At 39.7% G+C, this 288,358-nt stretch overlaps 2 protein-coding genes across 8 annotated transcripts; one reads left to right on the top strand and one right to left on the bottom strand.

Moving 5' to 3' along the window:
- The first annotated feature begins 51,031 nt into the window (after positions 1-51,031).
- Positions 51,032-53,448, top strand: INSM2 (INSM transcriptional repressor 2). The gene has a single exon (XM_067532118.1). It carries the CDS (start codon positions 51,047-51,049, stop codon positions 52,481-52,483), a length of 1,437 nt encoding a protein of 478 aa, XP_067388219.1. The 5' UTR covers positions 51,032-51,046; the 3' UTR covers positions 52,484-53,448.
- Positions 53,449-55,358: 1,910 nt separating this feature from the next.
- RALGAPA1 (Ral GTPase activating protein catalytic subunit alpha 1) lies at positions 55,359-283,455 on the bottom strand. Of its 7 annotated transcripts, none has more exons than XM_067533981.1 (41): positions 283,031-283,455; positions 267,674-267,784; positions 266,426-266,475; positions 263,767-263,824; positions 263,105-263,148; positions 262,310-262,487; positions 258,586-258,701; positions 253,854-253,992; positions 251,229-251,437; positions 250,261-250,500; positions 244,704-244,895; positions 243,320-243,457; positions 235,038-235,186; positions 233,500-233,629; positions 231,065-231,302; positions 227,946-228,107; positions 218,786-218,926; positions 203,198-204,757; positions 201,116-201,240; positions 193,220-193,436; positions 190,338-190,514; positions 186,982-187,134; positions 184,059-184,252; positions 183,845-183,943; positions 183,575-183,730; positions 178,508-178,636; positions 176,692-176,817; positions 169,188-169,246; positions 157,356-157,464; positions 148,431-148,541; positions 147,909-147,977; positions 145,734-145,865; positions 144,698-144,881; positions 134,940-135,801; positions 132,082-132,153; positions 130,448-130,571; positions 128,435-128,590; positions 116,075-116,233; positions 113,466-113,593; positions 76,352-76,476; positions 55,359-56,690 (listed from the first exon to the last, which is right to left on the bottom strand). In XM_067533981.1, exons 1-41 carry the CDS (start codon positions 283,134-283,136, stop codon positions 56,539-56,541), a joined length of 7,779 nt encoding a protein of 2,592 aa, XP_067390082.1. In that variant the 5' UTR covers positions 283,137-283,455; the 3' UTR covers positions 55,359-56,538. The 7 variants fall into 7 exon arrangements, with proteins under 7 accessions (XP_067390082.1, XP_067390092.1, XP_067390037.1 ...); XM_067533991.1 differs by having other exon boundaries at positions 204,590-204,757; XM_067533953.1 differs by lacking the exon at positions 218,786-218,926 and adding an exon at positions 72,290-72,320 and having other exon boundaries at positions 56,583-56,690; positions 243,320-243,487.
- Between the last annotated feature and the right edge of the window lie 4,903 nt (positions 283,456-288,358).

Here is a 288,358-nt window from a genome sequence, read left to right as displayed (position 1 = left end):
CCCTCTCATGAACTCACCATATTTGGGACTCGTGCTAGCTGTGTCATTCGGCACCTGATGAACCTCTTGTTGAAGCACTCCATGCCACTGTTTAGGTTCTGGTATAAAGCTTCATGAGCCACAGGAGCAAGGGGTAGTCAGGGACTCCAAGGATCACTAAGAGCATTTCCACATTCCCCATTGAAATCTTCCACATTCCCCATTGAAATCTGGAAAGAAAGTCCCAGCATGCAGCTTTCTATACAGTTCAATGTTCCTAAAGATGTGTGCATCATTCACCTTCTCTTACTATCCCCACATTGATGCCAGTGAAACGGCCCCAGTGATCCACCAGCACATGCAAGACCATGGAGAAGTAGCCCTTGATGTACTCCATCACAAGATGGTTGGGGGCCAAATTTGGCTATGCATTCCATTTTTTCCCCACCACAGTTAGGGCATCCCATTGCCCCAAAGCTATCAATTATTTCTTGCACATTACTGAGAATCACAGTCCTTCATAGCAGGAGGCAATTAATGGCCCTGTACACATGCATCACTACAACCCCCACAGTGGACTTTCCAATTCCAAACTGATTCGTGACTGACCGGCAGCAGTCTAGAGTTGCCTGCTTCCACACAGCAATCGCCACTCGCTTTTGCACAGTGAGGGCAGATCTCATTCTAGTGTCCTAGTGCTGGGGTGAGCACCACACAGTTCCAGAAAGGTGAATTTGCACATCCAAAAGTTCTGCAGCCACTGCTCCTCATCCCATACATGCATCATGATGCGATCCCACCACTTAGTGCTTGTTTCCCGAGCCCAGTACTGATGGTCCACTGTGGCAAGCTGTTGCATGAATGCCAGCAGCAATCTTGAATTATTGGTTTCCATGGCAGACCGCAGGGCAGGCACCACCTATTCACTCTGGTTTGCAGTTATGAAATACTGCAGGACCAGCTGCGTTGTGTTCATAATGCTCATCACCAGACTGGTCAGCAGCTCAGGATTCATGCTATTAGGCAGAGATAGCAGGTGCACAATTTACAAGGGCTGTTATAAATGGCGTGAAATGAAGTAGGAAGTGCATGGAATTTTGGGACAGAAAGAACTGCATCACTGGATGGCGAGCACTTCCCCATGATGCAACACAATCCATTCCCAGAGCTCCCATTGGAGAAGGTGTCAAGCTGCACAGTGGGATAACTACCCACGATGCAACACGCTCTCTGTTGATGCAAGAGCAACGACTGTGGATGCGCTTCACCAACACAAGGTGAGTTGTGTGGATGTGCTCAACTGACGTTATTAAAGAGACTTATGATTGTCGACATAACTTAAGTCGACTTAAATCTGTAGTATAGACATGGCCTTATAAGTGTAGCTAGTTACTGTTTGTGCAGGGCTTTGAAGGTGTGACGTGCTGGACAAAGGCTGAATATTAATATGTTTTTTCATTTCAAATATAGGGCTCAGGGAAGGTACCAAATCAAATGACCTGAAAACTGATCTTTGTTTAATCTATGCACTTTGCTTTTGTAGATCTCATAGTACTTTTACAAAGCTGCGTAAGAATTAACATTCTTATTTTAAAAATGAGGAAACTATGATGGAGAAAGGTTAATTTTACTAGCCCAAATTCACACACACAGGGTGAAATCCTGGCCCTATTGAACTTTATGGCAGAACAGGGAATACAACTTAGGTCTACCAACTTTCTAATAGCATGAATCCTGAGCTGCTCTGTCCACTGAATTCTATTGCCTTCTTTAGAAGAAGTACAGCACAGGAACCAGCAGTGAAAACTTTACCACATTACCCATTGTCAAGTCCCACTGTGATGTTCCTGGGTCTGTCATGTGAAGATAGCTAGAGCATGATATGAATCATTGCTTCCTGCTTTTAAACAGCTGCAGCCAGTGTGGTTATTTTATGCAACTTTCACAGCAGTTTATGGCTGTGAATGGTCATCCTAATAGCTACATTGTGGGGCACACATTAAAATTCAGAGTCATTAGCTTCATTCAATTCACTAGCACAGTTTCCCTTACAGCTTAGCAAAAGAGCAAGCAGGTCACCTAACTCAGCTAGGAAAATTATACCAAAGCCAATCCTTCACGCTCCACTAGGTGTCACTAGTACACATGTGCACAAGCTACTTCATCCCAATTTCTATAGTCTGGAATAACAAGAATAACAAGAAGGACAGGTCTCTTCTGCGTGTCTGTCAATGTTAGAATTAATTGTCTCTGATTCAGGCTAGGGTTTTTTTTAAGAGTCATTCTCTGTAATATAATCATATTGGAGTGGAATTCTTATACCTAATCAAATGAAACTAAACGTTGTTAGTTTGTAATTAGCAGTCACTAACAAATTTGATTGTGAAGATTTAGTCTCTCACATGGTTAATAGGAAGGCATTTAGATAATTGCAACTGTCTAGTGTCATTCCATTGCTAATCGCTTTTATCGGGTGATTCATTTCAGGGCTGCAAGTGAAACTTTGTTTTACAGTTGTGAGAGAGGATGGTCTCATGGCTAAGACACTTCTGTGCCTTCCCTCCCCCAAGTAGATGTGAGTTCAGTTCCTGGCTTGATCATACACTTCCTTTGTGACCTTGGGCTAGTCAAAATTTGGCAGTAATTCAGGTTTGCATCTGTGAAATGGAGACGATAATAATAAAAATATTCACCTATCTCACAGAGAAGTTGTGAGGCTAAATCCATACAATACTCAGGAGGTGCTTGCAACAAAAGAAAGTTGTATTTCCCTAGGAAGGGTTTTGTCAGGCCACCTGCTCTTATCCCATGGGTGATTTTTAAAGAAATTAAATAAATGTACATCGTCAATCTGAGACCTTTCAACAGCACTGTCCTCACACAAATAACATTCATATTATATAACAATAATAGTGATGATCATCATAATGAAACCTTCATACCCCTATTCTACGCTTTAACAGCTATCCTGATAGTAGCAGAACCAAAACTTATCTCTTTGGGACAGTTCTATTTGTTATGAGCTAAATCCACTCACCTTTCCCCATGCCAGTCAAAATAAAGCTTGGAGCAGGAGGTTCTTCAGGGAAGGCAACAATCTTCACCACCACTGGCTGCTTTATCCTTAAGTTGAGGATGACTCCTCTGATTTGCAGGTCTCAGTCCAGGGATCTCCAATCTTCTGCTGAAGGGACATGTCCCCTGACACTTCCCCTCAGAGCGAAATTCAAAGGGAGCAACAATCTCTTCCCTCTTCTCACTGCTTTGATCTTTGAAGAGGGAGAGGGTAATTGCCCTTACTTTAGCTAACATATTCTCACAATCCTTTTTAATCCTTTCCAGTTCTTCACCCACCTTACCACCTTTAGTGACGATACTATCCTGGTCTCAGTTCCATCAGTACCATCCTGTCTTGTTTATTATATTACATGCCTTTTATTTACACTGATTAGTGCAGCAGCTCCCTGTTTTTATATTTAGTCATAATACAGCTGCATGTAGAATGGAGCTAATGAATTCCAGCCCAGTTCCTGGTTGGATTGCATATTTAAAGCCTCTTTCAAGTGTCTTCCATGCAGGTTTACTTATTGGCCTGGAGCTCAGATTAAGAACTTGATTTGTATTCTTTTCTCATATGCCCGCTATTCACTTTATATATATCTGCAACCCATTTGATATGGCACTCTGTCCTCCTTTGGGGGTTCCTGGGCCACAGGTAGAGAGGTTGATGAACTTGCTGCAGCCCTAACTAATAGAGTTTATCAATTGGCTTAGACAATAGCAGCTACTGGGGTCAGATGCAGAGGTTACAAGGTCAATCCCTCCTGATAATGATTTGCTGATGGGCGTGGCATTACCTGTACATGTGAACAGCAATGCATTGCCTGCTCCAGTGTAAATGTGCTTTTCTCAGCTAAGTCCCAAACTATGTGGTATATTTTATATTGCATAAAATGCTGAAGAATATCTCGTCTGTCTATGTCTTCATAAAGTGTCCATTCACAATGAGATCTAGCAAGACGGTATAACTGCCGGGCTGGTGTTTGCACACCCAAAAGTTTGTCACCAATAATCCTTATTTTGTTTGGATACAGTGCTCAGGCCTAACGGTTGTCCCTGATCCCTCTAGGAGGCTAGTGTAATGTCTTTGGAGGATGTTCAAATCAGACTACTTCCTTCTCTCATTAATTTGCTGTTCCTTAGCGTTATAAGCAAGACACAAGTCGAGGGAAAATGACAAAAATAAATGTGTTCTTATTTCTACACAACACATTACAGGCTAAAAAGTACAACCTCCTACTAGGAGTTATTAAAAAGGGGGCTAACTATAAACATACTAAAATAGAGGTAAAATACTTTCTATAGACAATAAAAATACTTCACAAATAACATAACTAAAAATGTTCACTAGACCTTATTAAAACCTCTTCCGATAAGTACCTTACCCACAGCCTCTCACAGGGATGTAGGTGACCCTGGAAATATCTTCCATGTGTTTTTTAAAACCCTTTGGAGAATGCACCCTTTAATCTTTCAAGAAGTCTCAAGAAAGAAAGGGCTAGCTGAATACTTCAGCCCTCTCACAGGCTGTTCAACATTATTTTCCCATTAACATTATTTGATTTGGACGAATATTTTGGCACCAAACTTTAAAAAAATGAATAGAATGAGATGTACTTGATCTTAAATATAAATTAGGATATAAATGTTCTTTTGTATTCTGTAATGTGAAACATGAGTCAGACTAAAACTCAGATTCCAACACTGCATGATTCAAGACCCATGCATCTGCAGGGCCTAAACCACCAAGTCAGTCTCCTGCAGTTGTGCTAGATCTGTGTTCTATCCCTCAGACCCCTAGCCTTTTCTCCTCTGCATGGCCCTGTTTCATAGTCTCTCCCCTTCTTCTGCATGACCCTGTTTCATAGTCTCTCCCCTTCTTCACTCTAGCTGGGAGGCTTCTGCGATGGGTTTTTTTTTTTTTTTTGGCTCATCCGCATGTCACAGTTGATTTAGCCGTTGCATGATCCTCACATTGACAATTTCACTTAGATTCTTCTGCATAACCCTTGCCCACCCTTCCTCCTGCTAATATATATCAAGACCCCTTCTCTAGCATCTGCTGGAAGCCATTCAATCTTCTAATTAGCATCTTGGTTTGGATCCAACTTCCTACACCACACAGCACTAACTGCTGTGTTGTAAATCCTCCCTTGGATTTTATTACGTACATGATGCTTTGGAGAGGTTGTCAAAAGTGCTCCTAAAAACACCTACCACATGACTTCCTTCTCAATGTCTCTTTTCCCAGAAGGACCACAATTTGGGGGAGGGAACATGGCACAGATCCTTTATTTTGGCAGATGAGTATGTGAAAATATTGACTCTCCCTGATAGTGAGGCCTGATTATTGTTTTGCTCCCTGACAGCTAGTAAATAAAACTGATTAATCTTCTGATCAAAAGAATCACAGTGTTACTGGTATTTGTAAAATTTTAAACTCTTAGGGCCAAGGCCTGACTTCTTACTCAGGCTTTACTTAGGAAAATCTCCAATTGCCTTCAGTGAAAATTCTAGCAGAGTAGGGACTTTAGGGTTTGGTCCCTATAGCGGTATGGTATAGTATTCTGAGCACCAGGCATGACAGTCCTGAGTTCTAATCCTGCTTCTGCTACTGACTCACTCAGTGGATTTAGAAAAATCACTTAACCTTCCTATCCTTGTATTATTTTTCTCCTTCAGCATACAAACAGAATGTCTAAATATCTGGGAGAGATGAGTCCTAAGCGGTATAGGTCTTCTTGTGTTTCCACATTATTACTCTAAAAGAAAAAGTAACATATACATTTTATTATTATTTATTGGGTATATATTTCAGAAAAATACAATGTATAATATAATTAGATAAAAAGATAACCAACCCCCCATCTCCCCAAAACCTCCTCAACCTTACATTAAAATAACATTACTAAGGCTGCAAAGTTAAACACTCAAAAGTTAAGAAATCGTAGAATTAAGGATGTGTGTGAAACCTTAATTCAGCCTCCTTGTGCATGTACATTTTGATAGTGTCTTTTAAACACATGATCACATGCTATTTTTTCCATAGGACCCTGTTTCTTTCTGTATATAGCCTAGATCTGCTCTGGGGATGAATCTGCGCTGTTTAGTAAAAGAGACTGTTGTTGGTAGGACCCCGCCTCATTTTCTGGGTGGCCAAGTTGGGACACATTGGGCCTAGTTTGCAGAAATGCTGAGTGATCACAAATGCAACTGAAGTCAGTGAGAGTTGTGCACTGCTGACAGCTCCATCTTGAATTTCTTCTGAGGGGCATGTCTGCACAGCAACTAGACACCTATGGCTGGCCCCTGCTAGCTGACTTAGGCTCACAGGGTTTGGGCTGCAGGGCTCTTTCATTGCTATGTAGACCTCTGGGCTCGGGCTGGAGCCCAGGTGCTAAAACCTGTGAGGTGGGAGGATCCCAGAGCTTGGACTCCAACCCGAGCCCAGAAGTCTACACAGCAATGGAACAGCCCTGCAGCCCAAGTTCCATGAGCCTGAGTTGGCTGGCAGGGGACAACCATGGGCTTTTCGTCATTGTGTAGACTTACCTAAGGGCCCAGTTCTGCAAGCCTTACTCATGTTGAATAGCACTGGCTCAGGTAAGTGCTATCAGAATGAGTGAAGAGTTGAAGAACTGTGTCTTTCAACTCTGAATGATGAGTTGTTCCATATAGGCAGAGCCCTGTGCCAATGCAGAGCAGGATCAGAGCCTCTTTCCTTATATTTCACTCCTATGCAAAATACAGACATCCACAATATTCCTAGACCAAAGTGAAAACATTCTTATGCTAACTTTAGTTTAAAAAAACTGTTATTGATTTCCCTTCATTTCCTGCCTTTCTTGTGAAGTGCCTAGCATACTTATGGGTACTAAAATAAGTATAAATACTGTAAAATAATAAATATTAATATTAATTAAGGAGCCATAGGGGCTTCATGGATGCTGAAGTGTAGTTCTACAGAGGCGGGATCATTCTGAATATGAGCTAATAAGTATTTTCAAGGTTGTATCTTTTATAGAACAGTAACTATATAATATCTCTTAGTACTGGACTTTTTATCAGTAATTGAACAATACAAAAGTGACATGTGAGCAACATTTAAAATGTAGACAATAGGTGTTACCACAAAATGGGCTAATCTTGGACTGTCTTTTTACGGCTAATGATGAAGAGTTTCCTTACAAAATAGCACATTCCTATGTAATCTATTATTGTGTGTAAATGTGTTTATGCAGGTAACTTTTGTTACTCTAACTGGAATTTCCTGTGCAAATCCTATGCAGTGAGATAGGACATACACACTAACTGTCTAATATATAATCTGTGTCCCCTGAATCTTGTATTGGCATTCAGTTATTGTTACAGAAAAGGTTAAAAGAAAAATCCCATATTGTAACAAATTAAAGGATGCTGCAGGCCCAAGAAAAAGCCCCCACTTTTGTAGCTCTCGACTTTAAGGCAACATTGTATGAAAAAAAGATGCTTCTTTATCACCTTTAAAGGAGCTCTGCAACACAACCTGAAAATGGTCTCACCTAAAGAAATGGTTGACACAAAAAGTTACCACCTTCTTGTGGCAATTAAGTTAAAACAGGCATCTGAGCAGCTAAGGTGGAAATTTGGTTATAAAGCTTTGGACAGCAAAGTCCATCTATATACAGCTGTTACAATATGATTACATAGTTCATCTACACTATGGCTGACAGAAAGTAGTCCCTCAGACTGCTAGAGGGAGCCATCCATAGATCAAATGTTTTAAATGAGATGCACAAAATGTTACAGTCTTGAGGTAATCATTGTAAAGTCTTGGTTGTTATTATGACAGTGTCTGCTGGAGGGGTTGATACTTATATGACCATAGTCAACTGACCTGAAAATAAATGACAAACAAGCAGTCTAGAGAGATAGTTAACTAAATAGTACTCAGGTGAACTGACTGATTTACAAATTAGGAAATAATTAAATCTGAGCAGATTACTTTTTGAGGGGTGGGTAGGCAGTTAGTTTATGATAAAATGTTCCATGAGTTGCAAAGCAGGGAGCATGAAAAATAGCTGTATTTATTTACTCTTTGTTTCCAGTCTCAGTTATTGTAATTAAAATGACTGGAAGTTAAGTCTTTTAGCACCATTAAAAAACAAAACAAAACAACCCTGTATAGGTGTTGACATGTCTTATCATCAGGTTTAGAAGATAAGTCTAAGAAAAATGATTGTTATCAGGTGTGAATTAACATATAGTGGATTTGCTTGTAGCTGAGGAAGGTGACAAAAATAACACATGCATTAATAAAACTCCAAATGAAAGGCAGGGCTGTCATTAAGGATGGTAGTTGGACAAATGCTATTGATTCCAGAAATTTAATTTGATTTGATGTATTTTTACTGTAATTAACACAATGATTTGTACTCACACAGAACTCTTAACATTATTATCTGAGGAGATAAATTATTAAATTAAATGTGGATTTAAATTCAAATTTTGTAAAGAGCTTCTAGAGTAAACGGGTCTTAGTTAATTTCCTTAAAGCTAAGAGGTGGTTTTACATCACTGACTTCAGTGGAGCTACTCCTGATTTACACCAGTGCAAGACTCAGGGAACAGTATACAAATGAAGCAGAAGTAGATTTTGAGGAACACTTGACAGGCTGCTAACAGATACGTTCTGCAACCCGGAACTATATTTTCTTTGTAGAATTACATGTTAATGGCATTGAAAGTAACTTGCAAATACAACAATAATAATGATCAATTATATAGTGTTTTTCAGATGTTCACATATTTTAGCCTGTCAAATATCTGCTAGACCCAGGGCCTGATTCTCTTTTAATTTACACCTGTTTTACACCAGGGCCAGTCCATTTATTTCAGTGGCGTTATCCATGATTTACACTAGTGCAAAGGAGAGAACGGTTAGGACCACAGCGTTAAAATAGTGCTTTTAACCAAGACTGCTCTTCTCGGGCCCTACCATCAATGTGAAACCCTAGGCATGCTCTTCTTTATTAATTTGTTTAAAAAATGAAGACACAGGCATGAGTAGCAGCACAGGAGTTTTTTCTGTGCATGTTCAAACTGTAAATGTGCTAGAGTCTGTGATGGAAGGTGGTGGTGGGTGATGTATCTAGGTATTTATCTGGGCCCCAGGGCCAGAGTTTTTGAACACTTCAAAAACATTAATATATTTATCCTCACAACACCTGCGAGGCAGAGAACTGCTATTATCCCTATTTCACAGAAAGACTAAGGGCCAGATTTCCAAAAGTATTTAGACTCCAAAAAATGCAGATAAGCGCCTAGTGGGATTTTCAAAAGCACCTAGGAACCTAGCTCCAAATGACTTCCATTGCTTTTGGCTCAGGCCCATAGTTCATATCATCACAGAAGCAAAGCCATGTTAACCCAGGAAAAGTTCTTCTCATTCTACATCCCTAGATCCGGCCCACCTACAGAACCTAACACTTGGGTGCTGCCCAAGACCTGAGCCTACTCTTTCAAACGTCTCCTCAGGAAACTAATTAACAGAAGAGTAAAAAAGGCAGGATCATCCCTTGCTTCCCTTGTTTGGGATGTTAAAAAAATCCAGAGCAGTTCTAATTAGCAATAATTAAAATTTAATTAAGAAGCTCTCTGTAATTCCCCCCTCCCCGCACGCCTGGGAGCTGTGCGTTGCAGGAGCTGTTCTTGTCCCCGTGGTGCTGAATCATGGCTTAATCACAAAGCCTTAGATCACGGCTAATCCACACACCAGCCTTGAGCTCTAATCACTGCTGCCCTCCAGCAGAGACGAGTAAGTACTCGGGACATTAAGAACAAGGGCCAATTAATTTTTAAAGTACATGATCACACGTATAGATTGCAATCCCTCCTTATTTATCGGCTGATTATAGATGTAATTGCTTTGCTATTTATCCTTGCAATAGCTTCCCCATAATGGGGGTAACAGCATTAGCAGGCCTCAAGAAGAATACTAATTACTTAAACCCAAAACTTCAAGTTTCAGGTCTTAAAGGCAAACAGGGGAATTAATGCAAAAAGAAGATTCAAGCCAGGATAAATGTCGAATTACCGATTCAATATACACACAAAGCTGCCTCCTTTAACAACAGTCTGTAAAAGTGTCAACAGCAATCAAATCATGATTTTATGGAACTAAATGAATGTCCATTTCATTCATATATATATATATATATATACATATCATATCATATATATATATATATGAATGAAACAAACTTTCATTTAGTCCCATACAATCATGATTTTATCATATATATATATATGAGATATATTATATACATAAAAATATATATTAAAGCCTTAAAGTAAACAAACCAGTGCAATCTTTCACAATAAATATCACACTTTGGGATGCTATTGTAATGTGAATTAATAAAGAAGAAGAATAGCTACTCTAGAAACTGGGACATTTCTTTAAATTATAAAAACTGAAAGCTAAACTTTACTCCAGTATTGGGCATTAAGGTTTAATCATGTAATTTTCAGGGGCCTGAAAGGAATATATAAAATAAATAATGAATTCTATTATAGCAGTGTCCAAAACTATGTTGCCATGAATAAAATAGTAATAATGAGAGAAAGCAAAACATTCAGAAAGGGGGTGGGGAATATTTTTTAAAACCAAATGGCTAAGAAATCTAATCCTACTGTATCTCAGTAATTGTTAAAGGAAGGGGCCCCATTATCTTAATTATGTTTCTGGAGCAAACATTATTTCAATGTGATAAAAGATGACATGACACTAAAGGTAAAGCTAGAGCAGATGTTCCATGAGTAACAAGCCAATATGCCCACATTCTGGTAATTTCTCCCCCACTAGACATGGTCTCATTAATCTGTGATTAATAGGATTTGAGTATAGTAAATGATGATGATCTATTGTCTGTCTTTGTCCAACACTATGGAGAGAGCAATTTGTCAGCTCAGCTTTTGTGTGACTATTTAATAGCAAAGAGGGAGAGAGAAAAGACGCTAATCTTCTAATTGGCATCTATAGAGAAAGGTCTAAGAACAGTGCCTGCCTGGAAATAGCTAGTATGCAATTCCTATGTCTGTGAGCTGAGACAGACAGACAGACACATGAAATTGCATGTATCTTTTACATAATCACATCCTATAAACAACAAAAACAACAACAAATGAAAAGAAAGAAGTACTATAGAACAATGCAAATTGCATAACTCTTCGAAGTCTGTTATGTTTCAGCCTGTTACATGTCAAGAAAGCACTTCTTGACTGGTGTGACTTTAATAATGACAGAAAGGTTCTTCATGTACAGAGCAGAGAACAGAACAAGGGTGTGGGGGGGAACCAGTCACCTCAGTACAAAAATAAAAACCACCTAAGTAATTAAGAAGGAAGAGTACAGAGTGCCCAAAAGCCTAGGCACAGAGAGTCAAGTGCAACAGCAGCTCCAGTCAAAAACAGAGTGTTATTTATTATTTAACTATGAATTGGGTGCTAAAATTTATTAATAAAGTCATAGTCCCCAGCCCACAATAAAATGCAAACAATACAGAGATTACGTGTCCAATTCAGCAAACCATTTAAACGTGTTCTTAAAATTAAAAATGTGCTTAAGTGTTTTGCTGAATCAGGGCCTATATGATATTTTGCCTCAAGCTCCTCCCATTGGTATCTATATGATGCGCTCCAAAGTGTTTATAATCCACACTGAATTTTGGAGTGGAACCAATGAACTGACCCTTTCCCCAGTCTGCTCCTGAGCCATATGCAGTTGTTTATGCCTTTAGCACACTTCTCTCATATAAAGAGTGACTAGAGTCATTGTTTTAGTACTAGACACTCTTTGGCTGAATTTAGTGGAATCTGACATGTGGGACAGATTGGATGTGGAAATGCTTTAGACAAATAGATTGAAACATAAAATGGAATCTAGTTTAGCTTGTCTATGATAGATATAAACTAAATATCCAGCCAGACCACTTTAAGGAGATCGATTAGAGTGGCACTTGATCTGCAATGAGGCTACATCACTTTGAGATTTGCCATGATGATGGTGGTGATGATGTAGAAAAATGGGGGATGACTTAATGGGCCAAATGTTCAAAAAATGGCCTCAGTGTGTGTGTATGCAACTTTATATGCAAAACACCTACAAGTGCACTTCTCAAACAATAACGTCCATACATAAAGCCACTAGGACCCGCTACCTGAGTATATCTGTTACAGTCTCTGTATGTGCAAAACCCATTCTGACAAATGGGTCTCATTGTGAAAATGCTGTCAGAAGTCAAAAAGTGCACAGACAGTGCTGTGCACACACAAATGGAGGCTGTGTTGGGCCCACTTGGAAAGTCTAGGCCATTAGCATTTTTCCATCTCTGTTTTTGATTCGGTGAGTAGATCTGTATTTGGAGTGTTTCCTAATAACAGTAACAGAAAAAGATCTGCATACGAGTTTTGACATTCATTAGGCTTCACTCTTGGGAGGTGGGGTGGGTATTCTCATCTCAAAGCGCAAACAGAGCTGAACCAACTGCACATACTGAATTATAAAATAGTTCCTCCTGGTGACTTTCTGTCATCAAATAATTGTGTAAAGCACACTGCAACCTTGACATAACCCTAAATCTCCGAGTACAACCGAAGAAGGCAAAAAGGTAAGGGGGTGGTTATTGCAGAAAGGAATAATAACAGGCTCCATTCAGCAGTAACAATTGCCTTTGTGTGGTATGAAGTCAACAAGACTCATGAACCCTGACTCTGCAATATGCTGATCTGCAGACAAGCAGGATTGGCTGGCCAACCGATAGCTTCATCTACAGCTCATGGAAGCCAAAAGGAAGACCACCATTGACTTCAAAGGGCTTTGGATCAAACCCAGAGTTATATTCATCAATAATGTGAGAGCAGGGCAATGAAGAAGTCAAAAGGTTCTGTTACATTTGTATTTATTCTTACATTTAAGCTGAACATTTCTCCTCTTTTTTTTCCTCTAAGGGTTGTTCCCATGAAGCAGTCTGAAGATCCCCTGTTTCCACCACACTGCACCATGGCCACTATCATCACTCCAGCAGAAGCAGCCTGGCTAGGACTCCCTTTGGAGGCCAGCAGCATTGCTCCTTAATTGGCCAGAGAAGCCTGTATCAAGTGATGCAAGGTTCTCTTCTGCCTGCAGGTGATGAAAGCACTGCCACCATAGCACCTCTGCTCAGAGAGCAGAATACTAGCATCAGAATGGAAACCAGTGCATTGCACTAGCTCTAGAATTACTTTAATTCCATTCATAATTAAAATATCAAACACAAATTAGGATCTTTTCCTAATGCCCCAATCATTATAGTGTCCAGGCACCAAGTACTTGAATATTTACCAGAAATGGAAGCGCACATTAGCTTGAATGAATTATGGATTCCATAGTGCTGTCCTAGCCCCACAACCATGTTATTCACCTGCCCCTGTGCTCTACATCCATGACTGGACAATGCATCTGCTTGCAGTGTAGGAAACTCCCAGGTTAAAAGCTTACTTTTTCTCCTTTAGTCTCTTTTATTTCCTTGTGTGAGATTTTTCTCATGTTGTAAACATGTGGTGTAAAATATATGAGCACCTGAATTTCACTGCTACATTTAAAACCACTAGTGAGGGGCACCTGCTGTGAGAAGAGAAATTACTCTCCCTGAAGATGGCAAAAGTTAAAATCAAAAGTATTCATATTTATATACAAGACAGACTGCCTCCTTCCACGTGGAACTGATGGCTTCCACATCATTTTAAACCTACGGGTATTTACAAAAGGAAACATTTCAGTACTGCTCAATGACCTTTGTTTTGGACCTTCGCCACACTGCTACACCAGCTTACATCACCTAGGGAACATGGCATTTTTTGTTGTGGGGTTACAGTGCCATGTAAGAACACCACATTTAGCTTCCCATTTTGCTACACCAAATTCAAAAAGCCAGATGTTATGATTACTCTCCCTCTAACCAAAGCCTATCAGTGCCAGCCGCAGGAGGTCAGTCAAAGGAAACACCAAACTTCCTTTCTGCAGAGCCCAAGAGAGGTGCTTCCACTAGATTTTCAGCTCCTGCCAGCCGTGGTGTCTCCAAACTCTGATAGCCCAGCATGTCAGCAGTATTGCCATTACACCAAGTCATCCTAACTCACAGAGCTCTAAAATGGCACACATATGCATCCACACGCAGTCTGTTGAGTACTGGTATACAAAAGAAAGAGTACCTTTTAAGGCGCTGTGGCATCTCTCTTTTGTTTTATCCGAGATACGTGACAGTGCACTGGTCTGAAACGCAGGAAAACTGGGTTGAGTTCATAGCTTGGGCACAGATTTCTTGTCTGAGATTAAGCAAATAATTTTACCTACCCTGTGCCTCAGATCTCTACCTGTGAAGTAGTGATAAGGCTTCCAGCTTCTGAGCATAAAATCCATTAATGATTGTGATGTGCTCAGATGCTGTGGTGATGAGGGCCATATAAGTAGACAGCAATTTGCCTTTGGCATAACCAATGGCTATTCTGTTGATGCCAATGGAGTTGTGACTGCTTATGCCAACAATGAACTTGACTTGATGACTATGTTATATATAGATAATTGCCTCCAGTGATATCACACGAGATAAGGATGACACTGTGTGTGTGAACATCATGGGTGGGAACCAAAGGGCTGCCAAAGCAATCCAGAACCAACCTAAAATGGAAAGAGATGTGGTTGGGACCAATTACAAAGAGCATATAGAAATAACCAGAGCATTTAGTATTTCTATAATTATTGTTAAATATATGAAAATGGAGCTTGGGGTGGGGAAACTACACCTTTTTTGACACTGACAACTAAGGTGTCAGCAAACTGAGTCATCTGGTTGGTTGGGTAGGTGTTTATTTGATTATATTTTATTTATTCCTCAGGTGAGAGCACCTCTCCATTCCTCCTACAGAAAGGCGGAGAAAAAAGCACCACAACACAGACTTTGTGGGGTACTCACCAGATTGCTTTGTATCCCCACCCCCAGTGATCAGCGAGGGAGGAAGGGAGTTAGTTCTTCCAGAACTTGCAGATCTTGGGGGATCCATTAGAGTCCAGGACCATCTGCACAGCAGCCATGTCTCTCCAAACTACCTCCAGGAGTAGCTGACTCCAGTTCCAGTCCTAAAGGAGGGGTTCCGTTGCATGGAGGGGCTCTGCTTAAAATAGTCTCAGTTTGCATCAACTTTTACATAGATTGCCCATAAAGTTGGTTATAGGGAGGGAAGAGAACATTCATCCCTAGCCCCCACCCTCCTTAACTCCACAGAGGGTTCTTTGTGGAGGCCAGAGACAGAGGTAATGACCCTCCCCCTCCCAGCCCTACATATGTACAGTAAAATAATAATACATAATATTTCTTAAGTGCCAAATGTGATCTGTATGAGTCACAAAGGAAGAGGGAATCCTAGTCCCTAGGTGTTTACCATCTAAATCCATGCTAATTAATGTAAACACTGAAGTCTAAGATTTGTAGACTAAGGATTTGCAAACATATGTACTTTGGCCGGTTCCAAGCTACACAGATTGTTTTTAACAGGTCAGATTTTTATTTTTAAAATGTTCCGAACCATGAAAATGTAAACGTTTGTTAAACTCTCAAATGAACAAACTGCCATCCAACACACAGATATAGCTCCCACTGACAGTAATGGGAGCCACTGGGCAGCCAAGAGGTCCGGGGATTTGGCTCTGAAGCTTTTCTGTTATCTGGAGTTCACTGAGGAAGTTCTCTTCATCTCAGAACATGGACACATTGCAGCCATCTATCAAAGCCACTCATTATATGGAACTTGAATTTAAGTTGTCACATATTTTCCAATTGATTACTCTCTATCTAGCATGTGAAGCTGTTGCCAGCACTATCTGTTATTTGATATTTCATGCTCTCAAAATGTTCAAAAGCTGCTGAGTTAAGGAAGATCAAAACTTGGAGTGACATTTTGCCGTAAAGAAGCTATTATTGTAGAAAGACTCCAGAACTGTTGCAATGTGAGAATATAGTGATACCAGAAAGTGTTATAAAAATGTTATTTAGAAACATGACCTGCTTTATGCCTGCCCCTTAAATTCATCCAGTTTGGAGAGAGAAAGAGGCTGCATTTGAAGCAGTTATCTCCTGTGTAGGCAACAGCATCTGGTGATATTAAAATGTCATCAGATGAGAATATATGCAACAGTGTCAGCCTCATTTGAATATGAAACACAGCAACAATTCAGGGTCAGACAATTGCTTGTCTAGTATTAAATTTGAATCCAAAAGCTGGCTCATCAATAATAGATTAAGGTTTTTCTTGTTGTAAATTAGAGGTCAGTCTTGTGTTGTCATTGGTTATTTTTTTAAATTATTTATACCATTAGCAAGACTGGATGTTACAAAACGCTGTATATAGTAAAAACGTAAAATATGGAATGCGGAGAATTAATTTTAAAATCTGGCAATAGAATAAAGCTACAAAATCTTGCATCTGCTACACTGAAAATTAGACAGTAACATTCTGGTAGTTCTGTCAAAGTCAAATACAAAAGCAATTGTTAAGTGTTGATAAGCAGTGGATAGAAGGTGTAATCTACTGGGAAGGTTTTGATCCAAAATGAAACAGTTTTCTACCCCTGCTAGTCAGGCAGAAACCTAATTACTCTCTTTTGATCTCTATGGAGAGGTAAACCAAAGAGTTATATGTTATGGACAGTTTTATTGATTTTTACCTCAGAAATCAACAAGCTCAGGCTTTACACTTTACACATACTTGCTTAACTGGTGTTAGGAATGAAATATTTCAAACTGGCTTTCCCTGCTACCAAGTCAATAAGCATTTTGGTTGTTTTGTTCAAATTGTATAGTTAATGCTAACATTACAGAACTTTCTTTGCATTTGGAAGCTTTGAAAAAAACAGGTTGATTTATATTTGGGCGTTTTAAAGTAAACTAACTAGGCTTTTGTTTTTCATGCCTTCTCTTCAGAACTAGATCAAACATACATTTTTACACACACAAACACACACCATTTTAGATCTATATTTGAATGGAACTACTTGCAGCATACAGTAGTCTCTGTAAGTAAAGACAGCAGACTTGAAGTGTGAGTGGGGAGGGAAGGTTAATCTGCAGCATCCCTTCCCCTCTCTCTTGTGGTGATGGATTGCTGCAGCTACAATTACGCTGTCATTTGCCATTGCTATTCAGGTTCTTCCAAGATCTCCACAGCAGAGAGGGGAGGGAAGGCCTCATATTCCTAGTGTGAGCAGTTCTCTTTTCACACACCAACTCTAGTACTTCACTGACTGAAGTGGCCCATGTTCAGACACTTGAAATACACTATACAATTCCCCTTTTGCCCCATCTTTACTTTGTGCAGATGCCCACACAAACCTCTGTTCTCATCAATCCCAGTTTACTGAAATATTTAATCTTAAAAAAAAATCTGTCCTCTCAGTACCGCTTCCAAGATGCCTTCCATAAATCTAATGCAATATTGTACGGCAAGTCAGACATGGGTGTGATGGGACAAATGGGGAGGTAAGTCTACCTTTTTCATGTGAACCTCCCATATGCATGTTAAGCAAGTTTAAATCTTTGGGAACCAGCTCAGTACTGCTCTAATAAAATCCTGGGATGAACTCCTGGTTTCATTTAAATCAACAGGAGTTTTGTCATTAAGTTCAATGGGGTCAGGATTGCACCCCAGATATTGAGAGGTATAAGTAGTTTGGTTCGTTTCTTGGCAATTACACATTTTCATGCAATGTAATCAGTCTTCAAGAATATGCATAGAGTCCTCTCTGTGCATGCACACAAGCAAGCCAGCAGCTTGTATATAACTCAGCTGTCAGTTCCATAGACATAGACATATAAACTGGAAAGAGTATAGTCTTGAGATTATTTTGATAGCTGCTCTTCCTTGTGTCCTGGGAGATAAAGCTATTTCTCCCACAGCTGCATTTTTCCTGAGTGACTGACAACCCCTGTAGAGGCGATCAGCCCCTCTTTATGCCCTTTCACTCACTTGGAGGTTATCAGCTAAAAGTGCACTCAGCATTCAATCACATTTTTCCCTTGTGGCCGTAACTCCTGTTAACACAATTAACCTTCTGATGGGAACATAAAATGAATCTAGGGAGGGAAAAAAAGCAGAAATGCATTCTCATATTATGGATTAAAAGGCTATGTTTCTTGTATCTGTGGTTTTTCACTTCTTTCACCTGCATCATACTGTACAAAAGAGGTGTTGACAGAAAGATACCTGTCACAGAATTCTTTCTAGTGGCACCAGCATCTCTCATTTCTCAATAATTGAGTCTAGGACTATTCCAAAATTTTACATTGAAACTTTTTTGGGACAGAAAACTGAGTTTTCAATTAAATGCATTTTTTTGTGTGGAAAGCATCTGTTTTCCTTGAAAACTTTCAATTTTTTTGTCGGAAAACCAAAAATCCAAAACCAGATACATTTTTGGTCGACAACTGAAAAGTTTCTAGTTTTGAGTCAGAAAGATACTGTTTTCAGTTGTTTGTTTCTGTTTGTTTGTTTTTTTGATAAAAGGCCAAAATTGTCCATGGTAAAGAAAACCAGTCTGTGTCTAATTGGAAGGGATTCTACCTAAACAGTGGTATTTCTTTACATATGTGTCCCTGCACTGACTACTCCCTATCACATTGCGTAGGTTATTTTTGTTATCACATAATGTGAGACGTTCAGCTAAAAATACTGAGATCTCCAAGCATATATTCTTCTCAAAACTGAAACACCATTCCCCCTTTTAAAGTCCACCCCCTGCAAGATCCTAAATAACAGTCAGACCTCATCAGGCTAAGAAAACAGGATGAGATTCTCTTTGGAATTGTGCAATCCTGCTCCTTGACTGGCAGTCAGAGACGGACGCAATGTGGTACCAAGAGGTAGCGCATAAGACTAGTACTGTGTTCTATTTCTGACTCTGCACCAGACTCACTGTATAATCCTGAGAAAGTCAGTTCTCTGTGCCTCAGATTCTCTAACTAAAAATAGGTATAATCCTTTCCCACCTTTGTGAAGTCCTTTAAGAGCCACTGATGAAAAGTGCTATAGCTGTGGGAGGTAGTTGATTATATCAGGCATTTTGGGGCTCCCCTTTCCTGTCATTAAAGGCATTGGGAATTGTGGCCATGCAGCACTTCTGAAAATCAGGATCAAGGTCTCAAATGGGGCACTCAAAGCCAGAGGCCACTTGTGAAAACTTTGGTCTAAGTGAGTTGTCAGGACAATGCAATGAGTCAAGTAAGAGCTGGGACTAGCACTCAGAAGTTCCTGCCTCTTAGTCCTGTTCTCTGACCTAAATGCCAAAATACATTTCCCCCATGGTAATAAAATCATTGCCATGCTTCTTTTCATGCACCTAACTAAATAGTAAATAGTCCTCTCTGAGGTGTAGGGCCTTTGCTAAGGTTGAACAAAAATATTTGGAAATGTTAACAAATATTTAAATATCTCAAAATTGCATACTGATTATACACAGTAGAAAATTTCACAAAATCTGGGCATAGGGGGTGATGTCAGCCTTATGGTCTGAGAAGTTATTGTCAAGCAAGAGAGTGAAGATCTCTGAGTGAAAAACATTATTGTTAAGTATTATTGACTTATAAAGTTAAAATCTTGTTCAGGTTAATTTAACTGGCTCTGTTTGACCCTAAAATGTAATCTGAAGATCCGAGTAAATAATTTACTAGATGAATTTAGTCTCTTTTCCAGTTTATTGCAATGCATTTTTGGCATATTCTTTTTTATTTTATGGATTGATTGTGAATAGTTTGCTGTATTTGAAACTCTATATTGAAAATTCAAGCTGTGTTGGTTATTAAGGGCTGGCCACTTAAGTCACATGGTATTGTTTCTGTTGCCTGATTGAATGAGTATAGCCTTTTTCATTTGGAGGAGCTTTTCATGGAAGAAGCCAGCATGGCTTTGATTCTCTCAGGCCTGTCTACACTAAAAAATGTTGTACCTATTTTCTTGCAACAGGGTCACTGCAGCCGTACTAGTAATAGGGTGAGTGATAGTATAAACAGGGCTCTGGCACTTTCACCATCATGTCATAAAAGTCAGCTCTGAATGGGCTGCACCAGTACAGTGGTACCATTGATGGAAAACAGGTACCATATTATCTAGGATAGGCACACCCTAGGGGAGAGCTAATGGTTTTAGAAGAGGCAGCAGATAAACAGGATTAAGACATTTTAAGCCTTTCCCTTTCTGGGTTACATACATGTTTCCCAAGGCATCGTTCCCAGTAAAATTAGGCTACTGTAAGATTAATTGGGTGCTGACTTCAAATGAAATTCTCTTGTCAGATTTGCACTAAGTAACTTAAGTATCCAGTCCTAGTTGTTAAGGGTGCAGTCAGTTTAAGTATGTTTGTGCTAGGCTTCTGATGAGGGATTTTGGGCCCCGGTTCCTTATTGTGTCACATAGCTTCCCAAACCTATAAAATATCCACAAGTACTCGAGTATGCAAGTGTCAGAATCACTTTCCATAACCCTTCCCACAAGTAAAACTGATTTGTCTCAATGGTAATGAAAAGCAAACACAAAAGGGGCATGAACCATTTTAAAATCTAGGCAAATACTCATGCAGATGATTCTGCAGTAGTTGCCCAGTTCTAATTGTTTATATGCAGTGACATGGGAAACAGAATTATGACAGGACTTATATTTTGAAAACAAGTGGATATGGGTAAAGACTGTAATTTAGGATTTGGGGACAGAATTCAGTTACTTCTAGATTCTTTTGTTTTAATTCCGAGTTTCTTCCCGCACTCTTTTGATCACTGTTCTGCTCTTCTCTAAGGGACAAGAAATACGCCTGAAGGCCTATAATGCATTGTCAGACTCTTTTGTGTTGTTGCTGTGGGTTTGGAAAAGCCCTGCCAGTGTAAAACTTACATTGAAAAACTATAGTTAATAATGCTGGAACTTTCCCCAGACAAAAAGGACTTTACAACAGATTCCAAGTGTCTGGTGTTGCTGCTTAGGAAGAGCTGGACCTTGGTAAATAGGAAGAGCTAACAGGAATGGCCATCCTGACAGTTTCTAGAAGAGTTACCATCTAGCTGAATGCCCAAGAGGAGGAGAATAAGAAAAAAAATTTATCGGAGAAGGAGGAATGAAAGAAGCTCAACTAACAATCAAAGGCTGAACTCATTTTAATTGTTTTTTGTTTCATTTAGTTTCTTCCTTTTGTCTATCTCTTTAGTTTAGGCTTGTTTGCTATTCGTTTGTCTTTGCCCCAAAACTTGATTGTCACATCCCTCGGAAATTTTTGGGATGAAGAAGACATTTACTGTAATTAAAGAAGGAAAGGCTAACATATTTATGTGTCCATTTCCCTTCCTCTTGCAAAAGAACCAAAAACTTAAACAAGCACAGAACAGGTTGATTTCAAAGAAATTGCATTCCATTGCAGCATATGAACCATACTGACAATTAAAATGTGACCTGTCATAGGGACAAAATGCCCATGGCTCCAGAGAGTTGGAAAGAGCACAGCTACGGAGCAAAATTAGGAAGACGCACCTTAAAAAGCTGGGCAAAAGGTGTAACAAAAGTATAACACAACAATGGGCTGGTAAGAAATAGGTCTTTATTTTTTGGCTGCAAACGCCCGGCATTGGTTAAGATTACAACAGGGTTAATGCCCCCTGGCATGGGTCAGTATTAATTAACTCCAGTCTCGCTAAAGATACCAGTTAGCTTGTCTCCTTCCCTGGGCTGCTACCACCGCCTCCCCTCTCAGCTGACTATGTCTCATTCCTGTCTCTGTACAGTTTAGAAAACACATGGTTATGGAGGGGAGATAGCACTTGTGTCAGAATAGAGAGTTCTGTCCAGTACATTTGGCATGATGTGCTTTCCCTTGGCTTGAACTGGCCATGAAATCCATAACACAGAATCAATCACAGGGCTAGAAGGGACCTCTAGAGGTCATCTAGTCCAGTCCCCTGCACTCATGGCAGGACTAAGTAATATCTAGACCATCCCTGACAGGTGTTTGTCTAACCTGCTCTTAAACATCTCCAGTGATGGAGATTCCACAACCTCCTTGCAATTTATTCCAGTGATTAACCACCCTAAAGTTAGGAAGTTTTTCCTAATGTCCAACCTAAACCTCCCTTGCTGCAGTTTAAGCCCATTGCTTCTTGTCCTGTCCTCAGAGGTTAAGAATAACAATTTTTCTCCCTCCTCCTTGTAACAATCTTTTATGTACTTGAAAGCTGTTACCATGTCCCCTCTCGGTCTTCTCTTCTGCAGGCTAAACAAATCCAGTTCTTACAGTTTTGCCTCAGAGGTCATGTTTTCTAGGCCTTTAATCATTTTTGTTGCTCTTCTCTGGACTTTCTCCAATTTGTGCACACCTTTCCTGAAATGTGGCTTCCAGAACTGGACACAATACTTCAGTTGAGGCCTAATCAGTGCAGAGTAGAGCAGAAGAATTACTTCTTGTGTCTTGCTTACAATATTCCTGCTAATACCTCCCAGAACAATGTTTGCTTTTTTTGCAACAGTGTTACACTGTTGACTCATATTTAGGTTGTGGTCCACTATGACCCCCAGATCCCTTTCCGCAGTACTCCTTCCTTCCAGTTTGTACAGATCATTCTGAATTATAATCCTATCCTCCAAAGCACTTCCTATGTCTCCCAGCTTGGTATCGTCTGCAAATTTAATAAGTGTACTCTTTATGCCATTATCTAAATCACTGATGAAAATATTGAACAGAACTGGACCCAGAACTGATCCCCGTGGAACCTCACTTGTTATGCCCTTCCAGCATGACTGTGAACCATTGATAACTACTCTCTGGGAATGTCTTTCCAACCAGTTTTTCACCCACCTTATAGTAGTTCTATCTAGGTTGTATTTCCTTAGTTTGTTTAAGAGAAGGTCATGTGGGACAGTATCAAAAGCCTTACTAAAGTCAAAATATACCTCATCTACCACCTTCCCCCTATCCACAAGACTTGTTACCCTGTCAGAGAAAGCTATCAGGTTGGTTTGACATGGTTTGTTCTTGACAAATCCATGCTGACTGTTACTTATTACCTTATTATCTTCTAGATGTTTGCAAATGCTGTGATGGCAGACAGAGGATACCAGTTTTCATTTCAATTAAACAATTTTCCTCACTGGTGAGAAATACCACAGTTATAGAAAGGATTGCTGTAAAAATAGGAATTTAGGACAAGCTAAGTGGCTCTTATCTTCCCAAAAGAGATATGTGTTTGAGTGTTATATAAATCCTGAGAAGCTATGATTCCCAGCTCATCCCATTGCTGAAAGAGATTACTTTCTGAGAGCTCTGGACATTCAGGGATTATGGATCAGAGCCCAAAGGGGGATGCACTCTGGTGTGATATATGGTGTTTAAGGTCATTGTGCCAGGTAAGAGAGCAATTCACACAGCACTTCGTGCTAGTAAGATTGCTATTACTTGGGTTTTAGTAATCATAGATAATATGCTCTTAACTTTCTATGGTTCCATTAGCTCTTGAAATATAGAAAAGTATGGATCCTCTCTCTCCTCCTGTAGTTGGATCACTGACAAACGTGACACTCAACAGTAGCATTGAGAAGAAGGCACTGCCAGTCCTCTGCTTAAGGACACCTGATCTGCTCAAAGAATGAAGATAACAGTGAAAGGTTGCTTCTCCTTCACTGGGCTCAGACAGAAACACTCAATTTCCAGATGGAGCTGTTAAAAGTCCTATTTCAGACTAGTCCACTGCCTCACAATCTTCTAACAATCAGTGGCACCTCAAGAATACATTTCTGTGTAAGAGCAGTGCAGTAGACCAGTCCTTGGAGAATTACAATGCTTTAGGCAACCCTTCTGTACAGGGATACTGTGGTTTTCAAGCCTTCTGATAAGGCTAGAGCAGTTGCTGTTTGGTGTGAGGCCTAGAACATTACTGCATCATACATCAAACCTCTTGCACTGCTTTCTGCTGTAGCTTGTTCAAAAGAGCAGATAAGTTCTTCTCTGACATCTCAATGCTAACGAGCCAGAACTTTTCTCCTGCTTAGGGCTCACCTACATTATAGTAAGAATTGTGTCAGGGGACCAGGTTACAAAATTGTTTCCAAACAATCATTTGGGAATTGGTTAAAATATGATTAGGTCCCATATATTTTTACAAGACAGAACTATGTTTTATCAGGGTTGGATGACAACAGTCATATTGTAAATGAGTTTCCTGATACAGTTATTGTAGTAACGTAAATGTGCCTTAACTGGGAAATAAAAATCTAAATGAAAAGAGGAAGTTAAATCTCTCACCCCTTCTCCTGGTGAAGGCAGCATGGCAGTGTCTGCTTTGCAGACTGAATGGGAAAGCCATGCCTTCAGTAGGACTTTTATTTTTTCTTAAGATTCGCCCCCATTGCTACCACCCATGACAATAATAGTGGCCATGCTAATACAGACTGGGCTTTGGTGTTTTATTCACTATGTTGTCTAACCTCCTCAGAGCATGTCTAGGTGACATGGTGGTTAAAATGCTGATGGCCGGTGTATGTTAATGTATTGTCATTGCTAGAGTCCTAGAATCGTAGGATTGGAAGGGACCTTGAAAGGTCATCCAGTCCAGTCCCCTGCACTAATGGCAGGACTAAGTATTACCTAGACCATCCCTAACATGTGTTTGTCTAACTTGCTCTGAAAAATCTCCGGTAACGGAAATTTCACAACCTTCCTAGGCAATTATTCCTTTTAACTACCCTGTTAAAAGTTTTTCCTAATGTCCAACCTAAACCACCCTTGCAGCAATTTAAGCCCATTGTTTCTTGTCCTATCCTCAGAAGTTAATGAGAACAATTTACCTACTTCCTTGTAACAACCTTTTATGTACTTGAACACTGTTATCATGTGTCCTCTCATGTTCTCTTCTCCTGACTAAACAAACCCAATTTTTTCAATCTTCCCCCTTAGGCCATGTTTTCTAGACCTTTAATCATTGTTGTTGCTCTTCTTTGGGCTTTCTCCAATTTGTGCACATCATTCCTGAAATGTGGCACCAAGAACTGGACACAATACTCCAGTTAGGCCTAATCAGCGCAGAGTAGAGTGGAAAAATTACTTCTTGTGTCTTGCTTTCAACATTCCTGCTAATACAGGAGGATGTTTGCTTTTTTTGCAACAGTGTTACACCGTTGACTCATATTTAGCTTGTGATCCACTATGACCCCCAGATCCCTTTCCACAGTACTCCTTCCTACGCAGTCATTTCCCATTTTGTATGTGTGCAACTGATTGTTCCTTCCCAAGTGAAGTAATTTGCATTTGTCCTGATAGAATTTCATCCTATTTACTTCAGACCATTTCTCCAGTTTGTACGTATCATTCTGAATTTTAATCCTATCCTCCAAAGCACTTGCAACCCCTCCCAGCTTGGTATCATTTGCAAACTTTATAGTGTATTCTCTATGCCATTATCTAAATCATTGATGAAGATATTGAGCAGAACTGGATCCAGATCTGATCCCTACTTGATATGCCTGTCCAGCTTAACTGTGAACCATTGATAACAACTCTCTGGAAATAGTTTTCCAACCAGTTATGCACCCACCTTATAGTAGTTTCTTCCAGATTGTATCTCCCTGGTTTGTTTATAAGAAGATCATGTGAGACAGTATCAAAAGCCTTACTGAAGTCAAGATATACCACATCTACTCCATCCCCGCTATCCACAAGGCTTGTTACCCTGTCAAAGAAAACTATTAGATTGGTTTGACACAATTTGTTCTTGACAAATCCACACTGACTGTTATTTATTTCATTATCTTCTAGGTGTTTGCAAATTGATTGTTTAATTATCTGCCCCATTATCTTTCCGGATACTGAAGTTAAGCTGACTGATCTGTAATTCCTCTTTTTATAGATTGGCACTATATTTGCCCTTTTCCAGTCCTCTGGAATCTTGCCTGTCTTCCATGACTTTTCAAAGATAATTGCTAAAAGCTCACAGATCTCCTCTGTCAGTTCCTTGAGTATTCTAGGATGTATTTCATCAGGCCCTAGTGACTTGAAGACATCTAACTTGTCTAAGTATTTTTTAACTTGTTCTTTCCCTATATTAGCCTCTAATCCTATCTCATTTTTACTGGCATTCACTATATTAGACGTCCAATTGCTACTAAACGTTTTGGTGAAAACTGAGACAAAAAAGTCATTTAGCACTTCTGCCTTGTCCACATTTACTGTTATTGCTTTCACTCCCTCATTAAGTAATGGGCCTACCCTGTACTTGGTCTTTCTCTTGCTTCTTATGTATTTGTAGAATATTTTCTTGTTATCCTTTATGTCTCTAGCTAGCTAAATCTTGTTTTGTGCCTTGACTTTCTGATTTTTCCCCTATATACTTGTGTTATTTATTTATATTCATCCTTTGTAATTTGACCTAGTTTCCACTTTTTGTAGGACTCGTTTTTGGGTTTCAGTTCATTGAAGATCTCCTAGTTAAGCCAAGGCAGTCTCTTGCCATACTCCCTATCTTTTCTGTGCAGTGGGATAGTTTGCTCTTTTGCCCTTAATAGTGTCTCTTTGAAAAACTGCCAACTCTCTTGAACTGTTGAGAAATTTTAAGAAAAAAAGACTAGTGGATACCAGGCCAATATGGTTCAGTTTTGCTATATAGAAAGAATGTTGAAATCTCATGCCATCTGCACACACCCTTTCCATTAGGATTTTCAAAATTAAACAAAAGAAAGACATGTTGGGATGCATTTTTAAAAGTAGCCTTTAAACTTCCAATAACAATGCTGTGTGTGCATTTTTTTCACCTCTATTTTACATGAACAAAAATTGGATGTGAAACAATATTAGACCAGAATTGCTGGTGCACATTTAGTGGCCCCTTTGAAAATTTGATACATTCAATCAAATGTATTTTACCCTCTGTCCTAAATAACAGATTTCCACTCAAGGCCAATTTCTACAGCAATCGTCAGTTCTTTTACTTTTTCTATTATCTATTTTTCTCTACTGAGCTCTTATTCATTTCCATTTACTTCAGCAAAATCTTTTTCCCAGTTGCAAAACCATTACTGATTTCCCAGCTACTCCCTTTCATTTAAGTGCTCAGTTCTTTATCTTTTGATCACTAATTATAGTTGTCTTTTTAACTTCTTTTTTGTAAGCCGCCTCATCATATTTCTACCTTGTATTCGTTGGTGTCATTTAAAACATTTTTTTCACTGTTCCTCTCTGAATAGCTTTGTTCTTGTTTTTTTTTTTTTTGTCAGTTTTGAGAATGGTCACACAGCCAACTTTGCCCTTTATCTCATTTTATGACTTTAGTGCGTGTTGTATCAAGGACCTGTTTAAAAAAAATATTCCATGAAACACTGAAGCCATGTTACTCTCAAACTTTATAATCATGTTGACTGCTATTTAAGTAGCCATCTCCATATGCTTTCAGTATGACTGTGAGCCAAGTAGCTCTTCTGGAAGCCTTCCAGTTTCTGCTGGTGGGGTATAGGTTGGTGAGACCAGAAGAAGGTGCCTTTGTAAGATTGATTTTTGGGTTACGAGGGTAGAATGTGAGTTTGTATAGAAACAGCACAAACCCAACTGCAGGCACATTGTACTGGAAGAGACGTGATACAGAGTTGAAAATTTTTCTGCAGAAGGCTGGTATGACAAGGTGTGCAAGCCCTTCAGTGATAAATGGGAAGAACCATATTAGGACAGGGACATTCCAGCCTGTTCTTATACATAGGGCCCTATCAAATACATGGCCATTAAAAACATGTCACAGACTGTGAAATCTAGTCTCCACCCTGAAATCTTCTTATCGTAGGGGGGTTGTGGTATTGCCACCCTTACTTCTGCACTGCCTTCAGAACTGGGCGGCTGGAAAGCAGCAGCTGCTGGCTGGGTGCCCAGCTTTGAAGGCAGTGCCACCACCAGCAGCAGTGCAGAAATGAGGGTGGCATGGCTTGGGGGGGAGGTCATCACTTTTGGGGGGCAGGGCTGTCCTTATGGGTGAATGACGTGGGTGACCACCCAGGGTGCTGTGGTTGGGGGTGGCAGGATCATTCCCCACCCCACACACAGCCAGCCCAAGGTCCCTTTAACTCCCAAACACTGGGCCCGGCCAGAGAGGGGCTGGGCTGGAGACACCCCGGCTGGAGGCTTCTACCACATTCCGGGCTCCAGCTTCTAGTCCAAGCCAGGCTGGGGAGGGATGGGATATTCTTCTTCCCCTGCACAGGCTGCTCCTGGGGCCAGGTCAGACCTACCTCTGGGAAGGTTCCACAGGAAGCTCCGCAGCTGCTGGCTGGGAGCTTGGCTCTGAAGGCAAGGCTACCACCACCAGCAGCGCAGAAATGAAGATGGCATGATATGGTATTTCCATCCTTACTTCTGCGTTGTTGCTGGTGCTGGTGCAGAAGTAAGGGTGGCACCCAGATGGTGGTTCTGCCTTCAGAGCAGGGCACCCAGCCAGCGGCTGATGCTGTCTGACCACTCAGTTCTGAAGGCAGTGCCGCCACCAGCAGCAGTGCAGAAGTAAGGATGGAAATACTGCGAACCCCATACAATACCCTTGCAACTCCCCTTTTGGGTTGGGACCTCCATAGTTACAATACCGTGAAATTTCAGATTTAAATATCTGAAACTGTGAAATTTAAGGTTTCTAAAATCCTATGACCGTAAAATTTACCAGAATGGACCCTGAATTTGGTAGGGCCCTCCTTATACACCTGAATTATTCCTGTTGAACTGATCAAAGACATCACTTTTCTGTATTCCACAGTGGCTGCCTCATTTGCTTCTCTCCTCGTCCCTCAAATTAGGCCTTCTCACACCTCTCTCACCTGTAGGCACCACCCCCTCCTCAGCGTTTCCTATTGGCTAGCGTGTGTGGCTCCCTGATCAGGTTGTTGGTTTTTGTGGCTCCCATTTTTAGGTGCCTCACTCCCCCATGTATTGGGTGAGGAGCTTGGCACCTAACTCAGGGCTATGGATTCCATTAGGTGGTACGGAACCTAAAGTTAGGCAATGCAACTCTCAGCCTAAGTCCCCTTTGTGGATCTAGCCCAAGGTGTCTACTTTTGTTTTGTTCTCCTAAACAAATGACTGAATATAACAAGAGTCTCAGGCACAAAGGGAATATAGTGAACCTCCAGAAAAGTTGGTGTTTTGGTGCAATAATTATCATGGAGGTAAGGATTGCTACAGAAACAAAAATTGCTTTGACTTCAGTGGGTGAGATAAGAATCCATTAAATGAATTAATAGCTAAGATGATTCATCACACAATTCTACTTATTTGTAAGAGACACATGAAAGACAGCGATGGCAAAACATTTGTGCTAGAAAAACATCAATAACAGAGCCTGCTGATTTAATTTTTCAATCCCTCAGGTTTCAAAAGAAGTTGTGACTTGTCGACATTTGCCTTAGGATAAAAAAATATTGTACTGTAAATTACCAATCAATGGCTTTAATTTGCCCAGATGCATTTAATTTTTAATTGAGTCATATATGCATGATATTTACACATATCTCTTATTCTAAAAAAATCTAGCATGATTATTCATTTTGGTGTGAATCAGATTTCTGATGTTCTACAAAGCAGGGAAATGTTTCTCTGAATACAACAGTTCAGCACCGCTGACGCTCAAGAAAGGTAAAGCATGTGTCATACTTCTTTCTGCTTCTCATTCACGTCTTTGCATATGGTAACATTCTCAATGCCACAAACTGCTTTTCAATCTAAAGCTTTGACAGACAATAAAACACCTACTTGTTACAAACATTAATGCAGTCATTCAAATGCATAACTTCATTAGGGTCAAAGATTTTGCTTTCCATTGTTATTTGTTTGAGACCATTTCAGTTAATTATGGCATAGCTTTTGGTATTCTGTGCTGGAATGCATTTATTTTACAGGTTCATTCTTTTAACAAGTTACAAATTTATAAGTTAGTATTCTGATAATGATTCATAGCACAACTATTATGTAATATTTTATTAAGGCGTTATCGGTACAGAATGGAAATGGCATTGAACTCTAAAACACCGCACATAACTTATAGGATTTGCATATCTATGTATGTTACAGAAGTGCAATGGAGAATATAATAAAAAAGCAAGAGAGAAGAAAAAGAAAAGGAAGTGAGTAAAGATGTAAATAGAGAAGAAATTATTATATAGAACTGTCACTATGTTAGAAGAAAAAAGAAATTACAGTTTATCAAGTCCAAATACCTTTTGTTATAGAATCACAGAACCATAGGGTTAGAAGGGACCACAAGGGTCATCTAGTCTTACCCCTGCCAAGATGCAGGATTAGAGTCTGGATTTTTTTTGGGTGCCATATTGGGTCAAATCATGGTCCATCTTGCCCAGTCTCCAGTCTCCAACAGTTTCAGGGGGAGTGTACAGAACATGACAATTATTAAGTGATCCACCCTGCCTTCCATTCCTGGCTTCTGGTAATCAGAGATTTAGGGTCACCCCAAGCATGGGTTGCACCCCTGACCATGTTGGCTAATAGCCATTGATGGACCTATCCTCCATGAATTTATCTAGTTCTTTTTTTTAACCCAGTTATACTTTGGGCCATCACAACATCCCAGAGCAATGAATTCCACAGGTTAATTGTGCATTGTGTAAAAAAGTCCTCCCCTCCTGTTTGTATTAAACCTGCTGCCTATTAATTTCATTGGTTGATGCCTGGTTTTTGTATTGTAGGAAAGAGTAAATAATACTCTCTATTTATTTTTTCCATGCCATTTATGATTTTATTGACCTCTCTCATATTCCATTTATTTCAACCCTTTGTTTCCTATCTTTCAACAAGTAACTGATCCATGAGAGGACTTTCTCTCTTATCCCCTGACTATTTAGTTTCCTGAACAGCCTTTGGTGAAGACCTTGTCAAGGGCTCTCTGAAATTCCAACTACACTATATCAATCGGCTCACCTTTATCCACATGCTTGTTGACCCCTCAAAGAATTCTAATAGATTGGTAAGGCATGATTTCTCTTTACAAAATCTGCATTGACTCTTTCTCAACAAATCATGTTTATCTGTGTGTCTGAAAATTCTGTTCTTTACTATAGTGTCTACCAGTTTGCTTAGTACTGAAGCTAGGCTTACTGGCCTATAATTGCCAGGATCGCTTCCGGAACCCTTTTTAAAAATCGGCATTACATTAGCTACCTTGCAGTCATCTGATGCAGAAACTGATTTCAGTGATTGTTTACATACTACAGTTAATAGTTCTGCAATCTGAGTTCCTTCAGAACTGTTAGGTGAATACCATCTGGTCATAGTGTCTTATTACTGTTTATTTTATTAATTTGTTCTAAAATCTCTTCTACTGACACGTCAGTTTGGGACAGTACTTCACCCAAAAGAATAGCGCTTATGTGGATATCTCCTCCATATCCTCTGCAGGAAGATCAAAACAAAGAATTCATTTAGCTTCTCTGCAATGGCCTTGTCTTCTTTGCGTGCTCTTTTAGCATCTTGGTTGTCTAGTGGCCCCACTGCCTGTTTGGCAGACTTCTTGCTACTGATGTACTTAAAAAATATTTACTGTTAGTTTTTGCATCTGTAGCAAGTTGCTTTCTAGGTCTAACTTACCATACTTTTACATTTTGCTTGCCAGAGAATGTGCTCCTTCCTATTTTCCTCATTAGGATTTGACTTCCTAATTGTAAAGGATGCCTTTTTGTCTCTAATGGCCTCCATTACTCTACTGTGTAGCTCTGGTGGCATTTTTTGGTTGTACTACTGTCTTTTTGGATTTAAGATACACAGTTAGTTTGAGCCTCTATTATGGTGTTTTTAAGTAGTCTCTAACTTGCTTGCAGGCATTTTACCTTTGTGACTGGTCTTTTTAATTTCCATCTAACTAGCAACCTTATTCTTGTATAGTCCCCCTTTTTAAAATTAAATGTTATTGTAGTGATTTTGAGGGGGGTTTTCCCCCTACAAAGATGCTAAAGTTAATTATATTATGGTCACTATCATCAAGTGGTTATTGAGTTACCTCTTGGATCAGGTCCTATGCTCCACTTTGGACTAAATGAAAAGTTGCCTCTCTCCTTAAGGGTTCCAAGACTAGCTGCTCCAAGAAGCAGTCACGTTATTATTGTGTTTTCTGATTTTGTAGCCTCTCTAACCTCCCTTAATATTGCAGTCACTGTCACCATCCTGGTCAAGTGATCGGTAGTACATTCCTACTGCTATATTATTATTTAAGCATGGAATTTTTGTCCATAGAGATCCCATGGTACAGTTTGATTCATTTAAGATCTTAACCTTATTTTACTCTATTATTTTTTTAACATATACTCCCCCACCAGTGCAACCTACTCTGTCATTCCCATATATTTTGTACCCTGGTATTTCCACATCCCATTGATTATCCTCATTCCACCAAGTTTCTGTGATACCGATTATCAACATCCTCATTTAATGCCAGGCACTCTGGTTCACTCAACTTAGTATTTAGACATCTACCATTTGTATATAAGCATTTGTACATTTTGTCAATACTCAGTTGCTTGCCTTCAAGTGTGGTATTTAAATGGAACTCTTTTACATTTGACTGCTCCTCACTAGCTCCTACCTCTACTTTACCAACCTCTTTCCTATCCTTTATTCTAGGAGATAGAGTTTCCCCTTTCATAAATTCAATACTAAGGGATGTCTCTGCCCAAACTGTGTGCTGCACCTCACCTGTTGGTTTTCCCTCAGCCCTTAGTTTGAAAAATCCTTTAAAACTGTTTCCTTTTACATGCCAGAAGTCTGGTTCCATTTTGGTTAGAGTGGAGACCATCCCTCCTGTATAGGCTACTCCTTCCCTAAAAGGTATTTTAATAATACAATTTTGAATGTTCCTGGAGAGAAAAGCATCTATTACATGAAAAGCCTCACTGTTCATGGTTTGCACCAGCTTCTGCTATCTGAACCAGGTGGAAGGGTCCCTGATATTGAAAAGTCTTTCAGTTGGAAATCTGCAATGGTGAAAAGCAACTGTGAGCTTCCCACAGCTGGAGGTTGCAGAACCCCTTCAAGAAGCCTGCACAGCTGCAATGTGGGAAGCACAAGAGAGAGGACATGGCAAGGGTGGCATAGGGATGGACTGATTCAACATGTCCTTCCTTGTGGAGACTGTGCAAATGTTCCTATGGAGCTCACAGGAGAACTAAAACTGCCCCACTGCGTGTCACAGGAGAAAGGCTCCACAGTATTGACTGGTCCTGAAGCATTAGGATCTGAGAGGAGCTTAACTGCAGGAGTACGGCTCTGACTCAGCACAGCACATTAGTATTTGTGTAACTTTAAGTATACGCTTAAATATCATTGACTTCATTGGGACTTAAATATAGTCTCAGTGTGAAGAGTATGTTTCAGAGCTGTGTTGAGTCAGGAATCTCAATTCTGAGAAGTTCCTAAGCTTCAGAGTCAACGTTAAACTTCTGCAGAGTTCTACTCTCTTCAAGAGTAGAGCTGGCAGAGGAGCTGCAGGCCATCCCGGCTCCCAGCCCTATGCACATTCCCCAAGGATAAGGGGATATTTTGGTGGGGAAACGTGCAGAAACAAGGAGGATCTCTGCTTTCCCCAGGCCATTTTAGAGCAACCAGGAGATTCTGGCAGTTAATAGCAAGGCTAAGTTAGCTACACATGCATGCATGCTACAGCATTCCTCAGGTGTGCACTTCATAAACTCAAATATCTACTGCACATGCTCTTTTCATAATTTACAAACAGTCAAATCAAAACCAGTTTCCTCTGGGCCAAAGTCATGCACTGCTCTGCAGTAAAGACTTTCCCTTCCAATTGAAACTTAAACTAACTTACAAACAAAAACAAAAAACAAACAAAAAACTCCTCCAAACCCATAACTCAACCCCAAAACCAAAAACAGAACCAAACAAAAAAACCCTAAATAGATTAACAAATAAACAAACCAAACTTCAGTAGCTATTTTGTCTGTCATGCTGTTTACCATAATCCTTTCTTATAATGGGGAAATGTATATTTTCCATAGCTCTTCTCATTGAAAAATGGTGAGACCATTTTGCTCAATCTATAGAGGAAAATCATATCTTCATGCAGAGACCAGTCCTGGGAAATTTCAGTCCAAGAAGTGAATATTTTGCAGATTATTAACTGACTGAAAAAAGACCTTTAGAATAGAAAATGCCATGCGGCTTTCAACTATAATGGTCATTGCCTTGCCCGCTACAATACCTAATACTTATTTTAAGCATTAGCTCTACTATTTTTTATTTTTATTTCCATTTCAAATATATTTCTGTTTGTGTATCTTCTAGCTGAACACACTGTGCTTCTGTTTAACCATCTATTTATAGTCATAAAAGAAATAAACATATAAAATAAATGCATCTGGATGCATAGCTGTGCAGGAGTACAGATGTTTTATTAATGAAAATGAATCCAGCTTTTTGTAAGTCATGGCAGCAATATAACATATCATTGTTTGGTTCTCTGCTAGACAGTCCCTGCTGTTTTTACATAGAAATTCCTGTAATACTTAATGGACATCTGGAAGAATTCAGCCAATTAATCGAATTCACGCAGGAGCTAGGCTAATGGCTGTCTGAAAGGCAGATTACATTAAATCAAACTTGCAATATGAATGAAAGTACTTAATCATACATGCAACATTCATTAGATGCGGCACAGCAAGTATTTTGATTACTTTAATGAAAGATCAGGTAAAGTGCATCAACTGAACAGATTGAAGAGACAGCATGCTTACAAATGTTTGATTATACTGACTATCAACAGAAACAGTGCCAGTAATTTATAGCAAAACATATTTGTAAGGGGAGAAGTATGGAGCTAGTGAACTTGGTACGGATAAGTGATATTTGGGCCTCGCCTCCAAACACTTTAATTAATAGACAGGATAGCAACACTTTAATCAGCTGTCAAGAAAGAAGCAAAACAGATGTATTTGGAGGTATATGCATGGCAATTACCAGTGAGCTTTTTTGTCTGCACGTCTAATGACTTGATTTCTTGTTGAAACTCTGTGTTTTATTTTACTTTGCAATGAAAAGGTATTTTTTGGTTAAAATGGAATTTTTCAGAAAGATGAGATTAAAACTGGATTACTTGGTTTGAGAAAGATAATTTCTCATTTGGGATGACTCTCCCCTTCATGCTGCTGGGAGAGATTCCTTCATCCCCTTGTGAACTGCCCCAGAGATTTGTTCATTTCAAGCAGAGACTTATCCCCAGGAAGGAAACTGAATTTTGGGCCTGCATTGATGAGGGGAGTTGGGCTAAAATCCTTAAAGGTATTTAGGTGCCTGACTTCCACTGAAATCGTCTAATGTCTTTGAAATCACCTAATATCGTTGAGGATTTGGGCCTTGGGTTTAAACCGTGGGCCTTCCTGAAATACCATCACATTTTCCATGTCCATTAGTAGAGCCCTGTACAGATACAAAATTTGTATCCACATCTGATCTGCAAAAATGATCCACGGATATCTGTGAATTAAAGTGGATATCTGTGGATATAAAGTGGACATCCATGGACTTCCAGGGTTCTGTCCATTAGTAAGGTGTTCTAATTCTCCAAATGGAATACCATCAGACTATCACTGCACAACTGTAGCCACAAGATCCCTATATATACTATGCAATACACCAAGAACATAGGCAGAGCTTCTATCTTGATGCAACCACAAGGGTCCAGTGGTGCAGGAGGAGAAATCGTCAAGCCTCAGCTGTCTGATATTCCCAACCGTTAGTGAACAATGGGAGTTTGTAGGGACCACTCCCTCTAGGCCACCAGGTTGGGTTAGCAAGACTTTGGGAGTGATAATTTAAAAAAACAAAACAAGTCACTCCACCAGAGCTCTCTTTAAGTAACTTCACCCCAAATTCTTTGTACAATGCAGCAAAACGAGTTACATCTGTCATTTCCCTTATGAATCTAAGGGTTTCACTTTTCCCCCTGTGACACTCTTGTGATTCATGCAGTCACCCAATCTTCTGGATGTGTTTTATTTCCTTATAATTTACAGTGTTCTGAGTAGTTATTATATGATGCATGCTAATTTGCTTCCTACACTGCTTTCCTCCTCTTCTTCTTGTCCTCTCCTTCCCTTCCACTTTTTTTCATTCCCCTGCCTCTCACTCCATCTGCCCCTCTCTCTCCTATTACATTTGAGTTTGTGCTGTTGGTCCTGTGCTCTCATCTATTCTCGGCACGCTTCTTTGCAGCTTATTCCAAAATATGAATGAGAATCCCCTGCATGGGAAAGCAAAGCCTAAGTGACATTCTCTCAGCAGGAGTCATGTACATCTCAGGCAGGAGAGAGATCTATGAGCTGATGAAATGTGGAGAAACTGGGAGGATGTGGTCACAGGTTAGATGGGTGGGAGAAATCATGGATAACTGCCCTTCTGCTGTGTGCCCCCTGTAGTAGTATAGAATATTAGTAATGCACCTCAAGTAAAAAAAGTATAGCTTGTGCTATAAAAGACTTGGTCCCTATTACATTGTAAACAAACTAGTTTAATCTGTGTATTAAGTTTTGGTTATTAAAAACAAAAGAAATGTAAAACAAACATGCCCAAATTGTATTATGTTAACTAACTTAAGCTGTTTAAGGCTGCATCGCACAGACCAAAGACACCAGAAGATATCAAACCTCAAAGACTCTAGAACATATCAGCACACAGTAAAGAAAATCCCAGCCATCAAAAAAAAAGAAAAATGAAGTACTTTATAAATAACAAACTGGTCTGGTATACACCTCAATATACCATATATGGACAATTAAGTTGTCAATCAGCTAGAAAACCACTAGCTGGACCTGGTTAATTGGTCATTTAATTTGAATTTGGCTACAGTGTAAAAACAACTGTATTATTGCTGTATTATTTTGCTGCATTTCTGTATTATTGCTATATTGCTGTATACCATCTACAATGTGCATAGCATTGTTAAACTGTTTCACCAATACACAGGTAAATTTTAACTAACTGATGGCAGCAAACAACTCAAAAACAAAATGGATTAAAAAAAACCCTATTACGTTACATAGTAACTATAAATTGTGTAAACATTCCCCCTGTTAGTATTAGTTACAATTTGGGGTCAGTGGCACTGCATCCTAAGTGAGGCACATGTTACTCAAAACAATTTTGTTCAGTGTCTGGATACCAATACTTAATCCTAACACAGCAATTTAATACATTGGTTACTGTCCATTCAATAGGCTAACTGGAAGACAGCATCTATAAGAAACAACTGGATCTACATCAGCTACTGGTGTCTCACACAACAATACAACCAACGGAACAGAGAAGCTAGCTGTTCCTGTTTTCAGCCCAGCAAAGCTTACCAAAGGGTGACAACCAGCAGTAAGGGTAACCTATAATATGAATGGACAGTACAGTGTAGTAACTAATCACAAAAAATTATATATAAAGACCTCATTTATAATGTCACTACTCTGGAATTTCGTTTTACTTCTGATATACTTAGCACTGAAAGACACACTGTAATAATGCCTATCCCAGTATTTCAAAAACAGTCAAGCCTACTACTAATGATAATACAGGTGGGAGCTGTAATTGCCCTAATAGATATGTGTTGCTACATGCAGTATCAAAGTGAAAGGACCAAATCATAACACCAAATTAAAAAAGAAAATACAAGGTGTGTTATATGTACACAAACTACACATATATACCCATATATACTACACACACACATATATTTAAACACCATATCCCATATTATCCATATACATTAATTATTTGAAAGTGGCCCCAAAGTTCAATCATAAAACTACATTCCTCAATCAAAGACCCAGGCCTAACATTCCCAGGCTCACCATAAAAGACTAATAATAATTGACACATACAACTTGTCCTTCAGTCGTACAAGGAAATGTGCAGACTAAGGGACAGATGGGGCATGAATGTGTGAATAGCAATGAAATGTGGCCATATAACAGTGTTTAGCCCACTGGGTCACCTTTAGTCCACACATTATGCTTTTATGGGGTGATGGGTAAACATCTTCCCCATAAAAAGACAAGAAGTGGGGGAATGTAGAAGAAAGTGAGAGTCTGAGACATGAGGCCTAGTATAATAGGCCAGATATGAGACCCGAGGCTGGAGCTAAAGTAATGATCAAGTCTGCTATAAAGCAAAGTTAGTAGAAGTCATGTTGAGAATGCTGGCAGGCTCACAGTAACTGGCATGACCAGAGCTGATACACACATTCCTAAAGAAGAACTAGGTACAGAACACTCACACAAGCACATTCCAGAAAAGTACCAGAACATCCCAATACCTCTAAGATAACAAGGACACACTGACTCCTCACAATGACAATATGATGGATAGAGATGTTTTGATCAGACCATCTGGCACAAGGTGAAAGGTGGTATCTTACCATCTCAGAGGGTGGCAATGACACACATCAGAGGGGCAACCCGCAACTTATTTGTATCCGTGTATAAGGGAAAGTCTCAAAGGGAATGTCTTTGTCTGGCTGAGTGAGGAACGGAAAGTCCCGCCATTTACTGAGCTGGTCCATTGTCAGGTGCATACATATATTAAGTGTACTTGTAGCACACATAGGGCAATTTTTACCATGCTCATTTGACAATAAACCTGGCCTGGTGCCTTCATTGCTGAAAGGGATCTATGGTCTTATTGGATAATCCAACTGTGGTTTGGTGTCTCGGTTATCTGCGCAGAGCTGGAACAGCATACACACTGGAGGGATACACACACAGCCAACACCTGACAACACCTCCCTCAAAATTAGAGGAACTTTGTTGGGAAAATCAGTGCTAGATAATCCTGACAGTTTCCATATTAACTCTCCCTCCATGAGATGGGGTAGGAGCACAGAACAGCCAAAGGAACCAGCTGATGGCAGCATAGCACATAAAAAAACAAAACTGCTACTATTGGGAGGCTGGGAACCACATGGAGACAGCTGGGATATGCTCAGTTTTCCTTTGCACAAAGAGCAAAGCCACATGACTTATTTCAAATTCAGCAAAACAACAAAGGAAGAAAGAACGAATATAAAGTCTCCATGTGAGCAAGAGGAGTGACCCAATAACCTTCTGTATCTGAAATTAAACAGAAAATGACAGCTGTCTCAAAGTCACCTCTGCAGTTCTCCTTTTAAAGGTGCAATACACTGAAGCACCTCTCCTTTCAGTTTTATAGCTATAAGCAGCACAGATAACAATCATCCTGTATGGAATCCCTATGGATAAGGAGTTCTTACCTGCAGCCAGGGCCTAGCTTTGACAGCAAGGAAACAGATACACTGCAGATCCAGGGTTAGGTAATAATAGCAACATAGTCTATTTAGATATAATCTTCATAGGAGGAAAGACGCACAGAGACACAGAAAGGTAGGTTCTAAAAGAGACAGACACCCACCCCGTACACATAAAGAGATTTTGCTCTTCAGTTTTTCCAGATGACTTCACCTCTGGGCTATCGCTAGCTCCCCAACAGGGATGCAGGAAATATTCATTATCCTGATGATAATCCCACAGATACTCAAGTAGTCTTCTCTTCCTTGCACTATTACATAGGAGAGAAGCATAAATATTTTAAATGAAGAAGTAACTATTATGATGGAACTACTTAGTGATGGCAGCTCTCCTTGCTACTCTTGCAATATCCTGCATGCACTCTGTGGCTGGCTGTATGAGCAACACAGTGGCACATTTCCTGGCTGTCTCAGGTGTGTAAACCGTGTCTCTGTGAAGAGACTATATTCCCAAGCAGCAGGGCTGCACTGGGGATAAAGCATTATCTGTTAGTGCTGGAGCCCTATAGGTTAAAATCCTGCTGTGAGCCTTAAGTTAATTAATTTTGAATTGTTTAATTACTTAAGGTAGCATAAAGGAGTAGGGAGCAGTTTGATGTGTGTGTGCGTGTGTGTGTGAGAGAAAGAGAGAAGCCTGGGGGAAGAGAATGTGTGCTAATTCAAGGGGAATTGTTCCCCCTCCTGTGCAAGGGCCAGCAACAGATAGAAGAAAGACTGTGGTGCTAGTATTACTGTCCTACTGTAGTAAAAGATATAGGAAGTAATTAATAATAATGAAGTCAGAAGACATAAGGAGAGGGAGATCAGTGGTGGATCTCATTCCAGGATTGATATCTCAGAGTCCAATCCTGCAAAAGGATGCATGAGGGTGGGCCTTCCTGCTTGCACTAGAAGGAAGGGGTTAATCCCTTGCTCGGATCAGGACTTAAATTAGACCAGTGATAACATTTTCAAAAGTACCTAACACCCAGATCCTCAGAGATATTCAGGCACCTAAATCCCATTGAAATTAGTGGGAGATGGATGTCTAAATATCTTTGAGGATCTGGGTCATAGGCACTTAGAAGCCCAAGTCCTATTACTTTTGGTCTGATTTAGGCTCCTAAGGGCTAGATCCACAAAAGGACATAGGCATCACCACACCTAACATTTAGGTGCCCTGCTACCTAGTAGAATACACAGCCCTGATTCAGACACCCAGGCTCTCTATACAATGCATGGGGAAAGTGAGATGCCTTAGAATGGGGGGATTCACAGAAGCCGGTGAAACTGAATGGGGAGCTGCCTAAGCTAGTCAGTGGGAAATGCTGAGAAGAAGAGTTAGGCTTAGGCCTTGCCTCCCAAAGGTAGTTAGGCACCTAACTGCAGGCCAGAAGGAGGCACCTCCCTCCGCTCAGGGTTCACAGGTGTGAAGTCTTTCCTGGAGTTAGCCACCTAAGACAGGTCAGTCCTTTCTTGAAAAACTATGGTGGTAGTATCTGTGTTCCCTTCTAACCAACAGCCCAGGAATTAAGGTGCTCATGTGAGTTGTGGGAGACCCAGCCAGGCTCAAATCCCCATGCTGCCTGATTTAGAAGAGGGTCTTGAGCTCAGATCTCCTGCATCCCAAGCAAGTACCTATGAAAGACTTCAATATTCATTGGGCCAGGGAGAGAGTGAAAATGACTCAGTAACCAAGTGGTAGGGTACTCACTTGGGAGACTCAAGTTCCAATACCTGCACCAAAGAATATTTAATTATTTATACAAAATGGAACACCTTCAACAGAAGAGATTAAGAGAATCCAACCCCCAAATACCCCATAATCCAGTTGTTAGAGCCCCTAACTGGGATGTAGGAGACCTGTGTTCAACTCTATGCTCCAAATCAGGCATACTGGGAACTTGAGCCTGCGTCTCCTATATCTCAGATGAGTGCTTTGGGCATAAAGGCACCATCTCGTTCTCACTGTGTTTTGTGTGGGAAATGCATGCTCTGAGAATCCCTACTAGATTGGTCCCCAAAGGCGAGATAGCTGGGGAACATCTAGTTTAAGAATTGCATTGAGGCTTAGGGGTGACTGTGCTAGATGCAGAGTGGCTCGGTGGTGTCAGGATTTAGGCAGCTCTGACGATGCCCACTGGTGGAAATTTAGGTGTCATGGGGACTTTACCAGCAGAAATGTAGACACCTTCAGGGCTAGGCAGCAGCTGAGTGGAGGTATTGAGGATCTCAGTGGCACCTAAACGTTGTACTTAGGCACCTAGACCCAGAAACACAAAGGTATTTAGGTTCCTAACTTCCACTGAAAACCTTTGTGGATCTAGCCATGTCACCTTTGAGAATGGGAGGTAGACTCCTAAATCACTTACATTTTTTTCAAAATTTTACTCCAAAACCACAACAAAGTGACATTATACAAAGGTGGGAAGGGAACTGAGGTGGAGGACAGAAAACAATAAGGACTAAAAGGCATATACTACTGTGGGAGCACATATTGTGGAAGTTGGTTCACACATTTCTTCTTAGTTATGTTTTATAATAATTTATTTAGACTTTTTTTCTTTCAGGACATTTATCTTTCAGAAATGTTGATGGGTAGGAAATTTTTTAATAAAACTCATGTACTGAGAGAAAAGATGACCTGTGGTTATGCCCTGGACCAGGACTCAGGAGATCTGTTTCAATTCCCAGCACTGACCATCAGCAAGTCATTTAATCTCTCTGTGCCTCTGTCCCCATCTGTACAATGGAGAGTTCTTTTCTTTCACCTTTTATCTATTTTGCCTTTTTGTCGTCTCTGTTATGTATTTAGACTGGAAACTTTTCATGGCAGGGAATTTTCTTATTATGTGTATGCCAGCATCTAGCACAATTGGGCCTTGATCTTGATCGAGGCCTCTATGTGCTAGTGTAACACATATAATTATTAAAAGTGATCTTTCTGTGAAAGTCTTATCCAGTGACTTGTGTCATATTGTGACCATAGAAACCAGGTTGCTGAAAATCCCGTCAGACGGAAACCAAAGCTTCCTCCTTCTAGCTTACTGAGATAAAAAAATAACTTCATCATAAGTAAAATTGTAATGGCAAATTATTTCAACCTACAGATCACTGGTTGAAATTCAGCCCAGAAAAGTAATGAAATAACAAAAAGTCATGATAATCCACTCTGGACTGTCTGATGGCTTGCATGAATTGAGTTTGGAAATATCAGCCCACTTCCTGGTGGACAGATATCCGTATCACAAAAAGCACTAGCCCTAGTAGCATTTTTTGTTACCACTCTCAGTGGAGGTGCCAAAGAATCAATTAAAATACACACTACAGTAGCCTTTCACCCCAGAGGTTTCTCCCAGATCTGAGCTGAGGAATGCTGGTGAAACCGTGAGAGGAAGGTTGCACTGCCACTGCCCTTGCTGTGCCTGCTCAGTTCTGGCAACCTTATGGCATAATGTCCTTCAATGGGCATTAACTTTACTTAAGGGGTAAAAACAAAAACATTGGGAAACCATGTAAAGTGTTTTTTAAAGTATTTAAAAATCCTTTTGTAGTGTAGCCTGAATATCTTCACAGAACAAAGCGTTTCACGTCCAATACTAAGCAAACCTTTTTTCTTTTCTTTTTTTTAAACATTTATATTTGAGCAATAAGGAAAACAAAGCAGCTGTTAGCATAATTTCCCCCCTGAAATAATGTATCCTCATTTAAAACAAAACACAATTAATTTACCAGCAAGGTCAGTTATATCAGACAATACATAGGCTCATACAGCAGATATTTCCTTCAACCTCTGTCACCAACCCAAATTCACAGCTTTATAGCAAGATAACTGGCAGCCTAGTTCTAGAAGGAAGATTAAATGTTTTATGCTGCCACCCAAACAATCTGTATTTTGTTTGCATAAAGTACTCAGGCCTAGGGGTTGTATTTCTGATCTAGCTATGCTGTCATAGAGGCATGTATCATACGAGGCTGCTTCCCTCTCCCCTTCATTTACCATTCCTTTAATTATAAAGCAGATGACAGATGGTGATAGAAGATTGAAAAGTCAAGTTTATTCTGAATTCTAACATATAAAAAAGCTTGGTGAGCTAAGAATTCTCAATAACAACACATTATGATAGGGAGGGAAATGATGTGAAGGAGGGAAATTATTCTTTAGCTCTTTGCCTTTGTCATGGCTCTTTGCCATTCTTCTACTTGATTTTTAATGTCAGCCTTTTCAGCCCATGGCTACTTTCTCTTGATTAAGTAGCCACGGGTGCTGTCCTCTCCCCCATCTAAGTCTAGCAAGGAATTTTCAATCTTTCCTCCTAGATCCAGACCTCACTATAGTTACCCAAACCTTTGTCATTTCCAGCCAGGATTACTATAATACATTCTCATTCATTTTTACACCTGAGAACCATTCAGAAACATCAAATGCGGCTGCCCACTTGCTTAGCGGTGTTTCATTCAGAGAGCATATTACATCTGTCCTCCAAAGCCTGCACTGGCTTTCATTCATTTCCAGGTGCAATTCAAGGTGTTGGTGTTGATCTATAAAGCCCTATATGGTTTAATTACTGACTCTTAGAAACTGCTTCTCTCAGTACTCTGTCCTGACTGCTGAGATGCTTGAGTTAACAAACCCCAAATTTAAGCATAAAGTTAGGAACAACACATTCCTTTCTTCAGGAGCTTGCAGTCAAATGAGATGAGTAGTACAACATTTAACTCTGAAACTAGTTTGTTGACTTTCAGAGAAAACTGCTAGGCACGTCTATTTACATGGGGGCATTTGCCTTTAGAAGCTAGCTAGAGGAATCTAAAGTTCTTGTTTTCTTTGGATGGTCATGAAGACAGCTGATTGAATTATCATTGAGTCAACTTGTTTATTTAATGTCTTTTGAATCCTATACATGTGCTTAGGAAACCCAACAGGCACGCTGCACCTATAAAACAATAACCAGTGGTTAAAGTATATCTATCTAGGAGGAAAGCTCACCAATATTGGTGACTGTTATCACAGGTTTCAACATTAGCTGGTGATGAGGTTTTGCATTACCTTGTGGTTGCTGGACAAAGCAAACGGAACAGAAGCAGTGTATCTGAAAGGAGCTACTGTCCTCAAACAGGCACACAGCCAGATGTGAGCGTGACATAGTGTATGCAGAGCTGGGGTAGTGGCACATGGCTCATGTTTCCAATCCATAGCACCATAAATATCAAATGTTTAGATTTTTATACAGTGTAGTTTAGCTGTGTTGGTCACAGGATATTAGAGAGACAAGGTGGGGAGGTAATATCTTTTATTGGAGCAACTTCTGTTGGTGAGAGAGACAAGCTTTCAAGCCACACAGAGCTCTTCTTCAGGTCTGAGAAAGGTACTCCCAGTGTCATAAAAAATGCAAGGTGGAACAGATTGTTTAGCATAAGCAGTTAGTTACATACTGTAAGGGAGCGTTCAAGGTAGAGTGGCCTGTTAAAACCTATGGGCCACTCTACCTTGAATGATCCCTTACAATATATGCTAACTGCTTATGCTAAACAAACGGTTCCACCTTGCATTTTGCTGGGATGCTGGCGTACCTTTTCCAGAAATGAGGAAGAGCTCTGTGTGGCTCGAAAGCTTGTCTCTCTCACCAACAGAAATTGCTCCAGTAAAGGATATTACCTCACCCACCTTGTCTCTCTAATGTTTAGATTTTGTCATGAAGTCATCATTTCATCAGGCAGAGAGGAGAGAGTACTCTGGGGAAGCAGAGCACAGGGAGTTATGCCCAGCTTTTAGCATAGGTGGTGGAGCTATGCTTCCCTGTATTTTAACTCCTTCTAATACCCTTAGAGCAAGGGTACAAATTCTGCCAAACTCATGACATGTACATCTTTTCAGCTGGATGTCCAGTTTTGCACTGATTCTAGGGTTGTTTAGTCCCCAAGAAAAAGACATCTCTGCTGTCTCACCAATGACAGTGAAGACAATTTTACAGGTACAACAGCACCCACCTGAAATCTTCTTCCACTATGTTCAATATATATCTTGAGTTTTCACATATTTATCATGTTTCTTTTGTTTTCCCTTATATTCTGCTAGCTGTAGAATTTACAAAGACATCAAAATGTAAGCAAAAGCCTTCTGTGCAGATTCTGATGGTTATTTTTGTCCACATCAGGAGAGAAACTACCATGTATATCCTTCCTACCTGTAGTCTCTCCCCTGTAATACTCATTCCTGATTCTGGATCACTGGATGCTGTTCAAACTTGCTTCCAGTATTAGAGCAAATGTCATCCTAAAAAATCCACAGAGACTACAGACAACAAAAACAGATCATCACTTGACTATCACAGAAATGCAACATCTCTGAGGTGGTACATACAGGCTATTCTGAATCAGTGCTAGCACAGAATCTTAGAGAAATGAAAAATAATTTCTCCATTTGTAACCATGGGAGGAATTTTTGATAAGAAGAATTATTACCCAAGTTGGTAGTAACTGAACAGATCTCTAAATGCTTAGATAACCATGACTTGATGGATAGTGACATGTGCTAATAGCATCATTATAGGTTTATAAAAACAGGTCAAGCCAGGCAAATCCATTTTAAAAAAATGTTAAATAAATTATAAGTAGATAAGGGAACATAACACATATAATATACCGTGGGCCAAATCTTGAGATCTTTATGCAAGGCAGACTCCCATTTAATTCACCTGGTTCCTGAATTTTAGTGCTTTGAAAAGTTCTTGCATGAGATATTATCATCATTTATTGTTGGTAGCACCCACCATGTGCTAAACACTTTGCAGACATTCAAGACAGGATGGTCACTGACTTGAGGAGCTTATAGTCACTACCTGAAAAAACTGGAAAGATATTGTCTAGATAATGTAATACCATGAATATAAAACTGAATAACAGATGGAAAACAGAGAATAGCCATAAATGGCATATCAAACTTGGATGAAGTATCAAACAAGTTTCTATAGGGTTCTTTATTGTAGCTAATACTAGTAAATATTTTAATAAATTAGCTAGGATTTGCTGATGGAACAAAATTAGGAAGGGTTATAAAAAGAAGACAACAAAATAAAACTGTAGAACAATTTAGAGATCTTAGAAATTCAAGAGAACTCAATGTAACAAGAATTAATGTGGATAAATTCAAAGTAATTTATTTAGAGTTGTGAAGGTGAAATAATATACAGCAAAAATATAAAACTGGCTAGAAACCAGCAGTGCAAAAGGGGACATGGTGGGAAGTAATAGTAAATATTGAATTAATCACAGACATGAAGCATAATGTAGTCACAATACCCAGACACAAATTTCACCTGTGTACTCATAGACTTCTCTCTTATAAGACCATTAGAAGTGACAATTCCTTCCTACACTGTTATAATGAGATCAAAGGTAGAGCAAATGTGTTATTCAAATTGGGGTCCCACAACACAGCACACATCCATAAACTCTTGGGAGTCCCTTCTTAAAATTCTACCCCCCGATTAACAGGAAATTTAGATGAATTCCCTGGCTCTGGCGGAGTCACTTCCTCTCAAAATACTGCAAAATCATTCTTGACAGAAGGGCTCATAAAGGGCTCATTCCTAGGGTTCATAAACATACCGTTGAAGAGTAATTTTTTGCCTTTGGAATAGGCCACATTGCATGGAGTATTTTCTAAACATTTCAGTTGGAGGCTATCCAGACCCACTTCTCTGCAAGATTTTCAACTCCCATTTCCATTGCAAGTAATACCAGTTGAACATTGTTATATTATCAAAAGAATCAGTATAGTTTTCAGGGGGGAAAAGGATAGATTTCCAGCAAGTGCACTTAATATATTTACTTGCCAATTGGTATTAACTCCATCTTTGCTCATCGATGGGGAAGCTTTTGTTGTTTAAATAGAAAAACACATTATTAGATTCCCCAGTCCTCACACCTGCTGTCTGTAGCATCTGTACCTAAGTTGGACATTTTTGTGACAATCCTTTGTTTAAAATACTGGTAGCACACCACTGGTTAAAAAGAGTGAATGAATGATTACAGGGGCTATTTATAAGGAAAAATTGAAAGAATTCTATATGTAAGGCTTAGAAGAGAGTTGTAAAATGGGGACACAATATCAAAGAAGTATATTTATTCAGTAAGAAGTACAATGGGAAAGTGATAATTACAGTGACCAAAGGAAGCAAATGCAGCTAAGAAAAGAAAAAGTCAGACTAGATTTCAGGAAAAAAAATCCTATCAGATCAATCAATTAAGGGAATAATCTATTTGTATTATAGTAGAAACTACAAGTCCCAATTAGGACAGTGCTGGGTGTTGTAAAACATATAGGAAGATATGGTCCCTATCACACAGAATTTACAATCCCATTTAAGACAAGATGCAACAAGTGGCAATAATAAATAGTGGAGGGGAAAGAGAGGAGAAAGAAAGTAACAGTAAGGAGTATGCATCATGATACCATCAGTAAATGTATTCAAGAAAAATACGGATTTTGTGTTATGAATTGGTACAGGAAACCTCTGAATTTGCACCAGGCTCCTGACCAGAAGACCCTATACATCCTTTCTGCTACATGTTATAAGTCCTTGATTTAAAGGCACTGTTAGCATTGGTCTCTTTCTTCTCCTCATGCCCCATAATAATTTTTTCCAGGCTAAAGAATGTTCAGCAGGAGATCATTCATATTTTACTGTATTGACAAGTGTTTTGTTCCATAATTTAATTAGAGATACATGTACAACCCTTCATTTTACCACACATTGTCATATATTATGCTTATGCTGCACATACATTATACAGTATTCACACACCCTAGCTCTACATACAGTTCACCTTTCATTGTGGATGTCATGGAGTCAGGGTAAATCTACACAGCAAAGAAAAACCCAGGGCTGGTCTGTGCCAGCTGACGGGGCTCACAGGGCTTGAGCTGCAGAGCTGTTTCACTCACTGGGTAGACTTCGGGCATGTGCTAGAGCCCAAGCTCTGGGGCCCCCCCATCTCACAGGGTCCTAGAGCCGGAGCTCCAAAAGTCTACACAGCAATGAAACAGCCCCGCAGCCTGAGCCTGAGTCAGTTGGCACGGGCCAGCTGCAGGTGCCTAGTTGCCCCTAGTTGCCATACCCATAGAGTTTAAGGCCAGAAGGAACAAACAAATCATATAATCTAACTTCCTGTGCAGCACTGGCTACCAACACCATGTGTCTTGTTTTAAAATGATTCTAGATAAATCAGTCAATTCCAGTGTTCAAGAATGTGAGAAAATGATAGTGTGGGCTGGAGCCAGGGAGACTGAAGACAATTGTTCCCCATATATTTTTATCATTGCATTTTTACCTTGTTCTATTCTCAGACAAAAGGTTACTGAATTATCAGACGGCCCTACCACTCTATTTGCTATATGCACAAACTGCCCACCACACACACAAGGCCATGAATAAAGTGTGTGGGTATGTATGGAGAATGTGTTGCAAAAGAACCAACCTGATGTGGATGAAATGAAGCAACTCAATCCTGCATCAGTCTCCTCTTCTCCTCTTCTCCCCACAACACAGAGATAGTCTAGGAACTTCCTAGAACTTGAGGAGTGTTATATACACTTGCAATTATGCACAAAGCCTCTCTCTTTAATCACAGATGAATTCCCATATTAGGACAGACATACGGAGTCTCAATCACAACTAAACAGGTCTATCACAAAATAGTGCCACATCTGCACTAGGATTTTAAAATATGCTAGTTAAAACATGTTAGAGAACAAGTGTTAAAGGAATGCCTTTTATCTTCATCTAGACATGCTCAAATTGTCCCTAATAGTAACTGACCCTCCCCCCTGCACAATCTGACCCGTTCCCTCAAGAGTTAACACAGTTTATTTCATACAAACACACACTTTTTGAGGTTAATAGGTCTTTTAATTTTAATTTTTTTTGTCCCTTTGTGCCCAACAGAAGTTGTATTAGAAGTATTTTAGTTTAGCTGAATTAGGACTGTAAAAAGAATAGACACCTTAGAATTTCTGTTAGGAAAATTTAATTTTTCTGGGGGAATTACTATTTTGACCTTTAAACAAGGTGCAGTAGCTGTCAGAGGAAAACCCTTTCCCCTGGAGCTTTAAGGAGGCAAGATTTGAAATGAAAACATAAGCCAGCGGTTCAGTGCATTAAACTGTCCCTTCTCTCCCTCCAACAGTATGAAGCTGCAGAAAGAAGGCCAGCAGCTGTATGGTAATGAGAGTGCTGGTGACTGGTTGGAGCGGAAATACCCAGGTGACAGACACACAGCCCCAATTCCATCCGAAGTGCAACTGCCGACAGCTTAGATCATTTCAAACGATACCTGACAAAACACTGACAAGTGTACAACAGGGACCACCCGACTAGTGGAATGGATCTGATAGGAGCCAGAGAAGGAAAAAACTATGATTAACTTTCTGAACAAGTCAAGTGTAGCTGAACAGGTAGGATCTCTTTACATAGATGCCAGTCCGCCCCCTTTACAAAGTCCTGGTGCTTCTTATCCCAAGGAGCGCTGGAATGGGGAGAGGGTAAGTGAATGTGCTTCCTGTTGCCTTTATTAGGAATAAAAACCTAACTCAGCAAACTATATCTAGAGACATGCCAATGAGGTAACCTGGTAATCAAAGAGAAAACGATCCCCCCGACCCCCCATATATTTCACCTACCTTCTCAGGAGGCCACCTTGCAAGGCTGGGAGCGGACTTCCAACGTTCACCCCTTTTCTTGATGTGTTGGACTAAATTCACCTCGTAGGATCCACTTGATGACGTTACACGAGGATGTGAATTTGACCCATTGCTATGAGAAGATCTAAAATGTCTCAGTCCACGAGGCGAACGCTTTGTAGAAGAGGGAGTAAGTGACGGTGGGGTGACGGGGAGGGAGGCCGTAGCGAGCCGGAAACACTGAAGAACCAGCTTCAGTCAGGACATAAACACGTGCAAGGAACTCATTTCAGATCAACCTCCAGGATTTCAGAGGGAAGAGAAATTGCTTCTTAACCAAACCACCTAGCTTTGAAGTGGTCCCGCGGGCTTGGGAGCAGCAGAGCCTGCCAGGAACTCCCAGGGTCTCTAGTCAAGGGAACACTGCGTAGCAATCAGCCCAGAGAGCTGGGGCCCTTGTGGCAGCCCATGCCCAGCTGGGCTGGGAGGTGCGAGGCTGGTCTAGCTGCAGAGTGGCCAGAAGGGGGTTCGCTCGCGTTGGGGGGGGGGTGTTGGTTGGTGTCGTTCAACCCCCCCCCCATGCTGAGCCCAGGAAGATCCAAAGGGGGAGGCTGTGAGGGCCCTGGCCTGCGTTGGACCAGCTCAGCCCCTCTGTCCCTAGCAGGCAGGGTGTTCAGAGGAGCCCGTGGGGGCCTCCAGCCGGGACTCAGAGCCCCCCCGCCCCCCCGCGCGCACATTGAGGCTCCTTCCCTTCCCGGCCCATCCTCCTCCCCTCCCTCATCCAGCGGCGGCTCCAACTCCTCATTGGCCGCCCTGCGCTGAAGGGAGGATGACGCCTTGGCAAACAATAGGCGCCTTTAGGTATAAATGCACCTCGGGCAGGCGGCGCCGCGATGCTCCGCGCTCCTGGGGGGCTGCAGCCCGGTGCCCTGGCCCTCGCCGCCGCCCCGCACGCGGGAAGATGCCCAGGGGGTTCCTGGTGAAGCGGAGCCGGAGGCCGGGCGGCTCCTACAGGGTGCGCCGCCAGGAGAGGGACCTCCAGCAGCCTCCGCAGCCGCCCCCCGCCCACGAGCCCCCGCCGGCCGCGGGGGCCAGCCCAGCCTTGGCCCGGCTCCCCAAAGCCGCCCGGGAAGAGGGGGAGCCGGCCGCCCCCCCGCCGAGCCCGGAGCCCGCTCCCGGGCTAGCCACTTGCCGGCCAGCTCCGCCCGAGGGCCCGGCCGCCTGGGGCGCCTGTGGCGCGGCGGGGCTGAGGAAGGCTTTCTTCGAGCGCTGCCTCAGCTCGCCCGCCTCCGCCGAGTCCTTCCCGCCCGCCGAGAGGCTCCTGCTGCCGCCCCGCACGCCCCTCCCCGCGCCGGGCGGCCGGCTGGCCCACGAGCCGCTCTGCCCGCCCCCCAAGCGGCCGCCCCGGCCCAAGGCGCCGGCCAAGAAGCCCAAGGCCCTGCGGAAGCTCAGCTTCGCCGACGAGGTGACCACGTCGCCCGTGCTGGGGCTGCGGATCAAGGCGGAAGGGCCCGAGGGCCGGGCCGGGCCCCCCGCGGGCGGGCGCACGCCGCTGGGCGAGTTCATCTGCCAGCTGTGCAAGGAGCAGTACGCCGACCCGCTGGCGCTGGCCCAGCACCGCTGCTCCCGCATCGTGCGCGTCGAGTACCGCTGCCCCGAGTGCCACAAGATCTTCAGCTGCCCGGCCAACCTGGCCTCGCACCGCCGCTGGCACAAGCCCCGCCCCGCCGACGGCCCGGGCGCCAAGAAACCCCCGGGGGCCCCGTGCCCCTCCGCGGGGAAGGAGAACAGCAGCGAGCCGCGCCCCGCCGCCGCCGCCGCCCCCGAGGGGCCGCGCCCGCCGCTGCCGCCGCCGCCCGAGCAGGATCAGCACCCCGGCGCCGCGGACAGCTCCCGCTGCCGAGACCTGAAGCCCGCCGGCCAGAGCGCCCTGGGCGGGGCGGGCGGCGAGGGGCTGGGGCTGCGGGAGGCAGCCCCTCCGGGCCCGATCCCCGGCGGCCACGAGGTCTTCGTCTGCCCCTACTGCCAGAAGAAGTTCCGCCGCCAGGCTTACCTGCGCAAGCACCTCAGCACCCACGAGGCGGCCCGGCCGGCGGCCTACAGCCCGCTGGAGCGGGGGCAGATCAGCTTCCCCTGCCACCTGTGCGGGGCTCACTTCCCCTCGGCGGACATCAGAGACAAGCACCGGCTGTGGCACGCCGTGCGCGAGGAGCTGCTGCTGCCCATGGTGCAGCCCGAGAGCAGCGCGCCGGAAGGGGAGCAGCAGATCTTCTCCTGCAAGCACTGCCCTGCCACCTTCTTCAGCTCGCCGGGGCTCACCAGGCACATCAACAAGTGCCACCCCTCTGAGAACAGGCAGGTCCTTCTGCTCCAGATGGCGGTCCGACCAGGCTGCTAATGAGTAAGAGGGCGTGGGAAGGGACGGGCGCGGACAGGGCAAGCTCCCGAACAGGGGTTGAACTGTCCTCTTCCAGAGTGCGCCCCGTCCCTTGACACCGGTGTTTGAAATGTCTAGTGCTCCCGGCGAAAGGTGTGTTTTGTTGTAGTCTGCAGTGTTAATGACTCTCCTCTAGTTTAAATAGTTGATTTGATGGGATTCCTCAGAACCACCGGTGCGCTACAGGAATCCTATCCAAGCTGTAATTCCTATGGAAAGTTGCAGTGTGTGCATACATGTCTACAATGGAAAAACCAGGGAGGAAGAGGGGGTGGAGGAAGGCTGCCAAGTGGCAGCGAATGGAAAGTCCCGTTGCCATCATGCCAAAAGTTTAAGTCAACCACCAGTTGACTACGAGGTGTCCTTGCTGCCTTAATGGACTTAGACTGCAATGTATATTCTGTGAATCCAAGAAGTGAGAGATAATTAGTGCCAAGCGTCATATTTTCAGTGAAGTTGGGGGGAGTTGATTCTAGGCATAGCCCCCTTATCCTGAAAGTTAGTAACAGTATTTTAAAGAGCTCTTACATAATGCTTGAAAAGAAGAAAACGATCCAGACATAAAAGTTGCTGCCTGGCTGTGGGCTTTGGGGAGTGCCGGGGAAGCGGATACTGACAAAGTGAAAGGAAATAATCTTCTGTAGCCTCATTCCTAGGATAGAAATACAGCCGCCTATCATATTTAAAAAGAAGAGTATTATTTTTCGTGAAAAAGGAGACTAGCTTAGTTTCACCCTTTCAACAGAAGCCCCAGCCCCCTTCACTTTAATAATTTATTATGAAATGTTTTCTTTGATGTATCCTGTATTAAAGTACACAAAGTTGTGTTCATATTAAGTCAGTGTCAAGTCCTATATAACTAGCAATACTTATGGAGAATTATCCGTACTGTCTGCTGTTGCTTATTGGCTATTAAAATATGAATGGTTAACCATGTGTTAGCTATTTGCGCATTTTCTGATCACGGCATGTTGTATACTCTAGCAAAGAGACGAAACGCTGCTCTAACAACTGGAGGTTGGAAAACCTTTGCGATTTTAGTGGGTTTTTAGTTTGGCCACGACATTGCACAGAAATGGGCACATTCCTTGCATTGTGTTTTCTCCAGAACTTGGGTGAAGAGCGCCACTACAAAAATCTCACATAGGATGTGCATAAGCGATCTATTTCAGCGCCCAGGATTTCAAGCTGCTGTGATCCCGATTCTCCTCCTTTCTCAATTAACTTAAGGTGCAGCCCGCCCAATTCTGTTGTGTGAACATTAGCTATGTTTAGAGTAAGAAACAGTCCTTCTAAGATGTTGCTGTAGTAGATGAGGTAGGTGTCCCCCCTCCATATTGACATGCGGTATTAGGTGTGCAGTGTTGTTATAGCCACGTGGGACCCGGGATATTAGAGAGACCCAAGGTGGGTAAGGAATACCTTTTATTAGACCAACTTCCCTTGGTGAGAGAGACAAGCTTTTGAGCCACTCAGAGCTCTTCTTCAGGTCTGAGAAAGGTACTTAGTGTCACAGTCAAATACAAGGTGGAACAGATAGTTTAGCATAAAGAAGTTAACACATTCTAAGGGACGATTCAAGCTCAAGCAGCCTGTTAAAAAAATAAGGTATTTCTCATCCACCTTGTCTCTCTGTACGTTAGTAAGTGCACTGACAATATGTTTCCTCAATTTGTAGGAATCTGACTGCTTTAGGATATCGCCTTCAGAGTTCAAAGGTAGTGATGTTTCCTCCTGAATCTCTACAACCACTTACTCCAAAATGGGATGGTAACTTGGGCAATAGTGACATTTCGCTCAAGTATTTAAAACAAAACTAATGCTTTTCCTGAAGCTACCTGGGAGAATGGGTTTGCAGGTGATTTTGTATAGACAAATGATTTAAAATAATCAAACATCTGTAGTACAGCATACCCTTTCAAGAGCAGAGGAATCAAACAATTTAAATTTTCTGGATTGACTTCCTCTACAGTAATTATTTCTTCACAGTTTCGTATCTCTTTAAACACAAATATGAAGTATGGGGACATGGGATAGTGTGACTTACATAACAGAAGACTACAATACTACAGAAGATACAATACTAGTTTCCTGAGTACAAATACGAACAAGAGAAGTGTTTCTCCTATTTGGACCAAGAACTTAGAAAAGCCAATATATAAGCAACAGGGCAAACCTTCAGGCAAAACTCCTGCTGAAGCAAAAGTTTCAGTTCATCAACCCATTTTATCAAAGCTTATCTGAAGAGTGCTATTATTTCAAAAGTGCATCTTTGCAGTGATCTGTTAAGAAACCAAAGGGGCTTGTAATCTGGTATTACAGGAAAGCTTTTAAAAAATATCAAAAGTCTAAAGGGAGGTTTTAACAAATTAATTCATTTCCTTAAAGTACATTCTCCCTTGCAGGAACTCATTTAATAAATGAGACTATCACACCACCAGCCTTAAATCTCTGCTCCTACAATACAATATTATGAAATAAGAATAGACTAAAACAACATAATGACCACCAAATGCTGTTCCTGCAACTAGGCAAGACCATGTAGCTCACAGGGCAGGATGTTCTCATAGGTGCTTTGCATTATTTGAGCTGCATTAGGGTACTTTATATTAGTCTAGTGGCTCTGGGGAAGGGTTTTCAGAGGATCTAGGGTTAGTATATGCTGTGGGTTGATGGTGAAGGGTCACCCCAAATTTAGTAAGGATGAAAACAAAATCAGGCATCATGCCAACCCTTCCCAAGCCCTCTAATTCATCCTATATCAAGACTAAGCCACTCATCGATTTGAATAAACCAGAGTCCAATCTTTGCACAGGAATGAATAATATAAAGAAGGTGGTAAGAATAATTTTATTGTATTATTAAATAGCATGTCTTCTCTTTAACCATTACAAATTTGTAGATACTACATGAATGACAATACATAATTTATATTTCTATGGTTGCCTGTATGATATATTTACACATGCAGTTAGTACCGATGCCATGCTACATTTCATTATAACAGAATATGCCCAACTCAAAATAAAATGTGAGCATTTCATCGTCCGTAGGAAAATACCTCTGGATGGGTAGAATGTGTGTACTAATCTGCACCTATATGGTTATAAAAAAACCAGCATTTCAGGTCAGACTCCTGGAGCATGTTCCCTTTTCTTCAATAGTACACATCACTGTAGCAATGAATTTATATCAGAAAAGTGCTTTTATATAAGAAACAGTAATATGGATCTAGGCCCAGCAGCCTGATGATCAAGGCCACAACTTCAGAACAGAATTTACTATTGATACCACTTAGAAAGCAAACAATATAAAAATATTTGGAAGCCAAGCATAATTAGAATTTCAGCACAGTGATTTTTCTGGTATTCTGGCATAGGTTATGGCATCACCTGTACAGTTATGAAATGATACATTGCATTGTGGAGGAGTTGGTGCTGATAGCAAATTCTCTCATTTGAACTCTGAAATGCTAAAAGACCATTTATTTTAAGTATTTTATTCTTATAACATAAATAATCTGTACACATCCTGTGCATTGACATCTGTGACATTTGACGAGGATGTTACCAGTGAATCTTCAATTTAAAATTGTACATTCATTTTCAAATTGTACATATTTATCTTTCTGTTACAAAGAAAATTGCCATGGGGGCACAATAAATATAATGTAATAAGACTGCAGTCTCCAATTCTGTGTGTGGCTTGAGGTTAACAACAGGGTTAAAAGTGGCTACTTTAGACATCATCATCCTGGAAGGTAAAAAGTGCAGAGAAGAAACTACACTGAAAATATATGGCAGCCTGGAGTTTTATAAAAAAAATAACAAAAGCTAAAATATTAAGTTACAAATAAAATTCCAGTGTCACTGTCTAAAATAAATGTACAGGAAAGGGCTGTGTTGGCTATGGTTGACACACACATCAGGGACATTTTCCTTTAACTGAAAGCAATGAGTCAGTGCGCTAGGGGTTGCTGATCACTGTTTATTAGGAAGCTGCAGGTTTCTCGTTGTTTAGGACTTGTTGGCTGAGCCGGAGGAGCGGCGAAGTTTCATGGACATTCGGCTCTTGCTAGTCCGAGGAGACATTGGAGAGGCTAAATCGGTCCCATCCATCTGTACTGCTGCTGCTGGAGTTTCACCTGGCTGAGTCTCTGGGCAGGGGCCTGCAGAGAACATCAAGCTTGTTAGTACAGTCTTCCTCACTCACAGCAAGGAAATCTACAGATGGGACAGATGGGAACTTGAGCTCTGCCATCAACACACAGCACATACAAACCAGCTGTGGGAAACTCCATAGAACATGGAAGTAGCAACAGAAAAAATTAACTTCTAGAGAAAAAAATTATGCCAAAAACTGTCTTACTAGTCTACAAGGTACTAAACTTTAATCTCTGCAATGAGACAGGACTGAAATGGGCAACACCATTCCCCTAGCCAGGAGGGCAAACATTACAGCTTTCTTGAAGGGTGAAGAGTTATTATTCAAACTATAACCAGAGAGAAAGCAAGTTCACTTGGCAGTGAGAATGTGAAGGATTAACAGCTTGGTGACCATGCAGGGGATTCTAGGAAAGCAACTGAAAAGGTAGAACTGGGGGACGGGGATCACTGAGGGGCTCCCATAGGTAGGATCTAATCTTTAGTAAAAAGCACCAGATAACAGATTCCTTCAGGATGCACAAGGCAGAAGCTTGAATAGATCTTACTAACTGGATGTGCTACATGTTTTATTTTTTTTGTAAAAGGAACAAGATGAATTTAAGATTACAGAAGGCAACTCATTATCTGAGCAGCTTCAGTGGGTCCAGAGCCTTTTTTTGAAAGCTCATTATGAAAACCATACCACCCGAATCTTCCGTTCTCAACATCTTTTCCCACAAAGAGATGCCAAAGGAAAAGGAACAAATGTGAGATCAAAGTTGTGTTCTCTAATTATTTCTATGTTCAGAAATTTAGAACTTTGTGTTAATCATTCCTTCTTGAGTGTTTACAACAGACAGTAGATTTGGGTGAATTTTTTTCTTTGAATAGTTTATAAGACAAAATATGCAATTTCAGCTGACCTGAAATTATTAGTAAATAGGCTGAATTTGTCAAATAGTTTCAACCAAACTGAAAAACTCAAAATATTTAGGTAATGTCAAAAAGAAGCATTTAGTCTTGAAATATTTTGTTTTGATTTCAGGCATTTTAATGAAAACCAACTACTAGATTAACAAAACCTGCAGAGGGGCAGGGAAGAGGATGTCCTTTATAACCTTTAGCCCAGTGCTTAGAATACTCTCCTGGCATGTGGGAGAGACCCAGGTTCAATGCCCCTGATGCAGAGAAGGAATTTGAACTTGGGCCTCCCACGTTGCAGATTATTCTAGCCACTGGACTATGGGATATTCTGGTGTGGGTCTTTTCTCAATCTGCCCTGTTAAAAGATGCTCTTTTTTTTTTTTTTTAAATAAATACTTAAGTAGTCACTGCAGCTTGGACTTGAACTTGCGCCTCTCACATCCTAGGTCTAACCACCTGGCTATCAAATCACCCTCACGCTCTTTCCCTGGCTCAGTAACTATGGATTACTCCTATGAATGAATAGACTAGTAGATTCTATAGCCTGGTAGTTAAGGGACTCACCTAAGATGAGAAGACTATTCAAATTCAAGTCCTCACTTCAATGACTATTTATAATAAATGGAACAGCTTCAACAGAACAGATTGAGAAAGATCCACACCAGAATACCCCATAGCCCAAAGGCAAGGACACTCTCCTGCACTGTAGAGAAGCTGAAGTTCAACACCAGGCAGAGGGGAGAATTGAACCTCGGTCTCCCACATCCCAGGTGAGTACCCTAACCACTGAACTAAGCGTTGAAAAAGAGAGCCTTCCTTCTCCTCGCCTGGCATTTTATGAATCTACGCCTTTGTGTTTGTGAAAATGCCTGAAATCCAAACAAAAAATGTTGGGTTGAAATTAAACATTTAGTTTTTGACCCAACTCATTTTTTCCCCAATTTTTCTGATTATAAAACAAAACAAGAACAAGCAGTGACCCCCCCACCCAACCATCCAAAGAATTCCTGTTTTCACTTCAACTCAAAACAATTTTTTCTGAATTTTCAGAATTGCCAGCAAACCAAAAACTCCATTATTCACCCAACTCTAACAGATAAACTTAACTAAGGTATAATTAACTTGTGGCACAGCCTGGCAGATTGATTTAGCTCATTACCTCAATCCTTACTGATCACTTTGGCCTGTAGAAATTGTGGGTGAAATCCTGATCCCACTAAAATCAAAGGTAAAACTCCAATAGGCTTTGATGGGACCAGAATTTCAACCTATATTTTTTCCATACCCTGGCCTCTTCTCTACAATAAAGATGTAACAATCAAAACTGAGGCTACCACTCCTCAGTGTAAGCTCAATGCTTAGAGAGTATCGCTTCATTATACATATACATCTCTGAATATAATTTATTTTGATGGATACCCTAAAGTGGTCAGTGAAATCACAAACTCAGGCCAGCAGTCTAACATTGCATCTAAAACATATTGCCATAAACCAAATTGATTTAATAAATCAGATGTTCTACTTGTCTGATCCATCGTCTGCCTACTCCAAAGAGACTGCACAATACCTCCCATGTTGTTCAAACTGACATGATCCACCCAAGTGATAGGGGGAGGAAAAGGCACTGTTACTGGTGACAGCAATTCTGTTCATGAACTAGGTACTGCATTGCCAGACAATCTGGGAAGGTACGACAGTGCCTAACTCACTATGCGTTATAAAAAATGCAAGTGAGGAAACATACATCCTCTTCATTTTCTGAAACTCTATCTTGTTCTAATTTTACAAGGAATTAAAGCATTTCAAATCCTGGGAGATAGAGAACAGAATGTTTTATACAGCATACCATTTACAGCTAGCATGAAAGACCTTCCGTTTCAAGCCTTTGCCCTTTACCTTGATGTTGCCAGTGCTTTCTAGTGGAGGTTTTAGAAGGAGAAGAAATATCACAGCATTTCTTTCTTTGTTGAGAATGAAGAAGTGATGAGGAAGGAATGGGCACAAGTGAGGAAAGGGGGGAAGAAAAGATAAAAGTAACAGGTGTGAGACATGAGACATGAACTCCAAAGATCGAAGGGCATTAACAGATGAGCACAGAAGACAGAATAGATAGAATTTCATTATGTAACTGCTGTTCATGCTGCAGGTTAAAGAGAGTGATGGGTTAGTATGCGTAATGAAGCAATAGCTCTAAAATCAGGAGTTGTACTCACCACCTAAGGGTTACAAGAAAAAAGAAAGAAAAAAAGAGTTCTATAAAATCACTTAGATCCAACAGTGTTACTTACTACAAATGTGATACATGCCAACCATTCTATCTTAAGCTCTTTTTAAAAATTTGTGAAAACATTTAAATACTTCCTTAAAAAATCCTAGATGGAAAAATAAAAATGACAGTTTGATAACTGATACCAGCACTTCTTCATATTTTTATTATGCTCAGAATTACACCTACCACAAAAAAGGAATGAGCTGAAAAGATGAAATGGGGAAAAATATCAGAAGTCAAAAGCTAAATCAGAGCCTGATGTTTTTACATATAGTGTCAATAGAATTCTAACATTCATCAACTTTCAGAAGAAAAACTCCAATTATACTGGATAAAGAAACATTTTAAAAATAATGTATAATTTTGATTAAAGTATTACTCCAGCGTGCATAATATTTTGTTTACAATTACTGAAGACAGCCATCAGAAAATGTAAGTTTATGTATAATCTAAAAATTTTAAAATGTAGATAACAGACTGGGTTTACTGAAGAATAGAAGTCATGTAAGTCATGTTCTATATCTAAACATACAAGACCAGAAGAGTGAAGAGATTTAATTCAGATAACAATGGATGGATTAAAATTCTAAATTTACGTCATAGCTATCAATTTGCAAGCTTAGATTCCCCTTCAGAGTTTTTAAGTCTTCAATGTAAATATTATTTTGGCCATCTTTATATGTTCATTCAAATTACAGCAAGCCTAAGTGAAAATAAAAGAACCTAGTTGACAAATGAATTAGAATTAAAAAATGCTATTAGAAAAAAAGGTGATTTAGTAACAATTATGTCAAATCGTTTGAAAGACAATTACCAAAGGATCGTCCCAATTTTTCATATCAGAGATTGACGGCTTGACCATGGCTAGACTAAAGAAATTTGATGGGCTAGGTGTTCAGGATATTCAGTGACCATAATGAAGTTTCAAAATAGATTCACAGCCATTTGTGCTCATTTTAGCTGGGAATAGAATGGGAAAGTTGAAAAACAAAATTTTCATTTTTTTTATATTCAAATTAAAAAACCATTTTGGTTATGTAATTAAGAAAGGATGCTTATTTTAACAATTGCTAAAAATATTTAGATGTAAGAAAGGGGGAATTAGTTACACTTTCACCTTTGCATGAGTTGAAAATGATTAAAGTGGTGGAACCGAGAGTTATTGATATGCCATATTTGACATCATGAAATCCTGTAGAATCAGGTATGTATTTACTCATCCTGCTGGTCAATTCTGACTCTCCAAAATGTTAAAACATTAAAAATAACCCCTACTTTAAAAATCTGTTTTCCCAAGATATTATAGGCGAGGAGTGTGACACCCCACCTGTTATCTGACACATCCCATGATAAGAACCTGTGTTCAGCTGTTTATCACTTTGCCAAATTTCAACCATTTGGCATGCAAATTTTCCATGCTAGGGGTCAGAATTTTTCTTAAAAGTTTCAACCAAAACAGTCCAATCATTTCTGAGAAGATGGCTAAGAAGAAATATATTTTACCAAGGTTAAATTCTAAACAGTGCATGGGGATCGAGTATGTGCAGAGACCTCACTTAGAGTGACAGAGCTAGTGCATATCAATTTCTTTGATAAATTGAAGACAAATGTAAAGGAGCTTGCAGAGTGCAGTGTACAGCACTGAACCCTGCAAGACGGCAGTTCCCAGCGTTGCATCTGGGACTGAGGGTGTTTGCTGGGGGTCTATCCCATGAGTGGCTGGCCAGAAGTGCTCTTTCATTAGGCCAGGGACCGGGTTACTTGCAGGAAGCTGGGCGTGGGCTGACCCAAAAGTGGGTGGTTCACACAGCAAAGCAGGGTAAGTCAGGGCCCAAGAGTGAGGAACTGGGGTGACGCAGCTACACACTAGTCCAGATTGCAGGCGGAGAACTTCACAGATGGGAAAAGAGAAAAGGGAGGTTACTTACTGTAACTGATGGTTCTTCAAGAGGTATGGTCCCTATCTGGATTCCATATGTGGGTGTGCATGTGCCGGAACCGGAACTGTTTGTAGTAGTCTCCATTGACCTGTGCGCCAGGTGTGGTCCATGTGGTTGTGTCCAAGGTCTCATGAGGCTGCGCAGGTCAACATCCCCTCAATTCCCTCTTACCAAGAGGCTTGGAGCCTGAAGCAGAGGGGATGGGAGTGGGACTGTAATCCAGATAGGGACCACACCTCTCGAAGAACCATCAGTTACAGTAAGTAATCTCCCTTTCTTCTTTGAGTGCTGGTCCCTATGTGAAATAAATATGCAGGTAGCATAGACAGCAGTTTGGAGGCGGGAGCAAGGGCTCAGTAGAGGTAAAAGTAAGTAGTACTGCTTGGCCAACTGCTGCATCTGCCGCTGCCGAATGGGGCAAGGTGTAATGAGCGGTGAAAGTGTGGATGGAGGACCAGGTTGCTGCTTTACAAATGTCATGCCATGGGACGTCTGCGAGTAGGGCTGCTATGGTAGCCTGTACCCTTGTGAAACGGGCAATGATGCCCAGTGGCGGGGAGACTCCTGAAACGGAGTGGCACTCCATAATGCAGTGGGAGATCCAGTTAAACATGCACTGGGAAGAAAGAATACAGCTCTTGCAGAGTTCTGCTGTAGCAATAAAGAGCCAGGGTGAGGTTTGGACAGTGCGGGTGAATTTGAGGTAGAAGGCTAGCGCATGGCAGACATCGAGGAAATGTAGGGTACGCGCTCTGGTGGAAGTGTGTGGTTTAGGGTAAAAGGTTGAGGTGGAATGGCGAAGCCACCTTGGGGAGAAACTTGGGGTGGAGATGTAGGGAGACCTTTATCCTTATGGAATATCATGAATGGTGGTTCCGCCATCATGGCTGCCAATTCACTGATTTGTAAAGCAGAAGTGATGGCCATTAAGAAAATCACTTTCATTGATAGGCGGGTGAGTGAACAAGTGGCCAGAGGCTTGAAGGGTGGTTTGGTGAGGGTCGAGAGGACAATGTTCAGGTCCCACAGGGGAGTAGGTTTTCTTATTCAGGGAAAAGTATTCAGAAGGCTGTGGAAGAGGCAGACCATAGCTGGATGGCTGAAGTCTGGGACGTTATCCACAGATGGGAGGAAAGTGCTGATCACTGCCATGTATACTCAGATGGAGGAGTGGGCAAGGGCTGAATGGCAAAGGGTAAGTAGATAGTCAAGGATTGGTGGTATGGAGACTCTGTTCAGGGAGTGGTGGTTATGCACTGCACTCTGTGAAACGTCGCCACTTGGCTTTGTAACATGCCCTGGTGAGGGGCGTCAACTGTGGGTAAATATGTCCCTTACTCATGTGAAGCACGCTTTTTCTACTTGCGAGCCCCTATCAAATACCAGGCCTTGAGCTGAAGAAGGGCTGGGCTGGGTGGCAGATTTGGCTCTGTTGTTGGGGGAGGAGGTTTGGGAGAGGTGGAAGATGTATTTGTGGGCAGATTGACAGGTGAAGCTCTGTGAACCAGTCCTGGCAGGGCCAGAAAGGGGCTATGAGTATGAGGGTTGCCCGGTCTTGTTTCACCTTGCGGAGTACTTGCGGTAAAAGTGGTATGGGAGGGAAAACATAACGGAGCTCCCCCTTGTCCAGGGGAGAAGTGCACCCCCTTGCGAGCCCCATCCGGTGGCACCTCTGAAGCAGAAAAGGGGGAGTTTGTGGTTGCTGGTCATGCCCCAAAGCCAGAAGATGTATTGGAGAGTGGGGTCGTTCAGTTCCCACTCGTAGTTGCAGTGAAAAGAGCAGCTGAGGGTGTCCACAAGGTCATTGTCTGCGTCTTGTAAATGTGTCGCATGAAATATGACATGGTGCCATAGGCACCAATTCCACCGTTGCACCATCTCTAGACAGTGTAGATGATCTTGCGCCTCCCTGCTTATTGATGACCATGGATGTGGATGACCGTAGTCATGTTGTCCAAGAGAAGCTGTATGTGTTTGGGTTTTACGAAGCACAGAAGGGCCTCGCAAGCGCACTGGACTGCACAAAGTTCTAGGATGTTGATGTGCATCCATGCCTCTCTGGGGGACCAGAGACCCTGTGCTGTATGGTTTTGTTTGTGGCCCAGCTCAAAAGGGAGGCTTCCATGGTCAGAGCATGGTGTGGGATGGGGAGGTTGAAGGGGGTGCCTGCCATGACCTTGACAGGTTGCTCCATCAGGTCAGGGATGCCAGTCCTGTGTGTGGAAGAAGGACCCATTTGTTGAGATGGTCCCTTTGTGGGTTGTACACCAAACAGAGCCATAATTGTAGGCACCTCATGTGCAGGCAGGCATATGGCATGACAGATGTGCACGCTGCCATACGTCCTAGAAGTGACAGGCAATGCCAGAGGCATGTGCGGGGATGGCTTTGGAGTCTCGTGATGAGGGCCATGAGTGTGGCAAATAGGTTTTCTGGAAGGAACACCTTGTCTGCACGGGATTCAAGGTAGGGTCCAATGAGGGTGAGGGTCTGGGATTGGCACCAGTGTGGACTTTGCTTTGTTGATGCATATGGCCAGGCTGACAAGGAGTTCCTGCAGTGTGCGGATAGTGGTAAGGAGATAGTCACATGATGTCACCATCAGGAGCCTGTCATCCAGATAAGTAAAAAGTGAGTGTCCCCAGTGTTTCATCTACGCTGCCACCACGGCAAAGATCTTTGTGAACACAAGAGGCAGTGGTGATTCCGAAGGGAAGTACCCAGAATTAGTAATGGGAGTGTCCCACTGTAAAGCTGAGAAATTTGTCATGGGCAGAATGGATGTCCATGTGGAAGTATGCATCCTTCATATCGAGATCTGAGAACCATGCTCTAGGGAAGAGGGAGGGAATGATTTGGGAAAGAGTAACCATGTGGAATTTTTGGATAAATCAGTTCAGTGCCTGCAGATCCAGAACGGGGCAATGGTCTCCTCTCCTTTTTGGTATAAGAAAATAGGGGGAGTAAAAGCAATGGCCCGGATATCGGTGTGGGACCCAATCGATTGCTCCTTTGTCCAGAAGTGTGTGGGATTTCCAGTGAAGGAGTTCCGGTCATGCGAGGTGTACTCATGTGCCAAGTGGAGGGTGGCGTGGTGGTGAAATGTGGAATTCTATAAGGTATCTGCTGTGTATCACATCTAACACCCATCGATCAGTGGTAATCTTGCTCCATTTGTGGGTGAAGAGAGCAAGATGGCTCCTGAAGACCATCAGGAAAGCGGGGGAAGCGACTGGATCCATGGTTCTTGATGTAGGAGTCAAAAGGTATGTCTAGAGGGGTGCTGCTGAGAGGGGAATGCAATAGACAAGGAGGCGGCAGAAATTGGGATTGTTGCCGGCAGCACAGCTGGTCTTGTTGGCACAGTGGGTGAGGTTGGTATCTAAGTTGGGTGGGGTAGTGTGGTCTGAAAGACAGTCTATTTTGATAGCAGGAGGGAGCTGGAGTGTAGAGGCCTAGAGATTATAGTGTTGCCTGGGAGTCCTTAAGGGAGTGTTGACTCTCGTCAGTTTTGTCACTGAACAGTTTGTGATTGTTGAATGGGAGGTCTTCCAGGGTGACTTGGAGCTCTGAGGGGAATCCTGAGGTTTGAAGCCACGATTACCTTCTGAGTACGACCCCTAAGGCAAGGACCTGTGCCGCTGTGTTCATTGCTGCCTGGAGTGTGACTTTAGCTTGCTCTCGTCTATGAGGGTTTGAAACAACCTGTTTGTCCTCTGCTAGGGAGGCCTGGAACACTGCAAACTTCATGTATGGCCTGAAGTCATACTTTGCCAGAATGGCCTGATAACTGGCTATGCAGAACTGCAGGCCAGTGGAAGAATATACGTTCTTCCCAATGAGGTCCAATTGGTTTGCTGCCTGATCTGGGGTAGTGGACCTGAAGAGCAGCTGTCTGGCTCTGTTTATAGCTGCCTGGACTACAAAGGAATTGGGTTGTGGGTGAATAAAAAGGAAGTCCGTGTCTTTGGCAGGAATGAAGTAGCACCTCTCTGTGCGCTTTGGCATTGAAGCGCAGGACACTGGAGCATGCCAGATTATCTGAGCTGGCTGCAAGATGACTTTATAGATAGGGAGTGTGGTACGTGATGGTCCTGTAGATTGTAAAATATCCAGGAACTCATCCTGGGGATCATTCACAGCTTCGGCTGTAAGGTTGAGGGTCGTGGTCATGCATTGCAGCAGGTCTTGGTATTGCCCTTGATCATCTGGTGGGGAGAGGGAAGGAAGAATGAGCACCTCATCCAGAGATGATGATGCTCCAGTTGGTACCGGCGGTTCCACCAGTGCTGGGGGCATAGCAGTCCCATGAGGGTCCTCATAGAATGAAGGAGTGAAGTCTGAGGGGGACCCATATTGCTGCTCCTCGGCCATAGTATGGGTCCCAGTGATGCCAATAGGGCCATGGATGTTGGCCCTGCTGTGGTGGGAGGCCGCTTGGGTACAGAAACCATTGCTCCGCTGGGGGTACATACAATGGTTCGTATGCCTGGTGATGGTACTGTGGGCTGTGCGGAGGTGAGAAAGATGGTCCCAAATCCAACGAACATTCTGCATCTGAATGTTACTCCGGGAAAGGCGGAGCCAGTGGTGCTGAAACCATCTGCACTGGGTCTCCAGGTCTTGTCTGAGGTGGTGCATGGAGGAGCAGCAGTTCACCTGCTGGAGAAGGAGGCTGCTCAGTTTCCAAAAATCCATAGTGTGGCGGGGAGCTATCCAGTGGGCAAAGCAGTTCTGCAGCGGATGTCAGTGGTGACAGCCTTCCCGGTGTGCAAGGCACCATGGGTGTGCATGCTTGGCGCTGGCCAGAATGGGCCCAACGGGCCCATCAGCTTGTTGGACTCACCCAGACAGTAGAGGCAGTGTTGATGGTCATCGCTGACCGAGAAAGAGCGTGGCAAGAAACACAGTTCTTGAGCCTGACCCATCGGGCCATAGTCCCCTGGAATGGGTGGGACTCCCGGTTAGAATCCCATGATGTTGGCTAACTACACAAAAAATTTCTAAGTCACGAATGCTAAACTATGTACAATATCACTACTAACTCACTCCTTGATTTTTTTTTAAATCTACACAGGTTTCAAGGACGAGAGGTGAGGTGTTCTGACTCTCGCCATGATACAGCAAGAGGGAACTGAGGGGGCGTCAACTCATGCAAGTCTCATGAGACCTTGCAACCATGTGGACCATGCATTGCGCGGGTTGACAGAGACTACTACAAACAGTTCTGGTTCCGGCACATGCGCACCCACAAATGGAATCCACATAGAGACCAGCACTCAAAGAAGAGCCTGGACTTGCTGGGCAAGGAGATTGGGACTGACAGACAGGGAGGGATATGTGAGGAGGGGGTGGATTGGGAGCCAGTGGGGAGGGTGGTAATATGGAAATCAGATGGGAACCTGGGGTAGGGTGACTGGTACTGGCTGGGCAAGAAAACTGGGACTGGGAAGCTGTGGGAAGGAGACACAAATCTGAGGAGAAGCCAAGATGCATGGAAAGAAATAGGACTGTCTGGGCAGAGACTGGGGCAAGTGAGATACTGAGATTGGATGAGGAGTCTAGGGATGGAGATTAGGACTGGGAGTCAATGGGGAATGTGGGTGAAGAGAGGACAACTGGAGACCAGGGGGAAGAAGAGAGACATCAGATGAGAAGCTTTTATGGTCCAACTGGGACTGGCTGGACAAAGAGACTGGGATGAGAAGGCTGAGGAGTGCAGACTGGGAAGGCATGGAGAAAGGGACTCAGACAAGGAGCCAGGAGTGGTGAAAAGATAGGACTGGGACGGACAGGTTAGAGGAAATGGTGCAGAAAGGATCAAGCTTAGGGGGAATGGGCAGAAGAGTCCACACTAACTAGGCAAAACACCCGACCAGAGCCTGGAATGGAACCCAAGATTCCTGAGTCTCATCATTCTTCTAATGTCAGCAAATATCTGTGAACCCTCCATCTCCCCCAGTTCTGATCCACATATGAGGATGACAATCCACTACTGTTATCAGTTACTCCATGAGCTCAAGTGGCAAAGGTCTGTATGGTGGATCTAAGGGTTCCAATACTGCTGATGAACCATGTAGGAATCCACATGATGAAATTTCTGTTTTTTTCAGTTTGCTTTTTAAAAAACCTAGAAAATTACACCAAAAAATAAAGAACATTATTAAGGTTGCAAAGTCAAGCACTCAAAAGTTAGGAAATGCCAGCCTCTTGTGCGTATATATTAAGATACAGTCTTGAATTACATGATCACATACTATTTATTTCACAGAATTTCTGTCTTATTCAGTACACCAGATGGACCTGATTCCTGCTTAGCAGACTACCCAGGATTCCTTGCAGCCCACATGGTGGACTCTGCAACTTCCAAAGTGGCCAGCTACTTTGGTTGGTTGGCTCTGCAGGCTGCCTGGTTGAGCAGCTGGTCTGGAAATTTTTTGAAAGTTCTGTTTCAGTTCTTATTAAATGGAATTTTTTCAAAATTCTCCTTTCTATGGAAAATTTTGCATTTCTGATATTTTGCTCAGATTTGGAATGAAAAAAATCATAAAAGAAAAATGTGCTGCTCTAGTTACATACAGCTCTAATTATGAACCTTGCAAGTACCTTGACCTAAAGCAGGGATGGGGGTGGCAGCAGGAGGTAAAGGGAAACGAGATACTCCTGAGTTCTCTTCCCAGCCCTGCAGCTTTAATAACAAACCTTTGCAATTCTATTGAACCTTTGCTCCTGAATTGCAAACATCACAATCCACTATAACTCACAATTCCCTCCCACTGAGAGGTGAGCATCTTTATTCCCATTTATAAGTGGAATATTGAGGGAGAGAGAGATTAAGTTACACTGAGTGAATGAAAGAACTGAGATTAAAACTCAGTCCCTCCATCCTGATCCCTGGTCCCATAATTTAACTATTAAATCTCACAACCTTCTGTGCAAGTTGGACAAGTCACAACCTTTATGTTTCCCAGTTCTTCTGCTTATAAATTGGGATACATACCTACTGCGTAGGGGGCTGGAAGAACTCTGTGAACAACATTTTGAAACGTTCAGCCACTACAGTATTCTCTATGGGATCAAAAAGCTCCTGCTCTGTTCTGGGATGAACTAAATGGTCATGGGATCCAGAATGATTTCATGACACAATACTATGACTAAATGAACAGTGCTAGAGGAACTCTTTTTTTATAGGAATCAGCATAATGATCTACTATGGTTCATGGCACTGGAGTGAAAAACAGGAAGGGGAAAAACCCTTCAGCAATGAACTAAGGATGTGAGCCCCACACTGTGAATAAGCCCTTCAATATCCATGATTTTAACATTATCCTGACCTGCTTTGAGTCACAGAAATCTGACTTACTCTAGGGACTGGTGGCAGCTCACCACAGGTTATTGTTACAACCTTCCAGGTTATTGTATTCAAAGACTCAGATACAGGGAGGATAAATATGAAGGCAAAACAGCCATTCTATTCTGGGTTCAAATAAAGAAAAAGCTCACTTAAAACAAAATCATTTTAGTGTGTCCCCATAATCTGCAAATCCAGATCCTATAAACAAATCAAGCTATTTTTTCTATTGGCAGAGAAATAGAGAATATTTCAATTTTTAAACATTTGGGAAGTGCTCACATACTAGGGTGATGGGACCATTAAAATCAGCCACAGCTATCACCTTCTAAGAAACAGCAGTAGTGATCATAACGAAGGTAATAGCTCTGTCTAAGATTTGCATCTTCAGTAAAGTAAATCACTGGGTTGAAGCAGTTTTATCATTTGATAGTGTTCAATTTGCACTGGTTTTCAAAGATGGTCAAAACTTTGGCACACCAAAACTGACCAACAGAATGCAAAGTACAAACTTATAGTAGTTGGTGATTTTGTCTTAGCTTCACACTTTCTATAAGTTTAATTTTTGCCTAAAAGGGGAAATTTTATGTACTGCCTACTTATAATGGAGAACTTGGTTAGATTTAAGAAGAAATTTGCCATAAGGTTATTAAAATAATGGAATTGGAGGCCTAGAAGACTGAAAACCTAAATATATTTTGCACCCCTCTCCATCCAATCTTCTAGTCAAGAATGGCCACCAACTGTGGAATTAGTGAGCATTTCAAAAAAATCTAATATGCTCATTATATACCCTGAGCTATCAGCATATCAAATTTAACAAAAATCCAAAATGGTTAAGTAGAATTAATACATCAATATATTTTAAAAAGAATGTAAAAACTCCAAAAGAAATCTAGTACAATAATGTTTTAACCCAATTTCTAAAACAATGACAATTAGTGCGACAGGATGCATTCTTAAGGCTGTTGAGGAATCAGATGTAAAAATGGTTCAACCTATGGAGCAATTCTCCACTCTGTTATGATGGTTTTAACCCTGATAAAAACTCTATTGGCATTAATGCTGTGTAAATGGCATAACAACGTGATGTAGGCCTGATATTTGTATCAGTGCTTTTTATAGAATCCTTTTGTGAAAGCACTTTGAAATCCAGGTTTAGGATTTCAATTTTCACCTGAAACACTGAGATTTACTTCTGTCAGACAAGAGGAGAATTCAGTTAGTTTGTTAATTTACTTGGAATAAATAGGAGAAAATCTGAATTTAGTTTTAGCCACTTGTCCTCCAATTGATAGCTGATTCTTTTCCAGATTTCAAAACTAGTTGATTAAAAAAAATTTTAAAAAATGATTTCTTCATTGTTTCTCTTATAAGTTATAGGTTACTCTATACACATGAAGTTAGAAGAAACAAGAAACTGCTCTGTGGGATGCACTTATTTTCATTTAATGACCATTAATATTTAGACAATGATTGTGTAATTTAATCTATTCAATTTTTAATAATAAAAGCACTCTTGCTTTATCATATCTGTATTAACATAGCTTTTATCCATGTAAATAGGTAGTATTTATAAAAAGGCACTTATGTTTAATATAAAAGTTATCTGCAGAAATTAAACTGTGGCTTTAACTTTTTTAAAATGAAGTCTATAATAGATACAGTACACATATGGTACAAACAATCATATGTAAATTCTTCTTGATGAGTTTGCCATGGGAAAATAATTCATTTGATAGAATTGTTTAACCTAAAATAAAGTTTTAAAAGTATTTGTTCAAACTGAAGCTAGAGAAAAATCAAGAAAGATTATTTTAAAACGATCACAGGAATTGCCATTCCAGAACAGACCACTGGTCTACCTAACCCAGTGTTTGATAGCGGATGCTTCAGAGGAAGGTGACCCTCCCACCACAAATGCACCCAACAAATTGTGCATACTATATCCGCTAGTGCAGGGGGATAAACTGAAACTGAATAGATAAAATTGAAAAAAAATGACCTATATATAGCATCAGATATGCAAAAAAAAAAAAAAAAAAAAAAAAAAAAAAAAAAGGTAACCTCAACCATGTGGAATATCCACTGAAAACCATTCCAGAGGAGGAAGGAAGCACAGAGTGTTTGTTTTTAAAAAACAAAACAAAACACTAATAGTGTAAATTAAATGTTATTTCTAAATTTCTTATAAACCCTGTTTTAAATCTCAAATAGGTCAATATCCTGTAGCAATCAAGTCTCCTGGTTCATTAAAAGATGTGTAAAAATGTTACTAACATATTTCTTGTATTTAGCTTATTTGTTCAGTTTAACATTTACAGCCTTTAAATTTAGTTTCCCATTATTCTTGAGCACTTGCTAGGTTTCACTATACAATTTACTATTCTATATACCTCTATCACATTCCTACTTATTGTCATCTTTTCAAACAAAGTAATCTCAGTGTTTTTAAGCTTTTCCAAAGTTAATTTTTTTCCCGTGGTCTTTTCTGGACCAGCCTACCATGTGATTTAGAATTTATTTCTGTAGATCTGACATTTTTGTAATCAGAAAACCAAATATAAAAATGTATTAATTTACCAATTCTAATCTCATTTGATTTCCATCTATTGTTTTAAGAAGAAAACTGTACTGATTTTACTCTACTGCAAATGTGTGAATCATGGCTCTTCAAAAGGTGGCATTTTGATTTACTTTGCATTAAAGTCACACAAGTTTAACAACAACAAAATTTCAAATGTTATGCATTCTTCTCCTCCTCTCCTATAGCATCATTATGGAATATCTACCAACATCAATGCAAGACAGTACAGGGTACAAAACACACCACTGCCATCCAGTACAACTTGTTCATGCTTAGAAACAAAAGGTCAACAAAATAAAGTGTTACTAGTTCAACAACTGTGTCTACCATTAGTTACTTTAATCCCATAACCGGTGTTAGTGTTTCATGCAGACCTGGGATTAGTAAAAGACTAAAACTTTGAGAAATTACCACTACATTTTCTTCATCAGTGTAAAATTCTTTTTAGAGTGAATAAGGGTAACAGGGAGAGTTTGCATACAACTTGGTTACAAGCTTAGTGCTTTAGTAAAAGTAATAAGAACAGAGGGGTTTTTTGGACACTGTCTTACCTTCAGATAAACAGAATTGATATTTAATGATCTAAAAAGAGGGGAAATAAAATAAATGAAATAATCATAAAGAGTCACGAAATCAGCATCAGAACAGGAAGGCCTTGAGTTACTCATTTTCTTACTGATTATTATTTTTTTTATTAGTAACTGAAAATGCAGTACCTTCTTATAAAGTAGATTTTAAAGGTAAATTACTGGGAAGAAAAAAATGAATGTGCAACAATTTTGTTGCTTCTTAATATTTTGAAAATATAAAGTTGGTGAATGCAAAATTTTCTTGGTTTCGAATTTGACTTTTTACATTACAGCAAGATAGCAACCTAAGGCTTTCTGACAGAGAAGATCTAGGAATAATACTGAAGGATTTATCAGTCCGCAGCCTAGATGAAATGTCACATGTATTTAGATTGTTATGAGATTTAGGCCTTGTCTACACTACAGAGTTTTGTCGACGCAAGTTATGCCAATGATAAAAAAATATCATAATTACATGGCTGATCCTTCTGTTGGTGGAGCATGTCCACAGTTGGTGCTCTAGCATCAACAGTGAGAACAGTGCACTCTGGATAGCTATCTCATGGTGCAATTTGACACCTTCTGCAGCTAATTGTGGGAAGGTGGAGTGGATCACAGTGCATCATGAGTGTGGGCTTACTGTCCCATGATGCATTTTTTTCTGTCCCATCATTCCATGGGAGCACTAAATAGGGATGGCTTTGCGGCAATGGGATTCCCTAACTGTGACAGGGCAATAGATGGCATGCATATCCCAAATTTGGCCCTGGACCATCTTGCGACAGAGTACATCAATAGAAAAGGATGCTTCTCTATGGTATAATAGGTGCTTGTGGATCACCATGTATTTCACTGACATCAGTGTGGGCTGGTCAGGGAAGGTGCATGACGCATGTATCTTCAGAAACACTGGCCTGTACAGAAAACTGTAAGCAGGGACTTTCTTTCCAGACCTGAAGATTACAATGGGGGATCTTGAAATACCCGTAGTGATCCTGGCAGACCCAGTGTACCCCTTACTCCCATGGCTCATGAAGCCTTATTTATTTCTGTAGATCTTAGACATTTCTCAGCCTGGATAGCAGCAAGGAGCACTTCAATAAGAAGCTGTGCAGGTGCTGAATGACCATAGAATGTGCGTTTGGTAGATTAAAAGCTCGCTGGTGCTGCCTTTATGGCAGGTTAGATCTAAATGAGGAAAATATTCCCGTGATATAGCTGCCTGCTGTGTGCTCCCATACTATTTGTGAGGCTGAAGGTGAAAAGTTTCTCCCAGGATGGAGTGTGGAGGCAGATTGGCTAGCAGCTGATTTTGAGCAACCAGCTAAGCAGGGCTATTAGAGGGGCACAACGGGGGCTATTCGAATCAGGGAGGCCTTGAGGCACCATTTTGACAAGCACCAGTAAGGTGTCTTTCTATACAGCACTGTGCCATGCTTTCTTTATTTACCACATTGCATGAAACTTTGGATGATTCCTGACTGTAATTTGAGCTCTGTAAATAATCTAATTGCTGCTGTGTATTAATTTCAGCAGCAACTGCCGTGTGTAGGAAACAAATAAAAATTGCTTAGCTTTCAGAGAGCATATTTTTATTAAATAAATTAACAAAACACAAAACACTGGATGGGAAGGGAAAAACCAGTAAAGGGGCAGTGTGGACTCTCATAGCTATGTGTAAGTCCAACTATCATTTTGGAAGCTGTCCACAGGAGTGAAGTGAAGGGGGTACTGAGACGGGCCGGGAGGACCGTTTGGGAGGAGTTTTGGGAGGGTGTGGCAAGCAGTTCTGTACTGGCTGCAGTGGGAGGTAGGCAAGCATGCGTGAATTCTGTCTCCAGTGTGATTAGGGACTTTAACAGTTTTATTTGCTCCTCCATTGCTTTTATCATTTGCTCCGGTCCCTGCTAAAGTTTGCTCCTGATTCTCCCTCCTCTCCTGCCTATCTATTTTCTGATTTTTATTTACAGTCTCTCTCCACGTCCTGTATCCTTGTTTTTTGGCCTCTGAGGATTGGAGCACCTCCCAAAACATCTCCTCCTTGCTCCTCCTCAGCTGCTTTCTCAGCAGGCGGAGGTGCTCTGCTGGTGTGGAGGGGGTACTCCTGAAGGCCACATCTGCAAAAGCACAAGAAATAATAAACAGAATCATGATTGTTAGCATACTCACAGCACTGAATCTTTCTCAGTGTCCCCGAGCAAGCATACAGCTTGGCAAATCCCCTAAACATGGTGAGTTCGGCCCAGGGAGGAAGGGGAGTGCGCTCAAGATGAGGGAAAAGTGTCTTGGTTGTTTCTAAGGGGATCACTGCTGGCGATTTGGGACAAAATTGTAGATTTTGTCATCATTTTCCACAGATGGGGGGTCACAGAAGCTGGTATTTCACTCCTGAGGGTAAGCAGGTGTGAGCTGCTTCAGACCAGGTCTATATGCTGCTTGCCTGTGTGCCACTTTGGTTCCCGCACAAGTGATTGCTGATTGGTGTGGGAAATTTTCATACAACGGGGGAAGGAACAAAGCAGCTCTGCCAAGGAACCTTCGGCAGAGGATTGGCAAGTATCTCCAGGAAAGTTTCCTAGAGATCTCTCTGGAGGATTTCTGTGAAAACTTGGTGTACATTAACACACTTTTCCACTGCACTGCTTAACTGCATGTGGTAATGTGAAGCACATGCAAACACAGCTAGTCTTGTACATTTCCATCCCTTCACCCACTTGTAGAATATAAACAAAGCAAAGGACAGCTCTACCTCATACAACTGAACAACATCAACTCAAAAAGATCGCTTACCAGAGCTCCCCTCTCCTGCATCAGGCATTCCAGAGAAAAGAGTGCTGGGACTGGCTGGAACCCTCCGGGGTTGAGAAGAGGTCCTGGCTCCCCACAGCATCGGATGACCCTGTTGCCTGTCCCACCTCTTCCTCCAACTCGATTACCTCATCCACGACTTCGTCCTAAGGGTTGAGTCCACAGTCTGCTGTCTCCAGCCCTGCCAAAGTATCCATGGGACTCTTGGCAGTGGAGGATGGGTCACCACCGAGGATGGCATCCAGCTCCTTCTAGAAGTAGGAGGTCTTCAGTGCAGCATCAGAGTGACAGTCTGACTCCCCAGCCTCCTGGTATGCCTGCCTCAGCTCCATGATTTTCGCACAGCACTGATGTGTCTGCCCATTCATAGCCCTTCTCCAAAAGGACTCGAGAAATCTGACCATAGGTATCCAAGTTCCTACGGCTGGAGCAGAGCTTGGACCGCAGAGCCTCCCCACAGACCCAGCAGATCCAACAAGTCTGGTGTGTTCCAAATGGGAGAATGTCTGGTGCATGGAGCCGCCATGGTCAAATGGGAAAATGCGATGTGAACTCTCCATGCCGAGCAAGCAGGAAGTGGAATTTCAAAAATTCCCAGGCCTTTAAAGGGGGAGGAGCGGATGCCTGTGCACCTAGCTGCAGGGCAGCAGAGTTCAAAGTGCTGACCAGAACGATCAAGATGGGCATTGTGGGACATCTCCTGGAGGCCATTTATGGCGACATAATGAAGCACAGTGCCTATATTGACATTTTGTTGATCTAACTTTGCTGAAAAAAGCTCTATGCCTCTCATCAAGGTGGTTTTGTCAGCAAAGCAGGATTTTGTCAGCGGGAGGAGCATTGTAGTGTGTACTCCTCCACTGTTTTGTCGACAAAATCTGACTTTTGATGACAAAACTCTGTAGTGTGGACAAGGCCTTAGATTTATGTGATAAACATTCATTGTAAAAATATAGAACCTGGTTGCTATACTAAAATGTTTCGCCAAATCTTAATGCCAGGCATCAAATCATAGTGCCAGGCAACAAACTAAGGAATTAAAGGCAACTTTCCTGTGATTATGAGCTACATAGTTGCTCAAGTATGTAAATATAAAATCACATTGTACATTTTCAGATTAATGATCAGTCTTTATGTATTATGAAGTGTGAAATTTACAGATTTCATAAGTAAGGATACTGCATTTTAAGTGTCATTAAATACTATGGAAAGATAATTCTTTATTGCATTTCTTACCTGTATCATAGGGCAAATGGTGGTAGGGTGCTGGACAGAAAACCTGAGCAGCAAAGTCCTCAAAAGTTGTGGGCTCTAGATGGTGTTGAACAATTGTTTGCAGATATCGAGCTCTCTCCTCATAGCTGGTTTACGCAAGAGTTAAGGATCAATTTAAATTCACATCACACAGTTGCTAAACACTAAGGCCTAACCTGAATTTCAGCTATGTTATTCCTTTTAATAAACTGCTTCATGTATGTGCATATTATACATTTCAATGACCATTCGCAGTTTACTAACATGGAAAATATGGCATTTTTGGATTAAATTAAATTACTCTCAAGTCTTTACATGCTTTTATTTCAGTTAGCCAATAAAATGATAGCTTAATAGCGAGGCATACATTACAGATATTTTTAATTAGAGATGAGTCTGAACCTAAACTCTGGATCTGAATCCCTTCCGAACACTGGGATAGGTTAGAGTCTGATGTGAACTTCATGGCTCAGGCTATTTCAGTTATAATATTGTTCAACAGCTGGATGCAGCTACGGCAAAATATCTTTGAATAAGGCTACACACTGCCTTCAGGTCAACCTTACTTTCTTTTCTTACGCATGTCAAAATTGTTTCAGTTAACCTAAGATTACAGATTATTTTCTAAAGCAGCAAACTGACTTGGTTATAACACTGTTTAGAATTAGGTTTTAAAAATTCTGCAGTTGTAATTTGTAGGGGCATATTGTGAGAAATAACTATTATTAACAAACAACAAACGAGGCTCCTTCCCCCACTCTCCCAAATTCTGTATACTTTCACTGAAAAATAACTGTTTCCGTAATCCCTAAACAAATTCATGCAGTTAAGAAAAATACATAGTTTAAAATATGTATCAGAAAAAAAATACCTAGTCAATTATGCTATTAAAAAAAGCAGACACGTTTGCAAAGAATCTGCAGGACCCCTAAATGCTGGCTAACAGAGTGTTGGAGGGCACTGACAGCAAAATACTGTACTTCCTTTTCACCACATTCTCCCTCTCTGATATTATTTACTGGAGACCAGTATCTTGAAGTGTTGTTGCTTTTGAAGAACCCTCTGCAGGCTTCTTGTTCCAGCAGGCCTGATTGTGCCGTTAACACAGAGAGAGCGAGAAAGAGAGAGAATTTTTCTGCTGTTCGTGAAAGCAACTATGGAAATGGCTGTCAAAATGTAAAGCAGCAGGCAGCAACATACAATTATCAAGAAAAACCTACCATGCTGACTTCGTGTCGTATAGTTCTTGAACTGAGAAATCAGTTAACCTTTTCTCCCACAACTTTTAAAGTTGTCCAGCTAGACTCAGGGTGTTGAGTTAGGCAGGCCTTATTTAAATATCTTATATAAGCATACAAAAAATAGAAAATTCTCCTTCAGTGTATTCTCCTTAACACATGTATTTTTAACAGATGTTTTACTCTTCGTAAGTATTAACATTTTCCATTAACATATTTTTGTTTGCATTTTTCAATAAGAGGCAGCATGGACTGGAGGAACAAGCTGAGGGTTGGCAGTTCGGAAGCCCTGAGTTCAAAGACTGTTTCTGCTGCTGACTCGCCATGTGGTTTTAGGGAAGTTATTTCACTTTTTGTCTCAGTTTCCCTTTCTGTAAAATGAGGATAATATCTACCTATGTTTCTCATAGGTGTGTTGTGAGAAGTAGTCTGAATGTGTGAAGTGCTATATATAAGCACTAGATACCATTAAATACATGAGCTTCACATTTTTCAATTATGATGTGCAATAAAAATGTCAACCCTGAACTAGAACTGAAGATAATACATTTTACGTACTCTTCTGGCTTTCAAGATTACATTTCAGCAATTAAAAGGGATACGTAGTGATAATCTTTATATGTAAATATCACGCAGGAAGCAATTACAATAAACTTGCAGTGTATTTGAGTAAATTGCTCTCATTAAGAAAAAATGTGGCCAAAATAAAAAATACATAAATACGTTTTGCCTAAAAGAGTTTTTCATCATATAAAATGGGCTTATACCACAACTTGAATACATGTAAATATTGAAATCAACTGTCGCTTTGGAATTTGTTCTTCGAAAATCTTTCTGAAGTTGAACCTCAGAAGAATTCTATCCCTGAAAACATTATAATGGAAACATTAGGACAAGAGGAAACATAAAACCCCTCCATTATAAAGTTCTTAGGTTGGAGGATATACATAGTATTGAGCCTTAACACAGGAGAGTAATATAGCACTGTTTTTAAGAGGCTATATATAAGTGGTAGAGGATGAAACTGATGGTTGAAGTCTAAATAATACTACATATCTCACAACTTGTTGAAAAGCACTTTTTTCATTGGGGGAGATTCACAGCTGCTGAATTTTCTGCAGTTAATAGAGTCCTTTGATTCACAGCAGTGCCCCTTGCACAAAAAATACTGGCCTTTGTGTATTACCAGAAGCTAATTTTCTATTTGGCTGAAAAGAGAAAAATGGAGTTATTGCTTCTCCCTCCTACAGAGCTTTTCATTATGCCTGATGCACTCAACTTCTAAGCTCTTCTGAGAAAAAAAATAACTGAAGAGGCAAGAGGTAGAAAAATGAGCTTGTTAGCACATTAGAAGTGAAGTATCTTGGTGGGCCCTAGAAATTCCCAGTGGTGTGTTAACTTATCACTCTATGCATGCTGGCACTGATAGTCTCCCAATTGATCACTCTCTTTTCGCACCAAAGGTGCTGCCAGGAAGCAAAGGCTGAAGGCCCACAGGAGAACAGGCTGCTATCAAAACAAGCTGTTTTTAAAAGTCTGCTTGAATGGATAAAATGTTTAATGAAAAACTAGGGTGGAGACACCTACCTGCTTTAAAAATGCTCTACTTTAAGAGGTCTCTAAATGAAACCTTATAGTTTATCTTGTTACATCTAAAGCTTATACATAAATAAGACACAGAAATGAGGCAAAATTAATACTTCAAAAGTGACCAGGACATTCCCAATCTGGATGCATACCTCCCAATCTAAGGGAAAAAAAATGGTAGTCCTTGTAGAGTTGGTGATTTAGTAGGGCAGTACTTGTTTTTATTATATTATCTCAATGCAGCAAGATTAATATAAACTTTCACTTAGATCATACAGCAAAATCATCCAGTTAGCAAAGTTGCTCATTTTATCAACATTTAATAGGATTTCTAATAGCTGGCTGAAAAGGGCATCCTGTGTCAAGCTTTTTTTTAAAACATGAAAGCCAAAGCCAGAATTACCAGTATTCCATATTGTATGGAAACAATGCTCAATTATTTTAAACAAACACCTTTCCTATATTAAGAACCGAACAACTTTGAGTGTTTGAGTTTTATGTAGACTAACATACTTGGCAGAGTTTTGATATTTACTAATTCACAATCCAAGAGTAATTTTATTTTTTTAACCTACAAACAAGTTTATTTTCATGGCTGAAATGATCTAATTATAAACTGTGTATGGATCTGAATATCTGCAATAGCAGCTATAAACTATAGTAAATTTCTACATCTTCTCACGATAGGCTAGACATTGATTCTAAAAAGGCTACTCTCTAGGGAAGAGTTATTAGTACTTATAAATTGAGTGGCACATATAAACTCAATGTTAGTAATAATATGGCAACTCAAGCTGTACCCTCACTGTGATGGATGTTGCCATGAGCATCAGCAATAGAGAGAGAATAGGAAGGATGCAAAGATGGACCAAAAGAGGAAGAATCTGGGACAAGAAATATCTATTTACACAAGCAGAGAAATTTAATTCTGAAACTACTGGTAACTAATTTTTTTATTAGACTCATAGACTCTAATGTCAGAAGGAACCAATATGATCATTTAGTCTGACCTCCTGCACAATGCAGGCCACAGAACCTCACCCATCCACTCCTGTAATAGACCCCTGACCTATGACTGAATTATTAAAGTCCTCAAATCATGGTTTAAAGACTTAAGGTACAGAGAATCCACCAGCAAGTGAGCCGTGCCCCGTGATACAGAGAAAGGCGAACCCCCCCCCCCCCGAACCTTCACCAATCAGCCCTGGAAGAAAATTCCTTCCTGACCCCAAATATGGCGATCAGTTAAACCCTGAGCATGTGGGCAAGACTCATCAGCCAGACACCCAAGGAAGAATTCTCTGTAATAACTCAGAACCCACCTCATCTAACATCCCTTCACAGGCCATTGGCATATCTATCACTAGTAATCAAAGATCAGTCAATTGCTAAACTAGGCTGTCCCATCATACCATCCCCTCCTTAAATTTATCAAGCTCAGTTTTGAAGCCAGCTATCTCACCTCAACCTTCTTTTGGTTAGGCTAAACAAGCCAAGCTCTTTGAGTCTCCTCTCATAAGGCAGGTTTTCCATTCCTTGGATCATCCTAGTAGCCCTTCTCTGCATCTGTTCCAGTTTTAATTCATCTTTCTTAAACATGGAGGACCAGAACTGCACACAGTATTCCAGATGAGGTCTCACCAGTGCCTTATATAATGGAACTAACACCTCCCTATCTTTATTAGAAATACCTCGTCTGATGCATCCAAGGACTGCATTAGCTTTTTTCATGGCCACATCGCATTGGCAGCTCATAGTCATCTTGTGATCAACCAATATGCCCAGGTCCTTCTCCTCCATCACTTCCAACTGATGAGTCCCCAGTTTATAGCAGAAATTCTTGTTATTAGTCCCTAAATGCACGACCTTGCACTTTCCATTATTAAATTTCATCCTATTTCTATTACTCCAGTTTACAAGGTCATCCAAATCTTCCTGTATGATATCCCAATCCTTCTCTGTATTGGCAATACCTCTCAACTTTGTGTCATCTACAAAAACTTTATTAGTACACTTCCACTTTTTGTGCCAAGGTCAGTAATAAAAAGGTTAAATAAGATTGGTCCCAAGACCATCCCTGAGGAACTCCACTAATAACCTCCCTCCAGCCTGACAGTTCACCTTTCAGTGTGATCTGTTATAGTCTCCCCTTTAACCAGTTCCTTATCCACATTTCAATTTTCATATTAATCCCCATCTTTTCCAATTTAACTAATAATTCCCCATGTGGAACCGTATCAAATGCCTTACTGAAATCTAGATAAATTAGATCCACTGCATTTCCCTTTGTCTAAAAAAATCTGTTATCTTCTCAAAAAAGGAGATCAGGTTGGTCTGGCACGATCTACCTTTTGTAAAGCCGTGTTGTATTTTATCCCAATTACTGTTACCCTCGATGTCCTTAACTACTTTCTCTTTCAAATTTTTTTCCAAGGAACAACATGCTAAATGCAATGAAAGAAAATGGATAAAAGGGAAGAACCCATCAGACAGGCACTCTTCTCAAGTGGAGCAACTGAAGATTCACAAGTTTAAAGCAAAATCTACAGATTTTGTGGAAATTACTAAATTATTTCAGAAGTTACTCTTCTTCAAAATGTTATCAATACAAAGAAGAAAACAGTAGCAGTACCCTTACATATTTTAAATGCCACTCACACCTCAATCATTGTAATTTTTAACACTGGTATTCATTAACTAAATCATTTTACATATGTATTCATGGTCTTTCCATTACATCAATTAATACTGTAAATATGCATTTTTAGGACTATTGATTTGCACAGGGGAACGATCACTGAAGTTCACATTGCCTACTCATATTTAATCTGTCAGAAAAGCAACTTCTTATGTTTCCTCCTTCTAATCACTCTCCATCTTCTCCCTTCTCTGTTGACACTGTTGACAACACTAGTATCTTTATCTCTGGCAGACTACTCTTTAGGTCCTCACATCCAGGCTGTGCCTAAATCTTGCAGATTCTTTCTGCATCACATCTCTAAGATACTGCCTTTCAAATTCATCCACACAGCTAAAACTCTCATCCAGGCTCTCATCACATTGTATATTGATTACTGCCTTTGAAAATGCAATCTTACCCCATTCATATCCATTCAGAATGCTGCTGCAAAGATCATTCTCCTAGCCTGTTGCTTTCAACCATGTCACCATTCTCTTTGCATCCCTCCACTGGCTTCCCATTCTCTATTGAATAAAACATAAGCTGCTTGTCTTCACTTTTATGGCCTTTCATGGCTTATTACCACCCTTTCTATAATATCTTATCCACTATCAAAATGTTGGCTCCCATCTCTGATTGCCCAATGATATCAGCTTCCATCACCTGCTTGTCAAATTTTCAAGCAAGCACTTGTGCTTTTTCTCATGCTGCTCCTCATGCTTGAGAGAAGCTCCCTGTAAATATCTGTAAAACTACTTAATTATCCTCCTTTAAATCCCTCTTTAAAACTCTTTCTGTGATGACTACAAAAATATTGGTGACAGTTAGGTCACTGATGCACTGATACTACTGCCTATCATGCTGACCAATACTGTCTCAATGTTTTCTTGTACTCCCCTTTGTCTGTCTGTCTCCATCTGTTGTTTTGTCTTATACTTAGATTGTAAGCTTTTGAAGTAGGGACTGTCTTTTTGTTCTGTGTTTGTACAGCACCTAGCACAATGGTGTCCTGATCCATGACTAGGGCTCCTAGGTGCGATGGTAATACAAATAAACTGCATCCTAGCTGTTTTGTGAATTTTGTTTTCTTCTTTATTGTAACTAATCCCTCTACATCTTCACCAAAATTAATCCTTTCCACTCTGTCTTTACTACTACTAAAACCTCTAACCATGGTGTTGTCATCTTTCAACTTGATTAGTACAACCTACCCTCTCTGGCTTCCTAAACACCTTCACTGACTTTTCACCACCTCCAAATTATATTCATCTCCTCAAATTCACTTTCATTTATTTGAATAATCTGAGTTCTGCCAATATCTTTTCTTTCTTTTCTTCTCATTCATAGCTCCCCAAACTTCTGGAAACAGGACAGACTGCATGGCTGAAGCATATGAATACAATTCACTATTTATCTACATAAACTTTTCTTACAGATAAGAGAGTACTTGGATTCTGTATCCCACAATAAGCTGCGAAGACCTAGGGTAAGTAGGCATTTCACTGAGATAGTAATATGCATCCTTTTTTACAGGTCAAATAAATATTAATTTCAAATGAAAAAAAATAAAGAAAAAACAATATCAACATCTAGCTATGAATATCAAGATTATATCTAACAATGTCTTATTTGACAGCTTGTAATCTATACATCACTATAGTCTAAGTACTTGCAAGATGTTGGAAGAAACACAGAAAGATAACAGTTTGGTTGAGATGGAATTCCTAAACAATCTGTGTAGTGGAGAACTGATTTCCATTTATGAAAGTTCACATTGAGGGAGTTGGCTGAGAGACATGTAGTTTACTAATTCAAACTGAAATGCTAACTCAAATAGTTGAAATTTATGAAGAAACATCTCCTTAAAAAGAGCACCTGAAACTACATTATATGGGTTTCAGAGAAGTAGTCAACAAACAAATGGTCTACTTGAATCACAAATGATAAAACAGAAAAAGTGACCCATCATTTCAGAGACTCGACATCAATAGTAAGATATTTATATTTAAGCTTATTCATTATTAGATGATTTTCTAGTCTGAGAACATCTGAAAATATGTCCGAGGCCTATTTAAATTCCTGAAATATCCTAGGTTCACACAAGGGTTCCAATACTTTTGTTTCAGCAATGTTACATGATTTCGGAATAACAAAATTTGCCAGAAGAGAGAAGATCCATGCTGACAGCAAGGTATCTTTGGGAAGACACCGACAAGCTGATCAAGTCTGAGAAACTGGCAGCAGAACTTTTTAAACACCTTTCATAACACTTTCAATAGTGTGAAGAAAGAGGGGTTGGATTCTCTAAAGATTCCCAAATGGAGAAAAAGAGATAATGGATTCTCCATCCACAGTTTTTCCATCACTGAGATGATCTCCAGTTAAGAGGAAAGGCACTTGCAACATACAATTTCTTTCTACAGTTCTCTGACTTGATTCACCAATTGTTTGTCATATGGAGTGAGAACGCCAATCTGTACTGACTTTTAAGTCATGCCAGTGGTTTAAACCAGGGTTTATCAACCTGTGGGTCGGGACCCAAAACTGGGTCGCCAGAATGTTTCAAAGGGTCATGTGACAGCTCCTATGGCTCCTGTCCCACAGGGCTGGTTAGGCTCACCTCCCTGCTCCAGGAAGTGCAATCTCTGGGGTCCCAGCGCCAGTTAGGTTTAGCTCAGCCGTCATGACAATGGGAGTCTGGGTAGGCCAAATTTGAGTGAGTGGCACTGCAACCTTGTGAGCTAGGTCACAACTCCACTCACACAAATTTGGTCCAGTCAGGGGGGCAGGGCCAAACCTGAGCGGCGCTGCAACTCTGTTGCAACACCCGGAGTGGAGAGCCAAACCCAGCGAGCCCCATGGTACAGAAGCTACAGGAGCTACCACAGCAGGGTGAGCGCTGGGCAGGACTCAAGACTCCACCTCCAAACTATTTACTGGGTTGTGACAGGCCATAAACATTTACAAAACAGGTCCTGAGCCAAAAAAGGTTGAGAACCACTGGTTTAAATGATATATGTACACAAAACCACAAGTCTAACAAAGACAAAGGAAAAGTTTTACTGCACTGGAAGATGAGCTGCTGAATGGAATCATCTGGGTGTATGTGTGACATTCTGCACCACCACAATACTGCATGAAAGAAGTACAATTGAGTATCTATGAGTACATTGCCTCGGGCAAAAGAGGCTCTTTTGAGAGTATGCCTAAAATTATTCTCCATGATCAAAAGACAGCTAAGAGGACACTTTTAGTAGCAAAAGAAACTGAAAATGTGGACATTATGAATGTCAGGAATACAGATACAGTGGCCTCTCTGGATGCTGTCGGATTTAGCAAAACCATCCATTAAGAAGATATAAATGATTTGATTGTAGATTGTCTGGCTATGACTGAGACACACTTGGAGAATACTTTAGGGGCAAAGGAACAAAATATAATTTCACCACTAACTGGAAAATGGGAATCCTCAACTTGCAAATACTTGCTGAGAGATTAGGCTACGATGCTGGCAGGCCAGATGTCAGCTCTTGCCCAGGCTGCAGGCATTAGCTAAGAACTGACAACCTCATAGTTGGAGACCAGACCAGGTCACCTGTATGTTAGTTTTGCTCAAAATAGGAATTTATCTTAAAAGAATGGATTTAGCATTTAGACTCTATGAAATGCTTGTATGTTGCTGCATATATTAATCTCACTAATAATGGCTACATTCCATGTTATAAAGTAATATATGTTTGCTCTGTAACTGTAAACCCACACAGCCAGAAGAGAAATATTACCAAGTGTGAAATACTTGTTTACCACAGAAGGTGTTGTCTCCTGCCCAACAAAAGGCCCATAGACACCAGACAAACCATTGTGGAACATCACAAGACAAAAGACTTCGTTGATTACCTCCCTCGTCACCCATGAAGAGATGTGCAGATCAACTCATCCCATCATCTTGAACTCTTGGGGAATAGAAATCCCTAACAAGAAGAAACTCAATCTTTTGGCTGTTTGAATTCTGCAAGGCCAGAGACCCTAACCTGAAGCCAGAGATCCCCAGAGGCTGCCTCCTGGGTCTGCCATGAAAGACACTTTGAATAGACAGATAACTACCCTTCTTTCACTCTTAGGATTTTGATGGTAACTCATTTCTGTGTATATGTTTGCTTGCTTTAACCTGTAAATAACTCATTCTTTTTTCCTAGTTAATAAACCTTTAGACAGTTAATTACAGGATTGGCTACAGGCATTGTCTTTGGTGTTGGATCTGGAGTAACAGTTGATCTGTGGTAAATGACTAGTCTATTGGAATGGAAGCAACCTAAATGTGGTGTGATTTTTGGTGTAATTGACCCTTTATCACTAAGTCCAGTTTGTCTGGGTGGCAAGATAGACTGGAGAGTCTAGACAGTCTGACTCCATGGTAAGACTGTTTTAGTAATTTAGTTATTCACATTTGTTAACTGGCTTGGTGAAATCTAGTTACAGAACTCACCATCACTTGGGTGTCTGCGCCCTGTTTTTGACTCTGCCCTGAGATCATGAGCCACTTGAGACAGCGTGACATGGGCATTTAGAATTTTTTTTTAACTAAATAAAGTCAATCTCCTTAAAGCATGATTACAGTCAGAACATCAACTATGCAAAATGGCACCTTCTTCATCAACATATCTGATTCTCATGAGTCTTGGAGTCATATTTGCTTACTTTACTGCTAGAAACAAATCTACAGTATTGACAGTGTACAGTGAATGTCATTAAACAACCTGCTATTTGACACCAGGGGTCAAAGAAAAGAAAAAGATCATCCTTTTGGTTTATTGGCAGCATATGCTGGGGATCAGAGTTTTGGCTTTTTTGTCTCTGGCCTGGCAGGGGCTGCAAGAATCAAAGAGGCAGAAAAAACAGAAAAAAGACTTCAATTTGGGACCTTTGAGAATGGAGGATAGTGACACACTTTTTTGGATGGATTCCTCCAAATAAGTTGTGATTTTTAAGGTCAAGTGGATTAAGGTTGATTCCATATGGAAACAGGACAAGAAGTCTTTTAAATAGTGGGTAAAGATTCCTATAGATGATGATGGAAAAACATCACCATAATAGAATTTGGCTCTTGAAGGAAGCCAAGACAAAAATCTTATAATTTTGTAACAGAGGTTTTTCTGGAAGTGAGAAATCTCTCTCTGAAAGAGATGACTGGCCAGTGGTTGTCAAAACAGCTGAAGTCACACTGAATCATTGGAATTTGTGCTTTTTGTTGGCTCTGAGAATTAAAGATATAGGATGGACAGCTACTGATCCAGTGTTGAAAGCCCTACAACTTACACCATTTCATCTGTGGGTGGGTGACCAGCATCAAGCAAACACACTGAGATGCATAGGTAAAGTCTGTCTCTATTCTGAAAAGTGATTCTGTTGAAGAGGCATCATGGCGTTCCCTATTTGTCTTGCAAGGATTTCCAGATCTAATTTGCACAGTTTACAAATAAAGAAGTATTTTTCCCTAACTGCCACTCCTGCTAACTCAAATCAATCTGGCATCTGAAAGTCAAGCTGGGTTCTTTTCTCCTTATCTTTACCAGTAATGAAAATGTGTCTGACAAATTCTGCCCTGTGCATCTGTGTTTTCTGTGGGGCTGCACAGATGTACTATAACTAACCTCAGAATCTGTATCTGCATCTGGAACTTATTAACAACTCTGCTGAGGCATAAAATAGAATCCAATTCATTCTCCCATTGCTGTGTGCCAGCTCTGCAGTGCTAACAGAAGTTAAAAAAAACCCAAAAAAACAAACAAACAAAAAAAAACGGTAATTCTGTCACTAAAGCAAGCAGATACAATCTTGGATGCACATAAGGAGTCAATCTATGGGGTAAGACCACCCTATTTTCAAATGAATCAATTTTCAGAGTAGAACCTCACTATCATACAAGAAATCTTAGTTGTCTTGACCACAGTGAACAGTAACAGTCAAAGGCTTCATAATTTAATAACTTTCTAGTGCTATGTTTCTTCCATATGAACTGAGCTTTCAGTATTAGTGACAATAGCTTTGCCATAACAAGCAATAATTTCTTTCCTTATCTCATGTAATTCAGCCAGAGGTTATGGGTCTATTACAGGAGTCCGTAGGTGAGGTTCTGTGGCCTGCAATGTACAGGAAATCAGGCTAGATGATCCTGATGGTCCCACCTGGCCTTAAAGTCTCTGAGAGCTGAGCAAATAACAGAGGATTCAATGTTGGCTGAAAGTCAGTTTTATACATTTTAAAAAAAATGCTCAAAATGCATTAAATAATTTGTCCAAAATGTTTTTTAAAATAAATGTTCATATTATATAAGCATCTGTATTCATTAACCTAAAAATCTCATATTTTAACAAAACACTCACATGTAAAACAAAAATTATACAAGAATAAAAGCTCTATACAACAACTGAATATTAAACAGTACCACATAGTATTAAGCAGGCTCACTACTGATACAAACAAATTAGGCTTGGTGTAAGTCCTTTATTAATAAAAGGTCTCCTGATTCAGGAGATGCTTTCTGAGGCAATCTCCAGGAAAATATAAGTATGCCTCCCTGAGGATAATAAAGTAATATATATGATAGTTTATACATATGTAATTAAATATCAGTTCCAACATTAGTAGTTTTTTTATGCTGTCATTTACTTTTTTTAATCTTAACATTTATGTTAATTATACCTTAGGAAAATGAAAAAGGAGAAAGCATCTGGGCCAGATAAAGTAACATTGACACTGAAGTCATTGGGAAGGCATCAAGTATTTTACAAGTTTGTTCAATGATATTCTTAAGAAAAATAAAAAGGCTGGATGAATGACAAAGCATTTTTAAACATAAAGGAGATCCTGTGTACTAATTATCGATCAATTAAGCTGATGTCACATGCTATGAAAGCAAGGGAGAAGATTATTGAAAAGCATCTGTGTGGAATAATTGAAATTTGGACATGTCAATACTAATTCATGGTGGGAAGGAGCGTAGTTGATGCCATATTTGTGCATAAATTTTTATGAAGAAATTCAGAGGAAAGAGACAGCACCTCGACATGGTCTTTGTGGATAAGTAGAAGATGTGTGATCATGTACCAAGAGAATTAGTTTGGTGAAGATCGCAACACAGAAAGATATGTCTGTCTTACTCAGGATATTATGATGGTGTGACTACAGTAGTCAAAACTAAATGGGTCTACAGTAGAGAACTTTCAGTAAATGCTAGCCTACATTAAGGGTCAGAGTCAAATCCTTTTTTGCTTGTGGTTGTCATGGATGTAAATAAATGAGAATATACAAAAGGGAGCCACCTAGAAACATGTTGTTGGCTGACTTTGAACACTGGCAACATAATTTTAAGCAGACTGGGACTTAGGGTGAATGTTGGTAAGACCAAGGCTATGGTAACTGAGGGAGGAGGATTCACCATAAAGGATTTCATAGGCAGATAGCTTAGAAGAGTGAAAGAACTTAAATACCTAGAAACAATGGTTGCTGACAATAGTGCCCTCCTAAGTGATGGTTGGCACCTTACTAAAGCTGCTTGATACAAATAGCTGGGGGAACTGATCCCAGTTCTTAGTGACAAAAAGATGCCAATAAAGTTAAAAGGTAGAGTGTTCAAAACTGTAATTCAACCCATCCTAATATATGGAACAGACACTTGGCAAACCACTAGAAAATAAATAAGTACACTCTCTGACACAGAAATGAAAATGTTGAGATGGTCAAATGGTTGGACACTGTGAGAGAGAAAATGAAATGAGGTTGTAAGGGCTCTAATGTGGGTGGTTGCAACTGAAGACAGTTGAGGGAGGCTAGGCGACCTGAGAGCGATATCGATAGAATGGCTCTTGCAAAGATCGTAGATGAAAGATGACCAAGGGGGAGACCAGACTTGGTACAGGGACAGGACATCAACGGATCTCAAAGAGATCAATCTGCATAGCAGCCTGGAGTATGAGCATGCGTTTTGGAAGAAGGCTATGAAAGCGACCAATCTGAAACAGGGAATTTGAAAGAAAGGAGACGACACTTAATAGTTACTTTTTGTCCAAAAAAGTAGTTCAATTTATTTTCAATGAATTAAAAAAGCCTTTATGAGATCTATAATATAACAAAATGCATATTTTCCACTTGGGGGGGGGGGGGGGTTACTTACTTTTAGCTGTTGGAGGCCATGAGGTCACTACAAAGATAGTAAGCTAGTGACGTAAAAGGCTGAAAATATTGCAAAAATAAGCAGTGTAAATCAAGTTATATCCACTAGGCTTTTCCAAGGAAATGATATTACTACTTAACTGATTTAATGACAAATAATACACTGATAGGTATTTTCTTAACATACACATTCATTTTCCATGAACTTACACAAAGGGGAGGTATTCACTTACAAAGTCAGCACTTGCCACAAGTGCTGAATTTTGGTCAGAAACTGTAAATGGAGCATTCTCAGCAGCAGCAGTACAGCATATTTAACATACTGCAGTACATTCCTTCTAGAAACACTCCAGACATGTTATAGTTTGGGGTACAGTGTTTATTTTTTGTTGTTCTTCCATTAGATCTTATAACTAAATTCTTCAGTGGTGTATGAGATCCTCCATGAAGGAAAAGCAGTGATTTGTCAGAGCAGACAAAGCTGAGCTTTAATCCATTCCTGTAACCATATTGCCAAGTGTATATTGTTTACATTGCGTCTCAATTAAGAGACAGGCAGGACACCTGGTACTTCTTTATCTAAGTCTCACAGGCTGCCAGATGACTCAAAATCCATAACAGGTGCTAAGGCAGTGTGAGTGTAGCCACATTAATACAAGCTAGAGTCGGATAAAATTTGAACCATACTTAACTGCTTACAATAATCAATTACTAAATGAAAAATGTCAGAAAAACTGCAGCAAGCTACAACTCCTTCTCTTCTAAAGCTCATATGAAAACATTTTAAAAGATTAACTGTATATGTGGAGAATTACAAATTTAAGTCTACAGGACTGACCCTAAATCCTCAACTTATAATTAATATTTTTCAGAGGTATTTAAAGTATTAAATAATAAAACACCTTTTTTAGGATAGCTATATAAAATATTTTAAAAAATATTCAATATAATTAACTGTTGATTTGTTCAGTTCCTTACGTAACAAAAATGCAAACGTTTTAAAAGCACCAGTTCTATCAATTTCAAAGTAAAAAAAATAGCCATTGAATCAATATAATTAAAACAGCACTTCTACCCTCTAAAATTCTAAAGTAATTTTGTTAAGATCACAGACAAAATGCAAGGATCAATCAAATCGGTTTTAAGGATTTTTAACACAAACATGGGCTTTCAAGTGAAAAACTAAGGATTAATAGCCATCACTTGCACTGAAAAAAAAATTAAGTGGTAGATTTCTTTTCAGCACAAAGATGTTTTAGTTCAGTTAACTTAAATAAAGCAAGCATCTGGAGTTAGTATTAAACTTAGACACTGACAGAAGACCTCAAGAGAAAAAATGAATATGAGAAATTTTACAGTGGGCAATTACTTAAGAGCTATCTGTATCTAAATGTGCAGTAATCAAATTAAGTTTCTACTTAATATTGTAATTATCAAGAACACAGAATAGTGATTTTATTACCAGAGTAAGCAGTAACAAAGTACAGTAAACTATCATTTAAGACAGTGTCATAGTATCTATGATAAGCAGCATACTGGCTTAAACTAATGCACTATATGCCTCTAGGGAATGACAGGCTCAGAGACTGGATTTTAACATAAAAATCTATCCATTAATCTTGACTTAAATATAATCTATTCTGCAGTAAGAGGAAGAATGGGCATTCAATGAATTATCTTTTTGAAATATAGCAGGGGCGTATTTACTAGATCATGTAAGTAGAAACTCTAAATTTTACTACTGTTTACTGCTCTATGTATCTCATTCTATAAATCCTGCATAGCTGAGGATTCTCTTTTAGCATAAAAAGCTGGTACTAGCCATTGGACCTCCATACCACAAAGATCAATTCCTCACATCTATAATGGACTACTGATTAAATTCGTGAGTGGAGAGGTTGAGAGACTAATGGTAGTGTTTACAGACACTTCTAAGCCTGTGTTTAGTAACAGGCTATGGAGGTGAAAACAAAACAGTGAGATAGCCCTGGATAAAAATAATGGTCCAGTGCTGAAGTCCTTACTCAGGCAACCTTCCTACTTTGATTTCAGTGAAGTTTGTCTTATTGGAGACTTCAAGATAGTGACCAACGTTACTATAAGGTAATATGTGTTAATTATTTTAAACACCATTAGAACCAGCACAACATAAGCTTTTCTTTGGGACTTATGCTGGCAAAAGCAGGCACAGCATCTGCACACAGGCAGTCTCTTGCATGCCTTTGTTGGGGTCTATGTGAGATCCACATAGGCAGCTGTGGAGGACAGGGATGGGGAAGGCCAGTGGACTGATGCTTAAAAGCATCCACTTACTCCAACCACCACACTGCACAGGGATTGCAATTGCTACTCCACTCTACTCCAGCGGCTGATGTAGATATCATCGGGGGGAGGAATGCTGCAGCCCCCTACCCTGATTTCAGATACGGGGAGGTGAATTTCATCTCCCCAAACCTCTTGCACTTTGGCTGTATAAAACCCAAATACTCAGGCTTACGTATGTGAAATGATTTTCACCCTACATTTTTTTCTTTTAAAAAAATCCTTAAAGACTTGGTAACGGTAGGATTAGATCACTATTTAAATCTTGTATTCTTTGCAAAGACTAGATTTTTAGCTAAGGTTAACTGTCTGGAAGCAAACTGATTCGTTACTCTGTGGCACTAGCACGAATGTAGTGTTCACATTTTTTTCATATAATCAGAAGCATTAGCTTATTTTGTACATATATACAGACGGACAAGAAGAAAATTATTAAAAAGCTTCCTGTGAAGACACTACTAAAAATGATAGGATTTTATAGTATTAGAAATATTGAAGAAATACCAAAGTGCCCAGTGGAAATAATATTACATATATACACACAAATGAATTAACTGGTGTAATTCAACACCAATACAGGATAAGTAAACTTCTAGCAAGAGAAATGTTTTCACTAAGTCCAATCTATAATTGTCTATATTCTTTTGCTTTTCCCAACACAGGAGAAGAAAGTATTTTTCCTTACACAGACAAACTCATGTACAGGTACTAGATAATCAAGCATTAAGCATAAAGTATGTATAGGCAGCTGTGTAATTATGCCATTTCTGTTTGATTTTTATAACAAAGTTCTTTTATGCAAAGACACATGAAAATAAGTATCAATTCACAGCTATTCTCCTTCCTTATTTTGAACAGCAATTAGCAAAGCAAGCCCTTCACCCCTCCTTTCCTCTGCTGTCAAGCTGTTCAGAGCAGTTTGCAACTCTACAATGGTACTATTGTGAACACTGTCTGAGCTTCCTTCCCACAGAGAGTTAAATGGGCAGTTCCTGCTGCCCATGATTGGTGTCCAGTGAAACAATACTCAAGAGCCAGGTTTTATCTGCTCCACGCCAAAGAAGTGAAGCCAGGGAACCCAAGCCTTCATATCATGCTGAACCATATGCCAACCCTGCTGGCCCCAAAGGTTTATCACTAAGAATCAGGATCCATCATGTCCCTTGTGAAATTTCACTTCACATACCTTCTGTGAAATGCATGGCTTTGCTGAAAACTGAACCTTTTTCACAATTGGCAAGAACAGATGGATGGTAACTATGGCTTGGCAAGTGGAAATTAAAAGATTTTTAATAGCCTGCATTCTTATATGTTTGAGGGGAGAAGCATACAGAAGGAAATAGATAGATTCGTGACCCATATTACTCAGATGGAATTAATCAGCAATTAAAATATTTTTAAAGTATTTAAAAAAAATGTCTAAAATGTATTGGGATTAATTTAATTAACAGGGCCATCATTAGGATTCATAATCTCCTGACCCTCATATGGTCATTCCAATTATTGCAATGTTGATTTTTAATATTTATAATCATTTCTTTAGTTTTTCTGTAAAATGTGGCATAATACATAATGGTGTGTATATGATTTTACTGGCATCATTTTGGGATGGTATAATTGGGTCGGTCTTGTTCAACATCTTCATTAATGGTCTGGAGGATGGGGTGAATTACACCCTCAGAAAGTTTGCAGATGACACTAAGCTAGGGGAGTGCTAGTTACGCTAGAGGGTAGGGATAGGATAGGATACAGACTGACCAAAACAAATTGGAAGACTGGGCCAAAAGAAATCTGATGAGATTCAACAAGGACAAGCGCAGAGTCCTGCACTTAGGATGGAAGAATCCCATGCACAGCTACAGACTGGGGACCAACTGGCTAAGCAGCACTTCTGCAGAAAAGGACCCGGGGGTTAGAGTGGACAAGAAGCTGAGTCAACAGGTGTCCTTGTTGCCAAGAAGGCTAATAGCATATTGGGCTGCACTGGTAGGAACATTGCCAGCAGATCAAGTGAAGTGATTATTCCCCTCTATTCAGCATTGATGAGGCCCCATTTGGAGTATTGTGCTCAGTTTTGGGCCCCCCACTACAAGAAGGATGTGGACAAATTGGAGAGTCCATGGGAGGGCAAAAAAAATTATTAGGGGGCTGGGCCACATGACTTATGAGGAGAGGCTGAGGGAACTGGGCTTGTTTAGTCTGCAGAAAAGAAGAGTGAGGGAGGATTTGATAGCAGCCTTTAACTACCTAGAGGAGGTTCTGGGGAGCATGGAGCAAGGCTGCTCTCAGTTTAGCAGATGACAGAACAAGGAGCAATGGTCTCAAGTTGCAGTGGCAGAGGTCTAGACTGGATATTAGGGAAAATAATTCACTAGGAGGGTGCTGAAGCACTGGAATGGGTTACCTAGGGAGGTGGTGGAATCTCCATCCTTAGAGGTTTTTAAGGCCCCGCTTGACAAAGCTCTGGCTGGGATGATTTAGTCGGGCTGGCATGAGATGACCTCCTGAGGTTCCTTCCAAACCTAATCTTCTATAATCACTTAATGAGTACTGTTATACACAGCATATCTCTAGACAGTTTTACACACACACACACACACACACACACACACACACACACACACACACACACACACACACACACACACACACACAAGTTTATATGTATATATTTTTTCTTAACAGTTGCAAAACCAGGGAGATGGAAGAAATAGAAGACAAGTGGGCATATAGAGCCTATTTTCTCAGAAATACATACATTTTTAAATCTGTCAGCTGATGCAGGATGGTATGATCTAACTGTCATGATGAACATATGTAGAAGCATGCAGAAATAGATTTTACAATATCCTCATCCAACTTGTATGAAACCATTATGTTATCTTCTACAAGATTGCTGTTCATTAATTTTGTTTGTAACAAACAAAACCTTGACTCATGGAATCATACAAAACAGGATACACACATCTTTTGCATACCTTGCAAAATTTTGTAGTTTCTACCATATTAATCTTTATTTGAATTGTATGCAAAGTCCATGTCTATTATTACTGATGAAGATGATCTGCAAAGGATTAAAACAATGTTTATACCCTTTTTTGCTTCTCTATGATGTATAAAAGAAGGCTTGATTTTTTTTGTTTTGTTTTTAAATTCGGTTTTGTTCTGTTTTAAATCTTAGAAATATCAAGAATATCAAATCTAGTCTTTCCCAGTTTTGGAGGAGGACTTCTGGGAGGTATCATGGTTGATTGTACGAGCTATAACACTTAAAGGAGCAAGAACGTTAAAACTTTAGCAGAAAGCTTTTGTTATCCAAAAGGTTAAATTAATGAGGTTAAACAGGTATTAACAAATACTGTCATTTCCTGCTGGCTGTAATGAGATCATACTTCATAAGATTGAATTAGTCATCGTCTTCCCTTACAGCAAGAGAAAATCCCGTATTTGTTTTTACAAAACCATTGCAAGTATATTTTTAAATGGTATAAATAAATGGATTACTCCACTGCATTCAAGAACAGTATATTTAAATTTCAGACTTTAAAACAGAAGTGAGATCCCCTTGAGCGACATAAGTTACACCGACAAGCATTGGTGTGGATAGCGCTATGTCAGTGAAGAGATTCTCCCACTGACACAGCTTCTGCCTCTCACCGAGGTGGTTTTATTATGCCGACAGGAGAGCTCTATATGTATATATACATATAGGAACTGAGCTGAAATAAATCTGAAATATTTATTTTTCTAACCTAGACAGGCAAAGTCAACCATACAAAAATTGAGACATGAACAACCCATCAACCACATGAAAGCACGTGGCTCCTAAATATTTTTTTCTACAATAGGAACTAGTGATGCCAGTAGCCTGCCTTGAGAGAGTTTCATAATACTGCTTTAGGAGTGGCAAATTATATTAGCACAGCCAGTCAATTTTGCCTCGTTTATATTTGACTCTTTCATCTCTTTCCAACATGTCTCCTGAATCCGGATAACAGAAGAATTGATAACAAAGCTGTGTTACTAATTAAGAAACCGTTATTGACAACCTGGGTTTTTGATGCTAAAATCGTTACATTAAACTAATGCTGATCTAGCTAATGAAAAGAAACAAAAGCTTGTGAAAAGTCAGCATTTTTGAGTTTGGGAAGGAGCTGAGTTTTCAGCTTTTGATGATTTCAGTTACTGTTACCATTCTAACATGCTTTGTTCTGAAGAAAGAAGCAATGAAGAAAGTGAAGTGAAATATTTATGTGTCCTTACAAAAATACATATATGCTTGACACACACATCCCAATACAGCTCTTGTAGTTATTTGAAGTGTCTATATGACAAACATCAAGACAAGAGTTTAAAAACCAATCACAAATGTTGGCTCAATCAGTGGTATAGAGTGGTTAAAATCAAGGCATTTAAGCGATGCTTTGGAATTATTCATTGCAAAAAAATTCTATTCTTTCAACAGGTTACTAATAAATGATGTCTGAGAACGAGTTTGCACTACCCTTAAGGTCCAATTGTTACTCAGAACACTGCCTAATCTTGCTCCCCAGTGTTGCATTTTAACTCTAATTGCATGATCAAGCCAATAAATTGGACTCAAGGGACAAAAAACACTGTCAAGTACCTACCCTGACAAAACCAGAGGTTGCAAGAAAATGCACTTCAAATACAAGTAAGGCAAGACATGACAAGCGAGGGAGAGGTATCAAAGCTTGAAAGACAGTCATCAATACTGACGGTTTACTGTAATTCTGGCTGTCAGGATCATCGATTTGAGCAGCATATGCCAATCAATACTCTCCTCATTTACTGAACAACATTAGATACATAGTTAGGTAAGATGTTCCTGAGATAATATTCAAACTACATTTAACGAACATAAATAGCACAATTTATGCTTTGGAATCTTACTAGGTATTTTTATTTTGTTTAAATTGGGAATAAAACAGCTGACATAGCAATGCAATTATCCATACAAAATTTAGTTTACATAGCGAAAATTCAAAAGAAAAAAACTATGTATAGGACGATTGAATCATCTGTAATATATTTTTCAAATCTCAGTTTCTAACACAAGATCCTAAAATGATTTCTTTGATATTAGACTTCTTAAATAAATTTTTATTCACAAGAAATCATATTTTTTCCCTTTTTTTGGTTTTCATCAAAACCTTCCCATTTATTTCCTTCAGTATTCTTTTTACAACCACTCATTATTGTTTAAATGTCCCTTTGAAATCAATGACAAATGCATAAATTAAACCACTTTGCTCATAATAAAGAACTATACAAAATGGTTTGAACTTTTATTAGAGTCAATGTAAAACAGTTTTAACCCCATCTCTTCTCTCTAACATTTAGGTAATCTTACTTTAATGTAGAAAGTTATACATTATGCTTGGTGTTTTCAAACTGAAATACCTGAATAAACTATTAAAAATAATTGGATATAAAATTAGCATACAGCTGGGATCCTCCCAATTTTTAAATGGTAAATAGTTTCATTTGTGAAATATAAGAATTTAATTTATCTAATCCTGAACTGTTAAAAGATTAGGAGAGTTTTTAGTACAATTTAGTTCTGCAATAATTGTCAAATCTACCCACGCCAATATACTAGTGAGCCTGGATAGAAAATGCTTAACTGTTGTGATTTTTTGCTTGAACTTGGGAAGCAATTTCCTTCATGGCACAGTGGGATGGACTTTGCAGACATCCTGATTTCCTTTGGCACACTCAGTAGAGATCATCTGTTTGTATCATGTAGCATAAATCTACATATGCAATCTTTTATAATTAGGTATGGTGTGAATATTCACCTAAAATAACAGTATCTGAAATTTCCAGATATCTGTATTGGGGCAAATGGAGAGGGAAGGGGGAGGGTTCAATACTGAATATTGAAAATTACTTCTGCTGTCCTTTCCTCTTCATCTGTGGTGGGGAGAGAGAAAGTGGTGTATATCCCAGGTATTTATGCCCCAAACTATACCGTACTTTTGAAATCCCAGTTAAATCTTGGGTTTTCAGAAATATGGTGCAATTTGATGCGTGTCCCAGAGGTGTATGGCAATTTGAACAAAACAGCAGCAGCAAAACTCAGTGCAGGGGCAACTACAAGGGGATGGATATTTCCCCATTTTCTGTGGAGGCCACAGTGATCAGTGGTAGCCTAGGAACTCTTTTGTCACTATTTGGGGATGGGAGAAAGAGCAAGCACCCCTTATGACATTTACATTGGATGTTCAACTACTGATGTAAAATACATGATATTAACTGAATAGAAAATGCTGATATTTTTCTTTCATTCATAGACTGGACCAATATGGTAGTTGGAGGTTGGGGTAGGAGGAAAAAAGAAACTGGCATTACTGAACCAGTGCCCTTCTTGCCTTCTACTTTCATTTTTTTATGTTAGTAGTACCCATGTTTAAGAAGAAACCTATGACTAGGATTGTGAGCAATAAGCAATTTCAGATCATACAAGACAAAAAACCCTCAGAGTATTGCAAATTGTAGTTAAAAGTAAATAAATTTGTAAAATTAAAAATACAACATGCAGAAAAAATAAGTGCTATAATATATGTTTGTTAAAAGGATATCTAAGATTCTAATTTAAGACCCTTTATTTCCCGTACATTGGTTTCTCCTGTGTAGAGGAGTTTCCTCTATTGGTGAGTATTTGCCAGTGTGTTGTGTCAGGTCCTAAACCCACAGATTTCTCATTATCCAACAAAGACGAGGCAATCCAATCTGGTCCACATTCAACGCTTTATAGTCTCCTGACAGAATGGCTCCTGATGGAGCAGGATTCACAATGTAAAGGAGGAACCTCAAATTCAGTCTGCAATAACCTGAACCATTTTGCCCAGTGGGTTTGAGAAGTATGTCATGTTATTTGGCTGGCTACTTAGCTCACTAGCTCTCAATCTGTGGATTTAGATTGCTGCAGATATTCTGCAGGATCTAGGAAAAGGAGGGAGCATCCCATGGAGCTTGCGCTAACCTATTCTGATCTGCTGGTTTCATCTCTACTTGTGGAAGCAGAAGGGCTCTTAGTCACTATTTTCTCCCCCCAGACATTTTTCAAGAGCTTGAGAATCTTTCATTTTTATATTCTGATGTTAAAATACACATCTCAGAAGTAAGAAGATTAAAAAAGAATTAACTGTAGAAAGCAGAAAAGGATAACATTGCTTTCTAATACCTTTACTAATAAAGACAATTAAAAAATCAAGATGTGTGGAAGAGGAATATCCGTATGAGCTACTAAATAAATTCATTTGGGTAACACCCTTCAGTTCACTGTTCAAATAACAATCTTAAGGTTATTTTTTAAATCTCCCTTCTGAGTATTCACAAATGCCAACCTGAAAACCCAGCAGATCAACACGAACTTTTCTTAATTAAATGAGATAAATTTGCCCCCAGAACTTGAATTCTATAAAATTTCTCAGTTCATGATATATTATTACTTGACACCCTTTTTAATTTTAAGATAAAAGTAAGATGGAATTTCAGGCACGGAGATATTATCTGAAGGCAGATGTTAGTCAAAAAGGCACAATAAGTATGAGATCTGTTTTCCAGCAAAGCCCTCTTCTGGGCAAATCAGTATAAAGCATATCAAGTAAATCAAATAAACCCCTTCTTCATTAGAAGTTTGAATTTTAGAAGTTACTTCAAAGTATTTTCAACCTTGAAGTGAAACCTCGAAACATTATCTCATGAATAAAACAAGTGATGGAAACAACAAGGACTCAAAATGAATGTGAAAAGCAAAATAAATAGGGAGAAAAGTGTTGTATTGGCATACGAGCAGGATTTTTTCCGTTCTCATTAAAACAATTATGCTGAAAGGCTAAAGGTTTGATACAATATTTCGACTACTAACTGTTCAGGAATATATTGTAAGGAAAATGTAAGACAAGCTGGTGTCCAGACAGCAAACAAGTGTTCATTAATAGAAAGGTTAGGAAAGACTATTTTATTAAGTATTTGTTAACAACCCTGATTTATATATCTTAGTCTACTGATATTGCCTCCTTTTCATTTTATTTTAAATTTTAGGCAACTCCTTAATGGACATTAGCCCACATTACAAAACCTCCCAAAACATTTTTCATGATTGTCACTCTCTCCTAGCAGAGAACTGCAAGAGCAAGATCATGTTATTGTTCAAGACCTATATGCCCTGGAAAAATGGTGTGGAAAGATTTGTACAGTGCCTATTTCCAACACACCTAGCGTTAGCCAGTACAGTAAGCCTCTCACGAGCAAAGTTAATCAAAGTAAACAAATTATCTATATTGAGTGAAAGTTTTTGAGTCAAAAATAGAACTACACCTTTTGCTGTAAACCTACAGGCATGTTTTCTGAAACACTCTCTCCATGAAAGCTTATTTTTATATAATGGAGGCCACCACCTTTCCTCTTCTAAGCAAGCAGGTGAGTAATGGACTAACTCAGCAATCCAGCAGCATTACATGTACTATCCCATGGATATAAAGATCCTAGATTGATCTTTTGCTCTGATGGTGGCTGTAGCATACTAACAGTATGCTTACCTATTGAAGAGAGTGTGCCTTTCATTATTTTGCCAGTAACTTTTTTGGTGGATCCAAGAATGGTATTAATGGGAGTTGGAAGGTGCTATACTAAGCCTTACTTGTCCAAAAGACTGACTTTTTTGACACAAAGATTTGGGGTGTGGGCAGTACAGCATGGAACTTCAGGGAACCAGAATTTTTGGAGATCTAAGAAATCCAGGGGGATTGAGGGAACAATTGCAAAATAAGAGATTCTGAATTCCTGGCTGTCCCAAAATGACATTTTTAAAGACTTTTGTATTGGCAATATGACTTCGAACAAGAAGTCCTGCATCCTTTGACTTTACCAAATTCAGATTAGCTCACTGAAATGTATGGAAATCCTTGATCATGGATTCTCACTAAGAGCCACAAGTGATCAAGACCACTCAATATCGTCACATTCTACATACTGAACATACCAACCAATAGGAAAATTATAAGTGGTAGAGAGTTTGAACATTCCATTGTTCATGAAACATAAGAACATCAGAAGAAAAAATGACCTATACTTGTATCATGCAAATACTGAATTTAAGTTTTCTAAACAAGCTAGAAAACCTAGAACAGATGTAAATCAACAACAGCAGGTACATAAGGAGTAAAGTCCTCTCTAACTAGTTGAAATTATTTAAAATCATGTTGATCTTGAGAGAGGAGGGAGACAAAGATAAATGGTCTTTAAGGTTAGAAGGGACTATTATGATCATCTAGTTTGATCTCCTGCATAATACAGGACATAGACGCTAACCAAGTAATTTCTGCATCAAGCCCGTAACTTCTGTTTGGGCTATAACATGTGTTTTAGAAATATATCTGGTCTTGACTGAAAGGACTTCAGGTGATGCAGAATCCATCCTATCGGTGGGTAAATTATTCAAATGGATCCTTACTGTTAAAAATGTGCACTTACTTCTAGTCTGAATTTGTCTAGCTTCAGTTTCCAACAATTGGATCTTTTTTGTACCTTATTCTGCTAAATTAAAGAGTCTTCTTCTATCAGAAATTTCTTCCTTGGGGAGATATTTATAAAGACAAGTTGGGTGAAGTAATATCTTTTATTGGACTGACTTCTGTTTGAGAGACACAGAACTCTTCTTCTGCATTGCTGGGAAGCTTGTCTCTTTCACCAACAGAAGTTGGTCCAATAAAAGATATTACTTGACCCACCTTGTCTCTCTAATATCCTGGGACAAACACACTTATAACAATATCGTAAACAATGGTTGGTATTTATAGACAGACATTTATAGACCTCTTAATCTTTTCTTGAATAAACTGAATAGACTGAGCTTCTTTAGTCTCTCACTATAAAGCATATTTTCCAGACCCTGAATCATTCTTGTAGCTCTTTTCTGAACCCTTTCCAATTCTTCAATATTTTTTTTGAAGTGTGGACATGAGAACTGGAGATAGTATTCTAGTAATGGTCTCATTAATGCCATATACAGAGGAATTACCAGCTTCCAATGCCTACTTGATATTTTCCCCTGATTACACATCCAAGGAATATGTTCACGCTCTTAATTACAGAACTGCATTGGGAACACATATTCAGTTGGTTATCTCCCGTTAAAATAGCAAAAGATTTTTCAAGGGTGATACCTATAATTCCAATTGCAAAGCAATTACAGAAATCTGTATACACACACAAGAGAGCCATAACATTCTGAAACAGTAAAACAGAAAGTTACTGAAATCAAACTACTTGCACCGAGACAGTGGCCCCAGGCTCTTCCCTTCAGTCACCATTATTCTTTCAGGTTCCAATCCTGCAAAGACTTAACACTGCACATGGTGAGTAGTCCCAGTAAGTACATGTGTTTGAAGGATTGAGGCTCTAGAGACTTCCACTCAGGTTTCTGTTCAGTTTGAAAGAAGTTAGGAAACCATCAGCACAACATATTTAATGCTGATAAAATTATTTGGAGAAGTGCCATATATTTTTAATGATTAGTTTTGAGTTCTTCCTTTGGCACATGATGAGGGCACTAGCTTTTTCTTCAAATATTTGTTTTTAAATGCTACGTATTGTTGGGGTTGCATTTTATTTTTACATGTATTAATTTATTCTTTGCTCGTTGTCTCTTTTCTGATAAATAACTATTTTTATCTATCTATTATTTTTTATTTGTAATGAACGGGAAGGAAACTTTCCTACATTTTAAAAATAAGACATTTTAAAAAACAATTAGATAAATTATGTTTTATTCCCGTGTAACACGGTTTGACTCACCTCTTGGGACCTCCTGCTGGCTATTTCAGAAATCAGCTTTCAGCTGGGCAGATGCCTCTTTCTGCGCTGTCTCGCCCTCCGTCCTCTCTCTGCTGGACCCTCCTTCATATGACTTGGCCCAAGTGGAGGGGAGGGACCTGGGCCTGCTCACTACTCCAGGTCCCAGCCAGGATCCCTGTGTGTGTGGCAGCCTTCTGCTGCGTCTCCCCCACAACTCCTCCATAGATTTCTGTGGGCCACTTCTCCAAAGCCCCAGTACCTTCTCCTCCCTTGCTTCAGGGCATTCGGCTCTGCTGAGTCCCAGCAGCCAGCCACTGCTCTGTCCAGAGTGTTCACAGTCCTCCCTCTTCGAGTTCCTGGGAGTCACTCACTATGCTCTGTACCTCCCTTTTATACTGACCCCCTGGGCCTTGATTGGATGCCATGCAGCCCCCTCTTACTGGCTACCTGTTGTGCAGCCTCTCCAAGGGCCATCTTAACCCTTTCTAGGGCAGTGTGGGGCAGGTGCCCCGCCACATCCTGTAACACACACTATATTGAATAATCAGTACTGCATGGATATTTTTGATGGATGTATTTGCTTTTTTATTATAGTATATTTGATAGAGCCCATTTATATCCTCTTTGGGTTTCAAATAAAAGATTTTGTAGCTCAACTAACAGCCTAATGAAGAAGTGGGGAAAATATACCATGGTGTACAAAAACAGAGATTTATATTTGAGGCATGCTTCAAATCCTCAACAAATTTCAGATTTTAACAGCGATACTGGGTGGGATTAAAATATTCCTTATTTTTCCGTGTATAAAGGTGGTAAATCGTTAGGAAAAGTCCTTTTTTGGAGATCATACATAAGACAGAAAACATTATGGTTTCTGAAATATAGGTAGCTTGACTTCAGTAACTTTAAATATTACAAAAGGTAATGACGTTCTTTTGTGTGCATACAGAATTCAGTAATTGTTTTGCAATTGGAATTTTATCATAGGTATCGCCTTTGACAAAAGCTTCTGCTTTCCTTATTTTCCCTCTCTCACTATGATTTAGAAATGATTCTGAGGAGTTGGGTTACTCACTTTGAGGGCTAATAATATTACTCCTTATGTAAATGCTGCTGTTTGATATATTTCTATTCTTTAGTCTTCTAGTTTGCTTAGAAAGTTTCAGTAAAGCATTTGCATGAAACAATTCTACAGCATTGTCTTTCTGGTGGTTTATTTTGTGCGTAATGAAATAAGGAATGTTCAAGCTCTCTGCTACTGATCACTTTCCTATACATTGGTAGGTTCTGTATTTAGAATGTAATGGCAATGAATGCTCTCTCATATTTAGGGACCTCTAATGAGAATATGTAATCAGAAATTTCCATACAGTTAACTGAACTAATTGGCATTTAATAATGCCAGAGATGTTGGACAACAGTACTAGACAACATGGTGGGGAAAAAAAACTTGATCCCCATCTCTACCACTGGATGAGCTACAGTGGTGTGAATTCTGGGTTTGAATTTTTCCAGTGTAGATGCAGCCTGGGAAATACACTATTTGTAAGAAGAATGGATAGCTGCTTTAGAGTGAGAGAAGTAGTTGAATTGAGAATTAGGGAACACAGATTAACAGTGAGGGAGGGAAGGAGGTACTGTTGCCTCTGGGGAAGGGCAACGTAAGTGGTTCCAATAGGTCGTCTCCCACTCTGTTTGGGGGGAGGGTTGCTGGAGGGTCTTGTAAGGCATTGCCTGAAACCTGAAAGGAAGCCTCAAGCAAGTCCTATACAGCAATGTAATGAATCCATACTTGCAGTGTTCTTCTCTTAACTCAGATGAAACAATGAAAGCTGAATACCATGTTTAAATGAAATGATACCTCCTGTCCCTTACTCACGTCCTCTACTGACAAGTTTGGTTAGCTTTGATCATCTTAAAATGCTATAATAAAAAATCATATTTTATGGTGCCTATCTCCCATAGCCTTCTCTGAGAATTAAAACAATTCAACATATAGCAGATAAAAAATTTAAACAAATTAAAAAAAATCACATAATTAAAGAAAAGTAAATCACTGTGCCTTACTGAAAACTGTTTCAAACAAAGTATTTAAAAGGCAAGGTGGATGATAGGGTATTTGAAGCTCAAAGATATTTGGGACTGTCCATTAACTTAATTCTTGCATTTCAAACAGAAATCCAGAGCAGCATACAAGTGGAAGGGTGACAGATTAGGTTCCTCAAAAGAGGGGATTGCAGTTATCTAACTCTTGATGTTGAAAAGACATGCATCATTTCAGGCCACCATGAAAGAGGAAAGGTTGATGTCAGGTTACATTCTGAGGATGACAAAAACCACACTGACCATGGTTAACACCTGATCTTTTAAAGTCAGGAGCACATTTATAGACTGTGCACCAACTCAGTCCTCTGAAACATCCCCCTTTGAAAGAGAGATGGTCATCAATGCCTAGACTCATGTCTGAACCAATTAGCACAATTCTAGTTTTTCTGGGGTTCTATATATACTAATATCTTATCAAGTCCCAAATTTCTGCAATATATTTTCCGAGACACCAAAAAGCCCCTTCAGGATATAGAGAAATACACAGTTGGGTATCACTTGACTAACAGTAATCCAAAAATGTCTTCCAGGTAGCATATACTATATACTGAAGGGTGACATGACATGGTGGGATGAATACCAGACTGGGAGTCAGAGACTCCTGTGTTCTAATCCTGGCTTTGAAATCAACTACTACAGTGGCTTTGAACATCTCTCTTTCAGCTTCTCCACTGTCAAAAAGGAGAGATAATACTCAACTAAAGGGCTTCCGGAATGTGTTTGACACTCATCTGCCAGAACACTTAGCTAGGCTGTCATGACCTGCTTCCCCAAAACCCAGTCTAGTTTAATGACTATTGCCCCATCTTCAATGTCATTAATAAATCACAACACTGCCCCCCAAATAAATCTGTCCATCCTACCCAAATTAATTAAATAATTAATCAATTCAGCTCCTGCTACTTCTTTGCAGGGCTCTTCTGTGTTGCAGCTGCTGCACTGCTGGACGCGCAGAAGGCCCTTAACCTATCTTAAGCTCTCTCTCCACCTGGGCCCTCTGCTCTTCTTTCCTACTTACCATCTGAAAAGTAAAGGCTCCAACTGTATTGGTCTATTTCATCCTCTCCCCTCCTAAAAATGGACTAGCATTGTCTAGGTCACTCTGTTCCCCCTTTCTTCCTTTCACTCCAGCTAAAGGAGCAGCAACATGGCTATTCTGCACTTCTCTTCTCCACAGAAGCAGGCAGGGGTCTCATAGCCCAATTCACCAGGGAAAACATTTTATTCATCCTGGGCAAGTAGGTTTTTGAAGCCCTGCTCACTCCCTCACAGAGGTGTTATGAAGATTAGGTAATGCAAGTACTTGCAATTATAGTAAATATTTTTATATTCAAAGTATTACAAACAGCAGTGAACATAATACATAATCTGAGCATAGGCAGATGACAATTCACACTATGTCACCACCTAATAATGCAGTCAATTAAAACTGCTATCCAGTACATTGACACTTGACGTGAATGCTAGATGGGGCACAAATTCCAACAACAGTATCTAATACTAAATACAGGGAATACTTTTCATACCACAGCAACGCTAATGATTTAAAATGATAAACGTCTGTATTTTAATGGTGATCACTGTATAAAATAATGATGCATGATAATATCTAGATAGGTAGCTACAATTATGAGCACAGAATAGAAGGTTACTCACCCTATGCAGTAAGTGAAGTTCTTCGAGATGTGTGTGTCTGTGGGTCCTCCACTCTAGGTGTTGGCACATCCTCAATCGGAGATTTTTGCCAGCAGTGCTTGTCTGAGTTATGCATGTGCCATCCCTGTCTCATGGCATCGTTGGCGCCCTTTTTGGAGCATGCAGCTCAACCCCCTCTGTTTCTTCCCTACCGTGGAGTGATAATTTTGACTCCAAAGTAGAGGGGAGGAGAGAGAGTAGTGGAGCAACCACAGGGACTCACATTTCAAAGAACCTCAGTAACTGCACAGAGTGAGTAACCTTCTCTTCTTCTTCGAGTAGTGTTCCTGTAGGGCACATATGTGTGTGTTGTACTACGAATGTGGTGGCCACCATATGTCCCAGCATTTGTAGGCATGTGCGCACATTCAAAGTCGGGCTGTTCCTTACTGTGGATTCCAGGTTTACTATAGTAGCGAACCTGGCCTTTGGTAGTGATGCCCTGCAAGTTAGTGAGTCCAAGTGAGCACCTATGAATTCTAGTTGCTATACCAGCTCGAAAGTGGACTTTTTGTTGTTTATCATCAGCCCAAGCTTTTGGAATAGTGCTCTTGTGTGTTGAATGGTTTGAACAGCCTGTAGTTGACTGTGCACCTTTATCAAGCAGTCGTCCAGATAGGGGAATATCATGATTCCTTCTCTGCGTAGATGAGCTGCTACTACGGGTCAGCAATTTGGAAAAAACCCTTGGTGCAGTAGAAAGGCCAAAGGGTAATACCGTGTATTGGTAGTGATTGGTTTCCAGTATGAATCTCAAGAATCTTCTGTATGCTGCGTGGATAGTGATGTGAAAGTATGCGTCTTGAAGGTTAAGGGCTGCAAACCAGTCCAGTTATTCCAGCGCCGGTATTATGGTAGACAGTGTGACCAACTTGAATTTTTGTACCTTTACTAACTTATTCAGTCTTCCAAGGTCTAGGATGGGTCTCCATCCTCCAGTTTTCTTTTGGGTGAAGAAGTAATGGGAGTAGAAGCCTCTTCCTTGGTGTAGGTGAGGGACACGCTCTATGACACCTAATTGAAGGAGATGTTCCACCTCTTGTTTCAATAGGTGCTTGTGAGATAAGTCCCTGAAGAGGGACAGGAAAGGAGATTGGGTAGTGGGAATGGATTTAAAAGGATGGTATATCCCAACTGAACAATTTCTAGAAACCATCTGTCTGTTGTAATGTTCGCCCAGTTGTGGTAGAAGGGGCGCAGTTGGTAGTTAAACAGGATAGTTGTTGCTATTGATATTGGCACTGGATGATGAGAGAGGCTGTGCAGACCCTCGACCAAGATTTCAAAATTGTGGTTTGGAGGGGGCCGACTGGGATGTTGATGGTTGTTGGTTTGACTATTGGCATCTTTGAGGTCTCTGTCTTGTGCATGCCTGGTCATATCATCTATGCTGCAAGTATTGTTGATATCTCTGAGTGTATGATTGATATCTATATTGTTTCCTCCTCATCGCAGGGGCATATATGCTGAGGGTTCGCAGTGTGGCTCGTGAATCCTCCATTGTGTGCATAACCATTTTTTTCCCCCCACAAAGAGCTTCACCTTATTGAATGGGAGATCTTCTATGGTGGATTGCAACTGTCTAGGTAATGCTGCAGAATGGAGCCACAAAGCCTTGCACGTGACAATGGCCGTTGCTACCATTTTGGCTGCAGTGGCTGTGACATCAAGAGAGGCTTGCAACACAATTCTCGTGACCAGTTGACCCTTGTTTATCAGAGATTGCAATTGCTCCGTTTTTTAATCAGGGAAGGTCACAGGTAAATTCAGATATCTTTGTATAGTTGTTGTAGTCATACTGGGATAAGAGCACCACATAATTCACTACTCGTAGCTGTAGAGTTGCTGATGCATAGACCTTTCTGCAGAATAAGTTTAATCTTTTCCCATCCTTGTCCTGAGGAGTTGATTTGTGCTGTTGCTTGCCCCTCTGGTTTGCTACCTCCATGACAAAGGAGTTTGGTGCTGGGTAGGTAAAGAGAAACTCTGTACCCTTAGCGGGAACATACCGTTTCTTATTTGCCCTTTTACAGGTGGGAGGAATGGTGGCTGGTGTTTGCCATATATTATTGGCTGGTTCCATCAGTGCATTGTCAATTGGAAGAGCAATTTTTTATGAGGCTGAGGTTTGAAGGATTTTGAGTAGTTTGTGCTGCGTTTCTACAACCTCCTAGAGTGGGATTTTTAGATCATCAGCTAGTCTTTTAAACAACTCTTGGAACTGCTTAAAATCATCTGCAGTGGTATGAGGTGGAGGAATTATAGCCTTGTCTGGTGGGGATGATGAGTTGTGTCCAGGTGGTGTTGTCTCCTGCTGAATGCTTGCCTCTATTTTTTCTGAGGGTTCAGAAGGTTCGGAGCCAGTTGCGACAGACCTTGTACGTGATCTGGGTCTGTTTCTGTGGGGATTTGAAGTTCTACTATAGGATCTGGTATATGCGGACCAGTTATCCCAGCCTGGCCACTGCATATTGTAAAGGATTGGTGTCCCAAAATCATGGCTGTGTGGGGCGTTTGGGTTGTGACCTAAGTTTAGCTGTCCACGTGTTAGGTCTAGTGGGAGAGGAGTGTTGGGAGGAGAATATAGCTCCATCTCCTTCATTCTCATCGTCACTGGAGAATGGGATTGGGAGATGTCTTCGTCATGAGTAAACTGTATGGGGCAGGTATCTGTGCTGTAGAGTGGTGACTGAGGAGACGATGTTAATAGTATCTCCTCCTGTTCATGGAGGTGCCATTTCTCTATATGTTTTCATGGTGGTGCCGTAGTTGGTGCTGCTGCCGGCTCAGCACTGGGGGTGGGTGCCAGGGTCTGGGGTGGTGCTGACATGGTTATCGGAGCTGGTGGTGCCATCGGTGCCATAATTGTCATCAGTGCTGGCGCCATTGTTTTTGTTGGTGTCGGTGCCATGACACGTCAGTGCTGTGGTCAGTGCCATACACTCTATGGGTGCTGACACTGTGGTCATTGCTGCCATTTTAATTGTCGGTTTGTGAACTGTTAATTTTATCGGTGCCATATCGGAGGAGGGCTGTTTAATTTTGCCTCTCGATTCCACACCAGGACATTGGGAGTCTTTTGGTGTTGAGACAGTGGGTGCCTGAGGAACCTATAGCCTCATCGGTACCAGGTCTTCTACCAGCTGTGGCTGACCTTTCTCTTGGCCAACTCAGTTCCAGGTTGGGTTGAGTGATGTTTTCTAGTGGATTTTCCTTCTGACGAGGTGTTACCTTGTCCAGGGTCAGAAGCGGGTCTGACTCCTCCATGAGGATAAGGATAAGTGACTTCTTCATGAGGATAAGTTTCAGCCACAGGTCTCTGCCATGTCTGGCTCTGGCTTTCAAGTTTTTATAGTGGACACATTTCTGCATTACGTGTCCCTCACCCAGGCATCTGACACATTGTGAGTGCCCGTCAGATGCTGGGATCATGTCCCGAGACAAAGTGCATCTTTTGAAGCCAGGTGAACCCAGCATGATGCCCAGCTTTTGTGAAAGGGAAAAAAATGAACCTCTAACTTACTCTATGGTGGAGAGGAAGAGGGGGAAATATATATATACCTTGACTTTAGCAAAGCTTTTGATACGGTTTCTCACAGTATTCTTATCAGCAAGTTAAAGAAGTATGGGTTGGATGAATGGACTATAAAATGGATAGTGAACTGGCTAGAGCATAGGGCTCAACGAGTAGTGATCAATGGCTCCATGTCTAGCTGGCAACCGGTCACAAGCGGAGTTCCCCAGGGGTCGGTCCTGGGGCCGGTTTTGTTCAACATCTTTATTAATGATCTGGAGGATGGGGTAGATTGCACCCTCAGCAAGTTTGCGGACGACACTAAGCTGGGGGGAGTGGTAGATACCCTGCAAGGTAGGGATAGGATACAGAGTGACCTAAACAAACTGGAGGATTGGGCCAAAAGAAATCTAATGAGGTTCAACAAAGAAAAGTGCAGAGTCCTCCACTTAGGAAGGAAGAATCCCATGCACAGCTATAGACTGGGGACCGACGAGCTGGGCAGCAGCTCTGCAGAAAAGGACCTGGGGGTAACGGTGGATAAAAAGCTGGATATGAGTCAGCAGTGTGCCCTGGTTGGCAAGAAGGCCAATGGCATATTGGGCTGCATTAGGAGGGGCATTGCTAGCAGGTCACGGGAAGTGATTATTTCCCTCTATTCGGCATTGGTGAGGCCGCATTTAGAATATTGTGTCCAGTTTTGGGCCCCCCAATACAAAAAGGATGTGGACAAGTTGGAGAGAGTCCAGCGGAGGGCAACAAAAATGATTAGGGGGCTGGAGCACAGGACTTATGAGGAGAGGCTGAGGGAACTGGGCTTGTTTAGTCTGCAAAAGAGAAGAGTGAGGGGGGATTTGATAGCGGCTTTTAACTACCTGAAAGGGGGTTCTAGGGAGGATGGGGCTAGGCTGTTCTCGGTGGTGGCAGATGACAGAACAAGGAGCAACGGTCTCAAGTTGCAGGGAGGGAGGTCTAGGTTGGACATTAGGAAAAAGTTTTTTACTAGGAGGGTGGTGAAGCACTGGAATGGGTTACCTAGGGAGGTGGTGGAATCTCCATCCTTAGAGGTTTTTAAGCTGCGGCTTGACAAAGCCCTGGTTGGGATGATATAGCAGAGGTTAGTCCTGCTTTGAGCAGGGGGTTGGACTAGATGACCTCCTGAGGTCCCTTCCAACTCTAATATTCTATGATTCTATGATTCTATGATAATGAAAAAAAAAATTTGGCAGGGTTACAGGAAGGGTAAGTACTGAAAAAAAAATTGGCTAAAATTTAACAGTAAAACTAATAACAAGCTAACTGATGAGCTGAGGAGAACTGCTGACAGTTCCATCTCAGACCGTGGATGGTTGAGAAGGAACTGAGGGGGTCGGGTTGCGCGTGTCTTAAAGGGTGAAAAGCTGAAAAGCCGCAAGACGGGGATGGCACATGTGCGACCTGGATGAGAACTGCTGGCAAAAATCTCTTGAGGACACAAGGACGCAGCAACACGTAGAGTGGAGCACCCACAGGGACATTATTTGAAGAACCTGCAATTGCTGCAGGAGTTCTTGTAGTAAATAGCCTTCAGGTCCTGCACAATTTCTGGGTATAGAATTTACAAACCTGCAGGTTACATCTGTGGGTTTTGTTACATGCATAGTACCACCCCTCACAAAAGTTCAGATAATCTATACAAAGCAGCAGTGTATTTTCAGGCAAGTAACTTTCAACTGTCCACGCTGAATGGTTCAGTACACGACTATGCTCTAGCTTTTTTGAGGTCTAGCGATGGCAACACATTTGGAATTCCTAGACCAAGCCACTTTGAGACACAGTTTAAAAAAAAAAAAAAAAAAAAAAAAAAAGGTCAAACCTCTCTGAAAGTGAAATAATGGTGTATCTGCATATGTCAACAAAAAGACTGCATAAATGTCATTAAATGTGATCAATGAGATAAACAAACCATCATCCATCTATAAATCCATATAATCGTATCAGATGTGAGAATAAAAGCATAATTACGCAACCACTACAAAGTCAATTTCTGAAAGAACACAGAACATTTGAGTAATAGTCTATTGGTTGACAAATACAAGGCAATAAATCTACACTACAGGTAGAAGTTAACATATGGATTTGAAAAAAAGATCTTAATTCAAATTTAAACTCCCCTGTTCATTACTTAAAATAGATACAACAAGAACATACGTTTACTAGTTCAAAAACAATAATAATGGAAGTCAATCTTAGCAAGGGGAGAAAAATAAAAAACAGACCATTTACTATGTAATGATATATGTAGATATAAGTATGTAGCAGCTATATTACATTATGTGGCTTTAATTTTTTTTTTAAGTGGACTAACTTACCTCATGCTTTTATTTTCACTTCATGTTGTTCTGTAATCTTATTTTCTTAGGAGCTCCTTGTTCTGAAGTTTACAAAAATATAAAATTCCAACAGGAAAACCTTTTCAGGCTTCTCTACAAAGACATGCCTAAGTCACTCTGATGATGGCCTTGTATTCTTAACTGTATTATAAAACCATGCATCAGGTATCACAATAACCAATCTAATTAACAGCAATAACAGAAAGTCATTTTTCTCTTTTTGAAACAAAAACCAGTCCCACTGGGATTGAAAAACAAAATTATACAATGTTAACAATGAACAAATATCTACTTTCACTAAAGGAACAAGCTGTTAATAATACCACAGATCTGCTATTTTTGAAAAAAATATATATATAAAATGGATTGTACGTGAAACCATCATTCCTTATTTAATAGCAAAAGAGTCTTCATTTGGACAATTTAAAAGCATTAATCTGAAGTTTCTTAAAAAAATCAGTTTAAAATATATTTCTTGAATTAAGTTGATAGAAATCTAAGCTTTAAACAAAAACATGAGAAAAGTATCGTTAACCCTGCAAAGTCAATATAATGTGGAAATTGTACAGGATGAAAAGGATACAAGTTTTGATATAATGGGATCAGCGATTTCAGTGCTCGACTTGCATTTATAGCTGTTGCACGAACCATAATAGGAAGAATTTTTCCATTCACTATAGAACCATCAAAGAGTGGACCAAAGAATGGAACCTGAATCAGAAATTAATAAATTCAACCCTAATATGAAGCCTCTGCTATAACAGTTAGCAATCAACATTAACACTGGAGTGCTCCTCATTCTTTTTCCTCCTCATCTCTGGTTAATCACAACAATTATTTGTGATAGACCTATTCTTTCATGAAAATACATAGCCATATAACTAACTACATGATATCTTCGGTAACAGGTGATTTTTCAGCACATTCTGTTTTAAGTAACCATTTGAATATTGTATCTCATCCAGTCTTATTTTCAGCACTTTTTGCCAAAAGCCTAATAGTAAATCGTATATGTGACATTTATGAAGTTCAAAGGCTAGGTGAAGGGAAACGATCTCCCACTTTAAAAACAATGATAGCTAGAGATACAGCATTCATTTATAGTGTGGAACCATCTAAATATGCACATAGCTGTTATGTGACTATTACTGGATCCTCATCCTCCATTCTCTTCCCCCACCCAGTTTGTTGCTCTTACTTTTTATGTCATATCTACAATTAGACTATATACTCTTTGAAGCAGAAACCGCACATGAAATCTTGGCCCTATTGAACAGGAGATTTGTAATTGATTTGAAAAGGGCAAGGATTTTGCCCCCAGGTCTACTTTGTGTGTGTAACATACTTAGCACGCTTTGGGAGCTAAGTATACAAATAATAAAATCAATCTGAATGCTTTTTGCCTATATGTTAAACAAATACAAAATAAAAAAGTACGATTACAGGTGGAAGATCTGCTCCCCTATTTGCTCTCATGTTTCCTTCATTGCAGTATTCATGATAACCTCATGTGAAACTCACGGATGTCTAATCTTGTATGTGTGTGCATACTGACATATGGCTAACTACCAGATATGTCTGCAAATTCAGGCTTTGAGTACACAAACTTATATACACAATTTTAGAATTTAGGTAGAGACTAGCAGAAAGTTTGGTCCTTAATATAGGTATATCCCCAAAAGTCCCTAGAATTATCTGGCTCTAATATTCTGATATCATATTTTTCATTGACCAATTAGCATCTTGGACTCCCCCAACACTCTGGAGCTGCTGCGTGTGGACCTCTGGTGATCTGTAGAGCACTTGCTGGGTGTTGCACAGATAGAGGGCTTGTTACACAGTGCTGGGTCTCTTCCTTGTTTTTAGCTACTAAACAATGTCAAAAAAAGTAAAAATATATAAAATACCTTCCTTTTTGTGTGTGTAAGCAATTGCTGTAGTTGTCACCACAAGGATTATATATGACTACAAAGAGGAAGAGAGGTGGTCTATGTGAGCATAAATGGGAGAGGTTCCCAATAGGTAATCTGCCTGCTAAGATGTGATCCATACTACGAAAAAGTTTTAATGAACTATTTTTGCCATTACTCATGCCATTGCTCAATTCTGAGAATCTTGAAGTTATCTTGTTTGAGTCATTTATTTTCCATTTAATAGGAGATAGTATTAGAGCAAGGATGTTCCCTTCTTACTTAAAGCAATGAAAAAATAATAAAATATGGCAATAATGCAACCCCTCATATTTCACTAATAAGAAAAAATGTAAAATTTTAATGAAAATGTGTGCATCATTGGAGTACCATACCATTTATGGCATTAGTGTCATATTGAGTGCCATATGGATGCCACTACCATACCACGCTCAGTGCCATATGGTTGACTTCCCATTTCTCTCATGTAGCACATTAGTTTTAATATTTATAGTAAACAAAATGCAATGTTGTAAAATATAAATATGTAAATCCATGACACTGACATCACATGAATTATGTGATCCAACCATACACGGCTGCTTCCACTCCCAACAGTTGCTCAAGCCACACTGAATGGTTCATCTGGTGCAGTTAAAGAACATGGCCATGAGAAACAGACAGGGAGGCAACCACGCTAAGTCTCCAGTTCAACAAAATATGTAAGCATATGCCTAACTTTAAGAATGACAAGTAGCCCCATTAAAGCCAACATGCTGAAATATCTTTCTGAATCTGGACCTGAATTTCTGTATGGCAGTCTAAGGGAAGGGGAAAAATGGCTGTGAGATGAAGGAGAGGAAAGTGGTATGGAGCAACTGAATGGAGCAAGAAGGAAGAGGTGGCCTGTTCAGGACATAAATCTAGGATTTGGAATCATGTACTAACACAATAAAATAAAAATCTAAAAAAACAGACTAATTTAATTTAATCTAATCTCAGCGTTCAAATGAGTACATAAATACTCTAACCTTTGTTCTTGCAGTTTATATTAGTTATCAGAACTGCTTGATGGGATTACGGCCCTTTAGTTCACAGTTGCTTATTTTCCTCGATACACTGCACTCAGTACATGACTTCTATTTTGTAGCTATTACTATTGTTTTATTAAAGAAGGATTACCTTGTTGGATCAATCTATCATGCCAGAAATAACAGCAGCATATATCTAGACAACCCAAAAGTTAGTCAACTCATGAGGAAAAACACAAAAAAACTCTTACCTCAGGTTTTTTCATGATCTGGATACTGAACATGTGGTTTTTCATTGGATAGATAACAATAAGAACATCACCAAATTCTGTAGGAATTATTCCTCTCCTGTAGTCTCGAGTATGCTCTGACCAGACAATGTGCACTTCATCATTTCCCAAATGTCTTAGCTGGAAAAGGGGAAAAACAAAACCATTTTTAACAACTGAAAACACTGTACTTCAGCTGTATAGATATAGTTAAAGTCTGTATTCCGAATGACAATGAGCTAAAAGAAGAATTAAAACTCCAATCGTTTTCCATGCAAGTAGAATTAGGCCAACGATGCACACTTTTGAAAATCTCAACCATATGCTCCAAAATTCCCCTTCTGTTAAATATGTTCTTTTCTGAAAAGTCATTGTAAAAATGACATGAGGTGGCTCCATGTTATTATATCTCAATGGATTTCCTGATCCAATGTGTTCAGTGTACAGATAAAAAGATGTTTCCTCCTACTAAGTGCCAGCCCTGAAAACTCAACCTGGCATCTGACAGCCAAGCAAATTGCTTTCCTTCTTGTGCATCATCACCAGTAACAAAGGTTGTATGTGACAAATTAGATCTTCAGTTACACCTGTGCAATCCCATATTACATCACAGATGACATCTCTGTTGGCCCATTGCCTTCCGTTAGTTTGTACAGCTTTACCTGATTGGAATTTAGTAAATTACTCTGTTGATGATACTCAAGGAACAGAAACCAACTCATTCTTTAACTGTGCTGGCTCTGCACTGATACAAAAAATAAAAAGTAGTCGGCAGATATTACCTTGAAAACACCCACCCAGCCACATCTGTTAAATAAGAAAGTGCCACTTTTATAGCCATTTTCAAAGCATATCTGTACTTTAAATAAAAGTAAAACCTATGCAGCATCTCTGGATAATAAACAGATAGCTCTCAGTAGAGAATAATTTAACAATATAACCTACAAACCTCCTGGAATACTATTTAGGATTTACCTTAAAAGGAGCTAAATTTTAGGACCTAAACAGGTTGTTAGTGGCCTTCTTTGCATGTTTTACAAGTTTGTGCTGTTCTCTGTTGGTTTATAATGGGATACAAGAGTTTTTAAAATAAAGACTCAGTGAAAAGCCACATTCACATTTCTAGCAGAGATGGATGATGTTCTTGTGTCCCAGCACTGTACTGAACCTAGGTCTGCTGAGTCTCAATTTCTGATTCTAACACAGACTTCCCATGTGATCCAAATATAGTCAATTCTCTCTCTAGGTCACATAAATCAGTTACTTACCCTACAATGACTGGTTCTTCAAGATGTGCCCCATGCACACACGATCAGTTTCTTTTGACTAGTGGTGTCCATTGGAACCATGGGGCCACGCCTGCATTGTAGCACTCCCCATAACAGAGTGTATAAAGGGTAGTGTAGCTGTAAGCCACACTCAGTTCCTCAAATCAGAATGCCATAGTAGCAGGACTCTGATTAGTAGGGAAGGCAGGCAGGCTGTGGAGTCTGTGTGTGAACACATCTTGAAGAAGCACAGTTACTGTAGGGTAAGCTACGGTTTTCTCTTCTTCTAGTGAGTGTCAACACAGATTTCACTCTTGGTGACCTTCAAGCAATTGCCTATTTGCCTGGAAGTGGGTAAGAGGAATTTTATTTCAACAAAGATTGTAGGAATGCCCTACGAAAGCTAGCATCCAATGTGGATGCTTGTACCAGGAAATAGTGAATGGTAAATCATAGAAATGTGGGATGGGAAGGGACCTCGCTAGATCATTTAGTTTGGTCCCCTACACTGAGGTAGGACTAAGTATTATCTAGACCATCCCTGATAACAGTTTTGTCTAACCTGTTCTTAAAAACCTCCAATGACGGAGATTCCACAACCTCCTTGGGTAATTTGTTTTAGTGCTTAACTACCCTTACAGTTAGGAATTTTTTCTGGACATCTGACCTTGCTGCAATTTAAGCCTCATCACCCTTTGTCCTGTCCTCAGCAGTTGAGGAGAACAGGGACCTGTCCTGGGAAACCAGGCTGCAGCAGGACAGGTAAGGTGACCTGTCTTTATAGTGACAATCAGTAAATCCAAATATCAGAATTGTCTGGTCCATGCCAGAATTATCATGATAATGTGATGGACATCTAGTCTCTGCTTCCTCAACGCACTGAGCATCATAGGTATAGATGGGAAGATGTACATTATATCTGGAAACCATGGTATAAGAAAGGCGTTCACGGGGGAGCCCTGGCTTGGGCATTTTTTGGAATAAAACATGGAAATTTGTTGTTCTAAAATATTGCAAATGGCTCCTGATTTTGTAAATCCCCATCTGCAAAAGATGCTGTGGAGGGAGCACTTGAGGGGCCTTCAAGTGGTCCCTTCTCAGGGGGTCTTCAGGGACCCACTCATAATTCTTGGACAAGTTTCTGCTGAGTTGGACTGCCAGGATGTTCTGGAGACCAGGGAGATGTAGCACTTCTGGTGTGATGTGAAGACTGATACACCAATGCCAGAGCTGCATGGCTTTCTAATGAAGTGGAGATTGGCTTCCCTTTGCCTGCTGATGTAGTGCACATCCACAGAGTTGACCATGAACAACTGGATTGTCAGGTCCTGAATGAGGGACAGGAACATCCTGCATGCCAGCTGAATGGCGCTGAGTCACAATATGTTTGTGTACAGTACATATTATACAGTACATTTATAACGGGATACAAGAGTTTTTAAAATAAAGACTCAGTGAAAAGCCACATTCACATTTCTCCTGAGGATTTCTTCTGGATGTTCAGTTGTTCAAGTGCATGTTGTACCCCATGGATGGATAAATCTGTTATTGGAGTTTTTGTGAGTAATGGTATAGTAAATGGCACTGCACTGCATACCTGTGTTGGAGCCATCCACAAATTTAATGAGGACAGGACTTATGAGATTCTCATTCAATGTTTCATGCTGTGACTGTTGGGTAGATATACTGATCTCAATCACCTTTGTAAATGTCGAAGGAGAAGTCTGCCACATGTTGTGATATAGGTGCATGCCATGATGTACCCTAAGAATTTGAGGCAGATCCTCACTGATGTACTGGGATTAGTCTGACATTGTCAGATGAATTAGCTTGAAATCTTTGTGGAAAGAGGTCTTCTTTTGCTGACCTGGAGTCTAATACTACTCCAATACACTTTATGCTCTGGGTTAGCGTCAGTGTGGATTTCTCTGCTCACTTTTAGTGCCAGTACCGCGAAGAGATTTAGTGTCCTCGGAAATGATTTGATCCCTTGATGTGGGAATTTCTCCTATACCAGCCAGTCATCTAGATAGGGATACACCTGGATTCCTTGCCTTCTCAGGTGAGTGACCATCATTGCCAGAACATTGATGGCCCTGGATAGGCCAAAGGTAGGTCGTTATACTGATAGTTTGATGTTCCTATCCAAAATCTCTGGTAATTCCTGTGAGCAGGATGTATTGAAATGTGGAAGTGGATCTCTTATAAATGAAGAGCTGTGAACCAGACAGAGGATCCAAATACGGGATGATGGAGGCTAGGGTAACCATAAAGAATTTGAAACAATGGATGAAGGTGTTGAGATGTTGAAGACTGAGGGTAGGTCTACACTAGAAGTGCTACATCTGGTAAATTCGCTGTATGCCAGTGGGAGAGTGCCACATTAACTGGAGTTTACATTCACTTTATATCAAACACAGCACTGGGACAGTTTAGATTGAAAGTAAAACAAGTTTATTAACAAACAGAGATAGGATTTTAAGTGAGTTCAAGTATAAAAGATACTCTTAGAAATGGTTACAAGCAAATAAAAGTGAAAAATGCTTTCTAGAGTCTAAGACTTAATAGAACAAGCTACAGCCTTTGTTCAAGGTAGTTTTCTTACCAATCCACCTTCCAGCAAGATGACTGACCATCCATCTGGTCAGGATCACTTACAAAATCCTAAGTGCTTTGTTTTTAGGTGAACGATAAGTTCGGGTTCTTTGCCCCTCTCTTTATAGTCCAATGAACCTTTGAAATGGAATCTTCTGAAGATTATCCTCCAAAATAAAGTTAATTCAAGCTGCAAGGAAGGCAAAATGGAGTCTCCTGGTGAAGGAAGTTCCATGCTGATTTCTTCCCCTGCTGGTTTTTCCTAAAATGCAAATTGATCTGTTTCCTGCAATCTCCTTCCCCTATCCTCTTGATGGTCCTATTTACCTACTATGTAATTTGCATTCACATTATCTCTTAATATACCTTAGAGATGCCTTCCAGGTGGCGAAACCATGTTTCTTTGTCTAGAGTGGAGTAACTTCAGCCTTGCCTAGCAGATACACTGATAATTTCTGATATGCTTGTAATTTTGAATTTGTCCTCTGTATATACTGATCATGAACATTTTCATGTGGTGTATGTTATTAGCTTCCTACTGATATCGTACACAACACATTTTAGATAAAGGTTATGACATTATTGAGTTGGGGTATATTAACAGGTTAAGCCAGCTGAAACTTACTACCAGATACCAATGAGCTGCTTGCCCTCTTGCACTGGGATGTTGTTAGGGTCACAAGGGGTCCCTGAAGAAGGATTGGAAAGGGGACTGGAGCAGACTGAAACTGGATGGGATATGTCATGCTGATTGTCTTGAAGACTCAAACAGTCCAAAGTTATCCCAGTCCAAGCCTCCAGGAATTAGGAAAGGCAGTTGCCAGAAGAAGACTTGGAGAATCCAAAGAAGACTTGGAAGGTGGATCCTTAAAGTCTTAGAAAGTCTGTGGCCTGTGATCTCTAAAAAGTTGGAAATTGTAGAAAGTCTTCAAAAGTAGTGCCTGATAATTTGCTACTTTCATTTGGAGACTTGCTGAGAAATGTATTTTCCTCCCAAAGAGGTCTAATTTCTTTGGGTTGTTCTCCCAAGAAGTAGATGCAGGTTGCCCTGATTGCTTTCACTCTTCTTGAGTTGCTTGAACCATGAGAACATTGGGGGAAAGGTGTTGACAGAAATATTCATCAGGTGTAGATACACAAAGTCCTCGAGTGATCGTAGTCAAGATCTGAGTCTGTGCCAAGGATGTAGACAGTACTGTAGAATGGTTCTTGGTACAGAAGCAGAGGCAGGCAGTACCAAAATATTCTGTGCTGCAAAGTTTGGTGCCACGGTCAGTGACTTGCTGATGGTATTGGAAGCAGTATGGTTCTTGAGGCAGGAAAGAGACCACTGGTGCTAATTTGGGTTTTGATGCACACAGAGATTTGACACCAGATCGTTAGGCATTTAGAAGAATGAGCCTTAGGGGAGGCTTTCATCCCCCATTTGGACAGGGGGTTTGGTGCCTGTCCTGATCCTTGGAGCGACGCTCCTTTCAGACCCTTTCCGAAGACATCACCAATGCCACTGACGAATGGGGCTCAAGAGGTTTCACAGGAGCCTAGGGTGGTGTCCTGGCTCACCAGGGCACTCAGTGCATAGGATGAGCCTGGTACCTGGAGCTTCTTGGAAGGTCAGCCAGGGTCCAATGGGACTTGCATGGATCCTTCCAGGAAGAAGAGTTTCAGTTTTGCCTCCCCCACAGGAGTTTAACACACACAAAGGAAGTACTACTTTACACAAGGCACAGTCAACCTGTAGAATTCATTGCCAGAGGATACTGTGAAGGCCAATAGTATAACTGGGTTCACAAAAGAATTAGGTAAATCCATAGAGGATTTACCTATCAATGGCTATTAGCTAAGATGGTCAGGGATGCAGCTTCATGCTCTGTCTCTCCCAGTCTCTGACTGCCAGAAGCTGGGAGTGGATGACAGGGGATGGATCACTTGATAATCGCTGTTTTGTTCGTTCCCTCTGAAGCACCTGGCATTGGCCACTATTGGAAGATAGGATACTAGGTTAGATGGACCATTGGTCTGACCCAATGTGGCCATTCTTATGGCTTTTTGAATCCTCTTGAAGAAGGATTTGTAAATTGGGGAGTGCTCCAGAGCACGATCCTCTTCCAAGTGCAATAGGCATTGTAAGTGTCTGACATTCATCAGAATCGCTGCTTCACAGGAGAGGCAGATCTTGAACCCCTGCAAGCTGACGTTAAACATTTTAAGTTCTTGTATAGAGGGGCACTTGTACAGAAGAGTAGGGCCTTGTACAAGGGAAGGAAACCTATCAATACTCTGAGTAAGTCTGAAGTTTTTTTGGGGGGGATGGGAGTAGGGGGGTTTAAGCCAGCGGGCAAAGAAAATTTATCTATGTTAACAATACACTAACTACAAAAATAAATCAGCTCGGAAAAAGGGAAGTGGATACTACAAGATTCTATGATTTCTTCTAGAATTCTAAGGTTTTGTCTCACAGTCACAGGTCTAAGAAGGAAATTAGTGAGAGTTGTGGCTGCCCCACTCTTTATACTCTCTGCAACAGGGAACAAGAGGGTGCCCAGGGTGCATGTGTGGACCCAACAGACACGGCTATTTAAAAGAATCCAATCTTGTGCACCCGGGATGCACACGCACCAAGAGTGGAATCCATGTGGACAATCACTCAAAGAAGAACCTTTATGTGTACAAATTGTCATAGTTTAATTGAAATCTACAGAGCTATGACAATTTACATCAGAAGAGGATGTGGCCCTTTGTGCCTCAATTCCCCATTTGAAAAGTGAGGTAATAACACTACCTTTTTTGCACGCTTTATCTTGTCCGTTTAGATTGTTAGCTGTTCAGGACTGAGAATGTGTCTTATTATGTGCATGAACAGTAGCCAGCATAATGGATCCCCATTTGAGATGGTGATTGAAAGCATGACCATAATGACCAAATGATAATCAATACAAAGGTAATTTAACCATTTCACATATAGTATATGCTTTGAACCTCTTCTCTATTGTAAAAAACAAGTACAAACACAACAATTTGAAAAAGCCAAGTTATCTAAAATTTTAAATCAAATACTTAAAAATATTCTTACTATACAGCCATCACCATGTGTCAGCTTTCTTAATATGTTTATGTTAACCGAATACAAAAGAAATGTGAAATAAATATAACCAGGAGGGATGATCAAATCTAATTTTGATACATTAGTGTCATACACTGTACATGTTACAATACCAGCCAGACTTAATACTAAGCTGCAGGCTATACTGAGATTTCCAAATGGCAGATTGTTCTAAGTGATACCAAGTATAATTGAAGTAATAAACGATAGTAAAAGCAAAGCACACTGTCAGGAAGAATTTAAGTATTTACTTTTTAAAATTAAATGAGTTAGGTTTGGAAAGGCAAGACAACTGAAATAATGCAGGGCTCAATTTACAGAAAATTCCTTTTATTTATCTCTTGCATTAACCCTTGAACTCTTGCCAAAATTATTTGTAATTTCTAGTATCCACTTATCTACAGCAGGAAAGGGGGAAAAAAACTATTTCCTTTTATAATGAAAGCTAGTTTTCAAATTTTATTTTGTTTACCTCAAAAATAAAGTTCACTACAGAGGTACAGCAAGAACACAAAACTGTATAAAAATTTAGGAAGCAGCTTCTTATTGCAGCTACTTTTGGCATAGTTACATGTATTCAACACATCTAAGGCACCTTCACGCATTTGGCTAAGTTCTTTATAAAATGCTATTTTAACACATTACATTTTTTTACTCCTGATTAATTGCAATTTTATAAAAACACTAATATTGCACTAATGGACATGCTTTATGGCCTTATGTCTGAAATCATCCAGTTTGTATTAAAAATCAAACCAAAACAATTAGCTATGATTATGGATCTGTAATTCTTATGAAGGGCTTTGACAATGTCAAATTAAACTTGAGTCATTTATATATCACTAAAAGCTCCAGTTGGATTAATAGGCTAATCATTAGAAAGTGACCTCTTTTGTTTTAACACCATATTTATAACATATATATTAAGACACTTTCACGCCCTCCCCCTCCAAATCTCCTCAAAGTGTTAGTAGCAGCTAGATGGGCATAAACTGCATGAGTGAATCTGAGATCACTCCCATTGTGAGTTGTGAGATTTTATAGTTCTATCTTAATTATGACACTTTCATCATAATTTTACTTCAGTAAGTGTATTTAAAATAATATTTTCTATTTTGACATAGCTTTTCACTTAGAAAAATTCAAAGGTGAAGGAAACATATGCATTAAAAGACTTTATTTGTAATTCATCATTTAAATGTTAATCCCGTCTCAGATCTCCAAAATGTTCCCTTCTCTTCCTTTTGAATTCATCTTCTTTTCTGCTCTCTAACTGCTGTCTTTAGACTTCAGTGTTTCAAAGATATCCCAAGATACTTAAAATTTTATTTACTATTCAGAAAGATTGACAGAAAATAAGTTTTAAATTGGCCGGGCATCTGAAGCACTAGACTCTTGATATTGTAGTGGTTAGGCTGACAGGAAGAAGTTTTATTTTAATTAAATTTAATTTCCATTTATAAGATGAACCATCATCTACCTCTAGGCACATTACAATATAGAAACCAGCAACAATTCTTCAGCTGACCAAAGTACAATAAATAAATTGTACAAATTCTACAAATAAAACACACAGTAAAAACATGGCTAAACACATTCAAAACCCTCAGTGAAAGTTCAAGATCCAAGGTCTTCTTCCACACAGTTAGAATATGTCTACATTGAAAAAACAAAACCCCCACAGCAGTAAGTCTCAGAGTCTGAGTCAACTGACTTGGGCTTATGCTACAGGACTAAAAATAACAGTGTAGACATCCCTGGTCAGGCTGGAGTTTGGGCTCTGAAACCTGGTGACAGGGATGGATCTCAGAGACTGTGTGGAAAGGTCTATTCTACACTGCAATTTTTAGCCATGTAGTGCAATACTGAGACGACTGACCTGGACTCGGAGACATGCTGCTGCAGGGTTTTGGTTTTTTTCCCCCCTTTCAGTTTAGGCATACCATTCATCATCTCCCTTCATTCTCCTCCCCTCATATCATCATTTTTGTGACCTCAATAGCAACAAGTTATACAAATGTGAAAAAAATCATCTTCTGTTGTAAAAAGTCACATGTTGCCCACTGTATTTAACAAGCCTTATATATATATATATATATATATATATATATATATATATATATATATATATAAAATTCTGATTACTACTATGTGTATTGATGAAGTATCTCTAGAGGTCCCAACTGAGATCAGAGGCCCACTGTGCTGGGCAGTGTACAAACACATGAGGCATTCTCTGCCCTGAAGAGTTTACAAACGAAAGAGAGACAGAAGATGGGAGGAGAAATAGAGGCATAGAGAGGTAAAGTGACTAGACAAGATTACACAGCAGGTCAGTGGCTGAGCTAGGAATGGAATCCAGGTCTCCTGACTCACAGTGCAGTACCCTATTCATTAGACCATACTGCCCTCAGAATAGTCTAAATTACTGAAGAATGTGATTATGGGTAAAAGTAGAAAGAAATGGGGTTTAGGTGAGAATGTCAAACTGGAATTGTGAAAATGATGACTGATCTGAACTTTTAAAAAAATTAAATCACCAAAGGACTGGACCAGCTCTGAAATGTGGCTAAAGGTGTTAGCTACGTGGAAAGGATGGTATTATCTTGAAAACAGTTATAGACTTCAGGCTGCACTTTCTGCTGAAACCCGTAACTTTTAAAATGTGGGACTTTTGGTTTTTTTTAAATTTATTTAACAAACTGGAAACAATTTTAATTACATTGACCTCCCATTACTTTTTTAATCACTCTAATTCAAAAAGGTTATTGATATATATTTTTGTATGCAAAGTACACTGGTTTCTCAAAAAAGGCTGAGCCAGGAATCATATTGTTACTTTAGTTATTAAAAAGTTATAAAGTTGATTTTGCTGTTAAGACACTTTCATAATTTGTTTAGAAACCTAAATAATATATTGACTGCACTTTATGAAATAAAATAGTAGAGTAGAAGTGCCCATCTTGGGAAAACAAGAAAATATTTTAAGTTTAAAAAAATTACATGATGCCACTGAGAAAAGTTAGAATTAAAAGTCAGTTTGTAATAAACAATAATGATAACAAAAAGATATAAATTATTTTCTTCAAGTTGAACAAAAAGAACAAAAAAAGTCATTAATAATTGAAGTTTGCCAGAGGCATGGCTATTTCTCTCTCTACTGTCTACTATCTAATTTAATTACAAGTATTAAACTCCATTCTGAGGTCAACCAGCCTCACTTCCTCCAATATTACACTTCAACCAGTGCTCATTAATGTGTCTACTGAATGGATTAGCGCATCTGAAGATGTATGTACAGAGGAAAGGGGGGACAGTCTAATGATAGCCAATTGTTCATTTGTAATAGGACACATGTTCAAGGCCTCAACTTATTATCACTAATGTGGAATTTATTAAATTCTAAAGAAAAAATACCAATACAGAAAGCCATTTCCCTTAAGGTGGATATAAGAGAGCAGACTTCTGCTGAACATTTGTGTCATCAACAAAGCAATACAACTAAATATACTCAATGCTGTCAAATTCCTAACATTTTGATCTTCTTTTAAAGGTAAATATTCTGTGAACACACTTAACTGCAAGACTTAAAGAATAACTAAAACATTAATCTTTGGAGAGTGTATTCATCAGCTATTCCGAGAAGTTAACAGTTCATGTCCAGAAGTCTCAAAGCACTAGAACATGTTATTCAGACTTGGACGTTTTTCTTCCACATAGACTGTTAACTTCATTCCTTTTCCTCTCCTTACATAACAATTCCTGTGACATCAGCTGTGATAAGATGTACAAATGTGACAAAATTCCCAACTGTGGCAAAATAATTGGTTGGTAGAAAGTAATATAAAACAGTATAATCCACCCACCCCAGCCAGTTTTAATAGCTTTTAATAGCTTTTCCAGCTTTTCCCTGGAAAAATCATGGAGCAGGTCCTTAAGGAATCCATTTTAAGGCACTTGGAAGAGAAGAAGATGATCAGGAACAGTCAACACGGATTCACTAAGGGAAAGTCATGCCTGACCAACCTGATTGTTTTCTATGATGAGGTGACTGGCTCTGTGGATGTAGGGAAGGCGGTGGATGTGATATACCTTGACTTTAGCAAAGCTTTTGATACTGTCTCTCACAGTATTCTTATCAGCAAGTTAAAGAAGTATGGGTTGGATGAATGGACTATAAAATGGATAGAGAACTGGCTAGAGCATAGGGCTCAACGAGTAGTGATCAATGGCTCCATGTCTAGCTGGCAACCGGTCACAAGCGGAGTGCCCCAGGGGTCGGTCCTGGGGCCGGTTTTGTTCAACATCTTTATTAATGATCTGGGGGATGGGGTAGATTGCACCCTCAGCAAGTTTGCGGACGACACCAAGCTGGGGGGAGTGGTAGATACCCTGCAAGGTAGGGATAGGATACAGAGTGACCTAAACAAACTGGAGGATTGGGCCAAAAGAAATCTAATGAGGTTCAACAAAGAAAAGTGCAGAGTCCTCCACTTAGGAAGGAAGAATCCCATGCACAGCTATAGACTGGGGACCGACGAGCTGGGCAGCAGCTCTGCAGAAAAGGACCTGGGGGTAACAGTGGATAAAAAGCTGGATATGAGTCAGCAGTGTGCCCTGGTTGTCAAGAAGGCTAATAGCATATTGGGCTGCATTAGGAGGGGCATTGCCAGCAGGTCACGGGAAGTGATTATTCCCCTCTATTCGGCATTGGTGAGGCCGCATTTAGAATATTGTGTCCAGTTTTGGGCCCCCCACTACAAAAAGGATGTGGACAAGTTGGAGAGAGTGCAGCGGAGGGCAACAAAAATGATTAGGGGGCTGGAGCACAGGACTTATAAGGAGAGGCTAAGGGAACTGGGCTTGTTTAGTCTTCAAAATAGAAGAATGAGGGGGGATTTGATAGTGGCCTTTAACTACCTGAAAGGGGGTTCCAGGGAGGATGGGGCTAGGCTGTTCTCGGTGGTGGCAGATGATAGAACAAGGAGCAACGGTCTCAAGTTGCAGGGCGGGAGGTCTAGGTTGGACATTAGGAAAAAGTTTTTCACTAGGAGGGTGGTGAAGCACTGGAATGGGTTACCTAGGGAGGTGGTGGAATCTCCATCCTTAGAGGTTTTTAAGCTGAGGCTTGACAAAGCCCTGGCTGGGATGATATAGCTGAGGTTAGTCCTGCTTTGAGCAGGGGGTTGGACTAGATGACCTCCTGAGGTCCCTTCCAATTCTAATATTCTATGATTCTAATAATACATAAGCTGTTAGAGGAGCAAACATTGTATTATTTTTAGAAAAAACTACCAATTATTTGTAAGAAATTATTTCCTAAAAACCCTTGATTTATTGTTACCCAAAGGAAAAGCTGTATTCAAAACAACTTACCTTTTTTGTTAAAGAGTCATCCGAATCAGAAGGCATTCTTGTTGACACATGAAACATTACTTCCACTGTAGAGGTAGCAAAATATGGAGTGGTCAATCCAGTGCTTTTGTTTTTTTGCAATCCTCCCATAAAACCACAATGGTTTGTGAGATTTACCTAAGATCAAAGCCCATGTAACATTAGGGGGAAAAAGTCATTTCAGGTAGTAAATATACTCTTTAGAGAAAACCTTTTCATTCATCATAATACACATTTAAAAAATCCATAATTCTGCGCTGATGCTGATTCGTTTGTACTATTATATTTATCTAAAGGAGCAGGGGCTCACTAATTAGACGAACTTAATTAGAAAAGAAACTAAATGCACTGAAAGAGCATCTATATTTATTGGCTCAAGAGAGTATAACAAGAATCACAGAGACTGGTCAGGGTCAAAGGAGGAAAAAAAGCAAAAGTGGAAACAGTGATTAATAGTTTGCTTAATGATCAATAAACTGCAGTAGCTTGAATGACTCAAGCTTGCTTTTTGAATTTGCATGTGAATTCCAAAGGCAATATATCAGTTCTTGACTTGAGCTGTGAAAAAGTTTTGACCAAAGCTGGCAAATTTTGGCTTGCCTGGTGACTTTCCACATAAATTCTAAGTGTAGGGAATTTTTCTTTTTGTCAGAAAACATCAATTTTCACTTTGTGAAAATGGAAAATTGTGAAATTCCGTAACTGAAAATTTGCAAATATGATGGTAAGTCTTAAATTTGATGGAAACAGACTTCTTTACAATTAAAGAAGTTTTGCAAACCTGATTAAGTATAATGTATTATTTCAGTTCTGCAGCAACATTTTTACAAAGTTAAATCAAACATATTAAAACACATTTAATCTGACACTAGGAAATAATGGTTTTGCTATTACACCAACCAAAAAAATCCAGAATTTCATGCCAAGAGGCTAAAACATTTAATATGCTGTCAGGGAAAGTAACCTCACCTTAAAAAAGGCATTTATTTTAGATTTATAATGCTAAGAGAAATAACTCACTGCAAAAGGATTACTCCTGACTTTCCTCCTCAAAGTTCAGGAATGGGAAAAAGTATGGGACAACAATATCTGTGTTTGTGATGGGATCAGCAGAAATATAGCAGTTGCCCTTCCTTCCTGTTGGGAAGCCGGAACAATCATAATCGGTTCTTTATGTGGTAGATCTCTATTTCTTCTGAGGAGCAGAAAAGCAACTGTGGGTACTGGCTCCCAGGAGAGTGGGATGGCTGTGGTGGCACTTCTGTGACAGTTAGAATCAGTTATGATTCCTGCACTTCTATGGGACAGGTTTATGCCTGAAGCTTCTTCCCTAATGGTGGTAGTTGGGGGTCAGTCCTGGGCAGCCAGAATGTGATGGTGGTTAGTATACCAAAAGGCATTTGGACCAGGGGAGAGTCAGGGGAGAACCATATTTAACTGGTGCTCTAATGATGACAGTGGTCCTTATATGATTATGCCATACCATCCATTTGCAATTGGTGAAAGAGACAGGGATGTGTGTGTGTGTGTCTCTCTCGTAAACAGGGGAAGAGGGTGAGAGAAGCAGCATGCCATTATTTCTCCAACTCCCAAATTTAAATAATACGCAGAACCTTAAATGGACTTAACTTTCAGGCCTGCAGAAGAATAGACAGTCTAGTTAGTGTATAAAAGTCAGAAACAGACTGGCTTTCTATTGCACACTGTTGAACAGCCTCTGATTATGTAGCAGCTTCCACAGGTACCTCTTTCAAAGCCAGAAAAGCTTTGCTGTCTCAACAGTTGAGCTACATAGCATCACTGACAGAAGTAAAACCACAATTTCCCTCTTAAAGTCCCATTCTCAGAATAAGATTTTTCAGTAATTGTGAGCAGTAATAAGGAATAATAGAGATGGAAGATTAGAGAGAAAAACAATAAGCCTCACATTTTATATTTGTTTTCTACAATCTAACACAAAACTCAGAAAGTATAAATAAAACTTAAAACAGATACCTCCCAACCAAGGCCTGCTACAAAATCCTCATAGGCTTGGCTTCCTCCAGTGTTAGTGAGAATGGAGTGTTTATCTTCCTGTCCCTCAGCAACATAAAATACTGCTATCTTGTGCGTCTCTCGGCTGTAAAACACAGGATTGTCATTGGATTGTTACCACATAAAAGTGCACTTCCTAGTCTTAACACAGAGACAGACAATGAAAACACTGCACATAGATCATAACTTTCAGAATAAAAAAGGCAGTGAAAGTGCAGAACAATTAAAAGGCTTTTTCTTTCTGTTCTTTCTATCTTTTTGTATTCTCATCCTCTTCTCTATTCTTTTTTATATCTTCTCTTTTACAAGCTTGCTAACAGGAACTTATGTCTGAAGGACCAATTCAGCACAGTTAGACATAGGCTGAAATTAGCAGCAACAAATGGTATAATAATGTATTCAGAAAGTTAAGTAAGAGATTTACAGTTAAGATACGAAACAAGTAAAACCTCTGATTTGGGCATTATTTTACATTACGAAGGAGACTTTTCATTACCCATAAATAGTGGTATCTTGAGTGACAAATATGTCTCAGGGAAATGATTTTAATATCCTCAAGTAGCAAGGTAACTTCTTGTGTCCTTGGATTTCTGATTGGTGGATTCAGAGTTGAGCAACTTAACAGAGTTTCCCGAAACTGTCATACTAATTCTGATAATACTAATTCTATAGCTGTTATGGCAGTCACATGATCCTTGGAGGACAACTGACAAAATGCAGAGTAGCCAGCAAATTGTAAATTCCCTAGCCCATTCTTTAATATGGTCTTTCATATTCAAAAATACCCTCCCAATAAAGAGAAAGAGCACTAAGCAAAATTTAAGATCTTTTAAAAATTAAATGTACCTCTAAAACTTTCACTTACTCATCTTGAAGCTAATCTACTGATGGGAAGAAACACAGAGATCTCAACAATGTTGCCACTTGTGTACAAGATGGCATTTCTCGGACATCCACTACTGAGAGACTGCATGCAATGTAATTAACCGCCCCCAGATGCTACTTTGGTATCCATTTGTAAAAGACTTAATAAAACATCTTAAAAGGAAAACTACAAGCCCTTGGTTTGAAAAAGTGGCCTGCAATGGACACTGTCTGAAACCTTTGTTGGTCACCGTTTCATCCTGAAATAGCTCTAGCTTTCCATTAGAGCCTCAACTCTAATCATTTTCATTCCTCCTCAGATATTGATGGCTTTGAGCCACAGCTATAAAATTAGTTTCAAAGCTATTGTAACTGAATTTTAGAATGTCTCTCTTTTATAAGATATGTAAGTACAGTATATATGGGTATCATAGCATGCTTTACATAATGATTTTCATGGAACAGAGCAGAAATAGTATTTGACAGATGAACTACCTGTTTTTGGGGGGTTTATTCTCTTTCATGATAATCTATTCATTCAATTTTCATTTCATTTTAGTTTCACTTAATTCTTAGCATGTACTGCTTCCAAAATTTAGTGAGCACGAATCATTTATCAGAACATAAACTAGTCTTCAATTCCATATAAACAAGAATTGTAAAAATTGGAAAAATAAAATGATTAAATAAATTAGGAAGGGTAATTAGACAATTTTTAATAGATAACTTACCATTGTCTTGAGTCCAAATTTCTAAGTTCTCGAAGCAACTTTTCATTTTTTTTCAGGAGATGAAAGCTCCTTCTAAATGGAGAAAATTAGTAACATTTTCATCCTGTTTAGTAAAGAGTATAGGACAATACAAGAACATATTTCAGTTTCATTCATGCAATCACCCAAAATTTTCTTGCCTTCTCAAATTTCCTTTAAAAATAAGTTCTATGTATTGTTAATCTTATGCCAGAATGTCTTCTGCATGCTTCTTAGAGCCCTCAGCATAACCCTACTTTTGCCCACTTTTCTCCCTCAACCTAGTGACTCCAGCTGTCTGCAGAAAACTAGACAGGACTTCCTTTGGAGCCCATATAATTTACTCCTTAGTAGGCCTGAGGATAGCAGCTTAGCAATACAGGACAGATTCACAAATCACGAGGCCAGAGGAGACCATTTGTGATCATATAGCCTGATATCTTGTATAGAACTTCCCCTAAATAAATCTAGTTTCACTGTTAAATATTTACCCTTATTTCCAGTCGGAATTTGTCTAGCTTCAACTTCTAGCCATTGGATCGTGTTACACATTTCTCTGATGGACTGAAAGGCCCATAACAAAAATGTTTCCCATGTAGATACTGTGACAAAGCTCTTCCTCTACCTTGATGGGTCCAGCGCTTCCTTCTAGCAGTACGTCAGGGAATTGCTTTACCCCTTAGTGTTTCTTCCACCCTCTAGTGGTGGGTGAGGGTAATGCATCTGCTCTAAGATGGCTGCTCCTTGCTGGCTCCTGGTCCTGTCTCTGGTTCTCACAGGCCCTTGCCTCTTCGCTGGGGCTCTTGGCCCTCCAGTGAATGGCCGGTAGAGGGACCCGGTCCCACCCTCAACTCTGGGACCCAATCCAGGGACCCTACAAGCTGCAACCTTATGTTGTGGCTTCAGGAAAGCTGCTAGCTTCCCTGGGTTACTTCCCCGTGCCACTTGACTTAATGTCCATACCCTGCTCGGACAGGGGCCCTTCCTGGCCTCCTTGCCAAAGAAGGTTCTTGACCTCTGACAGCCCCATGGGCATGGTAGTGTCCAAACCAAATGTCCAGTTCAATCTTTCCCTTCTGGAAGGGTCTCTTTCCTTATGCCTCCAGGCCTGGGAAAGGTCCTTTGCCCTCTTTGGGCAGGGTTTCCCTCCCCTAATCTTTGTACCTGCAGGGTTCTCTCCTGCCAGCCTTCTGCTCTCTCTCTTAAACCCTCTTGGCTCTTGATAGCTTCTTGCCTGCTCACACACACTCCAGTAGCTCACCTCCCTCCCACAATTCCAGCTGCACCTTTTCTCAGGAGGGGAGGCTTGTTAACAAGTCCTGGGCAGGGCATTGATTGGCTCCAGGTGTATTAATTAACCGGGAGTAACCCCTGCTCAGCTACCAGGGGAAAAGGGACTTACTGATCCTAGGGCTGATATATTGGCCTTCTAGTACTATCCAGTAGCCATGCAGTCTGACCCTGTCACAGAACTCAGACTATAACCAAGTCACCCCTTAACTTGCTCTTTGTTAAAATAAATAGATTGAGTTCCTTGAGTCTATCACTATAAGGCAGGTTTTCCCATAATCTACCAACCTAGAGAATGCATTAAAAACTGAACTCTACATTCCTGAATTGTAGAGCAAAGCAGAGTCTATCAGCCCACCTAGTCATCTGTAAACACTTTTTGTTTGTTTGCTTAAGAAACAGTTATATTACAACAAAATAACTACTACCCAATTTTTAAACCTGCTTAAGATACTACCCATAAAACATACTGAAGTGAGGTTAAGAGCAGTACCCATTGGAAAACAGGCTGCTTTGGCAAACTAAAGGCCCACTTGTGTTGCAACCATTCTTAAAACTTATTTGCTACCAAAGTTCTTCGTGATCAAAATGTTTCACTCATATGACTGCAATGTTATTTTACTGATCCAGACTTATTTTAGTTCTAAAGAATATCTATTTTTCCTTCATAATATGGACATATTTTGATGCCTAATTCTGATCTTCTAATTATCAGCTCAGCATTTCATTCAACAGAGAGATATGATTTTAGAAAGACCCTTAAATTCTGGAATACTGATTTTACATTTTAAAAAAGTCATTATCAATACAAAAAGTACATTTCTTTTCCACTGAACATTTTTTACCTCCTATTGTTATTTGCAACATCTAAGATTACCCAAACCGAAAGAAATGAGAGAAAAAACCCCCTCTTTACTTTTCAGTTTTCTATTTGTACACTTTTCTAGGCAGAGGACATGTGCATGCCCTTTCCTCAGGCAGGGCAAGAGGGTGTTTACCAGTAACACAGCAACAACAAACCTGCTGCGATTCTAGAGCTTGGGTCTGGTAGTGAGAGGTGCCTTGTCTTTTCCATCTCTCTGCAGAAGCATGGAGGAGAGCATACAGGAGGCAGCAAGGGTGTCTTTCTTCACTCATCTAAAGTTTCTTAATGGAGCTGGTGAGGAGAGCAAACTAGGAAGAGAGGGGATTTTCCCACCAATATATCCCTGCACTGAGCTGGAAAGGATGTTCTTTACTTTCAAACCCTGTGGACTGCATGGATTTTAGGGAGCAATAAGGTCAGCAGGCTGACGTCCTGTCCCCAGTCTCTCCACACTGTGGATTGAAAGTAACAAAACAGCCTTCTCCCCCTTATTAGATGCAACTCCCCCATTACAAAAATTCTGCTGACAATTGGCCAAAGGCATTCTTGCCCTAACCAGTTCTACTGTCTACAGTTAGGAGGATTAATGAAATGATGAAGGGAGAGTTACATATTGTTACCAAACAATGTCATTTTTAACAAATAGTAATTCATGTTAAATAATATAGTTATCTTCTCTTTTTACCTTTTATCCCATGAATTCATTCCCAATATACTGAGAAGTAATCTGCAATAGTAAAATGCCGATTGGGGCTTTTGTGGAGTTGGCTCATCCTGTTCCACAGCTTTCATATTTAAGTCACTAAAGTGTCTTTCAACAAATTCTCTCTCTTCTGTGTGTTGTTTAAGGATTGCATTGATGACATCATTTTCTTGTTTCTCTGAGATGCAGATAGGTTGAGGAGCAGGTATATTGAGTGAGACTCCTGTTCTCTGTAAGCATTCAGGACTAGTGACACCTAAATACTGTAACAGCTCATCAAGAGCATCTTCTTCATCCCTGATTGTATCCCAAGTTGGCACAGTCTCCCTAAATTTTCTTTTTACCTGAAGTGCAATTCTATCCCTTACAGATACATCCTCTATATGCTCAGATGCTGGAGCATCTTCTGGTTTCTCTTGCTGAGATACAGAAAGTGCCAAAGAAGTATGTTCTGATAATCCACATAAAGATGACGGCCCATACAAAATGGCAGAATCCCATGAGTATTTACCAGATAGATCACGCACTATAATTCTGACATTTGAATTAGCAGATGCAAGTCCAGCAGACAATCCTCCTCCAGGCATACTCTCTTCTGCTTGGATTTGTATACAAGAGACTAAAGTAGTGTTGTTTAACACAAAGAACTGGAGGTTTGGGCTCTCAAAAAGTTCAGGAGAAAGTTCAGGACTTTCACTGTAAGGATTGTCATTGTTCTCGCAAACTTGACTGGTTAGCATAGCAGGGCCTCCACTCATCGGATAGTGGTCTAAGTGGTTCACCAGATGTGTTATCACAGTACGAGCGGCAACAGAGATTAAGCCTTGTTGCATATGAGTTTTCACTGTAAGACAAAGAATACTGAATTTAAAATTAGTTTGGGGAAGCAACATGGAGATTTAAATATTTATTCTGGATTTTTATTACCTAGATTTTTAAACAAAGAATGAGCTTTATGAGGCATAGGCACATCTAAAACAACAATGGAAAATATGGATTTCCAGGAACTTTGGTTCTAGAGTGTAAAGAAAAAGGTAAAATAATCACACAGTTACAGAAAGAATAAACATTCTGTAGTTTTAGAGCTTAGCCCATTTTCTCACCATAGCTTTTATGTAGAGCATGGGTCCACTTAGATATATAATAGTAATTCTTAAACTATTGAAAAAACAGATCTTAAGTTGCTGATGAAGTAGAAGCTATTGTACGATAAGCACTCCAATTTTCAAAATTGAAATAGATTTTTATATTTTGGCACAGTAGTACTCTGATGAGGAAAAACACAGCAATAAGTGTGCGCAAAAAACATCTAATCACCCTACTTGCCCAGGAGAGCATACAGCTGCAGGTTAAGTTAAGAATGACAGTGGATCATTTGAAAACATTGATCAAAGCCCAGGCTATTTGAAGCAAAATCTAACAGTAGCAAAACAGAAAATAAAAATCTCACATTGAAACCAAAAAAACACATACATATGAAAAATTCCAGTCTGAAAAATGTCTGGGAAAATCAGCGGCGGGAAGAGGCATGTTAATCTTGTCAATTTTGTCTAAGATTCATCTTGCTAAAGGCACCAGAGAAAAGGGGGACTTCTATTCCTTCTTCGTCAAAGATTTTCCATTCTTATGGAAATTATATTAATTTGTAACAAAGGTTTCATAATTTTTATAACAAGCCAAGTGTGATCCATTAAATCCACTGTCATACTCATACAGTGCAAAGTGGACTTAAACCAGCTGGACAGCTAGTGGAGAATTCTCCCTGCATAGGGGAGCTCTCCACTGGTACCACTCTCCCCCCAAACCCCAAGGTAAATGGAAAGAGCTGGGAGCAGAGCCTGGGGAAGACAGGGAGTGGAGGGAGTGTGCCAGAGCAGAGCTTTATTCAGCTCTAGCTTGCACCAGAGGGGCTGGGTAGTCCTGAATATGCAAATCACAACTGGACTCCCTGCAGATTCCCCTCTTGGACAAAGAAAAGAAACAAGGCCCATTCCTCAGAATTAGGTAGTCTACTACATGATTGTAAAATACTACTAGAAAGTGTGCTTTTTTTGAGGGGAAGGGGAGGAATTTTTGGTAGAAGTCTATTGGACTGCCTATTTCCTTTCTAGTTTCTTCCTCTTTCCATGCAAAATTTAAGATAATGTAACCTGATGGCCAATTTACTGGACAAACTGGAGTACACCAAACCATTGCCTTTTATACTATATAAGTTACAGTAATTTTTATGCAAAGCAATAAATATTGCTTAACAACATATATAAAACAGTTTAAGGTATAAGGTTTCTTTAGCATTCTGGCAAAATAAGGTTACCTATTATGAATTTCTGTGAAAGTTTTTTTAATGTCCACATTTAGCAAAGCGTTGAGTGCTTTTGCTCTAAGTGTTGATACTAATTACTGATACATATCTTTATATTCAGGGTGAAACAGAAAACATAAATATTGCAATGTTTAAAATAACATTCTCAATGTATTTTTAGGTAACAATTAACACAAGCCTTCACAAAAGCAAAGTCTGAATTTGGAATAGCTGAACAGTATCATCCGGGTATTAACTATTAAAATTATTTAATAAATTCTACTACATGACAAAAAATAGGCAAAATTCAAGCTCTTAGATAATGTTTATAAAATTATTTGAAAATAACTGAAAATATAGTATCGTTACATATTAAGTGGATTTGATAATGTAGAGAAGAGAACAAAAAAAAAAAAAATATTCTGGCTTCCTCTAGTTTCTCTCAGGGTTGAAAACTAGGACTCTTTAAAAACAATCTGTTAAGTTGAATTCAGTGCCAGATAGTGGCCTGGTCTATACTGCCGAGCTGTGTTGACGGGAGATATGCAAGTTACATACTGTAGAATGCACATCTCCTGTTGACTTACTAACTTTTATTTACCGCGGCGTCTCCACTGGGCTGTGCAGATGGAAGACGCCCTCCAATCGATGCAGCTTTACTTTTTTCACTGGGTTGGATTTATGGTGTCAACTGGAGAGCACTTCTGGGATCAACTGAGCGAGTCTCCATTGCTCGCTCAATCAATCCTGCAGCATCGATCCAGGAGCGCCGACACTGTCACAGCAGTGTAGACATACCCATTGAAAGCACACAAGGAAATTATGTTATAGTGCCATCTGCTGAAAAGTAGCAAGGACTTGCAAGCAAGTTTGCACAAGTCTTCCAGTGAAAACAAATGGGAGACTCTGAAAATGCAACTTATCAAGGACTATATTAACCAGTACAGGGAGCTCTGCTACTGGATCACCTGTGCCACAGATATTTACGCTAAGTGACTAGCACACAGTTGGTGATGTACAAACAAATAATATACTACTGCTCTTAGGTTCCCAAGAGCACAGCAACTTTAGGCTCCCAATTTGTTGGCATTTCAAATATGAGTCAGTTAAGTACTTTAGTTGATGCATCTCTGAAGGGTCAATCCATCCTTGCCCATATACAGTGAAAACAGTTCTACTGAAAGCTTTCAAAAGAAATGAAAGCTTGATAATGAGATGAGAAAATGAGATGCTGCTCTGTGAATTGATTATTAATAATTTCTATATGGTATTGCCTAAAGGCCCCAAATGAGATCAAGATTGCATTGTGCTAGACATTGTACACATACAAACATGCACGTGCAGCATAGAGGGTAATCCCATACCCTGAAGAATTTAGTTCAAATTGACAAGACATACAAAGAGTGGCAGGGGTACAACAGAGACACAGAGAAGTAAAGTGACTTGCCCAAGGTCATGCTGATTTCAGTGGCAGAACCAAGAATTGAATTTAGGTCTACTGATCCTAGAACAGTGTCTTATTTTCTTCAGCACACTGCCTCGCTATTTATTGGAAACCCATTAACTTCCTCCCACAGCAAACCTGGAATTTCCTTCTTAGAGTTCCCATTCTTTATAAAAAAGAAACAGTGCCCTGAAGAGGGAAGCAGGGACTGAGGGTTCATCATAGAGTTAGGCAAAGGATATTTTAAGAACTGTTCTACCAAAGAAAATGTACAAACAAAAATAGTTGCATATTACAAAAAAGTATGCAGAACACTCCAAATAGCTGTTTGACATATATATGACAAAAATGTGGTTGGCATATGTTGCTCTGGCTCACCTACGTGTCATCATGTCCCTTCACACCATCTTTACCGCAAACGTGTAACAACTGATCTATTCTGATAAGTGATTAATCCTTTTAGAGCATGAGCACCAAAGTTATATAAATTGAGAGATGAGAAACCATCTTAATGAATACGCTACTGTTCCTTCTCTCCCTAACAGTCAGTTTTTCCTTCCCTTGACCTAGCCCATTCTACTCTGTTTTTCTTTCCTTCTTTCTGCCCACTTCGTTGATCTACATTGGAATATTGGACATATGACCAGAAAGGACATCCTGGGTCATCATCAAGTCCAGTCCCTTACAATCACAGGCAACTTCATCATGTAATTCTATCATAAACTTCTGAAGTTCCATCTCTAAAACTCTTCTGATGGTTAGAAACCTTCTAATTTCCAGCCTAAATATATTCATGGTTAGTTTATACCCATTTGTTCATGTGCCAAGATTTTCCTTTAGCTTAAATAGCATTTTTTCCTCCCTGGTGTTTACGCCCCTAATGTCTTTATAGTGGGCAGTCACATCCCCTTTCAGCTAGGCTAAACAAACCACCTTCTTTTATTCTCCTCTTGTAAGATAAGCTTTCTCTATTTCCCATATCATCCTATTAGTCCTTTTCTTCATATGTTCCAGTTTGAATTAATCTTTCTTGAACATGTGTGAGTGGAATTTTTCACTGCCAGAGAAGATTGATGGCTCATAATCGGACTGTGATCTGCTAATACCCCCAAGTCCTTCTCCTCTCTCTTTTCCGACTGTCAAGCCCCCAGATCTGTCTTCCTGGTTTACACTAGCGCTCTCATTATTGTTAATACCAGTGGAATTGCACCAGTACTACAGCAATAGTAGGAGATTTTGACAAAAACTTTTGTTACGACAAAATCCAAATTTAACACACAATTCTTTCCGGGAGAAAAGACTGGATATGATTTGCTGAAACAGTAGAGGTGCCAAATCAAGGAACAGGAATATCAGATCTGGCAAGTCAATTTCATGGTGCCCAGAAAAGTGAAATAGTACAGAAGGGATGAACTGCATTGTAGATCGGACACAGCTTTCATTTCTATAGTCACCACCCTAAATCTGATCCTTCAGAGAAACCTGTTGAACCTTTTCATGTAGTTTACTGATGAAGAAAGGCCTCCAGACTTATTTAGAATGAGAAAATATTGAAAGTAAGCTCTTGCTTATATGAAGGAACTGTATGTGTTCTACTGCTCCTATTTCCAGAAAGGAGGCAATGTCCTACCTCAAACTCACAAGAAAAGGCCCCTTAAAGCAATAGGGAAGAGGATGCACCACAATGGTTTTCTGAAAGGACAAAGTGGTGTAGTGGTTAAAGCACTGGACTGGGATTTAGAAGTTCTATTCCCAGCACTATCACAGACTTCCTGTTTGAGTCATGCCCTTCATTTCAAAAGGAGACTGGACTGAGCCATAAGCCTCTCTGTGCCTCATCTGTATAATGGGAATATTTCCCAACCTCACAAGGTTTCTGTAAAGATAAATTCATTCATGTTGATGAGGTGCTTAAACGAGTACCATAGTAAAAATTAAATACAAATATTAAATAACAGAAAAATAATGTCAAGCTACAGCCCTTCTCTATTATGCCAAGGAACCAGATGTATAGAGTAAGTTATGCTAGGGGAAACTGAATCAACTATCTCAAGCAGTCTTTATAAAGGAGACTCACACAGCAGTTCCGATTGGTTCACTCTAGGATCCCTTCTTAGCAGAGACTCAATTGTTTTGAGATTTCTGGATGAAATTTTACTATCTTAAATAGTAAGTATTACAATGTTGTTATTAAAGAATCCTGACTTTTACTGAGGCTGGAAGGATGACTGATGATGCCATCCTGAATATTGTGAAGGACCCCAAGAACAGTAAAGTAGTTGGATGCCATGATACTGTTTCCTTTAGTTTACTTGATTATCATCAGCTTATCATCTAAATAAATTAGGACCAAATAAATTAGGACCGAAACACAAATCCAATATCCTGCCCTCTGTTTTATGAATGGAACAAAATATGTAACCATGAGAACCTCCATAACATTACCACAAATACTATTGGCTGAGTCATAGTGTCATATCTAAGATGCAACATTAAGGGCATGTCGTGCCAAGTGAAAACCTTTTTGTTCTATGTGCTTCTGAGTCAATGGCAGGCAGCATTTTATTCAGTGATTATAATCATATTTGCTCATGAACACTTGGTAATTTGCTAGGAGAAGATTACTCTGGCTTTTTTTCCCCAGCCTCTGAGATTCCTTCTTTTATGGGAAGGCAGATGGTCATTCACCAATGATCTAACAGAAGCTGCAGAATCTGAGATAGTGCATGGAGTGGAAAATTCTTTGTCCTCTTTATGTTGCTTTGGTAAGTCTTGGATCAGTAGATGGCTGTGTGGGTTTATAAAACTATTGCAGTGGTGCAGTTGAGTGGGAAAATAATGACCGAGTGTCTCTCCTACTTCCTTTGAACCTGAGGGGCAGATGAGACACAAGCTAGCTGTATGCATTTTAAAGAAATATCCTTTCCCAAGGCATGCAAAGCACAAGTTGTGCTGGTCTGACTGCAGCCTTGCAGAAGTGAATCCTCTCCTTCTACCCCCAGAAAAGATACATTTGTCACCCTCAACTATAATGGCAGATGGTGGCAAGATATTAAGGGGAAAATAATTTCTATTTTATTAATTTTAAATAAAAATAAAAATTAAATGGGGATCTGTGGATGCAATTTTGTAAGTGATTACACCTGTAGCTATGAAAGAAGTCTCCTTTAAAAGTGTTACATGATTTGCAGTGTTGCTTGATGGCAAAATCAGACATAGATACGTAGTGTGGGATTTTTTGGGTTTTTTTTTTCCCCCCTCATCTCAGCCTAAATACACTCTGTTTTCACAAACTTGTTAAGAGGAAAGAATCCTGCAACAACAGTTAATAGACCAGGATTAGGTAAACTAGTAGAATTCTAGATAATAAAAATGGAAAAAAATCTATGAACTCTTGGTTGTGAGAAAATACACATTTATTTAACTTTACTAGCTTTGCTGATATAGGAGAAGACTTCCTACTATGTTTTGTGTAGATTTGTATCTTTTAATTTCAGTGGTATTTGAACACAACTGTAATATAGATTTTCTTTTAATTTCAGAATTGTTCCATGTAAAAGTTCAACTATATTATCTACCACATGGAAGATATACTACCACAGACACATGGAAGAAAGGACACGAACACAGATTTAACAATTCTACATACCTCCCTATCCCTCCTACTGCCTGCTCCCTAGGGAATTCAAGAAGTCTTTGACTACTCCCTCATTGGGATGCCTGTATCAGCCTCTGAGCAGATGCTAGCTCCACTGTATACCAATGTGTAGAGGGCTGCTCTCTGGGTAAACCTACACAAGTCCCTTAATGGTGGACCTGTCCCTGCACAATGGGAGAAGTAATATGTCAAGTTTCCCAATCACATCTTTCAAATCTGCAAGGACTAGTCTGCCTTTAAAATGCTAAACACCTGACAACTGCATAGCTGATACAAGAGACTCATGAAACAGCTTTTGTCCTAAGTAAAGAGTCTGGCACATTCCCTACCTGTCCTTATACTTTTCCCCCAGTAATATGCCTTCCCATTCTACCCACCGATGCCCCCAGTGGGTTTGTATGAATGCATCCTTATTCTGCTCAGCCTATGTCTAGTGAGAGGAATGCTGTGTGGCTTGGTTTCGTGATAGTTCAAATAGTGTGCTTCTGCTCCAAGTGCAACCAATCAGCATGCTCCTTTGCTGCTGAGATGCACTAGTTGGCCCCCTCTTTGATCTGGCTTCAGACTGCTTGAACCCACCAACTTTGCTTCTATCACACCCACCACAATGCAATTGAGGGAAGCAGCTGTGGGAAGGGTAAAACAGTGCTTGGTACTGTTTCCTGGCTGGTGACACAGGCAATAAGTGTGAGGGCTTGCAGGGCCAGGGTGGCAATTAAATCTGTGAGTATAGTTTGTCAATTAAATTTGGTAATCTAACCTACTCAGATTTACAAAACCTTGAAACTTAAAAGAAAACATATAAGGTTACGTTAACTCATCTCAGGAGACATAAAGAACTCGTGAAATTACTTTTATTTAGAAATTGAGCAAGAAATCATAAACGAACCAATATGTGAGGAAATGCAAAATGAAGAAATCGATGCTAAGGCTTTGTGCAACTGGCATTCATTTAAAAAAAAAAATCTATTCAGGGTTGTCTTTTCAGATTGTCAGATTAAACAAGCCACACAGCGTTCGCTGCAAACCCATAATTACAGATTATTATAGCATACAAAAGATGCAAGGAATAAAAAGCTGCTGCAATTCACTACACTGTAATAGAACATGCAATGGAAGTTAATTCTGGCAAATGCTTTAAACATTACCTTTACATAATATGTATAGGTGAAACTATAATTAGGACAGAACGAATCCTTCAAAGCTGCTTTCATTCTGACCCTGCAGATGATTACTTTTTGCTAATAAGACCACTGCCATTTGACAAAAAGCCAAATACAGTACCTTGCTTCATTCTTCAGTAAATTTAATAATTACAGTTCCTCCTGCCAATAGTTCTCAAATCAGACTTGTTCAATCCAATACTGAGCTTATTAGGGGACAGCTCTATGTTTAGAATTCTTTGGCCACAAAAGTACTTGAGGATGATGAAGCATGCCTTAGACAAGGGCACAATGATTAGCCATTTTCCCCACATAAAAAACAGCACGTAGTCACTACAGACCACAAAATCACCTGCTGTTAGCACACAGCTGCTACAAAAAGGTTCTGCATTTATCTGGTTCTCAATACCTTTAAGGAAGCCTAAAGGGAACAACTTAATATGGAGGGGGAATAGCACTACATAGAGTATTTGGTATCAATATTAAACTCATCTTTTTCAATTTTCTTTCCATTGAGGCCATTTGATGGATACATTTTAAAAGAAATGTGTCACTACTCTAAATCTTAGTTTCTTGTATCTGCTGTCTTTATTTCAGAAGAAAGTGTTCTTAATTCCTGACTGATACGGTTTGATGTAGACAATACGAAACTGTACTATAGTACTTTACTTTTTTTTTTTTTTTTTAAACAAATGTGTAAAATAGGCACAGAATGAATTATGATTATTAAGTTTCAATAATCAGTTTTTAAATATAGAAAGCTTTCAACAGTCTTTCAAATACTGAAATGTCAGTTTAGTGATATTATAAAGTTGCATTAGGAACATCATAAAAACAAAAATATTATAAAAAAAGAAAAAAATTAAGACTGAAGTACACTCATTTACCTAAAACAAAAAGAAACACGTTTACAAATCATGTTTCAGTATTTTGCACTGTTACTGAATCCATATAAGATCGATTTTTATGATGTAGAGGATCTATTTATTTTAGTTAACTGAGTTGTAATTGTTCAAAATTACACTATTTCCCTCATATTGATGAACATTATGTATTGTCTAAAATGACATTAAATATTTTTTAAATTCTTGTTTTAGACACACACTTCAGTACTGGAAATGAAGACACAGTCTTTTTTTTTTAAATATAGTTCATCCAGGCAATTTGACATACCTTCTGTGACTGGCTGGAGCTTAGAAGAACGCTCTGAGTCAGGGGAATGTAGTGGTTCTGGCTCTTTCAGGCTTTCTAAATGCATAAAAGGATCATAATCCACAGATGCCAAATCAGAAAGGCTTAAAGGAAAATATTTTGGGTTGCTGAAACACTGAGCTCCATAGACACATCCATGCAGAACCTAGAAGAAGAACAGGATTTAAGACAGATTACTAATAAAAATGTTATTTATTAAAGACTTTTATAAGAAACAAAGTTCAGCTTTACTTCATTTTCTGATTAATTTGTTTAAAATAGAAAACCTACAACCAAACAATGAAACCTACTGAACAGGGTAAAAAAATGTGGGATAGTTTTAGACATTTTCATTCATGGATCTGAATTCCTGTCCACAAGTGCTATATTAAAGGGAGGTTAGTAAAAACAGCAGCCTGAATAAAAAAGGAATGAAATATAAAATATAGTAAATATATAACATAATAAATCACTAAGCTACCTCCAGATTTCCTATTCTCTCTGTATCTACATTACAAATGTAAGGTTTTTGGGGTGAAGTCTGTCTTTCTTTTGTACTTAATGGCACTATCATATGTTTGTACTAAGCAAATTAAACAAACAAACATTAACATAATTAACAATCTGTAAGGGCTACATTCCAATCTACGTCCATTGTCTTGATTGTAGTGCTGACCTTCACCATTGCCCTGAACTGTAAACCCTTTAGGATAGTGTTCTATTATTTGTTCGGCACTGATCTTCTCTTGTACCAACATTATTTATAGCACTACATGAATGATTAAACTTCTTTAGATCAAATATTGCATAATGCGGCAAAAATTAACTGATTAGGTAGTATCCCAAGACTAAGTAGTTCTGGGTAAAATAAGTAAGTATACAGGCAGAAGAAGCCTATATTACAGCCACAGTATGTGTGTCAGATGTACAGAAGGATTCTGTCTTCATTCCCTAAAACTGACATCACCTCCAGCTTTATGAGTTTTCATTTAAAAAAACAAATGTGAAACACAAGTACCTTATATACACAATTAAGAACAGATTGTTCAGTCTTATTTTCAGCTCCTGTGGTGTGAAGAGGCTGCAGTAAGGTCTTTAAAGGCAAGGCCATTATCCAATCCAATAAACAGAGAAGTAAAGAAACCACCAACTGTAAAAACAGTATTTTTAGTTACAATTCACTTAAAATAACAGCTTGCTGCTTTACATTTCCTATTGTACTTTTGTTTTTCTGCTTTAGTCTCTCTTCCTAATTTAACCACAGAGGTAATCAACCTTAGGCAATACCACGACATTAAAGTTACTTAGAAACCACGGTATGCCTAAGCTTCATATCATAGTTGAAAGCTCGAGCTGCAGAGATCCCAATTTATATTCTGTACAAGGACTATCAATCTGAATAGCTTTTCATTAACACCATCGTTGGGAAAGGTGAGTGAGTAGATGTTGTACCTGTGCTGATAAAGTAACTTTGCAAAATCATGGAAATTTAAGTTAATTTAAAACAAATTATTTTAAAATGACAGATCAACAACTTATAAGCGGGGAATGGTCTGCACTTGAGCTTCGTTGTAAAGAGAATAAAGGATCATGCAAGAGCAAACTATCAGAATTGCCTTTACTACTTTATAAATATTGTTATTTTTCCTTCATAATCTGCTACTAAAACTATACAGCAGCATATATTCATTGAAGGATATCCAAATGCTTTCCTATATCAACAACTATTTCACTCTATAATAGCCACTAGAGGAAGATGGGTGTACTTTTACAGTTCATTAGGCAACAAACATCCCAAGGTTTCAAACACTGATCAGACTACTAGTTCAATAATAATGGTAAACATATCAAACAGCAGTCTCAAAACACAAACTTATTTATATTTTAAAAACCTAAGCAAGTGGCTATGGTGAAATAAATTAAATAACTGAGCTCAAATAAAAAGCTTCAAAATTCTTCAAAAACACTTTATATATATATGTAAAAAAAAAAAGTCTATCAATGTGAAAAAGAAAACCCCTTATTTGATTTCTGAAACTATATTTTATTATGAGACATATGATCATAACATCCATTTCATAGCAATAATCTTAACTTTGCCCCACAGTGACAATATGCAAAAAACACATGATGATTAAGGGATTTTAGTATTTTTAGTTCCAGATTTAGATGGCAGGACATAGCTTGAGAAGAAATCTCCTTAAATAGGGAAATTACCAGGTGCAAACTTGGTGGAGGTGAAGCTCTGCTGTGCCCTGCGCCAGCTGATGCCCAGCCCCAGCATAAGGGTTCTACTATTAGCATAAGGGGAGGGAAGTAGGATGTCATGTGTGTTTTGGGAAGAGGAAGGAGTAGGTGTGGTGGAGCAGAGCATCTCTATGATCTTTCTGTCTAAGCTCTGTTGAAGCTTATGATAACAGCAGAAGTTAAAGTAGTTCCCCTACTGCTCTGGTTTCCACCAGCACTGGTCAACCAAGAGAACCACCATCAGCCACATGCTGCCATGAGCAGAGACGCTCTCTTCAAAAATGGTCATTGCCTTTGATTATTCCAGTGGGAGTAGAGCCAAATTGCTCTTAGGGGATGGTAAGTCCACTATGCTGTGAGGAGGCAGAAAGGAACACTGAGGAGCAGTTGAATGAAATCTGAGGCCATCTTTGTTAAGGGCACTCTGTGGCCTCAGTCCAACACAGAACAACAGTAGATGGCAATCATTTTGAGTGAAGGCAATCTTCAAAGAACTGATGGCGAATTATGTGCTATCTTTTCAAAAGAATGCACTTTAAATTATTCTTGGTAACAGTACAAAATGATAATTAATCCGAAAACGGTCTTCAAATGTAGTCTACGCACAGGATTTCAGTACACTAACTATATTGAAAAGTCTGCAGTACTCTGGTATTAGGATCTTTTGGGACAAGAAAAAAGGGTCTGACATAGGGTGCTAAGTTTATTAAAGGACCAATTTTTAGATTAAATTTAGCTCTAACAGCTTTACTTGTAAATTCTGAGAAAACATTCTATTCTCAAAGAATAAATGATATCATCTTTGGGAGAATATACTGTATTTTACGTACCAAGTCTGAATCCCTGCTTCAAGGCAAAACTCAACCTTAATCATGGAGTCATATTTGGAATGTCAATAATTATATGAACAGTAGCATACTAAAAAGCATGATTAATGTCTAATTACCCTCTTGTCCTGTTCATAAGAGGAAGCTTCTGTATTGGGTAAAAGATGAGTAATAGTGGCTATCAGGATCTGTGGACAATAAACAAAACAGTTTTCTTTAAAAGTTACAGTTCCTTTTAACTTAAATATATCAGCAGGTAAATGTGATAGAATACCATACCAATGGTTACATTCTTCTAAATTTATGTCAAACCAAACTGTAGCATTCAGTTGGATTGTTGTTTGTAAAACTGAATTTTTACTGAAATTCAAAAAGACACTACCTAATGAACTCACAGGGCTAGCTTATCTGCCTTGTGCAAGTGTGCGAGGAGGTAAGAAAGGCCCTTCCTCCACGTACCTAGTACATCTATGCCGGAGGCAAACTTAATTTGACTAAAATTACATTTTATACTTATCAATGAAAACATTCACGTCACAATCTTCAGTTTGCTACTTCAATTTCAATAGTATGATTTCCTAAAAGCACCAGAAAATGCCTAGAAAATAGCAAATTGTTTAAAATATTTTGTAGTTACTTACTTGAATAATTTTTAAAGGTGAACCAGCTTGGTATGTTTGAAGCCTATGTACGTAATGAATCAACATGTTAAGCATATTGCAGGCAACATGTGCAACTGTTTTATTTGGAAACTGTAAAAAAGAGAAATGAGCAGTAATAATTACTTTATGATTGTCCATAGCTATGTTTCAAGCTATGACACACTGAATATGATAGACAAGCATCTCATATTACAGATTCAAAAAGAGATTAGGACACGCTGTGGAATGAGTCCATTAGTTTATACCTACTGATCTTCAATTTAACATGAATTACTTTATAATCTGAGACATAAATTGAGTCACCTGATTTCATAGGAGAGGAAGAAAAGAAAGACTCTTGGGTCTGCACATCAAAGGGAAAAAATCCCTAAACTTTATGCCCATGTCAGCTAATACTGTATCATGAAGCCAGCAAGAAAGAACACACTTTCTGTTATCTTCATCAGTAATAATACAATTAACAGCTGACTGGAAAGAATCAGATGACTTCAGAGTCCCTACTTGAGAACTGAAGCATATGACAGAAGGTGTGCCTTCTTGGAGATTCTGTCAATACCAAACATGAATGAAACAGTAAGGAACAGGATCATGGAAGTAAATTAGTAGTTGAAGAGTGAAAAGATCCAGATTTACTGAACATTCATCTTCTTTCTGTGGGAGAGGGGGTGGCATAAATTCAACAGACTCTATATGAACAGACAAGAAGCCAGTCTTCAAAATATCAGGACAGCAGGGCTGATGAGGAAAGCTTTAAACCAGTTTAAAAAAAAAAAAAAAAGGTCTTGATAAAAAGGCAGGGCCTAGCGTAGCAAATGGGCAAACTACCAGAAGGAGGAGAGAGTGGAAGGAACCAAATGGCGTTGAGCAGACAAGGTTTCAAGAGGAACTCTGGGATACTGACAGATGGGAGAGAGAAAGAATAAAAATATAAGATGAGGTATTGAGAGGCAAGGGAGAAACTTACTTTAAAAAAACCTAAAAAAGTACAACATAATGAATAAATAGAAATAAATACAAATATTTACTTTGATTTGATTGACAAAAAAGAAAATAAAGGTGACAATACTGCATATCAAAGTTTATGCATATCCTGTGAAATACAGATGTAAGTAGGAGAAAGTTATTGTAGCTATTTAACACATTTTGATTACGATTAAAGAAAGTCATTCAGAAATTCCTTTCAGTAACATTCTGTAGACCACCGTAACAGAAAGTGGAGGTAGATGAGGAATGAAATCCAAACGATAGATATGGTAGTGATGGTGGGACTACCTGTTCAGATGTCTGTTAATGAACTCTGAAGATAGTATTTTGTTTTCAGTGGGCAGAAGAAGCAACTATAACCCATACCCTGCAAACATGCACATAATTAAAGTTAACCCATTAAAGTTAATGAGACTACTTATGTGAGTATAGTTAAGTATATGCTAAAATGTCTGCAATATTTGGGTCCACCTATGAAAGAAAAAAAACATTCTTGTTAAAAACCTGGAAGTTATAGACAGTTTAGATTAAGGTGACCATGAAAAATGCTGCACGTGTATAAAAGACGTCTATAGCTGCCTCCTGCAGATCCCAAAATGTACATGTGACATGGTATAATCTGGTAGATTGTAGTTAGATAAAGTAAATAAATAATTTGTGTTAGCATCAATATAGCTACTATTTCTTTTGAATAGAATACTCAGGTATAAAGGATGTTTTCCAAATCTTTTACATAGTTAAAGTGGCATATATTCAGACAGATCATGTTAGAATCTCTTCACTGAAAACTACTCAGAGTGAGGAAAAAACTTGAGGGACTTCACAACATAGAGGTTATACAACAGGTTGCCCAGGATATACAAGGATGGCAGACCCTTGCTCGTGTCCCAGAAGACAACCATTTACAGACAGCATAAAATACATAGAAGAAAAACATTTATATATCATGTACACAGGAAAAAGCATTCAAAGGAATATTTACTCAACAATATAAACTTTCTGCATCCTTCATTAAATCCAGTACTCTAAACCATGCTACTGCTGGATCTCAGATCACACAGAAAATCATTTTGTGTGATTCATGGATTAACTATATAGGAAGAATAGGATTGTACTTTAAGTTACCGAAATACACGAGCTCAGACATGACTTAAGGATTTTACTTTTTTCTCCTTCCTAAATTACTTTACTTTGAAGATTTAGAAAATAAATCAGTTCAGAATGTCTTTTGTACATTTGTTAAAAGATTAAGCAGAAAATTATAGAACAAATATAACTAAGTGAAATATGCCACTAGCTAGGTGAAGTTGGTTCTCCTGACCATTTACAAGAAATACATTACAACGGTCAAACTGAAATTATAGTTGGTATACAATCAGTAAGTCAATTATTTGACTTATCTGGCATGCCAATTAGTAATGAAATCATACTAAATTAAGAAAAACAATTGTTCTTGAGGTTACCCAGAAAGGTTGATGGGAGAATCCCTTTCCTTTAATTTGATTAAATAACTCAAAGGCTGCTGAAAGTAACGCTGTTACTTTGTCCTGATTCTAAGGAAGTACAACTCAAAATAATTTTCTGGTAGCCTCCCTTTCGGCTATCTGTCTCCCATTAAACTCTGCTGTTCACAAGGATTATATTAAACTTGGTTTGTCTAATATATTTCCCGCCCCATATTCACAATGTCTATAGTTCTCTGACGGTCTGGCACAAGCACAATGTACCTTTCTGTGAAATTTCCTCTTTAAAGTATTTAAGATATTTTAATTTAGAGGATTCTGACACATTTTTAATAAACTTCACATACTTAGACTGCAGCAATATGATCAACTGCTCATAGTCCTGCCTGGGAATCAAAAGATCTTGGTTAGCTTCTTATAAATGATTTTGTTTATGTAGGTTCCCTTCTTCAGTTTCTCCTTCATTACCATCATTTCAAATTATCTTATATAATCACCAGAGTTTCTTGGACTTCTGAAGTTGCATTTTCTTCTAATGAGCACTTAAGTCTGTCCAAGTCTCTTAATAATTCCTGTATCTTTTCCTTACATTGCACATTAAATTTTTCTTTTTCACTCTTAAATTTTCTCTCTTACTCTCATGTGCCTCATCCAAGCACTGACTCAGTATTCTCTTTCTGTATTACAGATAGTTTATTATTAATACAGTGAGTTCAACATCAGATAGTAAAGACAGGGATGGCTGACTCACAACTAAAATTGTCTGGAATAAGAATGGAAGTGTTAGATGTAAATGTTGGTGGTTGGAACTGTGACTCAAAGAAAATCAGCACTTTCAATTTTTTTCATCCCAGTGTAAACTGTTGGTTTCTCTGCTGTTGCGCTATCTCAGGATCTCTGTGTGACAATGACAACAGTTCTAACAATTGGTTTCTTCTTGGGCATAAGCCTGTGAAGCTTAGATCAGGGAACTGCTTTGGTTAGAGAACCATTAAGCTCAAATTCAATTAGTTTGAATAGCAAAAAGGACTGTTACTTTTTCCTTAGCAAGAAACTTCGACGCTCATCTATAAACACTAACTCCTAATGGGAGACATCCTCTTTTTCCTTCTGATGAGAGCTGGCACTTGCCATTGCTTTAGCTGAGTACAGACGACACCAGATTTTTCTTCAGGCTACAGGTCCAATATACACTATTCAAAAACACTTTAAAAAGGCTTATTTCTCAAAAATTCTAACTATTAGGCCATGTCTACACTGACGGCGGCAAAGTCACCACTGTCAGATCGACTTATCTGGATCGACTGAGCAGTCAGTGAAGACTTGCTCAGTTGATCTAGAAGTCGACACTATTAATCCACCACCGTAAGTGGCGTAGTGCTGCGTTGATGGGAACACGGTTCCTGTCGGCGCAGTGCAGTAAAGATGGTGTGCAGAAGAGAAGCACTGCAATTGACGGGAGTTACGCAAGTTTTCTGCGTAGTTTGCGTAACTCCCATCGACTGCTGCTGAATTGCTGGGGTAAGTGTAGACCAAGCCTTAGACTCCTGGTTGGCTCGCCATGAGACACAGTTCATAATGACACTGGAATAAAGCCTAAGTAATAGGGTAGCAGGTAGGACAATTTTATAGCCCAATAATCCTTTGCCTATATACAAAAAGCTCCTTTAAACATCTCTTAGCAATGTTAACCTTTGTAATACATTTGGTCGACCAAAGTCACTCAAGAACTAAATCCACACATGGCCTATGTTCCTTACAACTAGGAAAAATCCCAAAGGCTCACTGTGCTTATTATTTTTGAAGTATGGAGGGGAACAGGCATTTAGGATAGGATTCCAACACTGTCAAAAGGCTAACAGGTAGTTTTAGCTCTTTTCTTTCCTTTCCTTTCACTTACCAGTGAACTGGAGCACAGCTTCTCCCAGATTCAGGGGACACACGTCTATGTGGTTAGATGTCTAGCTCTGAACTGAATTAGGGACAGTTACCTCACTTTTAAAAGATGCTTAGGGCCAGCATCTTGGTTTTCCAGCAGATCCCATGAGGTCATCCGTACTGTTCCCTGACCCCTTGCTGGAATGTTACACCTCACAAACTTCAGAAAGGCAGACTTAAAAACAAAAGTTAAGAGTTAGTGGGTAAGGAAGCCCAGGTAAAGAATTAAGAGGAAGGGGAATTCATGGCAGCTGGAAGTTTCTGAATAGCAAAATATTCAAGACAGAAGAAAAGAACTGCACTACAAAAGAAATAAGTAGTAAAAATAATTGGTTGTCCCAATGGCTTTTTGGAAACAATACGAAAAGGAAATTACGGTGCACAATAAAATAGGAAAACAGGGAGTTAGACATTTCATGTGGTCCAAATAAAATGGCAGATGCTCTAAGAGGAAGTTGCATCCTGGGCCACCTTCTTACCCCCACAGATGCTGCATTTTGAATTTTTCATGTCTTCAGGGTGACTGAGAAGAATGGGTGAAGTTGATGAATCTGAAGCAAAGGTACTTACTGCAAAATTTCAACTAATCTTCTTTTTTTATTTGCATCAGAATCAAGAGATCTTGTGAAAGATAGTTGTGAGCCAGTCAGAGGGATATAAACAAATTAGTAGATATAAACAGTTAGTTCTTTGCCTGTCTCTTTCCTGTCTCTCAAAGTATTTAGTTTTGTGCTTTTGTTTGTAAGTGGCTACATATTCTGCTACCTTTTTGCATTTGACTGAAAGAAGGCAGGCATTCGCAAAAGACATTTTATATTTGCAGAAGCAGCCTCAGAGGTTAAGGCTAAAACAGAACTAGCTTTTATTCCTGATGAAATAGTCTCTTCTGATCTGCTAAAGAATAATGCAGAAGCAGCTAAGAGAGCACAATAAGCAGTGAACAGATTCTTTACTTACGTGACGGGTGACCTCCACAATACCTTGACAAACATAATAAACTGAAAGCTTGTGAATTGGATTACAGAATTTGAGATCAAATCCAACCTACTGGAAGTGTCCTTAAAAACCAGCATGACCACCCATCAAATAAACTTGACACTGTGTGAGACAGACAATGGGTGGAGGAACTGGGGAATTGTATGAGCATCGAGAATGTCTGGATTATTGAATTTAAGAATAAACTACAAGCGATAAAGACTTGGAGACTATCTTCCCCTGGTATTCCCTTAGAAAGATAGGCTGCACAGTGAAGTTGAGTGAATGATAGACAGTGAATAATTTAGTCTCCTTCTGCTTGTGGAATGTTTACAAGAAGATCATGATTTCCTCAGATTTATTTGCTGAGTATTTTTATATGATCTCCCTCCAGATAGTGTTCAAAACCAGTTTACCATGAATATTCAATGTTCAAAATATGAACTGTGTTGGTTAGCTATGATTGGTCAGTGACATAGTATATTTTCTGTTTCCTGACTGGATGAGAACTGCTTTTATAGATTAGGAGGAAAAACCACTGAAACACGGAACTTCCCAGAGAGGCAGCAGTTTAAGGAGAGATAACAGGATATAGAGAATTTTAGCATATTTTAAAACTTTTTCTTTCTAGCCAAATGCACTTTAAATTTCCAAATCCTATTCACATAAAGAAAATGAAGTTTGTGACGTCTTAGTGAAGAATATAGGAACTTCCACACTCATCCTGTGTGACCAACAGTGGCCAAAACCAATACCTTTACAGGAAATTGCAAGAAACTATGTAATGGACAATTAAAGAGTCCCATATCCATGAAAGAAGTTTTCCTAAATGCAGACAGTAAGGGTTAGCTTATGACTTGAAATGTGAGGGTTTGTATTCCTTATAAAATTTTAACATAATATAACAATAAGAATGTAGAAAATCATCAAATAAATTAATCGAGTTCAAGATCAGAATGGACTATTAGATAATCTAGTCTGACCTGCTGCACATCACAGGCTAAACTTCACCCAGATACTCCTATATTAAGCCCAAAGATTTTAGTTTGACTAAAGCATTTCAGTTCTGAGGAGACTAAATATGTACCACAGGCAAAGAACAGGAAAGACCCAGGTGCCACCAATGCCCAAGGTTCTTGCAATGGCAGGGAATTGATGAAGTGAGATATGCCTAGATGATACCAGTAGGTGAACTATGCCCCATTCTTCAGAAGAAAGTGAACCCACTTTCAGAAGAAAGTGAAAACACCAAGCAGGCATCAGCTGAAAAGAGTGCTCTAAACTGCTTCAGAGCGCTGTCCATCCTATCCAGTGACTCATCTACAAACCATGGCCAATCTCTGATGCTTCCGAGGAAGGTGAAGTCCTCAGAATACACCTAGCCAATTGTACGTCAGGAAAAAAAAACTTCCTGACCTCTGCACACAACTGGGTGAAGCCCTGAAGTATGAGATTTTATTATAGTCATTGTCTTAATGCAGAGTTGCAAGTGGTAAGAGCATGTTGCAGGCAATGCAAACAATCCTGTTTTCCACACTGCCCCGGAAAAAAGGGGATGAATAGGGGTACTCAGTCACAGATTCTAAGGCCAGACAGGACCACCATGACCATCCGTTCAACCCTCCGCGCACATACAGACCATACCATTTATCCAAGAAACTGAACTGAAGCATCTTTTATTTAAAAAAGAAAAACTAATCTCATCTTCAAGATTTCAAGCAATGGTGAGTCCACCATCACCCTGGTAAGCTGTTCCAATATTCAAATTTCATCATAGCCAGGAAAGTGCATCTTATTTAAGAGCTGAATTTGTCTAGCTTCAACTTCTAGCCATTGGATCTTGTGCCTTTATCAGCAAGGTTGAAAAGCCCCTTCACTCTCAGGTATCTTTTCTATGTGTAAGCATTTATATACAAAGAACCATGTTGAAAACAGCAAGGTAAGTATTTAGCTCCGCTTGACAAAGGGTGCACCACTTTTTGTTTATCACAGTCAAAAAAGAAGATCTGTAGAGAGTTCATGTGAGAATAAGGAAAATTAAGAAAGTTCTTTATAATAAAACCTATTAGGAAAGGTTAAAAAAAACAGAACATGCTGTTGAGAGACATACCAGTTTGCAAAATCTTTAGGTAATAAGATGCTATGAATTGGGTAGGAGCCAGGTATTTTGATTATTCAATAAATGACAGAACAGTAAGTAATGGTTTTTTAATAGGGGAAAATATTGGAGTGGAGGGGGGAAGAGAAGGAAGACTGGCTATAAGAACAAGCAAGAACAAGATAGTATTCTACAGCTTCCTTGACAATCACTAAAGAAACTCAAAGCTGTTTCAGAATAATGAAGGTTCCTGCCACTCCCAAAGGAAAGGACAAGATGATGGAGGAGATTTCTAGTGGAGTCAAGTAGTATTGTGTAGATAATGGTCCACAGTTGCTCCTAGCTATATTTGAATATATTGCCTTTTACAATAGTTCTATATAACATCTACATCTAAATAAGGTGCAAATGAGTGAACAAATGCCAAAATAGTAATCACATGAACAACTATCCCTCACTGCATCTGTCTATCCAGAATACATGAAAATCAAGAGTTTGTATAACGAAGTAACATTCACACAACCTAAAATTGTAAAAGTTTTAATTTTATAAATTACCTAGATCATATTAAAAAGGGGAAGTGAAAATCTTTGAGAACAAGGGGTAACAATCATTAACAAAATGTATTTAACAAAAACTTAAATATATTTTAAACTAACATAGTAGTAAAATCAGTTTCTCCTTTATTTTTTTGCCAAAATTCAAGTTCCGTTATTCCTTTTCAAGAAATAATTTTGTCATAAACTACAACAATGCAAAACTTGTGACTTGCTTTAGGTTCAGATTATACATTGAGCTGCACTGCCCCAATGTGAGCTCTGCGTGGCACTTTGCCTCAGAAAGGCTTAATACATCTTGGAGCTCTTAAGTACACAGATAGCACATTCCTTAGAATGGTGCAGCATACTCCCCCTGCACAATTGGCCAGGGCTGCAGACTGGTTAAAAGCAGGGATCGAGCTACTGTTCTGCCTCCTCTGCTCCATTTAGGGTGGCTTGCACTATGAGGAAGACGTGCTTGAGGCTCAGTCCACAGGGACTATACACACCTGCACAAGTGCCAGTCACAGTTAAGGAAGGGATACTTCTTGTGCTCTCCCCTTCAGCACACACCTAGCCTTTAGATGTTAAGCAATGACTTGCTTTGGCAGGTAATAAAAATATTAGTTTCACCTTTAAAATGAGTTAATTCTTTTGATGCAGAGTGAACACAGGAATGGAAGCCAGGGACTCCGGCATGTAAAACTGCCTTTGACACTAAAATCACTGAGCTGCACAGAGCAAGTCACTTAACTTGTATCTCAGTCTGATCATCTGTAAAATGATCATACTTGCCAAATTCAGAGACTTTGTGAGGATTAACTAGTTAATTTGTATATCGGACTTTGCAGATGTAAATCATTTTTAATTTAAATTGTAATGGATTGAAGCACACCTAGTCTCTTACCTTCAAAGAGACACAAATCACATTCAGTGCTTCCTTGATCTGAGGATGATGTGATTCATGGACCAGTTCCTCACAGATCCAAATGCCAAGGCTGCAAAGAGCAACACATCTGCAAAACAAGGTTAAATAACAAAAAACTGAGATGTAAGGAATGGTCACTTACCCTGCATTAACTGCAGTTCTTCAAAATGTTGCAGTCACAGTGTGGCTCTCACTATAGGTGAACACTGCCTCACGCGCACAAGCTAAGAATCTTTTGAATAGCAGTGTCTGTAGAGGCGGAGCATGCATGCTGTGCTTCCTAATGCTCCTGTACAAGGGCATAAAAGGCAGAGCGGCCACAACCCTCCCTCCAAAGCCTGTGTTATCTGAAGACTCCAAAAGTGGGGATGGAGGGCAGGTTGTAGGATCCACACCTTACCACATCTCAAAGAACCATAGTTACTGTAACCAGACATTCCTTCTTTGAATGTGTCAGTGTGGATCCCACTGCAGATGACTGGCAAGTGGTATCTTCCCTGGATAGTTGGAATGAAGAGCATCAGCTGAATGAGTTGCATGGAAATTGGAGTACCACTCTCCCAAATTTGGCATCTGACTTAATAGCTAAGTCCAGTGTATAATGCTTGACAAATGCGAGCTCCATGCTAGAGTAAATACTCTAAAGTGATGAACATGTATGTAGCAAACCCTTAAGGAATCTGGATATTGTTCGATAAAAAGAGGACTGAGAATGACTGTATTAGAGGAAGATACTGTTGCCAGATGAACCTTGTCTGAACTAAATGGAAGTCCAGAGTGTTACAGTTACAGCAAATAGTTCAGAATCCTCAATACCGGGGCCTGCAGTGGGTCTAGGCCATGTTGGGCCACCCCATAGGGACTTTTCCATTGGAAGGAGTATGTCTCATGGGCAGCTTTCTGCTTTGTGCTAGGATTTCCTGAACATGTGAGGAGTGATTCTTTCCTTGCTGCTCAACCAGCCAATATTGAGGCCAGCAGTGGCAACAATTTCAGTTCTGGGTGCAATTCTTCACCCTGATCTTGAAAAAGCAGGTCTGGGCGATCTGATCACTGGTTGCGTGGGCATCTGCTACAGGTCCATCATCCAGAACTGTCTTGGCCAGTAGCGAGCTATGAGAATGAGCCTGGCCTGGTCTCATCTGGCTGTGGCTGGAGATTAGGAGAATCAGTGGGAAGGCATAAAGGATGTCCCAATGTCACTGCAGACGGAAGCTGTCTGTCACGGATCCCGGGCTCATGCCTCCTGTGGAACAGAAGTTTGGGCACTTGATGTTGTCCTTGGTGGCAAACAGGTATATCACTGGATTCTCCCACTGGTGGAATATCAACTAGTTGATGGATTTCAGCAGTGACCACTCATGTCTATTTAGAAAGTCTGCCAAGTCACTGTTGGCTCCCAGGAGGTTCCGGGCTAGCAGTTATGTCAGTTCTCGAGTTAATTGCTTTTTTGCAGCTGGGGGCAGAGCAGGCACTTCCTAATGTATATAGGGCATGTCTGACAAGTTGTCAGTATCTGCATGACTGTGTTACAGGAGAATTGCTACACATGCCAGCTTTATGGTTCTGAGCTTTAAGACATTTATATTTAGTTTTACATCCTTGGAGGACCATGTCTCTTGAATTTGCAGATGATTCAGGTGGGCTTCTCAGTCTGGTCCACATGCTCCGATGACTAATGGGTCTGGATAGTGATGGGCCACATATAGTACCCACTTTTTAGCTACTGTTGGGATGCTGGCACCAGATCAGCACTGCATTTAGAACATGAGATAGAATTGAAGCTGTCTTGCTCATCTGATGCTTCTCAGGGTAGTAGACTGACCTGAGCTAGAAACATAGACGTGGGAGGTGAAGTCTGGCAAGTGGTATCCCATATGCACACAAAGACATATAGCTTAATAATGTGAGGTGAGTCCATACTGTAACGGCCAGGTGCAATACCACGTTTAACAACAACTGAAGCAAGAGGATTCAGTTGTAAGGTAAGCATGCCCTCACCATCATGGAATCTATCCTGGCCCCTATGAACTCTATTGCAAGATAATTTCTTGTAGTTTGCCAAGAGGCCTGGCTGGAAAAACAGAGGTAGGACATAGTTGAGGCTTGTCAGAGAACTTCCCGCAGCTGATCAGCTAGTCATCTAGATATGGATATACGTGGATGATCTTTTTTCTTAGGTTTGCACCTACAACAAGGCATTTTTGTAAAAACTCTCAGTGCTGCAGAGTCCAAAGGGCAGTACCTTATACTGATAATAGCTTGGCACCACTGTAAATCTCAGATATTTCCTTTGGGCCAGCTGGATGGCAGGGTGGAAGTATGCATCCTGTAAGTCAAGAGCCACTAACTACTCCTGAGCCTGCAATGACAGGATAATGGAGGCAAATGTTTCCATCCTGAATCTCAGGCAGTGCATGTATTTGTCAGTTTCCTCAGGTTTACGATAGGACGAAGATCCTTTCTTTTTTGGAATAAGGAAATACTGGGAATAGAAGATTCTCCTTCTGTATTCCTGCAGAACCTCTTCTATGGCTCCTAGATGAAGCAATGAGGCGACTTTTTGTAATAGGTTCCTGTGAGAAGAATTCCAGAAGAAGGATGGGGAATGGGGCCAGGCAGGGGGCAATGAAAGGAATTAGATGGAGTAGCCATGAGCAATGATATCCAGCACTCATTTGTCGACCACAGTCTCCAGTCACGCTCAACAGAAAGGGGCAATCAACTCTGGGACGGTTTTGGGGTGGCTCTTAACTGTCTTGTCAAACTTGCCTCTGGGAGGAAGTTTGGTGTGTGACAAAGGAGATTAAGATGGTGCTTTGTCTTTGAGGGGGCTAGTACCAGAGGACATATAGGATGACACTGGAGTGTAAACACCCAAGACTTCAGCACTGCCCTCAAATCATACTTTTGGGTACCGCTCCTGTCTCTTGGAAGAGGGTTTCCTGCTCACAGCAGGGGAGTCGGAGTAGCCCAGAGACAGAGAGGAGAAGTATATCTTGGAATGGCAGTGTCACTGGTTGGGATTCTGGCACTGATGTTGCTGATGCTGGTGTCACGCTGGCTAACTTTGGGGGGGTGGGAGGGAGGAGAGGCATTTGTTATGTTGTTTAACATCAATATGTCAAAATCATAATAATCCATGAGAGATATGCCATGTCAGTACTGTTAGAAAGGCTATAATGTGCGAAGTAAGATGATGATGTTTTTTTCAAGTATTATATGTAAGATGGAAGTTACAGATATGGTTGATATATCTGTATTTCAAATTGTGCTGGCTGGGTAACGCCCCAGACAGGATGGTCGCAGAACAATAGCCCGCTTGATGGCCCATTAAGACATTTCCAGGTGCAAGGGACCTGGGGGGAGAAGCCAGGGATATACCTGATACCAGGACTTGCCATGTGACCCTGGACTACTTTCCCATGTGACTCTGGACTCCATTTTGGTTTCTGTGAAATTCCACAAGACAGCATGGCCAGAGCCAGGAGGTATATAAGGCAGAGGCCTGGGGAATCCATTTTGTCTTTGATCCTGTTCAGCTATAGACATATACCTACCTCTGGATCAATTCATTTGCAACTGAACCGAAGGACTAAGACCCATCCAGGCATTGGATGTATACCAGAGGAAATGTACAAGCCTGCAATGCCACAGTTCTCCCAGAAACTTGATGTATATGGACTTTCAATCATTTGTACGTATCTGATTTACTTTGACCCTTTAACATTTCTCTTATGGTTTATTTATCTCTTTTTACAATAAACCTTGAGATTTAGTTACTAAAGGATTGGCTGGCAGCGTGATATTTTGGGTAAGCTCCAAACTTATATTGATCTGATACTGTGGCTGATGCTTTGGGGTCAGAGGGAACCTTTTTAATAAAGAGCATAGAGTTTAAACAACTGGTCTCTTTACTGGACCTAGTGGCTGATTGGGAGCCGGAAACTGGAATGCAGTAAAGAGGGCTGTGTGTATTATGTACTGGCTTCTTGATAACCAGTTTGGGGGAATCAGAAGCACAGTTTGTGGCTGGTTGGGAAGTCTTGCTTCAGTGCCACCCACCAGTGCTGGGAGAATCTGCTCCCTTTTTACAGCCTGCCCTGACCTTGGCATTTTCAGGTGGCTGCCCTAGGCATGGAAGGGTCACAGGTGGTTCCAGTGAAAAGAAGAGAGTGGAGGTATCTCCTTGAAGACATACCTGAGTACCCAAACAGCTTGCTGGTTGATGCCAGAGTCTGTATTGGGTTGGATCTTGCTGTCAGTGTTGGTACAAGTGTGACAATCTCTCAAGCCTTCTTCACTGACTTTGCCTTGCTCCTGTCCCCCAATATCACAGAGGGTTGAGTACTTATCTCTGGCCTCGAATCTTCCTTGTAGGATGGTTGCTTTGACCACTCTGAGTTGTGTTTGCACTTGGTGTGGGAACTTTATTTGGCAGCTGAAGTGGATGACGCTAGATCTCTTTGCCCGAGTGTTGGTGCCAAAGTGATCAGCATCGGGAAACCCAGCACCGATACTGATCGTCTTGACACCCTTTTAGGTTTCTTCTCCCTGCTGGAACCAAAGAGGTGGACACTTGCAAAGATAGTCTCCTTGGCTCTGCAGTAGCATACCGACTGGGGAGGGAGGGTAAGAGAGGGGGCCATGTCCCCCGGGCACCGGTCTGGGGGTAGTGCTGAGCCATTCAAAAACGCTACTAAAACAAGCCCAATTTGTCTTCCGGAACAAAGATGGCAGATTTTGCATTTCCCGTTCCGGTCACGTGGTGCTGGATGTTCAAGGAAACGACCGGCCCAAAAATAAGTGAAAGTGGCTGCAACTTGCCGCAGCCAAGCTGCTGCCGACGCTGGGAACAAGCCCAAAAAAAAGGGACCCGCAACTCTCTGCAGAGAGGGGGTGGGGAAGGCGTGACATGGGAGTATTGGGGGAGGTGGTCAAAAATGCAAGCATTGGCCCCCGGGCGCCGGAGACCCAAGGTACGCCACTGTGGCTCTGGCTTGGAGGACATTTCCTCTCCAGGACTGAATGCAACTTCACAGATTGTTCCAATAAGTGTAGTTTGAGACTTACATCTGAAGATTTTCAATTATGGGATGAGAAGGAAAGGCATATGAAATCTGACAGGGACATTACCTTCCCCCGAAGGCAGAAGAGGCATCTGCTGTGTCCATCGATAAAGGGCATCAGACCATTTTCAAGAGGTACAGCATTTAAACTTTGTTGGTTTAGAATCTGCCATTACCAGTGGTTGGTGCAAAGTATTTCACCTCAATGTATCTGAATGTACAGGAGGATCACACCCTGCTTATCCACTTCCTTTTTGAGGGGTTAAGGGAATGCCCAACTAAAAAATTCTTAATAGAAAATTAAAAAAAATTAAAGGGGGTAAAGAGATTTTTTCCATGAATTAGAATTTTGAAGCTCAAAAACAGAATTGGGTCAGACACAGTCCAAGTTCTGTCTTGCTGCCAAAGGCAGTAAGAGGGAACTGAAGGTGGCTTGCAGCTGCTCCACTCTTTATGTCCTCGAACAGGCCACACGAGACATCCCGATGGACACTGCTATTCAAAAGATTCCAAGCTCACGTGCATGAGGCATATCCATACCTACACCAGGATCTACACTGACACGTTTGAATAAGAACTTAAGATTCCAAGAGTGCTCAATTACCTGCAACAAAAAAGCCTTATGATATTTGCGATTTCAGGACTGCCTTCTAACAGACATTAAATAAATAGTTACAGTTTTTTAAACAAGCTAAACATAAAAACCTTAATTTATGATACTACATGAATGATTTTTAAAAATTTACAAGAATCCCCAATTCCTCATCCCAGAGCCAGAATAGGGTAAAGTGGAGTTCCCTGCCAAGCAGGTGAGGGCAGGGGAAAAAGGAAGAACCCCTGCAATTGTGCATGTACTTTACAGATTAAAAATTTAATCTGCAATTTAGCACATACAAATTGGGGGTTATGGCTACCCGCTACATGTTTAAAATACAATTAAAACAAAAACAGATCAAAAAACAAAAAAACAGATCAATATTTTTAAAAATCTTGAGATTTTTAAGACAGCCTAGTATTACTATTTATTATTTGTATTATTGTAGCACTTAGGAGTCTCAATCATGGACCAGGACCCCATTGTGCCAGGTGCTGTACAAAGAACAAAAAGACAACCTCATGGGTTTTGTTTTGTGGGTCTCACTCATGGATGTTTTAACACTTTAGACTGCCAATAAAGAGGAGATGGTGAATCTTAGTAAAAGAAGTCCACACTGATTATGATTGAATGGGAAATCAACATGAAAAGTTGGAGTTGCAAAGCTAATGTGGGAAACAAAGTCAATGAAGAGAGGAGTACAGAGTCAAAATCGATAAGTAAGGTGAGAAGGAGAGAAGTGGGGTGGTGATTGACAGTTACGACAAGGAAACGGGAAGAGTACAATATGATAGATAGGAGATCAAAGACAGGAAGGGGGTTGGATCACAGTTGGGGAGATAGGTGGAAGCTGCAGGAGTAGGAATGCACTGAGTCTAAGGAGACAAAGAACTGGAGAGTCTGCTGAATTGAGTCAATGACATGATGAGGAGACTTCCCTCAGGTGAGTCAGTTGTTCATCTATGGGTAAAGTTTGACTTCTCAGTTACTCAAGTTGGTTGTTATTACAGCCAGGTATTTGCTAAATACTCTCAGTGCTCCTGACAGACCAAATTGCAACTCCTGGTACTGATAATGGGAACTGCCCACTTAAAATCTTAGATATTTACTGTAGGCATGATGGACAGCTATATAGAAGTAGGCATCTTTTTCTTTGGTATCAGAAAATACTGGGAGTAAACCCCTTTCCATCTGAATTGAGTGGGAACCTCTTTTATTACACCAAAAGTTATAAGTGACTCAACTTCTTGATGTAGCATGCTTTTAATGGGGGCTGGAGGAGTCCTTGGAGAAGGACTGGGAAGATTCAAATGGAAAGGGTGTGATATGATACCATCAAGGACAAATTTTACAAAGACCTGGGTCCCTTATCGCAGAAGTGCTGAAGGCAGACAAGTTCATCATCCTTGGTGACTTCAGTGCTAGAGTTGGCACAAATTACAAGGCGTGGCCAGGTGTGATCGGAAAAAATAGCCTTGGGAAATGCAACAGCAACAGCCTCCTCCTGTTGAGGAAATGCACTGAACAGGACCTCATCACCAATACAATCTTCCGCCTGTCAAATCGTAACAAATGTCTTGATGCATCCACACTCCAAGCACCAGCATCTCATTGACTATGTCATCATCAGGAAAAGAGACAGACAGGATGTTAGAGTGCCAAAGGTCATGAGAAGCGCAGAATGCTGAACTGATCACAGGCTCAGTCTCCAAGCTGAATATTCGGATACATCCTAGTAGACAACCACAAGGTAAAATATCACCCAAAAAGCTTAATATCTCCAAATTGAAATAGGAGAATGTGAAACAGGCTTTTTGTTAAAGAACTGTGCAAACTACTTGTAACAATTGATATGAACTCCAACACCACTGAGGGAAATTGGGCACTCTTTAGAGACTTTGTGTATTCAGCTGCATCCAATACCATTGGTACCATCACACGTAAACATCAAGATTAGTTTGATGAAAATGATTCTGATATAGGGAGACTATTGAACGAGAAACATTAGATTTTGAAGTACTGTTTCCTAAACAGGCCTTATGGAGCTAAGAAGGCAGTCTTCATGAACATCAAGAGGACTGTCCAATGCAAACTTAGAAAGATGCAACAAGGCAGATGAGATTCAGTCCTATGCAGACAGGAATGATATGAAGAACTATGATGCTCTGAGGACAGTCTATGGGCCACAGTCATCAGGAACATCTCCAATACTGAGTGCTGATGGCACCACACTGTTCACTGATAAAGAAAAGATCCTGCAAAGGTGGGCAGAACACTTCTACAACATCCTCAATCAACAATCATCTATTAATGAGGAGGCAATTGATCGCCTGCCAGAGATTGATATCAACAAATCTCTTGCTGATCCCCCAGTGCTGACTGAAACTGCAAAAGCAATTGACCTGCTTTGGTAAAGCACCTGGAGCAGATGCTGCATCAGCAGACGTCTATAAGGCTGGAGACTTGCACATGGCTTTGAAACTGACTGAATTTTTCCAGTCAATGTGGACTCAAGAAACTATACCTCAGGAGTACAAGGATGCATCTATCATTCACTTGTACAAATGGAAAGGTAACAGACAATCCTGCAACAACTACTGGAGCATCTCCTTGTTATCAATAGCCAGTAGAATTCTCACCAGAATTCTGCTGAATTGTCTTGTGCAACACATTGAACAAGGGCTCCTGCCTGAGAGTCACTGTGGCTTCAGGAAAGATCGTGGAACCATAGACATGGTGTTTACAGCTTGTCAATTTCAGGAGAAATGCCTGGAACAGAACTCCAACCTGTATATGACTTTCATTGACCTGACTAAAGCAGTTGATACAGTCAGTCAGGAGGGCCTTGGGAAGATCATGGCAAAATTCGGTTGCCCAGAGAAATTCATCTCAATGGTTTGGCAATTCCATGATGGCATGCTCGCTCATGTTGTGGATGACTGTGTGTCAACAGAACCATTCCCAGTCACCAACAGAGTCAAGCAGGGCTGTGTGTTGGCTCCAACCCTCTTCAGTATGACGTTTTCTGCCATGCTTACAGATGCCTTTTGTGACTGACACTGGGATTGGCATCAAATATCAGACTGATGGCAAGCTTTTCAATCTGAGGAGACTACAGGCAAAGACAAAGATATAGGAAGTGACTGTTTATTATCTTCTGTTTGCTGATGACTGTTCCCTGAATGCCAAATCCGAGTCTGACATGGCGCAGAATATGGACTATTTCTCTTCAGCTTGTGACAATTTTGGTCTCACAATCAACATCAAGACGACAGAAGTGATGTATCAGCCTGCACTAGGGAGCCTTATGTACAGCCTATCATCACAGTGAATGGCCAAATCCTCCAGGCAGCAGATAAGTTCACCTACTTCAGTACACCGTCACATGCAGTTCACATCGATGATGAAACCAACGTAAGAATTGCCAAAGCAAGTGTGGCCGTTGGCAGACTATGTGCAACTTTGTGGGAGTGCAGAGGCATTAGTCAACAAACAAAACTGAAGGTCTACAAAGCCATTGTGTTATCAACTTTGATATATGCATGCAAAACCTGGATGGTATACAGATGCCATGTTACAAAGCTGATTCACTTTCACATGGGCTGAGGAAACTGATGACGATAAGATGGCAAGACAAGGTTCCTTATACGGGCAGGTATTCTAAGCACCCATACTCTGTTGATGAAATCACAGAGGAGATGGGCAGGCCATGTCAACTGAATTTCAAATGAGCGACAGCTAAAGAAAATCTTTTATGGTGAGCTAAAGGAAGGAAAGCGCTCTCAGGGAGGCCAGAAGAAACGCTTCAAAGACTCCCTCAAGTTATCCTTGTGGTGTTTCAACACTGACCCAGAGTTTTGGGAAGATCTTACTCAGGATCATTCTATCTGGTGAAGTCTCATCCATATTGAAGCCACAATCTATGGGCAGAGGAGAACTACTGAGGCAGAGCAGAAGCGCTAGCAGTGTAAATCTCATAACAGCAGCATATCTGCTATTAATCAAGTAACCCACAGCGGCATCTCTTGTTCAGTGTGCTACAGACAGTTCAAAGCTCAAATTGGCCTGATCAGGCACTCATGTGTTCACAGAAACCAAACCAATTGATGTCATGGTCATCTTCAAACTTGAAGGATGAACAACAAAAAAGCAGCATTCCTCATTCAGTGGTGGTGACATTCTGGCAGAGATCTTAAGCAGATCCTCTATGTGACTTCTGGTTGGTTCTGCAGGTGTGCTTGGTACTGAGGTCTAAGAAGCAGCCAGTACAACTAGGGGTACCTTAGTGAATGCTAGCAATAGTAAGACTGATATAGAAGACACAGATAGGTCTCCAGGGGCCATATAATTCCTTGGTATCAAGAACTCTGGTACCAAAGGTAAGTGAACAGACTGCATTAGTACAGGGGTAGTCAGTACCAGAAATGCCAGAACCATGAACTTTGGTGCTGGGCAATTTCTTATGAACATACGAGATTGGTACTAAGGATTGGTAACCAGAATCTGCATGGGTTGCAGTGGGACTCTTTCTAGCCTTGCATTACCCTTCTCCCAGGGTAATGGGGAGTTTTACATTTTTTAAGGGTTAGAATGTTCGTTTCTTCCCCTTCTAGGAGAGCTATTATCAGCTGAGGAGGAAGATCCTTTAGTTACTTGCACATCAGAGGAGAGGCTGATGAGGTGATGGGAGTATTTTTTATATGATAATTGCTCTGGGTTTTCAGCCTCTGTTGCTCCAGAGTCTGAGGAGGGATGCATTGATCTTTCCATTAAGAACATTGTCAGGTGTGCCTCCCTAGTTTTTTGTGTTCTTTTTTAGAAGGACCTACAAATTGAGTACTTATCAACAATATGCCCTTCTCCCAAACACATTAAGCATCTGATGTGCTTTCATTGAGGAACATTACTCATATGAAGGGCATTTCTTAAACCCCAGAGACTTCTGGTCTGCTACAGCAGAGGCAGGATAAAAAAAGGAATTAATTTAAAAAGTAGCACTGCACTAAATCTTATCATTATTCACTACACTAACAACTATCTAACAATCACTACCTATAGATATTTATAAACAATCTGTCCAGTGACCTCAAACACTGCAAAGTTCAGTGAGAACTGGGATATTGACTCAAAGACACAGAGTGTGAGAAGGAACTGAGGAGTGGTTGGGGTCATCTGCCCTTTATGAAATTGGACAGAGGCATGAGGCCTCTCAGAGTGCAGATGCCCGCAACAGACACTCCTGGCAAAAGAACCCAAACTCAAGTGCGCAGAGTGCATGTGCACCATCATTGGAATATATGGACAAGCAATAAAAGGAGAGACAACGAGAGTTCTGTGGCACTTTAAAGACTAACAAATTTAATATTTGTAGACATAAGCTTTCGAAAGACTTAGCTCTCTTCTTCAGATGCAGTAATACAGAAAATAGGCAACACAGAGGTATCTTATAGGTATCCAGGTGCATTGAGAACAACGGGGGAGGTGGAGTCTGGTACTTAAGACTTAATGATGACCATTGAGTAGGAGGTGAGAATGGGTGAGCAAAGTAATTTACCTTTGGTAGTGAGATAGCCATTCCAAGTCTCTGTTTAAACCCAGTTTGAATGTGTCAAGTTTGCAGATCATTTCTAATTCAGCAGTGTCTCTTTGAAGTCTGTTTTTGGAGGTTGTTTTTTTTTGGAGAAGTACAGCAACTTTCAGGTCAGAGACAGAATGCCCTGGGGAATTAAAGTGTTCTCCCACTGGTTTATGGATGTTATTATTTTTTATGTCTGATTTGTGTCCATTTATCCTTGTGCGTAGTGATAGTTTGGCCAATGTACATGGCAGAGGGGCATTGCTGGTACATGATGGCATATATAATATTAGTGGATATGCAGGTGAATGAGCCCCTTATGGTGTGATTGATGTGGTTAGGACCAGTGATGATGTCATTAGAGACGATGTGTGGGCAGAGCTGACAACGGGGTTTGTTGCAGGGATAGGTCCCTGGGTAGGATTTTTTGTAGGGTGTATGGTTGCTGGTGAGTATTTGCTTCAGGTTGGGGGGCTGTCTGTAAGCCAGGATGGGTCAACATACCTATTTGAATATACTGTAATATAAAAGAGCCTCTAATAATATGGCAGCCTTGTTAAAGTATGACCTACCGTGCAGGACCAGATGGCTCCTCTCTTGCAGAACTTAATACAGTTTTGATTGTGAGTTCCTAAAACAAAAGATGAAAATGTGCAAACTCAGTTGCCAGAAACTTCTCTACAAAAATCTTTAGAAAAATATAAGGGGTCTACTATATTATACTTGGCATATTCCTTTGCTGGGTCTCAGCCAATGGCTCTTTAAATAAACAGACTTTTTACTCATCTAACAGAAAATACGAACACCTTAAATTTTAAATTATTTTGTTCCTAGTACTGCCTCTGATGTACCAAGTCCTTTAAAGGAAGGTATGAGCCCTACCTGTAGAACTCACATTCTCAAAATACATCCAGAAATGGACCATAGGGAGCAGGAAACTATAAATAATTAAGGTAACCAAGTGGTAATTGGCCACACCCAGCTAACTTTTATTGACCTACATTTTTATTTACAATACTAATATATGACAAATACATACTTATAATTTCCTGGTTATGAACATTCACTTCTTTTGAACCCTCACAACATGGTCACCAGGCTACAAGACACTATTCTGTCAAGACCCAGCAAACCTTGTTACTGATTGGAGGAGTTGCTAGTAACTGATGCATAGTACTTTCCTCCCACCCATCTGAAAGTAAGTAGTCTGTCTTTGTAATACTTTTAAAACCTGATGCCCCAGAAAGTGAGTGAAAAAGGATTTTATACATACTACAGAACACTACCACAAAGTTAAAAAGTTTCTTTTAAAATACAAACTATGAACTATTCCAGGTATCAAATACAAAATATTAGATAAAACTAAGAAAGCAATATATTTATCTTGTGTTCCAGATATAATCCTATATGAGGGCTCTATTCAGCATTCTTTAGATCATCTTATGCAGAGTACAACATTAAGAGTCCATTGAATACTACGAAATAGGCTTCAAACCGTTATGCTATTCTTTCAAAGTTAAAACGGTAAACAAAAATCTTTAAGTGACCTCACAGAATTTTGTCTGAAGTGGGAATGAAACTCAATAGGAATTGTCTGACTACGCTGGAAGGAGGACCGAAGACACTGGATGTGGTTTAATTAGGCCGCAACTTTATTCCTAAATGTCAGGGAGTACCCAACAGATTAAAGTGTACAGTGTACAGGCAATTCCATAATTATTTACATGTGGATGGGAGGGGCTGCTGTCAACCCTCCCCCTTTACCTACCCTGGTACCTATGGGTCCTCCTCCCCTTTACTTGGGAGTTCTTGTTATGACTCTGCAGTAGAGAAGGAACTAAGGACGTTTAGCCCACAGGTGCTGGCTAGCCTCATGGTATAGCACAAGGACAGAATGCATATGTGGGTCCAATGGGCACTGCTACCAGAGTTTTCTGATCAGCAGCGACACACCTACAGTGGAACACCCATAAGGACACTACTCAAAGAAGAAACCCAAAGTTTAAGGTCGGAAGAATGTACTGGCAGCAGTTGAAAAGAAGACTTGATATCACACTTGGTCATCAGTGCCCACAAGACCTAACTATGTGCACAGTCTCATTATTGGAGAAATAGCACACTGAACATAAGGCCGGATCTATTCCACTGTTAACTGAGCTACCCCGTGAGTATGACTGGTGGTGAATTAGGCGATGTTCACCTGGCATTTTCTTAGGGACCAAGCCTAGGGGAGAAACCCACAAGTTCTATAGAGGTAGATAATTAAATGGCCCTGCCACCCTATTCTCCCTTTAATAATTTCCCATGTAAAGTTAAATAGAGGTAGTTAAATTGAAGGAGATGGGAATTAATATGAGAACTGAAAGGTGGATAAGGAACTGGTTAAAGTGGAGATTACAATGGATCATACTAAAACGTGGATTGCTAGGCTGGAGGAAGGTCATAGTGGAGCTCCTCGGGGATCAGTCTTGGGACCAATCTTATTATTTTCATTTATATACATTTATAATGTAATGTATATAATATAATGTATATACATTTATAATGTATTATAATGTATAATGTATTTATTATATTTATAATGTATATAAATTTATAATGTAAAATACATGTATATTTATATATTTTCATTATATACAGTTTCATTATTGACCTTGGCACAAAAAGTGGGAGTATGTTAATAAAATTGCAGGTGACACAAAGTTGGGAGATATTGACAATATAGAGGAGGACCAGAATATAATAGAAAAAGATCTGGATGACCTTGTAAACTGGAATAATAGAATGGGATGAAGTTTAATAGTGCAAGATCATGCATTTTGGGACTAACAACAAGAATTTTTGCTATAAGTTGGGAATGTATCAGTTGGATGTGACAGAAGAGGAGAAAGACCTGACTGTATTGGTTGATCACAGGATGACTATGTATCTGTCGCTAGTGTGATATGACTCTGAAAAAGGCTAATGAAGTCCTAGGATGAATTAAGCAAGGAATTTCCAGTAGAGATAGGGAAGTGTTAGTACCGTTATACAAGGCACTGGTGAGACCTCATCTAGAATATTGTATGCAATTCTGGTCTCCAACGTTTAAGAAAGATTAATTCAAACTGGAACTGGTGCAGAGAAAGACTACTAGGATGATCCGAGGAACAGAAAACCGACTTTATGAGAGGAGACTCAGAGTTTGGCTTGTTTACCCTAACCAAAAGAAGGCTAAAGGAAGAATGATTGCTCTCTATAAATACATCAGACGGATAAATAGCAGGGAGAGAGGAGTTATTTAAGTTAAGCACCAATGAGAACACAAAAAACCCCTAGTTACTAACCTTCTGTAATTGTTGTTCTTTGAGATATGTTGCTCATGTTGATTCCAAGTAGGTGTGTGCATGCCATATGCACAGTTGCTGGGAGATTTTTCCCCTAGTGCTATCAATAGAGTCAGCTCTGGAGCCCCCTGGAGTCGCACCTTCATTGCGCCATATATAGGGCCCTACCGACCCCCTGCCTCTTCAGTTCCTTCTTGCCAGCTGGCTCAAACAGATGGATAGGCGGGTGCATCTTAGAATCGCCAATGTATCTCAAAGAACAACAGACAGTTATAGGTGGTTAGTAACCATTTTTAATTCATTGAGTGCTTGCTCATGTCGATTCCAAGTAGGTGACTCCCAAGCAGATCCACAGGAGGAGGGGTTGGAGTTCAATGACCTGTAGATTGCAGTACAGCTCTACCAAATGCAGCATTGTCTCTGGCTTGCTATATAATAGCATAGTTAGCTAGGAACGCTGTCAAGGATGTCTGCACCCTTGTGGAGTGAGCTGGCAGCGCTGGAGCAGGTACCTTTGTGAACTCAGAACATGTCCTGATACAGGATGTGATTCATGAAGAGATTCATTGGGGTGATACTGGGAGGCATTTCACCCTGTCTACTATTGCTGAGCTGAGTTTTTTTCGTAAATGGTTAATACTTTTGATATAAAAAGCCAAAGCCCGCCTGACATCCAAAGAACACAGCCTCTAATCTTGGCTGTTGGTGCGTGGCTTTGGGTAGAAAACCGGGAGGAACATGTCCTGGTTTGTGTGGAATTGTGATACCACCTTTAGAAGGAAAGCTGGACGTGGAGGGCCCTACGTTCAGAAACTCTCCTGGGCAAAGTTATGGCACTAGAAACACTACCTTCCAGGATAGATAAAGAAGCAAGCATGTCACTAGATGTTCAAATGGAGGTCCCACCAGTCTTGATAGCATGAGGTTGAGGTCCCATTGGGGAATTGGTTGATATGTTTGAGAGTATAACCTGTCTAGACCTTTAAGGAAACATCTCACCATGGGATTGGTGAAGACTGAATGGCCTGAAACCCAGGGATGAAACACTGAGATTGCAGCCAGGTGGACTTTGACTGACAACTCCGACAGTCCTTGCTGCTTAAAATGTAACAGACAGTCCAAGATGAAAGGTACTGACGACTGTGCAGATGGAGTGCCCTTCTGCATTGACCAGATGGAGAGTCTCTTCCACTTAGCTAGGTAATTGGCTGTGGTGGAAGGTTTTCTGCTGCTAAAGAGGACCTCTCTGGCTGGTTCTGAGCTCTCCAGCTCCAGAGGGCTCAGCCATGGAGCTTCCATGCTGAGAGGTGGAGACTTGGGATTTGAGTGATGAAAGCAGACATGGTCCTGGGTGATCAGGTCCAGAACCAGAGATAAACTGATTGCAGTTTCCACTGAGAGGTTGAGAGCGTGGTGTACCAGTGTTGGCACGTCAGGCTGGGGCTACCAGAATCACAGAGGACCTTTCCTTCCTGACCTTCAGCAGAACCTTGTGATAGGCAGGAATGCGTACAACAGATAACCCATCCCTGGGATGAGGAATGCATCCGCAATTGATCCCGGACTCTGATTCTGGAAGGAGGAGAACTGCGGGCACTTCCTGTTGCATTCTTGTCGCAAACAAGTCTATGTGGGGAATTCTCCAGCTTTGGAAGATGTTGTCACCTCAGCAATGGGCTGGAGAGCTCATTTAGGAGGGCTCAGGTCCCAAAGTCTCTGGTCCCAAACAGAGCTCTCACTTCTCATCAACGTAAGAGGACAGAGTGATATGCTTGGCCTGTCAGACCTTCCAAGCCCACTTGGAAGGCAAATGTGTTTTGGTCATAATGGAAACTACAACAGCGATGTTCTATATAAACAGACAGAGAGGAGCACGCTGCTCTCTCCTGTGCCAGGAAACCCTCAGACTGGGGGGCTTTTGCATAGCTCATTTGATACACCTCGAGGCATCCTACCTTCCTGGATATCAGAACAAGTTGGCAGACCACCTCCGGAGGTCCTTCTCTAACTACAGGTGGTTTCTTCACCCAGATGGAAAGAGTATCCTAAACGTCGCAGTAAACCCATCCCACAATGAATGCCCATTCATCTTGTTAAGATAGCTCCTATGAGATTATCCTAACACATCCAGCTTAACTGAAGACGATGGTCTTGTCTGACCTTCCATTTTCAACTCACCCCCCAACGCTTCCTAGGCCTTGCGTCCCATAGCTTGCTTCTGCCTCAATGGGTCTGCAAGCAACATCTGACTTATTTCCCATTCTGTTTCCCCACTGGGTCCTTTACCGACTGCTGTGGCAAATGCAGGCTGTAAGGGCCCCAAAGCATATTTCACAAGCATGCCTAAATTTGCAGATGCTACAAAAACAAATACTCAGCAAATGTCATTACAAGTCTCAGGCCTCCCATAGGCTTGCTACGGAATGAACAGGCCACTGTCAGTGTGGAAACCAGGCTGCTGCGACGTCATCCACTCTAACCACAGCATATGATGTGGTATGATCCACTGGATCCCAGTTTGTGTTGCTGCCCTCAATCTAAACTGTTTGTCATAGTTAAACCATGCCATGCCCCCAAATATACTATATGCTCACCTGATTATATCCATATGTATTGAATAATGCTGGGCTTGTCTGGGTAAGCCTCTGCAATAACATCTATATAGATCAAGAAGGCAGCTTTCCAACTTTCCCATTTTCTAGCCACCGTTGGTCACTTGATCATCTCATTGCCCTTCTTGCTCTGCCCTGGCGTCCTCTCTGACAGCTTATCACTGTTGCACAGGAAGGTGATGTCTACATATTCACCTCTCAAAATTCTATATTTAATGGCAATTAACAGGTGGGTCTCCCATTGGATCAGCCACCGGAGGATAACCATATTTGTGACTGACCATTGGGGGCAGTAATTCTATCCTGCAAATTCACATACCTTGTAAGTGGGTGAGTTTTAGGGTGCTCAGAAATAAGACACCTATTACAATATTGGACTTAGATAAAGGTTGCAGAGGCAGGGTGTGGAACTGTTGCTGGTCACACTCACCCCTACTAGCCGTGTTGTTTCCCTGTACTACAAATTGTTTATTCAAATGTCTTGGCTCTGGCTGACTCACTACACCTTGTAAACCTTTTAGTGCTGTGGAAACAATTTCAGAAGCACTTGCCTGGACTATTTGAATCAATTCTCTGATGTCTCCCCCACCCCCCAAATGCAGTTGGTTCACCACTGGGAACATTCGCTTCCCCAGGATCCACATTACTTCCCGTAAAGGGGAATCCATTTGGTAGAAAGACAGATCACCCCTCAATCCTCCAATCTTGGTCCTGGATCAAACCCCTTGCCCATGTGGCAAGGATCCCACTCCTTATGCTCCCATGGCCCCTTCAGCACCACTCTGTTCCCCCTGAGGTGGGTTTGGAACTCCTTTCCTCGTCTTTTCTAACATGCCTCTATGGCTGGCTGGAAGTGGGTAGAGGACTCCCTGCGCCTTTTCTCACTGCTCTGCTGTGGCCCCGCACTGATGAGTTTGAAACTCCCTCCTCTTCCCTTTCTGCTACAAAACACCTCCTTCTGCCTCTGTGGGCTAGAAAGGGGGAGGCTCCTCCCTGTTCTCACCAGTCTGCTAGGGCTCTGAGCTGAGCTCCCTCTTTCTCTCCCTCTATTAGCAAACACCTGCTTCTACCACTGCGGGCTGGGGGGCAAGGGAGGAGGGGAGACCCTCTTCCCCACTTCCTGTTCTCACCGTTCTGTTACCACATGGGGCCATGAGAGTTTGCTGTGATGCTGTTTCTGTTGCTCCTCCTGGTTCAGGTAAAAGAGGGCTTTTCTTGCATTGGCATGAACCTAAATAGTCTCCCCCTCTTCTGGTCACCTGGGGAGTGGTTCAACCTTCCCATGCTGACCTGGTCTGAAGCTGCTGCAGCAAGTCACTCGTTGGCTATCTAGCCCTTAAAGGGGCCACACACCTTTTCCTACAAGCCAGACAAGCCACCACTTAATGTGTGGAGAAGTTATTCTGTCTTAGTCAAGAAGGCTAAATGTCCCTACTGGTGAAATTAATCTTCCATAAACCCCATGTAAACAGGCTTTTGTACAGGGAACTAAATTTACTCCTAAACAGTGGGCAAGGTATAAGGCACCTCAACTGACATTATTCCACCGTTAATACTGGAAGCAGGGGTAGCAACCTGCAGGATCCCTGTAATCAAAGACACAGTAGATAGACCCATGACCCAGACTGCCTTCAGCTATGCTAAACTGTCACAGAGCCCAAACTTCATCATGTGCTAGAATCTCCTTGATTTTGTGTGTTGTGGCCACCATGGAGGTGCACATAAGGACTTCTGGCAGCCCTAAGAAAACAAACTGCCAATGGATTCAATAGGGCATCTAGAAATTTCAAATCTTTTCCTTTTCTTTCTGAGCTGTTTAAAGCTGAGAAACTTTTCAAGTGATCACAATAACCAAGAATACAAAATGGTCAAAATAATAGCACATTTACTTTTAGAAATATACACACACACTTTCGATTATTTTTGTTGGTTAACAGTAATTTCAAAATAAGTACATTTTTAGAACTTTAAAGCTTATTTTGACAAATGTTATGGACTTTTAAATCTTGTTCTCTACATAAGAAGATCTAAAAAGAACATTAGAATCACTAAAATTTACCTGGAACACTGTATTGCTAAAAAAAGACAAGACAACTTGGTATGTGGCAATACCATACACATGTTCTCAATATTCCCACCTTAACATCTGTGAAACGAGATACAACAATGTCAGGGGTGCTTGGATGTAGAGCTGGCAGTTCACAATATAAGTTGGGAAAGCAAACCAGAGATCCCAACAAAACTTGTGCTTCTACTCTTGGTGCCTATAGATGGGGAAAAGCAAAAATATTTACTTTTATTGCACTAAGAATGTGAAACATCCAGCTACCTTACATCAGGTTGAATTTTTATTAAGTTTATCCTGGTGACAATATAGAGGCCAGAAATAAACTCAAGCAGTTTGCACTCATAAAAAGTACAGCTCTGTGATATACACTAAGACTGCTTAAATGAGCTGCTTTGTTGAAACAGAGGAGTCAAATTTCTATTACCATGTATTGGCTCTACTTCCTGTACTAATACAAAAGTGAATAATTTAAATAGACTTTGTGATAAGCAATGTTTCTATATGTTTTTCTTACAAAGACAAAATAGAAAGTTGTAAAGGATAAATAATGCCTGTGCCAATCAAGTTGGCCAGAAATAACTGAAAGGTATAAACATTTAAAAGTACAAATGCAAAAGCTAGCAATTTTAAGAGCCACCAGTCCCATTCTCGGAAGTTACTGTACAGCAGCAACATGAACGATTACAAATCTAACATACTTTTAAAATGAAAACCTTGTAAAACTGAAAATGTAACCCACCATATAATTCAAACTAATCTAATTTAAAACATCATAAGAATTAGTAAATTATCTGCACTGAAAGCAGAAATGTTTCTCCCAATACAACTCATATGTATGTAAATAACAGTTATGTAAATAACTGTATCTGGCAGTTGTCATAATTTTAAAAGAAGATTTCAGCTTTTAATAATCGAGTAATCATAGCAAACGCCAAAAAGGTTATACTGGATGGTCCAAAAAGCCAGCTGGTATCTCAACCAATATACAAGGGAAATTATTTACTGGCAGTGGTTGTTTTCTAAGGCAGTATTTTGCCAAGAACCTCAGTCTTGAGGCATGGTGTCTCCATCATACACCATCAATAGAGCTCTATATACTTCAAGATTTTGAAGAGAAAGCCCACCTTGCTGAGGCAAAAATTAAATATCTTAGGGTGTATACAGAGTAAGATGACACCAGCTGATGGTGAGCATTAATTGAAGGTTGTAGTATTATATGAACATCCATACTCTAAAGACATTTAATTGCTTCTGTGTATCTTGGTGTGTTTTGTATAGTAACAATGTCATATCTATGGTATACAAAGTAATCCTCTTAAAATGGAGGATTATCAACACTTACTAGCAAACTGCAACATTCTTACTTCTTAGTAGTTCCAAAGGACACATTGCAACATCAGTACAAAACCTATTACATTTAAGTTGCTGTGTATAGTATAAACAGCCATGAATCTAACACACCCATAAAAAGTGTTCCCTCCCTTTAAAAGTTTAGATTAATATTGTACATCTGTAAGTTAAAAAAACCCACCACCAACCTCTGGATATGCATGTGGGTAATGAAGGATGAAATAAACACCTTTATGTGTGATGTCGCTTAGTAAAGAGTTATCTCATAATTGTTCCTGCAATTCTGAGGCCAAACACAGACACCAGGCATAAGCAGCAAATTTTTGCATTCTTTATATTACATCTCCTACAGAGGATTTTTATAACGTCATATTTTAACAAACCATTTGGTGATTTAAATAATTATTAAGCATTAAGTTCTTTTTTTTGGGACAGGTGAATACATACTAGCTGAAGAACAATGTTGCACAGTATTCTATTAAAACTTTTCATGATTACATACAATCACAAATGAGAATTAACTGATGATGACTTACATTGAGAAAAGATGAAGAAGCCACTCTACCAGCTGCTACAATGAAATCCATAATAAGCATGGTGGCACCAGGCAAACCAAGTGAAAAGAATTGAGGAGAGCAGTGCTTGATGATTGTATTAACAATATCCTTGGAATGGAGAAGGGAAAGAAATATATGACCATTCATTAGATGGATAGTTAACAGTGACACGAAACTACAAGATATTTAGTGACACTTAAAGAATCAAAATAAACAAAACAAAAACAGCATATCCACAATAATACTTATTTTGTTACATTGTCATTACTGAGTTAGGGTTACTGAATTGTTAGAGTCCAACAGGTTGCTTATAATCATCCATTACACTTTCCACTGAGGTATAACCAACTATAGCAAGTACTGCTTATGACTAACATGCTTATAATACCTATCAAGCATTTATTAAACCTTTATACATTATTTGTAAATAGAATCTTAATATAAAGGATGACATATTAAAGTATCTTAAAATTCTTCTGTTTGTAGCTATGCATTACATGATATATTAAGTGAATGCAGATTTAGTGAACTCACGAAATATAGCATTAACGATTTTCAATTTCTAAGATACTTGTGATTTATCTAAGAATCTATGCATTGTTGAAATCTATGAATGTGTGTGTGAACAAGATACAGTCAGTATAAAAAACTCCCCAGTTCACATGCAAATAAAGAATACAGTCCTTCTCCTTTGAAAAAAATTCTTTAACAGATTTTGTAACATACCTTGATGGTCAATGTTAACATGAAAATTTGCAATTCAGTAGGAGACAAAATGTAGTTCAGTGGTTAGAGGAGGGGAAAACTGAAAGTTAGGTCTCTTCGGTTCAATTGCTAGCTACACACTGACTGAAATCTTGAGCAAGTCTTATTCTGCTTCCATTCAAATCAATCAAAATCCTACCATTGACTTTCATGGGAGCAGAGCTGTTCAGGCCTTTAACCTCTCTGGGCTAGATCCACAAAGGGACTTAGACATCTAACTGCCACTTTAGGTGGCAAAGTCCAACATTTAGGCTCCACTGAAACTTCAAAATCCCCACTCAGTTGCTGCCTAACTGGAGGTGCCTAATTTTTTTAGGTGCCTAACTTTCTGCTGGTGGGCATGTGGAAAGCTGCCTAAATTTTGACACCAACAAGCTGCTTGGCATCAAAGTTCACACCTAAGCTCTGGAAGAGTTCTCAAAAGAAGCATTCCCCTGCCTATCTTGCATGAAGAGCCCAAACTGGTAGGTGATCTCAGAGCAAGCCTATCAGTTTGGGCCTTGCTTGAAAAGCAGCCAAGGGCAATCAGACCAGGAATTTGGGTTTGTGTGTGTCCCAAAATACCTAATAATCCAGTAGTTAAGGCACACACCTGGAATGTGGGAAACCTGTTTTCAAATCCCCACTACCTAAGCTGGAGAAGGGACGCCCACCTCCCAAGAGAGTGCCTACCAGCAGTCTATTGGGTATTCCTGAGTGGGGTTCTCAATCTCTCCTCTTGAAGCTGTTCTACTTTGTATAAATGACTAATAAGACGGTTTAAAAAAAAAAAATTGCAAGCCACAATTTTGTTGTGGAAACTGCAACTTAACACACACTGCAACTTTTTATAGTTGCTACAAATTTTAGTGGTATTGCAACCCTGTGTGCCAGGTCACAATGCCACTCACTCAAATTTGGCATGGTTGTCCCTCCAGGCTGGGCCAAATGTGAGTGAATGGTGTTGCTACTTGGCGCATGGCATTACAATGCCATTCAAATTTGGCTTTTATATGGGTTTTTGTTTGTTTTGTTCGGTGATGGGACCTGGGTGTGTGATCACTGCAGAGGCCACTAAAGGGCGGATGGACCTTCCCCAGCCACACGTACCCCGAGGACCCCTGCCCTGGGTCAACCAGCTACAACAGATTGTAACAGGCTGTGGCAGGCGGAGACAAGGAGGAGGTAGACACCTTGCCTGGAAAGGAGACAAAGGACTAGGGAGGGGTAAGGGGACGGCTCTGGGGGGTGGCTGGCGAAAAGGGCTGTCCCCTGTAAGGGTGCTCAGGAGCAGGGCTTGAGAATGGACTCAGACTCCCTAGTTGATTGCTGCTGTAACTTCTAATTAATCTGCTATCAAAATCTCTCTATGTTGTGATTCTGAGAACTAAAAAACCCTTCTGATTTCCACACTGGCTGTGAATCGCTTCTGGCTGTTTGTGTCCTGTCCACTGCCCCATCTGTCTTAGAAAACTGCATTTGCAATAGCTATTACATCTGCAGGAAGGGTGCGTGACCTGCAGGCCCTGATGGCTGAGCTTCCTTACACTCAGTTGTCCAAGGACAAGGTGACACTGTGACCACACCTGAAGTTTTTATCCAATGTGGTCTGTGTTTCATCTGACTGAGGCAGTGTATTTACCTCTCCCACCCTCCCCACGCTGCACTCTTCCCTGTAAGGACAGTCCCTCCATACTCTGGATGTCAGGCAATGTCTAGCCTTTTATCTAGATAGGACTGAACTGTTTTGTGCTTCACCTTATCTGTTTGTGTTGTATACAGACCAGGAGGTGGCTGCACTGGTGTGTGGAGGCCGGGGGTGTGGAATGGGTGTGGATAGGGGCAGGAGAAGACTCCGAGCACTAGAGACCTGACTGGCTTCGCCCCAAGTGGTTCAGAGCACTGTTCTGTGGGACTCTGCCACAGGACCTGAGAGGATGTCAAGTAGGATTCCAAGGCAGACCCGTGCACTGACAGAGGAACAGAAGCTGGGGGTAGGAAGTGACTCAGGAAACTGGAGTAAGGGTGTCAGTCATGTATATCGACTATTGTTTTGAAGGGCCCTGGGTCAGAATCTAGTGGAGCAGGGTGGGCTCAGGTTCCCCTATCCTCCCCGACAGACTGTAGCCACTGGGCAACGTGGCCCTTGACTCTCACCATTGGGAGACATAGCCTGGAGTATTGTCACTAAGTGGTACTGCTGGCCTTGGACACAAACAGCCCCCCGACACTCACCATTTGCCATTAAACCACATATGTTTGGGAACACGTTAGCTGTATTAAGCACAACAAGGAATTTAAAATTATGCTGATAAGGCACTCTCCAACCAGAACTTTTCTAAATTAACTATTAGATTGTTTTCTGAACAAGAGAAGTTACTGGAAATGCATCTCTCTACAAGAAGGAAAATAACCAAAAACATACAGCCGTCTGCTGTAGCCTGGACTCATTGTTCACTAATACTGTATTTACATAGCACCATAGGTTTGTATACCATTTTACAGGCAAATAAAGACTATGTTCCTGCTCTGAGGAATTAAATCTAAATTACATTGAAAACTCTAGATTAAAATTGATGTAGGAAAAGACAGGAAACTGGAAAACAGGATCAAATAAAGGAATGATATGGTCTGAGTGGCAAGAGAGGAAGGTGATTTTCAAAGCAGTATTCTGGCTTTTTCAGTTTCTTTATACTTCTCAAATATTTATCAACTACATCTAACTCTGCAAGCTGGCTTCTTCCAGTATTTTCAGAGCACTAGGGGCTTCATCTTGCTCCCACCAAAGTCACTTGAAAAACTGTAACCGACTCCAATGGATGTAGGATTGGGTCACTGGTGAAATATTAAAATGGTATGGATTTGTAAGCTCAGGTAACACTTCTCTAATGGCTCCCGAATTAAACAATTTTATTTGATGAAAGACTGCTAATAAAATCTACTCTGATCGTTAAATTCTACCTACTTTTTGGGAAGAATTTAGTCCCCAGGCTGATCAGCTCAGCAGCCTTCATTTGTCAAAAATCAAAAGGGCAGTTTGCCTGCATTACCCAGCTGACAGATATAAGGAAAAAACTCGACCTACACTGAGGGATCCTGACCAGGAAAAAAAAAATGCTACTCATTTCAAGTTTTAAAAAATACCCCAACAAAAACAGCATTCTAAATTGGCTTGGCTTAACATATGCTAATAGGACAAAGATAATACTCGAAGAAAAAGGGAATGTAAATAATCCCAAAGATTAACATAGAAAACCTCAGAAATCTGACGAACTCAGAGTTAAATAAGCAAAGGAACTCAAAAGCATCTGTGCTTAAACAGGTCTGTTATCTTTTGATGATACTAGACAAAGCACATCGAGAAATAGTTCTGCCTGATAGCTTTTAGTGATAGAGAAAATGGTTTTAAGCACGTTTATGCATTTCAACAAGTTAATATGATGTATGCTTTAACAGTTTCCTTTTGTATAGTATACCTTTCAATTTTCTCCTATCAATAAACCTTATCAGGCTGAAATTATGTGTCTCGTGTCAGAGATGTGGTCTGTGTATAGGTTGGGGAGCTGGTAGCTAAATCCAGCTCTGACAGTCACTTAACCTTTTCATAAGGTTTTTCCACTTAAAATTAGGGATGATACTACTTATCAAATGGAGGTTAATATTGTGAATATTAGCTAATGATTTCTATCAAAGTACAGTGAAGATTTATATTGCTATGCATACAGAGCTAGATTTTGGTTTTACCCCAAGCACTAGGTAAGGCGCAGCATGTAATTACAGCCACCAAGGAGCGGACCAAGAACCACGCTGTGACTCAGAGCCAATACGGTCCTTTGTTCTTACCTTGCTCATGGGGTGGGAGGAAAGGGAAGTAGTGATCTGAACCAACTTTGTACCTGACACAATTACTTTCCCTTTCCCACCAGCTCAAGTGCAAAGGCTGGTGCATTGAAGGGAGGGAAGGGAGTCTCCCAGAAGTTGTTTGTTTCTCCTTCCTCCAAGATGCAACCCGCAATATGGATAGCACAGCCTGTGCAGATGAAAAAGGGAGCAACTTCTGCTACCTTACTCCCCTGCACAGATGCGGATAGCAGGTTATGATTGTGGCCATTACTATGAATGTGATTTACCAAGGCAATTGCTTAGCAAAAGGATAAAAGCCTAAGTACTGATTCCTAATTACAAAGTTAAATTATATGTTGAAAATCCACCCAGTATTTTCTGAGAAAGTAGTGACTTCAATTCAATTATACCTGTTCAACCTTATCTGAATTAAAAAAAAAAATCCAAAAAACCACTTACCTGATCAACATGAAGAAGTCCACAGTGCATTATATTATAGAAATGAGTTAAAAAATCCTTGTTTGGAGAAACATCTTGTCTTCGCTTCATTGTATTACAAATAAGCTTATAAGCATGTAGCTTGCCTTGTTTATACTTATCAGTCAACATGGTTGCCTAAAGTTTTAAAAAAAGTACTTATTACACAAATAAAATAACAGGTTAATGTTAGCATTGTTCTATAATTATATGAACTTCTCTTTTATCTGCTGAATGATTTATTGTATTTACCTTGAAAAGCCATGGAGTTAGAATTCTCAGTGGTGGGATTAAAACTGGTGGAGAAGGTGAAGTCAAATTATCAGCTGAAATACCAAGATTATCTCTTATCTGTAATTATTTAAGAAAACAAAGGCAGTATGTGTCAGAAATTTATAGTTTTTGATCCATTCTCAAACTCTTGCCCTATCAGGATGGGTTGGAGAGAAGATTCTTTTTCTTATACCTTAGCCAGGTTCTGCCAGAGTTCACACAAGTAATCAAAAACTTGAGCATGAATTTCAGGGTCCATAATGGTGTTCACATCTCCCAAAATCCCTAGCATTCGTCGCCACATTACAGTAGCAACATCTGCATGCCATCCTGTTAGGGTTCCCCCTGCCATCACACTACAACATTCTGATGGGAATTCACTAGTTTCTGTAATGGGAGAAAAAACATACAATAAGAACGACCATTGATATCAGACTTTATTCTAAGTTATTTAAATTATGAATAGTTTTCTTAAAACAATAAATGGATAAAGTATGTATGTAGACTAAGTATAATAAAGATATCTCTTATAGAGCTAGCCACTTTAGCATTGAGTCAGCCTATCTTGTTATTAAATTAACTACAGAAGTCTACTTTTCCTTAGTAAAGACGTTTCATTTATGCTTTTGATTCAATGAAGCTCCAAATTTCCAACATTCCCCATTCAAAGTATCATCAGAAAATTAGCTTTTGGCATTAAAGCAGATGGCCATTTTTCTTTAGCATTTACCATGACAGACTCTTACTTGCAAATTAGGGAAGAGAATGATGAAGAAAGTGTGAATTGCTGTATCATGCACTAATCCCTTGTTAGTCAGCTAGTCAGGGGCTATATTCAGTGACTCAGCCCCAGGAGCCTGAAAGCAATCACACAATATGCAGTTCTCTCTACCTCAAAGTAGTGCCAATATAACCTACTTTTCCAGAGAGCAGATAGTTTATCTAGTTTTCTTAGCCAAAAAAACCCCCAAAATAAGTTAAGATTCGTAAATATCTATCAACTGATATTAAGCATTAAACACTGTCAAGTATAAATAATTTGCACAAGTGCTCAAAAGTCAGGCTAATCAATGCAGTGATTTCTCAAAAAATAAAACAAAAACCCACATAACTATGATCTGCCATCCATCTCAGTTGCCATCCATCAGTAGTATTTTATGATTTGAGTATCTAAAATTTTACCTGAACATTACAAACAGAGGATATATTCCACTTGGTAAATATATATTTTTTTGAGTGAAGGAGGTTAGATTTGGATTTTTGATACATACGATTGGTTTTTCAAAATACTAGGATTTTAAAGTGCTCAGCACACACAACTGGATCCAGATTTAAAAAACCCAGCACTGTGCTGGCTGGACACTGGAATTTCCATGAGAAATTCAAAATAGTTTTTGTTTTGAAAAAGTTAAAATGTCTACCTTTTCAAAACATTTCTGAGGCTCTCCAAGCTGACTGGAGCCTCAGTAGCCTGCCATGTGGGGATAGCCAGGGCTACCAGGGGTTAGCCAGGAGCCTAGAACCCTGGGCAAACAATGGGCAGGCAAGCTGGAAGGAAAGCAAAAGAAACCTGACTCCCTGAAAGGCAGGGTTTCAAAAGAAACATTTGGTTCCATTTGGATTTTCTCAAAAGTGACATGTTCCCCCTGAATGTTTTGATTTTGACTAATTTGCATTTTCTGATGGAATATGTTCCATCAGAAAATTTCCAACGCTCTCTACTCACTTCACATTTAGGCACCTATATATGAGCCAGAACTTAAAAAATGGTGGCACTCAGCAGCTCCCATTGTGACACCTACGGTCAGATTTTCAAAACATCTCAGCACCAGAATATGCTGAACTCTCCTGAAAATCTGGCCACTACTTTAGATTCCTAACTGGGATCTGAATTCTCCTAAAAACCTGGCCCCAGCTAGGCACCGTGCTTGTTTAAGAAATCTTGCCCATAGCAGCTATGAGACAACACTATTCATTTTGTCTTTTATCTATATATATACACACACATAAAAATAAATACATATATATAAAGACTAAAACTGTTGATGGTTTCTATCTGTCAGTGAATTGTGGAGGAGAGTCTGGAATTTAGGTCAGTGGTTCATATATGATACATGGGAGGAATATGCAGCTATGTACAGGCCCACCAATGGGGGCGGAGGGGAAAGGGAGTGGTAAGGGGTGGCGATTGCCCAGGCCCCAGCGATTTAAAAGGGCCCAGGTGGATGAGAGAATAGGTATGTATCCTCTTCTCCAAACCCCACCCTTCCCCTGAGACCCCCACCGTTCATGCTCTCTACCTCCCTCCCCTGAGCTGAACTTATTATGCGCTATGCAGATTCCTGGGCAACTGAGGAGGTAGTATCTGCTACTCAGCTTTCCGAGTTCATCACTAATCTCCCTGAGGAGTCCAAGGGAACTATGGGGGCCATTGACTGTTCTGCCATTGGGCCCAGAATTGCTGTTGGTGGGCCTGGCTATGTATATACTATATGGTAGACATTTCTCTATATAACTTTACTGCATTTACAACATAGTAGTTGAGGGTTTGTTGTGAATGAAATTTGGCGGTTATGTATAGTTGATTCATATGGAGTCAGAGAAAAAGTTGTTTATGGAAAGGTAACTATCCATTTCTTGACTTTCAAACAAAGCAAGTGTGCAACCCAATTAAATGGGTGCCATTTAGCCTCAACTAAGAGTTTGTGTAATCAAGAGGAGAAAAACAACAGCTATTCTAAAATTACATTATGGCATCATATAAATGTAATGTTGCTTTATTACTTATGTATTAGCGATATTGCAGTTCTGGACAATAATACCCATTACATTAAATTGTGATTTTAAACATAAAAAGAACAATTAAAAAGTTTTTTGGACTGATAATCCAAATATTCCACGATGAGCACCTGCCATGATATGCAAAAGACACAGGGCTTTCTGTAAGTGCAGGGTTTTTTTAGGAATTATTTTCATTCAAAAGTTTAAAAATTTGTCATGTAAATTAATATAAAAGCCTTGTATGAGACTGTTCCACACTAAAGGGATCCTAGCTATTAATTATATTACACTGAAAAAGAAAGAACAATTTTTAAGTTTTGTATTCCAGATATTGCCTAGATCATCAGGCGTCTGTAAAACAGAGTGGTGGAGCTTCTCATCCAGCTGCAGATCCTTCTGCTCAATATGATCTGCATTCAGAGTGGCAGGAGAAGGTGTCTGTGACCGGGATCCAAGAGCAGATTGGATTGGAGAAGCACTTTCAGAGCCTGTAAATGCAATTTTTAAGAGTTACCTTACAAGTCTTTTCTATTTCTATGAACTTCTGAAAAGTTTTCTAAACATAACATTAAAAAGAACCCGAGCTATTTTTATAATCGTATCTGGCCAAGAAAAGATATACACTGCAAGCAGATTTCCATGTGAATGGTGCTGTGAAAGAAGTCATCAGTCAAGGGATAAACAACTGATACCAAAATATGTAAATGGATTAATTGGCAAATGTCTACATTAAATACAAATAATTTTAGGGTATTTCTTTTCTCCGACCATACTTTTAGTGTTCTTAACACAACAAGTTTCTTCCCACCTTCCCCCTCATCAATATCCCAAGACAGTAAAAGCATTTAAGTATGTGTTTAAGTCCCACTGAAGTGAATATTTGCTGAATAGGTATGGACTTTGAGCATATGCTTAAGTCATAAGGCTGAACTAGCACCCAAATCCCTCATGAGCCTGAATGTGAAAAACAGGACCCGAGAAAACACAAAGAACAAGCAAGCTGTAGTTAAATGAAAATTCTTATTCCTTTAACTACCAAGGGAAATAATATTCTGTGCTGGGGAGCAGTGCTGCAAAGACACCTCCTCATGGTTTATTATCTCTTGGTATCCTTGTCAGAATTTTGTCTGGTCTCCCCTACTGACAGAACTGGGGCAGAAGAGCAAGTTCTGTCATATTTCTGTTCTCCAGCTTTGCTTCCCCTTGCCTCGCAGCTCACCTTGCCTCATTGGGTCAGGGACTGGCTGGAGATGCTCATAAGCACAAAGCTCAGGCAGCTTTGTTAAGAAGGTTACAGAGAACATGGGAAATATGTGATTTAATCACTGGCTTTGCTAAGGAAAATAAAACTGTTACAATGAAAAGGCTGAATCTTTTGAATTTTAAAATTGAGACAAATGTAGCCTATATCTGTGATGTCATGATAAATGTGTCAGTATGTAAATTTCCAAAAATAAGTAGTCTAGCTACAAGAAGAAAAAAAAAGATAAGACTATTAAGGCTAACTTTCAAAACAATTATTTCTAATTAATTATTCTCTCTTGAAAAGTTAGTCATATCTTATCCAAAAAACATTAAAGAAAATTCAATTGTTATCTGAAAAGTAATTGTGGTAAATAAGAAAACTAAATTAAATTGCTAAACTGTGAAATAAAGGGATTTCTGTCCTGCTTCTAGTGAAAAACACAACTTTGAATATGGAATTATAATTAATACAATTATAATAAAGGAGATAGTAGCAGTTCACAGAAGTGGACACAAACAAAAAATCTGAAAAACAACACTGATATACCATGGGAAAGTACTTTTCCCCCTGTCAGCACTGCTCTGCAACACAGAATACTGCTTTCTTGTGGCAGTTAAAAGGTAAAGGATTTTTATTAGTTACTGGTGCTTGCACTCCATCATTACCCAGGCCTTATGTAAAATGCAATTTCAAGCTAATAAACTCCAGGACTTCTCCAAAAGGGCATTATTTATTACTTTCCACACAGAAGCAGAAATTACTTATTTTTGGGTGAGGGAGGCATGGGGATGAGAGTACATTAAGTACTGTATTAAAAACCTCTTCAACACACACTTTTTTTTATTCCTTCTCCTGTTTTCACTTTCTCCACATAGAAAGATATAGTGACCAAAACAATTCTGCATAGGAGATCGAAAGGAAAGGGCAGACTAATTCTGTAGAATTTGGTAAACCATTGGATTCTTTTGAAAAGACTGAAGGATATTCCATCACAGTTGCTTCTAATTCTTACAAGGAGTACTGCAGAACCGCTTTGCTCTAATGCTCCTGAGTAAACAGTGATCAATGATCAACTCATTCATTTCCTGCTAATACTCCAATAAGAAAATTTCCTGACAAGAAACTGGAAAGCAGAGCTAAGAAATTAACAAAAATAAATATCTTTCCCAAACAACAATTGCCTATTTCTGAAATGTTGGCTCAATAAAACAAAATCCAAGGAAGTGGCTGCCAGAGAATCTTCAGAATGGGTAGCTCTGTTATCAGTTGCAAATTTCACTAGTTAGGGAGCAACCCAAATCAACAATCCAAAACAGTAAAGAAAAGGTCAACAATTTGAAGGAAATAAGGGGAGTAAAATTAATCCATTTAACACTTCCATGCCAAAGAAAGAGTTAAGACAGCAAGGGTATAACTGAACAATATCACTACAGTTTATGAACATGGAGGGAATTAAGAAAAAAAGATGTCCACCATGCTTCTTTGAGTATAAAGGTAACTTCAAGAAGAGGAAATAGAGTATTTCAGCTCATCTGCCAAATGTAGAGATATCTTCAGTATGTCTGAAAATGTAGGAATTTAAGTTTTATAGAGACTCCACAGCCCAGGGTACAGATGGCCCCTCTTAAAGATGAAACTTCGAAGTAGCAAGCATGTTTGATCCCTGGCTTACAACAGGCACTGCATTATACAAAACAGCTAGAGAACAAGGGATATGAAACCGGCTATGGAATCCATACATCCTGGCCCTAATAAACTCGACAGACATATCCTCAGGATGTGCCTTGGAGAAGATTCTTTCTGGAATCTGCTGACTTTAGGATGATGACCTAGTTCTTAAGAGATTGATGTTTACCATGTTAAAAAGGGATGGGGAGAAGAGAAAAATTTAACAACTCAACATTTAAGTGAACATGGACTGTATGCAGCATATATGTTGACAAAGGTTTCAAGCTCCACAACAGACCACACTGAGAGAATGTAAGAGGCAGGAGTGTCTCAAAGGCATCCCATGATGTAGCAGTAAGTTGATTTGAAGAAGTACTGTATATCAGAGTACTTTAAGGAATTATTTATATAAAAAAATTTGTTGTTTTTCTAGTAATGATAAAGTGTTAACTCTTTTTTTTTCGAATCAGTGAGATACTGTATATTACGTGCTCACAGTTTTCCACATGATAAATCTGTACGTTTTCCCAGATAAGACTAAAAATATATTTAACACTATATTAATATTTGCTGATCATGTAAGTCAACAGGAAGTTTTTCCTAGTCAGGTTTTTGCACTCAACAGTTTTCATAAGGACTTCAATTAAGACAATACCAAAATCCAAGTATCATGGTAAAGAGAAAATATATTAAATTGTAAAGTTGCTACTTGTATTCTTCAGCATGAATAGGAAAATATTTGAAATTAAAATAGTTTTATTGTTACAACTATTTTACCAGTAATAGTTGCAGCTTCAGCAGACAATGGTTGCTGGTTAAGACTGCTTGTTTCAGAATCAATGTGGAGTGTAGTTAGACTAGCCACTTCCTGTTCCTCGGCATTCTGTTGATGTCCTGAAATTGCATCAATCTCCGCAGAAGCTGGTGTCCCAGTATCAGTGCCAAAACTGAAATCTACAGTAAGGAGAGAGCTATAATGTTAACTAAACCACTGTTGAGGAACACAAATTTAAAGAACATTCTCAATCAAGTTTAAAATAACCAAAGAAACTTCCAAAATGTTCCATGGATACATCTATTTATGTTAACAACATACAGCTCAAGCAAATTACTCCAAAACCAACATTTAAATAGGAAACCATTTACTATTTCAGATGCTTCTCTAGTTTCAGTCACAAAACTGAGTTATGCAAAACACTTTGCTACTGCGTATTCTGTACTCTATTTAGATGCCAAGGTCAAATATTTTTACTTCATCCTCATCATTTAGGTATACCATACTGCGTAAATTACGGAATTACCTCTAAACAACACTTGAGGGCTTGTCTACCTGGAGATAGTGTGCGCCAAGCCAGGGTGTGAATCTATATTACACCAGCTTGCCAAGTGCTAACTGGCCATGTAGATCCTGCTACTGTGTACTAAAAGTTCCACAGTGCACTCTGAAGTACTACAGAACTTTTAGGACATTGTAATAGGGTCGCCGCAGCTAGCTAATGCGATGTAGATTTACACTCTGGTTTGCTGAATACTAAGTTTCCATGTAAACAAGCGCTATGGTGCCTAAAAGACAAACATTTAAGTATTAACTTTAATTGAGATTATGGCAAATGAGAGTTTTCTGCGAATAGCACTAAATTGAGTGCTTTGTATCCTGAGTTTTAGATATAACAGCTTTGAGATTATAATACTAAAAACAACATTTCATGATCAAATCAGTTTGGACAACTATAGCAGAGCTAAGGCTACATAGTAAGATTCCAGGACTGTCTCTCCACGTGTCGCTTTGAAGCCTACAATCTCTGTTGAGTCAGCGTGAGGTGATGAAAACCGTTACAAACATGGCTGAGGGCTCTTTTTGTTTAGAACATCACCAGGTTCAATCATCACTGAGATTCACAATCTGTCACTGTAATTTTTAAATTCTCACCCATTTTTGGCTTTTTTACACTTTACAAATTACACCAGTAAGACAGCACAGGTTTTATCCAGTAATTATTTAACTTCTAAAGTGGATAATTAATTCTCACGCTTTATATAGATTTTACAAAGAAAACCCATTACTTCTTGCCTGTACAAGCTGTGAAGTCAATCTTCAGTGACACTTATAGCATCTTCCCATTAAAAAGAAAAGAAATGGCATGAATAAAAAGAATTCAAAGAAAAATGGTTTAATAAATTAGCTGTGTCTTGCCAGGTAGTATTTTGCTTCACTATTCCTAACTATATAGTCAAAGATTGCTATACTAAGAAAGGTTTTTGCTTTTTTTATTTTTAAACTGTTTTGAGGAAGTAAAAAAGAATTCCAAAATGAATACAGTAGAACTTCAAAGATATGAACACCTCAGGAATGGTGGTTGTTCTTAACTCTGAAATGTTTGTAACAAAATATTATGGTACGGTACCCTGCAGTCAGTGTCTTTCAGCTAAGGCTGGGAGAGATCTCTACAAAGGTGGCACCTGGCAGCACTGCCTCGTTTGCATACAGCTCCCTGCCCTATTCCCGTTTCTTGCCTTTGGGCTGAACTGGGGGGGCCCTGCCCCACACCTTTGGCATTGCAGGCCCCAGCCCTCAGCTGCCTCTCTCCAGGGTTCACCCTGCTCCTTGCACTGCTTGCCACACTCCAGAGGCAGTATGGGGAAAGGGGTTGATGCCAACCGGCTGCCAGCGCCCCTTCCTCCCCTGACCCTTGCACTCCCAGAGGTGCTGGCAGGATCCAGGAATGCAGCCACGGGCAAAGCTTGGGCTGCATTAGTGCACAGGCTGTGGCCCTTTAAAACTCCTCCAGAATGCAGCTAACTCCCACTCCAGCTCCCGGCCAGGCTTTGGCTGCAACCTTCAGTTTCTTGAAGCATGAGCTGCTCGGTTGTGGGGAGGGGGTGGGTGAGGGTGAGGGTGAGAGAGAGAGAGAGAGAGAGAGAGAGAGAGAGAGAAAAAAAAACAGTTTTCCCCTCCAAGTGGGATAGGGTGGGGTCGGTGGGAGGGGTTGAAACAGCACCCTTAGCTTACAGGAACAATGCAGACCCCAAACTGTTTCTGCTGTGCACTGTGTTTGCTTTCTTGCTCAATCGATCAGGAAGTCAACTGAGTAAGTCCACCCCCTCAAGTAGCATAGCGCTGAGTCGATGGGAACACTGTTCCTGTTGGCTCAGCGCAGTGTGAACAGCGCGCAGAAGGGAAGCGGAGCAGTCGACGTCAGTTACGCAAACTACTCTGTGTAGTTTGCGTAACTCCCGTCGACTGCCGCCAAATTGCGCGGTCAGTGTGAACCAGCCCTTTGAGGTTCTACTGTACATTAAATTTTTAGTTTACAGTTTTAGGGATAATTGGAAGATATTCCTATGTGAAGGGACCATATCTTCCTAGGGATGTTGTCTGGTGTGTTTTGGGGTTTTTTTGTTCAGCACATTACACAATCAGGCCCCATTTCTGCTTTGGGCTCTACTACAATACAAATAGTGAATAAAGCTGTTTAATAAGAATTACCGCATCTCTCAAGAACTATATTACTTCATTAACTAAACTACTGATAACATCAATGGGATGTTCATATGAAAACTTCATAAGACAGTGGTACACAGCTATTTTAAAATGGAAATTAATATGTATGTATTAATAGGTATACATAAAAAAAACTACTTTTGAAAAATATACTTGCTTTCAAATTTGCGGCCATCATACTGGAAAGCACTGAATGAGTCAGAATGACTATCTGAACTGATAAGGTCACTGCTTCCTGCACTGGCAGGAGACGTCCATTCAGAAGGCACACCTGGGTCATCTATAGGGCGCATCTGACTCTGCTTGTTCAATATATCAGGAAGGTCTTTTGGAACTTCCAGGCTGCCAGGACTGCTCCCTCTTCTTGTCACATTCTAATAATTGAAGAATTATAAAGTATTTTACAATATAATAAGGTTTCCTTATACACAGTAAGCCTTTATCACACATTTACAAATATCAATATCAATATTCAGGGAAATAGTTCACAAATAACCAAATTCAAAATGTCTAGAGATTATGATGTGTATAGATATTTTTTAAAAGTATATTTATTTTTATAAAATGCACGTTAGCTTATTGAAAGTGTATAAGTTAGAATTTTTATTAGAAATTACGTCCTTTAATATAAGGAAGTATTTCTTCACACAACACAGTCAACCTGTGGAATAATTTGCCATAGGATGTTGTGAAGGTCAAGACTATAACAGGGCTCAAAAAAGAGCTAGATAAGTTAATGGAGGATAGGTCCATAAATGGCTATGGGCCAGATGGACAGGGATTGTTGTTTGCCAGAAGCTGGGAATGGGCAATGGGATGGAGCACTTGATGATTACCTGTTCTGTTCATTCCCTCTAAAGCCCCTGGCCCTGGCCACAGTCAGAAGTCAGGATACTGGGCTAGATGGACCATTGGTCTGACCCAATATGGTCGTTCTTATGTTCTTAAAATAAGCTTTTCAAAAGCAATTGAACCCATTCTTCCAGTATTTACAGCTGTATCATAAAAACTCAGCACATAGAATTCTAGGGCCTACACTTTGTAACCTTTGCATGTGCCTAGTTGTGTGTGCAAAAAACCCAATAAGCCAGTAATAGATGTGCATCTTGCATAAGTATCTAGCATTGTGCACACAAATCCCACATGTGCATTGGGCTTTTTGCACACAAAAATGGGGAACAAGCAAATGTGCATGCACTTCAAAAGAGTGGGAATGAGGCCAACATGTGAAATATATTTGCTAAAACTAGAGAGATGCAGATAATTTTTAATATTCTCTTGTCATATTACCTCCAAAATACTAAACAAATTTTTCAACCTTATCTTTTATTAAATATTATTGAAAAAAAACTCCATAAAACAATCTTGACAAATTTTGGCTTGCCACCTACAAAGCGACAAGCAAAATCTCAATATGCATCAAGAGTCAAATGCTATGTATATCCTAATTCCCAGAGATTACACAGAATACTTAATATTCACTTGAACTACCTTTTCAATGTTTTCTGACAATGGAACCTATAGATCTTTCCTTACCCAGAAGAGACTAAAGTGTTTGAAGCCTTGTTTGTGTATTCCTGGACCATCTCAAAGTTGCCCTATTTACAACACAGGACTATTTGGGTGAAGATGGTGAACTGAAAAAAACTGGAAAAGCTTCTTTATAGAAAAATACAGGCTGTTTCATAAACTAAAAGTTAAGAGACTAAAGGTGACTTATGGGAGATTATTTTTTTCTTTTTACACTGGACCTGATCTCTTCTTTCCTTGTTCCTTTTCCTATTATTATCTGATCTTAATTACAGGCTTCACCAGGTTGATAAAATTTTCATGACATTAGTTTGGTGTTCTTTGGATCTAACAATTTAACACCTGAGCTAACAATGTGGACCTCGCCTAACAGTGCCTTTGCAAATCTACTATAAGGTCAACGAGGAATTCTATCCAGCAACTGGGTCTCAGTTCCTCATTCCAGCTGACCTCAGCAGGGACTACAACTTTTTACAATACTGAGGTAAGAGCCACGTTTCCTGCCCGAACCGATAACAGGCACAGTCAACACTGTTTGACCACCTCCTTACAAAAGAATGTCCTTTCCTTTTCCTCTTTCATCGGCAGTGTGTCTATTTTTGTTTTGTTTGAGGTAATGGATTTACCAAAACCATAGAATGAGTTTATGATTTTGATATAATCCAGTTAATATTTTCCATTTTATAATAAGGGTTCATTTGATTTTATGAATAGAAGCTTATTCACTCTTTAGTAGCAACACATGATGTTTAACTTTGAATCATATAAAGAACCAGATCCTTCCTAAGAATGAGGAGTGAGGTGCATAAGTAACATCTGAATCAACTGATTGTGAATGGTGTCATTCAAAAAATACAAATTAAAAACACACTGAGGTTGGCCAAAAATCCAACGGTTTTGTAACTGAATACTGGAACCCGGCAACAAGATAAAGGATGGGCAATTAGTTCTATACATACTGTACACCAACAGTTAAAATCTGATAAACATGGGATGTCCCTTTGAAAGAGGAAAGAACAAGCATTTTAGCAGACACTACAGGCAAATTACTTGCCAACTAAATAAACTTCATTAAATATGAAGATAAATCAACCCAAACTCTAACTACTTGGAAATTGCTCCTCCTTTACCCCCATACTAATAAGGAATAAAGCTACCCTTTACAAACTTTATATGTGAGCAAACCTTATAATGGGTGGATGCATCCACCATCTACTAAAAGGAATTTGCTAGCCACACAAAATTGGAATGATCAGTAACTTTGAAATAATACATTTAAATTGCTTCCCATTCTGTGTTTGTTGACAGAAAAACTTCCAATAAAATAGTAATGTTCTACATTTCCTTTCCCATCCCTGCCAGTTAAAACTATTTTCTCCAGTCAGCTCCCTCTTTTCATAATCATTCAGCAATAACTCAATCCAATGCTTGTAATACAGAATTGCTTTCATGACTATGAATGAGGATATCTCAAACAACATGGCATTACTGATCAAATATGGCAAGAGTGTGAAAGTCTGGCTCTAGAGCAGAAAGCTATTGATACATAAATACCTTGATAAGCAGAAGTGAAATGAAAAGGAAGTGAAGACAAAGTATACGATGTTTTAAAATATTTAGTTTTCCAGATTGTGTCAGTGACTAAACTTTCATAGGAAAATATACAATACAACACTGTGTATTTTAATGCACAGATTCAGACTTTGATCCTGCAAACACTTACGCATGCAAGTATCATGCCCAGGATAAGTCCCATTCAACTCAATGAGACAATGCAATAGAATACTCATTTGCATGAAGTACATATATTGTTTTCAGGATCAATAAAGAACAGTTACTTACCACATAACTGTTGTTCTTTGAGATCTGTTGCTCATGTTCATTCCCAATTTAGGTGTGCGTACTTGCCACATGCACCGGTGCCGGAAAACTTTTTCCCTTAGTGGTACCCATACAAGCCGGCTCTAGCGCCCCCTGCAGCGGCATGCACATGCACCTGCATATAGGTGCCACCGGCTCCCCCTTCCTCTCAGTTCCTTCTTGCTGGAATTGCGACTGAGGGGAAGATGGGCGTGTGTGGAATGGATATTAGCAACACATCTCAAAGAACAACAGTTACGAGGTAAGTAACCGATTTTTCTTCTTCAAGTGCTTGCTCATGTCCATTCCCAATTTAGGTGACTTACCAGCAGTGTCTCCAGAGGCAGGCAGGAGTTCATGGACATGACCCTTGAAGCACTGCTCTACTGAAGCCAGCATCATCCCGAGCTTGCTGCATCAAGGCCTAGTGGGATGCGAAGATATGTACCAATGACCAGGTAGCTGCCCTGCAGATGTCCAGTATGGGGACGTGTGCTTGGAAGGCCGCAGATGATGCCTGTGCTCTCAGTGAATGAGCTGTCAAGGACACCTGAGGTGCTACTCCAGTCTGCTAATAACAGGCCCAGATGCAGACTGTGATCCACTTTGAAAGATGCTGCGAGGAAACTGGTAGACCCTTCATCTGGTCCACAACCGCCACAAAGAGCGGGTCTTGAGGGAACCAATGTGAGCTCCCATCCCAGGTCTGAGGCATCAGAGACCAGAATTACAGATGGCTGGTGCGCCTTGTAGGGCATACCTGAGAGGACGTGACCCAGACTTGACCACCATACCAGGGAGGTAAGTATTTTTGGAAAGACTAAGTATCCTGTCCAGGTGGTGCCTGACCAGAGAATAGACGGATGCCAACTACATCTACATGCCATCTACATGAAGGAGTCTGAGATGCAGCCTGGCCTGGGGGACCATGTAGGTACAGGCCACCATGTGGCCCAGGAGGCTGAGGACACCCTCACCGTTGTGAGGGGATGAGCCGAAATTAGGATAATAATCTCTGTCATTGCTTGGAATCTTTCCTCTGGAAGAAAAGCCTTGGCCCTGGATGAGTCCAGCATTGCTCCGATAAATTCTATTCTTTGCACAGGGACTAATATTGATTTCTGTTCATCTATTAGGAGGCCCAGCACCTGACAAACCCTTCAGGCGATCAAAATGCTGGCTTGGATGTGGGACCTTGACCTGCCCCCAATGAGCCAGTCATCCAGATAGGGGAACACCTGCACTCCTCTCCTCCTGAGGTAGGCTGCTACCACCGCCATGCACTTGGTGAAAACTGTTGGCACAGTCGAGAAGCCAAAGGGGAGCACAGCAAACTGGTAGTGGCGGCCTCCTACCAAAATTCTCAGGGAAGACTGCAATGTGAAAGTAAGCGTCCTTTAAATAGAGAGTGGCATACCAGTCACCTGCAGAGAGGGAATGATGGTGGCTAGGGAGACCATGCAAAATTTTAGTTGTCTGAGGTACTGGTTCAGGCATCTTAAGTTCAGAATAGGTCGCAGCCCTTCCTTTGCCTTCAGGATCAAGAAGTAAAAGGAATAAAATCCCCAACATGCAGATCTCTGGGAACCTCTTCCACTGCACCCACTTGCAGAAGTGCTCGCACCTCCTGTTCGAGGAGCTGCTTGTGAGAGGGATCCCTGAAGAGGGATGGGAGAGAGAAGGGGCAGGGTGGGAAGGCGGGAGTGAGGCAAACTGGAGGGTATAACCAATAGCCACTGTGCTAAGCCACTGTGCTGTCCGATGTTATGGCAGCCCAGACTAGGAGAAAATGGGCTAGACGAGAAGAAAACAAAGGGGGTTTGGATCCATGGAAAGAACTGGTAGGTTGCTCCCAGAAGCGCCTTCAAAAAGCCTGCTTTCCGCCCCGGTTATGGCGGCTAGAGCCCAGACGAGGGCCAGCAGATGACAAATGGTCCTGGTGCCTCTTGTAAGTCTTGTTTTTCCTTTTATAGGAGTCTCTGCAGGGGTAGTCCCCAGAGTGTTGGTCATGCTGGGGCTTAAAATGCCTCCTAGAGGAGGAAGGCGTATAGAGACCAAGTGACTGTAAAGTAGCCCTAGAGTCCTTCATGCCATGCAGTCGGGCAACTGTCTGCTCAGCAAAGAGGGCTGTGTCATCAAAGGGAAGGTCCTGGAAAGATTGCTGGACCTCTAACGGGAGACCCGAGGACTGGAGCCGTGATGCCCATCTCATCAATATAGCCAAGGCCATGGTCCTAGCTGCAGAGTCCGCCGAATCGGAAGCTGCTTGCAGGGATGCCCTGGCCACTGATATCCCCTCTTCTAAGATGGCCTCGAACTTCTGTTTGGAGGAGGGAGACAATGAGTCTGCGAACTTGTCCAGTGACTGCCAAATATTAAAATGGTATCTACCTAGCTGCACCTGTTGGTTTGCCCCTCGTAGCCGCAGGCTGGCCACAGAATACATTTTTTGACCAAACAAGTTGAATCTTTTTGCTTCCTTATGTTTAGGGGTCAAGCTGATCTTCCTCTGCCTGTCCCTTTCATTGGCAGCTGTGACAATGAGGGATCCCGGTGTTGGGTGGGTATAAAGGTATTCAAATCCCTTCACCAGTACATAGTATTTTCTTTCTGCCCTCTTAGATGTGGGGGGCAGGGTGGCCGGGGTTTACCACAGGACCTTGGCTAGCTTAACAACCCCTTCATGGACTGGTAGGGCCACTCTACAAGGAGCTGCTGAGGCCAAAATTCCAGTTTGTCAGCCAGCTCATCTAGTTCCTCATTCTTGAGGCCCAAGTTGGAGGTGATCCTTTTCAGTAAGTCCTGGTGCACCTTAAAATCATCCAACGGCACCACAGAAGAGGGTCCCATGACCGCCTCATCCAGCGATGATGAGAAGAGGCTGGCACCTGCACTAGGGAGGTGGGGAGGGGAGGGGAAGGGCCTCTCTTCTGGGTGGGGTGGAACATGTGGGGCCCGAGGCACGCGAACCTTCATGGTCCGAATCCAATTCAAATGTGGTGCCACGCTCTGAGGGATGGAAGACCACGGCACCAAAGTTCCTCTCGTAGAACGGTTTGCAGGATCTCAGAGGGAAACACCCACCAGTATGGCCATGGTCCAGGCCACGGGCCCTGCAACCATGCTGCTATTGGTGGTACTGGGGGGAAACCGGGCATCGGAGCCGGGGGTTGCCTAGTCTGGCGGTGCTGTCCCCAAATACCTCATGGTGCCATGCGAGACATGTTGTTGAGGTGCCTGCACTGGGTGAGCGACATGAGACGCCCAAATGCTGGATATGCTGGGGACCAGGACTTGTCGTTGGACTTCCTGTATGGGCTAGGCAAAGGGGCTCGTGGTGCCGGGGAAACATGCCATGAGTCTGGCGAGCTTCGTCATTCTGCTCCATGGCAATGCTCCGCTCGGTGCTGGTTCTCTGGGGAATGGTGGTGGGAACCCAATTTTATGATGTCCTGACCTGGAGAGTGTGGCCTTGACTCCGGGGACCGCCTGTGCGCCAATGAACAGTGCCTCTAATGGGGGCTGTTGAGCACATCTGTCCCTCGATAAGCTGCCCTGAGACGTCAATGCTGGATCTAGGTGCAGCACTCTGTCGTCCCTCGGCATCTGTGGTACTGGCAACGCCAGGAGGTTCTTCATACCTTGGAAGGCCTCTGGAGTCGAAGGTACCACTAAATGATAAGGGCCTCTACTGCTACCTGGAGTCGGTGGAGGGCCTGGTGCCGGGTCAACACTCGCTTAGGCGAGGGACCCTTCTGTGGCGGAGAGGGTTGGCAGCCCAGCGTGGGTCTTGCCAGGTCTCCCTTAGCCTTCTCCACAGGAAAGTGTCCCTGTTCCGAGCGGATCTTCTTGGACCTCTTCTTCAGAACCGGGGAGGGAAGATCGGTGCCGGGGAGCTGATTCGGGCGGCGGAGAGGCACTGCACGCTGAAGCCATCGTGCTCGGTGCTGAGTCTGATCTGCCAGGCTCTAGGCCAGTCTAAGGGCCAACTCCTTCAGGATGGCCTAGAGAAGGATATCCCAGTCTTTCTTGGTCCACGGGTGAAAACTTCTACAGATTTTACATCTGTCAGTGACGTAGGCTTCCCCCAGACACTTTAACAACTTTATGAGAGTCACTCCTCGGCAAAGGCTTCCTAAACAAGGCACAAGGTTTAAACCGCAGGGAACAGGGCATGCCCTGACCCTGGGATTCTAACTACTAACAATCTAGGTCTAACTGTAACCGAAACAACTATATACACTAAAACGATGAACAGACCACTAGGGAGTTGAGAAAAAACCTGTGAAGGCAAGAGCATTCCAGCTCCCTTACTGGCAGCAAGAAGGAACTGAAAAGGAGGGGGAGCCAGCAGCGCCTATATGGGTACCACTAAGAGAAAAAGTTTTCCGGTACTAGTACATGTGGTGAGCACACACATCTAAATTTGGAATGGACATGACCAAGCACTTGAAGAACGAAGAATTTTAGCATAAAATGGTGTATGCATATTATGTCACAAATTTAAAAACAGGATCTGCGAACAAATAGGCGGTGATTTTCCAATAATTTATTTCTGGTTCTGAAAATCCAGAATAAAATGTTTCTGTAATTTGAGCAATAATTTCATAAATTTATTTTTATACTGTTTGTACATGTAAAAAAAAAAATTGTAAAAGCTTACCAATGCACTACCACTGCGGAGTCTCTCAGCTATAAACTCATCCATGAGGTCAGGAACATTTGTATTGCTACTGCCAATATCGCTACCAAGAGGGTGCAGCTTTTGACTCACGTCCTCTCTATTGGCTAAAAGCAAATAAATGACTACATATAATAATGGATACTTTTAAAAATACATTTTAAAAACATATCAGATAAAAAAACCTAGTCAGTAAAAACAAAAAATTACTTCGCAAACATGCATTTAAGAATTTTCTCCTCTTGAATAGATTCAATTTTAAGAATTAGTAAATCCCTTTTCCCCCACTAAGCAAGTGTTAGTCAATTTCCAATATAACCTTAAAGAGCAAGAAAGCTTACAGATAAGCACTACTCAAAGTTGTTAAAGCTTGCTTTAAGGATACAGCATACATCCCCTCCTCCCTTTCTCCACATCACACCAAAAAAAAATTATAAATCCTAAGAATTGTTATTATTCCTATAAACACTCTTTCCCCTCTGCATTCCTAATGAGGAATAATGTAGGTGAAGAAAGCACACTGGATAAAAAAATAATATGATAATGTCAATGTAGTATTGTATACAGTTAGTATACTTGCAAATAAATCTTATGTAGTAAAAATAATGTATGGTACGGAATCCAAACTTAAAAAGCTCTTTAAATAGTCAGTGATTTATGAACAATTAATTAATTTCTATCTTTTTTAGTTGTCCACATTATATGAATTGCCTTCATTATACTATGAATGTTATACCTAAATATAGCATTTTAGCCTTTAAGGTTGCAATTTCTTCAAGTTCATATACCTAATAAAAATTATCCCTCAGGAGACTACAGTGCAACTGATTATATGAATTTAACATATAAGACCTGAATATCAAAATTTCAAATAAAATCATGTTTTGAAATTGTGTGTCAATATTTTTGCAAATGTAAACTTTCTCTTGGAGAAACTACATAAAATATTACATTAAAACAAACTGCTCAGAAAGAATCGTTTTTCTGAGACATTATGCTAGTAGTATTACTGCCCAGATTGTTACTGTGCTATGTTTACAAAGACTGCCCTCAAGTGGCATTAACATCTCAATGCAGGATGCATGACAGAACATTCTGTTAATCATGCTAGCATAACAGTGTAAAAAGGAAAACCTACCTTACTGCTGAAAGTTAATTTATTGTTCATTTAAGATGTGAATTAAGATGATGAATACTAGAATGATAGCCTTGCTCTGTTTGATCAGTCCATAGAGGTCCCATATTTAGCTGAAGGACTACCATGAGACCTTTATGCACATCCATAATCCCAAGAAAAAGAAAGCAATGACAAAGGTTGCCAAGATGTAACTGCATCCACTTCAGTGAATGCATACATAAAGACCTAACATATTTTGAAATAGTAATAATTTTTGTTTGAACTAACACCGCATTGGATTTTTATAATGAAGCCATCCAAATAAGAGGAAATTTCTGTGTTTCACTAAATGTTAAAAAATATTCTGTATTTGTTACATAACTGATTAAAAGCCAAGTCTCAACTTCAAAGACTAATTTTGGGAGAATTTTTTTGTTTTGGAGGACATGGAGGAGGAGGAAGAAAACAAACTAAATGAACTAGCAATTTTAATAACTCAGTCTAACTGGCTGATAGCCAAGTCTTTTTACCAGACAGACAAACCATAGGTACAAAAACTTACTATTCCACTGGAAATAAAAAAATATCTGACAGCCACACAGTAGGCTGAATTTCAAAGCCGGGTAGTGTAGGCTACGACAGAGGGAGATTTGCATTTGATCCCTTGGTAGGTCATTTACTGTCTCTTCCTCTTCCCTAACAATGATCTTCAGCAGCAAAGAGGTTCAACTAAGTATCTTTAAAAGGGAAATTAGTAATTTAAAGTATGTAAACATAACTTATGCTGGGGAAAAATTCAGCTGGCTAAAGGCGCATGCATAACCAAACAGGGAAAGCAGTGATCATCCCAAAGCCTTTTGATTGCTTATAAGAGCTTGCTTCAGTTGCATTAAGCCAAACTGGTGCTGCCTTTCTCCTTTTGCGCTGTGCACACTGTTAGTGCTCACCTGAAGCTTTCCTTCCAAAATAGCCCATTACATGACTGTACAGATCCCTCAGTGGAGCCTCTGCTGGTATTCTGTTCTGCCTCTGTGGGGAAACATTTGCCTTCGGCTTCGAAAGAGCATGTACAACAGTTTTATAAACACCACCCAGGGAGCCCTGCTGTTGTCCTGACTCTTGACCTGATGACCTAGATGTACTACGATTATGCAACTGATTAGCTGCAATATCTTCTTTCTGCAACATGGCTGCTTGAGCTTCTGTGGATTCCTTAATTTGTTTACTACTAACTGAAGCTGCACTGGCTGCATCTAGAGACCTATATACTCCTGGTCTGACCAGCTCCATGGCAGCAGATGAGCTGGTGCTTGTGCTGCTACTGCTGCTACCGCTACCACTACTGAAGCCACCAAGTTTACGAAGTCTTGCTCTCCAGGGAGCCTCTTTGCTTTCTAAAGGGTTATAAAATTGAACTGATTCAGTAGATGGTCTAAAAGTAACATGAACACTATTTCGTTTCTTAGCAGTTATTTTCATGATTTTGGCCCTATGGGTTACTGTTTCAGATATACTCCTTTTAGTTGGTAAAAGTTTGATTGTGCCTGTAACGTGAGGCATTTCAAGGTTATCTTGTGCTTTAGATAGAACTTTCTTTGCATGCATAACACGTGTGTCAGTTATTTTTTCATTAAACTGGGCACTTCTATGCTTTTCAGCTAACGCTATTTCTACAGCTACATCTACATCAACTTCAGTGGCTGTTTGTCTGTACAGGTATCTCTTCCCTTCTTTGTTATTAGGGCTACTTGACCCATGTTCAAATAAGTTTTCATTTTGTTTATCAATGTTTAATTGTTTGGCTTTATCGATCACTTGATTTCTTGTAAAATTGTCTACCTGAGTAGGTGCAATATTACTTATAAAGCCACTTGGATTTTGTTCTAGTTGTAGTTCTATATTTTCAGCTCTTTCGGCAACAGTGTTGCTTCTTGCACATTTAACAGTCTGATCTATATACTCTAATCCATCCAGTGGTAAGCTATCATTCCTATTTACTGTTGCATCGACTTCATGAAGAGAAGCCTCAAATTTATCTAACTCAAAGTGACTGCAAAGTTCTTCTTTTTCCTTAAGATATTCTCTCAGAGAGGAAAAAAGATCATCTTCACCTTCAAGGTCAACATATTGGCTTTGTTCAAAGGCTGTATTTGCGAGCTCTATTGGCCCTATCAAATGACAGAGATGGTCATAAATGCTATCCCCAACTTCCAGGGAGGACTCTCTGCTATTTGTATCAGTAATATGACTTTCAGAGGATCTATATATTGAAGTGGTCTCAGTGGAACTCTGTAAGCTTGGAGCATGATGGGATGAACTGTCAATGACAGGAACTGCACCTTTGGCTCGTTCAACAGTGAATGGTTCCAGGATGTCAGACGTACTGCTACTTCTTGGCAGCGGCTGTTCCTCATGCAGTGCACCAAAAACTTCACTTGGAATGTCCTCGCTCTGTGAAAAATGTCTGACTCGAGATGGGCGTGGAAGAATTTGAGTATCATCAATGTCTGCAGAAAAAAATTATAGGTAATGTACAAAAAGATTATTATTTTAATTCACTAATATATCCTAATTATATGCTTTTTTAAAAACCCAGAAAAGTGCAGAGCCTTGTTTTCTTAAGCACAAAGATATTTTATCCAATATTAAATGTTGTTAAAAACACATACATATAATAACCACCATAGAATATGATATAAATGAATTAGAGCATCAGAATACAGTTTAAATGTTAGCATGCATGGAAATGGACAGTGAGATCATGGAACATTTGGAAGTACAGTTAAAGCTAGAGCTGTGCCAATAAGATAAATAATTCAAGCAAAAAAATTTAATGTTCAAAAAAGAAAAAAGTTACTTATCAATATTAATTATCACAATTGCAGACCTCTCCATAGATTTAAATGCTTGAGAAATATATAATTCAAGAAGAGAACGTGACAGTTAAATGGAAAAATAAGAATGTTCAGTACACATGGGTGACACCTAATATTTGAGTCTCTAATAATTTATTTTTAATCTAAAATATAATGTATACAGGAAGGTTTAAGTTTTAAAAAGAGAAGATGGGGAGGAGTTTTGGCCTCTGGGATGCACATGTACAGATGAAGCACAAGTTAACAATTCTTTATTGCTAAAAGAATATTTTCCTATATATTTCTAGTCTTTAGGAATGCAAAGCTAAAGGGACAACTGACACAACAGATAACTAATATTACAACACTAAGAACTAACTGTTAAAAGATCCCATTTTGGGAAGACAAAAAACAAAACAAAACCAGAACCAGGACCAGACCAAAAGGCAAAACAACACCCCCCCACCCCGCCATAAAAACCCCAAACAAACCTTAAACAAAACCTCACAAAACCCGCCAAAAAAACCCAAAACACCACAATAAAAACAAACACAAAACACAGTTTTATTCAAGTAAATTTAATGTTCATGAGAGTTACTAAACCTAATGACCTAGAAACTGAAATTGCATATCTACTGATCAGTTAATATAAAACAGAGTAAGAGAAACACCATCTTTATGGGTGAAAGGAGAGAGCACTCTATGCCCATTCAATTAGTTCTCAGCCCCTCTGCTGAGAGCGCTAATGTAAGTGCAAGTTAGTATTAATTGCAGTGTAGAGCTGCTGCAGGCCCAACATATATCCTCATGTAAATGGGCAGAGATCACACCAACCCCATTTCACATAATCCACTGAATTGAGAAACTATAATTTTTTATCTCAAATTTCCTAAAATACTAAAGGCAACACTAACAATACAACTTATACTACCAAATCAGCAATGTGGTATACAGAAAAATGGATAACAACAAATATCTGTTACAGATACTAACTAGTATCAGTTTCCTGATAGGAATTATAGCTCTTCGAGGCAGTGTTTTTAATGGGAGGTGTAATAGAGTTTTATTGTTAAAAAAAAAAAAAAATCTGCCTCATTTTTGTTAGAATCACTCACTTCCTGATTATGCTTTTCAACTGCATAGTCTTTTTAAAACCCAGAGACACTACTTTCGAGGTTAAAGGAACACCATCAAGGTTATTTAATCATAAAAATGGAGTAACAAGTCAATTAAGCCACCCTTATCTTAAGGACTGCAATGGTGTATTTGAAACCAGGATATATTCCATAACAAAACTTAAGATGAATCTACCCTGTTATTGCCAGATTAACCATTCTATGTTAAATTAAAGAAAGTGGACTGGCTTCAATTTAAAATTTTCTGAATTACTAGCTCATAGTTTCCTAAAACAATGACAGCAACATTTAGTTAATGCTGAGGCTGAAGTTACCTTATAAACTTGCAGTTCAAGGGGCTTGTATGCAGATAAAGTTAACTTTTGAGCTGAAATTTCTTGTTTGTTCTTAAACCAAAGGTGAATATTTGGAGAAGTTAGATACACTTCCATGAGAGTTTTATGAACGTGCAGCATTTGTGGAGTGGAGGTAGAAAAAGAAAGTAGGTATTTTCATGCTAAAAGTAATTTTTCAGAGTGAGTGAGACAGACTGATTTAAAAAGTTAAAAAAAACAAATTCACAATTAGCTTAATTCTTTGGACCTGATCTACAGCCCAATGAAGTCAGTGGGCATCTTCAATGACTTCAAAGAATTTTGGATTAGGCAATCAATGAGGAGAAACAGCAGTCAAAATTAGAAAAAGAAGGTATTGTACTCATCTAAGCACTGCTCTGTTCACAAAATAAGATGCACCTACTTGAGTGACTAAAATTAATGCCACCCATGGCAGATAATACAGTCTTCATAATATGATCATCCTACTCCTTTCATCACCATTTTTAGCAGCAGTGCATTAGTTAATTATAATAAAAATGTCAAAGTTTTTATGTACCTGAGTTAACACCTCAGTGAAAAGCGTGGAGTGCTTCACGGCACTCAGAGTTATTGTTTCAGGCTCTTTGTAGACTCAGGCAGATATCACTACATCTGTTACGTTCAAATTTATTCTTTGAAGATTTTTTTGCAGCTAGAAGAACTACAGCACAAGATGGCAGCTTGAAAGAAGTGACCCACTGTATGCCCTTCCCACAGATCTGAGCCCTGGAGACAAATGCCTTTTATGTTTCTGATTAACTTTGGCTTATAAATAACCAAAACATAAGCCTGAAGATTGCACACTGTGCATATATGCAGTAGTATGTTTTTCTACTCCATTTTAAAACAATTTACTGCATGCAGAAGTCCAAATATTGAAATAAATATAATTGCATTTATAATAATTTATAATAATTCCAAACAAATCTGTTATGCTCGTGTCACTAGGATTTTTTTTTTTTTTTTTTTGGAAGAGCGAAAAATTAAGGAAGTAAAAACACTAAAATATATTAACTTTTTGCAATGTTACTGTTTAGAACTTACGGACATGTTCAGAAATACAAAGTATGGTTTCCTCAGCAACTAACTCCTTGTTGCATACTGGCATAAATTCAATTTTGGACATTATTTATTTTTGGGAGGTTCTTATTAAATGCATCACAGAAACACCCAGTTGAGCTTTGAATTAAGCTGTGTATAAACACATACAAAAAATACAGGTTTAACCCTTCAGGACTGATCCAATTCCTAAAATTTTGGAACAGGGTTGTTGCAGGACAGGGAGAGTCTGTAGTAAGGCAAAGGAAAGAGGCTGCAACACAGAGCTCCTAGACAAGCCAATCACATCTCTCCTTTCCCTGATCTCTGTATCTAAGGTGACAAGATGTCCTGATTTTATAGGGACAGTCCTGATATTCAGGGCTTTCTTATATAGGCATCTATTACCCCCATCCCCTGTCCCTGTTTTTCACACTTGCTATCTGGTCACCCTCTCCTTATCCCAATCTGCTGGGCCCACCCCATTGCTTCACGCTGAGAGACAGAATGAGCAGACAACTTCATAGCAGCTGGTGCGGAGCAGGAAGGAACAATCTGGGAGTCATAGTGGATCACAAGCTAAATATGAGTCACTGTAACACTGTTGCAAAAAAAAAAAAAAAAAAAAAAAAAAAAAAAAAAAAGCAAACATCATTCTGGAACGTATTAGCAGGAGTGTTTTAAGCAAGACACAAAGTAATTCTTCTGCTCTCCTCCATGCTAATTAGGCCTCAACTGGAGTATTGTGTCCAGTTCTGGATGCCATATTTCAGAAAAGATGGACACATTGGAGAAAGTCCAGAGAAGTGTAACAAAAATGATTAAAGGTCCAGAAAGATTGAAAAAATTGTGTTTGTTTAGTCTGGAGAAAAGACTGAGAGGGGACATGATACAAGTTTTCAAGTACATAAAAGGTTTTACAGGACGAGGAAGAAATATTGCCCTCGTTGACCTCTGAGGATAGGCCAAGAGGAAATGGTCTTAAATGATAGCAATGACCATTTAAATTGGACATTAGGAAAATCTTTCTAACTGTCAGGGTAGTTGAGCACTGGAATAAATTGCGTAGGGAGGTTATGGAATCTCTGTCATTGGAGATTTTTAAGAGCAGGTTAGTCAAACACCTGTCAGGGATGGTCTAGATAATGCTTGGTCCTGCCTTGAGTGTAGAGGACTGGACTAGAAGACCGCTTGAGTTCCCTTCCAGTCCTACGATTCTATGATGGAACAGGCACATAGCCAAGAAATGGATCCATGCTCAGAGATCAGATGGCAAAGAACAGCAGGTGGCTAAGGAGCAGGAGATTCTTCATATAATTTATGGGGAGAGGTTTTATCAGAGCTTTGCACATAACTTGGAGTAAAGCTGTAAAGGCACAATATTAAGTATCTCCCTCTGCTCCTCCAGATTCTCTCAATTTACTGCTGCCTTTGCCTCTTTTCATTTCAATACTTAGAAAAATTTCCTATTTTCCATTCACTAAGCCTGCTCCCTCCTCACCACCTTCAAATCCATTTCTTCCAGGCATCTCTCCTTCCTTTGCCTCACCAACAACATTGTCTCACTCTCCCTTCTTTCTGAAGTATCCTGTATGTGTCTGAGAGTTTTGCTTACCACAGACTGTCCCAAACAGTTTACCAGGAATGAGTCTAAGTCTGTTTATACAGCACCATGTACATTTATGGCGCTATGTATAAATTTTAAAAAAGACTCTAATTTTAAAATGTTCCTTGATAGAAGACTGAAGATATGACTCCAAAGAAAGTAGACTGTACTAATCCAGGCAACGAAAACCTGGAGAAAGAGATGGAGGTTGCTGTAAAGACAACAAGGATCGATTCATCTGGTAGGACCAAGAACTGATGCTTCTGCTGGAGTGAAAGTGAGGAATATATAGAAAGTCTGTAAAGCAGTCTCTTCGCCAACCTGCTCCAGTGAACAAGGTATAATGTAAATAACACCTCTCTTACCCACCTTCTTAAGCCCTAGTCTGTAGTCCCATTATACAAACATGAACTCCCATTTTCCCTACTACTGCATCAGGACTTTTCAGCTCATTTAGAAATGGGTTTATCCTTCACTGCCACTACTGTCTTCCTGACAGACAAGCAGTATTTATTACCAAGGAGGGTACGAGGACCTTTGAGAACTCAGTGACTGGAGAACTGCTGAGCCCACTGCAGCATTAGTTGTTCAGGCCTGCACAAAAGCATAATGGAGTTTTTCTCACACCTTCACAAAACAAGTTGCAGCTCTACATATCTCAGTGAAAAAAAAACTTGTTGAGGGAAGCCACTGACACTGTCTGAACTCTAGCGGAGTGGGTTCTGACTCCATGTGGAGGAGGGATATTGGCCAATTCACAGCATAGCAGGAAACAGCCAGCAATCCATTTGCAGAGTCTCTGGGAAGATAACGCCTCTCCTTTCATGCATTCTGTGAATGATGCAAACAGTCAGGAAATCTTCAAAAAGGTTTTGTTTTGTCCAGGCAGAACGTTAATGCCCTTTGAACATCTAAAGTGGGAAGTCTTTTGTCTTTACTGGTGGCGCGTGGTTTTGTTGAGAAGACCGATAGATGGATTCTCTGGTTGAAATAAAATTCTGAGATCACCTTAGTGGTAAATCTGGGGGGTACAATCTCAGCAAAACCTTCTCCTTATGAAATGCAGTGCAAGGAGGGTAAGCCACAAAAGCTCCCAGGTCCCGCACTCTTCTAGCTGAAGTTACTGAGATGAGGAATGCAACCATCGTATAAGTGAGAGAGAAAGTGACGCCAATGGTGCAAGTGGGGCTCTTTTTAATGCAGTGAGGACTAAACTGAAGTCCCAAACTGGGGTAGGTTTTGTTATAGGAGGGAAAATTCTGATCAGTCCTTTTAGAAAACATTGCTTTACTGGAGGTGTGAAGATGGAATGGTTGGCAGTCAGGAAGTGATGGGCAGCAATAGCAGCCAGATGAAATCAAATACAACTAAGACCTCGAGTCTTCAGGGAAAGTATTCCAGAAAGGTGGGAATGTGCAAATTCTCTGGGATTTCTTGTTGATGATGACTCCAGAGAACCTCCTTCACTTTGCCATGTAATGCTTTGCCATCTAATGCTGTATGCTTGCCCAGATGAATGCCCCATCTCAGCAGGGAAGCATCTATGATCAGTATTTTCTCAGGTGGCGGGGGAATGAATGGGAGTCACACAAACAATTTGTAGCTGTTTTCCCACCATCTTAGTGAGTCCCAGACTCTCTAAGGAATAGATTCCTGCTTTTCCATGCTGTTTCTGCTTGGGATGTATACTGTCTTGGACCAGGCTTATATGCTGCGAAGTTGAAATCTTGTAAAAACAGTGTTACATAGGCGCAGGCAGCCAAGTGACCTAAGAAAGTAAAACATGACCAACCAATGTCTGTGGACTGGCTTGAGTATGTGCAACTAGTGCCTTCACGGTCAGGAATCTGTCCTTTGGAAGATATGCCCTGGCTGTGATAGAGTTCAATGATCCTCTGATAAGTTCTATCGTCTGTGTGGGGACCAAAATGGATTCATCTTTGTCTACACAGATGCCAAGTGATCGTAGCAGCTTGAGTAAAGCTGTTGTTGTTGAAGGGACCTCTTGATGAGATCTCCCTGTCAACAGCCAGTCATCGAGGTAGATAGAAATTTTATTGTGGCAGAGGTGAGCTGCCATGACTGACATCACATTTGTAAACACCCTTGGAGTTGTAGGAAGTCCAAAAGAAGCACCTTATATGGATAGTGTTTTGGTCCTACAGTGACTAAGAAATTTCCTGCACACTGAGTGGATACTGATATAAAATAGGCATCTCATGTTGAGAGCTGCAAACCAATCTCCTTTGTTAAATGAGGGAATTGTTGCCGACAGTATTCCCATTCTGAATCGCACTGCTCGGATGTAGATACTGAGTTGCCGTAGATCTAGGATAGGTTTCCATCCTCCCTTTTTCTTGGGAAACAGGAAGTATCTTGAATAGAACCCTTTTCCTTGTTATTGAAGAGCGAGTTCTATGGCTCTCAGATGCAGAAGGCAGTTTTTTTCCTGAATGAACATCTCCTTATGATAGTGATCCCTGAAGAGGAACAAAGATGGGGATTGTGGAGGAGAAGGGAGAGGAACTGTACTGTGTTTTCCATACGAATTATGTCAAGGAACCATCTGTTGGATGTTTTGTCCCACCAGTCATTGAAGAAATAGACTGGATGGCCTCCAAATTGGGTATTGGAAGGCAAGCTTAACAGCAGAGCTGGTTCACAGTTCTAGACAATCCTATCATAATTGTTTCCTTGCAGATAGCTGGATTTGGAAGATGAAAGCAGGAGGATCAGTCTGTCTAGTTCTTTGCAGCCTCTGATGCTGCCTTGAAGGTTCATAAGTTCTGTTATGAAAAAATGGTTGGGAAGTAGGTCTTTGCCTGTATGGTTGCAACCTCCACAACTCTCTCTTGGGTGCCAATGTATAAACCCCAAGCAAATTGAGAGTTCCCCTTTAATCCTTTGGTAAGTGTAGGGAGTCCTCTGTCTTCTAATGCGATTGTTCTCAAAGGGCAAGCCGTCTACTGTGAATTGGACCTCCGTTAGGAACTCAGATGACTGAAGCCACAATGCTCTCCACATGACCACTACCGTGGCCCTTGAATGGGCAGCCGGGTCAGTTACAAGAAGTTTAATCTAGAGTGATGATCACACAATCAGATTTCCTTCCTCAATGAGCACTTCAAACTGCCCACTAAGTTCCTCTGGGAGTTTATTTGAAATTCTGTGACTTTGTTATAGTTCACAAAGTTGATTTTGGCCATTCTGATAGTTTGCTATTCTGAACTGCAGGCTGGTGAAGGAAAAGACTTCTATTGAACAAGTCCAAGTGCTTAGCCTCTTCATCAGAAGGGGTAAATTCTGGTTAGTCTCTGTTCCTTTCTGATGCTGTCTGGTCCACCAAAGTTAGGAGTCCAGTGAGCAAATAAAAACTCTGCCGCCTTGGCACCAATGTTGTTGTGGAGCATCATCCGCTTTCCAAGATCTCAAGGAAGTTCATTAGATTCTGGACTCTGAACACCAGGATTATGTTGGCAGGGGAGGTGATATTCTTTCACCAATGTCTGATTTATCAGATAAAAACGTAGGATCATGTTCCATGAGCGATGCTGATGGTACTGGATGCTTCCTATTATCTCTGCTAGTACAGCATACTGGAGACTGCATCTCTGTGTACACTGATGATACTGTTGGTTTAGTGAGACCTTGACTGGTAGAAGGTCTGGGGGAGGACTTCCCCTTTTGTGCCACACCTGAGAATGGAAGTCAGAATGTCTCTACAGATGGTAGGGACTGAAAGAATGGACAAAACTCAGAATCCTACAGGAGTAGGATGTCTTGTTCAGTGTTGTATTTTTCCCTTAATTAGGTCTCCTTTCCAGCTGCACCATCAGAATCAGCTTAGTGAGAGCTCTTGATGATGAGAATTCTTTAGTCAAAAGTCTTGGCACCATCTGTGCCGGTTGTGGCCAATACTTTTCTTTCAGTGGTGCCTTGGACAGTAGCAAGGTAGCTGATGGTGACAGTTTCAAAGCAGTGTTTGTTTTCAGAACCAGGGTTTTGGTGCTATGCTCTGAAAAAGCTGCTGTGGTATGGTGATGTGAAGTCCCCAAAGACTTATAAAAGAGGATTCCCTTCTTAGGGGAAAGCTCAGATGGAGATTTATCCCTCTTTTGTGAGAGGATCATCCTTCATGTTTCTGTGGAAGTGGAAGTGGAAGACTTATTCCCACCTCTCTTGGTAGCAGTACTGGAGGCTACAGAGCCCTGCAGAGCACTCTGTACCTCCTCAGCCTACTGTACAGAGGGTTCTCCTTGGCCTGGATTAGACCAAGACCTCATCACTTGGTACTCATACTTTGCAGATTCTTGGAGGAAAAGATTGGCAAATTGACCACTTGGAGGGAACATGAGTTTCTCCAAAGCAGTAGAGGTACTGGATATTTTTGTCACTGAAGCAGAAAGGATCAGGGACATAAGATATAATTCTTAAAGCCTGGGATCCTGGGCATAATAATTGCCTTAAGGAGTATGGATGGGGGTGGAGGGGAAATATCCCCCAATTTAGCAACACTGAACAACAATTTGAAAGACACTGAAGGTGAGATGAAAGAACAAGGAAGAAGAAAAAACATCACTATGAGGTGGTGAGGGACTGGACCAGCTGACTGCAGCCTGTAAACAGGTAAAAGAGCTGCCATTTGAGCACACAAACTGCAACAGAGGGGGCCTTCTTTGGTTGGGAGCCGAAGGTAATAAAAAAGGGAGAAACTGTTCCTTTGCAGAATTGAGTGGTTCAGCTCACTGCTGATAGTCTAAACTAGGCCCCCCCCAGCCCTTGGCTCAGAATCAGAGCCAATGCAAGGGGGTGGATGGACAGATCAGATGTTTGGTCTGACTAATGGCTGCAGTGCCCACTCAACTGCACAAGTGGTATCTCTTGTGGCTTTAGTCATCTGCAACTCTCCTCCCACAGAATTTAGCATTATAATATTCTCTCAGTAGATACTGTAGTTGCCTAATCTAGTCAGATACCACCCATACTAGCAGTATATTGCATTTGCCACAGGTACCTGGGTTGGCAGCTTCAGCGGCATGGGAGAATGCACATGGTGTGGAACTCAGGGACAGAGAGAAGCAGTGGCCAGATAGTGAAGGCAGAGAATGGGCTTCCAACATAGGTTTATGTACAGCTGTAGCTTCCAATCCAGTTCAGCTGGCTCTGGTTACACCATTAGGCAGTTCTGTCCCACAGCATTAGAAACCTACACCAAGGCCCATGATATTTTATATCAGTAAATCTGAAGTCAGCATCGGACCTCTGTCACATGGTTGAAATTAAAACAAGTGAGATTCTTAGGAAAGGTTTTGAGTCCTGCCAGTACCATCCAATACAAAAGTAGAGTATCTTACTTTTAGGAACATTTGTTCACCATCTACCTTGAACAAAGGTGCAGTCATGAAAGCAGTATTTATCTAGCTTATCTAGTTGTGCATTCTGAAATGTATTCTGAAATGTTCAGCCTTATGAACACGCTAAGGATTTGGAACAAGCACATGTGAAAAGAATACTAAAAGGAAAGTGTAATGTGATGTGAAATCCCTGTGCACTCAGATTATTTTGAAATTTTGGCCTCTGTTCATTGCTATTACTTACCATAGCATGGTTTGCTGTAATGCCTTACTCTTCATAAAACCTGAATTTTTTGTGAGTCACTACAAATACAGCCTCTTGACTGTTTTCAAGAGTACTAAGGAATTAGCATCCCTAGTGGGAGAACAGTTCAGGGATGCTAACGTGATCTTTTACATGGACTGGCTGTAGTCAACAGCCTAAACTGACAGAATGCAGGTTGATGGTATTGGTTTTGGCATTTGTGCTGCAATATCTAAAGTTTAACATACTCTTGAGAGCAGACCATGTTCCCGGTATTAATTCTGTTGCAGCTGCCTTGTTTTATCAGATAAAGAGATTTAGAGCTTTCATGCCATAAATTAAATGTGGAGCCACTCAGGTCACCAAACCTGTTCTATGCTCTTGACCACTAGAAACACTGTCAGACTTATTAATTACCACAAATATTCAGATACTATCAGAACCTAGAGGTTTACTTGGTTCTTGGGCAAAACTGACTTGCCAGCTGATTAGATATAACTGTTTGGTATCCACCAAACATGCCACCATCCCATTGTCTGATGTTTCTGAATGCAAGGCTAGAGCCTGACAACACAGAACCCTAGGGCCCCACAGCATGGCTCTACAAGCCCTTAAGAATATGGATGCTTGGAAAATTGAAAGAATGAGCATCAAGAATTCTCCACCACCCATCATATTATATCAAGAAAGTAGAAATGTGACTTAATAAAGCTGCAGCTCATGGCCACTATGAAGGGATGTTTATCTTTTTGTTATGAGAGTGCCGCACCAGGAACTACATTTTTTGTATTTTTCTGATAGAAGTTAATTTCTCTTGCTCACTACTTCATACTGTGAGATAGGAGCAGGTAACCTCATAGCAGCTGGAGCACACAACAGAAGAGGCCTAAAGCCAGGGAGATTATCTTTCAGTGAACTAACTCAAGCTAAATGATGACCTCCATTACATGAAGGTACATGTATATGAGAGAGCACATTGTGCCCCTTTATGTTCCTGTACCAGCTATCTGCATCACAAGTAGCAGCACTGGAAGGGATGCAGCCTCCATAAAACTGCTCCAACCACTTCTAATCACAAGTGGGAAAGAAGGGGATGGAAAGGTGGAACCTTGACTCACTGAGTCACAGTTTCCCATTCAGGCTGCTACAGAGGCAATGCTGGCGCTAACAGAGGGCCTATTGGCAGATCCACCACTGAGCTCTCAGTAACTTCAAATGAACTAATTTTATATAATACAACGCAGACTGAATACTTACTCACTGGGTGTATTTGGAAAAAAATTAGAAAAATCCTTGATTATCTTAAACGTTAGACTATTTCAAGATAATTATAATTGAGCTTATAACGTACTACTTTCATACCAAAGGAAATGTCCCTTTAAAGCAAGAAGCCCACTGCAGAAAAAAGATCTTTCAAAGTAATATTTTTAGAAAATCCAGTCTCCAATTCTGAGCACCATTAAAGGAATTCAGCAAATAATCAGTTTTCAAATTCATAACTCCTAAGAATGTGTAGGAGGCAAATTAGCAGCCTTCATTTTCTGATAGCAGCTAATAACTTTTGAGTGGGTCCTTCCCATTATGGGAAGTAGTATTCAGCATGTTTTTTCTTTCCTTTTTCTTTTTAAATGACCTCTCAAAAGCTACACTTTCCAGATTCTGGTCTGTGGTATATAATTTTTTCCCAGTGCAATTCAAGCTGTACTACCAGAGAGAAGGAGGCAAAAGCCTTCTTTCTCCCTTTTTAAATACTAAGACTCATTTACAGTGATTTGTACTCATTTAATTAAATCAAAAACAAACAATAAAACCCAAGGTGTTCCAGACCCATGCTAGCCCCTCTAGAGCCTGAGTTATTTTTGTGGGAGAGGAGGATACTATAGGAAAAAGTATTGTTTTGAAGTCAAAAGATTGGTTTTTGTTTGATTTAAAATGTGTAGACACTTTAGGATCTTTGTCAATACATCATAATATATGCTCACTTGCACTTCTCTTTGTATTGCATATGTATGGATACAGCGTTTGATGCTCTATCTATCAGTATACTGAGGCTGTACTGAATGGATTTCTTTTTAAGCAAGGAGAATATTCAGTCAATATTTACAAACTAAAAGATCAATATGCATCAGAACCGGGCTACACATTTTATAGTGCTAATTAACCCTCCTAACTCTATTCTACCCACTGGTGTATTTAGAACTTCTTTTAGAGTAGCCAAATCTTTCATGAAACAAATTTTAGAATAGTATGGCATTAGCAAGCGACATCAAGTCTATAAAGCAAAATACTACATTTTAATTCTGCACAAAGAACTCAATGCACTATTGTCATTCAAAATTCATAAACACTAGGGTAAAATAACACAGTTGGGTTACAAGGGAACACCACGGAGGACACAGGTGGGCAGAAGACCCCGCCACCAACTTTCTTCCTGTCCTAGCAACCTTAAATTCTCTAATCTCACTGTTTTTAGATCCACAACGGACACAACAACAACAACAACAACTGTGCACGCCTTTTATAAGAATTACATCTGGCCCATATGATTTGATTCTTATAAGCAGTTAAGTATTACAAGCAGATTATAGGTTAGTACAGGAATGATTTTGTTTTAGTGGTTTTGATCACTGTATGCCATTGATTCTTATATCAGTGATTCTTATAAATGGAGTGCACTGGTACTACGTGGTTTTTAATTTATTTTCGCCCACAAATCTCAAAGCATTTTACAAAGAATGTTACAGGTGGGAAATTTGAGGCACGAGAGGTGAACTTAACTGCGCAAGGTCACCCAGCAGACCAACGGCAGACAGGAAGTCTCAAGTCCCAGGTCCAGTGCTCTAATGACTGCCCCATATTTTGCTTTCCTCCAAAAAAATTGTCCAGAGACCCAAATCTAACCATTTCTTTAAACATATAACGATGGCAGGATATGGTGGGTTTTGAATAAAAAAAAATTGAAAACCATTGTTTTAGTCCAACCTGCTTCCTAGAGTAGTGCATCTTGGAACACTGATGGGGTTAGTCAGGAATGCACATTTTAGAGGAAAGGTAACAAGTTGTCAGGTTTCTTCATGAAGACCTTGGTAGGCAGGGAATAATGAGGGATGTTAGCAGAACAGAAACTAACAGCTTAATGAAGGTTCTTACAAAACAGTGGGGGGGGGAAAAACCAACACATTTTGCACAAAAAGCTAGTTACTTTTAAAACTTGTTTGTGCTAATTCTAAAATGTACTTACTTGTTGAAAAAAAAATTCTCAAGAGGAAGCAATTGTCAAACTTCCAGCCAACCATCCTGCAGCACCAACCATGTTTTCAGAAAACTCCAGCTCTGAACAGAAATCCCCAAACAGGTGGTGGTGTTTTTTTGGGTTTTTTTTAAACTATGTGTTTTCTACTTTGGATATATTTTAAAGAAGGCAGGCACACTGCAGAATCTCTTTATAGATATGCAATCACAAATTACTTTTCTATTACAGTTGCCAAATTGTTGGCAAGGGCAATAAATACAATGTGGACAACATGCTCAAAAATCCTTATGTTGAAAGAATGCCTAAGACAAGTAAATCCAATTAAATCTGCACCTCTTTTCCCTCTCCTTTCCCCTCCATCCCAAATAAAACTTTAGATCAATTCTATTCCCCAGCATATGTATGTTAAATTACCATTATTGAATAAACTAAAAAAGCAGAAAAGTTCCATTATTTTCACAATAATAATAATAATTGGCACAGCACTAACTTCTAACAGTTCCAGAATGGGTTGCAAATATATAGCATGATATTTCACATCACTCAAAATGTATATTCTTCATCTCTTCCCTTCTCCTCCCCCCCTCCCCAGTTATATTTCACTTTGAAGAATTTATTGATTTAGCAGAGTTTGAAAGCAGAAGGATTAAAAAGTGATAAAGGGGGTGCAGAAATTAGCAGAGGTGGCACTACCTGAAAGCTCATCAGAAAGGGGAGTGAGAACAATATCAGGCAGGAAGGGTTTGGAAGTATGGATCAGAACAGGAGCACTTTTAGCACTGCGTATATAGGCCGATGGCAGAGCACATTCACCAATGGATCGGCTTCTCATGGCTTCAAAAAAGGAAAAGAAAGAAGTGGGGAAGGAAAAAAAGAAGAGTGACTATAATGAAAGGCTTGTGTCACAGAAAAAGCAGCAACAGAGAAAACAAAGATAAAAAGAAAAAATTTAAAAATTAAAACATTTCAGCACGGCAGATATTGGCAGAGCTGTAAGAAAGAAAAAAAATCAGTGGACACAAGACATTTTGAGTTTTAAACCTTTTATGTAAAGCAGCAATAATGCCTGTAGTTGACGGTTACAATTATTTTCCATCCAAAATTGATAAACTAATTAAATAGCAATATTTTCCACTGCATCAGGGGTTGAAAAATCAGCAAGTTCAACACCATTCCAAAAGCAATCATAACTTGTGCAATTTTAATCTAAAAAATAACTATAAACTAAAAAAAACACTATATTTATACTTTTGTAGACTAGCTTCTTTTATTGTTGAACAAGAGTATCCTGATTTTGAAATAAACCAACAATTTTCAATTCAATTCAAAGTTTCCAATACTAAAAGAAAATTATTTTTGTCAGCAGAGATTCAGTTTAATATACACCGTACTACTATAATAATAATAAAATAGTTTCACATAAAAATAAAGTAGTTGAAGTTGATTAACAATTTCTTATTTGTAGAGAAAATTTCAATACTACGTTCTGAAGATAAATGGATATTTGATAAATCTTCCTAGGTACGAATATTTTCTTCACCTCAGTTCATTCAACTAGCTCAATTCAATGACAAGTTCAAAGTTGAGAAATCAAGTGAGAGCTGAAAAAGCTGGAAAGCTTGTTTTCCTCTTTTAATTTATGAATAAAAACGAGGTGTGTGAAAGGATGAGATCTACTAGTTCTAAAATCTTGAAGAACATAGTGAACACGGTGACCAGAAACAACCAGTTCAATATGCTAACTACAAACAGAATATTTTGTTTGTCTAATGAATTAGTTAGTTTTAAATGAAAAACATGTTTGATGAATTCAGTTTTTTTCCTTGTATATCCAGTTCATTTAGTTTCATCTTAGTTAACTAATAAACTCTTTTGAATTGCAGTTTTCATGCATTCTTATTTTAATTCCAATTTCCATCCAAATGTAGCTTGACACAAATCACGAGTAAAAACCAACCAACCAGTAAATCAGAAATGTGAAATTCACAATTTTCTAACAATTTTAAAAAATGCAAAAATTAGGAGCCTGAATAAATGTTTGTTACGCTTAAATAAATACGTATATATGTAGTGTTTCCTCCTGGTTATCAAAAAAGTACCAAATTTAGTGTAAAGGCTATATGTTTTCATTGCTAATCATCACGTTTTATTGGATACCAAGCAATGAGAATCAACCTCTGTTCAGGAAAATAACTAAAAACTACAAATGTAAATGAGAGTAAAACTGATTATTTAAATCAAGGATTCCTGCTGTCTGATTTTAAATTAGTGAGTTAAATCACTTTAAGTCAATCCACCATTTGGTGGGATTACTTACATTAGGATTACTTGCAGGATAAGAATTATATTTGCCATATTCGCAATAATCTTTTAACCAATTCCTTGGATAATTTGTTTGTTTCTATTTATATCAGCAAGAACAGCTATTACAATTTATTTGTCAGTATAATTTAAGCTTATAAAGATAGAATTCATGATCTTGCAGTAATTTTCTCCTTCACATTTTCATGATGGAAATCTTAATTAAATTAAAAAACCATTACACACAGACATTTTTTCTTTCATGGGAATTTCAGAGCCTTTTTTAAAAAAAATAAAGCTTGTAGATATTGTATTTACTAATCAGACTTGTTACTCAGTTGTATATGTCTTCAAAATATCTTGAAATATGTATTTTTAATAAAATCTAGGGCTCCTATTCTGCATGGGAATCAGAAGTACATGGAGGTGGTACAAGTTGAAACTGGGCACACCACACTTATCACTCCAATTAAAGGGATGCCTATAACTTAGGAGCATGCAGGAAAAATGGTGAGTCAATGTATGTGGAGCAGGAAACACATCGGATGAGCAGCGTGTAGAGATTAGGCAATTCTAAAAGCACTTTGAAAAAAGTCTGGTAAGACAGGTTTAAATCAAAACACTTCTATTAAACGTAGGGCTTCTCTACACAAACATTTAGCTGGAGGCAAGCTAGGGTATGACTCTATCATGCATTAGCCCACTGCATACTAAGTGTCCATTACTGTCAGTTCATTTGTGTACTTTCAAAGTCCTGGATAGATCAAAATGCACTAGGGAACTGTTAGTGCACATCATCAGGGTCCACACAGATAGTCAGTGTATGGCAAGCTAGTGTATGGCAAGCTAGGGTTGATTCGCAACAACTCAGTATTGTATAGACAAGCCCTCCATTTATGAGAAACTGACTAGAAGTAGCTTTGCTGCAAAGTCTAAAAGTAACAGTATGTGCAAAGCTGCAGCTTCCCTTTATTTTCAAAATCTATAGCATTAAAATATGGGCCATATTCTATTATTAGATGCATAGCATGCATTATCGTGTATCTTAAAATAAATCAAATGAACATGGATATTAGAAGATCTTTTTGGTACATGCTCTGTAGCTTAACTTTATTATTAGACACTAGACCTAACACAAATCTTAAAATGAAGTGTTCCTTGTAATCAGGAGCTTGTCTCCTCACCTCCACAGCCTTCTGAACAGTCCAGCACATTTGCAATTAAAATGATGGAAATTTAAACTTCCTTTTTAAGATATAAATGCAAATCAATATTAAGACAACTACCTATGAGGTGTTGTGAAAAACATTAGCCAACCCAGTTCAAATTTTAAAATTATTTTAATTTAAATAAGATGTGCTATACTAGTATCAATAGTCCAGGAAGGGGAGTCTTATTACCAGGATTTGAGATTTTCAAATGAGTTAAGGTTGTGTAGAAGGACTTTTTACATAAATTGCACCAGACAATTCTGAAAGTTCACAAGGAAGAGTCTTGCTCATTTTTCTCTCCATCTAAATACATTAATTAAAAATATTTATTCTCTTCAAGATTATGATTTGGGGGTGGGAGTGGGGAGTGAAAGAGGTAGAATGGATACACCATAAATGTTGCTGTATGCCTATTTTCCCCTGACCTCAAAGTTGTCTATAGACCATCTAAATCTGAACCAGTTCTCCTGAAATCAGTAGATAGCATACCCTCATGAAAGACAAGGAGGATATCATACAAAGATGGGCTGAACACTTTAATAGTCTGCTCAACAAACCATCCACAGTCCATCGGCGTGTCCTTGAACAATTACCTAAGAAACACATCAAAGAGGATCTTGATCTCCCTCCATCAGTTGAAGAGCTCATGAAAGCCATCAAACAATTCAACTCTGACAAAGCATCTGGAAAGGATGGTATTCCAGCAGAACTGTACAAAGTAGCAGGCCCAAAGGCTATCAAGGTGTTTCACAACATCTTGAGTAGCATTTGGGAGGAAGAAATGCCATAATACTTCAAAGATGCTGCTATACTATCACTGTTCAAAAACAAAGGCAGCAAAGCTGACTGTGGAAACTACAGAGGCATTTCTCTCCTCTGTACAGCACAGAAAATACTAGCCCACATTCTACTAAACAGATTAATTGCAAACGTATCTGTGGAGAATATGCCAGAAGCACAGTGTGGTTTCAGACCAGCTCATAGTACTATGGACATGATTTTTGTCATAAGACAAGTCCAAGAAAAATGTTTAGAGCAGAACATGGACCTGTATGCAGTCTTCATCAACTTGACTAAAGCTTTTGCTACAGTCAACAGACTGTGTCTATGTGCTATTCTACATAATCTGGGCTGCCCAATCAGGTTCATACAAAATCATCCATCTGTTCCATAACCAGATGACAGTGCAAGTGCTCTCCAATAGTGACTCTTCTGACACATTCAAAATCTCGAATGGAGTGAAGCAAGGCTGAATACTTGCTCCAATGTTATTCAATTTGTTCTTTGTGTCCTCAGCCATGCCATAAGGGACTTGAATCAGGGGATATATATCCACTACAAACTGCGCCTTGATGGCCCATATACATGACGACCCTCAGGTCATCGTTGACAGGTTTTCTGAAGCATCCCAGCTGTTTGGCCTCACCATCAATCTCGGAAGGACAGAGGTCTTGTTCCAACCAGTACCTCATTCCAAAGCCCTGCAGCAGCCATCTTCATCCAAGGCATACAGCTGAAAAATGTGGATCAGTTCAAGTATTTGGGCAGCACCATCTTGAGTGACTGTTCCCTGGATAAGGAAATTGCTTCCAGAAGCAGTAACGCTAGCCAGGCCCTTGGCCAACTCCGAACAAACATCCCTTAACCAACATAACATTCATCTCTCTACCAAATTGAAGACCTACTGTGCAGTGGTTCTAACATCTCTCCTATATGGATCTGAGACATGCACTCTTTATAGATGGCACATTAAATAGATTGAGAAATTCCACATGTGCTACCTCCGTTCAATAATGAGCATTTGCTGGCAGGACAGAGTGACCAATATTAAGGTCCTTGAGAGAGCAACCAACCAGCATTGAGGAAATGCTATTGAGAGCACAACTTAGGTAGACTGGACATGTCATCAGAATGGTAGCCCACAGTCTCCCAAAACAGATCTTGTATGGGGAGCTGAGGCAGGGCAAAAGAAAGAAGGGTTATCTGTATAAGCACTTCAAAGATAACCTGAAGAGTAGTCTTCACTGGGATGGCATCAATTTCAAAGAACTCGAGCAAGTGCCTCAGAACAGGACTCACTGGCCGTCTCTGACAAGATCAGCATGTAACAGGTTTGAGCAGGATCGATGAAATTGTCTCCAGACTGCACGTGAAAGGGGACACAGAGCTGTATCATCAAACATCATAGATACGGACTTCCCATGCCCTCAGTGCGGCTGACTCTGTGCATTAGGGTTCACACTTCAGAGTCATGTGTAGCCATAGATGAGAACTGCAAAAATATCATCATCAGCAGCAGCAGCAGGGATGGACTACCAACACACAACATTTTACCTTGGCCTATTGATTATTTGTAGCCACATTGTCACCTAAGAGGTGTGTCAGTAACTAACTCACATAATTCATTATTGTTCTTGCAGACAAGTTTAATAATGATTAGTGGATTTCTAATGTAATAATATACCTCGAGCATCAGAATCTGCTGCTTATGCTATGAATCCTGGACTCTACCCCAACAAAGATTTTTCAACCCATATGCATACAAGGTTAAAAGGCCCTTTTTGAAAAAATACTTTACATAAGATCAGGCTAATAAATGTACACACTGCATATCAGAGAAGCTGTGAATTTTACTCAAGTCAAACATATACACAAAAACTTGGTGTGCAACTAATGGGTGCTGCATGAGGATGATTCAAAATAGGGGTGGCACAGATATACACAAAACATAGAGATAGAAAAATAATCCCATCTTTTTCTTACCATAAAAATATTCCACATGCACTTCCCCGCTACTCAAATATATAAGGAGTATATTACCAACAATCAAAGGAAATATACTGAATATCAAAGATCATACAACACATCTCAGGACTGACTCCAAACAGATGTGAATTTAGGTCTGGAATGCAGAGTCAATATAGAATTTAAGAGGATATGGACAGCCACATACTGTGGAGGACAGATTTATTCTACACCTAGGCCAAGGTCTCACAACTACAACCATGGGTCACAATAAATTTGTTATGTTCCATGTATTTTGAATAAGAAACCAAAGCAATGCCTTCCTAGTGCTTTAAAATATTAGCATAGGGTTAAGATCTTGGTCTCTCTCTCCTCTCCTGATGAGAATTATGATTATGATGGAGAAGGAAATAAAGCACAGGATTAAAATATGGCAGGGATCAATTAACTCACCAAAGCCAGCCTTACGTATTTAGGTTAGGAGGGGGAAACGATGTTCTCAAACCAAATCGACTGCTAATCCTAGGCATCACCAATAGCAGCAGAAGCCTTAAAACTTAGCTCTGGCTACTAGAAATCATTAACTTTCTATATTTAAAAACTGATGAAGGAAACAATCATTTTAGTTAATTTACTGTATGTCAAGTACAGTAACAGTTGGCTAAAGATGTGAATAGTTTGCAGAAAAATGTAGGTAATATCAGAGTTCAATTTTTAAAATTATCCAATTACTTATTCCAAACAAAGTAAATTGTAATTATATATGATAAAATTAGTAGCCAAAAGGATTTTGGAGTATGTCACTATACTTCATAAAAGGACTGAGAATCACTTCATAATTTTAAAAGAGATATATAGGGATTTGTGGGGGCTGGCTCTGGCAATTATTTTTGGGCTTTGCACCTTATAACTGTAATATTAGTGTTGAGACATTCGTGCACAGAAAATATATTTCCATGTATGCAGGACAAGATTTACGAGTTTTTAAAAAATATGGTTATATTAATTAAAAAGTGTCCTGTTAAGATTCTTTCATGTAATAGGATTGTTTGGAGGGAAAAAAAGCAAAACAGAAGATATGATACAATGAGTAAAATCAGATTAGTTTGTTACTGATTAGGTCAATATATAGCTTGACCTGGATACATTTCAGTGATTGAGGACTGATAGCATACAACATCTACCTTTTGAAATGTTAATTTGAGAGAGAAAAAATGTAACAGGAGCTTTAGTTTTGTATCACCTTGATAAAGCAATGAAGGTTAACAGAAAATTCATGCGAGAGTAATCGCAAACAAACTAGAGAGCCAATTTTAAATATCTGAACCATAATGAATACTTAGTCAAATTAGAAGCTGTCAATTTATCAGCATGAGACATAGGAAATGCAGATTAGTATTTGAATGCATGAGAAAAGTAGACATCTGAAGTTGTTTTAAAGCTTTTTGAATCAGAGACTGTGTTCTTCTACACATCTGCACAGTGGATCCCCAGTCCTGATGGAGGCTTTAGGTGCTACCATTCAACAAATAAGCAAGAATCTCAGAAATGTTGAGATGATATAGTCCAGCCCCTGTGCAGAGGTAGAACCAAAATATATCTAGACCCTCCCGGACAGGTGTTTGTCTAACCTGTTCTTAACAACCTCTAATAACAGGGATTCCACAATCTCCCTTGGAAACCTATTAACTACTCTTTTAGTTAGAAAGCTTTTCCTAATATCTAACCTAAATCTCCTTTGCTGCAAATTAAGCACCTTACTTCTTTTCCTGCCTTTATTGGACCTGAGAACAATGAATCACCATCCTCTTTGTAACAGCCCTTAACATATTTGAAGACTTATCAGGTCCCCCTCAGTTTTCTTTCCTCAAGATTAAACTAATCCAGTTTTTTTAAGCTTCCCTTATAGGTCACATTTTCTAAGTCTTTCATCATATTTGTTGACTCTCTCCAATTTGTCCATCTCTCTCAAGGTGTGGCACCCAGAACTGGACACAGTACTCCAGCTGAAGACTCAACAGTGCCGAGCAGAATGGGACAATTACCTCCTGCATCTTACATATGATACTCCTGTTAATACACCCTAGAATATTAGCTTTTTCACAACTGCAGCACATTGCTGATTCATGTTCAATTTGTAATCCACTAAAACTCCTGGATCCTTTTCAGGAGTACTACTGCCTAGCCATTTATTCCCCATTTTGTAGTTAGGAAGAAAAATATTCAATTCACAAGTGCAGTACTTTGCACTTGCCTTTACTGAATTACATTTTGTTGTTTTCAGAACAATTCTCTTATGTGTCACAGCTATTTTGAATTCTAATCCTGTCCTCCAAAATGTTAGATCCTTCCAGCTTGGTGTCATCCACAAATTTTATTAACACACTCTTCACTCCATTATCCAAGTCATTAATGAAAACATTGAATAGCACTGGACCCAGAACAGACCCTGTCCCATTAATAATAATAATAGAAAGTAACAGTGAAATAAGATATTTTTAAGAAAAATAACTTGGTTAATTTAACCACTAGGACTCAAAAATTAAAATTATGCTTCAGAAATGCTGGGGGAAGAGGAGAAATATTTGTATTTCTGAAAGTCTATTATACATTCAATTGCTAACATGCATTCCGTGAATCTCAAACTGTATCAAAACATACCAGCTGTTAGGCAGAATCAGTAAAATTACATCTCTCACTAAATGAGACTAACATAATTTACCATTATGGTGAAACAGCAACAGGCATTTCTAAAAAACAATTTTTTAAAGTTAAACAACTGCAATTTTCCTTCAAGCAATAGAAAACAACTGAGATCATCCTAGAAGATAACTCATAACTAAGTTTTAGTCCAAGTCACATTTGCATTTTCGAAGTAAGTCATACAAATGTGAATGAGTCCTCTATTGAGGACTAGCACCATAGTCTAACACCAGTCATTTTTAAAACAGGGGAAAGAATGTCTGCAAGCAATAACGTAGTGACATTTGATCACTGCAGGAAGTTAGTTAGGTACAGACCTGTGCAGAACTATTTATAGTTACTGGAGGTTTTAGGATATACCCAAGAATACAAAGTACTTAAATAAACCAACTGTTTCACATACTTAACACACAATTCATTGCTCTCTTGGAAATCCATTGCATACTTTGTGCAAAATGTATGCATACAGCATTACTTAAAAAGCCTCATATTAATCATCTATTCATATCTTTCTTGAGATGGCCTATCATCATCATCACCTCCTTCTATCACATAAAGCAGTTTTGTTGGTGGTGGTGGGTTTTTTTTGTTTTGTTTTGTTTCTTTAAGTACAGCTAAACTGTGCCTAAACAATTGGATAAATCACTAAGAAGCATTAATACATCATTTGCATGACCTGTATTTGTTAAAAATCTACATATAAGTAACCAAATGCGATTCACTTACCCCAAAAAACACCACATAGGATTGCATAATATATATTTACATACATTACTAAGTACTACACAGGAAAGATTTGTGAAAAAGTTCTCCACGTAGATACAAAAATATTCAGTTCTGAATTCTTCCCTGGTCCCCTCATGTCACATATCTCAGTTTTTACAGATACATACCAACTGTTTTCTGCCGTACTATGCTTCTTGCCTTTTCTGTCCCTGGAGATCCAGTCGTTGTAGCACTCCGCTGTCTCATTGGTGCCTGTCCAGGCTGATCACGGCTCCAACCTCTAGAAAAGGACTTATCAACAGATGATTTTGGGAACTCATGCCCAACTCCTGCAAAAATATAATTATGACTTTATTAAATTAGTTACCTGAAATGTTCATATATTAGACCATTGCTGTAGTCACCTTTTCAAATATTATCCACTCAGCTTCAAATTTACAAATTTTCGATAATGCCAAGCACGTGACTTCTGAAGCTGAACAAAATATATTAACATTTTTTAAAACCACATTTATGAGCCCTACCCAAACATCAATTGAACAATGTTCATACTAGATCAAAGCCTCTAGTGCAATTACTGTTATAGTTTCTTTCCGACATTTCCAATATATAAACTCAAGAAAAGTGAGATTATCAAGAGCACACAAGATAACTATCCACAGTTATTAATTTTTTCCCTCTATTTCCAAAGCATTTAATATAAAGTATAATTCCAGCTACCCAAACTCCCTTTATCCAAAAATCCTATTTATCCGCATCCACAGTGTCCCCTCATCTAGCCCTACTGTAGGTAGTAACACTTCCATATATATGAATATCCACTTATCCAAAACATTCAGATGCCCCCCAGGCCATTTGGATAAATGGCAGTGCACTGTATTTCATCTTTTATTGTCCCTATTAGAAGTGAGACACACAAAGCAAGATATTTAAAAATAATGTATTAAATTAATTTTTTTGGAAAATAATTATACACTGGAAAGATTCAGGCAACGTAAGTAACTAAGAAAAAAAAACATTGCTGGCTCAGAGCAAAATATTAAATTGATCTTTACGTGAAATCCTAATGCAGCAATCTTAAAGAGAAAATAGGAAATTCTGAATGGAAATTTTATAAATCCTCAAATAAGTGAAACAGGCATGAGTCTGGCTACCGTAGCTACTGGAGCTATTTGAATAAGTTACTCGTATTCCAAGAGACAAATGAACTAAGGATCACCAACCAATAAAGTATGTCCTCACAGAGTGCTGATCCACAATGCAGCAATATGTACCAGATATGCCACCGTCACCTAAAGCATAGTGTTCTCCAGGCCTGAAAGTTGTGGTTTAGTTTTCCTCAGTGAAAAGAGATTAAATATTTTGGAGTTTATCGACAAAATCCAAAGTGATGCTTGATGAGGAATAAAGTAATTGAAAATACATCATATTTGCAGAACTTGCCATAGTTCGAGCAATTTCCTCATTGCTATTTGCCGATGTGTGTACACCTACCCTGACCAAATATGAAGCATTAAGGAAGCTTGTAAAAAAAACCAAAAACCTAACTGACTAATCACTTCCAGAAATCATATTTAATATAAATGACTCTTAGTGGAGCTCTATGAAGACTATTCACTTCCAGATAAAAATCTCCATCATTCCTAATTATTTTTGTCTGTGGCGGCATACAGAAAAAGATATATAATAATCGTGCTTTCATGCATATGTAGTACTATTTCATGATTCAAAATACATGTTTAAGCAAATGTTCAATTAACTGCACACATTCTTATCAGAGAACAGACTCTTTCAAACACTGGTGACATGAACAGATACAAATTTGTGAGTCAATCTTAGTTTCTCACTCTATGGGTAACAGGGATGGGAAGGCTATGAAGGACAGGGAGAACAGAAAATGTGATCTGGAGACCAATTTAGAAGGAAGATGTATTTATCCTGTCCTCACGATACCAAGTAACCAGGGATTTCTTGGGGCTCCAAGGATACCCCTACCTGAAATGAAGCATTTAAGTGGAGGATGAAATGTATTTAATTGTAAGAGTATACAGAAGCATTCCTGTCTACCTCTCCCAAGAGAGAAACAAACATCAGAATACATCATCTCTCATTCATGACATGCAGAATTGTTATAGCAAGTGTCTTTCTCTTGGCTCTGAATGGACTATCACCTCTACCAATCTGATTTTAAGAGATAAAAAGTGGACTGGAGAAAACCACAACTATTGCATCTGTATTACAGAATTCCACAACATATAATTAATATCTAGTTCTTACTTAGCACTTTTCATCAGCAGTTGTGAAAGTGCTTTACAAAGGAGGTCAGTAACATTATCGCCTATTTTACAAATGAGGAAACTGAGGCACAGAGAAGTGAAGTGACTTGCCCAAAGTCACACAGCAGGCCAGTTGTGGAGCTGGGAAGAGAACCCAAGTTTCCTGAGTCTACCCATTAGGCAACACTATCTTCCTTTATGTATTCAGGATTGTAAAATAGCACATTTTCTACATCTTATAGAATATCAATAACACTGAACACTAATCTGATTTAAAAAATTGCAACATTCAAATGCATTATTACGATCCTCCTTTTTTCTTAAATAGGCATTACAATCCAAGTAATTTTGCCAAAACTAGCCTTCCCTGTGGCTTACACCTCAACTGAAACTAAACAAGGTGGGCTCAAAACCTAAACTCTCATCAACTTCAGTGGGATTCTCTAATGCAAATTACTAGCCCATGCTACAATTTTAAAATCAATATTCCAGTAATACATTTACTTTAAAAATTTTAAGAAAGTGAATAATACTAGCAATGGATTTACAATCTAGTTAAGATTTACTAGAAATCTATCAAATTTTACTAGAAAATGGACATAATTCCCTATTACTAATCAGAAATTAATCGTTACGATTAAGTAATTTAGTTAACAGTAAGCATCAAACTGAGAAAAAGAGAAAGGAATAGCCCTCCACAATATATAATTATGGGCTTAATCCAGCAAACATTTACACATATGAGTAACTTTACTTACATGATTAGTTCTGTTGTAGCTGGGATGTAAATTAAGTTAAACACGTGTATAGCTGTTGAAAGGATTGGGTCTTATGCTAGGAGGTGGTGGGTTTTTTTACTTACAAAATATAAACTACAACACAAAAATTATCCCATTTCAGATGACAGATATAGCTAATTAGATATCACTAGGGCCCCCTTCCCAAGACTTAATGCCTCATCTTCCCAGCTTGACCTATATAATTAAATTATATAATGCAGTAGGTCTTACCTTTGCCTTTGTGCTTTTTCTGTTTCTGCTCACTTAATTTGTCCAGTGGTAAGTCACTGAGGTCTAGGCTGTAGAGATTTCTAGCTAATACTTTAGTTAGTGTCTCCATAGTCAGTGACCACTCAGTGGCCAGCTCTTCCCAATATGTCAGTGATGACATTACAGACAACAAATCATCCCAAAGGTCTCGAGAGATATACACATTTAGATTTGCTTTGATCCAGGCTACTATAAGAGTCTAAAAGAATAAATAATTTAAACGACAATAGTTGGCTTGTTAACATAAGGCAACAGAGAAGCATCAGGTTTCACTGCCTAAAACAAAAGCAACTTCCGACCGACACAGAAATGTCCATATAATGCACACAGTGCTCCCCCTCCCCTCACCCATCTCTACCTCACACAAATCTTACATAAATGCTCATGTAATAATTAAGCCTTGTTTAGAATGTTTTTGTTCCCACTCATAGGTGTGTGCTATGTTAGGTCATTTAGCAGTGGGAACAAATTGGTTTGATTCATAAAAGATCTCTTCAGATCTTAACCTAGTTTTGTAATACTATTTGGTTTAGTTTGGATTACATCCCATGCATTTTGCTTCTTCTCTTTTTTAAAAGCATCTGGAGATGCTCCAGACCCCATTCACAGAGAAGCAATCAAAAGATCAATGTGAGACTCTACTACTGGTTCACCCCCATGGAACAATGTGTTTTCTGCACAGATGGGGCATACCCTACAAGGGGAAGAGAGTGAGGCTGCAGTTTTCCAGCTAAGCACACGGTAAAAGAAGACAAACTACTTAAGAAGGGGTCTGACCATTCCCACATGAAAACAGGATGCATCATGTACAGGAAAGAAGCCCTGAGGGACTTTGCCCTGCTGGAAATGCTGACAAGCCTTGGATGCACAGAAGGGATGAGATCAGACTAGGGAAGGGTACAACTCAGGATTTCTATTTTTCCAAAGATCTGTAACTTTCAACTGCTTTAACAGTAATATGATTGTGGTTCAAACTCCTTTGCTGAGCCTATGTTCCTTGCTTTCTTGCCATGTTGTCCCTAAAGTGGGCTTCTAGTTTAACCCAAGTGCCTACAGCATCAGTGGAATGCTGGGGGAGCATATGTAAGTTAGTGGTAGGCTTGGAAGGTCTGAGGGACTTGGTTTCAGGGTCTAGGGTGGCTGAACAGCCATCTTATGTCCCAAGTAAGAGGTATCAGACAAGAAGTCTGAACCTGGAAGTGTGCCTTAAAGATGCAGAGATAGGAACAGTAGTTAGTCTCTGCCCAGGCCCATCTGATTTAGAAGCATATAAGATCCAGTGATTGGGACTATCTGCAACTCACAAGAAGGGCACCGGGCCAGATTGTAACAGCTACCTTATTAAATTCTAATTGTAGCCTCTTCATAACTCTAGCCTGTCACCTTATATGAACCCATATAAGTCCATATAGATGTATGCCCTTAAAATTTAGCATCCATAGGACCAGTATACAGCACCATATTAACACTAACTTTCCACATGGGAGATTCTCCCTCTCCTCACTGTAGGGAATTTATACATCTAAATCTATCATTTTCACAACATGTGCCATCTTTTGTGGCCCAGGAAATTGGTCTTCATTGTTAAGGAAAATGACTGCATTCATTTTATAATCCACCAGTTTCCAGAGCACCATAAATAATCTACACTGGAGTCCTGATGTACCATAATTTCAACAGTACAAAAAAATACAGCTGTGATGTCTACTTAATGAGGTGAAGGCTTAGGGACAGATACAGCCTGACTACTAGTGAGAACACCTGATTATATGAAGACCTCATTAGGGAAGACAGGAAAAGAGTATAGGAAACAGATACATTGTAACTAAATGAACAGAGCAACTAAGCTACTAATCTTATTATTCAAGGCTTAACTACTACGAAACTTCCTCTTTCAATACATACTTACACAAATGAACCAAGTACAAAACAGTATATTTCAGAGACTGACAACTTAAAACAGAAAAATAGTTGTCAGCATGTTATTATACATAATACTGGTGTTATTAGATGCAACTAGCCCTTTAACATGCAGTAGTCTCAATATTTAGGCAATATGTTTAATATTCAATTCTAGTCTTACAAATGACAAATCAAGAGACAAGGTGGGTGATGGTATGTTTTATTGGACCAACTTCTGTTGGTGAGACACAAGCTTTTGAGCTTATACAGAGCTCTTATTCAATCCTGAAAGCTGTATATAAGCTTAAAAGCTTGTCTCTCTCACCAACTGAAGTTGGTCCAATGAAAGATATTATATCACCCATCTTGTCTCTCTAATATTCTGGGACTGACACAGCTACAACACCACTGCAGGTAACAAACATGTCAACTATTTTTGTTGAAACTGGCCTCATAGTCAAAATTAAACTCATTTTAAATTTATATTTAATTGCCTGGAAAAGAGGTCCTGCAAGTCTTCCTGCTAAAGTGGAGTTCTTTCTTCCTTGATACTGCAGAAAAGCCTGGGATGGCATCTTCAGTACAGATTCTGTGACCCTAAGCAGCACAAGTAACATCTGTTCCCTGCAAAGCAATATTAAATTAAGTTATTTTTTCAGTATATATTTGGGCTGAGACACTGCCTTTGTTTCTCTCCTTTACACAAACTTATTTTTTAAACATACAAAGTGTAAGGGTCAGAAACAGTCCAATGTGCGTCTATTTTTAAAAGGTCTATCACTCCTGCCCCTTATTGCCACAACGAGGAACCCCTGCAGGATTGCCTTTCATGTGTCACATAAGCCTTTCCATCTGCTCTTTCAAGGAAGCACAACTCTCAAAAGTCCCAAATGGCAGCAGTTACTTTTAAGTTGATCACTATTTCTGATCCTAACCTGCACAAATTTCTTTAGCACCAAGCGAGAGTATTTTGCAGGGGATTGGTGTCATAGCAGAAGATAACTTTTATAAACATGCTCTACCAGGTTTAAAGAGAGTGGTGAGGAACAGGTGTCTTCATAGTCACAACATTACTGAGTTGGTTGAGGGTTTGTTTAAAGTTATATAAAGCCTGTAAAGAAGTTACAGTTAAAAATTATCTCTTGGAATTTGTTAAGATTCCCATTTTACTCCTAAGTCTCCACTACATAGCTGAGAATCAAGTCTGACTGATTTTGGAGACATCAGTAAGGGACTTAATGAAATTTAAATTACAATGAAAGAAGTTAGAATTTAAATATTTGCTACTGCGCTCTGCCACAGCAGACCGTGGTGGCATTCTAATATTCCATTAGAGCAATGGCACTTCAAGAAATAGAGAAATACTACAGAAATGGCTCAGTTTTGGATATGGGTTTTGCCCTATATACCTGGCTTGCTAGAAAATAAGAAATTGGTTAAAGCATGGGTGGACTTTTGCATGAAAAAATTCTGAAACCAGAGTAAGTTGCAGACCATGACCAACACAGACCTTTAAACATTAAATTAAATTACTGGACTTGTATACACCTCCTACCTTCATGCTAGCCCCACTCCAACAGAGACATCCACTCAGAGAAGGTGCCAGCAGCCCTGGAGGAGCCGCTTATCTTTGACTCACAGCTCCACTCATCATCACTACAGCTGGCTTTTAGTGCTGAAGGTGTCTATTTCTATCTCTTCCTCTAAGCATTCCCCCTTCCAGCTAGACTGGAGGTGTCCACATGTGCCTGTTGTAACAGTTATCAAGGTTTTTTTTAAGGTTTTTTTGGAGAGGGAAGAACGGGGGGTGGAGGGGTGGGAAGGGGATCCATGTGTATCTTTTACCCCCACTCCAGAAAAATGATACTTTAAGTAAACCTAGATACCCATCACTCTTAAAACATTAACTTGTTGAGAGAAATTGACTCACTTAGTAGGCACTATCCCATTGGATTTCCTGAGTATTACAAAGTTTTAAACATTTGCTCCAGTTTATTAAAAATCTTAAAGACAAAAAGCACAAGCTTTTTACCAAGTCTTCTTGTCCATTGTTACTTGCACCACCATGTGACGGTAGATATTAAGAATGCGTTTACACATATCCGTGTGCTCATCCAAAAGAGTTTTAATTTCATTTGCGGGTTCAAGGAGGAATATATTTGAAGAGTTTATAATAAAAACCTAGAAACAAAAGAAGTGGCAATTAAAATTATGAGCCTGAGAAGCTAGCCAACATTTTTAGCTCGGACTAAACAACCCAACAGATAACTGTACATCACTTGTTTAGCTTGCTTTAATGAGTGACAAATTCAAGAATAAAATTGGTTTCAGTTTCAGTTTAGCAGAACAGAATTTTTCACTTTTCCTATAAAACACATTTGTACAAATTTCTTCTCAAATATATTATATGGAAAGTTACTCAAGGCTGTGTTAAAACTGGAATACATCCAACTGCATAAACTCACTGTTGTCCTCTGTAACACTGCAACCACAAAGTAACATTTGATAAAACCATGATAGTGTGTGTATACACACACCATGTGCCTGACAGCGATGGTGGCATTTGGACTCCTGAAGCTTTTATCCCATAGCGTGTAGTACTGCTTGCTAAGCGTAGGGTATCTGGGATATTTACCAAAGTGGCTGTCCTCATACTTAGCAGCATTCTGGGAATTTTGTATAGCTATTGCAAGATTCCCACACCCCAGTTCATACCGCCGCAGTGAACTCTGAATATCAGAGTTAGCCATGTACAGTTACCTTCAATTCTGTAAGGGAATGGATATCAAACATTCAAAAAAAAAAAAAAAAAAAAAAAAAAAAAAGTCAAAATATAACACAAAACCAAACAGCAATAGGGAGAATTTAGAAGAGCAAAGAAAGTGTGATTGCAATCTTTGAATCATTATGTATGAGACAATGCTCCAAGATGAGCAGCCTGACATCAGTGTCTCTGTGCTTACATCCTGGCCACCATAACTGCCCAAGCTGAGTGCTAATTTTGAGACTTGGTCCAGCCTCTTAAGTGGTTGTAGGACTGCACTAAGAACTTAAAGTGAGTTGCTGAAAATCTTTCAGATGCAAATTTATTGGAGAGGCTACTGCACTTGGGATAAGCAATGAAACATATAAAATCCTAGAGAGGCCTCTTTTTGCTAGTAAGCATTTGTCTAAGGTAAGAAGTGTCTGTAAATAAGTTTTCCCAACTGCAATGGACCTACTGATGGAACTCAATTGCCCATTCTCCATCTACTAGACAAAGAACCAAACAAATCAACTATAAAGGGTACTAAATCCACTGTGTTGTAAGCCTTTGTTGATCACAAATGCCACATCCTGGATATTTACATTAGCTAGCCTGCGAAAGTGCATGACATATGGAGTTTCAATAACTCCAGCTTGTAGCAGATGGGACATTATTTCTACCAGGCACACCAAAAAAAATTAATAGAGTGCAACCACAGTGATTCTTTACTCCCTGGATAATGAAATTATACTTGGATTATCTCAAGAGCAAGACACTCCTTTAAATACTGCCTCCAAGAGAGTTGACTGAGGGTTGAATATGCATTCATGAGGCTGAAGGGGAGATAAGATGCCTTTTGAAGTGTTAGGATACTGTCAGAGTATGTCCCAATGCCATTTTCGGATGCAGTGATTTATACAACAATATATGACAGAATGGGGAGGATTTTCCAGATAGAAAGACTAATTTGAAGACAAACTTAATACATCTCAGCAGCCTCCAATTCCTAACACACAGGAAAGCTAACCTGATGCAAAACATTCTCTGCAAATACAGAAGCAATGGGAAAGAAGAGAAAATAACTAATCAAGCCTTAACTGCCACAGGCTACAAACAGATCTGCACACTTTGAATACCTGCCTCTTGGATATGGATAATGTCCATACTGATTAAGTGTGGGAATGCTTATTTTTTACAACTGCTATAATTTTTGACAAATTGACCTGTCTCAAGTTTAAAGACATGAAACATTTTAGATATCAATGTTTTTATTTCTCATTCTTTAGGAAACCATACAACATGATATATTGTAAAATACAGTGTATAATAAACAATCAGACCCCCAACTTGGGATGAGAAAATAATATAGTTTGAAAGATTGACCCTACATTAGGATAATATCTAAGCTGCTGCTCTGAGGAATACAATAGGCTTAGGGCCTGATCAAGTGCTTATTTAAATCAACGGGAGTTTTTCCATTGATTGCAACAGGTATTGAATCAGGTCATTGGAGACAGTGTTAGTAAGAAAGAGTACAGGGTAGGATAACAGATAAGACAAAGACAATGTGGATATTAAAGAAACCACTACTACAATGAAAGATTCCAGAGTGAGGCTGGTGGAAGGTGACACTACATTAATACTCTTGAGTAAATTCTCACTCTTCATTTTTTCATGGTGAGAGTAAGGGCCTCAAATATTTGCCTCAGAAGTTGAGCCTGGCTTTCTGACTCTTCTGATTTGCATCTCTTGGTCCATACACTCATGAAGTCATTAGTTGTATATCTGCAGTTTTACACTCTTGTCTGTTTTGTGTATCTGCAGCTGAATATTTAGTCCTTTACCAGCTTTTCCCTCTTCAAGTTATTAGAAGGAAGTCTGGCAATTTTCCTTTTCTGTTCCACTGAAATGTAAGCAGCTGCAACGGAAGGGGGCTCTCAACACCTTCTAGACAGCTGTGCCTTTCTGGCCTGTGGGAGAAGCAGAGCAGAGATTGTTATATTTGGCAGCAGGTATTTATGCATGTTGCAGGACTGGAATGCTGCTGTGTGCTGGAGTTGAAAGAATTGAGAGTTCCCACCAGTAAGGTCAGCCTCGGGCAGTCACTAGTAAAATACAATGTATTCTTTAAAATGTGCCATTGGTTTCAGAAGTGTTCATTATTGCTTGGTGCTTTTAGAAGCAAACAGTTAGGAACTGAACAAAGAATAATCAAAAACATAATTTTCCCAAATTCCTAATACTTTTTATATGCTGTTTCTGCCCATGAATGTTGTCTTTATTATAAGGAGAGAGAACAGAGATGAATATCTTTCCTTATCCTGCCTGCCAACGAGGAAGTCTGGGCTTCATGTACCAGTTACTTTATTACTGCCTGAGACTTTGGTTCCCAGTAAAACATAATGCCTTAATAAATCTAGTGTTTTATTCGGCTTTAATAAGTTTAAATAAGAGTGTTAAATGGGTTTGATTGCCATTTCTGTCCTTATGAAATCAGCTATACTGACAGCTAGAAGCTTATAGAAGGAAAGCAAAATTGGCTGCAAAGGCAGCAGGATTGGAAGTTTGCTTATTCCACAAGAGCATGGGGGTTTTTAGGCAGAGAATGAAACGGCACTGGAGATATTCTAGACTCCATTTGCAGCTTTGTTCATCTCTGGGAAATGGTGGGCATATTTCTTTACTGGCAGCTATCAATGTCCTTTCAACATCAGCATTTTGTAATGCTGACTCGGTAAACCCCTTCTATTTTAAATATACACCAGAAATAAAATTCAATAAATGTAAAGAGAGCACAATACCTTGTATGAACGTCTGCCTCTCTGGATTGCTCTGGTTTGTTCCCTCTGCCAGCTGTTCCTCATGTGTTAGGACATGTTTTGGACTCAAAGCATATTCACTTTACTCGCTTGTCCAGGTAGCTCTGATAAACTGAGGAGGTTTGATGAGTAGCCTGGCCAGGCCCAAGAGTAATACACATCATATCAAAGAAAGGGCAGATTATTCGTGCTGAACTAATGCTACTGTTTTTGTTTCAGGACTTACTACACTAGATGATTTAATGTTCTTTCAACAATGCCTGGCATTTCATCCAATCCACACAGTTATACTAATCTCTGACACCTCATTAACAACAACCAGGAAATTTTACAAAGAGAATTTAATCTGGATGAAGTTATCACTTCAGATCCTGAACACAGAATCATAGAAATGTAGGTCTGCAAGGGACCTTGAGAGATCACTTAGTCCATCCCACTGCGCTGAGGCAGGACATGTAAACATACACCATCCACGGGAGGTGTTTGTCCAATCTGTTCTTTAAAACCTGCAATGATGGATTCCAACACAACTACTCCAGAGTTTAATCACCTTTATAGTTGGAAAGTTTTTCCTAATATCAAATGTAAACCTACCTTGCTAAAGATAAAGCCATTACTTTTTGCTCTACCTTCAGTGAACATGGAGAACAATTGATTACCATCCTCTTTATAACAGCCCTTAACATATTTGAAGATTTATCAGGTCCTCTTTCAGTCTTCTTTTCTCAAGACTAAATATGCCCCATTTTTTTTTAAACCTTTCCTCATAGGTCGGATTTTCTAAACCTTTTACCATTTTTGTTGCTCTCCTCTGGACTCTCTCCAATTTGTCCTCATCTTTCCTAAAACCTGGCACCCAGAATTGAACACAGTCTTCCAGCTAAGGCCTCACGAATGTCGAGTAGAAAGGGACAATTACCTCCTCTAACATATGACATTCCTCTTAATACACTCCAGAATGTATTAGCCTTTTTTGCAACTGCATCACATTGTTGATTCATTCAATTTGTGATCCACTATAACCCCCAGAACCTTTTCAGAACCACTACCAGCTAACTAGTTATTCCCCATTTTGTGCTTTACTTTTATTTGTATTACTGTAGCACCTATGTGCTTCAGTCAAGGGCCAGGACCCTCCTGCAGCATTATGAGAGGGGAGGGCGTGACCACAGGAACTCCTCAATACCCACTTGCAGAGCACCCCCACCCTACTATAACTTACATCAGGCCTGACATACCCATTGCCCCAACATACTGTTGTCATACATCTCTCAAAGGTATCATCTAAGGTATCATATACTGATAACACATCACACAATGATTTTTCAGAACCAGGGTACGTGTGGAGTGTATACAAAAAGAGCTGTATATATGTGCTCGAAATATAAGCTTAAAATGTACTTGGGAGGCATTTGTACTGTGTATTTACCTGTCTGACTGGCGTGGTTACAGGCAAAGGACAACAGAAGTACATTTACACTTGAACTAAACAAAGCGTTCAAGCTAAAAGAGAGGGGGAGAAGACCATTTAACAATCACGCCCAGGGACAGAATCGGCCCCCTAAGTAACCTTCCTAAGACAGACAATGGACTGTGAGTAACATAAGGGGAGCAAAGACACATTTTAGTTATCCTTCACCGTCCTAGGGTGTCGATAGGGGACAGCACCTGGCGAGCCTACGAAAGCTAGATCCTCTTGGCCTGGAAGGCAAGAATTGCTGGAAATTTGCTGTAAATGAGAAATCTGCTTACACAAAAATTATAACTTGCTGAAATTAAGTTTTAGTAACTAGAAAGAGTGTTTTCTTTGGTTTGTAACCATACAAAACCATATATTCAGTATCACTTTAATTTTGGTTCTTTTTTAATAAACTCATTCTCAGAGGGGTAGCCGCATTTTTGCTGTATACAGCAAAAACAACAAGAGTTCTGTGGCACTTTAAAGACTAACAAATTTAATATTTGCAGGCATAAGCTTTCGAGAGACTTCAGCTCTCTTCTTCAGATGCAGTAATACAGAAAATAGGTATAGATATCCAGGTGCATCTATAAGATGCCTCTGTGTTACCTATTTTCTGTATTACTGCATCTGAAGAAGAAAGCTGAAATCTCTCGAAAGCTTATGCCTGCAAATATTAAATTCGTTAGTCTTTAAAGTGCCACAGAACTCTCGTTGTTCATTCTTGTTTTGTTACAAAAACATCTCTGTGTGGTGTATTAAACTTGAGAGAGAGTCCTCAGCTAGCCAGGCGGAGTGGTGTGTTCTCTCTCTTTGGAGGCAATTAACTTGATTTCTGTGAATGTCCAGTGAGGAGGGACTGGGCACTGAAGAGAAACTCAGGAGTTGGGGCTCACTGATTGTTACCTGAAAAGGCAAGATTTGGACTAACGGAGTCCTGAAGAGTTTGCTGGCAAAGCAGACAAGCTGGTGTGTCATGGAATTCACATATGACTTAGGAGCAGCAAAAAACTGTCACGTGCTGATGCTGAAAGGAGTAACACGGGCTCACAATTCTGGGTACCCCAAGCAGAACGTCACACATCTGTCTATGCATTCTATATTACAGGAACAGCTGTCCTTAAAACCTTCTTGAGTGTCTTTATTAACTATTTGTACTTCTGTAGTGCCTAGGAGCTCAAGTCACAGACCAGGACCCCATTTTACTAGGTGTTGTACAAACACAGTAGTGACCCACATTAAAGGTTAATGGGGTGAGGGAGGAGCAAATGCACATTGCTGCTGTTGCTATTGTTTGGTTGGATTCTGCCAGAGAAGTGTATAGGTTTAGATAATAAAGGCTATCTTCATGCCAGAAAAGTCTAGCCTGCTACACACTAAGGCCATGTCTACATTACAGCTAATACAGAAGCATAGCTATGACACTACAGTTGTGCCACAGTAGCACCATAGTGTAGACACTTCCTACAGCTATGGAAGGGGTGTTTCTGTCAACGTAGTCAATTCACCTCTCAGACATGGAAGCTAGGTTGAAAGAATGCTTCTGTCGATCAAGCCATGTCTACACTGAAGGGGTTAGGCTAACCTAACTACGGGACTCATCGTGCAAAATTTCTGCAGCTGAGTGATGTAGCTAGGTCGATTTAATTTTTGAGTGCAGACCAGGCCTCAGTATCTGTGTGGACCCTGCTGCAGCCCTGTGCTCCCATTTCAAAGAGAAATGGATCAAAGCACACTTGGGAACTGTTAATGAATGGCAGCAAGGTCTAACCAGACACGTAGGGTACATCTACACGGCAATTAAACACCTGCAGCTGACTCGTGTCAGCTGACTCAGGCTCACAGGTCCCAAACGTCTACACTGAAATGTTATAGCCCCGCAAGCCCGACTCAGCTGACACAAGCCAGCCGCAGGTGTTAATTGCAGCATAGATATATCCTCTAGGCACTGAAAGCTAGTGAAGGGTAGATTTACATACCTGCTTGCCCTGAACTAAACATTTGTGTAGACAAGCACTATAAGACTTGCAGTATCCTCCCTGCAAAGTATCCCAGCAATAGACAAGAGAAGTAGCCTGTATGTCTGCTAGGGAGAAAGAGCAGTTCTCCCCATTCCCTATATATCACATAAGCATTAGGCTTGGCTAAAATCATAGGGCCTACAACTTCAAAAACGTATGCCCAAGTTGCCCCCTGACCTCAGGAAAGCTTGAGGAAAAATCCATTGTAGTATTTACTTTCAGCTTTAAGGGTTTGTTTTTTTCTTTTGCTTAATAATAACTAATAAGCATGCTCAGTGGACATCTAAGTGTCCAATATTGCCAAGATGTGCACACATCACTAACTTTACGCACAGGAATAGTTCCATGATGGGACTCAAATGTACTCTGAACATGCTCAAAAGCATTTCTTAGTTATTAAAGGGGGGGGGGGGGAATAAAAATTCAAGGTGAAAAAAAAAACCCAGTGTCTTATAATACAAGAACAAGGCATTTTGTTCAATCTGTCAAAAATAACTGACCTCTATGCTGAGACCAGTTACAGAAAATTTCAATTCCAAAAGCAGAATTTTCAGGAAGTTCTAAGTAAATGAAAAAAGAACACTAACATACAACTCTAGCTAACCTTTACTTCAGCATTTGCAACCTAAAACAATAGTTTATTCAATACTATTTCTATTTAAAATGTACCCATTCAAAGTTCCACAAATCCTTGTATTTGATAAATGCCTAATTACATTTTAAAATGTAATTAAAACTAATATGATTAAAATAAATAAGGAACAAAGATCTAATAAGTGTTTATCTCCAACTGTAATATTAAGCCACCACTTGTGTTCTAATACAGGCAACATTTCATAAAGTAAACAAGACAACACTCTAAAAGATTGTAGGAGTTGATGTTTGGATTAGTTTAGATCATTTTTGCTGTAACATGCTGTAGAACAGAGTACACTTTCTGATGTAATAATGATGGTATGGATTAAAGATTTTTCTTTGTGTGAGCCAACAGTAGTAAATACAGTCCCATATACGATCTGAGTTATGTCAAAAATGGAGAAAGAATGCAGGAAGTCAGTAAGAATGCAGTAAACTATCATTATAGCTTTATTATCCATTCCCTTAATCAAAACCATAATCAGTTAGCAAAGCTGAGATGTTATGGAACAGCAGATTCATTCTGTAACCATGTTCTGTTTTATTCTATTAACATTTTATTTACATAATGTTAAAGAAAAAAAACCTTAAACATGAGAGAATAAAATTGAGGGGGAAAAGAACATCCCATACCTGTAATACTGATTGTACTCCAGCTCGTATATTTTGCTCAGCGATATCTATTTCAGATATTTTATGGGAAGCATCTTGATAGCAGCCATTTCTTGTCCAACTTGAATTTCGAACATGACCAGAGTTTGTCATTTTTTCCTGAAGCATAAAAATGTTTTGTTTCTTAAACTCCCAGAGAAAAAACAAACAAATAGGAATTAGGTTTTTGGCCTTTTTTTTTTTTAAATAAAGAAGGAGAAAATAAGAGCTGAAAAAAGCCTACTGAAAGCTCAGCCTGCCTCCCACGGAATGGGAAATGAAAGAAGGTGGTATATATCCAAACACCTTCAAAAAGGATATCATTTAAAAAAAAAAAAAAAAAAAAAAAAAAAAAAAAAAAGAGTCACAGAACAAAAATATTCAAAATAATATGGAAAAAAATTGCTACTTTGTCTCATTCTGCTTGGAGCTATTTTTCACGTAGTGGAAGGATACAGTGAACAAACCATCTCCCTATATTAGTTTACAGTTAGTGATGTACCATATGCTAATAAACCATAGTAGGGGGGGTGCAGTAGGCTACTAAATGCACTGTTTTAGTCATGAATGTCCTACTGTTCCTTGTACTGAAGTCACTGGGGAGTTTTGCCATTGACTTAAAATATGCAATGTCAGGCCTCAAGGGCATTTAGCTTTCACCCTGTGCACCTACACATTACCAATAAAAATGCTCATGCCTATTCTGAAGGGAGAAAAAAAAAATCACAGCATTTAAAGATGGCAAAGGTCTGACTATCGGAGAAACTTAGTTTTCTTAGGAAGCTCTTGGTGGGAGAACAGACAATGTCACGTTCTAAATGTACACGTCACTAACATTGAATTCCACCATTATAATTTAGATTAGGATTAGGTTTTCAGAAGACATTTGAGCAGTTGGGTGCCCAGCTTCTCAATGAAAGTTAATGGGACTGTCTGTGTCTTTGAAAATCTCCCCCTTAAATTTAATTTAAAATATGATTTTTCTGTAATTGGATTATTTCGTTTAACTCTGTCCCCTAGAAGTCAGTTACTGCTGGGTCAAATTTTTTCTGGTCATTTGCAAAAACAATCTGAACAGAGTACTGATATAAAGGTGATGTTGAGGCATGAATTGAAGGACGTGGCAGTATAGCTTTTATGGGTGGGAGGGACTTTCACTGTGCTGCTGCTCTATTTACTCATACCTGAGGACACAGATTTGTGCCCTTTACAGTTTTTAGCTCAAAACTTCTATTCATTCCTCTTTCCCAACACCTGCACCAACCAGACTGCTATGTGGAAATGAAGTACATGTGCTAAATAGATTAGGAAATAAGACACACATTTAAAGAATGTTGGGTTTTCTTTGTTATTTTTTTTTTTTTACCTCCTCTCGTTCTTTTCCCTTCTCTGATGAATTAAGCTCTGCAACATTGTCATCACTATCTATATTTACAGATGTCACTATTTCTTCAGGTTCTTTCATAAATAAAGGCTTATCTTCCTGTTGGATCCATTCCTGGTAAACCTTCACCACTTTCCTCATAGCAGCTGCTTCACAAATTGGCAACAAAAAAGCCTAGCAGGAGAAAAAAAAAAGTTGTAACATCTGGAGACAAGTTAGAAATGAACTACATTATCTCACACTACTGCTGGTAGTAACCGGTTTCAGGAGCATGCATTTCAATATATGGATACCAGAAATAGAAAGTTGACAAAATGACAATTTAATAAAAAAGTTTTTAGGACTCACTATATTGTCCCTTCTGTCTCTCTGGGGACAAATTCTGGATTTTTGTTAAGGGACAAGAAAAGAAAGAAACATCAAAGTCACTTCTTTCAACTTCAGGGAAGTCCCCACTTGAGGCATCAGGCTCTACAGATGGAGAAACAGCTGCAGTCGCTCTGCAGGAATTTAAACTAATGCTGATTTGCATCTGTATTAGTTTATTAGCTTTCCCTGTCTGCAACCTGGAACACCCTGAAAGATTGGGAGGGAGGGTGTCAGGATGAAGGTTTTTGGGGAGAAAGACACCTGGCAGAAAAGCTGTGCTGCTAGGAAGTTGGATGCAATTAGCAAGGAAGAGAAGCAGTGGCCAGCAGGACTCCATGCAGATAGACCTGTTCCTCCATGGATCTTAAGGGCCCTGCTGATTTTGAACAACAAACTCTCATTAAAAGAAAGGACAACAAAGTTGAAGCTTCTGTGGCATTCAGTCTCGTACACGGGAGTAGTAAGAGCAAGGGACAATAGGGTTCTTAATTATATTAGCCATTTGAGTTTGTACTGATAACAAAGAACCACATTTTATTGCTGCTATGAAATTGTGGTGCAAAACAGATGACAGAGAAAAGGCATTTTTCATAACTAGTTATGAAAAAATACGTTAGGAAGCCAGTTTGCTTGCAAGATGCTGCCCTCTTCAGGAAGTACTATGTCAGTGTGGGGCTAACACAAAAGAGCTCTCAGATCAGTAGCCTCTAACATAAGTTTTGGACTTCTGCTAAACAACTACATTCAAAGACAGACTAAATTAATACAATATAATTGTTCGGAATTTCACTTTTTTTTTTTTTTTTTTTTAAATTCACTTTATCGGCTTTTATCATACTAGTTGTATTAAAGGAATAAAATAAACTGAACCATTGCGTATTTTCCAGGAGCCATTGATACGGCTCTTATAAGTGCTATCCCAATATCCCTAAGAAATGCAGGATTCTTTTATATGAACTCATTCTGAACTTCAGGACTGAACACTACAAAGGGGTATCAGAAGGGCCCACTATGATCATCCAGTCTGACCTGCATGTACAGGCTGTAAAAAATTTTTCTAGAAATTGGATTAAGGCATGTCTTTTAGAAAGGTACCTAATCTCATTCTAAAGACTCCAAGCGATGGTGATTCCACCATGTCCCCTGATAAGCTCTTCAGATGTTTAATTGCTGTCGGAGCTAGGAAACTGAGTCTTATTTCAAGGTTCAGTTAGTGTACCTTCAACTTCCAGCCACTGGATCTTGTTATGCCTTTGTCAGCAAGATGGAGAAGCCCCCCACTATCAGATATTTTCTACGTGTAAATATTTATACAGTCATCAAGTCACCTTTCAACCTTCTCTCTGATAAGCTAAACAGATGGAGCTCCTTAAGCTTCACATCATATTATTGTTTTCCAGCCCCTGAAACATTTTTGTGACCTTTCTTCAAACTCTCTCCTGCAGTCCCATATCTTTTTGAAGCGGGGACACCAGATCTAGGCATAGCATTCTCGTACATGTTTTACCAGTGCTGTGTACAGAGGCAAGATCAGTTCTCTACACCTACTTCATATTCCCCTTTTATACACCCAAGGATCACTTTAGCTCTTTTCTGCAGTGTACTGAGAGCTCATTGAATCGGTGATCTACAATGATCCCAAAGTCCATTTCTCAGCTACTGATTCTCAAGACAGTGTCCCATCCTATAGGTATAAACCGCTTTCTTTGCTCCTAGATGTATTAACCTTGCATTTGGCTGTATTAAGACACATTTTGTAAGATTGTGACCATTTAACTAGGAGATTCAGATCACTCTGAAGTAGTAATTTGTTCTCATTATTTACTACCCAACCACACAGTGTGTTACCTGCAAAGATTATCAGCCAAGATTTTATATCATCACCTAGATGATAAAATATTGAACAGCACTGGACCAAAAATCAATCCCTGGGGAACCTCACTAGTAATGGCTGTAGTTACTGCTGTCTCTCCATTAACAACTATATTCTGTACTCTGTCGGTGAACCAATATTTAATCTACCCAACATGTGCCCTGTTAATTCTATACAATGCAAGTTTTTTAAAATCAAGATGACATGTGATACTAAGTCAAATAGCTTGGAGAAATCCAAGTATTCTATACCAACACAGTCGCCTTTGTTAACCAGACTTGTAATCTTGTCAAAAAGAGATGACTGGTTTGTTCAACAAGACCTACCACATGAAACGATGTAGACTGACATAAGAGGCTAAAAATATAATTCTTGTTGACACCGTTTCCAAATTAACCATTCCATTATTTTTCTTGGGATTGACATCACACTAACTAGTCTATAGTTCCCAGGGTCATCCCTTTGACTCTTTCTTAAATATTAAAATTACATTGACAGTCCTCCATTCCTGTAGAACTTCCTCAGTTTTCTAAGAGTTATTACAAATTAATATTGTGGCTCAGAGAGAACCTCAGCTAGAGCTCCTCAGCTAGTTCCTTTAAGACTCCTGGGTACAAGTTATCCAAATGTTTAATTTTAGCAGATGCTGACTACCATTTGTAACAAAGGAGGATACAAAACTTTCTATTCCATCCATAACATGAGAAGTAGCTGATACATCCTCCTGTTTTGTTCCAGATAAAGGACAAAAATATCTATTGAAATTTTTTTGCCTTTTTTGCATCACTATTTACAATTTTATCATCTGTATCTAGAAATGGACCTATTCCTGACCTAGGGTTCTTTTTGCTCCTAATATGTTTTGAAAATACTTAATTTTTCCCCCCACTCTATTAGCCATTGATATTTTCACTTATGTCATCAGGACAGCGAGCGTATGAAAAGTGGATGGAGCAGGCAGGCAGCCTCAGAACCCTTAGACTGGCCTCCCCTTCATAGTTCAAGTGGCATGAGAATAGGCTCAACAAGTCTAAAAGTCTTTTAAAGTTCCACCCCATCCATCTCTACCTAATTTTCTGTACTCTGGAGTCCCGAGTGCATTCTAAAGACACCAAGCTCTTTAAGGTAGGGACAGTTTCTTTACCACATTTCTGTACAATATATAGGACAACCAAATACTGATCCCCGATTGGGATGTCTAGGTGCTACTGTAATATGAATAAATACTAAAAATACAGCCCTCAAGTGCAAGAAGTTTGAACTGACCATGAAATGAAAGAGATCCCAGGCATTTAACCAAAAGCTACCCAACTCCTCTTCCTCCCTCCTAAAAAAAAAAAATGCATAATGGGAAGGGTCTGGTAAACAAGGAAAAGCAAGACAAAGCCCAACTGCTCCCTTTTAATCTGTTCTTAACATGGTTGCATTTCCAGAAGTGTCTAAATGCATAGTGCACCTGTATGAAAGTGCACATTTCAAGATTTAGATGTTTTACTTAGAATACTCAATGTGGCATTTTCAAATGGAAACTTAATTTGAACCCAAACTTTTCACATTTAACTAAGGACACACTTCACAGTGAGGACCATATATTTACACTGCAAGTTTGAAATGTAAATATTTAGGTTACTTCAGTAAAGCATAAAATGTAGTGAACAGATAGTCACCTCTTCCCACCCTCACTGTATAAATGAAAAGTAGATGAAGAGATTTTCAAAGAAAAAAAGTTCCCACAGCTCAGTCCAAATTTGGAACTGACTACAGCAGCTAACAAAACGTTATGCTGAAGAAAAAGGGGTTGCACAAGTTGCTTGTTTGAACTCCCTCCTCAAAACTGCAATATACTGTGTTTTTCACTAGTTTTTTTTTTTTTTTTTTTTTTTTTTAAAAGCATTGATTGAAGGGCTTTAAAAACTAAATTGATAATTTCTTAATAATGGAAAGTTATTTTTCTCCTAACTACACAAGGTTTAAATACTGTTTGAAAACTAAACTTTTCAAATTTTCTTTATTGCATTAAACTAAAATCAAATGAGTCGATCTTATGTTCTTATATTCTAGAATATCAAAAAATGAATTTTAACTTTTCTATTGATTCACCTAAAATATTGCAGAATGATGCATTAGTACTAATTCACATAAATTGACCACTATTTAAGTTATATTTTAATATCAGAATAAAAAAATATTTTTCATTCATTTTCATATGAAGTTCAAACATTTTCCAGAAGTTTATTATGTTTTCAATTTCCCTTCATTGCACTGAAACAGCAAACTAGCAATAAAATCATTCGAATGTCAGTTTACCACATTGAGTGACAATTTTGTTTTCATAGCTAATACCCTTCCCTTGCTCAAGCCACAACGACGAGGTTTTTTTAAACAGAACAAATAAAGTAACATTGACATTGCATCTTACTATGTTTTTAACCTTATACGTTGTCACTTTTATATAATTTAACTCCAATATTACAACATTCTTAGTCACAAGCAAGTGGTAAAAGGGTTTCTGAACTCTTCAGCTTGTTTTTATTGTCGTCTGACTAATATATTCTTCCAAGTGAACTTCATAAAGTCCTACTTAAAGTACGCATAATTACAGCATCATACAATTATTCTACATTACTTTACAGATACTCCGTGCACACTTTTACAACACTGGTTGTAAAATATGCACGTGTGTTATAAGGATCTGTTGAATGGCCCAAGAAATTAAAGTATAATGAAACTTTACATTTCCCTTTATCCTATTAAAAAAGATATATAGGAACAGAACTACTCCTTTGCCCACTTCCATCCATCTTTGCTTGAGCCTTTCCATTTTTCCAGATTCATTATTACACATGGCTTGCCTAGCTGTAGACAATCCAGATGGACAATTTTTGGAAAAGGTGAAAGCTGCTTCCATATAGCTACTACAGTTAACCCAGATAACTTTGCTAAAATTGTTCACATTACATGAAGCCCAAGTATATGTTACTCAAGTGATGAAAAAACAAAACCAAACCAGGAACCAGAGGCATATTTTTCATATTAGTTGTTTTAAATTAGCTTTTGCTTGCTACATATAAGGGAAAGAGCAAGGTAGAAGACAGCTGGCAAACTTTGTTGAACAAAAACAATGCGTTTACCATCGACCTAAATTTAAAATGAACAGTGCAAATTAAAGCACAATAAAAGTTTTTACACTCATTTACACTCAACTTAACGTAGAACCTACTTGAAACAAAAGTTATAAATCTGATCATGGTTTAAACTGAAACGAAAATAATCTTCCACACTTGACGGTTTCTTTACCTGTCGAAATATTTCTGTAAGAAAGTTAACATTACTTCTTTTAGAAGAAAAGACTTTGCGGACTATTTCAATATCAGTTAGATGCTCTTCATCAATACTACAGAGGCTGGAGGAACTTGGTTCTCGCTCTGTTAGGGTGCTGGTATTAGAATGAGATTGTTCTGGCTCTGCATTTCTATCTGGTCTATCAGAATTGTCATTTTTGCTGTCTTCCCTAGAAGCCATGCTAGCAGCTGCTCTCTGAAACAAAAGTGAAAAAAAGCAATCAAATAATTCTAGTAACATAATTTGAAGACCATTCTTAAAACAGCACAGAGAATTCTATGTCAGACATATAGTATCTCGAAGTTCTACATATCCACTGGGTTCTGTAGAAAGTTAGTGATTGTCTGAAACCAGTTACAGACCAGATCTCAAGCACAAGCAAAGTCCAGTTATTGTTCAGTCAGATTAATGTCCTTTACTAAGAATTCTAACCCATGTTTCCTTCATTCAGTTTGCTAACCAATAATCTGACATTTATTGGGCATATTTAGAAGCATCATCACAAACAACACAGTCTTGCAAGACCTCACCTGAAGTCAAACAGAATTTGGATTGTTGGATGGGGCTTTAAGGGAAACTGAATATATCACCCTATGCAGAGAAATTACTGTAGATTTATTTCAACATTTCCCCAAAAATAATTTACAGATCAAAACATTTCTTTAGGTGAATGAAAACTAGTATCTCAGGGTACAGTTCTATTACTTTGGTAGAAAACCAAAATAAGATTTAAACATTTGGCAATTAATTCCAAATTGATTTCAGGTCTGGAGATTTCATTTAAAGACAAATCATCTTTCTTCAGTTAGCTAAAACTAATAGAGAACATATAATGGTAGAATTTTAGTGTTTACATAACAGAAGACTACTAAGAAATCTTTCAAAATAGATAAAAACTATTTTAAAGGTGTGTTTGGTGATACCTGAATATTCTTTGGCACAATTTCACCTTCCATCCCAGGAATATTAGATCCCGTATGTGGTTTTGGCTCCAGCCAGAAAGACACCAACCATCGAATGACAATAACACGAGCCTTAAGGAAAGGTTCCTTTGTGCAATATATCGCTTCATTGGTTTCAGCATCTTTTTTTACCATTACATAGTGTGGCTTTGGTCTCATTTGTGGTATCTCTGTGATAAAAAGCAAGCATTTTAAAATGAGTGTCAGAAAAAAGGCCTACCAACTCAAAGCCCTATCCAATCCAATTGAAATTCCAGGGTTTCTGGTTTTCTGAAACTCACTCTTTAGCACAACCATTGATTCCACAAAGGGGTGGGACAGATAATCTCTCAATACCAGTAAAAGACTAGGGGTCTGTACACACTGACAGTGGCAAATTTGCTGCTGGATAGATCGACCTTGACAGATCGATTGAGGGGAAGTGAAGACCCGCTCAGTCAATCCAGAAGTCGATTCAATTAAACCACCTCCTCAAAAGGCATAGTGCTGTGTCGACAGGAACACATTTCCTGTCTGCGCAGCGCAGTGGAGACGGTGCACTATAGGGAAGTTACAAAGTCGACGGGAGTTACGTAAGCTGCTCTGCGTAGCTTGTGTAACTTTCATCAACTGTCACTGAATTTCTGGGTAAGTGTAGACTAGGCCTAGAACATCAAGCTTCAAAAGGCAGCCCCTTCCCTAGGACAGGAAATTGTATTTGTGGCTTAGAAGGCTGCAAACATTTTCTACTAGGTGAACCTCTCCATTTACCACCTTTTTATGCTCTAGTTTGTGGGGTAACAAACAATTCTTAACAAGTAAAGCTTAACTGGATAAAAAGGCACTGTATAAGTTGATTCCCTAAGCTATTTTAAAGTTATGTACTGTACTGAAGAATTATATAGTCTGCCACTGATATGAAATGAAATCCACTAAAATATTAACAGCAAACAGCAACACTATACCCTGTTTAGGGCAGAAAGTAAAGGAAACCACCTTCCAGTTGAAACTACATGAGGAATTTTAAGTAGGCAGAATGTGATTACCCAACTTGGGTGGGAAGAAACTATTATAGTTTTATTTAGAAATGAAAAATTGTTTATAATTGATCAAATATATTATTGAGCAACAATTCATAGATGAAGTAATTCACCCATTTTGCAGAAAGTAATTTCATACTACTTAAGCCTTGTGGTTGAATTTATAGGAGTTGTATGGGGGAGAATGCAGGTGAATCAGACACAAAGATGTCAGCACATGCCTTAAGAGGGACAGAAAAGATATCCTTGCTGATCTATGTAGGTCTAGTGTGGAAGGCCATGAAGGGAACAGGCTGTGGGCATACTAAAACAAGGGTCATGAAATCTATGTTGATGTAGATCCAGGGTTCCAGCACCACTGGCATGGAAGATTCAGGACCTCTATTCCAGTCCATATGCTTTACAAGCAGTTTTGAAGAACATGCAACAGCCCTTGCTGGCCTTAATGGAGGCCAGCAAGTGGGAGGAAAGAATGTGGCATGAATTTCACCTCCCCAACCACTCTATCCTTATAATAGGCTTTTTTAAAATTAGAATGTAAAGGTGTGTTGTTTAGTTGTATTAGCTAGCTCAATCTAACCAACATCTTTTAAAACTTTAGCCAAGACAAGGCAAATTATACTTTGACATGTGCAAAAATTGTCAATTTAGAGCTTGGAAGGCAACATGATCTTAACATGACGAGCCTAGAATATGCTAGCATATACTTTGCATGGTCTTCACTAAAGTTTTAGAAGGTATTATGGAGTCAAATTGATCTGGCTCTGTGTCGATGGAATGGATGTCACCCAATGAGTAACACCATTAATTTCTTTTCGTTCCACAGAACAAACAGTTTTTCTTCTTCTAAGTGAAATTTATCCATAATACAGGGTGCATTAAGTTTGATTTTTTTTTTGAAAACTTGGTTCTTAGAGCAGTGCTTATATCCAAATGACTTATATAGCTTAGATGGAGCAGCAGACTGCCTCCTGGGATAGAAGCTTGGCACTACGACTTGGCTCACCCAGAAGCTAAAGAGTGGGTAACATTTTGGAGAAGAGGTACCTCAGACAAATTTGAAGAGATCTGGTCTAATATTTTTTTAAGAAACTTTAGATTAATTCTTAAGTGGATGGAAACAGCGCTTTCCTTTCCTTTCCTCTCCCTGCCCCTGTTCCTTCTGCTCCTTTCTTTCTCACCCCATTCCTTTATATTTTGTTCTTTAAGTTCTTCCCCTCCATTGTCCCATAGTTTTAGGAGTGTAGGGGGAAATCAATAAGACAAAATCAATTTTTAAATTTATAGTTAAGTATGTAAGAGTTAATTTATTTAAAGTGAAACAGAACAACACGGCATCCTGACTTTTAAATAATTGAGAGAGAAGTCAAGTTGTGTTTCCATTAATACAGGTGAGCTCAATAGAACTGAAAAAATACATTACAGATACAGACCACATTTCTTAACAGTAAGAGAAATGTTTTTGAGCCAAATTCTCTGCAGACAGCATTGCTCACAAAAAGCTGAATCTCTATACTGTACGTTACAAAATATTTAATGATTTTACAGATGCTTAAACAACACTTACCAAGTACAGGGTTATACAAGCTGGTCTCCTTACAGACATTTGGAAAAATATAAGGCAAGTAATATTTCTTAAAATATGAAAACAAGAATGAAAATCCCTTTTCTTGGTTTTCCTTGTTCTTCCATTCCAAACTCTTGACCTTAAAGAAAAAATATTTACAATTTTTGAGGTTGAAACATGGAATATATGTTTCAATATTTTCCAAGCATACCAAATATTTCAGAAGTTTGCTGTACCTTTTTTAAAAAAAATATACTGTAAAAATCAAACTCCAGTTTTAATTAAATAAGAAGTCAAACTATTATCCAGATTTGTTAAACAGAGCAAAGTGGAGTAAGAAGAGTGCCTCTATTGCTTAATCATGCAAGAGATTATTACATGAGGACTAGATTGTATGCATTTTAATAAAGTAATTATGCTAAATTTTCAAAAGTGCGGGAGAGACTGGCTAGCTGAGAGATTAGTAAGGATATGCAAAGCTTTTCCTCTCAAGTCTAGATTCAGTAGGATACTTAACCACATATATAATTTTAAGCACATGCAGAGTCCTATTGAAATTGGAGACTACACATACGTTTAGGAGAACCAAACCTGAGTTGGCCCGTCCAGAACTCAGTTTAATATGTAATAAATTATCTTGATTTGTTTAAAAGTTACTTTATAAAATATAAAACTATCTATGCTTATCTAAAAATGTCCTCTTTTTTGTGCAATAACATCCACTGATCTGTTACAATGGGTACTTCAGCCTGCATGCAGCTCGAGAGCAGAACCAGACCTGTCAATCACTGACAGCAAGGGTATGCCCTGTTTTCGGAAGTTCTTTCCAGTTCGGGTAACTTCTATAGCCAGGATAATACAAATCTACTTTCTTAAGTAAATATGCTTTGAGGAAAAACAAATCAATTTCTCCTATTGCAGAATATGTTAAATTCTACCTAATGACAACATACCCAAATCCTTGAACATCAATTTACACTTCTGTTCTAGATAATCCTCGTCTCCAGAGTGGACTGGATCTGTGGACCTTATTACTCGAAGGAAATTTTTATATAAGCACTGAGAAGTTTTCCTATTCCTCTTCATGCTAAGGTTCACAGAACCATTACAACGGGAGTTTTCAGAGCAGTGTGTATCCAGGGATTATCCTTTACACATGGACATCCAAAACTAGGTGATTATATGTACGTATCTCCTCCACCTAACCCTGGGCATGGAAAACTTCTGCAAAAATCTAATTCATAGTATCCACTAGTTATGTGAGCAGAGAATATACAATTGGAGCTTGATCTTTGCCAATGGAAGAGATACGGCAAGGGGTGGAGGGGATACCTGGAATTACTGGACAGATATCATATGAACTCAGAAACACTGAAGCATGGGATCAGAATTTCCAGTAGGCTCCATTAAGAACTGGATTTTTGTTTTTGTGACACTTCTCCATTAGGGCCATCTTTACCTTGTTAACATTCTTCTGAAATGAGACCTTGTAACCCAAAAGCATTCATCCTCTCCAGGTTTATGACGGACTTCCCTGGCACCCTGGATCTGTTGAATTATCTTTGATTCAGATCAATGTATATATTTGTCAGTGTTTTCAGCGTTCTAGCTACAGAACCGTGACCAGAAAATTTATCCGGGAAGAGATAAGTGAATTTCCTTCTTCTCTAAAGCTAGTATTATTGCTATTATGATCCCAGAGAGACACACTAGGATCACAGACCAGTTCAAATGACAATAATCAAAGTTGGGAAAAGAAAAAAAGCTGCCATCTGTCTGAAAAACATAAAAATTGTCTGAGAATGGCAAAATTGGAATGTTTGAAGACAAATTTACTTTAGGAACTTATTTAGATGATTTAACCAAAGCTCTCCTCTATTTGCTCTCAGTTCTCAGAGGCTAGAAATAGGAAGGGGAGGGGGTTTTAATGCTCTGATTTGAAGAAATATTATGGATGATATAATTCTAGTAGTGGTCTTTCCATGGATTGCTGAGACTGGGAATGGCACAGGGCTGTTTCTAAAATTCTTACACAGCTCCACTGGACAATCCCCTCTGGATAATATCCAGTGATCCCATCTGATCAAAGCTATTTAGGCAGCTCTAGTGTTCCCAAACTGAGAAAGCCTGGCAACAAATGAGGGCTTTACTCCAGATAGAGCTGGTTAGGAGGCCTACAGATATCTCTGAATAGAGATGAATATAGAGATCTGCTACTGACCCTGCACTTGTTCTAGCGATCTCTTGCAAAGAGGTATTTTCTCCTGTTGTACCTCACAGACTGCTTCAATTTCCCATATCACCAGTATTCCTTTCTACAGTATCTGGCAGGAATCACGATTGTAAGATGACTTTTCTGATGACTGAATAGGCTCAGCTTTCCATAAAATTTCCCACTCTATCACTAAAATAGAGTGTCTTATCCCAAGGCCCACATATACCTGCATGTAACAGACATGAATACCACTTCTCCCTCACTCACCTTTTATCCAGGGAGAAGACCTTGAGTCATTGAATTTTGAGGGTCAGAAAGACCATACTTGCAATATTGTTCACCTACGTTAGCATTGCTTGTAAAAGCATGCTAGGGTGTCATATATTTGTTTGTTTATTTTTGTTGGACTGAGGACATCTCAACATTTTCATGCCCCAGGGAGGGGACTGAAATGATGGCTGCCTTTGAAAGCCTTTATAGTGAAGAGGCCAGTCTTTCAGGTAAAAATCTACCCAGTAAAAATGTTGAGTCACTGACCACTGGGGAAAATACCCACATTTATATTCAGACACCACATTAAATTTTGACTAGTACACAGTGGAAAACCTCCCGGCCTTATAAAATGGAGGCTGGCAAAGAATGAAAAAAATGGCAAGCCAAGAAACCCTTTACTGCCTGCTGACTCTTCCAGATCTGGAATGCTGCCTCTCTCATCACTCCATAACCATCTGCTCAGGGGAGGCAGTGGTGAACTGGGAACAATAACCTGGACAGTAGGTCATGGTGACCCACAGTGGTAGCTGGGAATGATAGCTCAATACATTCCTATTTTTTTAGGTATGGCAGGAAATCCCTATCCCATTATTACATCTTTCCAGGGTGCATGAGAAGAAATATATAGCTATAGCTTGCCTAGTGCAATTGCAGACCTCCTAAACTTAGTTTCACAGTGAACTCTTGCCTAACAATCTATCCTCTGGTGTTCAGATATATTTTATTATTTGATTCTCAACTCATTCGGACTGGTGATCTTCTTCCCCTTAAGAGAAAGAATTCCTTTGGGAGATTTCAGGAGGGCTGCACACTTACAGCATGTATATGGCCTGACCTTTTCTACCCTGATCTTCCACACTGCACTCTGTGAAGCTGAGCTGGAGAACCAGGCACTAAGGATTATCCCCCATACCGCACTCTATGAAGAGGAAAAGAACAATGAGGATTATCTGCACTGCTGCACTCAGTGAAGGTGAGCTGGGGAAACAGCACTGATTTATTTCCCCTTTCAGAGGCAGTATGAAATCGGGTTTAGAAAGCTCCACTAGCTATGTGAAATATTTTTGATCTTCCTGTCCTCCAACAGGCTTGGTTTTTTTTGTCTCCCCTCCCACAAATGGGCCCCTTCTGGGTTTCTGAAGAAAGGTACTTACTCCCCAGAACTCAATCCCTCTCTGTTGAATGAAATGTACATGGATCAAATAGGTTTGTTTCCCCAGGAAGTCTGAGCCTGGGACACGAGTAGGGATTCCCAGAGGAGCAGGGTTTAGAGGTGGCAGCTGGGCCCAAAAGCCCCTTACTGCATTCGCTGACATCGTCAGTGTCCAGTGCTTTCCATCCTCAGTTCAGGGGAGAGAAGGTGGAGGAGGAGGCAGCTGAGCTCCAGAGTCAGAGACATGGCTGACGGGACAGGCTATAAGATTTAGGTGCAATCGTTCCTCTAATATTCTGCCCTTCTAGCTTCGCTTCCCTCAGGGACTTTGGGGAGAAGGGGTCTGACTGCCCCAGAACAAATTCTTTTCCAATCCTGCCTGGCTCATTTCCTATCCTGGGAAAGGAAAGTAGCTAAGGTGACCCTGCCAACCCTGGGCTGTAGGAGTGAAACTGCACCCTGCCAACAAGACACTTGATAAAGAGGTGAACCAGGACCCAGATTCTTCTTTCTGCCTCAGTTTTCCTCAGCCTAGAAGTCTCCCTGAAGCCTGCCAGGGCATCAGCTGCTGAAATCACCTCAGTAGCAAAAGTGGAGCTGAGGGGACAATTGCCCCAAAAATCCAATGAAGCCCAGGAGATACAGCTGGGAATTAAACAGACACAATATTGAATTCAATAGTTAGTCTAAACATTTGAAATACAGTTTGAAATGTTTCCTCAGTAAAGCTTGGCAGCAGGGAAAGTTGGGCTGAGCCCATCAGTTGCATTGGAGCAGAAAGAACTGGAAGGAATTTCCAGAGGCCCAGCATTCCCCTCCTATGAGTGACTGACAGGTCTGGTTCTGCTCCCAAGCCGTAAGCAGGCTGAAGTACCCACTATGATTGATTTGTGGACGTTGGCACAAACAAGAAATGGACACTTTCTAAGAGAGTATGTTTCTATAAGGTATGCTCTGAGAAGACGAAACAGTCATTCATCAGTCCTGTGTATCTTTATGGTGTTGTTGGGCCTTTACAGTAGATTAACCAACAAAAAATTAGTTACCAAAAAAAGTTAATTTTTCTTCCGTTTGCAACCTATGGAACATACCTGAATTACTATGTATTTCAAAAGTGCTTCTAGAAAGTAGCTTGTAAGATCTTCTTGTCCCTTATCTCCTGATTGTGGAGGGACAAGTGGAGTAATTTCCTCTACAGTCACTTGCGCTGTCCAAAAATAAAAGATAGTTAATTAAGATACTAGAACAAATGATTAAACAAGCAATTTGTAAGCACCTAGAAGATAACAGAATGATACATAATAGCTAAGGATACGATTAGGTCACGGAATCCATGATTTCCAAAGACCTCTGACATTTTCCTCCTCTGCCCCAGGTGTTGGCTGGAGCTGTAAAGCTGGGAGGGGGACCCCCCAGTTCCCAGCCGTGGCGGCCGGCAGGGGGACCTCAGTGCTCTGGGTTTCCCCTATCGCCCACAGCAAGTGACATGAGGGCCCAGAGCTCTCAGCCACTGTGGGCAGCAGGGGACCCTGCAACTCTCAGCAGTCATGGGGGAACCCCACAGCCCCCAGCTGAGGCAAGAGGACCCCACAGTCCAGAGCCACAGTGGGAGGCGGGGGGATCTCAGAGCTCTAGGTTCCCCCTACCACCTGTGGCAGCTGACGGTGGGGGCCTGGACTCCACTGCCATCAGCCGCCATGGACGGACCACTCAGCTGTCAGCTGCCACCAGCGGCAGGACCACGGAGCTCTGAGTCACCAGGCAGGACCACAGAGCTCAAAGCCATTGCGATTGGAGGGGTACCCCCAGCTCTGAGCTGCAGCAGACAGTGATTGATGGACCTTCCTTTTCCAGCAGCCAGACTAGGGCTCTCATTCCCCCACCTCAGGCTCCAGTAATGCCCCATCAGCCCCCATCTACTATTTTTAGTGAAAGTCAGACAGGTCACAGCTTCCATGAATTTGTGTGTATTGCCCGTGACCTGTCTGTGACTTACTAAAAATAACCATTACAAAATCTTAACCTTAATAACAGCCAACATGGATTTGTCAAAAATAAATCACGTCAAACCAATCGAATTTCTTTCTTACCAGCCTAATGGACAGCAGAGAAACAGCAGCTGTGATTTTTGTTGATTTCAATACATTTTTTGACATAGTCCCACATGAAAGTCTCATAAGCCAACTAACGAAATGTGGTCTATGTGAAATTATTCGAAGTCTGGTGTGCAACTGGTTGAAAAATCAGATCCATAGAATGGTAATTAAGATTCACTGTCAAGCTGGAAGGATGTACCTAGTGGGGTCCCACAAGAATCTGTCCTGAGTCCAGTACTACTCAATATTTTCATTAATGATGTGGATAATTGGGTAGAGACTATGCATATAAAATTGCGAATGACACCAAACTAGGAGGGCTTGCAAGCCTTGGGAGGACAGGATTAGAATTTAAAACACCTTGACAAGTTGAGGAATAGGTCTGAAATCAACAAGATGAAATTCAATAAAGACAAGTGCAGAGTACTATACATAGGAAGGAAAAAATCAAATTAACAAATACAAAATGGGGAATAGCGGGGTAGGTGGTAGTATTGCAGAAAAGGATCTAAGTTATCTGGGATCACAAACTGAATATGAGTCAACAACTCGATGCAGTTGCAAATAAAGCTAATATTCTGGGGTGTATTAGCTGAAGTGTTGTATGTAAGATATGGGAGATAATTGCTCTGCTCTACTTAGCACTGATGAGGCCTCAGGTGGAGTAGTTTGTCCATGTTTGGATACCCTCGTCAGGAAAGATGAAGACAAAATGGAAAGAATCCAGAGGAGAGCTACAAAAATGATTAAAGGTTTAGAAAATCTGACTTATGAAGACAGGTTAAAGAAACTGGCCAGATGACTGAGGGAGGATCTGATATCAGTCTTTATATATGTTAAGGGCTTTATGAAGAGGATGGTGATCAAATGTTCTGCAGGTCCCCTGAAGGAAGGACAAGAAGTAATGGACTTAATCTGCAGCAAGGGAGATTTAGGTTAGATAACTGGGAAAAAATTTCTAACTATGAGGATAGTTAAACTCTAGGATATGCACCACAAGGGAGATTGTGGAATCCCCGTCATTGGAGGTTTTTAAGAACAGGTTAGATAAACCACCTGTCAGGCATAGATTAGGCATATTTGGTCTGTCTCAACATAGGAGGATGGATGAGGTGACCTCTAGAGTTCTCTTCCAGCACTATATTTCTAGAATACATTTCATCAGTAAATATATTGTTTTCCTTAATTTGTGTTTGTCTGCAAAATTATGACAAACAGATGTTGGAAAATTGGCTGCTCAAAACAAAATCAGATACAAAGTACAATAAAACATTCTACCCTAGTGATTCAAATGTAAAGACTTTGTCAGTAAGTCCCTTCCAAGTCCTATTATCCCCTTTGTACTTTTTTCATTTTCATTTGATAAGCACGCAACAACATAATAAAGGCTATCTGTGCTTAAGATACCCTTTGAATACTTGTTTTAATAAATTCTCCATTTTGGGGGCAGAATTTGTCTGCCGAGTCTCTATTTTAAAAATACGTTATTGTTCCATCTCAGAATTTTCCTTACTTGTCTTGATTTTATGGATTTCATGCTTTTCTTTTAAAGAATTAAAGTATCTATGGCTCTTTCAGTTCATTCATTAGACAGTAATCTTAATCCTTTTTTATGACTATTGCTGCTGCTTTTTGGTCTCAGTTGCATGTTTCTTTCAACTCTCCAGTTACTTTATTTCAGTGCCTTCTCTATTTTGTACTCTCTTGTAATTAGAGCTTGGCATTTTTTCCAGCTCTTTGTCCTCTGTAATTCTTTGCTGCCTAACACTGTGTAAGTCTTGCCCTGTTTGTTCCTCCTTTTCCATTGTATAGGACACTGCAGGATAAGACAAAAGACACCAGGAACGTCTGGCATCCCTGGTACAATCCACATGGTGATAATGCCCTGGAGCTGCGGACCCTGGAAGCCTTGGTGTCCCCAGGAGTCCACCAGGACAGCTGGCAGGAAACCAAGCATGGCCTGTGGTGTTTCACTGGAATTTCACTGAAATGGATACGTTTCCACAATATATTCTAGATTTTAGCAAATCAGCAGTTTCTAATAAAAGCCTGTTTTGTCAGAAAATTCCTGGCCAGCTCTAGTTGCGATAACCAATATGAGAGGAGATAATGGTATGAATCAGGTTTTTGGAAGAGGTGAAGATGAAGTAAATCGTCATGCAGGGGGTTTTGTGGAGGTGGTAATAAATGTATAAACGTTACTCCAACTGGTCCCAAGAAATCACTGAAGGCAAGAGTCTAGTAGGACTCAAAGGATATGAACATCCAGTTGCATTAGCTAGTATAAAAACTAAGTAATAAAAGGGATGTAAACCCTCATGCCTCAGGGCATAAGGCTCCAATAGAGGCTAAAGTTTCTCCTCCGGGCATGTTATTCTATAATTGTCCAGTACGGTGTTTCATGCACCTTTCATTCAAACATCAGGTACCAACCAGTGTCAAGATATTGGACTAGTTGGACCACTGCGCTGCTCCGGTAGAGCAACATGTATGTTCCTAAGAGATGTGAGAAGAGAGTGAAGAGTTCAGGGTCAAGGATGATACCAGGATTCTGGAAGCCCTGGGCTCAGCTGCACTCATTAGTGACTCCATAATCCCCATGGGTAATAGAAAGCACATCAGACTATTTACTTCAGTTATTTCTATAGTACCTGAGCACTGGAAAAGTTAGTGAAATGAGACCATTTAAAAAACTGAGTAATGTTACTAAATTACTTACTTTCTTGAACATTAATTGGAGGGTTAATGAGATTATCTAGAGTTCGAGGTCCATACTCAGATTGTGGTGATGAAAATCCAGGAATTAAGCAAGAAAACATACATAACTGTTCTTGACTACAGTTATTCTGAAGTGCTTGCAACCACAAAAGGAAGAGACGCACACCTTCTCGACGGATCTTAAAAGGGAAAAAGGGAGTTTTTTGTTTGTCAGACTCTTTTTTATAACTGCATTACACTCTAATGTGTAGACTTGCAAATAACTTCCCTATATATGCATACGAATAAGCAAAAGGATGAGATCTGTAGAGTATGAAAGTGCTATTTTTGCACAATTTCTCCCTTTCATTAAAGAACTGCATTATAGAGGACATGTAAACAATACCACTCTTTTTTCTTCAAAAGCAATCAAGAAGTGTCAAAAAATATATTTCTTAAAAATTATTGGATCTTTTTACTTATAACCAAAACTATGTTGATAGAAAAAGATTAAAGTCACATATTTTATAAATAAACCAAAAATTATTCCCCTCCCCTGAAGTGAAAGTTAGGACTTCTTTCCTCTTGAATACAAAAGTTAAAGCTCCAATCCTGCAAACAGTTATGCATCTGCCTACCTCTATGGGATTTCTCAAGGTGGTAAAGCAGGTGCATAAAAGTTGGCAGGTACCTATAATGAAGGTAATCAATCTTCTTTGTCAGTGTTACTGTTTTTGTTCCAGTGTTTTTTCTAAAGATATATAATATATACACATCAAAAATGCAAAAGCAAAGATTATGTATTTATTTTCCTTACCTTTAAGGAATTTCCAGTGTGAAGGAGTTTCTTTAAAATCAAGCCTGAAAGGAAAATACATTTTAAAGATGTTCTTAGCTCGTTAGTTCACTTTAGATGTCAGGGTTCTCGGTCAGACTTGATAATCTTTTAAGCAAGTCCTTGGCAATCCCCAATTTACTCTTGGTGAACTTGATATCCTCTGGCAATCACCTCAGCGCCAGAAGGGGGAAAAAAGATCACCTTCTACAAGATCTGTTCCTTTTTTTCATAATCTATTAACTTTTTAAATAGAAATTAGCAGTACAGCAGTAAGGCACCTAAAATTACAAGGCAGGCAGTGACAGAACCCCTTACTGGTCTGAGTGATCCCCAAATGTCACAGTGCCTTAACTATTTCTCAGGGGAAAAAAATTCCATAATATCAGTTACCTAACTGTTAAGAAGCTTAAGAACATTCAGCCCGAGTTTCTTTTTAAAAAATTGCAGAAGTTTCAAGCTCTTGGCTCCTTATTATGCTACCTGAAGTAATCCCTACTTCTCTTTTATATTACCATTAAAAAAACCTGCCAAATTTAAGAAATTAAAGAAATCAATTACACTTTATATAGTATCTTGTTTTGTTGTTGTTCTTTTACTACTTATCATAAACAATAAGACTTCTTTTTTAAATACAAACTCACCAATACTATGAAACTGCCACCTCTGATGAATCCTTTCTGGAAGAAGTTGTAAAATTTTCTACAAAAGCAAAAGCCAACAATCCACACCGCATAGTTATTGTATTAAAAACACATTAAAGAAGTACCAAAGATTAATGGCAGTTATCAAGGGAGAAATTGTAAGTCTTCTGAACTAATAATGCTGTCTTTTTGTGGCATCCATCCATCCACCCACCCCCAGAAAGAAAATAGAAAATTAATTTTCTAAGAATTTGCTTACCAGAATCCAAGATACAAATTAAACATGCATATGCAGCATTTCTGTGATTATATAAATGAATAAGTATTTCTATAGTGTCATCCTATGTACTACCACCTCCAGTATATAATAAGCTATAAATGGCTTGATTCACCAATTGAATTACATTGTTTTTGGGAAGACAATGTAGGTAAGGTAATATATTTTATTGGACCAACTTCTGTTGGTGAGAGAGAGAGAAGCTTTCGAGCCACATAGAGCTCTTCTTCGGGTCTGAGAAAGGCACTCCGAGCATCATAGCTAAATGCAAGGTGGAACAGACTGGTTAGCACAGTCTAAAGGGACCATTCAAGGTAGAGTGGACCATTAACACCTGTGCACAGTCATAGGACAAAAAGGGGAGTTCGTGAGTTACAGTTTATTGTAATAAGCCATCTATCTAGTGTCTCTGTTCAGTCCATGATTTTTAGTGTCTAGGATAGTTATCAATTTAAAGTCTCAAGCTCGTCTTTTGAAAAGGTTGGGCAAGTTTCCTTTGAGGATGATTACTGATAGGTCAGATATAGAGTGATCGCTTTGCAAAAAGTATTCACCCACAGGTGAGAGAGTATTTTTGTCTTTAATCATTTTCCTGTGTGTTCATTTGGGCATATAGTGATAGTCTGGTTTCACATAGCTGTTACTGAGGCATTTAGTGCACTGGATAAAGTATAACACTTGTTGTGACAGGCATGTGTAAAATCCATGGATGACTGCAGAGGTGTTAAACAGGCCGTTTTGCCTTGAGTGGTCCCTTACAATACATGCTAACTACTTATGCAAAACAATTTGTTCCACTTTGCATCTTGCTCTGATGCTGGGGGTACCTTTTCCAGAACTGAAGAAGAGTTCTGTGTAGCTCGAAAGCTTCTCTCTCTGTTGGTCCTATAAAAGATATTAACTCACCCACCTTGTCTCTCTAATATCCTGGAACTGACATGGTTACAACTACACTGCATACATTTTTGGAGCAATTAATACTTAACCTGTACAGTTGCCCCCAAGAAAGCAGGCAACGCCCTACCAAACCCACATTCATTGATCCGCCCCATGAAATTATATAATTTGCTCACTCCAGGTTTACTCCACTTCTAGCAATCTAATCTTACAGCTCCTTTATATTAACACAACTCCCATTTGCTTCAATGAAACTTATAGGCACAACAACTGCAGGCAACAACAATCCTAACATCTTCAAAAGAGAGTTGGGAGCAAAGAATCTAGCCTGTTGGGTGGGGAGGAGATTCAATTATCTGAAAACTGCTGAGAAGGGTATTCAAAAGTGACATCCAAATGGGGGGTGTGTGTGTGTGTGTTTGGGACTGTGCTTTTTTGCTTATTTATTATTTATAAATAATGTTTTTAAGTTTTTAAGCTTTTCCCTTAGTTAGCCCCTTCTTGTTTTCTGTTTTAGAAATTTGATTATTGTCTCCCCTGATTTCCCTGGAAGAGAGAGAGACAGACAGACAACTGGAAAATTAGTTGGATTACAACATCACAGATACCAGCATACCACATCAATTAGTCTTGATTGGAAAGAGAAGCTATTTTAATTCAGGTAAATTAATTTTTTTTTCCCAACATCTAACTTCAGTCAGTTTATAGTTAAAAGAAAAGCTCTTACACAAACATTTAAAACACTCCTGTCTCTTTAATTAAGGGTCGAGAGCATTCCCAACACACATTTTTGGTTCCACCAAGAAAGACTTCCGTCATAAGAGGGAAGACAAAACTTAACATTTATATTTCTACAGGCTGGTCTATACAGAGAAATTGCTCTGTTTTCATTTAATCAGTTTCTAAATCAATTTGTTAAATGCGTGGACACTCTAAAGTCAGTGTAAGAAAGAATGGCTAGTATCAATTCAGCTTATTTTGGTAACCATAGTTTTCCTTAAATCAGTGAAGGATTAGTATTCTACATAACATGTGTCTCTAACAGCTATAGAAAAGTCATACTGAGAACATCTGGAGTTACATGCAGTTATAGGATAATTGCAAACTTCTATAGGAGTTTTAAAGTCTGAGTCAGAAAAATCCTTGACACTTTCTGCAGGTAAAGAAGAAGATTCTTGCCAAAAAAACGAAGAGGGGAGGTTGCTGCAGTGGTGTACAATAACCGGTTAAGCATATTCTGGAAGTGTGCTAAATCTTGCCCCCCCCCGCCCAAAGCACATCCACTCAACTAAAACCAGAATGAAAACAGAGTAAGATTTAACTTAAAGCACCTTATTAGGTGCTAGTGAAAGCTATTTTTAGGACACTTCTACCACTACGGCTTACGAAGGCATGACTCAAGCCCGAGGCGTTTAAAACCCGTTAACTTTTCTGACACAATTATCAGAGTCGAAAAACCATACTGGAAGATTCAAAACATCTTACCTCAAAAATAAAAAGTATAGCATCTAATTCTTCCCTCTGAGACTTGTGACCTAAATTCAATTTAAAAAGATTCCTTAAAATATGTAGTTTTCAATATGAAAAGTCATTTAACAGCTAAAAATATAAATACAGAGAACATCTGTACTTTTACAGCCACAGAAAGTTGATTTCTTACATTCCTTCCATGCAAGAAATTAGATTTTGTTTTTAAACAGTACCCTGTATTGAAATCATATTTAGTATCTACAGAGTAACACAACCTGGAACCAAGTGCAACTATGGAGCTAATGACTAGTGTGGTCACTAAAAATATAAAATACAAAGTATTTTGCAGGGATAACAAAACAAAACCTAGATGTAAGTGGAATTTATTTAGGTTTCAGAGCAAACTTTTAGGTTTCACTTTTTTAATTACATTAAAAAGTGAAACTGCACTATTAGTTTAAAGAGGTTTTGAGTTCTGGTTTATATTTTCCTCTCACAGAATATTAAAGCAAGCTCTGGAATGGAGTTATAATATTCAACAAGAGAGAACTAAAGAACTTTTTAACAAAGGTGATGTTTTTTGACCTGCCCAGCCCTCCAGATTAAGTTATACCATGAAGTTTATGAAACACGCAGTATTTTGGGAAATAAAACCTATTTCTTTAAATCTACAAAAACACAGCCTGCCTTAAAATGTGAAGATCCTCAAATTTGCTAGAAGATTAGCAGGGCTATTGGGAGAGCTTCTCTCTCCTTGCCATCATCTAAGTGCCAGTTGCTTCCCTCTTTGTATCTTGCTTAGGGCTGGTTCACACTGACTGCGCAATTCAGCGGCAGTCGACAGGAGTTACGCAAACTACGTAGAGTAGTTTGCCTAACTGACGTCGACTGCTCAGCTTCCCTTCTGCACGCCGTTCACACTGCGCTTAGCCGATGGGAACACCATTCCCGTCGACTCAGCGCTACGCTACTTGAGAGGGTGGACTTACTCAGTCGACTTCCTGATCGATTGAGTGGGTCTCACTGACCGCTCAATCGATCCTGAAAGATCGATCTGGCGGCTGCGATTTTGCCGCCATCAGTGTAAATGTAGCCTTAGAGTTATCCAACTAGTGAACCTACCTTGGATCTCTCAGCCCCAATGGACAGTACAAAACAGTTGAGCACAAATGATACAATCAAGGCCAACCCTGCTTCAAAGTATTAATAAACATGGCTGCAGAGAAAGAAATTTCAAAGTTGAAAGACATTTGAAATTCTTACCTTTTTGTTTGAGACCTACTTCAATAGTCACAAAATTTTCAAAGAACACATAATATATATGGGAAAAGTGTAGGTCAAAAAACTGTTTAAGATCAATGGACTCTGCATTCTCTGAAAGATAAACAGAAGATTATTTTTCTCATTTATCTAGCCTTATAGTTCATCTAGTTATATCAACGTTTAATAATATTGGATGACGAAGATGTTTAGGATGACTAATTTATTCAATACAGAAGTCAAAGTACATTTACAATTCCAGCTAGTTATTCAATTTGGTGGGATCTGAGTGCTTAGTATATACTTATGTTTAAGCGAGGCAAACAACCATTCTTTCTTGCATGCAAAAAACATTTAAGACATCAACAAAGGTTTAAGTGGTCTGTTATGTGTCTCACTAATTTTATCTTAAGAATTCATTGGGTACTGGTCATTCTAGTGTCTAGAAACCCATTAAGTACTTCAACCCCTTCTCCTTTGTCCCCCAAAAAAGGATTTCTTGAATAAAATACTTTAGAGAAAAAAGTAACTTGACTAACCAATATGTAGACACATACTTTACAATTAACATCATTAGATTATATGGGCTAAATGTGTCAGTATACAACTTTTCTCTGTATTGTTACACATCCGTCCTACCTTAAATACATTTGTCTGACCATAATCTCCTAATTACAGTCCTCCCCAATCCCTCACACCATTGTTCTTCCGTTCTTTTGTTTAAATCTAATTACATCATAACTATCTGCATGCATGATAAGATATACAAGTCATGACAAAGTATAAATGACAGCAATGAGTAACAGCCTCTTAAAAAGCATGGCTTCCAATAGTTTTTTCTGTCACCACAGTCTGCAAATTGCCAACTCCCACAATTTCATTCAAGTCTTACAATTTGTTTTAAAAGGCTTCTCATGAACATCCAATTTCTTCAATCTTTTTTAACATTGAAACTTCAAATAACACAAAGTTTTGCCCTTATCCAAAGTGACTATCAACAATAGGACTGATACAAGATTGCACTCAGGGACGATGCTGGCCCCTGAATCATCAGGTGAGGACTATGAAGCAGGGATGGCATGGTATTTACCAGAGGAGGTTTTCACTAGGTAAAATCATAGTTGCAATCACCCTAGGAAAAACTAGTTAGTCCCAGTTTAAAGCATTTTATATTTTAAAAACTGATTCATTAATGCCCAGATTACATATTCAAACTTTAGTTACATAAAACAGTAGATTCGTAGAATAATTTGGGGTTGTACAAATAAACTGCAGTGGACTTAATATATATAATTATAATACTAACATTGGAATGTCTGTACACATTTTGGTTCGGTATTTCAAGGAAGTTATATATGTCATGACTCAGATTTCCATTTTCAATATTATATAAACAAAAAAGTCAAAAACATTCTATTACATGAAAATGACAATAATGCAGAATTATAGGCTTGAAGCATTAAACAAGCAGAAGCATGCAGAGTTGCAGACTACGAGATCAAGTTCATTTGGCCATGCAGTGTTCAGTAACAGAAGACGAACTTAGATGTAGTAGATAGATTAAACCTATTCCTCAGTTTTGAATGGATGTATCCAAAGTTTGAAAAGATTAATTCTACACTTGCTGGACAGAGTTATTTTTTTTCCAGTTTAAACTGGCTTTAAGCCAGTATTTACCACCGCCTGTCCTAAACTAGTTTTTCCTTGGGAAATTGCCAACCCTGACAGGAAAGGGACAGAAGAATATGGAGGATCAGCAATTGAACTGGGATGGCATCAGCAGTGTTGTCAACTCTCATAATCTTTCCATGAGTCTCGTGATAATTGTTTTCCTTAAAGCCCCAGTTTATGGAGTCGAATGGATATGTGAGGATTTCAGACTTCATTCTTAAAGAAAAAGCAAGTGTCTAGCCCTCGTGGCTGTGGAAAAAAAGCTTCAAAATGTGACCCCTGTGCATCCTAAAGGCTCAAAGATGAGAAGGCAAATAAAAAGACCACCAAATCTATTATTTGTACATAATCTCATGATTTTAAAGCCAATCATGATTTCTGAGCACTGGAGGGCACTCAAGTGAGAGCACTTAAATACTAGGAGGGGAAATGTGTTAGAAAACTATGAGGAGTCAAAGAATGAGTGGCAGGAGACAGACTGGAGGGAGTAAAAGAACTGTGAGGAAGCAGAGAGGGAGAATGTGATGGATAAGACTGAAAGGCAAGGGAGGAAAATACAGGGGCAAAGGATAGTAGGGGGCAGAAAATTCTGGGGGACCATGCAGGCAGAATGAGAGTAGAGTAGCTGCCTATCTTGTCAAACTAGGGAGGGGAAGAAATGGCAGTTCCCTACCCTTTCTAATCCCTGAGGTGTAAGTGGAGTTCCTGCCAGTCAATGAGCAGGGAGGCTGTATGTGTGAGTGTCCATTAAGGTTTCATTTTGATCCTGGAATGCTCACATACACGTTGTGAATGTGTGGCTTTCCCAAATGATAAAACCAAAAAAGTGAGATTTATTTAATGATTTTTAAAATCTCAGTTTTTAAACTGTTCATATTTTTTAAATGTTTAGTGATGGCAATACTGTTCCTCAGTCTTATGTTTTCAAGAGATAAATTAAAGGTTTGTCTAGATGAGGGCAATTTGTAACATAATTACACCCATGTAGTTACACCAGTGTAAACCCTTAATATAGGTACTGGTTCCAAATGGGGCTTGCACTCACCCCAGGGTAAACCACATCAGCACAAGCCCAATTTTGCACTGGTGCAGTATGCCTATATTTTCTCGCTCTTTACAAGTGTTCCAAGATGGGTTTCTACAACATCCCAGCCTGGAGCCTCACTGGTTTCTTATTCAGCCATGATTCCAATTGGCTGAGACTAGATGGTACAGTGATGTGATATATTATTCCAATTAGGTAACTACCTAGTGTGATTAAACCACTAATTATCAATAATCATATCTGAATTTCATAAAATACCATTACTTGGAAGAGTAGATATGGGGAAAAGGAAAGATTAAGTAGACGGAACATTTTATCAGTTTTCAATAGCAAAAATATTCCATCCTGATTTCTTCATAATATTTTATTTGATAGCACTAGCAATGGCAAATTTTCTAGAGTTCATATAATAAATTAAAGATTCAATGGTTGCTGCAAGAAATTCTATTACTCCAGATTGAAACAAGTCAGAACAGAATATTTTCTTTAGTACTTTATCTTGTATGTGCCATGACAATATTTATTGTACGAGAGCAGTAGAATTTTCTATTAATTCTAAAACAAATTCCACACCAAAAAAAAAAAAAAAAAAAAAAAAAAAAAGTACAGAGTATACATCTGGTTTATTTAAAATATACAATTGTTTAGGACCTACATTAAAGGATAGCTTTTGACGAAAAACCTCGTACACCTCCATTAGGCTCTGATCCTGCAACATGTTGCACACAGGGGAATTCCCTGCAGCCATATTAAGTAATGTATGAATACAGTCAGTTGGGGTCTCTGCCCCATGTTGAAATCAGTTGCGGGTTTGGAGCCATAAAGTATACATACACACACCAATATTTCCCCTTCATACATGATTTTTATAAAGGAAATGGGGTGCTCGTTATGTATATCACACCAACAGTCCTGGAGAAAGAAGTCCTATTTCCTTCAAAACACATACAGGATGGGAAAGGGAAGCATAGATTTCAAGACCAAAAGATGATTTAGCCTGACCTCCTCAATGACACAAGCCAAAGAATTTCTCCCAGTTACTCTTGAACTGAGCTGAATAATTTGTGTTTGACATGTCTTCAAATCAAGACTGGAAGCTATCAGGAATGGAGAATCCAACAGTTTCCTTGGTAGTTTGTTCCAGTGGTTATTCACTTTCACTATTAAAGATTTGTGCCTTATTTCTAATTCGAGATTGTCTTGCTCTATCTTCCTCCCATTGGTTCTTGTTATGCCTTTCTCCACTAGATTAAAGAGTTCTTTAGTACTTGGTATTTTCTTCTCATGAAGGTACTTATATACTATCAGGTCACCTCTCAATCTTCTTTTTGATTAACTAAACAGATGGAGTTCTCTAAGTCTCTCACAGCAAGGAAATTGTTCCAGCCCTCAAATCATTTATTGCAGCTTTTTCTGCACCTCTTCAGTTTTTCAATATTCTTTTTAAAATGTGGACGCCGGAGCTGGATGCAGTATTCCAGTATCTGTCTCACCAAGTTGTACAGAGAGGTAAAATCACCTCCTCCCTCCTCCATTTATATTTCTCAGGATCATATCAGCCCTTTTTGCCACTGCATCACACTAGGAGTTCATATTGAGTTGCTTATCCACTGTGACCACTAAATCCTTTTCAGAGAGTCACTGATTTCCAGAATACAGTCCACCATTCTGTCGGTACGACCAGCATTCTTTGTTTCTAGATATATAATCTAACTTCTTCATATTGTCTCACCATCAACAAGTCTCAACCCTAAACAGAGATGTTGACCACGTTGGGAGTAACAATGCAGTTCAGTCTCATGGAAGCTCAATCTTTGTTTTCCTTGCCAGACTACGTAACAAAGTTGAAAGTTGTGGTGGTGATTTCTATGATGTTAGCACCTGTACATTACAAACTGCTCCAGAATCACAATCTTATTTTATGTAGGCTATTCGATATTAAATTGCAAAGACTGACTTTTTTTTTTGCAGAACTTTGATAATTTATTCCTTCCCTCCCCCCCCATATTTTGGAAGTGTTAAGGGGTAAAAAAGATAGGATGGGTGAGGAAAGTTGGGTAGGTGACAGAGAGTAAAAAAAGGTTACGCAGAAGTGGGAAAAAAGAAGAATCCTTCAATGTTCATTTCCAGACACTTTAGTGTTTGGATTTTTTTTTAAAAGTTACTGTTTGTTTCTTAATGAGGAAAAGGTAATCTAGGTTTTGAACGTTATGGAGACTATAATGAAACATCTTCAATCTTAACAAAAGTTTGTTTACAAATAAATCTCTGTATCCTTGATCAGCAGCTACTGATTTCCAACACAACCCAATTTATTCCTGGTTTTCTTGGTAACCTAATGGAAAAAAAGCCTCAGAAAGAGATCTGGCACCGTGTAATTCAGTCAGGGGAAGGAGAAGGGGAGAATGTACTTCTATATTTAGAGAATGGAAGGCCAAAGCTTGCACTGTATAAAAACAGCTCTATCATAGTAAAATCCACTTTCCCAACATCATTACAAAAATTCTTAACATTTTGCTATAGCATAAAAACATAAGAATGCAGTACTTAAAAATGTATTTTCAGAATTAATTATCTGCTTAAGTTGCTGAATCTTAAATTTCAGAAAACTTTAAGATATTCTGCTTTAAACAAATACCTTATAACTGAAAAATTGGTAGGAACTTGGTAATATCTAGTCACTAGTATGCGCTGTGTATGGTATATGCAACTTTTCCTTAACAATTTTTTCCCATTTCTCCAACCTAGTCTTTACCTTCTAGATGTATTAGAAAGACGCTTTTAAAATTAGTTTGTGTTTGCTTTTTAATTCAAAACAGTAAAGAGATTAGCATTTTCAAAGTTCATTTAATGACAAAAATGGGTGTTTTATTTTGGTTAACCAGAGAGAGAGAGGAGGAGGGGGAGAGGGAGAGGGAGGGAGAAGCAAGAAAAAAACAGAATAGTTATGTAAATCATTAAAGAAATCCACAATTGGTATGTACAATAAATACCATTGGATAGTTACACCCCTTAAAAAATTTGTATGTACAATGTTTTAATGTATTTTTAAATAATAAAGCCTGAAATAATTTCATTTTGTGAATGGAGAGTTCAGTGTAATTTAAAAACAAAACAACATATATTTCACAAGCCCTGTTGACAGAGGGGCCAAAGCAAGACAGCAGTACCCACCAAAAGGCAACTGTTAGCTAATAAAGCAACTACTTGTCTACTTAAGATTATATAGTGGCTGGAGACAAGTTAATATAATATGGCCATATTTAATTTGACTTTAAACTGTTGCGGACTTCATGCATTTCTGAAGTTGATGCTTACATCCTCAAATTAAAAAAAAAATATATCAAACATTACCCATAAAAGGTAGATTGAAAAATCCAGCCACATCATCCAAAACAGTTAAAATACTGAACCCCCCCAACCCTCATTTGTATTTATATGCAAATTGGATTTAGCAAAACAGACTTTATAAAGAGGGATCTTTCTTTGCTTTAAAGATTTATTATTTGTATTTCATTTAGCTTTTTAATGAATTATTTTGGGGGTTTTTAGACTGACAGTCCTAAACATGAAAGATCTCTATTGATCCACAGAATAACTGCTGCAGACTCAATGGCAGTGCAAGCTTCCCTCACACATCCCTGCTGAACAGGTGTGGGGCTCACTGATTTTCAGAGGGCAGATGCACATCTTTTACAATCCTTTCAGGTATCCCATGGTGGTCACCAAAAGTTGAGGTGCCCAAAATTTCTGGTCATTTTCAAAAGCCTTGTCTTAAGTCTCTTGCCCAAGGTCATACAGGATATCTATGGCAGAGCAACTAATTGAATTCAGGTATTCCAAATCCTAGACTACCCCCTAACCACTGGAACATCCTTCCTCTCAACCTAGATGCAAGCAACGTTATTAAGAAAAAAAAAATCTTAGCAGTACAAATGTCAGAAAATACAATTTGTTATGTTGAATATCAAATACTTAATTTTATAAATAAAAAATGAGATTAATGACAACTTGTTGCTTCAGACATCTTAACACAGTGACCCTGAAACGGATGTGCAACATAGCAAAAAGCATTATTGCTTCATTCGCTCTGTGTACCTAATCCTGCAAAAGGGAGCCAGCTTCTTATACCCAGAAAGCATCCCAAACCTGTTTGTAGGATCAGAACCTTCGGGAGGTTTTCTCCCTCCCCCCCAGTTAAAGTTATCCTAAAACAATTTTTGTTCATTTTACCCATTTTCTATAGTATAGTATAAAACCTATGAATGCACACCACATTGATAAGATCAATTACATGTAATTTTAATGGGCTATGTCACCAGAAACCATCAAGGGAAGTGCACCTACGTTACTTAGAATTATTAGTCTCCATGTTAGATGAATTTTGCTTTGTTGACTAGATTATCTACTAAGTAGTAGTAATTTAATTTAATTTTAAAATAAAGTAAACATTTTCTGCATAGTACAGTGGACTCAATGCTGAACAATTGTTTCATCTACCAAAACTTTAAACTAAAAAAAGAAAAAGAAAGCGACCAAATGCATCTTAGAAAATAGGACATGAATCATGCATGTTATCTCCTCTCCTATCATGCAATATTCAAGGTAAGAAGGAAACAATCAATGCAGGACTAGGATTTACGTGTAACACTGCAAACAGTCATCACTACTAAATTCTGTATCTGTAATGCTACAAGATATGATAAGCTTACAGACCAAACTATAGTTGCTTTTACATTTGATTTTGACAGTTTAAACAAAGAACTATTGTTGAAAACTATTTAAAGATAATGAAAAAGTATGTGTGAACAGAAAATACGTGGCAGCATTGTAGCACATCCAAATTTTTATATTTTCTCACTTTAAGGCAGGTTATACCAATTTAAATAACAACAAAGATACTTAAGATACCAGTGGCAAGAACTGCTATGTAATTAGTGAACTGACAAAGGGCTAGATTTGTATTGAGACTTTATAGTATCAGGACTTCAAACTTTTAGCATTTTAAAATGCAATTTTTGTAATAATCTGTGCAATCAACAGGAAAACATTTCAAAGTGTCCGAAATTCTTGTATGCATTTGAGCAAGAAGGCAAAAATGTTTAATTATTCCTGATTTCAAGACAAGTAATCTGCTTGCTGCCTTTCAGCAGGTTACAGTAATCTACGCAGAGCACCAATATTTATAGTGACAGTTCTCTTTGAATTAAATACATGAACTAATCACTTGATTAAACTAAAACAATGCATCATTGAAAAATTCTCAGAACACAGTGGTACTGACAAGGTTGACAGAAAGAAAGTTAAAATAAGATAACAAAATATTTGAGAAGCTATATTGCTTAAATTACTGCACACCCAATATGAGAGGGGGAATGTAGTACTGCTGTTCAGTAAGGAGTTTCCCAGCTCACTTATTGCTTGACTGTTAAAATGTTGGGAGAGTTTTTAAACTCCCATTTGACTCCAACATCTAACTAAGACTAGGTCTACACTACAAAAATAGGATGACTTATGTTAAGTCGACTTACAGCCACCGCATTAATTATTACAGTGGTTAATGCCCCACAGACTCCCGGACTCCCCATCAGGAGCAGGGGTAGGGGGAGAACCTCCCAGGGCTCCTCTCCACCTCCACTGGGAGCAGGGTCCAGACTGAGTGCAAATTGATTGTGCTCACCCAAATTTTTGTATGGAAAATTCGTTTCTGCTTTATAGAAGTTGTCAGGGGAAAGCAACTGGATATTTTGACATCTGGGGTGCTTAGCATTCAGCATTCCAAAAACTGATGAATAAGTACATTTGCTGGATGTTTTTGCTAAACTGAATAGCAGTAAAATAGTGAACATTGACATTTACATTGTCATTGGGTTTACATTTCAACATTCCATTGAATTGAATAGAGTATCTGACAGCTCTCAAATCTAGTTGTTTCAGGTTGCCAGCGGAGGCAATCAGGAGGAATCAACACTTGTTTACATTTATTCCATTTTTAAAGGTTCTTGCTGTAACCTTACAAACTAGAGTCTTAAAGCATATTTTAATGAAAATTTAGGTTCTGGAAAAAGAGACAAGGCGGATGACGGAATACCTTATTGGACCAATGTCTGTTGGTGAAACAAATACATTTTCCAGCTTATACAGAGCTCTTCAGGTTCCAGAACACAGATATGAGGCAACTTTAAGAAGTTCCACCAATCATTTGCAAATCTTCTTAAGTCATAAATTTAGACAACACAAACCCAAGTCTGCCCCCCAAAACCAAAACTACTCCTTTGCCTAGCCTGGACCTTTGATCTGATCCCAAACTGTTGCCTAGCACAAACTCAGTATTCAGTACCTGGTGCTCATAAGCCAAAACTCACTTTGGCAATGTCCCCCCACAGATAAGCAGCAACTCTAGTCCAGGCTCAGGTAAAAAAGAACTCTAAACCTAGTCCAGATTCCTTAAATGGAAGGCAATTCCTTTACACGGGCCCAAGAATAACAGCAGCAACATGTCCTGTGATTAAGAAAAAACACATACTGCTTCTACTGCAGAAAATAATGCCGGTTTAAAGATCCAGTAAGAATTTCCCGGCCTACCATCCCTAAAAAAATATTCCAAAATGCTTCTCTTTACAAGAGTTCACCACCGCCCGCCCCCCACTACCATATCTCTAGAAGGATCATTAACTCTTTCAGTGGCTATAGCTTGCAAGACTGTGAGATTACTAAGAACCATTTTACTGGGTGAAGCCACTGTATATTTATCCTTTTGAAATTTTATAGCAGACATGTTCAAACACGTTACTTTAATTTAAAGCCCTTCTGATTTGACCTACATAGGCCAATCCACACCTATAAGCATCTCAGAAATATTAAACAAGAGACCAGTCAAACTGGATGTCCAACATACAACGCTTCATCCAGCTGTAAGGTACAGACTGATTTCCCCTCTACAGATAGCTATAGATAACGCAAAATCAACAAACAGGACCACTATGGATGAAAATTCTTGTGTTCAAGGCCACTTTAAAATTTTATAACAGTAAACTGCAATTGTGGAGCATGTTCACACACAATGCCAGCGAATCAACTTAATAGCTGCTAATGCAAGCTAAGTTGTCACAGTAAAAACGTAATGGGGAAAGAAAAGTTGTTTTATTTTTGCTGTATATTTCGCATCTAATATTTAAGTACCAGAACCAGAACATACAAACAATTCTGCTAAAGCTAAGATTTCATTCTTAAAGGACCTAATTTACAACACTGTAGATCTATTTATCTGATTCCATGCAGGAAACAGAATATACAGAAATTTGAGGAAGTATTTGCCCCTTTTTATTTACACAGTGACTGTAAAATAAGATATCGCTTACACCTTCTGCTTCAGTGAGTGGAAGCAACAGTTCAGATATCAATGGCATAGCAGCAGAGCAACTCTACATTGTTGAAATAGTTAAAGTTCACCTTTATGAAAAAGTCAATGATCTACCTCATTAAAGTAATTTAATTTGATTTAGTTACCTGAAAAAAATTCCTCACCCCCTTGTTCTTAAAAAAAGCCTTCATGTATTATTAGTTGTTTGTATTGCCACAGAACATAGGGGTCCCAGCCCAAGCATTTGAAGGACCATTATACTGAAACTGGGGATTGATTTTCCTTAGCACTCCATTATAGTATCATGTAACTTTTCTTCATTTCATTCACTATAACTGTTCACCGTGTGTGTCTGTGCACGTGCACATGCACACACTTACTTCACTAAAAACATTTCCTAATCAAGAATGCTGCAATTAGTCATGCAATTTTTAGCAATTGTATGGGGGGGGAGAGAGAGAAGCAGAAAAGTCATAGAAACATTTCAGAGAGGTGATAGCTTCTCCGTTGTTCAGGTTGCAACCATCTATTACTGTAAAACACTATTTTAGCATACCTAAAATTTTCCAAACCAAAAAGTTAGACTGGAAAATTGCTGTATTTATTCTGAAGGCAAGACCCACCTCAATAATAAGGAGTCTAAGGCATACCTCTGCCCTTCCTGTTAGGGCAGTTTCAATGGCTGCCCTGCATTGAACAACTAGCAGCCTTCCACAACAGATGGCATTCATCTCCAAAGACACCGCCCATTAGCAATCAAGTCACCTCAAACAGGCCATGAGAGATAAAGCTAGGAGACATTTACATATGGAAGGAGCTTCCTTTCTCCTGCACATGGAGAAAGCAGTGTCCCTGCTTCAGGTTGCTGTGTTTTAAAGCATGTTGAGTTGGATGTCCTCTAAAAACCCAAGGTGGCTCACATTAAAGAAAACTAGGTCACTGCCTTCAGAGCATACATCAGATGACCACAGATAAGCACACTACTTTAGTAAAACCAACGCTGAGAAATATGGATATCATTAGGAAAGAATATGCCACACATGGAAGTTTCTGATGACAACAGAAAAAATTTCTGCAGGAACATTGGATCACTAGTTTGATCCAGTATGGCAGTTCCTTTTAGTCCAAAATCCTGTTTCCAATAGCGATCAGCTGCTTCAGAGAAAGAAAATACTGCAGTAGGCAATTATGGGAAAACTTGACCCAAGGAAAAGCTGCAACTGAGCCCCCCAAGAGACTGATATGCCCAAATATTTAAGGATTTCCATCACTACCTACTTTAAAAAAAATAATATTTACTATTATAATTCTGGATATTATTGTTATCCATATAAATATCCAATTCTCTTTTTGGATCCTGCCAAGGTCTTAGCCTCCATAAAATCTTGTCACAATTATACCTATACCTTCATTGTGTGAAAAATATTTCCTGTTATCAGTTTTCAATTTCCCCTTGTTCTTATATAATGAGAAAAAGTGAATAGACTTTTTTTTTTATCTTCTCTGTATCATTTATTATTGTGTGTACTTATATGCCCTCTGAAATCAACAGTCTCAATCCTTTTAATTTCTCTTCATATGAGAGGTTTTCCAGACCTTATAGTCTTTTGGATGGGGGTTACTAGAACTGTTACTGAACACTGTATTCTAGGTGATGGCACACTAATGTTTATATGGAATATTTTCCATATTAGTCTTCATCCTATTCTTTATGCATCCTAACACTGCACATTTTTGACTGCCACTGCACATTGAGCAGAAGTCTTAATGGAGCTGTCTACAAAGATGCCAAGGTAATTTTCTCAAGATGATGCAGTTTTAGAACCCACTGCGGTGTGAAACCAATTAAAATGATTCCCGCCAATGTCTATTACTTTGCATTTGTCAACAATAAATTTCATCTGTCATTGTGTGATTCATTCATCTAGTAAAGATGTCTCCCAAAGTTAGTCTCTTCTGGTCTTGACCAACAAACAATATTGTGTCATCTACATGTTTTGACATGTCAATGCTCACCCATCTCCTCTTTTAAATATATTTAAACACTAGTCCTAATACAGAACCATGGGACACCCAACTGTTAATCCTTTGCCATGATGAAAGCTGACAATTCCTACTCTTTGTTTTCTATTTCTTAGCCAGTTTCTGATCCATGTCAGCACTCTGCCTCTCCTATCAGGACAATTTCATTATTTGAGTAGCCTCCTAGAAGGGACTTTGTCAGAGGCCTTTGAAAAAAATCTAAATAAGTTATGTCAGCCAAGTCTCCTTTTTCCATTATGTTACTAACACATGCAAAGAGCTCTAACAAAGTAGTGATTGTCTAGGCCAGGGCTTGGATCTGTGGCCATACAATCATCTACTGGACAAAACATCAAGTGGGACAGCGGAGATTCAGCTCCCACACAGTTAACCTGCAGTGTACACTGAAGCTCCATTGAAGTTTATAAAGGGAGGTAAACTCCTATCTTGTCTGATGGATGTGAAATGGCAGGGGGATTCTCCTTTTGCTACAACTCACTGATATGCAGGGGCTGGGAAAAGAAATGATTTGACAGGTACAGAAGTCAGGTACAGAAGTCAGTCTCCACAAAGAGGGGAAGCAAAACAGAGCAGAGACTCGGGAAACCTTTTCCCAGAAAGAACACTGGAGTTATTGGCTTGGCTCCCCTGGAGCATATGGCACAATGCCCACTAAGTACACTGTGATGCAGCAGTCAAAGAAGATGGTAAACAGGAAGATGCAGCACTTCGCTTCTCAGGCTAGGGGACAACTCCTGGTGTACCAAATCAATGCAGACAGTTATTCTTCTCTGATACTGGCACCGATATTTTTAAATCTGGTCCTGAAGACCAATCATGAAAGGGAGAAGAGGATGGGGGGGTGATACCTTGTAAACAAGCAGCAGATTTGCTTGCACAATGTTTGTGCGTGCCATGTTTTTCAGAGTGTGAAGGGAAGGGGTAATACTTACAGATATAAAGTTACAGACAATCAGCAATCTATTTCTCTTGTTGTGTATGTAGGAGGTGCTAATAAGGGCATCCAAAATAAGTTTGGTCATTTTCCAACTCATGGATATGTAGGAGAGCACATCTGAATGAAGGCACAATTTTATAGCCATATCACGGCAAAAAAGAAAGATGAGCGACAGACTCACACCCAGCAAATCTGCCTTTTTCTACACAGTCATGCATTGGACTGTACTCCAAGGCTGTGACAGAACGAACATGCAGGAGTTGTACTTCTGTGGCTGGAGAGGGGGGAAGAAAAGTCACAAGAAAACATGCCCCAACAGACTTAATCTGGCCTCTAGTGAGCAAGCAAAACCTCAGATTAAATAAAGACCATTATCTTGACATAGGGATGATGATTCCAATACAGCTGCAGCCCTTGTTTCTTATCAACCACATCTGACTTCCAAGGGAGCTGAATAAATAGTGGAAGTTCAAAACAAACAAACAATACACAGACTAAAGGAAACCAAATAATCTAAATTCAGAATTGTATTTGGTTCCTTTGTGAGGCTAGCAGACCTCTCCAAATACTGGAGAAGAGGAGGTTACTAAAACTAAATATATTTATAGTGAACACAAGACACACGCCACAACTGGTCCAGTATAAACAGGTAAGAACAGTTCAACGATTTTGAGGATGGGGAGATAAAGTCTCTTATTGCTGGGGTGGGCGGGAACAACTAATTACAAGGATGTAATATCTTCTTTTGAGACAGTGTAATTATAACTGCTGTAAACTGTAAGTGAAGGGACAGTGGGCACTGCCACATGTGAATAGCTGTTCCTCTAAATGTCAGTGCAAGTGTACAAGCACCAATAGCGTTAAGTGTTTTCCTGGGCAGTTTTGAAATGTAAGAACAAGCAACTTATATTTCCCCCTATATCAGAACAGCCGGGGCATTGATTCTACCCAAAAACTAAGAAATTCAGTTGCACCAAGGTGAGCATTCTTGACCTAGTTAATCAGCTGTAGAGAAAGTGACAGAGGCTACAATTGCACCTAGTGTTTCAGGGTGGAAAAACATGTTCACTGCAAATAGTTAGCTGTGGCCTAATCACTTTTTCTGTTCTCCAAATACCCTTGAACAGACTTGGATTTTCACAAATGTGTTTGTTATTTCAATCTACTGACCTCTAACAAATTACCATCACCATGAATACTGCTTCATGTATTCATTGCTCATTACTCACTATTTGTGTAAAGCTACTGGCTACCTAAGTGACAACCGTGCTGATTCCACTCCCTGACTGAAGAACTCCCCAACCCAAAAGAATTTTCAGGATGGTCACATGAACATGTCCAGCATGAAATATACATATGAATACATTTTAATGAGTATTTGTCATGCTAACACTTACTATGAAATTTCTTGCAAACAAAGTTTGCTAATACAAGCATTTGTGTAAAAAAGGATAATAAAAGTTACAAATGCCATTAAAGCCCATTAACAGTTTTTATACAACAAAGATATCAAACAATTTTTCAGAGATTTACACAGATATTTCTTTCCCGGGACAAATTAACACATTAATTTTTCCCTTTTTATCCACAATAAATTTCAACATCCAAAAAACTCAGTATTACTGTAGTCTTTCATATTACAGTGCTTCCTGGGGAAGAGGCACCAACTTAACCCTTCATTCCACCTCAAAAATCGCCTCAGCACATGGCAGAGCCATGCCCAAGGCCCACAGAAATAAAACTCCAGGCACTCCTGCAAAGCCCTGTCCCAAGCAGATGTTCCATGATGTGAGCTACTTAGGAACACACATTAAAGGTCATTTACACTTAATCTACACCGTACAGACTGTCAATGTCATGCCAACAAAGAGGTTTGGTTTGGGGCTCCGGGCCTGTTCGCCTATCTTTGGCTGAGAAAAGAAGCCACCCGCCCCCTACAGGCAACAATCCTCCGCCTCCCCTCTGCCCCTCACCCATGCAGGGGGACCGACACAAGCCCCTAAGTTTTGTGTCTTCCTAAACCAGGACCCTAGGCCAAGCCACCCCGCCATCCGGGGCTCATCAGGCGCCCACAACCCTGGGTCCCCGAGCACAAATCACTAACACACACACACACACACACACACTCGGCTGGCGTGACCCCACCCCTCTGCCCCCCTTGGGCAGAAGCCCTTTTCCCCCGTTCCTTTCGCCTGCCCGGCCCCACCTGAGCTCCCCCCGCCCCCGCCCTCGCCCTCGCCCGGGCTCCCCACGCCAGGGCACCTTCCCCTCGGCCTCCCTCGCTCAGACCCCGGGCCTCACCGATGAGGACGCGCAGGTGCTTGAGGCGGGTGAGCGGGTCCTTGCGGGTGTCCAGCACCTTCTGCGTGGATTTCCGCACATCCCCGTGCGGCTTCTTGGAGAACATCCCGCCGGCCCGGCAGTCGGAGCCCCCCGCCCTCAAGATCCGCCCGCACCAGGCACCCTACATAGCAAACAGCTGCAGCACCGCCTTCTCCGGCGGCGATGGGGCGGGGGATCGGCGCGGGGAGCAAGCGCTCTAGAGGACGGCAGAGGCAGGGCCTGGCTAGGCTAGGGTAGACTAGGCTAGGCTGGGCTGGGCTGGCTCCCTCTCCTTCCTCCTTTCACAGCTTTCTCGTCCCCCTGCTTCACGACAGCCGTACGGCACGACCCCTTCGTGTTCCCGTAGCAACCGCGCCGTGACGTCACACAGCAGGGCTGAGAAGACAAGGTTCCAAAAGCGCGTAGTGGTGGAAGGTGCAATTCTGCCTTAGGGGGCAGCACCCAGCATGGGGGTGAGCGGAGGGGCTCTAGTGAGGAGGATTCGAAGCACGAGGAGAGCACAGGACTGGCTGGTCTGGGTCATTACTAGCTGGACTGTAGCAGAAGGAGCTGTGGGCTGATTCGGATGACAGCAGGCACTTGAATCAATGGAGAATGATCCCAGCCCAGGGATAGTCCTGACCAAAGGGATCAGGAAATACAATTTCTTGCTAACACTTCTCTGTGTCATACCTTTCTTACCATGGGGAGCAGGAGCTGACCAGGCGGAGATGGGGAAAAGGAAGGGAAGACAATTGATACAGGACTCAGTGCTGTCTCCTTCAGGGCACCAAAATGACAGTAGCCAGAGAAGGAAAATATAAATACTCCAAATACTTAAAAAGTCCCTAAAAGTTAAGGTTGGCAGTATAGTTAATGCCCAGTATTCAAAAAAGTCACCTGCCAACATAGAGACTGACTTAAAAGTCATGAGTTATAAAATAATATCCTGCTCCCCATTTTTTGTCTTTTCATTTGACTGCTGGTGCATTTAGGGTTGACATTTTCAAGCATTTCTCAGCAACTGTGAGTAAAGCTGCAGTTTTTGCACAGAGGCCATGGTGTTCACGGTAGTTCTGAATTTGAATAAAGTCCATGAGGAGACTACCCTGTACTCACTCTACAGTGGCAGCTTCTGTCCTGTAGGGCCTGTCTCAGCTCAGTGCTCTAGATGTTGTGACCTAGCACCACTCAGGTTGGCCCATCCCTCCTCCATAAATGGAGGCAGAGAGAGCAGACACACCAAACTTGAGTGGTACAGCAATCTTGTGTGCTAGGTCGCAATCCCAGAGCAGGGAGCTAGACCCAACCCAGCAGTACACACATCTCTGCTGTGGTGTAAGTGCAGAGTGGGTTCTTCCAGCCCCTTTCGTGACTTACAGGTTTTTTTCCCACACCTCTGCCATGAAGTTTACTAAAAATGTATGTGCCAAAATCATAGCATTAGGTATGAATGCAAAAAGGTTACTTTTTCTTTTTAATTGAAAGCTGAGGTTCGCAGGTGGTAATGTGATCCCAGCAGCTGGAGCTTTAAGAAATATTCCAACTGTTGCAAGACTTGGTAATACTATGTGGGTGATATAATAAAAGAATGTATATTTCATCACAACACAATAACTTTAACTCTGAAAATTGTTTCCTTAAGATTAAATATACATTACTTTATACTTGAGGAGAATAATTTATCTAATCAGCTGGCAATGCACCATTTATGATATCCTTAACAATTCATTTCCTTATTTTTAAGTGCTTGGCTTTCTAAATTGTGTGACAAGTAAATATATATTTGTAATTCAACAGCCTTATTTTTTTTAAATTATATTTTTGTTTTGAGAATTTACCAGGCCTTATTTTAATCATCTTTCTTTTATTTTTAGGTAACTAAAATGAAGGCATAGTTTTAGAAAATTTAAATAAATAGAATGGGGCTAACTGGAGGGCTTGGAGGGCCAGGCAGCCTAGTGGTTAGAGTGCTCAATTTCCAGCTTCCTGCTTGGTCAAGGTGCCCTAGTCATTAAGGCTGGGGACAGGCAGATATAGGGGGACTCAGACCTCCCACTCCACTAGGTTCCAGCCCAGGATCCTTGGGTAAGGAGCCTCCGAGCAGAAAATCTACATTCAGTGCCCTAGGCTACTTCCTCCTACTGTCCCTTCAGTGTGAGGCATGGCCTGTATAGTCCAAGTTATAGTGGTGGCTTGTCTCTAACAGTGTCCACTCATGGACACAGAGTAGCATCTTGTGGTCCCAGATTCTTCTAGGCAGGGCAGCCATGTGGGGGGGACAGAACCCCATACGGTCTCCATGCTTTGGTCATCTGGTTCTATCTTAAGCCAGATGCTCCTGCGTCACTTCCTCTAGCCATGGATATAGTGCTTGTTTCCTAGTGGCTGCCTTACTAGGGATCCTTCCCCTCAGGTAGCAAGGTAGCTAGCTCTGCATCTTCACCAGTCAGCCCCAAACTGAGCCAGGTTCTCCTCTTTTCTTTCCCCTCCTGGCCTGGCATTGGCTGCCAGTATAACGGAGCAGGACTGGCTGGGTCTAAAGCTCTCTTTAACCTCTTCCATGCTGGTGGGTGGTTTCTCTGCTTCATCACAGGGACATATCACCAAATTTATTAAATTAAAGGAGAGAGTGATGCTGGCCAAGCTAATAATGACATCTGCAGAGTCATGCTTCATTCAAAGCACAACTGGCAAGATATGCCTGTTTATTATGTATCTAAGGGCTGTGATCTTACAAACATGTAAGCACATGGAGTGGGATTTACAAAGGGACAACGCTGAGTGTCAACACCTAGAAAATCACAGGAACAGCACTGCAATCCACAAAGCCAAGTTAGACACCTAGGCTCCCTATAGAATGAATGGGGAAAGAAAGATCTGACCGAGTGCCTGGGATGAACCACACTGAGAATGCCACACTAAGGGCAAACTGCAAGAAACTGGGCAGACAATCCCCCAAAACTGGTGGTTTATTCTATAATTAGATTCACCAAACCACTAACAAAGAAATTCTGTATCACCACATTGGTTAACAAGAAGCCAAACGCAGTCCACTTTAGGCATTCCAGCCCTTGGCTCTCATCCAGGCAACAATTTGATATAGTGAACAGCTTCAACAGGAAAGGCTGAGGAAGCTTCCACATCAGAATAACCCATAATTCAGATCCCCTGATCAAATCCTTTCTCCCCCTCTGATGATTTGAAGGAGGAGGAATTGAATTTGGATCCACCACAGCTCAGGCAAGTGTTCTGACCAGTGGACTAAAAGTAATAAGGTATGTAGCATCACTTCCTCTAGCTGGATTTTGAGTGGGATCCCCAATCTAGTTGACATTCTCAGAGGCCACCTGCTGAATCAGGCCCTAGCATTAATAGGCAGCAAAATGTCTATCTTCCCCAGTTCGTGGATTGTTTTGGGGCTTAGGTGGGAGAAGGAGTACTGACACTGAGTGGGGCAGCAGTGTACATGCCCCAGGATCTAAAACTTAGGGGCCTAGGGAACTTTTACAATGGAAAGTTAGATGCCCATTGAATTTAGGTGCCTAGAGGTTTAGGCGACAGCCGCATGGGAGTTTTGTGGATCATAGTGGTGCTCACATGCGAACATAGGTGCCTAACTCTGGAGTTTAGGTACCTAAATTCCATCCCGGATCACACCCATGCTTAACTTTGAGTATGAAAATAGTCTCAGTGACTTCATTAGTCCTGAACTTGCATGGGAAACTTTGACAGAAAATGTCAGGTTTAGTTAGAGAGGGGTTAGATTCTCTTATATTCCAGGTGCCTACTACTGCCACCTCCAAATGGGCAGAGTTAAGGTTTTGTGGGGTAGTGAGGTGCAAGGCATAACCTTATCTTTGCATATCCATTCTATAGAACCAAAATAAAACTCAAGTATCTTTTGAAATATTGAGTATCCAAACTGGTTCTCATTACTGTAGACTAGATGAACTTAGGGGCAGATCAGTGATATAGATTTTATGAGGATCAGGGCCTAGCTCTGTGCAAAAAGCATTATAAGAACCTGAAAATGGTAAAAGCAGATACATTTTGGAAGGGCTTTACCTCAGGAACACTTGGACCAAATGACCCCAAATTTACACCACTATCTCTACTTTCAGCTGGCATAGTAATTTTCAGGCAAATCTGACTTTGCATGTGGATTTTAGAGCACTTCGAAGAATTAGCTCTAAACAGAAAGTTCCACTCGATCTTGATGATGTGGTTAAGGCAATCCCATAAGTAGGTTTGATACTGCTCTCACTGAAGTCAATGGCAAAAAAACTCTTATTAACATCAATGGGAGCAGGATTGGATACTAACAAAAATATAGCTTTAATATAGAATGGCTATCACACCTCTACATAATCTCAATATCTGCCTGCATAAAGCACAGAAAATATATAACTTTTTTCCTCATTATCATCAGTAAACATGGTAAAGAACAGGTAGAAGATGAGTAGATTTTGTTCTTCTTTGCAATGATGCAACAGAAAAAAAAGATCTTCTCAACATCTGTTGTTTGAGTATCTTGTATCTATCTGACCTAGATTAGAGACACTATATTTTGTATTTTTTACAAGTACTTTAGAGCTGTGATTCTTGTGGCACTCTTTAAACAATAATCATCATCACCTCCATGTAAATTGCATTAGTCATGAATAAACTCAAAAACCATCAAACTCATATTTTATAGTTATCAGGTGACAGCCATCACCATAAAAAGTACTGCCCTAGTCTATAGTAATACCTCCAAACTCTAATACTGTATTGTTATAGTAAGGGTACTTGTTTTTGTTTTATTTACAGGGATGTCATTGGAGAACTCATGGAGGATGGGAGAGATAGCAGAGGACTGGAAAAGGGCAAATATATAGTACCTATCTATAAAAAGGGGAATAATGACAACTAGTCATCTTAACTTCAGTACCTGGAAAGATAATGGAACAAATAATCAATCAGTTTGAAAGAAAGGCAATAAGTAACAGTCAACATGGATTTGTCAAGAGCAAATCACATCAAACCAACCTAATATCCATCTTTGACAGGGCAACAAGCCTTGTGGATGGAGGGAAACAATAGATGTGATATATCTTGACTTTAGTAAGAGACTGTTGATACTGTCTCATATGACCTTTTCAAAAACAAATTAGAGAAATATAGTGTAGAAGAACCTGCTATACGATGGGTACACAACTGGTTGAAAAAGCATAATCAGAGAGTATTTATCAATGGTTCACAATCAAGCTGGAAGGACATATTGATTGGGGTCCCACAGGGATCTGTCCTGGGTCTGGTTCTATT

The sequence above is a fragment of the Emydura macquarii genome, unplaced genomic scaffold (genome assembly GCF_026122565.2).
Source record: "Emydura macquarii macquarii isolate MOO-44397 ecotype Brisbane River unplaced genomic scaffold, CSIRO-AGI_Emac_v2 contig_374, whole genome shotgun sequence".
In the NCBI taxonomy this organism is placed as follows: Eukaryota; Metazoa; Chordata; order Testudines; family Chelidae; genus Emydura; species Emydura macquarii.
The sequence above is the reverse complement of the archived record's forward strand: the minus strand, read 5'-3'. Positions and strand labels throughout refer to the sequence as shown.

Bases quoted from the DNA above. Each gene is read 5' to 3' on its own strand.
- INSM2 (XM_067532118.1), top strand. From the start codon at position 51,047: ATGCCCAGGGGGTTCCTGGTGAAGCGGAGCCGGAGGCCGGGCGGCTCC.
- RALGAPA1 (XM_067533981.1), bottom strand. From the start codon at position 283,136: ATGTTCTCCAAGAAGCCGCACGGGGATGTGCGGAAATCCACGCAGAAG. The intron at 193,437-201,115 runs GTAAGCTTTTAC...TTCAATTATTAG, and splicing joins TCCGCAGTGGTAGTGCATTG to AATGTGACAAGAAGAGGGAG. The intron at 113,594-116,074 runs GTAAGAGTTTTT...TTTCTGATTCAG, and splicing joins AGATCATGAAAAAACCTGAG to GTTCCATTCTTTGGTCCACT.